Source organism: Lepidochelys kempii, chromosome 7 (assembly GCF_965140265.1).
Source record: "Lepidochelys kempii isolate rLepKem1 chromosome 7, rLepKem1.hap2, whole genome shotgun sequence".
Lineage (NCBI taxonomy): Eukaryota > Metazoa > Chordata > Testudines > Cheloniidae > Lepidochelys > Lepidochelys kempii.
Window position 1 is genome coordinate 111911115 of NC_133262.1, and position 288358 is coordinate 112199472.

At 40.9% G+C, this 288358-nt stretch overlaps 1 protein-coding gene across 3 annotated transcripts; it reads left to right on the forward strand.

The window, feature by feature from the left end:
* The first annotated feature begins 31392 nt into the window (after positions 1–31392).
* On the forward strand, positions 31393–236060 carry GFRA1 (GDNF family receptor alpha 1). 3 transcript variants are annotated; one of them, XM_073354262.1, is made up of 9 exons: positions 31393–31699; positions 32706–33008; positions 34581–34664; positions 155832–156171; positions 184980–185089; positions 193557–193691; positions 197594–197772; positions 233722–233775; positions 235108–236060. In XM_073354262.1, exons 1-9 carry the CDS (start codon positions 31660–31662, stop codon positions 235267–235269), a joined length of 1407 nt encoding a protein of 468 aa, XP_073210363.1. In that variant the 5' UTR covers positions 31393–31659; the 3' UTR covers positions 235270–236060. The 3 variants fall into 3 exon arrangements, with proteins under 3 accessions (XP_073210363.1, XP_073210361.1, XP_073210362.1); XM_073354260.1 differs by having other exon boundaries at positions 32724–33008; XM_073354261.1 differs by lacking the exon at positions 193557–193691.
* The last annotated feature ends 52298 nt before the right edge of the window (positions 236061–288358 follow it).

The following is a 288358-nucleotide window of genomic DNA, read 5'->3' on the forward strand; positions in this document are numbered from 1 at the left end:
AAGAATTCTTCAGAAACAGTATGTTGGCAAGTTTTACTCTGTTTAAAGAGTTTTGATCACCTTCAGGACCCAAGACTTCCTGGGACCATACTGCACCTTAAACCGTCCTTTAATTGATGACCAAACTCAAAGCATCTCTTATCTAGAGCATATAATTTTGTTAGCAAGGACTCTCGGATCTGTCCTGCCACAAACCATGAACCCATAATCTTGGTATATTAGATCTTGATAAACGTCAAGAGGCTTTCAGACCCCCTTCTCAGTATTGTTCTGAAGCAGACATGAATAGCTATAGTACCAAATGTTGTATTATAGGCTATATTTTTTCTCATCTATTTTAAATACAATTTTTTTCTTATGGAGGCCTTATCTGTATGTCACCCCACTGATGTGCCTTGAAACTGTCAGTAAAAATAAATGTATTTCCAAAGTGTTCAGAGAGCTTTATTTAATCCAATTACTCTCATTTGCTGAGGTCAGAGGATCTGCCATTGTTTGAAGCCATGTGTGATTAGATCAGAGGTGGGCAAACTACGACCCGCAAGCCACATCCGGCCCTTGGGACTGTCCTGCCCAGCCCTTGTGCTCCTGGCCTGGGAGGCTAGCCCCTGGTCCATCCCCCGCTGTCCCCCGTTCCCTGCAGCTATGCTGCTGCGCGGTGCAGCTGCCAGACATGCTGCTCTGAGCAGCATGGTAAGAGGGTGGGGAGCAGGGGGGTTGGATAAGGGGCAAGGGGTCCCAGGAGGGGGTGGTCAGGGGACAGGGAGCAGGGGGTAGTTGGATAGGCGTGGGAGTCCTGAGGGGCCCATCAGGGTGCGGGGGTGTGGATAGGGGTCGGGCAGTTGGGACACAGAGTGGGGCTGGGTTTGGATGGAGGTGGGGTCGGGGGGGCTGTTAGGGCTGGGAGGGGGCAGTCAGGGGACAAGGAGCAGGGGGGGTTGAATGTGTGGAGGGTTCTGAGGGGGGCGGTCAGGGGGCAGGAAGTGGCAGGGGGCTGGAGCCAGGTTGTTTGGGGAGGCACAGCCTTCCCTACCCAGCCCTCCATACAGTTTTGCAACACTGATGTGGCCCTCGGACCAAAAGGTTTGCCCACCCTTGGACTAGATGGAAAACATAGATGAGTGGGAATGTACTGATTACCTCTGATTTCACTGCATTTTGGACAATGTCTCCCTCATTTCTTAATCCAGAAAACATAGAAAGTTCTAACTGTTTCGATTTCATTCCATTTAGTAAAACTTCCCAACAAAACCTATGTTAAAATGGAGTTAAGGTTGAGAGTATATATAAAACCAATTAATTTACCTGGACATTCTCAAAGATTATTCAGTATAACATATACTCTATTTTCCTTCAAAATTACAGCACTTTGAGTCCTGATTAAATTTTCTTAGAACCTCTGCTTTAAGTGCAAAATTAAACTCAACCTTTACAATGGCATCTTCCACCTGACCCATCATCACAATCTAAATTAGGTGATTCTCAAAGCCCACGACTATTCCAGGCAGCATGAAGATTCCTTCCCACAAAGCTCAAGACTGTTGGAATCTGTCAGGGTTCCTTCCCCACTCTGAACTCTAGGGTACAGATGTGGGGACCCACATGAAAGACCCCCTAAGGTTATTTTTACCAGCTTAGGTTAAAAACTTTCCCAAGGCACAAACTTCGCCTTGTCTTTGAACAGTATGCTGCCATCACCAACTGATTTAGACTAAGAACAGGGAAAGGACCACTCGGAGTTCCTATTTCCCCAAAATATTTCCCCAAGCTCTTACACCCCCTTTCCTGGGGAGGCTTGAGAATAAACAAGGTGAGCACAGACCAGCCTTGGATTTTTAACACCCAAAAAACCCAATTAGATTCTTAAAAAATAGAACTTTATTAGAGGAACAAAAAAAGATAAGAGAACAATTCTGTAAGATCAGAATGGAAGATAATCTTACAGGCAGTCAGATTCAAAACATAGAGAATCCCTCTAGGCAAAATCTTAAGTTACAAAGAGACACAAAAACAGGAATACACATTTCTTCCAGCACAGAGAATTTCACAAGCCAAAACAAAGAAAACCTAACGCATTTTCTAGCTAGCTAGCTTACTTACTAACTTTACAGGAGTTGGAGGGCTTGCATCCTTGATCTGTTCCTGGCAAAGGTATTACACAGGCAGACAAAAGACTTTTCCCCACCTCCAGATTTGAAAGTATCTTGTCCCCTCATTGGTCATTTTGGGTCAGGTGCCGACCAGGTTATCTGAGCTTCTTAACCCTTTCCAGGTAAAAGGACTTTGCCTCTGTCCAGGAGGGATTTTATAGCACTGTATACAGAAAAGTGGTTACCCTTCCCTTTATATTTATGACAGCATCCATTTAGTCAAACAATGTCCATTTTGACTGCTCACTTACAGCATTTCGAAAATGTCATGGAAAAGTTCAAACACAAAAGCAGCCGCGGCCTATTATGCTGACCAATATTGTCTCATTGTTTTCCTCCCCCATCTGTTGTATCCATCTGTTGTCACCTCTTGTCTTGTACTTAGATTATGTTTGTGCCAGGGACTGTTTTGTTTTCTTTGTACAGTGCTTAGCACAATTAGATCTTGATCCATGGCTGGGACTCCTAGGTGATACAATAATACAAATAAAAAAGCAACACCAGAATCTGTAGGTCAAAACTTTTACAATTCAAATCTGATATTTGGTGCTTGGAGTCAAATCTCAGTCTTTAATCAATTGAACATCATCAGTCTTTCAGAGAATCTAAGGTAGTGGTTTATAATTTAGAACTGATGGTGGAAAGTTTTGAAACATTTTCACCTACCAAGTAGCACATCAAGCAAGAGCAGAACAGTAAAAACTCAGAAAACCTTAACTGATGGTTAAGTACTTCAGCAGTAGATTGAGGAGGAAAAGAAGGAAACCAGAGAGAAAAATCAAGAATCCTAAACTGCTCAGAATTATATTTTCTAAATCTACCAGTGTGTTACTAACTGGAAAAAAAATTAATGTTCAGGTGGATTTGCTCAGCAGAAAGACAATTCATTCAGACAAAATGCAGCACAAGAGAGCTGCAACTGCTGAGGAATTCTAGTAACACATTTAATGATACCTGATCTTATTACCAAGTGACTCAGATTCTTCAGCTTTTATAAAATCCTTTTTACAGCAGTTAAAAACGTATTGGGTTTTGCCCAGCTCTTGGTTTATTGACTCCTACCCAAAAAGAAAAGTGTAGAAAGTGTATCTAATTTACCTCAGTTTAGCCAAGGAGGTTGTGATTCTCTCTGGTGACATATGTGGGTTAACTTGCTCTCTTGTAACAGAAATATCTGCTCTGACATAGCACAGTGACACTCAGACCTCAGTGGTTCAGGAGCCAAATTAGCGATCAACATTACCTAGAAGAGCCAGAGTAGTGTGAATTCAGTGTTTCATTTTCTATTTTCATGTATAAGAATTATTCTCACAGCAAAATGACTGACCAAGTATTATTATTTTATCAGCTACAATTGGTTAATAACATAGTAAAAGCATTCTGATTGGTTAATAATTAAATCACAGTGTTTTAATGTCATGTGCTGCAAAGAGCCACAGGAGACACTTTAAAGAGCCACTTGTAGTTCATGAGCCTCAGGGCTTGTCTATACTTGCAGCTAAATCGGCACTGCTGCGATAGATGCAGCGGTGTCGATTTAGCGGGTCTGGTGAAAACAACCTAAATCTATCGCAGAGCACTCTCCTGCCAGCTTCTGTACTCCACCTCCCCAAGAAGCATAAGGTAAGTCGGCAGGAGAGCATCTCCCATCGACACAGCGTGGTGTAGATACTGCTGTAAGTCAACATAAGTAAGATACTGCTGAAAGTCAACCCTAACTTATGTAAGTGAGGTAGTGTAACTTAGGTCGACTTACTCGGACTGAGGGCTGATTTACACTAAAGCTGTATCACTGGCCTAGCACATGATGACTATATGGAATACCAGCAGCTAATACTTTGTCACAGGCAGGTGTTAATTGCCTATAGCAGTACCAGTTAAGAAGAAAAGTGTTTGGGTATGGCAGGGGAGCAAATAGATAATGCAGACTCCTAAAATCCCAGAAGATGACCTGAACCACAGAGTTTCTAGTCTGTGATTTAAAGATTACTTTGTGGTGCTCCCCAAGTTTGTGAGACACTTCACCACTACCTGCCCTTAGCCTGAATGAGCCTTTTCTGTGTTTGCTGTGGGTCAGCTCCTTGAAATCAACAGCTTCTGGTAGTACAAGCACTAGCTGCCAGGCCTCTGCAGGTCTCAGTCTCTCTGTGTAGGTAGTGCTAGGCACACACAAATCCTCACATCCTTGGATCATTATTTGTAATATCTTACCCCTTATCCTGTGGTTTCCAAAGGAGCAATACACATCAGCTCGTAAGTTTCAGCTCAGGATCAGCACTTCGCTTAGCATCATAGCATGTAAATACCTTGATAATAAACCTATTCTTGTTTTCACTATAAAAGAGTTGAGATTCAAGAAATAGTGAGTAAGGATATTGGAAACACATGATTACATATAAAACAAAATCATAACACACTTTCTAGAGACTAACCTTAATTAACAGGTTAACCTCCAGCCGAAAGAAGTTTATCTCACCCAAAGTTCTTTACAGAATTTTCCACCAAGGCTGGCTGAGACCCCATTTTCATGAATTTAAATATGCTGTCCTTTACTTTGTAGGTACAGGATAACAGGGTGTCTTCTTTGCCTTCTTGAAATACCTCCGAAGTTCATTATCTTTACTCATGGACAGGATAACCCCCGTGGCTTGTTTTTTCCCATGTGCTCTTCCTGTTGACTTCATATCTCTTCAACTTTTACTTCATATGTAAATGGACATCAATTCTGTTAGCTTACAATGTTTAATTTACATCCTGACAGAGAGATACATGTTTCTTAACTCCTGTCTGAGGGAACCAGTCTGAGACATGTCACCTTTTGGTGACCTGTTTCCACCTTACATGCTTAAGAACATAATTTTTTAGTATAGATACATGACTCCTTACATAGTATTTGTATAAAGAAAAGGAGGACTTGTGGCACCTTAGAGACTAAACAGTTTATTTGAGCATAAGCTTTCGTGAGCTACAGCTCACTTCATCAGATGCATCCGATGTAGCTGTAGCTCACGAAAGCTTATGCTCAAATAAATTGGTTAGTCTCTAAGGTGCCACAAGTCCTCCTTTTCTTTTTGCGAGTACAGACTAACACGGCTGTTACTCTGAAATAGTATCTGTATGTTTCACAATGATATTGATGATGAGTGTGACACCAGCTTTCATTTGAGACCTCACATGACATTCTTTGGTGTCAGGAATCAGGAAATTCCTGTAACCCCACCGCACTCTGTTGTCATTTGGAAGTAAGAAGCTCTTGGGTCACATATATAAAAATATTATTTCTGATCCTATGGCTCAAAACAAAAGTCTTGCTTTTTTATTTTTGGATGACTCACTGGGTGAATGAATATTGGTCATCTACTCTCCTCTTTTAGCTGTCACCATGGCCATTAATGAAAACAAGATACACAGCCTCAACTTATTTCTATATTGCTTCTTCAGTTCTCCAGCAGGTGGTCTTAGAAATGGGGCAGCTTATTTCCTCTCAGCCTAGATATCAGTACCAAGCATATCAGTTTGAGGGCATGCCTTTTCTCACACAAATTTGGGAAGATGAAGTTCTAAAGTCATTCCTGAAACGTGTTACTGCATGATAATATGTTACTGTTCAGCCTGTTTTCTCCTAAAATATCTTGTCAGAGAAATTAAAAAACAGATTAATAAATCAGGTCAGATCTACCCTGTATATATTTCCTCCAGTCCTGTCTTGCCACATTCAGATCACTGGTTTTGCAGTGAAAAGATGGCCTAAATTATACATAGCAAATGAGAGATTCTCCAAACCTGCTAGTCCTCAATAAATCCTCAGATCATATTTGCATTGAGCTAACTAATCTGCTACTGATACTAACAGTCAGCTCTATCAATATTTTTTTTTCTTCATGATGTTGCCTCCACAGAGTCTCACATGCCTAGTCATAGAAACTTTTAAAGCAATAATTGTCAGTTATATGGTGTACGTAATTTCCTAGAGCCCTACATCCCATAGATGGACATTGTGAAACCGCAGTCCTATGCAACTACAGAATTCCTTTGTTTGTCATTTGGAGTAGTAATGGAACAAACTTCTCTTTCCCTCCATCATATTAGATGCATAGGTCCCACTGTAAATAGCTTTTTAAAAGTTGCATTACGTTTATGCTGAAAAGTTTCTGGTTTATTATTTTACTTTAATGAATTTTAAAAATACTTTTGGTTAAGATGATGGAATTTAGAAGCTGATTCTCTTTCCTCATGATGTTCTTCAGTTCATAGAGGCATGAAAAATTCCCTTTGTGGCTTGGGGGGAGGAAACTCAGCTTTATTATTTATTATGAACAGTTATATTGCTGTAGTGCCATGTTGGGGCACCACTGTGCTAAATGCTATACAGACATAGAAAATGACAGTCCCTCCTCTCAAAGAGTAAAAAGACAGTATACAGTAGGTCAATAAGACAAACGAGTTCAGAGTGGGTAAGAGTGACAAAAATAGAGTGTAGGCAATTCAGAGCCAGTAAAAAGCAGTAATCACAGCTTGTCACCTCCCTATCTGTTATCAAGTTGTAGTTTACTGTGTGCATTATGGAAGAGGTCAGTTTTGCAAAGGGACTTGGAGGAGGATAAGGTGGTAGCCTTAGGGATTTTGACTAGGAGGTTTTCACATTCATGGAGGGGCAGCATGGGGGACAGTGCAGAGAAGTGGCCAAGTGGGCAGTCAGGGCTGACATCATTGGCAAAATGAAGGCCATCTGATGGCTCAGAAAGCTGGTGGAGCTAAATGGTAAGCCTTCAAAGGCAATAACAAGAAGTTTGTGTTTGATGCAGTGGTGGATACAGTCCATGGAGGGATACAAAGAGGGAGGTGAGGTGGTCAGAGTGACAAGTCAGGAAGATGATACTAGCAGAAGGATTTAAGGGGGTAGAGATGAGATTGCAATGAGTTTGGTATCAAGGCCAGAGAGGAGGAGTAAAAAAAAATGTTATGTAAGTGATTCAGAAGCTGACATCCCATTAAAAGTAAGTGGGCTTCAGGTCTTAAGGCACTTGAGTACTTTTTGAGTCTTAAGGCATTTGAGTACCTTCAGTGTGCCCTTGTTGCCAAGAAGGCCAATGGCATTTTGGGATGTATAAGTAGGGGCATAGCGAGTAGATCGAGGGACGTGATTGTTCCCCTCTATTTGACATTGGTGAGGCCTCATCTGGAGTACTGTGTCCAGTTTTGGGCCCCACACTACAAGAAGGATGTGGAAAAATTGGAAAGAGTCCAGCAGAGGGCAACAAAAATTATTAGGGGTCTGGAACACATGACTTATGAGGAGAGGCTGAGGGAACTGGGATTGTTTAGTCTGCGGAAGAGAAGAATGAGGGGGGATTTGATAGCTGCTTTCAACTACCTGAGAGGTGGTTCCAGAGAGGATGGTTCTACACTATTCTCAGTGGTAGAAGAGGACAGGACAAGGAGTAATGGTCTCAATTTGCAGTGGGGGAGGTTTAGGTTGGATATTAGGAAAAGCTTTTTCACTAGGAGGGTGGTGAAACACTGGAATGCGTTACCTAGGGAGGTGGTAGAATCTCCTTCCTTAGAAGTTTTTAAGGTCAGGCTTGACAAAGCCCTGGCTGGGATGATTTAATTGGGGATTGGTCCTGCTTTGAGCAGGGGGTTGGACTAGATGACCTCCTGAGGTCCCTTCCAACCGTGATATTCTATGATTCTATGATTCTATGATTTTGAAAAAAATTTTCACAGAGAGTATTCTAGTTAAGATATAAAATGATGAGGGTCTGAAAAAGAGCTTTGATTGTCTGGACAGACAGAAAAGGCTGAATTTTTGAAATATGGGGATAAACATGGCAAGGTTTGGACATGGCTTAGGTGTATACTTCTAGAGAGGGCTGAGTTGATGATTATACCCAGATTATGGGCCTGTGTGATTGGGAGGATGATGGTGGTTGAGAAATCGAGGAGAGGGGAAGGCATGGTGGAGGGAGATTAAAAGTTCAGTTCTGGATGTATTGAGCTTAAGTTGTCAGCTGGACATTCAGTAAGAGTTGTCCGAAAGATAGGCTAAGATGTGGAAATGGACGGAGGAAGGCAGGTCTTCATTAGAGAGAGATTTTCAAAATTGTCAGTACAAAAATGACATTTGAAGTCATGCTTACGGATAAGAGGACTTAGAGATACAGTGTAGAGAAAGAAGAGCAGAGAGCCAAAGACTGAAACTTTGGGGACATCCACTGAAAGAGAGAGAGAGGAAGAGGAGGACCCACTAAATGAAGGCAGTCATGTCTTCAAGGCCTTCTCACAAAGAGCCCAAAAGGCTCCAGAACACTGTTTTATAATCCCCTCCTGCAAGATGTTATTGTAGCTCAAGAGTCTGGGAGATCTCCTAAAAAGGGTAACTTCAGGCATATGTAGTATGGCTGCCAAGACTCTTGGTTACAAAGTATGATGTGAAATCCTAGGATGAAGGATTCATCCTCTTGTAAAGAACCCCTATAAAGACCTGTCAAAGTGGATTCCACTTTGGAATATATTGTCTCCACAGTATCACAATGACCCTCCCTTCCTCCTCTCTACTTCTGATCCCAGTTGTAAGTAGATTTGGGAAGCAGGGAGGGGTGGGATATTTATGCCATTTGTTTATGGACCACAGAGGGGATTTTATATGTACTGTAACTGCCAACTACTGCTTAAGAAGATTCCAATGCTAATTCTACAGCGGAGCTTTGTTGAGACAGAACATGAGTTACTGTTGGTAAGTAATCCCTTTTTATACAAGTTAAGGAGTTGTTTCGTTTAAATCATATTTTTACACTTCCTTCCTTCCTTCCGAGTTATCATTGATGATCTGTGCTACTCAGAGCACTTAAAATCACAATCTTTTTAAAAAATATGTCTATGTACTGGTAAATGTGAAGAACACATATTTAGTTTGGTTTTGTGATCTCTAAGGCCTTGCCTACACTACGAAATTAGGTTGAATTTAATGAAGTCAGTTTTGTAGAAAGCGTTTTTATTCAGTCAATTGTGTGTGTGTCCACACAAATGCTCTAAGTGTACGTAGTCGGCGGAGTGTGTCCACAGGACTGAGGCAACCGTCGACTTCCGGAGCATTGCACTGTGGGTAGCTATCCCACAGTTCCCACAGTCTCCGCCACCCATTTGAATTCTGGGTAGAAATCCCAGTGTCTGATGGGGCTAAAACGTTGTCGTGGGTGGTTCTGGGTACATATCATCAGGACCGTCTTCCCTCCCTCCCTCCGTGAAAGCAAGGGCAGACATCATTTTGCACCTTTTTTCTTGAGTTCCCTGTGCAGACGCCATACCACGGCAAGCATTGAGCCTGCTCAGCTCACTGTCACCATACATCTCCTGGGTGCTGGCAGACACGGTACTGCATTGCTACACAGCAACAGTACAGTGCAGTATGACTGGTAGCCGTCATCGACGTAGTCCAGGGTGCTCTTTTAACCGACCTCGATGAGGTCAGGGGCGCCTGGGCAAACATGGGAGTGACTCAGCCAGGTCATTTCCCTTTTAAGTTTCGTCTCATGGCGATTCAGTTCTACCAGCAGTGCACTGTCTTTTAATCTGCAGCCAGCAGAAGACAATGGCCAGAAGTCATACTGCACCGTCTTCTGCCGAGCACCCAGGTGAAGATGATGGCTAGCAGTCGTACTGCACAGTCTGCTGCCAGCAAGACGTATGAAGATAGATGAAGTGGATCAAAACAAGAAATAGACCAGATTTGTTTTGTATTCATTTTCTCCTCCTTCCCTCCATGAAATCAACGGCCTGCTAAACCCAGTTTTGAGTTCTATCCTTGAGGAGGCCATTCTATTTCTTGCAAAGCGACCCCCTTTGTTGATTTTAATTCCCTGTAAGCCAACCCTGTAAGCCATGTTGTCAGTCGCCCCTCCGTCCACCAGAGCAACGGCAAACAATCGTTTCGCGCCCTTTTCTGTGGATTGCCCGAGCAGGAGCAGATGCCATAGCACAGCAAGCATGGAGCCCGTTCAGCTCACCCCAGCAGTTATGACCATTGTAAACACCTTGCGCATTATCGTGCAGTGTATGCAGAACCAGCACCTGAAAAACCAGGCAGGGAGGCGATGGCAGCGTGATGATGAGGACATGAACACACTTTTCTCTAAAACTGCGTTCCCCCGCAATTTGGAGATCATGGTGTTAATGGGGCAGGCTCATGCTGTGGAATGCCGATTTTGGGCCTGGGAAGCAAGCACAGAGTGGTGGGACCGCATAGTGTTGCAGGTCTGGGATGATTCCCGGTGGCTCCGAAACTTTCGCATGCATAAGGCACTTTCATGGAACTTTGTGACTTGCTTTCCCCTGCCCTGAAGCACAAGAATACCAAGATGAGAGCAGCCCTCACAGTTCACAAGCAAGTGGCAATAGCCCTGTGGAAGCTTGCAATGCCAGGCAGCTACCGGTCAGTCGGGAATCAATTTGGAGTGGGCAGATCTACTGTGGGGGTTGCTGTGATGCAAGTAGCCAGCGCAATCACTGAGCTGCTGCTATCAAAATTAGTGACCCTAGGAAATGTGCAGGTCACAGTGGATGGCTTTGCTGCAGTGGGATTCCCTAACTGTGGTGGGGCTATAGACGGAACCCATATCCTATCTCGGGACCGGACCACCTGGGCAGCCAGTACATAAACTGCAAGGGGTATTTTTCAATGGTGCTGCAAGCACTGGTGGATCACAAGGGATGTTTCACCAACATCAATGTGGGATGGCCGGGAAAGGTTCGTGATGCTCACGTCTTCAGGATCTCTTGTCTGTTTAAACAGCTGCAGGAAGGGATTTACTTCCCAGACCAAAAAATAACCATTGGGAATGTTGAAATGCCAATAGTTATCTTTGGGGATCCAGTCTACCCCTTAATGCCCTGGCTCATGAAGCCGTACACAGGCACCCTGGACAGTGGTCAGGAGCTGTTCAACTATAGGCTGAGCACGTGCAGAATGGTGGTAGAATGTGCATTTGGACGTTTAAAGGGTCGCTGGCACAGTTTACTGACTCGCTCAGATCTCAGCGAAATCAACATTCCCATTGTTATTGCTGTTTGTTGTGTGCTCCACAATCTCTGTGAGAGTAAGGGGGAGATGTTTATGGCAGGGTGGGAGGTTGATGCAAATCACCTGGCTGCTGAATATGTGCAGCCAGACACCAGGGCGGTTAGAAGAGCACAGCAGGAAGCGCTGCGCATCAGAGAAGCTTTGAAAACCAGTTTCATGACTGGCCAGGGTACTGTGTGACACTTACGTTTGTTTCTCCTTGATGAAAACCCACCCCCTTGGTTGACTCTAATTCCCTGTAAGCCAACCGCTCTCCGCCTTCGATCACAGCTTGCTTGCAAAGGAAATAAAGTTACTATCATTTAAAAAATATGTATTCTTTATTAATTGATTATAAAAATAGGAAGATAACTCACAAGGCAGCTCAGGTGGGGTGTGGGAGGAGGGTAGGAGGGAAGGAAAAGGCCACTTTAAAACTTGTTGAATGCCAGCCTTCTGTTGTTTGGGCTGTCCACTGGGGTGGAATGGTTGGGTGCCCGGAGCCTCCCACCCCGCGTTCTTGGGTGTCTGGGTGGGGAGGCTATGGAACTTGGGGAGGAGGGAGGGCAGTTAAGCAGGGGCTGCAGTGGCAGTCTGTGATCCTGCTGCCGTTCATGAACCTCCACCAGACGCTGGAGCATGTCCGTTTGATCCCGCAGTATCCCCAGTGTTTCCTCATGCCTTCTCTGATCTTTCTGATGCCACCTCTCCTCATGTTCATTGGCCACCGTCCTGTGTTCTGCTATTGTGTCCCTCCACACAGCTCTGTCAGTGCCGGATGACTGCATGAGGACAGAGAACATGTCATCGCGCATGCGGTTTTTTTGCCGCCTTATCTGAGATAGCCTCTGGGGTGGAGGAAGGAAGGAGGCTTGAAACATTTGCAGCTGTTGGAGGAAAAAAAGGGAGTGAAGTATTTAAAAAGATACATTTTACAGAACAGTGGCTGTACTCTTTCACGGTGAACAACACTATTCACATGAGATTTTGGTACAAGGTCGCATTTTGCATCTTATATTGAGTGCCTGCGGCTTTGGTGTTAGAGATCACAAATGCAGTGCCAGGCAACAGAATTCAGCTTGCAGGCAGCCATGGTAAGCCATAGTCTTTCGGCTTCTGCAAACTTCATAACAGCAGCCCTCTCCTCTCCCATACTAAGCAAAGCCCGTTGAGTTGGCCATTTACTGCTGCAGTTTTCCTGTTAACATGCAGCAGCAGAAACCAAACTAATCCCCTCCCACCATCCAATTCTCTGGGATGATCGCTTTTCCCCTCCCCCCACCGCATGGCTGGTATCAGGGAAGATCCCTGCTAGCCAAACGCAAACAGCTCAGCGCCAATGGCCCCCCCTCCCACTGTGTGGCTAACTGCGGGGAGGATTTCTTTTCAGCCACAGGCGAAGAGCCCAGTAGGAACGAGCACCTCTGAATGTCCCCTTAATCAAATTCCCCTATTTCAACCAGGTTACCATGAACGATATCACTCTCCTGAGGATAACACAGAGAGATAAAGAACGGATGTTGCTTGAATGCCAGCAAACACCGGGACCATATGCTGCCAGGCTTTGTCATGCAATGATACCAGATTACTTGCTACTAGCGTGGCGTGGTAAAGTGTCCTACCATGGAGGACAGAATAAGGCTGCTCTACCCAGAAACCTTCTGCAAAGGCTTTTAGAGTACCTCCTGGAGAGCTTCATGGAGATGTCCCCAGAAGATTTCCGCTCCATCCCCAGACACATTAACAGACTTTTCCAGTAGCAGTACTGGCCACGAATGCATCCCAAGTCCTCAGGGCTACTTAATCATTAAAAAATGCTTGCTTTTATAACATGTATTATATTTAAAAAGGTACACTCACCAAAGGTCCCTTCTCCGGCTTTGTTGGGTTGGGAGGGTATTTCACTCAGGGTGATAAAAAGATCCTGGCTGTCGGGGAAAACTGTGTGCTGTGTGCTCTCCCCAAACTCGTCCTCCTCCTCATCTTCCCCATCAGCAAAATCCTCAGCCATGGTGGTGAGTATCTCATCCTCGGAGTCCACGGACAGGGCGGGGGGTAGTGGTGGCGGCCCCCCCTAGAATTGCATGCAGCTCAGCATAGAAGCGGCATGTCTGGGGCTCTGTCCCGGAGCGTCCGTTTGATTCTTTGGTTTTCTGGAACGCTTGTCTGAGCTCCTTAAGTTTCACGCGACACTGTGTTGCGTCCCTGCTGTAGCCTCTGAGATTTTTTGAAATGTTTTGGCATTTCGTCTTTTGGAACGTAGTTCTGATAGCACGGATTCCTCTCCTCATACAGCGATCAGATCCAGTACCTCCCGTTCAGTCCATGCTGGAGCTCTTTTTTGATTCTGGGACTGCATGGTCACCTGTGCTGATGAGCTCGCCTGGCCAAACAGGAAATGAGATTCAAAAGTTCCCGGGGCTTTTCCTGTACACCTGGCCAGTGCATCCGAGTTCAGAGTGTTGCCCAGAGCGGTCACAATGGTGCACTGTGGGATAGCTCCCAGAGGCGAATATCTTCGAATTGCGTCCACACTAACCCTAATTCGAAATGGCTATGTCGAATGTGATTGTGTAAAGAGTTGTCACTTTGGATGGGCTATCACCAGCAGGAGAGTGAATTTGTGTGGGGGGGTGGAGGGTGAGAAAACCTGGATTTGTGCTGGAAATGGCCCACCTGATGATCACTTTAGATAAGCTATTACCAGCAGGACAGTGGGGTGGGAGGAGGTATTGGTTCATATTCTCTGTGTATATATAAAGTCTGCTGCAGTTTCCACGATATGCATCTGATGAAGTGAGCTGTAGCTCACGAAAGCTTATGCTCTAATAAATTGGTTAGTCTCCAAGGTGCCACAAGTACTCCTTTTATTTTCACTTATATGTCCAACACATATAGTGCTACAGTCTTTCCTTCCATTATGTAGGAAATATGAATGATAGATATGTATACACATCTGCAAGAAAACAACTTCTTGTACGTGCCACTCAGCAATTGATTTTACATTTGTATTTCACTTTTGTATCTGAAGTATGCTGAACTTTACTCACTATAAGCCAGATTCATTCTTGGTGTAACTCCAAAGACTGAAGTAACACTGGGGTGAGATTTTGCCCTATAGATAAAGGTATATAACAGTTTTTTAAATGATGAACTATAAAAAATTAGGCATAGAGTGCCTGTTTAGTGTTCAGGAGACTGATTTATGTTTCAGAGTTTTGGCATGTTTTTCCATTTCACATTAATGTGTTTATTAGTTCTTGCAGGAAATCAATTCAGTACCAAAAGCTCATTAGTCTGAATATACCTTTCTTAATTAATGTGTAGTTCTCGTAACTCTAGTGAAACTTTTCAAACTTTGAACGTGTCTGGGCAGTAGAATAATAGATTTGTTGTTTTTTTTTTTTTAATTTGAAAACATAAGGTGAAAAATTAACACTTTCTCTGTCTCTTTCCCTAGGTGGCTCCTCTACCTGACTGCAGGCTTGTTTGCCATCAACTGGTGTCTGGCACCCATAGAGCAATGCAGTCAGCAGCAGTTGCAGGGAATCTGCTGCCAGATGCCCCTTAGTACAGAAATGGGATCCAGACTCTGGTGTGACTGGTGAGCTATTGAAGGGAGGATGATCGTTGAGAATGGTTCAGGCCAGGTAGTTGCTGGCAGAGCACCCCTACAGAAGAACCTCAGAGTTAGGTTTGTTCATCGTAACTGTGAAATGTATGTAACTTTGAACAAAACGTGATGGTTATTCTTTCAAAAGTTTGCAACTGAACATTGACTTAATACAGCTTTGAAACTTTACTATGCAGAAGAAAAATGCCGCTTTTAACCACCTTAATTTAAATGAAGCAAGCACCGAAACAAGCACAGGAACAGTTTCCTTACCTCGTCAAATCTTTTTTTTAAATTTTTCCCTCATTGTTTTTAGTAGTTTATGTTTAACATAGTACAGTGCAACGTTTCCTCTTTTTTTGGTTTCTGTTGCTGCCTGATGGTGTACTTGCGGTTCCAAATGATGTCTGTGATTGACTGGTCAGTTTGTAACTCTGGTGATTGTAACTTCGAGGTTCTACTCTATCTTATGGTGGAGGTGGAGAGGACAAAGGATTGGAGGGAAGGCTCCTAAAAAAGCATTCTGATTAAGAGGAAAAGTTGCTGAGCAGAGAAGTTTCTGAGTGGAAAGCAGAAGCTCAGCAGGTCCTAGGTAGGGAAATAAAACAGCAGGGCTGGAAGTGCACAAGGCAGCCGATGAAGCAGTTGTTAGAAGGCTGGGAAGGAAAGGAACAGAACTAGTGTTTTTCCAGTAAATTGTTTCAAGCTCGGCTCCCTCCTTCTCCTTCCTTCTGCCCCTTTGGATACAAGGAGCCTCCCATAGAACCTCCCAGTTGAGTAGTTTTTGCCGAAGTCTGGGTCCTCTTCCTGAAGGAGAAGGTGGTAGGCAGCAAATCCCCTCCATCTGTTGCTTATCACCCTATTCAGAACTACCAGATCCCACTTCCCAACACACAGTACCAGTTCCTTGGATGTCATAGGATTGCAACCAAGAAGTGGAGCCACCTAAGGGAGAGAGAAAAGGTAAAAATAAAATACTTCAACTTTTTTTTTTTTTTACTTTCAGGAATTAACTAAAAAACCTACAATTATTGTTCTACTGTCCAGGAGACTCCCCAGAGTTTGAAGAATTTCATTAGGAATTAAAGCCACACTTGACGATAGTACAAAGGACCTTACTTAAGAGCACTATAAAGAGAACAATATGCAGTTCTGCTCTATTCCACTATACATCTATATTAAATTGCTATTTTTCTGATTTGTGATCAGGGTGTATAGCTCAAAAAAAGCATGAAAAACCCACTTTTTTCTATTGACTAATAATACTTATACAAGTATGATAGATGTGCAATATTATGATTAATACAGCTCAGCCAAATTTTGTAGCCATTCCACACACAACTCCTATGGGTTTTGCCCGCATATAACCATTTGCAATAAGAAGCCCATTTATTTCTATATTTTGTTTCCTCTCTTTCATGTTCTCTAGTCCTTAGATTTAAAACTGCTTTTCTATGAAACAAGACTGGAGGTTGTATTTGTTCAAACTTCAACTAAGCTACTGAGTGTCATATTTTAGAAGTAATTAGAAACCGTTTGTATTAGATGTGAACCTGTCATCTGACTTTCCTTTTTTCAAACTTTGTGGAATTCAGTGAAAGTTGCTGTGCTGAGACTCTTCTGTCCACAGAATAGGTACAAGACAAACAATGACAGCACAAGTTTCTACATACTGCTCCACAAATGTGCCACAACCTTCATTTAGGAGCACCAACTATGAGAGGGTTGTGGCAAGTCTCTGTGACAAACCCATTCTTGGCCTCTGTGCTAAAACCACCAAGATTGTCAGTTAATGCCAGTGATGTTTTGCAGTGGGTACTAGACTGAGATTACCAACACTTTTTCAAAGACATAACCAAACAGCCAGCAAATGGAAAACCTTTTGGCTACCAAAAACCTGAGCTGGATTCAGACTTGCATCCTAGAGGCGAATGTCTGATTTTCTATTATTGACCTCTTTTGACATTCCATTGCCCTCTGCTCTAGGATTTACTTCTGACAGTCACAAATGAAAATGGTTAGTTAGGACTAATTCCAAAGAAGTAGAAGATACTTGAGGGAGCCTTTTATCTGCCTGAGATTTGTTCAGGTTTTGTTAGTAAACATTTGTCAGCTGTGACATCCACATAACAGGTACATCCCAGGTGGAAGTTCCTTGCTCTGTCTAAAAGGCAGAGATTCTTCCTCTGTAGAAGAGTTCTAACTTCCCCCCTCCACACAGTATAAGGATTGAATAGTTAGTTTTATTTTGATTTTTAAAAAATCCTCTCAATAATTTAAAATGACCGTTAACCTGTCAAATAGTCACAGTTTCAACTTTTCACTAGTATAATCATGTCTGTATTGTAGTGGGCTATTACAGCTGTCTGAAAAAGTATTGTTTGATACTGTAAGCATGGACAGTAAGCAATAGCTTGAAATTTGTGCCATTTAAATCCTTTCAGATTTGGCACATCATTTTTTATTTAATTCAATCTGCTTACTGTAGAATAAAAAGAGTTTTGAACCATTACAACAAGAAACCTTTATGTGTGACCTTTATATATTCATTTATATAGTGGCAAGTATATCATTTTGACATTTATTTTCAATATTAATTGTACTTATTGATTGTTTTGTACAAATTGTAAATTTATTCAAAATATCATAGTAGATGACAATATTTTGGTAGGTTTCAGAGGAGCAGCCGTGTTAGTCTGTATTCACAAAAAGAAAAGGAGTACTTGTGGCACCTTACAGACTAACAAATTTATTTGAGCGTAAGCTTTTGTGAGCTACAGCTCACTTCGTCGGTAGTGATGCACAACTATAGAAAATGGTCACAGTTGCATTAAAAGCATATTTCTGTTAAATATTTTAAGAGAAATTATAAAATCTGTAATTAATAAACTAAAATACCCTTTGCAGATGTTTTGACAAGGGTAAATGGAATGGCAAATCGTTTTTGTAGCATTGCTGTGAGTGTCACTATTGTTGAAGCAGAGAAGGGTATTGCACATAAATTCCTATCTTGTGCAACTATTGGCAAGAAAGAAATAGGAAGCTGCATTCTGGGTGATGTATGCCCCTATAGGAAAAGTCTTTTGCGCTGGAATCCTGCTTACAGATCATATTCCACATACACCTACACATTAAAGACAAAGTTTAGTCAACTTTCTTAAGTCTGTGCACAGCTTCACTAGAATGTTGATGTTGTCTGTTGAAAATTCCACTCAACTTAATGTATATAGTGCTAACAGAACATTGGGAGAGCTGTAGTTTATAAAGTAACAAAAACTCACTGTGCATGCACAAAATACTGATTTTTTTAACCCCTTTTCACTCTCTGAAGTTGAAACTGATGTTCATGTACCACTGAAAGGCACATATGCTACTTGGAGATTGTAGAAACTTCAAATCTCAGAGGGACAATCTCCTCCTGAGACACTGTAGTGATTTTATATATATATATATATATATATACATACATACACACACACACACACAAGAAATAAATGATCCTACAGTTTTTCCAACTTGAAAATGGCTGAACTATTTTTGGTCACACTTTTTAAAAAATGATTTTAGACCGAGCACAAATATGCCAAATTTCAGCCCCCAAAGTAAAAGTCTGAAAAAGTTTAAGCATCTGGAAATGGAAAAAATTGAATTAATATAGAAATCTAATAGCATTAGAATGAAAATACTTGTGGAATCTTGAGCTTATAGGCTTAACATTGTAGGCTTCATTACACATGCCACCAAAAAGGTACGGTACTGTATGTGCGTTCACTTTCAGATACGGCTGTGATAGTGCAGTCTAATAGACACATTTGGCACCCTTTTCTTTCTTTTTTCCCCCTGCATCCCAGGTCTTCAAACACATTCCCACCACAATGGAATATTTTCCTCAGTAGTGTCTTGTCTCCTACTGATTCCTTTCTTTCAGTTAATAGCAACCAAAAGATGCTGGAACCTGCATCCTATTGGTACTTCTATGTCATTCCATAGGAGACCTAAGATGAAGAATAACCGTATCAGTGTTTCTCCTTATAAACCGTTTCTTATTATTTTATTTTAATATTAAAGCTCCACCAAGCTACAAGCTACAAGCTCCAACGAAGATTGTGGCCTTCCTATGTTAGGCACTGTGCATGCACATAGTAAGAGAAATTGGGCTGCTTCAAAGCACTTACAATTGAAATGAGCAAGACAGACAAAAAATAGGAGAAAGAACGCAGTATATATCCCCAGTTTACAAAGGGGGAACCTAATCCACAGAGATTTAAATGCAAGGAGTCCAGTAGAAAAAGGCAAACTCCCCCAATACTGTATTTTGAAAAGCTCCTTTTGGAAAACAGAAGCTAAGACAGAGTTTTGTGCAAGACATTTTGGTTGTCTGTTTGGAGGCTCAAGCCTGACTATTCCTGTCTGTTTTTTCTTTTTTCTGTTTCTTAGGCACTTTTTGAGGAAGAAAAACACTACTTAAATGAGGTGTTTTGGTGCTTCATAATACCCCTTACTATGCTTCTGTCAGTCTGACCAATCTTACCCAAGATTACACAGATTACAAAATAAACACGTTCAGAAAGAGATATTGTTCAAATTACTTTATATTTTAGCAGCTTTGTGGGCTCTCCTGCTTGCATTCCCTGGTAGGTATCAAGATTTGACTTTCTTTCTTTCTTTTTTTTTTTTTTTTAAAGTCTTGCTCCATCTTGTTATGAATGGTGACCAATCAGATAGTTAGCCAATTCAAACTTGGAGAGGCCAGTACTTCAGAGGGGTGAGTACTTTGCTGCAGCTTTAAATTTAATATGAAAATCTATATTTTATCTTGATATTTGTTTGTTTGTTTTTGTCTCTTCAGCCATAGTTTCTTGTGCTTTCTTCATGATCTCAGTTATTGTATGAAATTCAGGAATGTTACAACTTACTAGAGACTTCCTATGCTTTCTCACTTGAGGCTAGTAGATTCCTAACCTTTATTCAACTATAAACAATGCAGCTCAATTGGCTCTCTCTACACTACAGAACTTGCTGTGTTCTGAAACATGGTGTTTAAAAAAATACATGCGGGGTTCCAGTTTGGAAGAGACAGAAAATTAATTTTCAAGGCTTGGTAATGTATTTGTTTTTATTGTTTTTTGTTATTTAACATTCATATTATAGTAGTGCCTAGACGCTGCGGTCAGGGTCATGGCCCTATTGTTCTAGGTGCTCTACAAACACCACAAAATGCACAGTCCCTACCCTGAAGAGCTGTGTTAGCTGTATATTAAATAATTGTTCAAAATCAGAGGTGATGGGTAATATGGTGTAAATGGAGACTCAGACTCTCTTATTAGACTAGATTTAAAGCCATTACCCATGTGTAAAGAAATCTCAGTTGGTATATCTTACACAAACAGGAGTCAAAAGAAGGTGTAAGTTTAAATAGAAGAGGGTGCCTATTTTGACTTATGTTTTCTTAAATGCTCCGATCAGTTGCTTCTTTCTGTACTCCTTTATTTTGACTATTGGGTGTGTAAATTACAAACTCTCTTGCATTCAGTTAGATTCACTGGACGAAGTTCAGAGAATATATGTATGGGAATGTGTGGGTGTATATTGCATGGTGGTAATTTGTTCTAAAACTACCTCAAGACAAGAGGGAGTCTCAGGCCTGATCTACACTTCAGAGTTACAACACTACAGCTGTGATGGTTAGAGGTGCAATTTGATTTTTTTTAAAACCAAGTTAACTATTCTAGCATAAGCCCTCGTGTGGGTGCAGTTGTTTTTACATCACGGGTATTTTTATGCATCCACATTAGGAGAGTTTTGCTGGTTTAACTATACTGATATGGATAAACCAGAAAAACTTTGTAATGTAGAGAAGGCTTTAGCTGTGTAAAGTACATATTGACGGGGAGGATGGAAGATTTAACATACATCAATTTTGACTCATTCTAGACCAGGGATCTCAAACTCAGATCACCGCGAGGGCAACATGAGGACTAGTACATTGGCCTGAGGGCTGCATCACTGACACTTTTTCATATAAAGGTACAAAAGCCTGCACCCGCCCCGCCCCCCCCCCCCCCGGTCCAGCCCTGCCCCCACACTAGCCCTTCCATGAGGCCCAGCACCTGCCCCTCCTCTTCCCACCCCTTCCCCGCCCCCATTCCAACCCCTTCCCCACAGTCCCCACCCCAACTCCACCCCCTCCATGCTCCTATTCCAACCGCTTCCCCAAGTCCCCTCCCCTGCCCCGCCTCTTCTCTGCCTCCTCCCCTGAGTGTGCGGCTCCCCGCTCCTCCCTCCTGGAAAGCTCGGCGGGCCACAGCAAATAACTCGGTGGGCCACAGCAAATAACTCTGCGGGCCGCCTAGTGGTCGCGTGTTTGAGACCCCTGTTCCAGACTTAGACTCACCTCTAAATTTGGCCCATCATGTTTAAAATCCATTTCTGTAGTGTAGATGGGGCCAGTCAGATCTTGTGTCGTCAGAAGGAATGCAAGTCTTCCATAAGTAACAGCAGAGAAAACAAATTATTATATTAATGCCCAGTAATTTAGGGGAGAAAACAGGGGACTGTTTTTCAGAGATGTTCCCAATGACTTCAGTTGGTGTACTGAAAATCAGACCCTGTTTCTCTCATGTCCATTGGTAACTAACTAAATCTAAAATGAGTAATCAGAAAAAGGATACAGAAATTTGATCTTATTTGTATATGAGAAGGTTCTTTCTGCGGTATAAAATTAACAAATAGAAACAAAATATACATATTTTAATTCAAGGGTCACTGGCACATAATTTGGGCCCAATATTTAGGTTTTGTAAGATGAAAGTCTTTAAGAAAGCCTAAAATTGACATAAATATTTTCATGACTTTAAAAAAATTTCAGTGAAAGCTGTTTTTTTGTTGAGTTTCTTTGCCCAGAAGTGATTACAGAGTTACCCAGGAAGTTGTACAAATGATATTCTTCATGTGAATGAACTAGCCATCCTGAAGCAAAGGCATAAATGGTATAAATTGGCTAAGCTCCATTGGTTCCAAAACAGTAAAGCTACGGAGTCAAAAAACATAGAACATAAGAACAGCCATACTGGCTCAGACCAAAGGTCCATCTAACCCAGTATCCTGTCCTCCGACAAAGGCCAGGTGCTTCAGAGGGAATGAACAGAACAGGTAATCCTCAAGTGAGCCACACTGATTTGCACCAGCTGAGGACATTATTGTTAGGTAATCACTTCCATTTTATCTCTTAACCTATTTTAACAGTGTACCTTCTTAAAATGTACAAAAAAGAGGTTTTGATCCTTGTTAGCTTTAATATCCCATATTTGCTTTATGAATAACCCTTTATTACTAACACTAAAGGAGGCAGATTTTCATTTGTGTTTGCATCATGATTATTTTAAAATAGCTAGGTAGTCAATAGGTATTTCAATAGATTAAACTATCTATGCATATTAGGAATAAAGTCTCAAATTTGCAGTTTAGAAGATACCCAACTATACCTGTTCAAATGTTTTCTGTATCTGCGATAAATACGTTGATTCCCTTGCCTGTAAGTTTCATTTACATATGAGTCCATATTTAACATGTCATCATCTATATTGTTCCTCTTGTATGTTTAATTGCTTTACAGCAAGTTTTTGTTTGCTTACTATCACTGTTTGCATTATTCATTTTCATGTATTGTTTTATTGTAGGAGCATGAATTACTTCCAGTAGCAGCTAGGGGGCTCTATCAGTCCACCTTTTGAGATAATAAACAATAGAATGGTATAGATAGACTATCTGTCTAAAACATACTTTTTAGCCTATATATTAATGTACTGTATATACTAGCTAAAACTAGTGCAGCTAAAATCGTATGGTTTTTAAGCCTTATAAGTGGCTAGGATTTTTTCACGTTTTAATTTCTCTGTCAAAGTAAATAGATACCAGTTTTATGTTTTCTTCTGATTTTTACTACTCCATATTTCTGAATTCTGGTGCAGTGTTTCAGTATCGTTATCCCATATCCTGTTGAAATTCAAAACCAGCTGATGCATATTAATGGGGTCTATTCTGTCATGTATAAGATCACTGAAGAACACAGCAACTTTTGTAGTTAACTGGCCAGATAATATTTAAAGCACAGCATTTCTGGTGATTGTAGCTGGCAACTGTGAGCTTGGAAAAACTATTGGGTGAACAAGCTCACTTAAAAAAATTGTTCTGTGAATTAATAAACAGTGCAGGCTCAATTAAATCCTATGGAGGAAAAAAGCACTGAAATGGAGGATCTAGAAGCTTCATCGTCTCTTCCCATACACTCTGAAGGGTTGGGGGGTGGGGAGGAAGGGTATGGCACTTAATGGTAATACTTTGAATCAGTCTTCCTGTCTTTGTGCTCCGTTTGTTCTCTGACACTTGTTGAAAGCACTAAACCCACTTAAATGACAGGTTCAGTAAAAACTCCATCTTGTTTCCAGGCCACAAAAGCCCTTTCAAGGCTTCATAAACTCCTCAAAATTGACTTTTTGGGGGGATAGTGCAGGTTTTTGTTGTTTGAAGGATGGACAGCATTGTTACTTAATCTGGCCTTTACAAAGGCTAAATGTCTTGGGCCAACTCTTTATGACTTATTCAAGCAACTACTTGTATTGCCTTCATGGAATGAAGGTAAATTCAGGACAAGTAAAGCAAACTAAACTCCCTCCCCTTAATGATTTCTGTATCTTCTTTCTTCTTCTTTGTCTCTTTCATACTGTTGGAAGAAAAGTGCCCGTAAAAATAGTGTTTTCTGGATCCTTTCCCACTAGTCTTTTGTTCTCCCTCACTCTGTATCACTCATTAATTCAGCCTCAGATTCACGCCACCTGTTCTTTCCCAAAAGAATTACATTTAAAAGTTCATGACATTGTTCTTTTCCCCAACATACTTCCGCTCAGCAGCTCTATCAGATCCACACTTAATAAAATTTATATTTCTCATGGCTCAATGGCTTTGACTTCAGTATTTTCATTCAAGTTCACTGCATGAAATGAGTCTGTGGCAGGGATGACAAACATGTGGCCTGCAGGCTGGATTCAGCCCAGTCAATGTATTAATTCAGCCCTTACGTCAATTTACCATTCCATTGTCATCGTGGACTGCTGCCAGCAATAGCAATTGACACAGTGCTCCAGCACTATAGCTTTTGCACATGGAAGCTGGCTGCAAAGCAAAGCTGACTAACATTTTAGTCAGTTTAATTTTGCAGATGACTCCTTTTTAAGTGTTTGGTGTAGAGCGACCATTCACTTACGTATGGACAGGGATGCAGAAGGAAAGCCATTAAGATTCTGCATGGAACAAGTACAGAATGTGCCTTTATGTTTGTAACACTGACCCGTGGATTCCATTTGAAAATGTCCTTTGGCCCTCAGCACAGAATGAGTTTGATATCTATCGCCTACTGAGTGCATCCAGTTTCATGCAATAAGGTGAGTCTAACCTGAAAACTAGAAAGTTAGTAAATTTTGAAGGATCTCTTTGCCTAGACTCACTTTGAAAAAAAGTTTTCTGAAGCTTCCCTTCTACAGTTGACTTAGTATGTCAAACAGTCCCCTTATGATCACTACGTTTTATCTTAGTAATAGTTGTTGTTCTTTCTTTATAGAAAAAGAGAAGAAAAATATCCTTTGAATGAAATTAGAAAATGTCTATGAAATGTAGGTGCCTGGATTAATTTTTTTTAATTGACATAGATTTAAAAGTTAGCAAACTGAATGAAAAGCTTCACTTTGTTATAAACACTTGATAAAAATGTATCAGCCATCACAGACATAGCTTTAATAAAAAACCCTTAAAAAGTGAAGTACCAACAGCAATGCCAATAATCAGGGCTGCAACCAGGATAGGGCGAGTGGAGCAGCTGCCCAGGGCACAAAGTTGTGGGGGTGGGAAAATGGGGCGGAAACAGAGGCAACACCCTCGATTCACTTCAGCGGGGCACCCAGTCTGTTTGGGTTGGGAGGGGCAGCCAAAAAATCTGGGGGGTACGTGACCCTACACCCCCCCCCACACACACGTCGCCTCTGGGTGAAAAAATTACCAAAAACACAAATATGCTTGCGCACCCCAGGCACTAACATGCCTAGTTACAGCTCTGGAAACAATCGACCATCCTTGAGGACCAAGAGGCAGTCGAGTCATCATCATGGAGGCTGAAGCTCACAGTGAGCTTGGTGTCTGCCTTGTTTCTAAGGGAACACCAATCCACATCTTAAAAACCAGCATTATAATTGGTAGCTTTGTTGTCAGTCTCCACAGAGACAGAATAAATGTGGAGTCTGGCGAATTGCTGAATTGACAGATTGGACTGGATTCTGGTACACCAGTGTAAATCCCAGTGTATAACTGGGAGCAGAATGTAACCAGAGGACTGAATTCCCCTCTCATTTCTAGAGGCAGTCTCTGCAGAGCAATATTTTAGGCATGTTAGGAGAGCCTTGTGGTTTGACTGCCCATGCTATTCCTGTTCTGTAGATAATGGGACATCAGTGTCTAGTGTTTTCAGTCTGGTACCCAAGCACTAAAAAAGAAAAAAAGGTGACTTGAAAACATGATTTGTTGCAGCGTATATTTAAACAATACTAATAAGACATGACAGGCACTTCATTTCAGTAGGGGTGCATACTGTGAGTGCCTTCTGAGGCATGAGGCCAGTGTGCAAGTGACTTTAGGTATCCAAGAAATACAATACTCTCTTACAAAGGTTCTATAATACCTGCACCGCTGGATGGCTAATAAGAAATTAAAATTACTTTAAAACTAAGGGGGGGAAAGTGATACCCAGAGATTTACTAAGGACAAAATTAAGTCAACAATGGTACATTAATGACAGGTTTCAGAGTAGCAGCCGTATTAGTCTGTATTCGCAAAAAGAAAAGGAGGACTTGTGGCACCTTAGAGACTAACAAATTTATTTAAGCATAAGCTTTCGTGAGCTTCAGCTCGCTTCATCGGATGCATTCAGTGGACTGATAGTTTAGTGTCCTTTTTCTTTTGTAGAGAAGCAAAGTGTGTGTTGTAAATGGCTTGTCTAGTTTTTGTAAAGTCCAGCCATGAGGAAGTTTGTGTGGAAGGTTGGTTTTTTATGACAGTATCCAGTTTTGAGAGCTCATTCTTAATCTTTCCCTGTTTGCTGTAGAGGATGTTGATCAGGTGGTTCTGCAGTTTCTTTGAGAGCGTGTGGCACAAGCTGTCAGCATAGTCTGTGTGGTATGTAGATTGTAATGGATTTTTTACCTTCAGTCCTTTTGGTACGATGTCCATCTGTTTGCATTTGGAAAGAAAGATGATGTCTATCTGTATCTCTACGAGTTTTTTCATGAAGAACTCTAAGTGTAGAAAGAGTTCAAAAAAGGTTTAATCATTTCTGTTACAGTGCAGAAATCCTTGTAATTTGCAACTAATTTTCTTATATACACTTATATACAAAGAGTCTATGTGAAGGGGAGCAGTTAGATAGTCAGAAAAAAAATTTATTTAGCGCTGTGGCTTCTGCCTTGGCTTTGTTTTCAAAACATAGAGTTGGGCTGTTAAATCTGTTTGAAGTAATGGGAGTTTAATCTTTTTCACCTTTCATGGGCTAGTTTTTCAGTGTTCACCAAAAAGATGTGAAAGAAAAGAACAGTACTTACAGAATATCTGTAAAACTTTGAATGCACAAATTTCTAACTGGCTTTTGGGGGTTTCATAATCATGTCAATGACCTCCTATATCTGACTTTTAACATTATTGTCAAATATAAATTCAATTTCATAATAGTAGCAAGACACTCTGGAAAAGTATTCCCTGGAGGATCATTGCTCCTCTTATGTGGTTAAGTTACTCAGACCCATATCCACAAAGGCATTTAGGCACTTAACTAACATAGAAATCAATGGGAATTAGGTGTCTAAAGACCTTTGAAGATCTGCGCCTCAGCCTTTAACTTCATGGTTTAGAACGCCATCCAAAGTAAGCGGTCATTAACTCAGAAGAGCCCTGTTACGTTATTTCTTATATATACACCACGTAATACTGTTAAATATACTACATAACAGTAATATCATATCAAGTTGTTATATTTTTGTGGTGGTTTTGCAAAGAATGAGCCTGATTTTCTTCTCACCTGCACTTATTTTACTCTGGTGTAAAATCTCTTTATTTAAGTTATTCTTGATTTATGCCAACATAAGTGACAGGTGAATCATGTCCGCTATGCCGTAAGATATTTATACCATCTGCATCATACACATTATGTTGTGTGATAATGTCAAATTTGGAAATGAAAAGAATAAACCTCATCATCCACTCCAATTTGTACTGAAATATTTGCAAGGCCAATTTGCTCCACTGTTTTAATTATCAAGTGTTTCAAAAGCTAGAAATAATAATTTGCTGAACATGACACTGTAAATGTAATTGCTAAATTAGTGCAATGGACTCTGAGATTTAGCGATAAATTAAAATATTAAGGACTGAGATTTAAAAAATCATATGTTATGACTATTTGCTCTCAGTATCATATTATGAATATACCTTCTGTAAAGTATGCAGAAGTTAATAGATTTTTTTCCACCTTAGAATAATATACATTTCTCACCTCTGAAATGTTAATCCTTTGTGAGATACCAATTAGTTGCATTGTGGCATCACAAAGATTATGAAAGGTTTCAGAGTAACAGCCGTGTTAGTCATAAGCAGCAGGGATGGATGAGATTCTGGGGAATCAAGATTCCCTTTTCATGCAGATTTGCCTGTTCAAGAAAGAGTGATGGAAGAAAAAAATGGGAAAACTTCCTATTTAAAAATAATTCTGCCTCTGTTATATTTTCTATATTTCCCAACATATGCCAGTGATTCTGAGCTTGTCTTAATGACAAAAAGTATCCTACAAACTTGTTATAAATGGTCAGCCTGACTCACTTTCTTATAAAAAGAAACCAACAAAATTCACCTTAAAGAAAAGAATATTCTTTAGCCAAATGGGAAACAAAGCTTGCTGTCAAAAATACATCAGGAAGTATACTTATTTTTGTTGTTGTTGGCGTTTATCTCAACTCCAATGTATAAAAGTGGAGAAATATAAACACTTGAATTAGGTTTTGCTGTTTTTGAAAACCTGAGAAAATCTGGAGGCTAGCGGTATTTTAGCTTAATTACATTTTTGTTGGGTTTCTGGGGAACTCCATGTAGTAGCAACTGTGGGGAAACCACTAAATAGCTCTCTGTTTGAACCATCTGTCATGAATATGTGACATATGTTTGCTTTGTTTATTCAGGAGCCAAGTGTAAATTGATACACTGAACTAGAATTCTGTCCAAATGGTGGTATATATGGACTCATCTAATAAACCTGTGTACACACAAATATCTGTAGATCTATGAAGTTTGCTAGTAATTTGCAGTTAATTGAAAGTGCTGCTGTTTGCTTGTTTACAGACTGTGCTATAACCAAACTAAGCACATTATATACAAGGTGGGTGACTTTCTATTCTGTAAGTACCTGAGTTGTATTTGAATGTAGAACCCCAATATAAAATGGAACTAAGGCCTCTGCTCCTCTAAGTCGTCTTTGTACTATAAAGAAGAAAAGTGCATTTTTATTACTTGATGATTGCCTGTTCTGTTCATTCCCTCGGAAGCATCTGGCATCAGCCACTGTCTAAAGACAGGTTTCAGAGTAGCAGCCGTGTTAGTCTGTATCAGCAAAAAAATCGAGTACTTATGGCACTTTGGAGACTAACAAATTTATTAGAGCATAAGCTTTCGTGGGCTACAGCCCACTACATTGGATGCATAGAATGGAACATATATACACACACATACAGAGAAGGTGGAAGTTGCCATACAAACTGTAAGAGGCTAATTAATTAAGATGAGCTATTATCAGCAGGAGAAAAAAACTTTTGTAGTGATAATCAAGATGGCCCGTTTAGACAGTTGACAAGAAGGTGTTAGGATACTTAATTTAGGGAAATAGATTCAATATGTGTAATGACCCAGCCACTCCCCATCTCTATTCAAACCCAGGTTAATCATATCTAGTTTGCATATTAACTCAAGCTCAGCAGTTTCTCATTGGAGTCTGTTTCTGAAGCTTTTCTGTTGCAAAATTGCTACCCTTAAATCTTTTACTGAGTGGCCAGAGAGGTTGAAGTGTTCTCCTACCGGTTTTTTAACGTTATGATTCCTGATATCAGATTTGTGTCCATTTATTCTTTTGCGTAGAGAGTGTCCGGTTTGGCCAATGTACATGGCAGAGGGGCATTGCTGGCACATGATGGCATATATCACATTGGTAGATGTGCAGGTGAATGAGCCCCTGATGGTGTGGCTAATGTGATTAGGTCCTATGATGGTGTCACTTGAATAAATATGTGGACAGAGTTGGCATCGGGCTTTGTTGCAAGGATAGGTTCCTGGGTTAATGTTTTTGTTGTGTGGTATGTGGTTGCTGGAGAGTATTTGCTTCAGGTTGGGGGGCTGTCTGTAAGCGAGGACTGGTCTGTCTCCCAAGATCTATGAGAGTGAGAGATCATTTTTCAGGATAGGTTGTAACTCTTTGATGATGCGCTGGAGTGGTTTTAGCTGGGGGCTGAAGGTGACAGCTGGTGGCGTTCTGTTATTTTCTTTGTTGGGCCTGTCCTGTAGTAGGTGACTTCTGGGTACCCTTCTGGCTCTGTCAATCTGTTTTTTCACTTCAGCAGTTGGGTACTGTAGTTTTAAGAATGCTTGATAGAGATCTTGTCAGTGTTTGTCTCTGTCTGAGGGATTGGAGCAAATGTGGTTGTATCTTAGAGTTTGGCTGTAGACAATGGATCATGTGGTGTGTCCTGGATGGAAGCTGGAGGCATGTAGGTAAGTATAGCGGTCAATAGGTTTCCGATATAGGGTGGTGTTTATGTGACCATCGCTTATTAGCACAGTAGTGTCCAGGAAATGGACTGCTTGTGTGGATTGGTCTAGGCTGAAATTGATGGTGGGATGGAAATTGTTGTACTCCTCGGTTTTTTTTGTCTAAAGACAGGATACTGAGCTAGATCGACCTTTGGTCTGACCTAGTATGGCCGTTCTCATGTTAAATTTTTATATTTCATAATTAAATATTTAGTAGAGGGCCTTCTGGGTGTCTCCCTGGTCTCCCCCTATGCTTTAATTCCTACATTTGCAGTTGGAGACTGCAAAACTAAGACTGGGGTATATGAACAATCATGGCTTTCATGTGGGAACGGTATGAGGTACCTACTAAAGCATGTCCTGCTTTCCTTTGGCAACCTATTTCTCATTTCTCTGGAGCCCAGGGCACCCCAGGCTGACTGCAGGGGGGGAGTTTTCCTCCTGGACAGGAGGTGAGGAAAATAAGTTGCACGTTTTAACTTTTGAAGTAGCCAGGGTGGGAGCATGTATTTGAGATCGCAGCAGATGCTTGTTTAAATAGGTCTGGTCCTTGCTGCATGGGTCCCTGTTTGCTTCCTCCCACCGCCCGTGGAAGGGAAGAGGGTGCGCGCCGCTACCCAAGTCCGGACTCCACGCTGGAGCCACGTCCAAAAGTTTCTTTTTCGAACAGCAGGGGGGAGTTGATTCGTGTGTGTGCAGAAGAAGGAGGCACCTTTCCGCAACCACCCTCCCCCACCCCCTTTTTGGCGGTGGGGGTGGGGCGGAGGGGAAGGAGTAGGAGGAAGAGGCAGTTTGGGGTTGGGGGAGGAGGTTTCGTCTCATCAAAGCGCAATCAGGGTTCACCGAGTGACTCCCACCTTGCTGTCAGCAATTCATTAACGAGTCCGGCGGAGGGGATCCGGAGCGGAAATTGTCCCGGCGGCTCCGGATTTACAAAACCGAGCCCTGGGGCACAGCGCCTGGCTGGCACCTTTCGGTGTGTCCCGGGAGGCGAGGAGCGCTGCTGGTGGGGACGGCCCTGATGGGGTCAGGGCCGGAGCAGCTGCCCCCGTGGGTGCTTTGATCATCTTGGGGGCGGGGAGGGGGGGGCAAAAAAACAACCCCCCCACCCAGCCAAACTTTCAGAGTCCCCTCCAGGCGATGCACGGCTTTGCCTCCGATGGAGCCGCCCGGCAGCTGCACCTGCCCGACTGTTATCACACCCAGCGCCGTGTGCGTGATCAATAACTCCGTCTGCTACCCGCGCAACAGAGGGGGCCCGTTGTGAGCGCATCCCAAAGCCCCGCTAACCAGCGCGCCCGCTCTGAGGGCTGCCCGGCCGGGTCCCCCCCCCCCGCCTGCACCGCGCCCTCCGGCAAGGGAGAGACGAACCCACAAAGCTCGCGGGTTTGGGGGGTGGCGGTAGATTCCGGGGGGGAGAGGCTCCCACTCGGGGTAGCCAGGAGCTGTGTAGACACCATGACCTGCAAGCTCTCTGTGTAAGTGGAAAATCATTTATTTTGTGTTCAGTCCGGAGCAATCTTTGATGGAAGCCAGGCTGTGGGACTGGGGTGTGTGTGGGGGGGGGGAATCTCCTGGATTTTTTTTTCCCCTCCCTGTTTCCGAGTCCCTCCCTGGGAAAAAAGCGCTGCCCACCCAAGGAAGCAACCGAATCTCCTTCTCTGCCTCTGTCTGGCTCACACGCACCGCGTGAGTGTCTCGCTCTCTCCTTGAAGCGACTGCTTGTGTTTTCAGGTTGCTCGGACCTGAAATCTAAGCGAATAATCTCAGCGTTCGCGTAGCTGCTGGTGCTGGTGATGTTATTGGTGAAGAGGAGGCGAGGGGGGTTTCCTTCCATTCAATGGGTCTGAAATCAGAGTCTCTGGACCGCCGTTGTTTTGGAATATCTACATGCTGAGCCTCTTTGGGGTGGCACATCAGCTCATCGGGGTGCACCATCTGAAGAGAACAAGATGTTTCTTGCTACCTTATACTTCGTTTTACCCTTAATGGGTAAGTTGCCGGCGTTTACATTCGCTCTCTTTACAGGGCTTCGTAACGCAGAAGGTTGCGTTTATGAGATCCGATGTCTGAGGTCTGGTTTAAGGTGAACGGGGAAGTTGCCAGTAGTTTTGACGGATTTGAATGAGCACAGACCACATTTAAAGCGCTCTGAGATTTAGCTATTGCCTGGATAGCCCGTTATTAAATTGGGCTCTAGTAAGTTAGAGGAAAACTTTTCAATAGTCGCTTTTCATCTTAATAACACTGTGGGGTGGAGGTGTCATCAGTGAGAAGAATGATTGATTGCATCGCTTACCTGAACGTGCCTCCCTGCCTGGTTGCAGATATTGTAACAATACATGTTTACTCTGTGTGCGTAGTGAGGAAGGGAAGGATTTTACTGGCGTTGGGGAGTGGAGAAGGGTGGCTCATATCATTCGCTGTTTCCTTCTGCAAAAAAGGATCCGACGTGTCGAGAAATGTGGGAACTGGGGGTGGGGGAAAGGACATAACAAGCAGCCTTTAAAAAGTGACTTCAGTAAAAAGAGCCAGTATCAGTCGGCTAGGAGACTTCTCCGTTCTCGGTTCCTCATGAATGTAATTGAAATCCCAGCAAAACCCTTATGGGAAGCCAGGGCAGATATTTAACCCCTCCGTGGAACATAGGGAGGGAAGGGTTATTAATTAAATGAGGGCTGATGTAAGGAACAGTGAATATTTTACCATGCACATTAACCCTCTGTCTTCTCTGCGGACTTCCCGTAAAGAGATTTGAAGGCGAGCCATCCCCTTGAAACCTCATTTATCTTCCCAAACATTCAGAACAAAGCTCCTGGCTTGGCCGCGGGCTGAGTCAGCTAGGGAGCGGCTGCCTTTGGAAAGGGGTCGTGCGTTCATTTTGTAGGGCGGTGGGTTGCTCTCCCCAGGTTGGGCTGGCACGGAGCCCAGTATCTCAAAACGAGTTTGGGTTTTTTTGTTTTTGTTTTTGTTGGGTTTTGTCTCTCTCTCTCTCTAGACGTACTTTTGTCCGCAGAAGTGAGCGGGCTGCCTGGCGGGGACCGCCTGGACTGCGTGCGAGCCAGCGATCAGTGTCTCAAGGAGCAGAGCTGCAGTACTAAATACAGGACACTGAGGCAGTGTGTAGCCGGCAAAGAGAGCAACTTCAGCCGGGCGACCGGCCTGGAGGCGAAAGACGAGTGCAAAAGCGCCATGGAGGCGCTCAAGCAGAAATCTCTTTACAACTGCCGCTGCAAGAGGGGCATGAAGAAGGAGAAAAACTGCTTGCGCATTTACTGGAGCATGTACCAAAGCTTACAGGGTACGTTGCGAAACCCAGAAACAGCCCACTCCCCAAAGGCAGGGTGGTTTCCCAGCCCCTCTCAGCCGCAGCTAGCCACAACCGCGGAGACTAAACGGAGGGCCTGACCTCATAATTCACATTGTGCTCTTCAGCTGAAAAACTGAGGATCTTTCATCCGACTCAGGAACAGCTGCTGCTGCAGCCTCCCGTTGTTGGGCAATCCGCAATAAGGGTTTCCTCCAGAGGACCCCGGTTGACCTTTCTAAACCAAAGTCAAAAGATTAGGGCATTAGCAAGTGCCAAAGCGCCAGGAACAATCCATCTGTGACTTCGCCCTAACTGAGGAGTTTAAACACTTGTTAACTAGATCTCACTTCACAGGGACGCAGTGGGAAACGAATTAATTAGCTCCTGGGTGTAAGGTAAAAGTGTAAATATAAGAAAAGGAAGAACAAGATACAGCTATGTGAAAGCGGATTTGGTACTTTGCATAGCATGCAGAGGAGAGAACAAGAAGCAATGGTCTCAAGTTGCAGTGGGGGAGGTCTAGGTTGGATATTAGGAAACACTATTTTACTAAGAGGGTGGTGAAGCACTGGAATGGGTTACCTAAGGAGGTGGTAGAATCTCCATCCTTAGAGGTTTCAAAGGCCAAGCTTGACAAAGCCTTGGCTAGCATGATTTAGTTGGTGTTGGTCCTGTTTTGAGCAGGGGATTGGACTAGATGACCTCCTGAGGTCTCTTCCAACCCTAATATTCTATGATTCTATGAGAGAGTTGCAAATGGTATGCCAGTGTTAAATGATAGGGTTGACTTTATACCCATTAAAGTCCTTGTCAAGTCTCCCAGTGAGTCTACTTGGAACAGAATCAGGTCCTTAGGTAATATTGCTATGTATCACCCACCTGGATTTTGTATTGCTGAAGAACCCCAAATGCCTTCTGAATTCAGTGGAAGTTTAGGGCCCCATCCTGCATGTCTTGTGGGCCAAGTTTGTCTCAAACATCCATTCTGAAGGTGCTTACAGCTTTATATTGCTCCCTGGAAGCCATACAGTATGTATGCATTAGCCAATGAAAATGTCAGGTGGAATATTTTAATGGCTTAATATATGTCTCTTTGTTCCAACTTTCATAATAAAGTACATTTACTGGACATTTGCTACATTATAAATCAATTTCCTTCCCAACTGTTTTTTGTTAGAAGCACTTCTGCTCTTTCTCTTCCAATAATGAGTTGATGAAAGAAACTTCCTTTTCCCCTCCCCCCATCTCTTCTCCCTCTGAAGATAGGCAGTACTTGTGATGCCACAGACTGTCTCTTCTGATTTGTGACTTCATTCCATGCTGAAGGAGGGGAGGGAGTTAATGGCAAGAAATGCTTCTTTCTTTCAAGTGTTTCCATCTTCTCCCATGGGGAGAGAAAATAGCATGAGCAATAAATGGGAAGCCCCTTGTAATATTAGAGTAGTTTTCTTTTTAACCCAATCTAATTATTTTGAGTATAAAAACAATGCCATCATGTGAAGTAACAAAACCTCATCCCCAGAATAATGTGTAAAAGAAACCCAAATCTTTTGTTGTCTTTAGGAAATGACTTGCTTGAAGATTCCCCCTATGAACCAGTTAACAGCAGATTATCAGACATATTTAGGCTAGCACCAATCGTATCAGGTAAGCAGATTTAATATTCTTTAAGTGAAACGTGACTACATCACTTCTGTCAAGTTCGGTCTATGTGAGTTTTCTGAGTTTATGGAGTAATCCTCTTCTGTAAGTACAGAGCAATGTGATTGCTTTCTGGATCTGGGAAAGTCAAGATATGGTTACGGTTCCAAAATATTTGGAAAAATACTAAAATTGAAGAGGGTAATTTCCCTCCTCCCTCCTGCCCTTGTTTTAGCACTTGTTTTCAGAAATTGACCAATTTACCTGTAGGTGGCAATCTGATTCCCTGTGTATGTAATTTACAATACAATGCCTTGTTGGAAATGTGGCTATGTAAATTACCTCCCATTAACTTTAAGGGAGATGGTGGGAATATCATATTATTTTATGTTTTTTGTCTTTGTGTTTAAAGAAGAAGTTTTAGGATTAAGAATTGTCTCTTTTAGTTGGATTAACTGTCTTAGTTTTCAAAGATCCTTTCTTTCATAGCAGTTTTGCTTTTGAAAAAATCTGCTATGTAGTTGCCTTGAGCATTTTCTTGTACCATTCAGACTATACTGTTTGTATTTCCAGACTTCAATATTTTTGGTCCCAAACTAATATAATTTATTGGAACAATGGATTTTAGACAGTGAGATGTGTTACAGAAGAAGTCATTATTCTTGTTTCTAGTTTCCAAAATGTCTGTAAGAATGCAGTCTGTATAAAATACCTTCAATTATATAGTGATATGTCAGCACGTTGAATATAGTATCATATATCATAATTTATATACAATGTAAACAGTTAATCTTGCAGCTAACTGCCTTTTTAAGGAAAGCAGCTTTGTTAATCACACTCTGAAAGAGAAAAGGTCGAAGGAACCAGAGCAACAAGAAACTTGGGGTGATTTTTCAAAAGAGCCTAAGTCCCATTTTCAAAGGTGACTTGGGATGAATAAAATTTTCAGCAGTGCTTAAGTAAGTTAGGAGCCCAAGTCTCATGGGAAGTGACTGGATTTTAGGTTCTTAAGTGCCTAAAGGTCAGAATTTTAAAGATATTTAGGTGCCTAAAGAGGCAGATACGTACCTACGCACTTTTGAAAATCCAACTAGGAGTCTAAATTCAGATTTAGGTACCTAAATATATTTAAAATTCTAGCTCTGAGTTACTTTTGAAAATGGTATTAGGTGTCTAAATCACTTAGATGCTTTTGAAAAAAAATGCTCTTGGTCTAGAAAGCTAGTAGTAGGAGAGACAGAAGGGACAGGAGACAACAGAGTCCTGCAGGAATCTATTGTCAAAAAATACAAAGCCATTTCATTTTGGTGTTCTGGTAGCAAGCCACCTAAACTCTGTTCTTAAAGTTTATGGTTGATCTACTTAAGACCACATTTTGGTCTACCTTGAAATTCTTCTGATCTGAATGGAAACATCTTTTGTTACAATTTTTCTTTTTTCAATACATTGTTTCTTTGCCAAGGTAGTTTTTAAAAATGTGTTAGATTCCTCAGCTGCTCTGCAACAACAAATTATATACACTGTTCCAACAGCTGTAATGATTCCTACAGCCACCATTTATGATCGTGGTGCACAGGCTGAGTCTGAATCCTTGTGTACTTAAAATTCCCATTGTCTCCAGTGGAAGTTTTTGGGTGTGCAAGGATTGCAAAATTAGATCCAGAGAAGTAAACAAAATTTGAGTTGCATTGTCTTATATTTCATTACATATAGAGGAAAAATGCCAGTATTTAGTAAATGTTTAAGGAAAAATTAGTAGGAAATATTTGTATTGTTAAGATTGTGATTTCTATTGTATATTATAACTTTTTGAAGCCTTATATAACTTTTTTCATGTCTGCATTTAACCAAGGTAGCAGAATTTATACAGGATTCTCAGATCTTGATTGTTTTCTTTTTTTCTGATTTGTATTAGCAGAATTGCCTGTAGGCAAGGTTTTCATATCTCGTCTTCTGCCAAACCTGGTCAGTTTTTATGTGAAATATAATTAGGTTCATATTCACCCTCATCAGGTTTATGTGGCTATCAATTGAAGGCAGAAGTTTGGCTCCATAGCTTTTATAACTTATTTTTGTATATAAATACATATGCTTTTTACTAAGTGTACAGTCCAGAACAAGCTTTTTAGTCACTTATCAGAAACAATTATTATGACTTTCTACATTATTTCTATTTTACAAGACATGGACAATAAACAAAAGTTTGACTGAAAATGAATGGTCCATACACTTCATCCAGCATATGCATGCCTAAGAAATGGAAGTGTAAGATTTTTTTTTAAAGCACTTGCCCTAATTGTCAGTATTAGTCTCATATTACATAACCCAGGAATGATTTTAATTTGTCCATTCTGTATTTTCTTTTCTGTAGGCAATTTCCATAGTGTTTTGTTCTCTAAACCACATGGTGTTGTCAGACAGTTAAAACTTTAAAGTAAAATGAAGAACTTCTTTTAGTAGGGTCTGTTACACTTGGATTAATTACTGTATAAATAATATTCAATCTGAAAAATGTCACTAATGTAAAAACTAAAAAATTCCAATGCTTTTTAGTAATCCATTTATTTGTTTATGGACCCAAAGGGTGTCTCATTGTGATGAAGTCCACGACAACTAAATTTTGCATTTGTACCTCTAATAAACCTGCAAAGAAAGCCTGCATTCTTGAAAAATAAAAAGGGTAAAGTGGAGAAGTGGGCTCAGTGGGCGCAGCTGACTTAAATTATTTTTTTCCCCACAAGTCCCTTCCATAAAAGGAAGCCTATGACACACCATCCTCCTAACTCCAGGCCTGTGACTCTCCTCCCAGGTTAAGGCCAGGACCATCTGACCTTATAGATCCAGACCTCAGATTTGTCAGCCATTGTTGTCACAATGTGAACATGCAACAGAATCTGAGCCTTGGTGCTGGGCTCATGTAGGTTTGTTTTAGTAATCATGTCCAGTTCTGGAGCTTCTCTGTTTCAGTTGTGAAATGCATGCTAAGATTAGGGTGACCACCTGTCCCTAATTGGACGGGACCGACCCGAAATGTACATTTCCAGTCCCGGTCATGGGTTGAATGACTCCGGGTCAGCATTTGTCCTGGATTCCCTGCATGCCTGTATGAGGATCAGGGCAGTGCCAGCCTCTTCCTAATGTGGCGAGGGGAGGGGAGGCACTCAGGTGGGCCTTGCCCCCCCTGCCATGAGGCCTCCATGCTAGGCCAGAAGCCTGGCAGTAGTAAGAGCCACCCAGAGAGCCCAGGCCACTGCGGAGAGCCCTGGACTCTCCATCTGCCCTGGGCAGTGCTCCCCGGGGAATAGGGACATGGGTCGTGGCTGCTCTTGGGCATCCCAGCCTGCTGCCCAGGGCAGATGAAGGGTCCAGGGCTCCGCACGGTGGCCTGAGCCTGGGCGGCTCTTACCGCTACCTGGCTCTGACTTCCAGGCTGGCCAGAGGGTAGGGTCTGGGGGAAGAGGAGAGGTAGGGGGTGGGGCTACTGCATGTGTCTTGGTTTTGCATTTTGAAAAGGTGGTTACCCTAGCTAAGACGCAACTTTGTAAATTAGCCTAAGACCTGGGTGCCTTTTTCAGATAATAGCATGTAGTTAATTTAAGGGTTTCATTAAAATTCCTGTTTTTTGGCTAAACCATAACTGCTTTTGAGAGACACCTTTTGGGACATTTATCCCCATTACAACTATAGTGAATATACAATTGATGAGGTTTTTGGAGATTAGCTTTATACTGTTAACCTCCATGCCTCAAGTGTGATCTTTCATTAGTATCTCAAATGTTTAACTTATTTAAAATTCAGTGATTTCATCTTCAACACAGAACAGTTTGGCCTCCAGCATGCAATGACTAGTAACCCACCTCTTAAAATGATATTTGACGTTGTTCCTTACAACTGGAAATATAAACTCTAAAATAAATATTATAATTTTTGTATTCATAAAAGCATAACTACGTATAGTTGAAGAAATATTTACAAAAGAGATGGTTTCTGAAATGCATCATTCACAAAGTAGAGAGCCAATGAAGCAGAACAAAACGCTTAGGGCCATTTCTGTGCAGTGGTGTAAACAAAATACATAGTGGCAAATAGAAGAATATTTAATTCTATTCCTTCAGATGACCTAATGTTATACACACACAACATTAAACTCGACTTGCGAGTTGAATGGTTAATCACAAACTCATTACTTTGTTAATCTTCGTATATCCTTTCTCATTTATGTATTACTTTTGGAAATATATACTGATTTGCTGCACGAGGCTCATTCTACAACAGTGGTTCTTAAACCATTCATGGTCCAGGGAGAATTTGCTGGTGACTTGTGGAGAATTGGTTGGTCACACACTTCTGGCTCCTTATTGTTTCCAGCTGTTAAATCACATTCAAAGATCCCTAAAAATAAATAAATACTTTCCTAATCTTTCTTTTTCATGTAACTGATCGCTGTAGTTACAACATGGATGTTACATAAGTGACAACGTGCATAAGAGCAGGGGTTCTCAAACTTCATTGCACCACGACCCCCTTCTGACAATAAAAATTACTACGTGACCCCAGGAGGGGACACTGAAGCCTGAGCCCACCCAAGTAGGGGGACCAAAGCCTGAGCTCCACCACCCTGGGTGGGCGAGCCGGTCAAAGCTGAAGCCCAAGGGCTTCAGCCCTGGGCGGGGGGGCATGTAACCTGAGTCCAGCCACCCATGACTGAAAATCTTGGGCTTCAGCTTTGGCCCCGGGCTGCAGCAAGTCTAATGCCATCCCTGGTGACCACATTAAAATGGGGTCGCGACCCACTTTGGGGTCCCAACCCACAGTCTGAGAACCGCTGCATTAGGGGGAAGGTGTCCATGAATCAATCTTTTATAAGACATGGGTCACACTGTGCAAAAGTTTGAGAACTTTCTGTTGTAAAAGATGTCTAGAAGTTTGTAATTTGACAAACATGGTGTTTTTAGAATTTATTAGAGTATTTTTTACATAAACTTATAGATTTATAAAAGCGGAATTTAGGAGACAGCACATTATGCTTCAATAAGAATCTTTAAATTCCATATCAGCAACATAGCATGTAAAGTTTACGTTTGATTTGCAAACTGAATCAGCTGTAAGTACAAATAAAGCAAATTATTTTCAGTAAGAGATGGTCTCTAATGTATTAAGAAGCATAAGGTTATAAGAAGTGCTGGAGTTATCACATTAATTATGCACATCAGTGAGATAGTTTAATAATCTCATGTATGCTGTAACTGGAGAATGTTTAAGTACACCTCTACCCTGTTAGGGGAAGTTAACCTAGTTAGCATATGTGACTCCATTTTGGGTTTCCTCTCGGCCATTAACTAGAAGCGAGCACATCACGTACCAAGGGAGGATCCTTCAAGGTGGACAGCTGGACAGTTTCAAGATAAGAGAAACAAAGGAGACAAGAACCAGCCGACGTGCCTGAAATAGTTGCTAATTCAGCTTTTTTGCATGGGGAAGGTGGCTGCAGGGGATTGGTAATAGATAAGAAGAAGGCCTGTTTATTGGTTTAGGCCCCCCCAAGGCACACAGGCAGGATGTTTTGGCAACGGTATATAATCTTTGTGTAACCTGTAATCGGGGTCCCGTTCTGCTTAACAGAGCGGTACCACGCTCAAGCGTAATAAACCTACAAACTTTGAGATACTCTGCAGTCTGTCTTTATTTGGATGCCTCAGCCTAGAAACGAACTGTACGTGTCCTAACTGAAATAATTTGTAACAATGTAATAATAATGCTGTCCTCGGGAGTCAAAAAATCTTACCGTGTTATAGGTAAAACCACGTTATATCAAACTTGCTTTGATCCACCTGTGTATGTAGCTCCTCCCCCCCCCCAGAGTGCTGCTTTACCGCGTTATATTGGAATTCTTGTTATATCGGGTCGTATTATATCGGGGTGGAGGTGTATTTTATAGTGGTAGGTTAGATTCTGGCTCTCCTTCCCCCGATGCTAGCACAGGGAATCAAACACAGGAGGGACTGGGGTGTTGAGCAGAGAATAAAGAATGGGTTGGTGGCATTCTCCCTCCAATTTCATAGCTTCAGAAGCCCCTTTCTAGATATCGTGTGTGGCTGGGATTCCCAGGTGAGTAGGTCAGTGATGAGAGAGGAGAAAATACATTGCAATACACTTCCCTCAGGACCTGGTGGAATTCCATCCGGAAATCCACATGAGTTAATGCTGCTGTGAGCATTAACAGCAATAAAGAGACAAGGTGGGTGAGGTAGTATTTTTTATTGGACCAACTTCCAATGGTGAGAGAGACAAGCTTTGCAGCTACATAGAGCTCTTCTCCAGGTCTGAGAAAGATACTACAGGGGTGTTAAGGGGCCACTTCCCCTTGAATGGTCCCTTAGAATTTTTGCAAACTGCTATTTAGCTGTGACACACTTAGTGCCTTTCCCTGATCTGAAAAAGAGCTCTTTGCAGCTTGAAAACTTGTCTCTCTCACCAACGGAAGTTGGTCCAGTAAAAGAGATTACCTCACCCACCTTTTCTCTCTAATATCCTGGGACCAGTACGGCTTCACACTGCATACATTAACAGCAATAACAGACAGACCCATACTCTTCTTCTCCCCTTGGTTCTTCATATGAATTTCCTGGTGCATTAAACACAAAAGAAAACAAGTTTAAAGCTCAATAGGGTTTCTATATATCACCCTTTCTCCCTTTGTAAAATCAGGTTTCCCTACCTATAGAGGGGAGAATTGAGAGGAAGTGCCATCAGGTGAACGCCACAGAAAGTTCAGCGTTGGTTTTCCCAAATTTTCACAGTCATGACTGATTTCTTCCTTTTTTTTTTTTTCCCTCTCAACATTTTAATATGTTTGAGTCCATTCTCCCTGACCCCACATTTCTCGGCTGTAATTCTTCTAACAATGTAAGTTAAGTGTATCCATCAAAGGAAAAAGATGCATCTTGTAATTATTGTTTTATACTTTCTCTATGAGACAATCTTCTTTCCTTTTATATAAGCCCTACATTGCCTCTTTCTTCCTTTTTGTCAAAAAAGATAAGTTAGTTTCTGTACCCTAGCCAATGTGACACTTTCTCCTTTTGGATCCTGGTGTATAATAAATTAACGGCTTTTCCTAGTGACTTAATATTGTGTGACATACCCAAATCCTCCAGCCTAGGGCCTTTAATCCTGGGTCCATTTCTAAATGTGTGTGTATATATACATATCACATATTATATACTTTTTTTTATTTAACATTACCTGTTCTTTTTGAGAAATCTCTATAAGAATATTTGAGATTCACTGTATTTTAAAAAGAAGTATGTTTATGGTAAATATGTATTTGCTCGTATGGTAAATATTAATAAATATGTTTATTGGTTTCTCTTGACAGCTTAAGGTACACCAGTTAACTGTTATCTTTTATACTGTTGCCTTTTTAAAACATTTTAAAAGATGAGGCATTTCATATTAGAGTTACTTTCACCCAGTTTCAGATACAGTGAATCAGTTGTTATTAGGTTAATAGGAGTCTTGCAATTTACTTCAGAGAGGGAACAGGCATAGTACATCATAATATTTTAATTGATTATGTTTCCTATTGTAATTTTTTGGCTTGTGTCCTATTTTTTTGATGTGCAGAGAGGTCTTTTGGGTTTTGAGCACCATAAAAATAAGAATGCATTATTAATTATGATTGTACTTGTCTGATCACAATACATAATTGTATTTTTATGTGTGAGATGATTTTTGTATTAATCAGAGTAATAGTCCCTGAGCCAGTGTGATGTTGGTTACACTGGTATAAATCTGAACTAACTCTTTTGTCTCCAGTGAAGTTTTGTGGCTGTTTTCCCTGTCCAAGTAAAAAGCAGGAATCCATTTTAGTGGCATTTAACAAAGGAAAAACAGTTTAATAAAAAAAGCTAATATAAAAATACACAATGACATTTTGTCTGCACATTCGCTTTGCAGAGACAAGGTTTGGTTCCAGTGAGATTGCAAGGTATCGAGGGTGCATAAATACTAGTTGCTGAATTCTACTTCTCCTTCCTGTAATCAGATTGGACCACATACGAAAGAAAATCATGGTGATTGTTGACTCTCTGAAGCTCTTTGAGTTTCCTATTTTGTGTTTTCCTCATAGGATGAATCTGACTCTGATAGGGGAATTAAGTATTCTTCTGAAGTACTGGCCAACATAGGGTCTACTCCTGTTTCCATTGACCTCAGTAGAAGCAGAAGGGGGCTGTCTTTCCCAGTTATTACTCATGCAGTGCTTATGGGGCAGGTAGATTCTTCTCCCTACCAACAGTCCAGCCTAACAGCTTCATGAACCTAATACACCATAGGAGGTAACGCAAAGGCCATTAATAAGGGGAGGGAACCTCCAGTAACATAGCTGAGAGTCTGTGCAGGTAGACCCAACATCTTTATATATGCTGTGGAGAAATGTTTTGTAGGGACTGCTTTTGTAGGGCCACTAGGGAGACCATTTTGGGAGGGCCAGTTGAGAGACATAAACATAGCCAGAGGTTCTGTGTACAAGGTGGAAATCCTTGCAAAGTGCCACATCCTCTTTTTTCCATACCCAGGTATAGTAGCTGCTTGCTGGCTTCATGGAAGCATTGGGCCTTACTTCAAGGTACAGGGAAAACATCTGTCCCCTTACCACTTCACATAAATCTTCCAAGAAAAGCTTGTTTACTCAGCCTATGTATGGTGGACAAGACATCACTCTAACATGTCAGTCAGTATTCTTTTTTGCCCAGAAGACTATCAGGTACTTTATGATTATAAAATTGACATTTCAATTTAGAAAGTTTCTCTTACTGGCATGTTTTAAATTATACTGGAAAATTCGTACTCTAAATTATTCTTGTCAGCCCAATTCCAACTGAGAATTCTTCGCACGCTTTTTACACTCTCTTTTTTGTTAAGGGCTGGATTCTCTCACTTCTGTTCGTGTTGAATAGTACCTTCCTCCACAAGTAGTCCCACTGATTTCAACGGGATTATTTGGAGAGTGAGATTGTCAAGGTTCCTCCCCCACTCTGAACGCTAGGGTACAGATGTGGGGACCTGCCTGAAAATCTCCTAAGCTTATCTTTACCAGCTTAGGTCAAAAACTTCCCCAAGGTACAAAATATTCCACCCTTTGTCCTTGGATTGGCCGCTACCACCACCAAACAAATACTGGTTACTGGGGAAGAGCTGTTTGGAAACGTCTTTCCCCCCAAAATACTTCCCAAAACCTTGCACCCCACTTCCTGGACAAGGTTTGGTAAAAAGCCTCACCAATTTGCCTAGGTGACTACAGACCCAGACCCTTGGATCTTAAGAACAATGAACAATCCTCCCAACACTTGCACCCCCCCGTTTCCTGGGAAATGTTGGATAAAAAGCCTCACCAATTTGCATAGGTGACCACAGACCCAAACCCTTGGATCTGAGAACAATGAAAAAGCATTCAGTTTCCTTACAAGAAGACTTTTAATAGAAATAGGAGTAAATAGAAGTAAAGAAATCCCCTCTGTAAAATCAGGATAGTAGATACCTTACAGGGTAATTAGATTAAAAACATAGAGAATCCCTCTAGGCAAAAACTTAAGTTTACAAAAAAGATACACAGAGAGAAATAGTTATTCTATTCAGCACAATTCTTTTCTCAGCCATTTAAAGAAATCATAATCTAACACGTACCTAGCTAGATTACTTATTAAAAGTTCTAAGACTCCATTCCTGATCAATCCCCAGCAAAGGCAGCATAAAGACAGACAGAGACCCTTTGTTTCTCTCCCTCCTCCCAGCTTTTGAAAGTATCTTGTCTCCTCATTGGTCATTTTGGTCAGGTGCCAGCAAGGTTACCTTTAGCTTCTTAACCCTTTACAGGTGAGAGGAGCTTTCCCCTGGCCAGGAGGGATTTCAAAGGGGTTTACCCTTCCCTTTATATTTATGACAGAGATAGAGGAAGGGAATAGAGAAGTCAGTGAGACAGTCATCCCAAGCTCTCTGTTCGCAGTAGCAATTTTAGATTGGCACAGGGCTTCTAGCAGCGAAGACCTCAGCAAGAAGGATGGTATGGCACAAGGTGTCTGCAGGCTGTGCTCTGTTGTGGGCACAGGCAAGCAACCACTGAAGCCCCAAAAGCAGGCAGTGCTGGTGGTTGTGGACAGGACATGTCAAGTGTGGCAAGGGGAGAGGAGGAATGAGAGAACAAACCACATCTGAGAGATTTTAGTCGCATTGTTTAATTGACTACTGTAAAGCACTCAGATAACACAGTGATGAGGGTGGTATAAAAATGAGGGTGCACTGATTAGGCATATTCCTGTGGCAGCCTCCACCACAGGACTACTGTGGTGCCCTGGCAGACTTTATGCTTCGTCCCTTGATGGAACTACAAAGAGAGAATGGGCAATAGGAGCAGCACCCTGGAGTGCTGTAGCTCTGAGTGGCATAGTGAGGTGCAATTTACAGCATGTGTTTCTAGTTCTCAGTCTTTAATGTTAAAATCATTATAAAATTCATTTTAGAGCACTGTTTTTAAATGTGACTCTTAGAAATTATTTTGACAGTACTAGTAGTATCTGTCAGCTGTTGACAGTAAGTTAAAAATTCTGATGTAAAGTGCTTGTGGTTTAATGAAGACAGACAAGAATTCTTATATTGTAAGATGGAACTTATTTGTCATAGGATAAGATAATGTATGTTGGGGATTCATCTCAGTTGAGCTTCAGGAAAGAATGTGGTTACAGTATTTAACTTCAAAAGTATGATCTCAAAAGTTTTTGTTTATAAAATAAAGAAATTTGCCAGTGTAAACTTGGTCATATATTTTTACATTAGTATTTTACTGACTTTTAAAAAATACGTATTTTGGCACATTCTATCATTTTCTGTGGATGAAACTCATGTAGTAACTTAAATCATTGCTGTTGACATAGTTAGCTCATTAACAGATTTTGTTATATTTTCTCAATAGTTCTCTAGTTATGACATGTAGTGCATAAAGCAATTTTTACACCTTTCAAGCTATTGTCCTGTACAAAGTGTACTCGAACTACAAATGTAACATGAGAGATACATCACACAGTTTAATGGCACAGAGAAGGCTCATCCTATATAGAAATTTGCAGAAATGATGGGTTGTAAAGAGAGTTGGAGATATCAAACAATTTGAATAGAGCCCATAAATAAAGATGAATTTCTGCATTCACTGGCTATATGATTTTATCACTGTCTGGTGTCTGTAAAGTACATTTTTCCATTAAAGTTTTGTCATGCAACTGATGAAGTTCAAAAGTGTTCATGCTTTCACACTCTTCTTTTTAAATTCTATATCATAGGGCCCAGTGCTAAAACTCAGGATGACAAAAACAGAGCTTCTCATTTCTCCTCTCCTCTTCCATCCCAATAGATAATTTCACTATTCTGCCTTTTCCCCAGGTTCACAACTTACATGTCATTGTTGATGCCTCTCTCTCCTTTACTCCTCGTATTCAGACTACTGCTAAATTTTGTAATTCTGTCCCTTTTTCCTTTACAAAATATCTAAGGCTTATTCCTTCCTTTCCATCCCTGGTTCCAGATATCATGTCCATATGTTAGTAAACTCCTTTGACTTCATTAATGTCCTTCTCTCAGGTCTTCCTGACCCTCATCTTGCACCCGTTTGATATGTCCAAAATGCCTCAGCCAAAATTTTCTTTCTTGTGTATGACTCTAAACAGAGGTGATGTATGGGGGGAATCATGTGCCCCCCAGATTTTTTGGTTGCTGGGTGGATGATCTGCGGGGCTGGTGTTGCCGCTTGTGCCCCCGAATGTTCCTCTACATCCCTCTGGGGCGTGCTCCATAATTTGAAAACCTCTCTCTGGCAGTCATGTGCCTGCTCCCATGAACCTTTAAATTGTGCTTTCCCTGTGCTATCAACAGTTAGGTGTTGTCTCTGAACATCCCTCCTCTATTTTCTGTGACCCTTTGCTGGCTCCACATTCACTCTATCCTTCTTTTTTTTTGTTTTTTTGTTTCTTTTCCCTTTCAAGGCTCTGCACAGCTCTGCCCTTTCTTTCTTATAACTGGTCCCCCACAACTTTCCTGTTTCTTCTCCTGTGCTGGCCCTGCACCTGGATATCCTTTCTTGTCTGCCAGCCAACCCTCCCTTTCTTCCTTCAAAGCTTTCCTTGACACTGCTGTTTTCAGAACCTTTAAGTGATTCTCTGATTCTCTAGGAGCAGTTTCAAATGTAATTTAAAAAACAAAGCAAATGTGATGTGTACAGTTCTACCCAAGCAATCCCATAACTCATTCCTTCCACACACTCCCTCTTGTGCCTGTCATATGCGTTCTTCTCACACTCTTTGTATATTGCTACTATTCTTCTTTTTTTAAATCAAACCTACAAAAATATGCTAGAGATCTCAAAAACCAAGTGAGGATGCAGCTCCAGCCCCTAAGAGCATACAGTCTAAACTCAGTATGACACCACAATTGAGGGTCATAAACAGACACATGGAGACAAGGGGGATTAGGACAGAAAATGAAAAGGTACAAACAATAAAGCCATGTGGCTATTCAGGCACATGGCCATCCTGACAACTATTTATTTTTGGTGTTGTCGCGCTTCCTCCATCATTCCTCATACACAAAATGAAGAAGTGAATTTTTGGGACAGATGACAATGTTACATGGAAGGCAGCTGAGTGAATGGATTTCAGGAGTGTGTCTGGTGTTCATATAAGCCTTGATTCTGCAAAGACTTATGTATCTGCTTGACTTTATACACGTGAGTACTCCCATTTGAAGAGTTAAACATCTACCTTGGTATTTGCAGGATTGGGGCATTATAATCTGCCTTTTTGGGGCATGGCCTGTCTTATTCTGTGTCTGTAAAGCACCTAGCCCTTTGGGTGTTAAATAAATAAAAATGCAATGGATTTAAAATGTATAGATAAAAAAGTACAGTTTGTAGTTAAGTGTTACACTAGGCACGTGACAGGTTTCAGAGTAACAGCCGTGTTAGTCTGTATTCGCAAAAAGAAAAGGAGTACTTGTGGCACCTTAGAGACTAACCAATTTATTTGAGCATGAGCTTTCGTGAGCTACAGCTCACTTCATCGGATGCATGCCGTGGAAACTGCAGCAGACTTTATTTATACACAGAGAATATGAAAAAATACCTCCTCCCACCCCACTGTCCTGCTGGTAATAGCTTATCTAAAGTGATCATCAGGTGGGCCATTTCCAGCACAAATCCAGGTTTTCTCACCCTCCACCCCCGTGAGAAAACCTGGATTTGTGCTGGAAATGGCCCACCTGATGATCACTTTAGATAAGCTATTACCAGCAGGACAGTGGGGTGGGAGGAGGTATTTTTTTCATATTCTCTGTGTATAAATAAAGTCTGCTGCAGTTTCCACGGCATGCATCCGATGAAGTGAGCTGTAGCTCACGAAAGCTCATGCTCAAATAAATTGGTTAGTCTCTAAGGTGCCACAAGTACTCCTTTTCTTTTTACTAGGCACTTGAGTGTCACAGGATTCCAATATATTTTAATAGATTAAAGAGAGGGGGGAACAATTTAGTTATTTGACTTAGTGAGCATAAAGATTATGCATTTGGATTTAGAAAATAAAAAAAATCCAGAAGATGTACAATTATTTATAAAACATAAATATTATAAGTAGCAAACTAGTATTTGCTAATGCCATTTCATCCAGTATGGGGATCTTATTTTCTAGAAGAATATTTTTAGGAGAGAAGGATAAATTTGAGATTTTTACAATTTTTGCTATTAAAGAAATTTTGAAAGCAAAGTTATGAAAGATTTTATTTGCTGTTTTGCTAGTAATCCCAGTGTATTGTTCAAATATAAAGAGATCACCAGTTAGAACTTGCAAATAGATTAGGAATCTATTCTGCAGAGGAATAGCTTGTCATTATCATTTAAAAAGCAGATTAAAATGTCTGTTAATATTGTTTAGTGCAATATAGGAACACAAGTCTTGGATGTTAATAACAATGGAGATTACTTTATTAAGCAAATTAAAAGCAATTAAATCTGAACCACAAAAGCTTTTGTAAAATAAATACCTGATCAGAAACCCAATCCTGTGGGCTTATTCACATTCCTATTGCGGGACTACTCACAGGCCTAAGTGCTGCAGGATATGAGCCTGACTACAACATCAAATTGTCATTATTATTGATGATCATTTATATGGCCCTGTAAATGTATATGATACTGTACATTAGGATCCAAACAGACAAGTTCTGTCCCCCAAAAGACCTACTATTTGCCCACACTAGTGAAAATAAAACATGACAGAAGAGCAGAAAGTGTCCCTATTATAAAAAATTCTATTATAAATTGATAAATCTACTTGTCAAATTCTTTAAAAGTCTGCATAGGTAAGGGCTGCACGTATTATTCCCTCATGAAAATTATGGGGGTTTATACATAAATTCATATAGATGGAAAAAATGTGTCACTTCTTTCACTGACAGTCACTTCACTTAATTTTAGTTTTCCAAAGAGTGAAAAGAAGACTGGAAAACTTGCAGTGTTCTAATGATGCTTAAGACCTGATGAAGTAAGCTACTTTGATATTTTGAGAGGTCAAATTGTGTGTGTTTCTAAGCAAGCATTCCCCAAGGCTGATGATGAATGAGATGTCTCTTCCTGTTTTCAAATTTCCCACCTTCACAGCAGAAAATTAAAGGGGACTCTGCAAAGAAGCCCAGCATGTTAAAATGCACTTAATCTTGTCTATAATTTGGTGTTAAAACTGTTGGAGGATTGGGTCTTTTGCTCAATTTTAAAAAGCAGTCTAGGTTTGACAGCCTTGCAGTGCAATTAGTAGGTGAAGATCTACATACAATTATGCCTAGGCAGAAGGAAAAACAATGTTTTCAAAATGTAGGAAATGTGGACTAATTGTAATTCTGATTTGGGGAGTCATTTAGCTTTTGGTCCTGTTATTTAGTCCCTTTCTACTATAAACAAAATATAACTTTATTTCCAATCCACCATGACCTTAAGTCTTAGAACACTACAAAAACAACAGCTGTGAGAAGAAGCATAAATGGGAAGAAATGCCTTCTCCTCAGTTCTGTTAACTTATCATTCTAGAATTGTTATAGTTTATTTAATTTGTTTTTTGCGTTTTTAAGGAAGAATGTGGTCAAGAAAAGTCTCTTCTTGACAACCCCGGAAACACTATTAAGCTATTTCTTTATAGAACAGGTATGGCAGAAGCAGAGCTGAGTAAAACTACAGCATTGCCCTGCCAACATGTCTCGTTGCGGACCTTAAGGCACAATCCTTAGGAATGGAAGGGTAGTTCAGTCTCCATGTCTATATGGTTCTTGGCTGCTTTGTTGGGACTGACAACATGGGGACTGATCATAATAGTGACTTCTGAAGCATGGACACCCATCCTCTAAGCAATGATCATCACCGACTGATTCCATGTAGATTACTACACTTCTATATAATGACTATTTTTGGTTACTGTCTACTTTGACTCTATTTGAACCAGTGACTTAGAGGTGAAAGGCTTCATATCTTTCATGATTCTTTGTTCATTCCTTGAGTAATCCAGAGCGATGAACAATGAATAATTCTGTTACATCTTTTTTATTATTTACAAAATGTGTGTTATGTGGTCATTTACATTACAATGGTAACTGTTGTGGGGAAAAGCTGTATGTCACTAATTATGTTAATCTATAATAAATCCGGAGATGTTTACAGTTGTGAAATTGTCAATTTTTGGGTTTCTTTCCATTGCTCTGTGGCAGATTTACAGTATGTAGGTAACTTTCATTAATGATGATTGGGATTAAGCTTGTAAATTCCCTATGCTATCAATAGGAGAGTATTCCTTTTTCTTTCGTTTATTTTAGATCTTAAACTTGATAGATTATGGTAATACTTCAGAGGAAAATGTCAGGATAAAAATCTTGTATAAATCAACGTGTCCAAAGCCAACAAAACAAAAATTAATGATGACTCCACTTTTCCTTGTTTCAGAATTAAATGTGTAGTGTTGCAGCTGTAAGTAGTTACAATTCAGCTTTTTAAAATGAATTTGGGAGATTTAAGCATGTGTATTTAACCCTAGACAGAACAAAACAAAAGTCACATCTGAAAGGTAATCAATAAGTGACTATACCTAGGACAGTGATTTGAGGCAAAAGAAATTGATTTGGTAAATGGCAATCTTTTCTCCAAAGATGTACTCACTGGGATCTTTGGAAAACAATCACACCTTCCTGTAATGCAAGCAGTATGCAATATCTGGCCTTGGTATAGTAAACTTAAGTGAATTAAAATGCTGTCATTTAAAGTAAACCCATTATTTACAAGATACAGAAATAATTTTTTCCACAAATGTATAAAACTGGATAAACAGCATTGTCTCCATTAATAGCTAACCAGTCTGAGAACACTTCAATCTCTCTAGTCACGCAATTTCAGACATGAAGGTCGCTATCTTAAAACAAAAAAACTTCAAATCCAGACTCCAGCGAGGAACTGCTGAATTGGAATTCATTTGCAAATTGGATACTATTAATTTAGGCTTAAATAGAGACTGGGAGTGGCTAAGTCATTATACAAGGTAGCCTATTTCCCCTTGTTTCCCCCCCCCCCCCCCCCCCCACGTTCTGGTTAAACTTGGATTTATGCTGGAAATGGCCCACCTTGATTATCATACACATTGTAAGGAGAGAGGTCAGTTTGGATGAGCTATTACCAGCAGGAGAGTGAGTTTGTGTGTGTGTGTGGGGGGGGGGGTGAGGGGTGAGAAAACCTGGATTTGTGCTGGAAATGGCCCACCTTGATTATCATGCACATTGCAGGGAGAGTGGTCACTTTAGATAAGCTATTACCAGCAGAAGAGTGAGTTTGTGTGTGTGTGTTTTGGGGGAGGGGGGTGAGAAAACCTGGATTTGTGCTGGAAATGGCCCACCTTGATTATCATACACATTGTAAAGAGAGTGGTCACTTTGGATGGGCTATTACCAGCAGGAGAGTGAGTTTGTGTGAGGGGGGCGGAGGGTGAGAAAACCTGGATTTGTGCTGGAAATGGCCCAACTTGATTATCATACACATTGTAAGGAGAGTGATCACTTTAGATAAACTATTACCAGCAGGAGAGTGGGGTGGGAGGAGGTATTGTTTCATGGTCTCTGTGTATATAATGTCTTCTGCAGTTTCCACAGTATATAAATTAGTTAGTCTCTAAGGTGCCGCAAGTACTCCTTTTCTTTTTGTGAATACAGACTAACACGGCTGTTACTCTGAAACCTGTCAAATAAATTGGTTAGTCTCTAAGGTGCCACAAGTACTCCTTTTCTTTTTGCGAATACAGACTAACACGGCTGTTACTCTGAAACCTGTGTTAACTGAAGGACTCAGGATTGCTTTGTAAGAATCACAACTGAAGCATGTAGACTGCTTTAAGTGACTAGTTTCAGTCTGTAACCAGAATAAGAAATATCTGTAAATGGGCTTAGAGTTCACCAAAAGGAGCTACTTTAAACATTTCCTATTCTTATAGCTGCCATGGAAAGAATTCTTTGTAACAGATAGCTACAGTATCTGCATAATGGGTTACACTTCTTTTGTGGCAAAAGGTGTCACAGATAGATGAAGAAAGAAAAGGAGTACTTGTGGCACCTTAGAGACTAACCAATTTATTAGAGCATAAGCTTTCGTGAGCTACAGCTCACTTCATCAGATGCATATCGTGGAAAGGTTTCCACGATATGCATCTGATGAAGTGAGCTGTAGCTCACGAAAGCTTATGCTCTAATAAATTGGTTAGTCTCTAAGGTGCCACAAGTACTCCTTTTCTTTTTGCGAATACAGACTAACACGGCTGTTACTCTGAAACCTGATAGATGAAGGTGACAATTCATAATGTTCCTCACAGTACATGCTGCATCTTAAACAAGATCAGAGACTCACAGAGCATGTCTTACAGAAAGAAGTGTTGTTACTTATCCTTCTTGGTGATTTTCTACATCTTTAAAGGATTTTTCATATTTAAAATATGTTTTAACTCAAAAGTTTTGGAATTTGAAATTTATTTTACAAATCATCCGTTCCCTAAATCTTCGCTAATTGCAATGGTCTAATTTTTCATGACAGCTTTGTTGTGAGAGATGCTATTAAACATTAATAATTTCCTTGGTTTAGTTCTAAAAATTCCTATTTTTATTAGGAATCCTTTATGTGAAAGGGAAACTCAGTTGTGTGGTGGGGGGGTTACGTTTTTTTTTAAAATGTGGTGACTTCTTAAATGTCTCTTACTAGTGTACAGTAAATGCATTTATTCAAACTGTTTGTTTTTAGAGAGTAGCAAAAGTATTTAAAATACACATCTCTCTGAATCTTCCTGCAGCTACTTAAAAAGGGGCCATGGCCAGCTGCCAAGTAATACTATGTAGTATATATTCAACTAGAGGAGATCTCTCTGAGGATTTTTTACCACTGTGGGGACTCCTGCTGTTCACATTACTTCTGAATAGTTTGGAATATCTTTAATTTGTTTTAACGATTTGAGTTCCAATTTGCATTAAGGGCTCAATGTGTGCTTGCACTGGGGGATACACAGCATTTTTGTTTGATAGGAGAAATACAGGACTTCTCCATTTCACATTTTTAATGCAGAAATTAGTATTGTTAGTATTTCTTCAAGGCAGTTTTTCTGTGCTTCTAAAATTAGCACAAAAAGTTGTACTGGTTTGTATAAATTGTGACTTGAGTTCATTCTTTTGACAGCTTTGCCCTTAATTGTTTGAAGGTTTCAGTAAGAGATTGGCAGGGTTCTAACTTCCTTTCCTCCCAAGTAGCTTTGTGTTCTGCTCCAGTTGAGCAGATAGGGTTACCTTCTGATTCCTGTGCATGCCGGGCCTGACTATATTCATGATTGGCTATCCTGGTGAAGGCTGGATTGCTGTGGCTAACAAAGGCTTTTGAACCCTTTATGGCTATATAAACAGGGTCATGAATTTGGCCCACAATGTTTTCAGGAATGACTATGTAGATAAGTTACATGCGTACATATGCAACTAGAACAACAGATATTCTTTTCTTAGCTTGGTCATATTTATATTTCAAAGTAGCTTTTTTAATAGTAAAGAACCAAGTCATCCAATATATAATATAGTGCAGTAGCTGTAGTTTATACTATATTATTTTTGGTCAACAAATTTTTATGAAGACATTTGTAACCATGTAAGGACAAATGTTCTCAAATCAATGTACTGTAACTGGGTCCACAAACAAAATCAAGTTCTGCTTCATGACATTGATTCTGCTGATTTTCCCGTCAGGTCACAATGGAACCAATTTCAAAGGTTAGTTGTTGCAGAGTTTAGAACTAACTCTCTGACTTCCTTCAGTTTCTTCATTTCCACAAGCACCAGTGTAATCCAGTCTGCTTCCTGTGTTGAGCTTTGTGTTAAAATATTTAGGGCTGTGTTTTAGCTTAAAGTATTTCTTTAATGGGAAGCTTGTAGTTAGCTTTTTCTATTTTTTGTTAGGACTTTGTCTATTTGGATTGGTCAGGGTACAGCTCTTTTTTATTCCTGGGTCTCTCTGAGGCTCCCAGGAAATCTGCAGTACTGGCTTTGAGAGACTCCTTCTCTCATGTATTGTGCAGGGGAGCATCTCTCTGCAAAGTCAGAGTTGTGGTTTTTGTTGTTGTTTTTGGCTTTTTTTAAGAGGCAAAAACTCCCACCCTGAAGCTGTCTATATATATGGCTGTGTGGAGAGTACATACACTGCATGCCTCCCTAGCTGGGGTATAAATAGAACTATAGACAAGAGGCACTGCTCAGGTGAGTACAGTAAAGACACAGCAGAACCTTAGGGTATTTACCTTGCTTGGCTCCCTACATGTCCCTCTTCGACATTGGTGAGGCCTCATCTGGAGTACTGTGTCCAGTTTGGGGCTCTACACTACAAGAAGGATGTGGAAAAATTGGAAAGAGTCCAGCAGAGGGCAACAAAAATGATTAGGGGGCTGGAGCACATGAATTATGAGGAGAAGCTGAGGGAACTGGGATTATTTATTCTGCAGAAGAGAAGAATGAGGGGGGATTTGATAGCTGCTTTCAACTACCTGAAAAGGGGTTCCAAAGAGGATGAATCTAGATTGTTCTCAGTGGTACCAGATGACAGAACGAGGAGTAATGGTCTCAAGTTGCAGTGGGGGAGGTTTAGGTTGGATATTAAGAAAAAACTTTTTCACTAGGAGGGTGGTGAAGCACTGGAATGGGTTACCTAGGGAGGTGGTGGAATCTCCTTCCTTAGAGGTTTTCAAGGTCAGGCTTTACAAAGCCCTGGCTGGGATGATTTAGTTGGGGATTGGTCTTGCTTTGAGCAGGGGGTTGGACTAGATGACCTCCTGAGGTCCCTTCCAACGCTGATATTCTATGATTCTATGATCTGCCCAAGAAGTGCTTTCCCCATTAATACTGATATTTTTAGCAGTGTAGTGTCCCATTGCTGGAGCCTTTCTCCATCAAAGCTGCTTCTTCCCTCTGCTGGAGCCTTTCCCCACTGCCTTCCCCTTCCAGAACCTTTCCCTGTCATGTTTAGCTATACACTGCAGTGTGGACACAGCCTGCTTTTCACCATGTCATGTAGCTATACATACCCTATATGCTGCTGCCATGTAGACAAGAGTCAGTGCTTTTGGTGCAGTAAGCACTGACCTCTTTTGGGGTAGCCTTTGTTAGTGCTTCTTTGGAGAACTTATAAGACTCCTGGACCCCCCATTTCCTGAACTATTTCCTGAATGGAGTAGACTGAGAATCTGCTATTTGAACACAGAGGAGCTAGAGGGCTCATCTGATGCCGAATATTTCACGACAGAGGAAGACTGTGACTCTGCAGGGGAGGATTCTACTTTTCTCCAGGCTTTACACGAACAATCCAGGTCAGCTAACTTTGTGTTAGAAAGTAGTCCAAAAATCTACAAGGTACGCATCTGAGGCCTGGTCTACACTACAGGGTTAGGTCGAATTTAGCCGCATTAGGTCAATTTAAAAATGACACACAACTAACCCCGTTCCGTTGACCTAAAGGGCTCTTAAAATAGATTTCTGTACTCCTCCCCGACAAGGGGAATAACGCTAAAATCGACCTTGCTGGGTCGAATTTGGGGTAGTGTGGACGCAAATCGATGGTATTGGCCTCCGGGAGCTATCCCAGAGTGCTCCATTGTGACCGCTGTGGACAGCACTTTGAACTCCGAGGCACTAGCCAGGTACACAGGAAAAGCCCCGGGAACTTTTGAATTTCATTTCCTGTTTGGTCAGCGTGGCAAAATCAGCAGGACAGGTGACCATGCAGTCCCCCCAGAATCGTAGAGCGTAGAATGTTTCTACGCTCCTCCCTCATCTCCATCCCTGAGGTTATCGCAGATTGGAAGGCAAAAAAAAAAAAAATGCACTCGCGATGACATGTTTTCCGAGCTCATGCAGTCCTCCCACACTGATAGGGAACAGCTTAATGCATGGAGGCATTCAGTGGCAGAGGCCAGGAAAGAATTAAGTGACCGCGAAGAGCGGAGGCAGGATGCGATGCTGAGGCTAATGGGGGAGCAAATGGACATGATGAAGTGTCTGTTGGAGCTGCAGGAAAGCCATCAAGAGCACAGACCCCTGCTGCATCTAGTGTATAACTGCCTACCCTCCTCCCCATGTTCCATAGCCTCCTCACCCAGACGCCCAAGAACGCGGGGCGGGGGGCTCCGGGCACCCAGCCACTCCACTCCAGAGGATGGCCCAAGCAACAGAAGGTTGTCATTCAAACAGTTTGATTTTTAGTGTGGCTACAATAAGCAATGTGGCCTTGTCCTTCCCTCCTCCCCCATCCCACCCAGGCTACGTTGTCCGTTATCTTATTTTTTTTTAATTAATAAAGAAAGAATGCATGGTTTCAAAACAATAGTTACTTTATTTCAAAGGGGAGAGGGTGGTTGGCTTACAGGGAATTAAAATCAACAGAGGGGGCGGGTTTGCATCAAGGAGAAACACACACAACTCTCACACCGAAGCCTGGTGAGTCATGAAATTGGTTTTCAAAGCCTCTCTGATGCGCAGCACGCCTTGCTGTGCTCTTCTAATCACCCTGGTGTCTGGCTGCTCAAAATCGGCCACCAGACGATTTGCCTCAACCTCCCACCCCGCCATAAACGTCTCCCCCTTACTCTCACAGATATTATGGAGCACAGAGCAAGCAGCAATAACAATGGGAATGTTGGTTGTGCTGAGGTCTGACCAACCGTGCCAGTGAGCTTTTAAACATCCAAAGGCACATTCTACCACCTTTCTGCACTTGCTCAGCCTGTAGTTGAACTGCTCCTTACTACTGTCCGGGCTTCATGAGCCAATCGGAGCAAGGGGTAGGCTGGGGTAGGTGCAACCATGCAGTACTGCTGGCTGGGAGAACAGCCTGAGGCAGCTCACAGGAGAGCAGAGTTGCAGTAGAAGTGGTGAAGCCATACACCATGCCCTGGAGGTTGCTAGGAGCTAGGCAGGGAAGACGTTCCCAGAACCTCCAGCCAAGCTACATGTCTGACGAGGACAGCTACCAGTCCTACTTCACCATCTGCTGCAGAGTTGCAGGAGAGAAGGAAAGCAGGGTTGCAGCGGAAGCAGTGGAGCCGTACACCATGGACAAGGACAGCTAGCAGTCCTACTGCACCATCTGCTGAGAAGGCATCCAGGAGGACCAGAACAGATTCCCCGAGCTCGTTGCTGTGGAGCAGAGTTGCAGGAGAGCAGTGGAGCTGTACAGCATGGACAAGGACAGCTAGCAGTCCTACTGCACTGTCTGCTGCAAAGGCACCCAGGAACTGCTGCTGTGTAGCAATGCCAGCTGCTGCAGGTGCTTCCGTGTCGAGTGCTTGGAGGTCCTGGTAGGGCAAGGTACCTCGGCCAAGGCAGAAGAGCAAGTGCCCTGGAGCTGTTACATGTGTCAACCACAGAAGTGCTATGGGGTGTTACAGTGACGACCGGACTGGAATGTACAGCTGCAAGACTTCTTCACCAGCGACAAAGGACAGGAAGATGATACACCTAAAATCTAAAAAGGTCCACACATTTCCCAGAGTCACTAACCTTGATAACAGAACGTCAATGATTGCATTGGCTACTTGGATCACAGCAGCACCCCCCAGTAGACTTGCCCACAACAGCAGCTGTGACAGTGAGCTGAGCGGGCTCCATGCTTGCCGTGGTATGGCGCCTGCATGGGTAACCCAGGAAAAAAGGCACGAAACGATTGTCTGCCGTTGCTTTCACAAAGGGAGGGGCGACTGACGACATGTACCTAACACCACCCGCGACAACATTTTTGCCCCACCAGGCATTGGGAGCTTAACCCAGAATTCCAGTGGGCAGTGGAGACTGTGGGAACTGTGGGATAGCTACCCACAGTGCACTGCTCCGTAAGTTGATGCTAGCTACGGTAGTGAGGACACACTCCGCCTACTTAATGCACTTAGTGTGGACATTCGCAATCGACTGTATACAATTGAATTCTAAAAATCGACCTAATTTCATAGTGTAGACATGCCCTGAGAAGTACATGAACCAAGAACATCTGTCCCCTAGGGATGCAGTGTCCAGGCACTCTATTCTGGACCAGCTGATGAAGGTGTGGCAGATCCTCATACAGTTGTCCTAGTCTTAGAGGTAGTGCATCATCAGTGAGTACCAAAAAAAAAAAAAAAAAAAGTACATTCTCCTTGAGGATGCTGCCAGCTACATCAAAAGACAAGATTTTGGTGGCAGAATGGCCATGGCTAGAAGGAAGACCCATCCATACCTATGGTACTGTCCTGCAAAATCCTGAACAGCCATGATGGGACTCATTTGGATGACTGATTTATCAGGTGACCTTTATTGTCAAAGGTCAGGTGGAACAATGGAGTATAAGCCTTCTCATTTACAAGAGAAATGCTAGAAGCTTAAAAAGTTAGTTCATGAGGATGTAGAGCTGGCTTGGGATGAGATATGGGGACTTTTAATCTGGATGAGATGATGGTGAGAGCTGCTGCTGGAGAATGGATGCCTGTAGGTACCTGTGTTCCACCAGGAGTTCCAGAGAAATCATGAAGACCTGCCTTAAACTGGAGAGAACTTGTTTGGAGAAGAACTATAGGCTTCCTAGTGGAAGACAAAGGAGGAAAAGGCCACACTGGTTTTGGTTCTGGGGATTGTATCTCATCCACCACATCCTTCAAGTGAGGGGTCTGCTTTAGAAGTCTACTTTCATGTTGATTGGCTTCAGAGGATCTCATTTCCCCCCTGCATTGGGTGCTTGGCCTCAACAGCACCATAAGCTGAAGGGTCTTAAGCCTCCTCTCAGCGAGGACCAAAAAAGAGAGTGAGAGTGTGTGTGTGTGTGTGTGTGTGTGTGTGTGTGTGTGAGGTTCCAATGTGTTTAGTGAGCCTGCCACTATCAATAGCCTGCCAGAACTCCTCCTTGTTGAAGGGAGCCTGGGAGTCTTTTACCCTCAACTGAGACACATGCATCATGAGCCTTTTTTGATAGGGCAACAAACTCAAGATTTCAGAAAACTCACGTATTCCCCCTCTCATCCCCATTCTATTCATGCCCCTGAAAAATACTGTTGGGCTCCTTATATTAGAAAGAGATGCTGCCGTGAATCCATTCCTCCTGGCAAAGAATGACATAAATCCTCTGCCATTGGGCAAAAGAAGAGAAAAAGTGGTACTCCAGATGCTTCCTGATATTCAAAAAGAAGGGAATTTAGAGTGACAAGGAAGAGAAGCTCTGTTTAAAAATTTTCTCTCTCACCAACAGAAGTTGGTCCAATAAAATTCATTACCTCACCCATCTTGTCTCTCTAATATCCTTGGACCAACACAGCTTTGTATAGATCATTTTTCTGTGTGGGCTCATTCAAGAGCATAGTGGTGGTCTGGTTTCACCCACATGGTGGTTTTGGGGGCATTTAGTGCACTGTATGAATTGTGATAGATGTGTATAAGACTCATGGATCTTGAAGGGCTGTGGGGAGCATGGATCGTCATAAGAATGGAGATGTGTTAATGTATTGCATCTGCTGTTACGGTAAGCTCTGGTGCTGCTTTGACCTGGTGTGTCCTAGTCTGTAGGGAGCTTGCTTCTGATAATGAGATTGGGGGGTTGCTTGAAGGCTAGAAGAATGGGTTCAGGAAAGATTTCTTGTTGGATGTGGTCCCCACAGAGTATGAACTGTATTTGTTTAAGGATAACTGTGTGGGTTCCAGTGTGGGGTGGTAGGTGACAATTAGGGGGTGGTGGTCAAAGTTTATTTTTTCTACATTGAAGCAGGTTGTCTTAAAGTATTTGGGTGGCCAATTCAATGGTGCAATCTATTTCTCTGGTGGAGTGTCCTTGTTTGGTGAAGTTGGTTTTAAGTGTGTTTAGATGTGTTTCCTGGACTTTCTTCTTGAAGTGTATTTTGTGATATCTGAGTGCCTGGCCATAGTTAACAGATATTTTGGTGTGTTTGGGATAGTTAATAGATCTATGCAGGTAAGTGTGGCAATCCATGGGTGTCTGTGTATAGTTGTCTGTAGGGTTCCATTGTTGAAGCTGATTGTGGTATCCAGGAAGCTGATGCTGGTGCGGAAGTCTTCTAGGGAGAGTTGGATGGTGGTTGAATTTGTGTTGGAAGTCTAAGAGGAAGTTTAAGTCATTTGTTCAGTTGATGAAAATATTATTGGTGTATCTCAGGTATATCATTGGTTTTGCGGTGCATTTGTCCAGTCTGAACAAATGGACCCACCCACCCAACTCTCTCTAGAAGAGTCTTGCACTAGCATCAACTTCCTGGACAACATGATCAGCTTCAACAATGGAACCCTAGAACCCATGAAGAGGTTGGCATACCGGGGAGCCATCCTAGTACCCATGGACAAAGTGTTGTTGAATGTAAAATTGTTATAGGTGAGAATGAAATGGATGGGTTCAGGGTGGAGATCTGAGTGTTGTTCATTGTCTTATAAATATTTGTGGTTGGCAACGATGCTGTCGTTTGAGGAATGTTGGTGTATAGGGAGGTTACATCCATGGTGGCAAGAATGGTATTCTGTAGGAGGTTGTTAACTTAAAACCACTTTCACCAAACAAGGACACTCCACCAGAGAAGTAGATCGCATCATGGAACAAGCTACCCAAACACCCCGAGAGAATCTGCTTCAGTACGGGCGGGGGAGAACCACCTCTGACTGTGTCACCTACCCCCTCGCACTAGAATCCATATGGAGTATCATTAAAGAATTACAAATCATACTCAATGGGGACTACATCCTGAAAGAAATCTTTCCTAAGCCCCTTCTTCTGGCCTTCAAACAACCCCTACCCCAACTTTGTTATGCTCAACATCCGAAGCAAGCTCCCCTTTGACTAGAAATACGAACTCAAAGCAGTTCCAGACCTTGCCATAATAACAGATGCAAAACCTGTAGACAAATCTCCACTGCTACAATGATCAATACCCCCTGCACCACACCTTTCAAGATCCATGGGTCCTACATATGCCGATCACAACATGCGGTATACCTCAGTGCACTAAATACCCCAATAATAACTCTGTGAGTGAAACCAGGCAATCCCTATGCTCTTGAATGAACTCTCTCAGAAAAATAAGACAAAAACACCATCTCACCTGCGGTTGAACACTTTTCACAAAATGATCACTCCATAACTGACCTCTCCATCCTTGTCCTCAAAGGAAACCGGCACAACATCTTCAAAAGATGAGTCTGGGAGCTTAAATTTATAACTTTGCTACACACTAAAAATCATGATCTTAATAAAGATACTTGATTTATGGCTTATTACAGCAATCTGTAACCTACTAACCCCCTCTTTTTGTTCTGACTGAAGAGGTTGTAATGGGCCACTTTACTTGGAATAGTTTCTTCCTATATGGGTTAACTACTTATACTAAACAATTTGGTCCACCTTCTGTTTAGCTGTGACACTGAGGGCAAGTCTACACTACAAAATTAAGTCTTCTTAAGTTATGGTGACATATAGCCACCACAGTAATTAAATCAATTTTTCATGTCCACACTACCCTTCTTCTCTCAGAGGTGTGTGTCCTCACCAGGAGTGCATCCACTGATTTAGCTGAGAGCTCCCCACAATGCCCCATGCTATCAGCTGCCATGATCTGACAGCCGGAACAGTCAACACAGTGTCTGCACTGACACTGTCTTGACCTAACTACATTGACTGAAGCATTATGCCTATCACAGTGGTGAAGTTATTACATTTGGTGGGAGCAACGTTGTAGTGTAGATGCTTTCAGTTACGTTGCTGTAACTCTGTAGTGTAGACCAGGCCTGAGTACGTTTTTCAGACCTGAAGAAGAGCTCTGTGTAGCTCACAAGCTTGTTTCTTTCACCAACAGAAGTTCGTCCAATAAATGATATTACCTCACCCACCTTTTGTCTCTAATACCCTGGGACCGACACAGCTACAAGAACACTGCAGAAAAGAAGGGAAGGCTCTTAGCTATCCTAGAACTCAGGGAACTGAATTAATATCTGGACAAAGAAAAGTTCTTAATGGTTACCTTGGGAGTTGTTCTATTTTTCTTAGTAGATAATGACAAGGTACAAGTTCTGGACCTTGCAGTTCCGGGGATACTTTCCAAGCAGTGGATGTATCTCAGATTTATCATCGTGTACTTCCAGTTTTGTGTTTTGTTTCTTGGAGTTACATCAGTTTGGCCACCAAACTGAAAAATCAATTATTTGCCCAGCTATAGTAGCACAGACTATGCTTTATTCTAAACTGCCCATGAATGGAAAAATTACATATACCCTTGTCCCAAATGGTTACATATCTAACCTCAGTCTAGTTGCAATAACCATTTTTCTAAGCAAAATATTAGTTCTTAAGGACACCTGAATCAGAGGAAAACAAATGATGACTTGCAAGTTTAAATCTGTAGCTTTGCCAAGCAGACACAAATAGTTGTGGGAGAGGAGAGGTGTGGGTTCAAGTATTTGTATTTATGTATTAAGTTTGTGTGTGGTTTACAAGGCTTTTTTTTTTTGTTTAAATGCTTTAGTGAAGTGCAGAAAATCTTATGTGAGATCTGGTCTTTAACTGTATTTCAGTTCTTGGATGGTGGAAACACTGCAAGAAAACCAAATATCGTGCCACTCTGGCCTTATAAATTGCTCCTGGAAACAACAACAAATCCTTTTATGTAGGGAATTGGAATTCACAGCACTACATCATGATAAAATGTTTGTTATGGACTTAAGATATGGACTAAAATGACATAGATCTGAGTTTGGGTTTTATACTTAGCTACAGAAAAGAACGTAGAGAATTTATCTCCCATCCTTAAAGAGGGTCTCTTATGTGTTTTGTAGGCCTTCAACTCCCATTAAGTGAATGGAAAGACTCCAATTTACTTCCATAAGAGTTGTCAGGTCACACATGCATATATAAGTCCTGTTAATTTCATTGAACCAGATTTTGTAGTCCTTATTCAGGCAATACTTCTACTTGGATCAGAATAGAGTTTTGCCTGAGTAAGGAGCGCAAAAAAATATAGTCCATTGGCAGTAGTGTGTGTGGGTGAAACAATTATAACCCATAACTAATTAACTTATCACTAATGTATAACTCATTACATTACCCCAAACTGTACATACAGATTCAAGTTAAATGTTTACAATATTTTTTCTTTGATACTTATCATTTTTATCATTGTAAAACTTGTTTTAATCACTTTTTAAAAATAAATGCTATAAAGCTTTGATAACTTTTCAGTATCTTTCAATAAGCTTTCTCGACCCTGCTTATTTCTAGAAAATGTATGCTTTATAAATACCCAGTGCACCAATATTTAAATGGCCATGTATTATCTGGGAAAACTCAAGCAGAGAATCAGCAGCTCTAACTATAGGAATCAATCAGCATAGTACTGCAAACGAGGGACCTCTTGTTACCTCTAAAAGAGCAGAACAGCATGAATTTTATAACTACTGAGTGTACTTCCAAGTTAATTACCATTCAGAGTCTAAATAAAATAATTCTCCAGAAAAAATTGGGGATGAAAGAAATTTTAGCAGCATATAAACATCCTATTTATTATTTATCAAAATATAACTGGAATTATGATCAGCATTATGTTTGAGTCATAAGTTGGGGGAAAGAGTATCTAAGTGACACTATGAGTAATAAATGTTTACAGTAACATGACTATGGGACTTTCTGGGCATTAAGCAAAAAGACATGGTTCTTCTCTAAGTGAAGTGATGGAAGCATCATTCCTTGAGAAACTTTAAAACTATGCTGGAAAACATACTAGAAAGTATATTGCAGGGAAGAATACTACACTGATGGATAACCGCACTGATTTGATCCCCACTTTTGAGTCCAAGTTGTTTCGTTGAGGAACCAAAGAATACCTCAGAGCATGGGTTCAAGTCCTTTTCTGAACGAAGCTCTGAACCAAGGTGGAGTAATTCTCTTTATGAAGCAGAAAGGGAGATATCCAGAGTACTTTACACACTATCCAGTGAGTCATTTCTTTCCACTGATTCTTATTTTTGGAATCTTCAATCCCTCCAGTGACTCTAGTTGCATTTTGGTGAGAATCAAGTGACCAAATTTTCCAAGCACAAAGGCACAAGTGGACCTTTTGTGTGGAAACTGGAACATGCTTTAGTTTCCTTCATTGATTTTTTTTTTAACTTTTTTTCCCCTGTTAATTGTGTCAATCAGTTGAGGTTTCTTATGCTAACTCCATGTGAGTCCAGGTTAAATTTTGAAACCTGAATAAAGCAGCACAATGCCAATTGTATTTTAATCAATAAGCTCATACACAACTCTTTCATAGGGTACTCAAGTTTTGTTTGTATATGTAATCATTGCTATAGAGTTGCACCAGATTTTTAATATTCTTATGTATTTCCATCTTCTCTTACTTAAACATTGACTCAGTCCCATTGTGTTTAAAAACACAATGCTTCAAAAGTATCTTTTCTTGCTTTTTAGTTTCTTTTAGCCCTGCTTTTGGAAAAATCACATTTTTCTCAAACAATTGACTTGATTGTTGTGTCAAGTACATTATATTCCATCTTGCCAAATAGTCATGAAATGTGACTGATGTGGACAAACTGAGTACATTTAGAAGCATAATCTGTAAGAAGATGAGGTGGAAAATATATTGCTTTCAACAATACAGAACGCCCTTAAAGATTTATAAAATGGCAGTGTTTAATTATTTACTTCCAACTGGCTTTGACAAAAATGTCAATCTTTTTAAACTAGTGAGGTAGGAATTTGCAATGTATTATGTGATGCAACTTACCCCTAAAAAGGTCATGTTTTGACACGAGGAAAAAAGAAAGGGCAACGCAAGGGTACACAATTAAGTTGTGTTCCCCTAACTATCCATCTCTTTTTATTTCCAGTGTCAGAACCTCTCAATTTTTCTTTCTGTCTGAAGTTTTATGATGGTGCTATTTATTATTACAATGTACAAGGGCCTCTCTTTGAGAGAATCATATAGATGTAGGACTGGAAGGGACCTTGAGGTCTTTCAGTTCAGACCCCTGCTTTCAAGGCAGGACTAAGTATTATCTAGACAACCCCTGACAGGCTTTTGTCTAACTTGCTCTTAAAAATCTCCAATGATGGAGATTCCACAAGCTCCGCAGGTAGTTTATCCCAGTGCTTAACTACCCTGGCAGTTAGAAAAATTTTTCTAATGTCCAACCTAAACGGCCCTTGCTGCAGTTTAAGCCCATTGCTTCTTGTCCTATCCTCAGAGATTAAAGAGAACAATTTTTCTCTCTCCTTGTAACAGTTTTCAAGTACATAAAAGGTTATGCCCTTCCTCAGTCTTCTCTTCTTCAGACTAAACAAACCCAATTTTGTCAATCTTCCCTCATAGGTCATGTGTTCTATATCTTTAAACATTTTTGTTGCTCTTCTCTGGAATATGGCACCCAGAACTGGACACAATACTTCAGTTGAGGCCTAATCAGCACTGAGTAGAGTGGAAGAATTACTTCTCGTGTCTTGCTTACAACACTCCTGCTAATACATCCCACGATGGTATTTGTCTTTTTTTTTCCCAACAGTTTTATACTGATGACTCAGACTTAGCTTGTGATCCACTATAACCCCCAGATCCCTTTTTGCTTCCTAGGCAGTCATTTCGTATCTGTGCAACTGATTGTTCCCTCCTAAGTACAGGACTTTGCATTTGTCCTTATTGAATTTCATCCTATTTATTTCAGACCATTTCTCCAGATCATTTTGAATTTTAATCCTATCCTCCAAACTCCCATCTTGGTATCATCCACAATCTCTATAAGTGTACTCTATGCCATTATCTAAATCACCAATGAAGATATTGAACAGAACCGGACCCAGAACTGATCCCTGCGGAAAGGGTATTTTATAAATGTATTGTCATTAGATATTCTAGTTTCTAGGGTTTCAGAAGCATAGTGTGCTCTAGAATATAAATACTAGGAAAACAAGGAATAGTATATAAATCCACAGTGGTAGGACCCCAGTGGAGGGGAAGGTTCTTGAATCTTTCTGCCTAACTGCTGCCATCAGAAGAGGTGAATTGAGCCACCTGATACCTCTTTCCCTGAAGAAGAGCTGTGAAAAAGAAGGGAAGCAAGCTCTACAACTCCCATCAAAAGACACTGTTGGGAGACAATCACCTTTTTGCTACCAATAGCAAAAAACTTCTGAGATCAGTGAGGCAGTCACCTTTGTTCCAACTCTGATAGTCTATGAGTCCTTGTCCCAGAAGAAAACCTGCTGCAGCAATGATAGATCTTCAAGGGTAGGAAGGGCGTAGTGCACCTGTTTGGGCAGGTAGTGTTACAAAGGGAAGGAAAAATATGGGACCTGATTTAAGAAGTGGAGATCCAAACTGTCTGGACAAGACTTGGATCCAAAACTTTACAGTTTGAGGGTTTGCTTTATCGCTAAAATATTTTCCTTAGTATTCTCTGTCCCCATCTTAATTCACATTTTATTTGCTATTTTGACATCTGCTGCATATTAAGCAGACATCTTCAAAGAGCCATCCAAAGTGATGCCTAGATCTTTCCCCCAAAGGCTTAAAACTAATTCATATCCTGTCAAAGTGTTACAAGTATTTTAAACTGTTCCTTCCAATGTGCATGGTATTTGTCTACATGAATATTATTATTATTTGTACTACAGTAGTGCCTAAAGGCACCAATCATGTTTGGCATCCAGTTGTGCTGGATGATGTACAGACATATAGTAACACATGGTCCCTGCCCTGGAGCCACTGAATTTCATTGGACCTGATGATGCTCAGTTATTTAGCTTGCTTAGGATTTTTTTGAAGTTCCTCACTGTCTGCCCTTGTATTGACTAATGTCAAGTTTGTATCCTCGTCAGATTTAAATAGCGTATCTCCAAACTGGAATCCATAAATATTATGGCGAGATTTCATAAGTTCTTTGTGACTTTCTCAGGGTGCCCAGGACTGAGTCATATCTTTACTCCTGAGAGAGACTGAGTTGCTGATGCTTAACTAGGTGTCATTTCCCTGACCCCTCCAGCCGGAGCTACATCAAACAGTCTCCTCTCGGCAATGCTATCCTCAGTTTGCTGTAAAGATTAATAATAGGTACACCCTAGTTCCCCAACCCTTTTTGAGCATTCCTCTGTGATATCCAGCCCCTGTCACTGGCTTCTCAGAAATACCAGGTTTGCTATATACACTAGCTTGCTTGGTTCAAGTGAGGATCAGCTGCATAAAATCACAGCACTGAGAAATATTTATAGTGAAAACAATCATAAGCTTTGATAATAAACTTAAGATTTAAGAGACAGTGAGCAAAGATAATAATGGAATCAGAAAGGTTACATATAAAACAAAATCATAACAAGTTTAATGTCTAGAAAGCATCATAACTTAATGGGCTAACATTCTGTCTAAAGCAGTCTGTTCTCACCAAAGCCTTCTCTAGCTAGAAGCACTGTAGGGCAGGTTGGGAACCCATGAATGTAATCACAGTGTCAATTATTTCCTCAGGTGCAGGATAAAGAGGTGTCCTTTTGCCTTTCCTTATCCTCAAAACTCATGGTTGGGTCCCCAAGTTAGGATGACCCCTCTGGGTTTTATTCCCTGGTGTGCTGTTTGCATGTTGACTTGGTATGAAAATAGAGCTTCCACTGTGTTGGTTTACAATACTTAATTTACATGTGGACTGGGGCAGACAGGTGAATATACGTCCTTTGTCCAGCAGAAACCTATTTGTCAACCCTGCCTTGATTCAGACTTTAGAAACCTATTTTAATTATACATATATAACTTTTTACATAATGTCTGTATATACATTTCACAACAATATTAATGATCAGCATGATTCTGGCTTTCATTTAAGATCTTACATGATATCGTTTATGGATAAATCCCATGAAAGTGGGACACTAGATGTAGTGAGTTTGTCAGGCCTGTTAGGAGTCGCTGTCACAGAACAGTGAACCTCTTGCCATTGTGGGGGTCTTAGGGTCATGTTGTGCCATGGAGGAGCCCATGGGAGTACAATGCTTAATTGGCTTTGCCTCATGACTACTGGGTATTCACATTTAATAATAACTTTTGAGGAACATTACAAATACTCCTAACACAAAAACGCAAGTGATTGCCATATATTGTTTGTAAATCTTTGGTAACACACTTTGGGATCATTCTGGATGAAATGTGCAATATAAAGGTAAGATCGTTATCAATATAATTATCAATTTTATTGATAAAGCTACTTTTTGGAGGCTACTGAGGGCTGGGACATGTCAACAGGAATTTGCTGCAGAATCAATCCAGTCAGTACTTCAGGATTTTAGGAACCGTGTCTCAGTATTTAAACTTTAATTGCCTTTGACACCCAGGGACTCTGACTAGACAGTACTTTTGTACCAAGCCATCATCAATAATGTTTATTGACATTCTTTTATATTTTTAAAATTGCACATTAAAATAAAAAACTAATCAGGAGCAAGATACTCTGTGCAGTGAGTATCATTAGACATACAATTTGAATTCAGGCTTACAAGCTGTAAACATTAACTAACATCTTTGATATACCTCATGGGTTCTCTATAGGGAATATATAGATGTGATTTAAATTAACCAGTTGACTCATAAATACAACAAAAAGAGCATTTTTCTTGAAGTTTGAAAAATAAAAAAGGATTTGCAAAGTAGTCAGTTTCACCCTAGATGTGATTTGAGACATAACCACTATACTGGGGAAATACTTCCCTACAGACAATAGATTTTGAACATACTTTGGAATGTCCATTTCTTACTGTGTGTGTGTGTGTGTGTGTGTGTGTGTGTGTAGGAGTAGGGGTGCGGGGTAAGGAGGAGGCTGCACATTGTGAAGATAAATGTGTTTATTAAATGCATTTTGTTGAGGGCTGTCACGCTCCTGTATGTATGATATAATGAAATGCTCAACTTAGTTTGTTAAATAAACTTAGTATAGTAGTGTGTATTCTGGGAGATAGCTTAGTCACCAGACTTGCCTGTTGTTTGGACCACTGGTAGTCTGCAGAACACTCCCAGGTAGTCTGTGGTGCTGCATCAGTCCTGCCAGACTTCAAGCAATGACCGACCACCTTCCTGCTGGTTGGTGTCCTTAGAGTTTGTTTAATGAACTAAACTAAAAAAAATCACCTTATGCCTTGTGCTTCACATCTATCTTTATTGGGTGTTTCTTTGATGTAATTGCAACGATTAAATCTGTGGGTAACACAAAAATGCATGGGCAGAGAATGGTCTTGTAGCCAGGCCAAGCTTCAGTGACTTCAAGAGATTAGAATAGTGAAAGCTGCAAGAAAGAGAAGGAAATTAGATTCTAGTAAATGTAAAATTGTACATACCCAGGGCAAAGAAATAAATAGCACAGATATTAAAATGGGAGGACCTGACCAAAGAGACTGTCATCTTAATTCTATCCCAATATATCTTTTTATGTAAGCAAACAATTCAGACTCTATTGCAACAATAATCAGGATTGTGATTTTGGAAGGTAAAGCTGAGTAATGTGAACCAACTCTCTCATGGGCACCACATGAAAAAAATGTGTAAACCACTTCAGTAATATAGTCAGGTAGTTTACAATTCAACTTTCAATATGACCTTAGCAGGGACTTCAGAGAAAGTAATCTATGTTGCTTTGCTAAACTAAGATAAATCATCAATGGTTGTTAAGAGGGAGTGAATTTAATATATTTTTATATTCTGGAGATTTTAATAATACAGCCTAAAGTATTTGTACTTGAATTTGTTATGCTTGAATTAAACTTATATTTGCTTTAAAAGCAATTCAATTTAAAAAGTTTTAACACTACATTTTACATCCATTTAACATAGTACTACAAATTCCAAATTGAGGTTTCACGTTCTTCAGGGTATGAACAAAAAAAGAGCACTATATGTACATATATGTATTTTAAAAACATTTTAGTGGTTAATTTTGACTGTCTGTAAAGTTTCTTATGAACTATACCAATGAAACAATCATGCCTTTTTAAAAACTTACTGCTTAGAGCTGTATCATTTGTTTTATTTATGTCTATAATCTATTGACAATCAAAGTTTTGAAACAAATACAATTTAAAATGTGATTAGCATGTGTCTTGGTAGTTTGACTTTTTTCTGTTCTTTGTGATCTATTTTGTCAACATTTTCTTTGAAGCGGGGGGACGCTACCATTTGCAGGCCTTGCAGAAGGGCTGTATTTTAAAGATTTGAAGGAGGAAATCATAGAGCCCTGGCAGACTGGCCCTGCATTTTGTACTGTAGTGAAAACAAGAAATGATTGGGAGTTGATGTTCAGAAAAATACAAATTGGGAGTGATGCTAGCAAAATGTCTAGAAAATGATTCATGACAATATCAGATTGAGATGGTGGAAAAATCTTCAATTGTACATACTACTAGGAGGCAGAATAAGTACAGAAGTAAAGAAAATGGCAAGTAGAGGCTTGTTCCTAATCATAAAAAGTGAAGGGAGACCAAAAGTAGAAGAAATGGCGAAGCTGTACACAGCATGTATCAAAAACAAGAGAATTCAGTGAAGCGAAAGTAGAAGAAAACGGTCATAATTGGTTTCCATAAGACGGAAAAAAAAAAAACAAATTGAAGACCTAGCACTTTTCTGACCAGAATTTTTAACATTTCCAAGATGAGCAGGCTTTTCAGGAAAAAACTACTTTCGAAAACATGGAAAGTCACAGATACTGGGATTGCAACCAAGCAACCCAGTAAGCAAAAAGCTGACTGGTTTTATTACATTTTTGAAAAAATCAGTCCTGGGTTCTGTCTTGTTTTAATGTCATGCCTGGGGTTATGGTTTTCACTTTTATAGAACCTTTTATCTTAAACACTTTCATATTCTATGAGAATTAATTAAGCCTACCCAGATGTGGTAGGGAATTTTGGCACTCCCTTATTATATACACATGGACAAGTCATACAGCCTCGTTGCCTCAGTTTCCCAAATGGTATCATCTGGATATAAGGGTTAACCATTTGTAAAAGGTCTTTGAGATCCCCAGATGAAAAGCAGAGCATTGTTCTCTTTCTGCAGCAGTGATGGTGCTGGGGGTGGGGGGGAGATTGAGCATCATGAATTTGTTTTTAAAAATGAAATAATCCCCTCCAATCCTATATTCAAATATTCCAGTTCATATCTTGTTTTAAAATGTATTTTATTTAGTTCCCCCCCTTCCCAAAATAAATAATAATGGGGAGGGCAAAGACCAACAAAAAAGCAAAGGAATGGAAAAGGGAGGTGTAAATAATAAAAGGGAAGAAGGGGGGATGGGAGGGAAAAGGAGAGTGATCTGTTTCCTTCCACTAGGAATTAAAGATGTCTAAAAGGTTAGGTCAAATCTTTTCAGATTTGCCTGAGGTCCATCTTCTTCAAGATGTTATCTGCTGTTTAGCTGCCAGGTCAGTCAAGTTGCTATGTCACACTTCTGTCCTTGGAGGCAATCTGCTCTTCTCTCTAAGCAATATGAGTTGTTGGCCACAAGCACAGCTGGAGAGAGACCCAAGCTTTTCATGAGCTAGAGAGTTTCCAGGATGATGGGGATATATTCCAAAACACACGTCTGGGAAGTAACTTTAAAGGAGGTATCCTGAAAATCATACTGCCTCCTTCTAGTAAAAAGGACAGTTCCAAAATATGTTTGTCAGTGTGGCTCCAGGAGATCCACCCACATCTTTAGCGGCAGTCTGTTTTTAAGGCTCATGCATTGTAACCTATACAGGGACGAGTATGAACAAACTCTAATTTTCTGCTGAATCAACCTTAATTGTAGATAAATAATAGAGTTTTAATGCTTTGAAAGACACTTTCTCATTGGCTAGGGTTCAAGGATACACAGAAATCTTTATTCCTGGTCAGGCACAGGCAATCTAAATTAGGGAGGGTCTTTTCAGCCAGGAAGTTGTTAATTGTTCACCTATTCTTAGTCTAAAAGATATTTTACCTTCTTATACAAAAATATTTCCATAAAATACTTTCCTCTAGATACCTCAGTGCTAAAAGAACAATAGACACTTAAAGTTTCTTTCCGTAAAGGCAGATCCACAGTGGTGTTGAAGAATTTTGAAGCTTGATTTGTAAATTTTTTTTCGAATCCTAAAATGTATTGGCCTCTGGGCGGAAGCCTTCTGTGAGAAAGCAGAGTCTTTGTGCTGGGATGCTCTGCAAAAATTGGGGTGAGTGGAACAGAATTCAATTTCCAGGCTGCAAGTAGTGATTGAACTGCCTGTGAAGCAGTTGTTAGAGCACCTCCCTTGGGATGTGTATGTGTGTGTGTAGGGAGGTGGTGGTGGTGGGGGGGGGGGAGTTGGGTTACACTTACTTAATTTGCAAGTCATCTGACCCTGTTTTCCTGACAACCCTCCTCTGGGCTATTGCAGATGCTCTGCAAGGCACAGCCAAGGATGTACAGGGGTACAGACCCTGACTCTCTTATGACTTGTGTCTGAATTGCCTTAGTTTTGCAGAGCAGCTATTTGTTCAGCTGCCTTTCAGGCTGTAGGGGGAAGTGAGGGCAACACAGAGTGGATTTGCGGCTCTGGATCATAACCTCAAACTGCCCGTTCCTTTTCTTCTGTAATTGTGAGGTGAGGTTCAACAGCTCTTGCATCCTGGATGATACATGTGTGAAATTATTCTTTCTTTTCTTTCCTTCATAGCCCTTTTTTCTCTCCTTTAAATTAGGTAACTTTCAATGACTCCCTTTTAATGGGACTGGCTTCTTGTAGGAAGCTCAGAAATGAGTTTCTTTGTACAATGGGACTGCAGCAGCAGAGGACCTTTTTTCTAGGTTATAGTCTATTGTATTTCAACAACTTTCCATTTAATTTGTCAGTCTTAGTTTTGTGCTGATAAAATTAACAGTATAGTATCTGGCTCTTGGAGATCAGGGATTGTTTTTAAACAGAAATTGGGCAGCAATTTTCTTTGAGAGGATTACTGTGAAAATGGTTAAACTTTCAAATGAAAAAAAACCCCATTATCAATTGCATGAATTTTTCAGAATATCTAGATTCTGTGTGCTTCCCGGTAAACAAATTTTATAGACTACACACATTTTCTCACTGATTCCCATCTACTGCAAAATATTCCAGTGTATGATATGCATTAGACTTGGGCTCATATGCTATTATTTTGGAATTCCTTTTTTTGTTAATAAAGCCAGACACCAGAAGAGGTGGCTTTATTTATTTATTTTTACTGTGACGTGTAGCTTTAATATTCTTGCAGTGCATGATATGTCTAAACCCCGTGTTATGTGGGCTATTTGAATGAACATGTTAAGGAACACAGTTTATTTTTTATGATATGTTTATAGAGTTATTTTGTTCCCTTAATGATTTCTCTAATCAAAGCAATCATTTTTGCATTTCCTCCTCACCCCCCCCCCCCATCTTTTTAAAGGTGAATTTACTTGTGGCACATGGTGTTTAATTTACTGAATTTGAGAATGTGGTGTTTCTATCCATCCACAGATCAGTAAAAACATCCTCCCTGATCAAGACACAGATTGTAAGAATAAGAATGGGGAGAGGGCCGGGGGGTGGGGGGGAGACGGAGGGATAGCTCAGTGGTTTGCGCATTGACCTGCTAAACCCAGGGTTGTGAGTTTAATCCTTGAGGGTGCCATTTAGGGATCTGGGGCAAAACTTAGGGTTTGGTCCTGCTTTGAGAAGGGGGTTGGACTAGATGACCTCCTGAGGTCCCTTCCAATCCTAATATTCTGTGAGAAGGGTGTGCAGTTTCCATACTAATTCAGTCTTTGGCCTTTCTATTGGGACTATAAATAGGGTGAGAATAACACACAGATGTAACAAATAACAGTAACTTACTAGGCAGATGTGATGCAGTAGACTCCACCATGAATAAAAGTGGGAATAGCCCTCTGGCAGAGAAAGCTAGGGATTTGTCTACACTTATCTGTGCTGCTGTAGCATTTCCGTGTAGACGCTACCTATGCCAAAAGGAGGGGTTCTCCTGTCCGTGTAGGTAATCCACCTCCCCAAGAGGCAGTAGTCCAACCGTGCTCTGGACCCAATTAAATGTGTGGTATGTGAGATAGGTGGACATATACTGTCCCAACCCAGTATTACTTTAACACTTAAAATCTATTCCAGGGCTTGACTACACAGTGTGTTAGTCTGCACCAGAGAGGTGTAAATTCTAGTGCGCACTAGTGTGTCACGCATTAACTGGACCAGGTAGACCTTACTGGCCACACTAAAAGTTTCCTAGTGCATGTTTATGTAGTCCCGTTTCAAACAGTACGATGTTAATATGCACTAGGGAACTTTTAGTGCATGCCAGCAGGGTCCAATCAGGCCAGTTACTGTGGGACACTCAATTGCACACTTGGGTTTACACCCCTCTGGTGCATGTAGACAAGCCCCCAGTGTCTCTTATACCTCCATGTCCTGAGGAATAAAGCCAGACCCTAGAAGAGGGGATATATTTTCACTTTGTGAGTGTAACTTGTTTGAAGCTGGGTGAAAGCTGTGCTGTGGACCAACTAGTACTATTTGTCAAATGGGCATTTGCCCAGTAGGAACTGGAGTAAGAAGTGGGTTCACATAAGCCATGGATATATAAAATCTCATAATCATAACTTTCAGTCATTGCTGACCTGACCCACACTTTAGTTGGTGATCTAGGACAAAATCCTCACCCTATTCAAGTCAATGGGAGTTTTGCCATTAACTTCAATGGGATCAGAATTTCACCCCTAGAGAGCAACACTTCTGCATCTCAAAAAAGAGTGAGTGTATCCCTAGAGCATCCAATGGCCCGTGGAAATTTTGGCATTTTCAAAAGACAGAAGTTTGTTAGGTGGCTTTGTCAACAAGTGAGAACTAGTCTAAAGAAAAGTCAAATGTTTGCTTTAACAGGACTTGCAGGAACCCCATTAATAAGACAGTTTTATCCCTATTGGGTTCACTGTTCACTGAGTTCTTTGAAGCCATATTATTCATTGTAGTAAACACTATACCAAATAGTAAATATTTGCAGGAAAGGCTTCTTGTTATATTGAAGGGGCTGGAATGGGAGGAAAAATGTGACTACATTGTTTGTAAACTAGTAGCTGCATCCTCTCAGAGTTTACCAGTGCCACATGCAGATTTACTGATATCTTTAGTACTGTACTATATAGCTATATTATTATCCAGAAACTCAAGTACTATAACAATACTGTGTAGACTAATACTAGTCTATGGTTATGGACTGAGATAGTAAACTGTTACACATGGATTTCAAATGCAGTCAGATTGAGTCCGTATCTTTTCTCCTTTATCTAATGAAACAAAGCAGTAGACAAATAAGGAGGAGCAGACACACTTAACCTATGTGGCTTGTACAGTATGCTAATTATTAACTTAAACACAGGCCAGGGGTTCATGGCTGTGCAGAACAGATTAAATCATATTGGAATAGGAGTCAAATTCTACTTAGAGATATGCAGATGGGACACCTAGTGGAGTGCATCTCTCTGTGGGCAGATTTTACCCATTATTGTTTTTGATGAATATCACATTTCTTGATATTTTTATTTATAACTAGCAAAATATTTATTTCACTTATTGGGATAAGTATTAGCAGGGGAAACTTTGAAAATGATGCAGAAATGTATCTGAAATTTACCTGAACATTTTTGGCTTGAAAATAGGAATAGGGATCAGAGTAAACTTGTCCTGCCTCAAATCCCGAGAGAGAGAGTATGTTTTAATACTTCCTAGAAAGATATCCATTGTATCTGACCTCACAAAAAGGCTGAGACGTATTATGGCTTCTAATGACTGAGACAGCCCATACCTGAGACAGCCCAGTTTTCGCTACATAATGAGAGCTTTCCATTGTGGATCATTGGTTGTTCAATAACAGTATCTTTCCTCTAAAAACTCACTAGAACAGCCCTTCTTGAACGATTGCCAATACATTTTGATTTTATCAGGTACAAAAATCTTGTGATATTTCTCATATTTCCAGTCCTTGCCCCAGACAAAGCCAGAAAGTACAAGGGCATGCCATTTTAAAAAATATTCTACAGTAGGCTTTATCGATGTATATTACACATACATTACAACCACCCAATGACATACCAGAAAGGTACATACATAGTTCTTAAACATCATGCCTGCATTTGGTACTAAATTCTGCCTTGTTTGGCAACCTCAGCAGAGTCTCTAAGGATTGCCATGCTTATTGGCAACATCTGCAGAGAGCTCATGTCTCTTGAGGTCTGGGTTTCATCTCAGTGATGTGGCAGTATGTGCAAAGCTTGCAATGCCACTAATACTTTCAAATTCATCATTCATTTTAAGGGATTGTATATGCAAAAAGCCTTGACTAATATTCCAAAACCAGATCTTTGCACTGGGTTAATTTGATTTTTTTTATTGGACCAGCTTTACTGTTAATGACCATTCTTTGAACAACATAATCCTAAATTATTTGCTTGATTGAGATTGATTTAGTACTTTATATAAGAACAAAGTGAAGCATATGGATTGGAGTTTATAAAGTGCCTACTTATAGTAGAGTACAAAGAAGACACTATTTTTACTTTGTTCTTGTACAGGTTCCTCTTCTTTTTTCGTCGTAGTTGAGAGCTCCTCTAGCATATATGGTATTTCTGCAGTTTGAGTGGTGATTGTGCTCAAAAACTCAAATTTTGGGAAATAAATGGTTGAGTTTATATATTTGTAGATTATAATCAATGACAACATTTGGTATACATCTTGCTGGTGTGCAAGGGGAGGGAAAACCAAAAGGACCCTCTTCCACTTCTGCACTCGTGAATTTAGTCAAGTAGAATTCCCCTTTGCACACAACAGTCCACTGGAGGATATGCCTGGCTAAAAGGAAGGAAGCATACACTGTTGAAATAGGGCCATGTTCAGTCCCCCAAATGTGTTGTATAGTGTATCTCCAGACTTACTTTTTGGAATCCTGCGATACTCTGGCAGAATTTGTGTTACACTGAATGCACTGGTCAACGGCACCGCTTATCTTCCTACTAGTGCTTCTACCAAATACAGGTGTAGCACAGAGCAAACAACAGTATTGCAGAATACATTTATATTGGGTCATTCTGTAATCTGTAAAAATAAACAAACCAAAATGGAGTTTTTCCTGAATAAGGACTGCTGGATTTGATGCATAGCTCTCATAATGCTATAATGATGATATTGCTGTATATTGAAATGATAGATTACATTAAAGGCTCAATTCTTCTCAGATTGAAGTGAATGGGAATTTTTCTATATACATCAGTAGGAGAAGAATAGAGTCTTTGGTTAAAAACAAATGGGCCATATTCTCTCCTGCCTTACACTTTCTGTTGTAATTACGCCTGTTTAAAGTGAGTATAAAACTCTATCAAATATGAACACAATACACACGTTGCAAGGCAGTGGATACTCAAGCCCAAATGTTTTAAGTTCTGATTTCCAAGGGCATTATGGAAAAGGGGTACTGGAGAAATCTACACTCTCTGTAGCATTGACTTGAAGAAGAGGCATTCATGTTTCTCTTCCTTTTGCTGATTTACTTTGTTTTGTAAGCCTTTCTATGGAAAGAGAGATGCCTGGGCATACTACTGACCTAGATTTCACTGTCTCATCCTGATCCTATGAAATCATGATATCCATTTCTGACATTCTCATGAGATTATTCCATAGTGTTACCTAAATTTGAGGCATGCAGGTGGTGTCACCAATATCTGGGAAGCTTCTGCGTTAAGTACATGAATCAGACAATGAATACATTTTAAATTTAAATATCCATCAATAATAATGCATTTTTAAATTGTTCATTCACTTGAAAACGTGTGCATCTTTCTTTTGAACAGAAGGAAATTTCAATGATTTTGTTGGCATATAGTAGAGAAAGGAGATGTTTATTGTCTGTCAGCTATCTATTAATTTTTCTATTAGCACCCATAATGCTATGGTTTCCTCCACAGACTTGCTTTGTAAGGCATACATTCCAACATGCTATAAGTTACATTATAAGTTACATTTAGCTGAAGTCAAACAAATGAGCAAAAGAGAAAAGTTGCTAAGATTGTTCCTTTAATAAAAGAGCTTTTGTGGTGATGTATTTCTTTAGGGAACCTTTCTAGTTGATGTAAGGCATCTAGATGGCTTTAGGTGTAATATATTCTATAAATCAGCAGTAACTACTACCAAGAATATAGATTGTATTTTTATGTTAACGCGGTATACGTTCGTATTGTGAAACAATCTGTGTGTGCAAAACACATGATGGATTTATCATTTGAGATGGTAAAGCACTTACATTTTATCTGATTTTTGCAAGCACTATTTGAGTACAAAGAATAGATTTAGGTTTATTACAGCTATTACTAATAGCTTGCCACACTTTGTGAGATTTGCTGCTGTATTGATAGGATTTGCCAGTCAGTAACAATGATATGCTGAATAAGCGTAATCATCTTAAAATCCCTGGCTATCAGAAACTTAATAAAAAGAAAAGGAGTACTTGTGGCACCTTAGAGACTAAAAAATTTATTTGAGCATAAGCTTTCGTGAGCTACAGCTCACTTTATCGGATGCACGAAAGCTTATGCTCAAATAAATTTGTTAGTCTCTGAGGTGCCACAAGTACTCCTTTTCTTTTTGCGAATACAGACTAACATGGCTGCTACTCAGAAACTTAATAGTATATTTTAAAGACTGAAGCAGCAAGCAGTCAATTGTCACACATTATTATATGATGACAGTTTTCTTATTGGGAGATATCAGGTTTATGAACTCTAAAGAAAGTAAAAACATATTTTAAAATTATTTACTCTGCTGTTATGTAACATGATGTTTACACAGACAGGTACTGTGAAATAATGCGTGAAACTGTCTGATCACAGTCTCACTCTTCTGCTTCTGGGTATAAGGTAAAATTACTGGGCTAGATCTACAGCTGATATCAATTTGTGTATCTTAACTGAATTAATTGTATAGATTCAGTCTTTGCTTGCAATCTTAAAGATCAAACAAAGAATTTCTGTATTTAGCAAATATGATATCAAGACTACCATAATCAGTAGCTCCTGATGGAATACCAGCATATTGTAAAATGAAAATATTTGCAATATTTTATTTTAATTCTCACCTAAAATCCAATCAGTTTAACTAATAAGGGCTTTGTCAAGGTTCCTTCCCCACTCTGAACTCTAGGGTACAGATGTGGGGACCTGCATGAAAAACCCCCCTAAGCTTATTTTTACCAGCTTAGGTTAAAACTTCCTCAAGGTACAAACTATTTTACCTTTTTTCCCTGGACTTTATTGCTGCCACCACCAAGCGTCTAACAAATATAACTGGGAAAGAGCCCGCTTGGAAACATTTTTTCCCCCTACACCCCCTTTCCTGGGGAAGGCTTGATAAGAATCCTCACCAATTTGCATAGGTGAACACAGACTGAAGCCCTTGGAACTTAAGAACAATGAAAAAGCAATCAGGTTCTTAAAAGAAGAATTTTAATTGAAGAAAAAGTAAAAGAATCACCTCTGTAAAATCAGGATAATCAGATTCAAAACATAGAGAATCCCTCTAGGCTAAACCTTAAGTTACAAAAAGGCACAAAAACCGGAATATACATTCCATTTAGCACAACTTATTTTATCAGCCATTTAAACAAAACAGAATCTAACGCATATCTAGCTAGATTGCTTATTAACCTTTTACAGGAGTTCTGACCTGCATTCCTGCTCTGGTCCCGGCAAAGGCAACACACAGACAGAGAGAACCCTTTGTTTTTTCCGCCCTCCAGCTTTGAAAATATCTTGTCTCCTCATTGGTCATTTTGGTCAGGTGCCAGTGAGGTTATCGTTAGCTTCTTAACCCTTTACAGGTGAAAGGGTTTTTTCCTCTGGCCAGGAGGGATTTAAAGGTGGTTAGCCTTCCCTTAATATTTATGACAGGCTTAATTCAGAATCTTTCTTGAAGAAGACAAAAGAAAAAAATAGAAATCTACCTCTGTATATCATAAGGGCCACACAAATTCCACCACTGCAAATACTGCTATTTGTATGTGAAGATAAGACTCAGAGATGATTATCTTGGAACTCCTTCTCCTTCTCTTGAAGTATCACTCTGATGTACAGTTAGAATTTCAGTTTGTGAACTATTTCATTATTTCAGATTGTGTAGCACATACTGTTATGCTGCATAAATTGTACAGAGTATTGTTTAGTTTCTAGACCACTTTAAGCTGTGATTTTAACATCTGAAGTAAATCAACCAATTGTCAAACAGTTGGTTACAGTTAGTTTGCATACTTCATTCTCATAGTTAAAATGTTCTAATATTGTCTTTTCTGGCACTTTAGAAAAGTCATAATGAATTTCACAGTTATGACCACCTAGCCATAAAACATATCCCTTTGATGTTATCATAGATGTGAAACATGACTTATTTGCTAGCTAGAGTGTGATTTTTTATTTTTATTTTTTTTATATATATCCAATAAATATTGTTTTAGTTTTCTGGTAAAAAGCCTGAATTTTCATGTTTCTGTAAAACTAGCAAAAATTGAGTGAAAGAGAACCTGTGTGTGTATACTTGTGTGTATAAGTTGTTATAGTCATATTTATTCATATGTGCTGTGCAATTCTCCAGAGATATTCCTATCTCAATAGATTCCTCAAACTTGAATGCTCAGGGACGTCTGTAGTTTCAAAGTTTTAACCTTAGGATACTCATAGGAGCATCTTGTGTACTCTTGACTTGGTGACATGAGATGGCCTTCTGCAGTTCAAAGTCCGTGCCTTTCCAGCATGTACAGAGGAGGACTTCCTGGGAACCATCAGTGTTTCACAAATTGTCTGTGCCTGTCAGCATCTACCTAATCTATGTATTTATGTGCCCCCCCCCATCACCATAATATCTGAGTCTCTGTTCTAGTTTGTAGCAGTGTTCTTTTGGCATCCAGCAGCTCTTTCCGTGGTATCTTTTTCTTTTACTGTCTTGATGAGTTTCTTGAAGAAATTTATTTCTGGTCAAAGCCCCACCATCATTAATGAAGTGCTAAAGTCCCTCTAAAGGTTATGAAATAATGGTGTAGGGTCTGAAGTCTCCAAGAGCACTGGCAGCTTGTGCAGCATCCATGCTGAAATGGAGCTGATATATCAACACAAGCTCACAGTATGTGTGAACTTTACGGTGTAGTGATGGATTTTATATTAAGTATAAGAATTATGTGGTGCTGTGAAAAGCACACTACATTCTCTTCAACAGTGGTGATCAGATTCCACCTCAGGGAGCCATGCTGTGTGACTGATGCCCTTCTGTACAAGTGGGGTGTGAAAAAGTCCACCAAAATACAACTGGAGACTGTAGAAAGTTGACCCATCCTTTTGTTTTGTTTGCAATGCAATAGGTTCTGTTGTTACAGACAGACAGACGTGGGTGTTTTTTTGTTATTTTTGTATGATTGCATCTCTCACTGATCCAGTTTAAAATCTCTCATTGATCAGCATAGCAGAGGTGCAGTTTGAAGGTCATCTGAAAACTCTCTTTGGGGGATGAGATTTTTCAGTTCATTGGCTGCCTGAAAGAATGGGGAAATAAAATCATTTTGGGATGACCCAAAACAAAATTAAATTTTTTTTATACAACCAAAAAGTTGAAAATACTTCGGTTTGTAGTTTAAAAAATTCATTTGAGTTGAAATGAAACATTTCATTTTTATTTTTAAACTTTTTAACAGTGTAGCAATGTTGCAAAAGAAGTGAACATCATTCTAAGATATATTAACAGGAGTGTTGTAAGCAAGACACGAGAAGTAATACTTCCTCTCTACTCCATGCTGATTAGGCCTCAACTGCAGTATTGTGTCCAGTTCTGCGTTCCACATTTCAGGAAAGATGTGGACAAATTGGAGAAAGTCCAGAGAAGAGCAACAAAAAGGATTTAAGGTCTAGAAAACATGACCTATGAGGGAAGATTGAAAAAATTGGGTTTGTTTACTCTGGAAAAGAGAAGCCTGAGAGGAGATATGATAAGTTTTCAAATACATAAAATGTTACAAGGAGGAGGGAGAAAAATTGTTCTTCTTAATCTCTGATGATAGGACAAGAAGCAATGGGCTTAAATTGCAGCAAGGTTTAGGTTGGAGATAAGGAAACATTTCCTAACTCTCAGGGTGGTTAAGTGCTGGAATGAATTGCCTAGGGAGGTTGTGGAATCTTCATCATTGGAGATTTTTAAGAGCAGATTAGACAAACACCTGTCAAGAATGGGCTAGATAGATAATACTTAGTCCTGCCATGAGTGCAGGGGACTGGACTAGATGACCTCTTGAGGTCCCTTGCAGTCCTATGGTTAACCTTCTTTTATAAAATGGAAGTACAATTCAAAATGAAAAGTCATTTGGTTGTTTTGAAAATGTGTGTGTGTGTGGAGGGTTTTGTTTCGTTTTTTGTTTTTTTCCAGAACAATCTGGTGAATTTGCGAACTGTTTTGTTTGACTGGCAGAAAAATTTCATCCAGCTCTACTGGACAGTGATAAAAATAACAGTCTGATGCTTGGAAATGCTGAACACCCACAACTTCAGCTACAAAATCAGACTTTTTTTTTTTTTTTTTTAAGAGATCAGATGTCCACTGACCTTTTAGTCACTGAGTCTGCTCTGGTGAGAGCCCTGTGTCTGTAGAAATCTGGCGACTAGATTTGTCCTTTAAAATGAATAGGAGAAGGAAATCAATTATAGAGGTGAGCTCTCAGTGCAACTAAAAAACCTTCAATTAGACAGTAGTGTCAAAAAGATATGTGAAGGCCAGATAAACATACTATGATGTGCAAACTCATTTTTTCATTAGTGACCTTTTCTACAGTAGGTCTCAAGCTGAAGATAAATTGAAGATGGCATTGTGCTCTCCCTGATTCAGAACACTGTATGGAGTTCTCTTATCACTGAGAGAGACACTGTAGTAGTGGGACATGTCATTGTAATCATCTTCCTCCTCTTCCTTTTCCCCAGCTCCATAAAGAAGCACTTAGAAAGAACTGGCCCACATGATTGCCTAAAGCTATCCTGTCCTGCCCAGCTTCAAATCTTAAGGGGCCACCATTTTTTTACATTATTGCCAGAAGAATAACTTTCTGAAAGTTGTACTCCCAAGCATTCTGCTGGTATCAGTATGAACAGAAAACATTAATCTCAGTGGTACCCATTTACTGTTTCAGAGGACAGGCATGTATTCCAAATTACACACAGTGTCACAAAAACCCCATTTGGCATTAACTGGAATCTTTGTTGGCAGTCTAAGCAGAGAAGCCAAAGACTGAATGGCCACAGAGGATGATCTATCCACTTGCCACCTGAGATTGTCCTTCCAGGAAAGACTGATGATGTCTTAATTCACAGTAGAATGGTGGACCTGAAATAGTATTTTTTTCTGAAATGTATATTGGGGAAAAGAGAAGAGGTCTTAGTGATTCTTACTATAAACACATCGGAAGTTGAAGTAGAGGAGTGTTTGTTTGGGTTGGTTTCCCACATGCAATGAGTGAGAGGCAGTTTGTAGATAGTATGGAAGGTGAAGATGGTCTTTGAAACAGGGTCAGAATTTTGGTGGAACTTAAACTAACGAGTTACAACATTCACAGGTAATCTTTAAACTTTATTCTTAGAATTTTTCAGTGTCAAGTTGTGTTTTAATAACTACATAGTTTCTAACAAGTTTTCTTTGAGTAGCTGATATATATTTAATGCTTTAATTTTGTCGTAAGTTTTTATTTGGGACTTCTCCAAAAGTGCAAAACCTCTCATTTTTTAAAAATCTTTTTATTTCCCCGATGTCTGTCTGATTTATATTAAACTCCATGAGGGGAAAAAACATCCTGAAGCAAGATGCCACCTCTGAGAAATTTAAGACAAAGGATTTCTTTTAGTAATTTAGAAGGCCAAATTTATGACATGCAGTATGTCCCGGCACAGAAGAGTATGAGGACATGAGCAGACTACTCGCATTGCAGATCACATTGTAGGTGGGGAGAATAGCCACAGCAATGCAGGGCTAATACTTTCCCTTTCACACAAGGTCAGGAGTGGGCAAGCAAGGATGGAGGGGGGGCTGGAGTCTTACTTCTACCCTCCTCCCAACATACCAACCAACACAACTGAAATTGAGCCGCTGTTGTGGGGAAAGTAAATTGTGCCAGCCAGGTAAAGACTGATGCAGTTGCATCCTCCACTGGAGGAAGAGGAAACCAGAGACTAAATTGTGCCTCTGTGAGTCTGCTGTGTAGTTGCACTGCCTGTTTTACTTAAAGCTCAGGCTAACTCCACAATCTAGCCCTTAATGGTTAGGTGAAAGTGCTTGAGCACACTGATCATGCAATGATCCAGCATTTCCATAGTACTTTTGTAAAACATGAAGGTGCAGATTCAGTGTTAATTTTAAAAAAATGATAGAAATTGGGCTCTCTATATTAAGGGTGTATGATCCAACATGTCCTGGTTAGTCCAGGTCATCTTCTCATTCAAATCTCACTGGAAACATATTCATGGGTTTTATGTCAGTCTTTGGGTATGGGCTCTGTAGTTCTGTCACATTAAATATTGCAGCTTTTTTTTAAAAAAAAAAGATTAAATTAAACTTTCATGAGATATTACTGGTTGTTAGGAACATGACAGAATCATCTAGAAATCCGTTTGTGCTATTTGTGCCAAATTATGAAGCCGCATTGATTGCTCTTGGTGTGTGTGTGTTTATCACTTTTGGCTGGGCATAATCCTTCCATGTTTCCACAGTTTTATTTCCCTTACACATACACCCCTTCCCAGCTGCCATCACCAGCTCAGTAATCACCCTCTAGCCAGTGTGTGGAATGTGCTGTTTCTGCGGCTGCTGGTAATACCTCTCAATAGCCAACAGACAGGACACAAGCAGAAATGTTTGGCATCCACTTCCTAACACTCTAGCTAGCAAGTTTGTACCACCTGGTACCCACTGACCCAGAGTTCCCTGCTCGTTCTGAGGCCCAGTGCTCCAACAAAGAAGCTCTTTGTGGGCCAGATTCATTGCTGATGTAACTCCACTGAAGTCAGTAGAGCTACAAAAGGGAAGAATTTGGCTCTGTGCTTTATACTTCATACTGCGAGCAAAGCAAAACACTGAGTAATATTTGGTATTGCTTCACTGAGATTTTAGTCACAGCTGCAGGCAGAGTTCTCAGCTTGCGTGGAAATCTGAGATTTCATGGATTTTTTTGCTTTCAATCTGGCAGCTCCCAGATTATATGGATTTCTCTGCTCTGCCTCTTACACTTCTCATTGCAGAGGAATCTAATTTGGAGTGCATAAAAGCTCTGATTACACAGGGACTGCAAGATCTGGCTGGTGGAAGAAAGTTGTTTCTGTTCTCACAGGAGCTCCTCATCGCTCATGATGATTTTTTTTTATTGAAAGTTTGGTATTAGTTTACTTAGAAAATGTAAATGTGAATTCCCTTTTCGTGATGCCAAAGCATGTGTTTTTACCATGCCAGAGATGTTTCTCCATTATTCCATTAAGTAGTAGGCAATCAGTGTGGCTTTCATATTTAACTGTGTTTATGTAAATACCCCAAGCGGCTTCTGTGATGCATGACTATAAACAATAATAATCCAGAGGTTCTGTCATAAATATAAAGGGAAGGCTAACCACCTTTAAATCCCTCCTGGCCAGAGGAAAAAACCCTTTCACCTGTAAAGGGTTAAGAAGCTAGGATAACCTCACTGGCACCTGACCAAAATGACTAATGAGGAGACAAGATACTTTCAAAAGCTGGGAAGAGGGAGAAGATCAAAGGGTCTGAGTCTGTCTGGGTGAGGCTTTTGCTGGGGACAGAACAGGAATGGAGTCTTAGAATTTAGTAAGTAATCTAGCTAGATATGTGTTAGATTATGATTTCTTTAAATGGCTGAGAAAATAAGTTGTGCTGAATAGAATAAATATTCCTGTCTGTGTGTCTTTTTGTAACCTAAGGTTTTACCTAGAGGGATTCTCTATGTTTTGAATCTAATTACCCTGTAAGGTATTTACTATCCTGATTTTACAGAGGTGATTCTTTTTTACTTCTATTAAAAGTCTTCTTGTAAGAAAACTGAATGCTTTTTCATTGTTCTTAAGATCCAAGGGCTTGGGTCTGTGGTCACCTATGCAAATTGGTGAGGCTTTTTTTTACCAAACCTTACCCAGGAAGTGGGGTGCAAGGGTTGGGAGTATTTTTGGGGGAAAGACGTTTCCAAACAACGTTTTCTCAGGAACCCAGAGAAATGTTTGGTGGTGGCAGTGGAAAACCAAGGGCAAGGGGTAAAATAGTTTGTACCTTGGGGAAGTTTTAACCTAAGCTGGTAAAAGTAAGCTTAGGAGGCTTTCATGCAGGTCCCCACATCTGTACCCTAGAGTTCAGAGTGGGGAAGGAACTTTGACAGGTTCTTCAATTTAAAATTCTTCCATCAGCTTTCCCTCTCAAAATCACCGGTGATGTTTCTCAAATGTTTCATTCTGTGGACTACTGGCAGTTCATGGATCATAATTTAGAAACTGATATACTCAATACAGGTGCCATTTTATGCTTATTGAGCAAGTGGTATCATATTTTGAACATTTTTACCCACTGTCCCATATTCTCTGTTTAGGACATTGAGAAATACATGACTGTATTTTGAGGCAATTTCCTATATTACAGAAAGGTGGTTGTAATAAATACCCTAGATTGCTAGGATGGTTGACTTGGGTGCATATATCATGACCAAAGTCTGTGTTCATCCAAAACAGTATTTGCATTAAGATAACACAGCAATCAGCACATAATCAAAAAAGGACCAGATAAGCACCTAATATACAGTAATCAGTGGGTATTGAATTCATATTTCCAAGTATAAAGGTATGTAAGTGTCTTTCACTGACAGGTTTATAATACAGGTCAAAGTAAAACAGATAATGATGATTGCAAGACTTTTGCATTACTTACAGATGTAACATTCTCTTTGAGGCAAATCCAGTTCTTCGTTCCCCTCATGTGGAGGAGCTGAAAGCCTGTAAAACAACCTAACTAACATGGTTCTGTTGAAGAGGAAGGGGGGGAGAGGCTGCAGAATCCATTCCAGGGGAGTTGTCCAAAATACAACCCTGTGGCAAAGCACATACCTATGTGGTCAATGGGAAGTGATGATGATGTGTTCATACAGTGGCGAACGACAGACTAGAATGATAGAAACAATTATTTCAGGGTCTCAAGAGAATGATTTTAGTTATGTTTGTGTCATACTTGATTCGGGAGGAAGATTTCTCAATTTTTCTAAAAATGCACCATTTTGTCTGGAATGTTGTAGCTACATGTCACTTGCTATGGATGGATTTGTCTGACTTCATGTCAAATCAGTGCTTATCCACAGAAATCTAATTTTGTTGGGGTTTTCTACACAGAAGGGTGTATGCTGGTGAGTGTCAGCTGGCATCTCTGCCTCCACATCTGTATCTATTTCAGTCCTCTCAGAGGACAAAGACACAAATTTGATGTTTTTTTCTTTTTTCTTTTCTTTTCTGGATCTAGATGATGGTCATAGTGACTGGCTGGTGACAGGATCTGAGAGGTCAGATTTAGGGCCAAAATTAGTTCTTTTATAGATGGGTCAAACTCCATTGAATATACAGCTGTACAGGAAATGGCTGAATTTGGGCCTTGAAGTCTGGATGGATGACTTCTGAGTAGAGATGGAGGAAATTGGTTTGACTGAAAAAAGAACTGACTTGCAAAAAATATTAATGTGGGTTCAGTTCAAGTGCAAAAAAGTTGAAATAGCTTTTTTCAAATTACTAATACAACAAAAACCCTCTTCTTGTCATAAACCTGGCCCAACTAGAAGTAGAATGTTCCAGAAATCTCAGAAGACAGTTCTTTATGAAAAACTTCTCAAGCACACCAAAGCAGAGTATCCTTGGATGACAGCCATCAGCTATGTTCCGTCATTTGATATAGAAATAGTCTTCATGTTCATCTCTAAAAGCATAGACCTCTATCAGTAGTGTTTAAAGGAGAATCTTTCACTGTCAGTTACAGATACGCTTATAGCTTCTAATAAGACAGCCACTACACTCAAGAAAACCTCAAATTAATTAATTCTACTCTAGCAGGTCTGACTCTGATTCAGTATCAGGCAGTGATGTTTTGCCTTTCTGTGGTTTTTTTTTTTGTTTTTTTTGTCTCTTCCCTCTCCATGGAACATGTGTGTGAGAGATTGGGAGCTGTAATTTGTTTTAACTTTAGGGCCCAATACAAATTCCATTTAAATTACTGGGATTCCTGTCATTTAGTTTAATCCGAATTGGATTGGGCCTTTATCAGTAGTGTCTAGGAATAATCAAACTAATGTAAATTAATACTGTTCTGAAACCAAATAACAGCTTTTACTTGCTCATGTACTAAAATATCAGCACTGTTTATCCTTTGAATCCTTAAAGAAGACACACACGTGATGGGGGAGTCTGTAGATTTAGGAAAACACCACAGCATTGGTTTACACTTGGTTCTCTTTGAAAGATAATCTTTGCCAGAATAAGGGTTAGAATCTCTGTGTGTGTCTATTTTTTTTTTAAATGAAGCTTTAATTGTACAATAACTGATGGTATTTGCCTTGGAAGGCTTCCTACACATGCTTAAGAAGCAGGTAAATGGATTTTGAATCCGTGCAAAAACATATCCCAAAACAAAAGCAGGGTATTCCTTAAAGGAGCAAAGTAGCCTCATGATGCACCATATGGAAGGAATGTATGTGTAAACTCAACCATCTCTGACCCCCAGGTGGAATCCCTTCAAACTTGTTTCACTTGGAGATCTAGAAGTTCTAAAGCTAGCTCTTAAATACAAAAGCAAAAAATGTACGCATTTTTTCCCAAGCACTAATGATGTCAAAATGTAGTAATTATTAGCTTTCATGAAAATTAGGGCTACTTATCTAATTCGTAAATCATATAGTTCTCTGGTGCAGTAGCAAAAACTAAATGACTTTAATGTAAATGAAATCATTATACAAACCAAAGTAACTGCAAAATATGTAGAAATTAATTTATTTGTTAACCATATTTTTAAAAAAATCAATGAACTGCTGGACATTTACTTCTCAATTTTTGAAACGGTTCTCAGAATTAGCTAAATGACTGCCATTATCTTGAGTGGGAGCCACATGTCTAAAATCTATAGGCAGTGCTTTGAAAATTTGAGGGTTAGTCCTTTCTTCTGCTTGTTTCCTTCCAATTACTCTAAAATGTTTTCATGTATTTGGAGGACTTCAGAAGACTGACATTGTGTAGTTAAAACACTACAATTTAGCACTTGTGTAAGTTACCATTTCCCGCAGAGAAAAAGGTTATAGTTAAAAATACATTGTGTATTTGATGTTGCAAGATTTAAGACTTCTGCTTGCTCACAGTGTAACCATTGAAAAGTTTATTGTCCCTTGTCAAAAAGTCATTTTAATTTAATTTTTGAAACTTGAATCTAAATCTGAGAGCATGCTTCCTTTATAATTATACATACTTATCTGAACAGCATATGGTGAAAATGTATAAGGCTTTCCAATATAAAAGAATAGAACAGGAACACTAGGCTTTTATAGTGATTGCACCTATATGGGGGCTTTATAAGCTTACAATTTGAATCATTTATAGATGCACACTCAACACAGTTCTAAAGTAACTAGCACTGTGGGTTTTTTGCTGACTAAATGATAGGCAAAGCAATTTTCAACAAATGTCTCCCAGTAGGCTGTCATCATAGAAGCCTTGTAATATTGCTTTTCAACCTTAGTCCTGGCAGCTATCCAGAAATTATTACATTTATACCAAACTGTTTTGCACCAGGCACTTGCCCTTTTACTGTATGGGAACAGAATGAACTTTAAGGTTTACCTTCCTTCCCTCCAATTGTTTTTGTTGCAATATTTTTTTGTCTGTTTTTGCTTGCTGGAACATAAAAAATTATCAAACACTAAACAGATCCCTTTCTTGTTACTTTCAGGATTGTTTTAATTTGATTCTGTAGGGAGAGATTTTGAAAGGAACAAATTGGAGTTAGATGCCCTTCTTCCATTTGGGCCTTTGAAAATCTCCACTAGTTACAGTTAATTTCAGAGTTTGAGTATTACACAAATAAACTGTACTTTGTAATATTTAAATTGTATGTTTAATTTAAATGTATTTGATTTAAAAGCCATGTTTAAACTGTAGTGGGTGGATTTCAAGTGATTGTGTGGTGACTTCTATAAAAACTCTTTTATGGTTGTTACTTAATAAATGCATTCAGTTAGCATCTGTTACTATATCACTGAAGGGTATGAAGCTTTAAAAAAGTTAAATAGAAATGACTCAAGGATGTAGGGTTTGGAGCCGTATTACCTTTAAGCTATAGTTCAGGGTCAAGGCCAACTCAGAAATAAATTTGGGTTCAGACTTGCTGTCACTAGAATATCACAAGCTTTTAGTGTCTCATTTAGAGCATGTTTGAAATGGAAAACCAGTTCATTACAAATTTAGATCCAACTTGGAACCCAAACCCCAAGAAATCAAAAGAATTTGGAATTGAGGTTCTCATTTTAGCCAATTTCTAAGTACAATTGTGCTTTTTTTTACTAAGTAGAAAAGCTTTTTAAAATCATACAATGAGACTATTTGACTAGATTCTGTAACCTTCCTTTTTTCATCATTATACATTGTGCTCAGTATTTTGAAGATTGGGTTTATATATGTAGTGTGTAGTAACAGACATATTTAGAAATACATAGTACTTGACATTAATTTTCTGTCCTCACATAATGAAAACGAAATTGTAAATTCTTTCAAAACTTGCAGGAGTCAAAAATCTAAGCACTGTTCACAAATATCCACAAATTCTGCCCTATGCAAGGTATTTGAAGACAAGTAATGCTAGATATATCTTGTTTTACAGAAAGCCAGCTGCCTGGTCAGTGCCCCAGTGAATTAATTTTCTTTGTTTGTGCAAGCCTTCTGTGAAATTAACTGCAAATGGAAGAATTTGCCTTTCCATGGATCTTTAAGTTTTATTTATGTTGTGGTTTTCTTGGTGGTCCTCAGACATGAAAATAATTCTTTAGCTTAAGAGGTAGTTCATTCGAACTATTGCCATGTTGCTTCACCTACTCTCAGGCAGCCTGATTTCAAGCCTTCCCTTCTACCACCAATGAGGTTTGGGAGGTATGTTGTCGAGTGTATAGGACACTGGACTGGGAATCAAGAGACCTGGATTATGTTCCAAGCACTGTCACTGATCTGGTATGTGATTTAAATTACCTAGATTAAAAGTGCTACATATGAGCTGCTATTATTTTTAAAGAGCTGTTGGAGCACGAGAACTGGACCTGGAGTCCCCAACCTCCCAGGTGAGTGCCTAAAGCATCAACCTATAGAATTATTCTTGCTTGCTCACTCAGTCACTCACTCGCATGCACGCATTCTCTCTCTCTCTCTCACACACACACCCCACTGACCCTTTCAGTTTTTATCCAAAGTGGAACAGCTTCAGCAGAGAGATCAAGGGAGCCCCACACCACAGTATCCCATATCTCAGTGCTCAGACACTCTGCTGAGAAGTGGGAGACCCCTATTCAAATCCTTCCCCCCCAGCCCTTCAGGTAGAGGGGGGAAATTGAACCTTGGTTTCCCACATCCCAGATGTGTGAGCGCCCCACTAGGCTAAAAAGTATAAGGTGGGGACCACCTTCTCCTCAGTGTTTTGTATTGAATAAGGCAGGTGGCAAGCAATGGCTTGGGAACCTAACCCATCTGACTCCAGGAGAGAGGTTCCTGGTTGTGGATCACAAGCAGAGATAGGCATCTCCTTACAGCCTGGAGTTAGGTGCCAAACTCCGTGAGAAGGATGGGGCGTAGGACTCACTACTGTCATTGGCATCTCCCATTGGCTAACTTAGGTGGGTCCCCACCTAGCATGCTGACTTTTAGGTGCCTGTCTCTCCCCATTTAATGGTACAGGGAGCCTAGGCACCCAACTCAAACTTTGTGGATCCTAGTGTTGTTCCTGTGGTTTTATTGGGCATCTAAAAGTTAGTCACCATGACACCGAGCATTGCAATGCCGAAGACCCCCTTGTGGATCCAGGCCTAAGAGATTTTATGGGCAGCCAGACTCTTTAAAGGTAACCTTATAACAGACATTTATGACACAGAAGAAGGGAAGTGTTTCTTAATGTAAACAGGAGAAAATTAAGTTTCTAGAGTTACTTTTTTGCTCCTATAAATAACTAAATAGTAGTGTTGTTTGAAGAGTTTCATTAATTTCCCGTTTAGATGAAACAGACTAATTGTCATGTTCAGTTCCTATGCATTATTCCTATCATCTATAGGGGATAGTTAGCCAAGTATGGCTGGGAAACAAGGCAAAGTTACAACAATAAGAATTTCACATAGACTATTAACTACTTCCAAGAGGCTTTATTAGTTGCAGAGAGAAGGGTCAGGTCTCTTTGTGGATATATCTCATGCTGGCTTTTAGCCTAACAGCTTTAAGGGACATTAGCTTGGAACTGAGCAATATAAGCAGAAACACGTCTGTTGCTGCTACTCGGTGGGAGCTCACAGGTGCTTGTAATAAAATTGGTTATAAATCGTTTCATTAGTTTGCAAAAAGCAGATTTCTTAGAATACTGTACCTTCATTTGCCAGAAATACTTACTTTGTTTTAGACTGTATATATGAGTGAAAATGCTAATAGAAGTTTGCTTACAATTAATTAAGATGAGGATATATGGCACATACAATGAATATACCGCATTTTTTCCATTTGCATGCTGAATACAAAAGGTAATTGGAAAGGAAACAATATGGCATTTAATGCATCTATTCTTTTTAAAAGTGGCACATTTTCCAAAAAAAAAAAATAGATATCAGCCTTCTAGAATTATATAATACTCTAGACCCATGAGTAAAACTAATCAGATATGCCACATGCCCTCATTTTGTAAGTGCAATAGCTCATTTGGCTGTTAGCAAAGCCTTGCTTAGTGATGCATCAATAACTAGAAACTGTCATTGTCTATATATGAAATAACACTTTTCTCTCTCTTGCTATTTTGTTCCTTGGGAAAAAAAATCACATATCACATTTCATCTGTAGTGGAGTATAAACATATTTGGACACATCAAGATGGCTATAGACCATTTTTTAAACATCAGAAAGTAACTATAGAATTTTTAGGATTGTAATTATGAAAATGTATTTTTACACAATAGGCAAATATGAGGGGTTGTTCACGCTAAGGTAACTTTTTGCATTGCACAGAGTACTTTATACTGTGCAATCTGAAATTAATATACGTACAGTTACCACACAGTTGAGAATATACATTTTAGAAGCATGAGAAAGGGGTTATTTCATTATAAACAATATATTTATGCATATTACCCTGTTAGAAGAGCCTCAGCAAGCTGTTCACCAGTGAATTTAGCAAACAAGTCTTTCCAAGCTCATAGCTTTCACCCATTAGTCTGGCAATGAGGAGCAAGTTGCAGTTGGTGCCAGTCAATGGCTAAGCCTCCAGAAAGCACCAAATCACTCCCAGTACAGAAACAAACAGAGCAGAAAATGTTGCTATATCGTCCTATTTTAATATCCTTTTCTTGGCAGATCATCATAGCACAATTGAAAGACTACCTTGTTATAAATAACCTTTTATGGGAAGTTTCAGATAAGAACGAGGCAGCAAGTCATGGAGCTCAGCTGCTAGATTTTGTCCCTAGCTGCAAATGAAGTAACTAGGATAAGTTAATTGTTGTCAGCATTCACCTTCACAACAGACCCATATTAGACAGCATTCATCAAGATGGCTTCATTATTAGAGATCAAGCTGACATAGAGCTTGGCTGGCTTGTGCATCTTTCTACTGGAACAATTAATAAATTCATTTTCTGTCGGTCATTTGAAGGAATAACTTAATGTGATGAAGATTAATTTAACATATTTATTTGCCCCCTTATTTTTGTTAAAGTAAATTCAGTGATTGTAATAAAAGGCACTAGATAGTCTCTGCTGGAAATGGAAGTTTTCCACACATAAGATACAGTGTGGACATTGGCAATATAAACCTCCCTCCCAGTTACCTGTTAATGTGTACCTCTGTGATACAGAGGACTACTGGTGCCAGCTGGCAAGGGGTTCACTGTTCTGACAGCAGCTCATAACAGGCCTGACAATCTCACTAGCACCCCGCTTTCATGGTAGTTAGCCATAAATGTTTTCATGTAAGATCTTGAATAAAAGCCAGGATCACACTGTCTGTTAATATTGTTGTGAAATGTATCTACAGATACTATCTAAAAATCATATTTGTGTGATGAAAATATGTTCCTAAAGTCTGAATCAATCCAGGGTTGACAAAAAGGTTTCTGCCAAAGAATGTATATTTACCTGTCTGCATCAGATCACAAGTAAATTAAGCATTGTAAGCCAACACAATGGAAGTCGAATTTACATATGAAGTCAACAGAGGAGACAAGACACCAGAGATTCAATCACACAGGGTTGTCCTGTCTCTGGGGGCAAACAATCAACTTTGTGTAAACTATAAGGAGAGTGCAAAAACACACTCCTTCATCCTGCCCCTGAGAAAGTAAATTGGACAGTGCGCTTGCATTCATGTTGTGGAAGAATCAACATGGTTTTTGTAAAGGGAAATCATGCCTCACCAATCTACTAGAAATCTCTGAAGGGGTCATCAAGCATGTGGGCAAGGGTGATCCAATGGAAATAATGTACTTAGATTTTCAGAAAGTCTTTGACAAGGTCCCCTCAAAGGCTTTTAAGCAAAGTAAGCTGTCATGGGATAAGAGGGAAGGTCCTCTCATGGATTGGTAACTGGTTAAAAGATAGGAAATGAAGGGTAGGAATAAGTGGTCAGTTTTCAGAATGCAGAGAGGTAAATAGTGGTGTTCCTCAGGGGTCTGTACTGGGCCCAATCCTATTCAACATATTCATAAAGGATCTGGAAAAAGGAGTAAACAGTGAGGTGGCAAAATTTGCAGATGATACAAAACTACTCAAGATAGTTAAGTCTCAGGCAGACTGTGAAGAGCTACAAAAAGATCTCTCAAAACTGGGTGACTGGGCAACAAAATGGCAGATGAAATTCAGTGTTGATAAATGCAAAGTAATGCACATTGGAAAACGTAAACCCAACTATACATATAAAATGATGGGGTCTAAATTAGCTGTTACCACTAAAGAAAGAGATCTTGGAGTCATTGTGGATAGTTCTTTGAAAACATCCACTCAATGTGCAGCTGCAGTCAAAAACGCTAACAGAATGTTGGGAATCATTAAGAAAGGGATAGATAATAAGACAGAAAATGTCATATTGCCTCTATATAAATCCATGGTATGCCCACATCTTGAATATTATGTGATGATCTGGTCGCCTCATCTCAAAAAAGATATACTGGAATCGGAAAAGATATAGAAAAGGACAGCAAAAATGATTAGGGGCATAGATCAGCTTCCATTTGAGGAGAGGTTAATAAGACTGGGACTTTTCAGCTTGGAAAAGAGGTGACTAAGGGTGGGTATGATAGAGGTTTATAAAATCTTCACTGGTGTGGAGAAAGTGAATAAGGAAGTGCCATTTACTCTACTTGCCATTTACAAGAACTGGGGGTCACCCAATGAAATTAATAGACAGCAGGGTTAAAACAAAAGGAAGTATTTCTTCACACAACACACAGTCAACCTGTGGAACTCTTTGCCAGAGGATGTTGTGAAGGCTAAAACTATAACAGGGTTCAAAAAAGAACTAGATAAGTTCATGGAGGATAGGTCCATCAATGGCTACTAGCCAGAATGAGCAGGGATGCAAAACCATGCTCTGAAGTGTCCTTAGCCTCTGTTTTCCAGAAGCTGGAAATGGTTGGCACAGGACGGGTCACTTGATGATTACCTGTTCTGTTCATCCCCTCTGAAGCACCTGGCATTGGCTACTGTCGGAAGACAGGATACTGGGCTAGATGGATGACCATTGATCTGACCCAGTATGGCTGTTCTTGTGTAAAACAGGATCTCAACCAGTCTTGGTTGAAATGCTGCAAAAGGCATTGAGATGCACCTCCTTAGACAGAAAGTTAGCCTATTAAATTTAATCTGTAGAAAGCGGGTTGTGTTATGGTATGGTTTTATATATAATCCTTCTCTTTCCATTATCCTTACTATCCTTTTAATCTTGATCTTTGATAATAAACTAATGTGGTTTTTTTTGGTATAAATATCTCAGTGCTGTGAAGTTATATTAGAGCTGATCCTGAGTTGAATCAAACAGGCTGATGTGTTTAATGTTCCTTTAGGAACAGCATACCTGATATTACTGTGAGTGTTCTATGGATAAGGGCTGAATACCACATGGGGGGGGTGCTTCAAAGGGGCTCAGGGACTGGGGTTGCACCTAGTGTTAAGCTGCAAGGCAAAGTAAGGGGCATAGCCCGGAGGAGATTGTTTCAGTGTCTAATAGATGAGAGGCGTCCGGGAGCTTGACACCCAGTTAAGCACAAACAAGTCTTCCTCTCACTGGAGGCAGGGGAATAACAAGGTAACCTACAGTCCTCGGAACCCTGAGAACCATTACAACCACCTGTACAACTGAAATGGCAGCTCATTTTCCACAGGTATCTGTTCCTTGAATTTTCTGTGTAGACTGCCAACAGAGGTGCCATCTTATTATTTGTTTCAATAATTTTGTGTATCACGCCTGCATCTAGAGGCCCCAGGATTCCAGGCACTTTACAAAACACAGACTGTACCTTCTCCCAAGATTTTACATTTTTAAAAGAGAAGACAACCCAAGGGAGGAGTACTATCTGAATTTCACAGGAAGAACAGAAAGGTTAAGCAATTTGCCCAAGGTCACACATGGAATTCATGGCAGAGCCACAGTTAGAACTTGGGCCTCCTGAGTCCTGGTGTCGTAGATTAACCATTAGACATTAGGCTTTTTAATTGTTCTGAGACTGGAATTCCCGAATAGATTCTTGCAGTTGCAGTGCTTTTGTCTGTCACTTACGTCTTATGGGATGATTCTGTGGACAACTAGATACTGGGTAACATGTTCATCCTTTCTGATGACATAAATGGCTGGAAAGTGAGACCTAAGAAACTGTTATACTCTAGGTTAGCATTTTTAGATGGTGCTCATAGGTCCAAATGCAATGGCATTTTCTTCTAAATACACCATCTCATGAAGAGGCTAGTAAGCATGCAGTTTTCTAAAACTGGCGTAATTCAGAGCTGTATTTTAGTCCATCAGTACACACTATGAATTCATGTGTATTTTGGCAGCCATGAATGATGTGAAGAATCTTATAAATCAGAGACAAAAAGCTCTTCAAGAAGAGTTGAAGCTGTAGAACTGAAGATAGGAGTGCAAGTCTGTCAAGGTTCCTCCCCCACTCTGAACTCTAGGGTATAGATGTGGGGACCTGCATGAAAAACCTCCTAAGCTTATCTTTACCAGCTTAGGTCAAAACTTCCCCAAGGTACAAAATATTACACCCGTTATCCTTGGACTGGCCGCTACCACCACCAAACTAATACTGGTTACTGGGGAAGAGCTGTTTGGACGCGTCCTTCCCCCCAAAATACTTCCCAAAACCTTGCACCCCACTTCCTGGACAAGGTTTGGTAAAAAGCCTCACCAATTTGCCTAGGTGACTACAGACCCAGACCCTTGGATCTTAAGAACAATGAACAATCCTCCCAACACTTGCACCCCCCCTTTCCTGGGAAATGTTGGATAAAAAGCCTCACCAATTTGCATAGGTGACCACAGACCCAAACCCTTGGATCTGAGAACAATGAAAAAGCATTCAGTGTTTTACAAGAAGACTTTTAATAAAAAATAGAAGTAAATAGAAATAAAGAAATCCCCCCTGTAAAATCAGGATGGTAGATATCTTACAGGGTAATTAGATTCAAAAACATAGAGAACCCCTCTAGGCAAAACCTTAAGTTACAAAAAAGATACACAGACAGAAATAGTTATTCTATTCAGCACAATTCTTTTCTCAGCCATTTAAAGAAATCATAATCTAACACATACCTAGCTAGTTTACTTACTAAAAGTTCTAAGACTCCATTCCTGGTCTATCCCTGGCAGAAACCAGCAGACAGACAGACACAGACCCTTTGTTTCTCTCCCTCCTCCCAGCTTTTGAAAGTATCTTGTCTCCTCATTGGTCATTTTGGTCAGGTGCCAGCGAGGTTACCTTTAGCTTCTTAACCCTTTACAGGTGAGAGGAGCTTTCCCCTGGCCAGGAGGGATTTCAAAGGGGTTTACCCTTCCCTTTATATTTATGACAAAGTCTAAAACTACGAATTTTAATACCTGTTTTTGCAGTATTTTCAGAAAATATAGAACCATTGTGAAAAGAAGTTCTAACAACGGCTCTTAGATGGCTCTTAATTTCCAAGTCCTTAGTGCTGTTGTTTGCAGATTCTTTCCTGGGATCTCCAGTCCTACAGCTCCCATTATGTATGAACAAGAGTGAGTGGAAGTTCTGATTAAAGTGATGCTATCAACTTAAAAACCACACTTCTCTCTGAAAATGTGTTACTATTGTTACAAGTAACACCCAAGATAACTATAATTGAAAGAGATTAGAGGAAAAATAATTTCTCTTGGGTTTTCTGTTTGTTGACAGCATTTTTGCGCTGTCATTTTCACTGTTTCCCCTCTCATCAGTTTCTCCTTTTGTTGTGTGGGTCTTTCACACAGCAGTGGGGAGAAGAACATTCCATAAAAATATTGGCATATGATTGTAAAATCACTGGCAGGGTGATTCAGGGCCAAGAGTAGCACCTGAATCTACTTTTTACTTATATTTTGAAGTTGACTCTGCCTCTTAAGTACCATCATATATGTAAAAGGCTCTTAACCAAAGTTCTGACAAAATGGAGAGATTTAATCCAACATTCTTTTAAACCTGTCAGCATCCTTGATACCCTTGATCATGGGTTTATTAACCTGCCCATGGGCTGTGGTTGAAGTAGTCAGGATGGTGCCTGAGTGTTTCCATTCTTTCCTCCAAGAGAGATCCAGGAGGATGGTCTTGGCTAATTGTTCATTCATTCTCTCCCTGTCTCACTTTCGTGGTGTTCCTCAGGGATATATTCTGTCAGACAGTCTGTTCAACATGGACATGAAGCTGCTGGTGAGACAGTGAGACTTAGGCTGTATCATCATTATGCAGATGACATAAAGCTCTCCTCTTCCATCAAAAGCAGATGGTGCAGTGTCTTTGCTTTCCTCGTGTCTAGCCAAGATCAGAACTAGAATGACAATTAGATGATTGAGGTTGATAGAGATGATGCTGGTTGTCTGGGGGAATGGCATAGTGTTCTTCCCATTGGCGGGCGGACAAGAGGACAATTTAGGAATGGAATGCTTTTGGATACAAGAATGCATTCAGATTGTTAAGGATTGTTAAGAGACATCAGTTGCCAGAAGCACCTTTTTCATCTGTCTGATTAGGTGATTATGATCATTTCTCTCTGATATGGATTATTTATGCCTCTGATATTATTATTGATATGTAGTGTACATGGGGCTTCTCTTAAAGGCTATTTAGAAACTACAGCTAGTATAGAATGTGACTGTTCACATTCCTTGGTGGTATTAGCTTCAGGGAGTATACATGACACCAATTCTTCAAAGAGTGCACTGGCTCCCTATTCGCTCATGTGCCATTCAAGCTGCTGATACTGATTTATAAAGCCCTGCTTGGGAGACAACGTGTCTGATGATGCATTGCTACGGAAGTTTAGTTACCTGGGGCCTTTTTTGCTGACAGTCCCTCAATTCTAATATCTGGGGACTGAAAAAAATGAAGCTAACTACAAACTACCATTGAAAAATTTGGTTTTAATATGTAAACTACCTGCTATCACTGGAAAGAAGATGGTTCTTCTACATGGAGTGCTGGAGTGAAACAGTAATTCAAAGCAGGGATAGAAAATCTTCCCTCACTTCTATGCTCCCTAGCCCCATTCAACCTCTTCACCTGCTCCAAATTCCTACTTGCCTCAGACAAGCGGGCATATGGGATTTTGAAACCCCGATTCGGAGAGCAGCTGCCTCTGTTGATTGGAAAGGAACTGATGTGGATGATGCTATGGACTCTTTTATATAACCTAATGCAAAATGTTTGGATGCATGATAGGGTGTGGACATAAACTGCTTCGGACCCATCTTCCTGGAGGGTTCCAGGACTCTTGGTGCCGAGACTTGCACTCCCATGCATGGGGATCTTCCGGGGTAATTTGCCTTCTCCTCCAGCCGGAGGCATAAATATGAGATGGGGTAAACAAGATCTGCATCAGGGTTCTGTTGTTCACAGTCACTAAACATTTGTGAGTGGTAAGAAAATACACCTTCTGTTATTTGCTACTCAAAGTGAAATGAAAATATCTCCTACACACAGGCAGGAAGATATTATTACAACTATGGTAATGTTGAAACACATTTTATGCATTATTGATATATATTAGAACCTGATGAAGCTTTCCACTGATAGGGTTAAAAACAGAAATAAGTGTAGCTATACCAGTCTATGCCAGGTGAGGATCTGGCCCAAAGGGCTTCTCCCAGTGGAACCCATAAAGGCTGGCTAGAGCATCCAGTACTGGATGGCCATTCAGGGCAATGGATGGGTTGAGCACTGTGGTTGAATACCTTTGCAGAGACAGTAGCTCACGTGGGCATTCATGATAGATAAACCTGTCTGAGGAGCCCCATTGTATTACAGGGCAAAAGTGGCGTTAATGACTAGGCTCACCTGAACTAGTCCATGTTCACTACTGAGAACAACGAGTGTTGTGTGATTCTAGTCCTTTGTGTCCCTATACTCTCAGCACAGTCATTGTGCTGACTGGAGGACAAAGAGAAAAAAATCAAGGTGCAAGAGGGCATACAGACCCCATGCTGTAGCAGCTGCTAAAGGGTTAATGGGGAGCCAAGCTGCCTTCTCAGCTGGGGCTGATTGGTGGTACTGCAGTAGCAGGGAAGATAAAAAGGCTGCAGGGTGTAAGGAAGGGGTGGCTGCCAGAGAGGCTCAGAAACCACTGAGCACAGGAGCCTTCATCAGTGAATATGCAGGAAGCCACCCAGGTAGGTAGACCTCCAGAAGAAGAGGATCACAAAAGTGAGTCTGGGAAACAACCTACAGGAGAGGCAAGATAGGAAGCAGTAAGGGATTAGGAGAAACTGGTTCCTTGGACTGGAACCCATAGGAGTGGGTGGGCTTGGGTTCCCCTACCAGCCCCAGCAGTTGGGTTAATAAAGCCTGAAGAACAAAGGACCCTGAACCCCAAGATGCTGGAGACTGACGACCCTTTACTAAAGTTACCGGCCTCCTGACTTAACAGCCTGTCCCCTCTTGAGAGAGGGGAGAGACTGTTAATGATCCAGCCAGAGGGCTAGAGTCACAGGAAGGAACTACCAGACATGGCATTGAACAGCGATTGGCTAAACAAAGAGGAAACTGAGGCAGATTTGCCCTAACACCCAAGTCAGTCATATGGGCGTGTCAGCAGCTGAAAGTAGCCCTGGGCACAAGGCCATATTGACACCAGGAAAAATGCATTTTTATGCTGATACCTATCTCATGTGAGCTGTTGTAAATCCCTTATATAGATAAGGGGAGTCAGAGTGAGGTAAAATTACCTCTTGCCTTGTCTGCACTGAGATTGTGCTGTGAGGTGGCTTTTTCATGTTAGGGGGTTTCAGTATAAAAAACTTTTCATGGATCAGAGAGGAAGTTGTTTTGCCTATAGGGCTGAACACAGTAGTGTCTTAGCTGGGATTATTGAAAATGGAGTTTCAGTTGTGCAGTTTTGGTTGTTGCCATTGCATATTTGGATATTTGTTGTTGCCATTATAGATTTGTATATTTTGTGAATAAAATAGGAAAAAAATACTGAGTTTGTGTGACCAAATTTTGTTCCAGCAGGAACATGACCCACTGTCATGCCCCCAATGTCTAGTTCTGTTTAGCAGTGGGGCAACAATATAATACTGTAGTCATTTTTCTCTGCTGTGAGCCCTACAGAAACTAGTTTGAAACCTTGTTGAATTTGTCCCTTTATATTTCTTTGTTTCTAATGTTGACTGATGCAGTCTGCTAACCTTATACTAGTGCATTATAATTCAACCCACAGAGGTTCATAAGAATCTATCACACGCTGTTAAAGTGGCTGAATAATGAAGGGTTGATGTTCAGTAGTCATAATCACTTCATTGTGCTTTTCTTTTCATTCTATTTGTCTACGTGCATTAGTGCTTGACTGAGCATTGATAAGGATGAAGATGTTTGGGTTAAAATATTTGTAATGTCACAGCTTTTGGGGGATATACCTATGGAACAACAAAATAAGAACATCTGTTTGAAGGGCAATATACATTTCTAGATTTTATTTATTTCCTTCCCTTTGTTGTACAAGTAAGTTGTTGTTTTTTTTTTCCAGTGTACCAGAATGTATTTTGGTACATATTACAATATTGCAAATTGAGCGGTGTGAGTTTTCTTTTGGAAATGCCATTGCTTTTTCTGAATGTTCACCTCTGCCCACTGCTTTAAAAGCTTTGGGCTAAAATGTTATTTCCTGAACTGATCAGATGTTTGATCTAAAAGAACTACTGAATACCTACAGTGGGTTACCATAAGGAATATGCATTCCTTCCTGTTCAACGAAAGGAATGCTCTGAATACAGTATTATGGCAACTAATGGTTCATGTGAGAGACAGATATTTACAGTATGAAAGTTTCATGTCATGGGCCTAATCATGCAGTCCATGTTCATGTTTCATATGTCTTCATTTGTTTGGAAATGGCACCTACTCTGTAGCATCCTCCAGATGTGCCAATCCTCAGATTGGACGCATACATGGCCAAGAGCCTGTGTTGTTCAGACAGGCAGACTCATCTGCTGGTTAGATCATGGGATTATGCATCAGAAAACCAGAATTCAGGTTCTTGTTGTACCACTGACTTTTTTTTATTACCTCTTTGTCTCCATTTCCCATCTGTACAATGGGAAACAATATATCTATACAGATTTATGTAAACAATTATATAGCTTAACGTACACATTCATATTTTTAATATACACATTTTTTAAAGTTAGAAAATGGTGAATGATGCATTTCTTAACTACTAGATGATTAATTTTTATTTGGATTTGTGTTAATCTCCATTCAATTAAATTAACAAAATTTAATTAAATATTGAATTAAAATAAAGAAAAATAACTTTATAAAATTGTTTTTTATTAGTTAAATAAAATTATCTTAAATGTGGAGGATACCTAAGAAATAAAAAGTAAGTTTTTAAAAACATGTGTTGCATTTAAAACTGATTTATTAAAGGTAGTATTATTTGTACTTAGTGAGTTGAACTGATAGTTTTGGCCATCATATCTTTCAAGATTTTAGAACTAGTAGATTTAATCCTCTCACACTTAATTTTGATTAATAGATTGCAAGACGAAAACAATGCTTGCTTTTTTCAACTCCCAGTTGGCTTCTCAGCTTTGATTGAACTAGTCATTGAATTGAACTCATTGAATAAACTGAAAGGAATAATATATTCTCTCCTGCACCTGCAGAAGAGACTATTGCTATCAAAAGTTGATTGAGCACTTCATCACTTCCACCGGTTCAGTGGTTTCATTTTTAAAAAACTTTGGAAGCAAACATGCATTGCCTGAATATAGATCTTTATTTTATTTAAGTGATTTTAATAGATTATAGTAAGTTTAGACCTTAACCTACTTTGTGATAATTTTAAGTTTAATTTTAAATGTTCATTTTTAAAAAGAAAATTATATTTAATGTAAAATAAAATCAGATTTAAATCATGAAATATTTTAAAATCATTGATTTTTATCCACCCTGTATTGAGCTGTCCATGTGAACAGTTCTGGTACACTCTACTTAATGTACTTTGCAGTTTACACATGCTATCACAGTGATAGATGTGTAGTAATGTTGCTTATTGAACTACTGGAAGGTGTTCAAATACTTTGGTGATGAGTGAGGTATGAGAAGCTATACAGACTAGATTAAAATGTCTTGCAGATATGCTGTTCCTTACATTATAAGCTAAGAAAAGTTACGTTTACTTGTGTTATCTAAGAATTGATCTGAATCAGATCTGCCTATGAATCCCGCTGCTGTTAGTGCAGGAATATCTGGTCAATACAAATACAAAATACCAGAAAGAAAAAACTCAAACACCTTAATGAAATCTACACAGTATTGAAGACACTTAAATTCTGATACAGCTTCCTAGAAAAAGGCAGTAAGGAACAGAAAATCAAACAGACCCTGTCTAACTCAGTGTAATATGACATTCTAACATTTCTTTTCTCATAAATCTCTCTCTGGAGGATGGGAGCATGCTGGGGGTTTTCTTTGCCAGTCTTCCTGATATATATTGAAGAACAATTTGGGAAGCTGACATGTAGTTTGTTTTTTGTTAATAGATCATTTGACATCTAAGGATAGTATTTTATTTTAAAGGTTGAAGAATGTAGCTGCTGATCTAATGGATGCTTCTTGGTAAAATTGGTATTGTAATCTGTTTTGGCAAAGTCCCATATTTTCCTTCTGGTATCATAATCATACATTTTATTGAAGCAAATATCACAATGGGAGAAGCAGGTTGTCAGAATAATTATTTGCTGTTAAAATTTAGAGGTTCTAGATTATATTAGTGCTGAAATTTTCTGCATATTGAATTGCATTTGGCATTTGGGTCACCAGCATGAGGTGTCAGGCAGGCAGAGATGCGCGACTGCATGGGGAGGAGGTCGAGGGTTCAGATCTGGTTGAAACTTGTCATCAGCATAGAAGTGGTGTTGGATAATGTGAGAGCAAGTGTGCTCATAGAGAGTGGAACTGGGGAGGAGAAGCTGGTGAAATTATGCACCAAAGGAGTGATGGAGATCAAGAAGAGAACAATGACCTAGTGGAAGAATCCTAGGAAGGACAGCAGTGTTAGGAAGAATGAGTCATCACCTGTTGTAGATGCAGCAGAGTGATTAAATGGGATGAGTACAGATAATTAGATGTTATATTTTTCCAGGAAAAGGGCAATGCTGATTTTACTAAGAATATTGTCAATTGAATGTACGGATCAAAACTTGGATTGAAACTGATTTCAGGAAAGAGCTGGAGTTGAGGTAGTAGAAATTACATGCTGAAGAAGTTTGGAGAAAAAAAGTGTGCTATAACTGAAAAGACAAGTTGGGACAAAAGAGTATTTTTTTAAGGTAGCAGACCTTACTCCTAATGTACTCAATTCCTACACCAGTTTCTGATTTGAGGAGAAGGTCCTTTAATAATTAGTGGAGCCAAAGTGGGACATAGCACCTTATCTGTTGTTGCAGTTCTCAGCGGCTTAGACATTTCCTCAGTTCCCTTTACAGATTTAATAGTTTTGACCCTATGTCTAGAATTCTTCTTCAACTTCAAACTATGTATACTTTATTGTCTTCCGATGAATAAAAAAGGGATATCAGCTGTTGCTGTCAACAAACAGATAAATAACATTTTAAATAAGCATATCAACACTCAGACATTACATAACAAATATAATAACTGTCATCCAATGTTGCAGTTTAAATAAAACAAACTCAAACTGTTCTACAATGCCATTTAGTGACATTGAGGCGGGCACGATTTTCAAAAGTGACTAGGGACTTTAGAACTCAATTTCTAGGTACCCAACTGGAAACACCCTAAAAGGGTCCGATTTTTAGAAGGAAGGTGCTCTGCACTTTCTGAAAATCAGCCTCTTTTGGAGTGTCTCAAATGGAAGACCCTTTAAAATTTAAGCACATAAAATGAATAGTTGTTTTTGAAAACCTTGGTCAAGCTTCCAAAGTCATAAATGTAACTATTACAGCATTTCTCCATAATAAGTTGCTTGTGTATGTTTGTTTGTGCTCAGAGTTATCCTGTTCATATACTATTTGCTCATATTGCTTCCCTCTGAATCATAGTTTTTTTCTAATACATTATGAACTGGCACCCATTCTTTGCAGGAATTACAGTCCTTAGAGAGAAATATGCACGTCACTTTAAATTGATTAGAGGAGGACATTCTAGAGTGAGCATTTAAATGTTCAGGTTTCTCTTATATCATAATATACCCTGCAGGACTTTTGAACGTGTAAGATAAATCCATAATTCACTCAAAGACATTAAATATTATTTTTATCTTCAAATATTGGGAGAGAAATCATTTTAAAAGCTTATTAAAATGTTATGTTTTAAAATATATTCATATAATTTATATTATCACTGATGCATAACCTTTCAAATGAATAATTCACAGTCGTGACTAGTCACTTTTGATAATCTATGGTGGTATGCGGTGTTGGTGTTCTACTGAGAGATTAACACTTATGGCCCAAGGAATAAAACTGAAAAATCCAATTCATTTGTTTGCCTATTCACAGTGACAGATATTTTCTTAAATTAAAACCTATTAGTTGGAATTCAGAATCTTAAAATTGAATCAGTTCTAGCTCATTTTAGTCTTATAAAACATTATGATATATCATGTATTGCAGCCACAAAAGCAGTCAGACTATTGATTTTCAGCAACAGTTTTGCTATCACAGACAGAGAAGAATGTTTCTAACAAATATTAAGGAAAAGAATGGTTTGAAAAGGCTATTTGGAAGATGCAGGAAATTAACTAGCCTTTGCCTGCTCGTAATTGGATATTATACTTTTTCTTTAAAGTATGTGACCTTTAAGAGGTCCTTGGTTGCAAATTAAGGTTCCACAGTTAAAATAAAAATAAGTAACAAACGTTAATGCTGCTACCACAATATTAATTCAGACATATGCACATACTGTCTCTTTTATGGTACATTTAACTACAAATGATAACATGTTAAGATGTAATGTTTACCAGAAAAAGTAGGAATATGTCTGCAATATATGAAGTACAGCATAATTAATCCTGTTGGAAGTTTAACTTTTGCATTTCCTCTCCATTGTCTTTTAAGTGCCCAACCCTAAAACTCTATTAATGTTTGTTGTTGTTGTTTTGCACTTAGTTTCTATGTTGAGGATGGTGGGTAATGTACTGAGTGTAGAAATATCTGAGTTATTTGTGCAGTATTTACAAGAAATACAAGGGAGGCAACTGGAGAACCAGTTCCCATCAGGTTTCAGAGGAGCAGCCGTGTTAGTCTGTATTCGCAAAAAGAAAAGGAGTACTTGTGGCACCTTAGAGACTAACAAATTTATTTGAGCATAAGCTTTCATGAGCTACAGTTCACTTCATCAGGTGCATTCCCATCAGGACACTGGAGGAAAGGATAGCTTTGGGAATCCCACTTCAGCAATAGGGGAGAGGGCTCAAGGCATGCCAGAGAGAAAAGGAAGGGTCTGGGGTCCCATTTCTATATCATCTCGTTACAAATCTCCTGGACTGTGGAGGCTTCTGCCTAGGAAGAAACTTGAACTGAAGAGAAGCTATATCTTCATGGTAAAAAAAAAAAGAAAAAAGAAAAAAAAAGTGTGTCTTTACAGTGAGATAAAACTACCCGTTTGTATCTCACTGAAAAATCTAGTGAAAAGGAGTCTCTGTAGTTTTTACTGTGATGTAGTTAGGCAAGGTTAAATACACTTGAGGGGGTATTGTGTTGGCCTCATCTAGGTACATCACATTAAAAACTGAAAATGCCTGAGGATTGTCTCTGCTAGGGATATAACAGCAGAATAGCTAACGTGTTAATTATCCTATTGTAACCCCCCTTCTTCCGACCACCCCCCCACTGCTTTTTGTCAAGGAAGACATAGCCTGAATGTGTGAAAGAATGATCTCATATTTAAAAAGACATGTCTGGTGGGAGAAAGTAAGGGGCCCAGAAGGCATGGCTAGTGGATGATAGGCTCTAGGTAAATAAAACAGTAGTCAGGCTGCTTCTTGTCTTTAGAAAGTGTGCATCTCCCCACATTGCACATGCATGCACAGTGAGTCTCTCTGGAAGAAGACAATAATTTTAGATATTTCAAATGGTGAGAATGTAGGAATTCCCATTCCAGATGAGGGATCTGGGATCAGACCTATGGTCTAGTCCACTATCCTCTCTCTGACAATGGCCATTTCCTGAATAAGACCTATAATATTTAGCATGTTCATTTATGGTCTAAAGAAAAAAGTACAAAAATGGCATTAATCAAGTTTTTCATTAACACCAAAATCAGAATGACAACAAATATAAAGGCTAAATGACTTGGAGAAATAAAACCAGGAGGTAACTTACAAAAGGTTAGGATTCAATACTAATAATTGCAAAGAGAGGAAGTAAACCACATAGCTATACACTGGAAGGCAGCTTTATAGGAAGCAACAAGTCAGGTTTTCCACTGAATGCATCCGATGAAGTGCGCTGTAGCTCACAAAAGCTTATGCTCAAATAAATTGGTTAGTCTCTAAGGTGTCACAAGGCCTCCTTTTCTTTTTGAGAATACAGACTAACACGGCTACTCTGAAACAAGTCAGAGATAGCGAGAGATCAGGGATCAATACTAAAGATGAGTTTGCAGTGCAATACTGTTGCTTTGAAAAAACAGGCAGTACTCTTCTGGGAATTATGCTCAGAAATATATCATGTAAAAACTAACAGTTCCAATCTCCCCAATGTGGAATTTCAACTTGCAGAATTTCCTTTCAGGTTTTTATATGGCGGGGTACCCCCTGTGTTTTGCCACCCCAAAGGTGAATTCTGAGGCATGTAGGATGTGAGGTACACCCTCGCTGAAACTGCTGGCCTCTCTTCTGCCAAGTGGCCCCACTAGCTCTTGGAGAAGCCATTCTTCTAGAGGCTCCTCTTACAGCTGCCCCTTCAAGGTGCAGTGGGGGAAGCAGTGCCCCCTTCCAAGTGCTTGTTGGAAGAATTTCCACGGGGCTGAGGAAAAGGGGAACATTCCACAAAGATGTAACTCCCCTTCCAGAGGCACAGACCCACCCCCATGCACACACTGTGGAGGGAAGTATGGGCCCCTTAAATCCTAGTGTTGCCGTAAACAGCCCTCTAACAACCATAGTGTATCTGGAATATTCTGAACAACTGTAATCCCAGCACTTAAAACATTGAATAACGAGAGAAAATAAGAGATGATACAAGAATTGGGCAATAAAACATAAAAATCCGTGGGTCAAATTTACAGTTGAGATAACTGAATTGCAACTCGTTTCCGTCAGTGGAGCTGTATCTGTTTATGTCAGATGTGAATTTGGCCATAAATGAGCCTGGTTAGGCAATTCAGAAAAATACAAAATGTAGTGCATGATCACAGTGTATAAATTACTTCAAAGATATAATGTGAATAATCCCATTTCCTTATTGACAGTGATTTGCCATTAAAAAGATGATATATTCCAATAGTAGAACAATTTGGTATCTGGTATACAACCATTACTTCCTATTTTTATATGAAGAAATGTATTATCTGACATACATATGAGAGGTAACTTTTGGCAAATGTTGACCCTTTTTATGGGGACCTCTATACACAATGGAACAAAAAGTAGTGGCCTAAAAGTGAAGTTTGAAAAAGTTGAGGCTGTGGGTCACAATACATTCTCTAACAGAGAAACTGAGTATCAGACTAATTTTGACTGAGGGAGGTGGTCAAGACCTTCAAGAGAAAGTTAGCTGTTAGTGGGACTGATGAATAGAGTAGTCCTGCAAAAGATGTTTCCATTCTTTTATCCTTTCCTTTGTCAGATGCTCTGAAACACTTCATATTCGAGCAGGCTCCCTGGATCATGCTGAACAGCAAAAAATCTATAAAAGTAGGATTCCATAGTATATGCTGTAAATAACAATACAATACATTGGGTAAAATGCCAAGGGTGTACTTAAGGACTGGATTCTGCTAATATTAATAAATAATTCAAAATGTGGGGTTTTCTTGTCATTTTTTCATGTCTGCTAAAACATTTTGATTTAATTACAGCAAATTTAATAAGGGAACAAGTTTGTCTATACATAATTACTCTAATAAGTAACAAAAAGGAAACCAAATATTTTAATCTGTTTTCTGAATCTGACATGACATCCAAAGTCATTTGAAAACAAGAAGCAGAGGAGATAAAAACAGATGTTGTTATATATTTTGTGTTAAGATCTTATAATTATTCTGCCTTTCTTTTCCCCACTCCCCACCTCTCATAGATGTTATTTCTGAGTGAAGTCTCTGATAAATGCTTTAAGTGGAATCCTCTTCCTTTTATTAAAAAAATGCTATATTATTTGTGAGTCTGGTCTCATGTACTTACATCAGAAATAAATGTATAATTAACCCTTTTTCATGATAAATTACAGTTAATTTTTTTAGGATTAGTGGAAAGTAGCATAACAAAGGGCAGATTTAGCATTCACAGTAACCATCACATGGGACCTTTAACACTCTTACAGGATTAGTGGAGGCAGTGATTCATCCTGTTACCATGCACACACAAATAGTGAGCAGCTTCTGACCATCAAAGAGGCTTTCCTAATTATCAGCTTTTACAAGTGAGCATAGAAAGATTAGAATATAAGTATTAGTAAGATGGCTTTAGGGTTCTTTAGCAAACAAGATAAAATGTACTCTCTCCTCCAGCGAATAGTTGGATTTTGAATGAAATTTTGCATATTGTTTGAGATACTATATTTAGGAAGATCATTAATTAAAAGACCTGGTTTCTGAGAAAGTGTGGTAGGGTCTGTTCTCCCCCCTGCTTTTGTGAGAACATTATGTATATTCTCTAAAATCTTGATTTTTCTTCCTAAACTGAGCATTCTTCCTTTATAGAAGAAAATGCCTGGGGCTCTGTTATGGGTTTTAAAAGAAATGGCCATTTGAGGGTGGGGAAGAGGAGTCAAACTTGAGAGGCAGTGGCTGACAGCCACTGTGCCCCTATGGTACTGGCAATTAGGTCAAATTTAGTTGGGTATTTAAATGTAGATTTGGTCCCTACATTTAGACACTCAGGAACATTCAGAAGAAGAATTCTTTTGGTTAAAGACTTCTGAATTAAAACTGAACATAATAAGTTTTTAAAAGATTATTTTAATAATCCTATTAACAATGGTAATTTTCCTCCTGGACTTTCTTTTGTGTTTCTGTAATTAGTACCTGTCTTTTAAGTTATGAAGAGAAAAGTCTTCATTTCTTATTAGAAATGAATTTACCACACTTATCTGTGTTTTGAGTTTGGGCTTTTTGTTTTTGGTACCTCGGCACAATGATGTCATGAGACCAAAATACACGAGAGAGGAGTCCAGAATTAGGTTAATAGAAATTAAAGGTAGAGATAGAATGAACCTTTTAGACACACTGTGCTTTCCCCTTCCCTTTCTAAGTACAGGATATAAATATTAGATGAATAAGTATTAGAAAGCAAGAATTTTCAATCAGTTCATGGCACTAACACTGTAGCATTGGTAGTATAATCCATAACCTGTAATACTGTATTTCAACTCTGCTGTATTCAGTTAGGGTTATTAGGTACTGGCCCATGTTGGGGGCAGCATAGAGCTGCGTTTCCTGAGTATTGGTTAATGAGGCATCACAAAAGGAGGGAAGTGTACTCACTGCTACACCCATTAAAATGCTGAATGTTCCTTTTTCCACAGCTGGTCAGCTCTGCTGGTTACTTCAGAGATTGTTTAAGTCAGGAACATGGCTCTTCTCTGACTGAAAATCAGTATTGTCTGGAATATCAATGCTTGTGTCTATGTGGGTTGTGCCATCTGTCTTCCCCCACATACTTTTTTCTTTCAATAAAGCCCAGTCTATGCACAGTATATACAGTGTAGTATTCAGCTGTACACAAAAATGCGTACGTATATGGGTTTGAGCCATTCATGTGGTTAACCATGTACTTGAACACATCAATTGTGGTATTGTAACAAATCCTGAGTAAGAGGCTGCATGTAATTGCACTTCCCCAAGAGCAGACCAGTGACAAGATTCCAACTCTCTGAGTCACTGTCTGGTCTCTGGTTCCCCCCATGCTCCAAGAGAGGAGTGATCTCAGTCCTATACCTGGCCCAGTTTACTTCCCCGCTCCATGTTGTTCTGCTGTACTGTCTGCCATATTATGGGGGTAGAGCCAAGGTTCTACCCACTTCTGTCCCCTAGCCTCTGTACCCTTACCCTGCTGATTGTACATTCTCTGCTGGTGGTGGCACTTGACAATCTGTGAGCAATGGGTCAAAGACCACAATCTTGATCTTCACGTGCCAGGATGAAGAACATCAATCTTAATGACACACAAGATAAACAAGCATACGACTGCAGAAAGTCATTAAACAGTTCCAGTTGCTCAATAGCTCTTAAAATCCTGCTAAAATATATGAATAAGCAATGTGACTCAGTACTTAAGTAAAAAGGAAATCAACAACTTTGGAATTCAGCAAAAGAAACTTAAAGGAAATGAGACCTACAGGACTAGATCTGATCTTAGAGTATCCAGAGTAACTTCACTGATGTCAATGGAATCATTCTAGACTTCCTGCTTTGTGATGGAGATTAGAATATGACCCACAGAGTTAGAATTTTATTTTGTTTTGTATTATGCAGAATAAGTGTGTTTACTTGGCGGCGGGGCGGGTGGGGGACTGTAATGTATGCTGGATGTGCAAACTAGCCTGTTTGTGCTAAATATATCAGAGAACTTGTTCAAGAACAATTTATCCATAGGTAGTTTGCCATTATAATGTTTTCAAGGTCAGTTTCGTCTTGCGTTCTCAGCTGTATAAGTGCCAGTTGCACCAGGGCATCTTTAACTTGTGCACTCAGTTTGGTTTATTTTCAATTTTTGCATTAATCAACAGGTAAAATTTGCTTATTTGCAACATATCCATCCCATTTTGCATATTACCCTTCTTCTTTTGGACTTCTACACTTCTATTATATTTCAAACAAGCATCTGATCATGAGGTAATAAGTCCGAAAGGGAAGTATGAATTGATTGTAAATTGGGACAAGCTGAGTTCCACTATTTTAAATTAAATGAAAGCTAAATTATTCAGTGTCTGTGCTCTCCTTCAGTAAGACCATACTACTATGACTCCCTAAATGGAAACTCTCCAAATCCTGCATATGGTAAAATCTGAACGAATATAAATGTGAGTCCTGCATATATTAAGCTATTCATTCAAGACAATGCTAATGCTTTTTCTTCTATCGGATTACAAATTTTAGCATCAATTCTGCAAACCTTTCTTCACATATAGAACATGTGCGTAACCTTTAACACATGTATATGGTTTTGTAGGAGCAAGGCCCTTGTTTTCACCTCTGTTAGCATTGGTGAGATGCCGGACGTGTAATATCGCTAAAGCTGTTTAGTGTCAAGGGGCCATTGGTGTGCTCCCCTATGAAAATGCACTGTGCTGCTAAATGCTTTTCTTTGGATAGAAATTGTTCATCATTAATAATCTGTTTGATGGATTATTAGTGCCAGAGTAGACTGGCATCTGCACTTTGGACATGATGTACCTGATTGTGCTAGCAAACTCTAACAACATGTGTCAACTACTGTAATTATCATATTGTCACTGTTTTCTACAGATGTAAAGATACATAATTCAAGCTGACAAGCCCAAAGATTTTATTGGAATGACCTATGATACCCTAACATCTCATTAATATAGAGCCAAATGCACAATATCAATTAACTATAAGATATAACCTCAGGGCTTCTTACCATTAGTAGCAGTTAAAAATTAATAATGCAACAGAAGTTTTTATTATTTGATTTTCCCACAGTGTGAAAACTAAAAACTTCAAATTATAAAACCTTTTTTTGTAAAAGTGTGTATTTTAAAAATAATTAGTTCCTTTTGTATTTTTTATTTTACATTAGTGTAGAGCATATGAGTGAATAGCATTTAAAATGAAGCCATTGTTTATTCACAAATCAAATAAGCTACCGACAGCTGCCCTAGTGGCTTCCTCATTCAGTTAAATTAATGCCTAGGCCTTGCGGGGGAACAGTCTTCTGGGGAGAATGTGGGCATTTATTTTCGATTCCCATTCAATGTTGGGTCTTTTAATGTCAGATCCTATTTAATGTGCTCATGTTATGTTGAAGACTGTGTGCAGATTTATTCTATGGACCACTTGACAGAATTCATACTATTGAAGTAACATACTTGAAAAATAAAGTCTTTACATCTTTTTGGAGATAGCAGAGCACAATTCTGTCTTTATTTTAATTTAAGAACTACATAGTACAGAGAATAACTTCTCTTACACAATACTGTGTAGTTTTTAACCAAGCCTGAGTCTTTTGACCTTCAGACTCAGTCCAAGTCCTGTGTATTTAATCAGGATTTTCTTGAGTCTTAAAAGTGCTCCAATAGAACAGTGTTAGATGCAGCACAAGAATCTAAAGGGGTCGTGTCAATAGGGTTCAATTTTTTTCCTTTTTGAGGTGCTAGGAAATGTTAAAATATCTTTTTTGATGCTGTTATATTTGTCATGATTAGAAAAAATAACTTGAAGCCTACTTGCATGTGGAAGAACATGTAAAATTGAAGATGGGGAGAAGAACAGTACTATTGAAGTCCATCTAGGAAGAAGGCCAGTCCTCCTCACCTCACCCCCGTTAGCTGCTGGTTCTGTCCCTTGCTCATCTTAGGACTCTGTCTTTTGTAATAGCCTTTGGCTAGTAAATGATAAATTTGAAGCTTCATCCCTTCTCTCTCTCTAGCTGCTAGAAGGGAGAAGGATATTTTTCTCTTTTCTCCAGAGTATCTTATGAGCTTCAAGGGGAAGTGTCTGCTAACGTTAATTCTACCACTCCTCCTAGAACTTTGTGGCTGCTCTGACGGTGCTCCCCATAAGGCTTTATGGAAATATATTTATGAATATACATGACATAACTGGAATATGTTCTATGCTACATATGCCATGTAACATATCTATGTAAAGGTTATGATCTACTGAATCTATTAATCCCATTTGTATGCATGTATCATTTTTGTATTCGAAGTTATGAATATTGGCTGTGTGCTGGCTTGATTTCTAAATAACCTTAGTAGAGCATTTGGTCAGTTCCTGGAGAAAGGAATTCCCAAAGTTAAGTGCCCAATCAAGAAGCATTTAAGGAACAATGCATCTTGGAATTCTCCAATCCACATAAGAAGCCTTCCTGGAGACATTCAAGATACCATGCGGGCAATGGCTTCTGCCTGTAAAAACTGGGAGTCATGCATGGACATGTGACTTGCCCAGGTGACTCCAGAACTCCATCTTGGAGCTGCACTTTGCATAGGAGAGAGGAGGGGCTCTCCACCCACAAGAGAAAGTCTATTTAAGCCTGTGGGAGACCCCTCCATTTGGTCTTCAGCTGGCTAAGGAGGTAGCCTCTCCACCCCCAAGGATACCTGAAAGAAACTGGAACAAAAGACAGTAACTACAGGGGATGTGAGTGATTGCTGGACCCAGACTAAAAGAAGATTAGTCTGTAAAAGGCAGCTTACTGGAACTGGTGAGGTTTTGTCTGTATTCAGATTTATTAGACATAGACTTGCAGATTTTATTTTGTTTTGCTTGGTAATTCACTTTGTTCTGTCTGTGACTACTTGGAACCACTTAAATCCTACTTTCTATATTTAATAAAATCACTTTTTTACTTATTAATTAACCCAGAGTATGTATTTATACTGGGGGGGGGAAGGGAACAGCTGTGCATATCTCTCTATTAGTGTTATAGAGGGCAAACAATTTGAGAATGGGGGGTATTTGATAGCTGCGTTCAACTACTGAAAGGGGGTTCTAGAGAGCATGGATCTAGACTGTTGTCAGTGGTAGCAGATGACAGAAGAAGGAGTAATGGTCTCAAGTTGTAGTGGGGGAGGTGTAGGTTGGATATTAGGAAAAACTTTTTCACTAGGAGGGTGGTGAAACACTGGAATGGGTTACCTAGGGATGTGGTGGAATCTCCTTCCTTAGAAGTTTTTAAGGTCAGGCTTGACAAAGCCCTGGCTGGGATGATTTAGTTGGGGATTGGTCCTGCTTTGAGCAGGGGGTTGGACTAGATGACCTCCAGAGGTCCCTTCCAACCCTGATATTCTATGATTCTAAGGAGAGAGAGGACAGATCTTTGCTACTCTCCCAGAGGTGGATTTACCATGAAACAAACAGTGCAGTGGCACGGGGGTCCCAATGACAGGGGGCCCCCAAAATGTAGGACCAATCTCATCTGACAACCTGCCCCCAAGTCCCGGCTGGTGGCTCAACAGGGCTCCGGCAGGCAGGCTGCCTGCATTCCATGGCCAGTGGCTCCATGCTGCCCCCGGAAGAGGCCGGCTGCAGGCATGTTTCTGCATGTCTCTGATGGAGGTGGGGGAGGCAGCTCCATGTGCTGCCCCTGCCCCAAGCAGCGCACGGAGATCTGCTGCCCCCTACCCACAAAGGGGCATGCAGTGATGTGCCAGCAGCAGTAAAGGAGGGCTAAGGCCCATGTTGCCTCTCTACCTTCACACTGTGCCACTCCCAGAAGCGGCCAGCATGTCCCTGCAGCCCCGGGGTGTCTGTGCATTGCCCCTGCCCCTGCTGCCTCTGCAGCTGCCATTGGCCAGGAACTGCAGCCAATGGGAGCTCCGAGGGCAGCGCCTGCAGGCAGCGGCGTGCACAGACCCCCTGGTGTCTCCCCCCCGCCCTGCCTAGGAGCCGCTTCCAGAGGGGTGTGCTGGTCACTTTATGAACCGTGCCGCCCAAGGTAAGCACCACCCCCCAATCCCTCTTGCACCCTAACCCCCAGCCCAGAGCCTGCAGCCCGCACCCAAACTTCCTCCCAGAGCCTGCACTCCTCACCCACTCCCATACCCCAACCCCCTGCCCCAGCCCAGAGCCCACACCCAAACTTCCTCCCAGAGTCTGCACCCCTCACCCGCTCCCATACCCCAAACCCCTGCCCCAGCCCAGAGCCCGTACCTCCTCCTGCACCTCAACCCCAAGCAAGGTACCTCACTTTATTTTCATTTACTTCCTGTTACTTATGATATAGGAGGAGGAGGAAGAAAAAAAATGAAAAATGGAGGGCGGGGAGGGAATAAGAGAATGTTCTTTTTCTTGGCTGGGTCCCAAGGGGTCCCCCCAAAAATGAAGCTGCTTACAGGGCCCCACTAACTCTAAATCTGCCACTGACTTCTCCCCTAACTCCATGTTCTGGTGCATCCTCACTGAATGACCCAGTTTTTGCCTGTGCTGATAATGGTGTTCCAAAATAACAGCCACATGACTGACATGGTTTTTTAGAAATATAACTGCCGCCCCACATGGTTCTCACTAGCAGCGATGAAAGGGACGGGGACATTGACAGTTTTATTGTTTTGCAGCTTTAGCAAAACTATGAGCAGCAGATGAGGTGCTGACGTGTTTTTCTACAGACTCAACAAGGCAATAAATATTCCATTGATTTACTTTCAGTTCACATTTGAAAGGCTAGCCTTGCAAACATAAGGCTTAGAAACCATGTTCACATTCTTTTCAATCCTGAGCGCCTAAAGTTAGGTTTCTAAATTAATATGCAGGCACCTAAATCAAAGTGGCATGGTTTTTCAAAGCACCCACTGCTACTATTGACTTCAGGAGGAGGTAGGTTTGCTGAACATTTTCAAAAATTATACCACATCTATTTAGGAAACTAACCTTAAACAGCCAAGTTTAACATTTTACCCTTTATAGATAATATGTGTGCGTGTGTGTGTGTTTCCCCGTTAAATCTTAAATTCTGTAGAAATTGAGGGCTCCCTCCCACTTCTACACTCGTCAAGAAAGCAGTCAGCATCCCAGAATGGATTTGTTAAACCCTTATTGGAGTATTTATTAACCTTGTTTGTTTTTTAAATATTGTAAATATGCCCTTAGAACTGGTGACAGGTTCACCATGTAAAATAATAAATAAATATTGGCAATAAGAAAAGGCAGAGTTAATATTTTAAGATTTTTGTTCATATATATTGCAAAATTTGAGCATTTTATGAATCATATAGCACAGTTCCGATATTCTGCACATCAACTCAACATTTTGAATTTTTTAAGAGTCTGCTTTGATTTTTAGGTTCTGATTTGCCCACATTTTTACTCAATAATTAAAGTGAATTTCTATCCCTAATGAAGTCAGTGGGAGTTTTGCCATTTCGACTTCAATGGACGCAGAAATTCACCCTCGTAGGATACATTTTAGAAAAATGTCATTCTTTCTCTTGCAACACAAATGTAAATTTAACAGATGTTTGAATCTGCAAATCAATGATTGTAGTAAGGGTGACACAGTAACTTTTGTACCAGTTACTGAGCTTGATTCTGATCCTCATATGCTGCACACTGATGTAAATTAGGAATAACACCATTCAAGTCTTTAGAGTGATACCAGTGGAAATCAAGTATAAGTAAGCTCAAAATCAAGCCTTCTCTCTTTGTCTGACTTATTTACAATAAATCAAGCTTTTTTTGTTAGATTAAAATGAACACTTTCTCTTCTAAATGTTTTTCCATGTTTCTATTCATTTACTTTGAATGAAATATATATATCCACAAATAATAATCTGATTGCTATTCTCTGTTACACAAAATTCATATTGAAATCCCTGGAACTGCATTTGAGTGAGAGTTTTATTTGTCCCAAGTTACCTGTGCATTATCCTCTACTTATTAATACTGCATACTTTCACACACACCATTTACTGCCTCCCATAACTCTTCTCTGCACCTTATTTCGAGAGACATTACTCTTTTAGTCACAAAGTTACATATATGCCACAAAAATTTGGTGTTGCTCTCTTCTGACTGTTGAAAATTGTTACATCAAAATATAGAATCATGGAGCACAGATTGCAGAAAGAGTGAATTACACCAAAGGAACAAATCCTGCTTCATTTTAAGTTTCCTGCATGTATAATTATTTTGTGCCCCCCACTGTGGGTCTTTGTCACACACGGTGCCCCACATCTGGGCCTGGGCAGGCTGAGACATACGCTGCACTCCTTTGCCTGCATTCTGGCCCTTTGGTCATGCTTGCTCTGAAGGAGACCACAATCTTCTGTGGCTTTAAATGTTGATCCTTGAGTTCTGTTTCCTTCAACAGTGCCAGCCAATAATATTTCCCATCTTACATTAAACAATAGTAGACTTTTTTTTTTTTTTTTTTACAGAGCAGAGAGACAATAAAAAACACAAGCTGGTTAAACACTTAAGGGTCTTGCTCCATTTCCCATTAAAGTCAGTGGGAGTCTTTGACTTTAATGAGAGTTGGATCAGACCCGAAATGCATAAGACTGGACATTGCAACAAGTTTTCTCAAGTCATCCTTGACTTTCATTACATAGGAATGAAGTAGAATGGTTTGACAGCTTCCATCATGGTAAATGCAAATGACTCAGTCTGTCTTAACATGTCACAACTGCAGTATCTTGGGGTGTGACATTTATCCGAAGAGAACATGTAACAGGCCCCTTTCCCAGTTTGGACTGGATTGTGACAGTTATATTGCAGTCCTGTATATGGATGATAAAAAACACCTTATCTCAGGAGGAGCACTGGAGAGCACCTTTGGTGCTACTGTGCACACAGGAGGTGTGTGGTCTGCTCTGTGGACCAGTGAGTGAGAGCGCATAGGTCCACCCTCCCTTTCACACTTTTGGCATTCTGCTTCCTAGTAGCAATGAGCAGTCCCCATGTCCTCTAGAGTTGTAGAAAGTGCTACTGGGAGAGGTCCCTACACCACCATGTAAGGAATGGAGGAGGGAGGCTTCTTGCATATCCCTCTGTGCCTGTGCAGGGTGCCTCACAATCTGGCCCTTTATCAGCTTGCTGTAGGATACTGATATTTAAACCCCAAAAGGAGAGTTGATTACAAAAGTCAAAATTTACATTAGCCCTTGTTCCAAACACTCTTCTGTTTGCACACATATGTATAATTTTAGTCTTTCCTGTTGCCTAATGTACTGATTTCCTTTAAAAAAATATCTCTTTGGTATCTATCTTCCCACTCATTATCCCTCTTATCCACCTGTTTAAACACAACACCAGGGTCCTTACTCTTGACACATAGAAAACAAATCCCTTGAACATTTTTTTTAATTAAACCCCTCAAAATAGACTGAATGGAATAAGAAAAATTTCTTGAATACATTTCCATTAACTGCTGTTTTGTAACATTAAAGATGTAAGCAATGCTTGTCTAGGAGCAGACTCAATTGGCATTTTATTCTGTGTTTCACTCAGATAGTTTGGCCATCTATTTAAGAGCATAGTCTTTTGTCTGCAGATGAATAGAGAATTAAAAATCCAATATAATAATGATATGCCAAGTAAAATTAAAGTTGGACAGGTTAGGTAATGTGTGATAAGTATGGCTATCCTGTAACTCTGCTCTTGATTGGATGAAAACTCAGACTCAAAGATGGCCACCCAGCTTTGCACAGCAATACTTGGAAGGGCATTCTCTGCCTCGAAGGCTGGAGCTCACGCGGGAATAGATGTATTGTGTGACCTCAGAGGCAGAGGTGGAAGTTCAGAGTGTGATACCACACCTGAGAAAGATGGTAATGGTTGTCTGCATTCACTGAAGTGGTAGTTAAGGATGAAGGTAGGATTCCTGAACAAAGAGTTCCTATTTGGATCTTCTGTCTGAGGAATAAAGAATGAGAGAAGGACAAACCCTTAAATGGGCAGAATCACACAGGCTGTCTCCTTGGGGAAACAAGGTTAGATGCAGTGTAGCTAATACAGCTTCATGTAGAAATAGATGAAGATAAGGAAAGTATTTTTTTATTTAGTTGTGTTTGTATATCTTCTTCTTAAGAAAATAAGAACAACCATACTGGGTCAGAACAAAGGTCCACCTAGCCCAGTATTCTCTCTTCCAACAGTGGCCAATGCCAGGTGCCCCAGAGGGAATGAACAGAACAGGTAATCATCAAGTAATCTATCCCCTGTCACCCATTCCCAGCTTCTGGCAAACAGAGGCTAGGGACACCATCCCTGCCCATCCTGGCAAGTAGCCATTGATGGGCCTGTCCTCCATGAATTTATCTGGGTCTGTTTTGAACCCTATTATAGTCTTGGTCTTCACAACGTCCTCTGGCAAGAAGTTCCACAGGTTGACTGTGCATTGTGTGAAAAAATACTTCCGTTTGTTTGTTTTAAACCTGCTGCCTATTAATTTCATTTGGTGACCCCTAGTTCTTGTGTTATGAGGAGGAGTAAATAACACTTACTTATTTACTTTCTCCACGCCAGTCATGATTTTATAGGCTCAATCATATCATAGTCCCGGTTTTATTAATCTCTCATATGGCAGCCATTCCATACCCCTAATAATTTTTGTTGTCCTTTTCTGAACCTTTTCCAATTCCAACATATCTTTTTTGACATGGGGTGACCACATTTGCAAGCAGTATTCAAGGTGTGGGCGTACCATGGATTTATATAGAGGGAATATGATATTTTTTGTCTTATTATCTATCCCTTTCTTAATGATTCCCAACATTCTATTAGGATTTTTGACTGCTAGTGCACATTGAGTGGATGCTTTCAGAGAACTATCCACAATGACTCCAAGATCTTTCTTGAGTGGTAACAGCTAATTTAGACCCCATCATTTTATATGTATAGTTGGGATTATGTTTTCCAATGTGCATTACTTTGCATTTATCAACATTGATTTTCATCTGCCATTCTGTTGCTCAGTCACCCAGTTTTGAGAGATCTTTTTGTAGCTCTTCGCAGTCTGCCTGGGACTTAACTATCTTGAGTAGTTTTGTATCATCTGCAAATTTTGCCACCTCACTGTTCACCCCTTTTTCCAGATCCTTTATGAATATGTTGAATAGGATTGGGCCCAGTACAGACCCCTGAGGGACACCACTATTTACCTCTCTGCATTCTGAAAACTAACCATTTATTCCTACCCTTCGTTTCCTATCTTTTAACCAGTTACCAATCCATGAGAGGACCTTCCCTCTTATCCCATGACAGCTTACTTTGCTTAAGAGCCTTTGAGGGGACCTTGTCAAAGACTTTCTGAAAATCTAAGTAAACTATTTCCACTGGATCACCCTTTCCCACATGCTTGTTGACCCCTTCAGAGATTTCTAGGAGATTGGTGAGGCATGATTTCCCTTTACAAAAACCATGTTGACTCTTCCTCAACAAATTATGTTCATCTATGTGTCTGACAATTTTGTTCTTTACTGTAGTTTCAACCAGTTTGCCTGGTACTGAAGTCAGTCTTACCAGCCTGTAATTGCCAGGGTCACCACTGGAGCCCTTTTTAGAAATTGGTGTTACATTAGCTATCCTCCAGTCATTTGGTACGAAAGATTTTTTAAATAATAGATTACAGACTACAGTTAGTAGTCCTGCGATTTCACATTTGAGTTCCTTCAGAACTCTTGGGTGAATACCGTCTGGTCCTTGTGAATTATTACTGTTTAGTTTATCAGTTTGTTCCAAAACCTCCTCTAATGACACCTCAATCTGAGACAGTTCCTCAGATTTGTCACCTAAAAAGAATGGCTCAGGTTTGAGAATCTCCCTCACATCCTCAACCATGAAGACTGATGCAAAGAATTCATTTAGTTTCTCCACAATGGCCTTATCATCCTTGAGTTCTCCTTTAGCATCTCGATTGTCCAGTGGCCCCAATGGTTTTTTAGGAGGCTTCCTGCTTCTGATGTACTTAAAAAAATTCTTAACTATAGAATCATAGATGTGTAGGACTGGAAGGGACCTCAGTAGATCATATAGTTCAGTCCGCTACACTGAGGCAGGACTAAGTATTATCTATACCATCTTTGACAGGTGTTCGTCAAACCTGTTATTAAAAACACCAAAGACGGTGATTCCACAACCTCCCTAGGTAATTTGTTCCAGTGCTTACTATCTTTAGTTGGGAACTTTTTTCCTAATGTCTAACCTAAATCTTCCTTGCTGCAATTTAAGCCCATTACTTCTTGTCCTATCGTCAGTGGATAAGGAGAACACTATATTGCCCTCCTCTATAACAACCTTTTATGTACTTGAAGACTGTTACCATGTCCCCTTTCATCTTCTCTTCACCAGACTAAAACCCAGTTTTTTCAATCTTTCTTCATAGGCCATGTTTTCTAGACCATTTATCATTTTTGTTGCTCTTCTCTGGACTTTCTCCAATTTGTCCACATCTTTTCTCCAGCTGACACCTTATCAGTTGCTGAGTAGAGTGGAAGAATTACTGCCTGTGTCTTGCTTACAGAGCTTCTGCTAATACATTCCAGAATGATGTTTGCTTTTTATGCAAAAGTAGTTTGTGATCCACAATGACTCCCAGATTATTTTCGGTAGTACTTTTTCCTAGGCAGTCATTTCCCATTTTGTATTTGTGCAAATATATTCCTTCCTAAATGTAGTACTTTGCATATATCCTTACTGAATTTCATCCCACTTATTTCAGGCCATTTCTTCAGTTTATCAAGAACATTTTAAATTCTAATCTTGTCCTCCAAGGTGCTTGTAACTCCTCCTAGCTTGGTATCATCCACAAACTTTATAAGTACGGTCTGACTTAATTTGCAATATTGCGGAAATTTCAGATCCCACAATATTAGGCTTCCAAGGCAATTTTGATTTTAATTCACTCTGGCTGTCAGCCTTCTGTGTGGTGGGGCTCTGGCTATCAGCCACAATTAACAAAGGTCCATTATTATTTTTCTACAGTTTTTCATGTCTTGTTCACAACTCAGCTGCAATTATTTGACAGTCATCCCAGGAGTGAAGTGGGGCCTTATTTATAACTGTACTCTCTCTGTCATTATCCAAGTCATTTATGAAAATATTGAATAGAACTGGATGCAGGACAGATCCCTGCAAGATCCCATCAATATGTGTGTCCAGCTTTACTGTGAACCATGGATAACTATTCTCTGAGTATGGTTTTCCAAGCAGTTGTGCACCTACCTTATAGTAAATTAATCTAAGTTATATTTCCCTAGTTTGCTTATGAGAAGGTCACGTGAGACAGTATCAAAAGCCTTATTAGTGTTGAGATATATCACATCTGCTTCCCCTCTATCCGCCAGACTTGTTACTTTGTCAAAGAAGGATATTAGGTTGGTTTGACATGATTTGTTCTTGACAACTCCATGTTGCCTGTTTCTATCACCTTATTATCTACTAGGTGCTTACAAATTGATTCTTTGATTATTTATTCCATTATCTTCCTGGGTACTGAAGTTAAGTTGATGGGTCTATAATTCCCTGGGTTGTCCTTATTCCCCTTTTTATAGATAGGCACTATATTTTCCCTTTTCCAGTCCTCTGGGATCTCTCCCGTCCTTCACGAGTTCTCAGAGATAATCACTATATGTGCATACAAAGTATTTATCCTGTTTTATTATGTATCTACAGTAGACGTAATTTTCAACGTTCATCTGAGACACCACAGATTTTTTTCCCCTTTCCGGTAAGGGGAAATAACTATCATTCCTGGGAAATCATTGTGCAGTATCTGTTGGTTAATTTTTCTTTTATAATGGTGATCAGTATAGTTCACAGCTGTGTTCTATATACAATTATGAATCTGATCATTTTTTGTTTCAATCTTTTCACCTTTTGTCTGCTGTTTTGTAATTTTAAAGAACAGTAATTAAATAAAGATGAAAGAAGTATTCTATATAATTCTACAGGTTCAAGGAAATAACCTAAATTCCTGCGTTTCATATTCAGACAAATTACTTGTATAGTTGGAGTGGAATACCATTTTAACTATCCCTCTAAAAAGTGAATCCACTACCATTCTTTTATTGCAGTCAGCTCTTGAGTTTGCAAGTAAAATATGGTAATACCAAATACTTGCTGCTGCTTTAGATGTTGGCAAAATTCAGTCAATTAATTGTGCATGCAGTTTTAGAAAAACTGGGTACAAAATCTATTGATAGGTGTGTCTTATTAAATATTAAATATTTATATTTATATTAATATTAATAATAATATTAAATATTAAATATACAGTGAATAAAAATGTACAGCACACAATGTGACCTAACATAGCCCAAAGTAGTATAGCACATGCAGTATGCATGCAGTTATGCAGGTTGAGAAATAATGTCTGTTTGTTTGTACATTGTCTGCAGTTCTTTTTCATCTCTACTGTAATATTCATGTATAGAACAGTGACGATCCAAAGTGCTTTACTAACACTGTTATAAGCTGTAGTGATTTGGTCCACTCTAAGAGGCAGCAAAGTTTTGGTTTTTTTTTTTTTTTAAGGTAACAGATTTTAGTGCATATGAGCACACATGTACAGAAAGGGCCCAGTCTTGAGCTCCTCACTGAGTCAAAACCCCCATTGACTTTGAATGACTCCATTGGAATTTTTCTCTGAATAAAGACCTGAGGATTGGGGCCTGTATATTTTGCAAGGCATTTGAAAGCAAAGGCTGTCTTTTATTGGTGAAGTACTTTTCACTCATCATATAATTTCAACCCCTGTCTTCTCCCATTGCTGCTGTTTTCCAGGAGCATCATCAGCCACCCACAACTACAACGGGGCATGATTAACAATATAAGAAGCCTGTAAAAGAAATACTTTGAAGTGTTACGAGTGACTCTTAGGCTGGCTATAGGCAACTGTACTAGCAGTTCAAGAACTGATACTGGTTCTTTGTGTTTTGGCTGATGTTAGGTTTGGTTTTGTTCTTGTGAACATCTCCTCTGTCTGAGGCAACTGATTCTTGAAGCCATAGACATCCAGCATGCAGGTTTTCTATATTCTGGATTTTCTTTCCAAGATAAAATCCACTGCCACTATGTAAACAATTTTACATTGTGATTTAGAGCACTTCAGTTTATTTCCTCCCCTCCCTTTTTTTTTAAAGCAAAACTCCTTAATGATATTTAAACCTGAGTGCCAGATGTGAAGGTTACGTATACACATCCCTTGGGAAATTAGCAGTAATTTCATTTATAGCATACACTGTATTAAACTGCTATTCTCATTCTCTGCATTCCCCTCCCCGTCGTCTCTTATCCCCCTCTCTGTATTCCTCATTACTAGTGACCACAATGTTTTGGTGTTCACACTCTAATGAAGTAATGTAAGGACAACATTATCAATTTACTTGGTTTCGCAACTGAACAGTGTAAAGTCACTACAAATATCCTTAGTAATGCCACTTTATAAAAGAGCTGCAATAGCCAATCTACAGTAAAGTTGAGTCATTCCATTGTATACCCAGTGTTGCGTGCATGCATGTGTGCTCTCACACATACATGCCCTTGACAACAATAAAATACCCATTAGAAGTCCTTTTAGCTTCAGACATGATATGTTTGGTATGTGGCCAGCAGATTTTTTTTTTAAAACCAAACTAGAGGTTGTTCAGACAAGCCCTCTTAAAGATAGGTCTTCATGTGACAAATGGGTCATAAGTTTGAAATTTTTTCTTGTCATGTCCTAACTACAAAACAGTTCGAGAAACTTCAAGCTAGCTTTATTTGAACAGTTTTGGTGAGAAGTGGTGCATGGGACCAAATATGAGGGATTGAAAGGCATACTAAGGATGTTCAGTGCCAAGTGAGGAATATCAGAATGTAAAATGTGAATCTGTCTGTCATAAATGTAAAGGGAAGGGTAACTGCCTTTCTGTATACAGTGCTATAAAATCCCTCCTGGCCAGAGGCAAAACTCTTTCACCTGTAAAGGGTTAAGAACCTAAGGTAACCTTGCTGGCACCTGACCCAAAATGACCAATGAGGGGACAAGATACTTTCAGATCTGGTGTGGGCGGGGAACAAAGGGTTCTGGCTGTCTGTGTGATGCTTTTGCCGGGAACAGATCAGGAATGCAAGCCTTACCACTCCTGTAAAGTTAGTAAGTAATCTATCTAGAAAATGCGTTAGATTTTCTTTTGTTTATTGGCTTGTAAAATAAGCTGTGCTGGAGGGAATGTATATTCCTGTTTTTGTGTCTTTTTGTAACTTTAGGGTTTGCCTAGAGGGATTCTCTACATTTTGAATCTGATTATCCTGTAAGGTGTTTACCATCCTAATTTTACAGAGGTGATTCTTTTACCTTTTATTTAATTAAAATTCTTCTTTTAAGAACCTGATTGATTTTTCATTGTTCTTAAGATCCAAGGGTTTGGGTCTGGGTTCACCTGTACCAATTGGTGAGGATTCTTATCAAGCCTTTCCCAGGAAAGGGGGTATAGGGCTTGGAGGGGATGTTTTGGGGGAAGACGTCTCTAAGTGGTCTCTTTCCCTGTTCTTTGTTTAAAATGCTTGGTGGTGGCAGCATACTGTTCAAGGACAAGGCAAAGCTTGTACCTTGGGGAAGTTTTTAACCTAATCTGGTAAGAATAAGCTTAGGGGGTCTTTCATGCAGGTCCCCATATCTGTACCCTAAAGTTCAGATTGGGGAAGGAACCTTGACACTGACGAACTACCGAGGAACTACTGGTGGGTCCAAATATCCTGAGACAGTTTCCCAGTGTGGTAATGAACTTTACAAAGCTTGATCCTGTTGTCTCAGCAGTGCACCAATGCACCCCTGTTGCAGCCTTCCTGAGATATTGCAGAATCTGTTGCACTTTCCCGGGCTCTTCAGCGCCTAATTGTTCTGAGCACCAGCACCTTTGCGGAATTCACTGGGGCAGATCTGTTTGGTCGGTGCACTGTCAGGAGACTAGGTGCTGGAGCCACTGATTTTTGGAGGTACACAAAAGAGAGCTCCTATTCCTGCAGAACTTCCTCTGGGGCAGCGCAAAGAACAGAAGCTGTGTTCTGGGTACACCCACCTCTGGCTGCTCAGATATCCCTCAACACCCACAGAGCCCCATCAGCACAGTGTTCATTTGGAAGGATTTCTGCTGTCTTGGGGGCAGAGGGAGATAGTGCCATACAGCCTCTACTTCCTCTCTTTCTGAGCTTTCTGAGCTCTACTTGTTTGACCACCTCTGTACTATGCAATGCAGGGCTGGGTCTAATTTTTCTTTCTTGCCCATTATTTTCCTTTTGTCTTTTCTAATCTACACTACAGAGAACCACATTTTAATAATAAAATACGGCCAGATACAACTTCTGTTTATCATACAAATGCAGCTACAGGCCAGGCTCAGTATTAAAATTTCTGTAAAGTAGTTGGGGCATAATTTAGACAAACTCATTTTACCAGTTTAGTAAATTAAAATTCTATAACAGAGGAGTTGTTGGTCCATTATTGCTATCGACGCGTCTTTTTGCTTTCTAAGTATTTTAGCAGACCATATTAAAATTGTTTAGAATTGAATATGGCATGTTTTTGGGTATTATCTATTTATGACTGGATGTATAGTGGTCCTTACCACTTTGGAGTGTTGTAAATGCATGATATGTTAAAGACAATATAGATACTTTCTAAAATGGATATTGGCTGTTGATCTCTAACCCACTGGCAATGCTTATATTTACAAATAAATAAACACAACATAGTCTGTCATATTATACAATACTGTATATAGGTTTATTGCTTATGGATCATTGCGCTATCACTGACAGTTAATCCATGTTCAGTTTTTTCAGGTTAGCTTGCTGAACATCTGTCTCTTGCCAATGTAAGAAAAGGCTGAATCTAATATGGAAGTAAGGGTCTGATCCCATTATCCATACTCAAGCAAAACTATCACTGACTTCGAACAACTCATTACCATAGACTTTGATAGGAGTTTTTATCTTAGTAAGGACTGTGGAATCAGGCCTTAATAAATACTGAATACATCAATTAAAGTAAATAAACATGTAGTCCTATAAATATATTTATTTCAATATTTATTTTAGTTTAAACTTGTTGACTACAACTAGTATACTTTAAAAATATTGTAAGGAAGGAGGGTCTTGTGGTCAAGACCCTGGACTGGGACTTGAGATCTCTGTTCAGTCCTCAGCTCTGCCACAGATTTCCGGTGTGATCCTGAGCAAGTCAAAACAAATCTCTCTGTGCCTGAGTTCCCTGTCTGTAAAACGGTGGTAGAATACTTCTCTACTTCTGTGGGGTGTTCTGAGGATCCTTGTTAAAATCATTAGTGTTTGTGAGGCACTCAGACTGTGGTGAGAAGGGCCATGTAAGTACTTTGACAAGGAGTGACTGAAGCACTGAATATGAAAAAACGATGTTTAAATAATGTTTGTCTGACTCAAATCAAAGAGAAATTAGATGAAACCCCCACCTTTAATTCCATGTGCTTTTTGAGCTTTTCCAGTAGCATAAGTTAGAGAGGGCTTAATTTTGCACTAATAAAATGCTGTGGATGGCTGGGGGGCGGGGGGAGGAGGGGAAATCCTGCTGGGACAGGCCAAAATTTGGTGGAGACAGTGAGTGGTGAAGACTAAACACCCTCTTCCCCTTTCTTCCAACTCCACTGATGCCTCTCAATGAAATATGTATGCATTTGGTGATCCACAATCATGTAATGCATGGCTGGGCTGAGAGGGTGCCAGACTTGAGGAAGCCCTCTCAGCAGCAGCATTCTGTAGCAAAATGTCAGGTAGCATACGACTAGTTGGCAAATAAGTTTAATGCCATCTGAATCAATTTTAACTTAGGATATGTCTACACTTGTAGCTGGGAGTCTGGTTCCTATTTCACATAGACATACTTGCACTAGCTGTCATGGAGCGAGCACACTAAAAATAGTAGCGTAGCTGGGGTAGCACAGACAGTAACAAGAGGCGGCACAAGCTAGCCATGCCATGTCCAAAATCACTTGAAGTCCACGAGTATGTACTCAGCATGGCTAGCCCATGCTGCCGCTTTCTATGGTCCATGCTACCCGGGCTACACTACTGTTTTAGCGCACTAGCTCTAGTCAAGCTGGCATGTGTATATCTGTGCAAGCTGAGAATCACACCCCAGCTCCAAGTGTAGATGTAGCCTTTCACAGATTTCTGGTAGTGCGACGGGTTATGGATGCTTGGATTTGGTCTTGGAACCACAGCAGTCCTTTGCCTTTGCCATCCTGTTGTCCCTGAGGCTGAAGCAGAAAGTACTGGCCAAAAAGAGCTCTTATTGATGTATGTGAACCAGTGCCCCTCCAGCCTCCACCCGTCTTTGTCCTGTGTGGTTGCTCTGTGCGTATGCAGGTTCCTCGCCTCTCTTCTGTACATCTGTATTGTCTCCGATAGAGACTTTTCCAGCCATGCTTCATGCCACCCTCCGTAGTACTGAAAATCCCATTCCTCTCCATCCCGGATGGTTTTTATAAACTCTATAAGTAGAAGCTTGTGAAATTATCCGCATACCTCTGGCCCTTGTGCAACTTTTTCTGAGGCCATGGTTTGGCCCAGAGCATATACGTTCCTTGGCTTTTGTCAACTGTATACAGACTTCATATCCTTTCAATGACTTCCTATCTTCTGCCATATCGCATTCAAGATCCTCATCTTCATCTACAAGGCCTTATATAATCTTCCCCTCACCTATGTCCTGGCTCTGATTTTCCTCTATTCCAACTCCTGCTCCCTGTATTATCCTTAATCCTCTCACATTACTGCTCCTTTTCTCTTTTTCCTACTCCTTGCTGTTTACTTTCCACGATGCTGCCTTCCCCAGAAACCTCTCTTCTTCCTTATCTGAACTGTTATGCCATGTCTTGCCTTGCATTGTTTTTTGTCTGACTTCTTTTTGGGGGGGCAAGGAACTTAGTTTACAGTCTGCTTTGTAAAGGGCTGTGTAAACATATGGTGTTTGTGTGTGAATTTTATTAATAAAAGTCAGTTATTTGTTGTCCTAGATTCCAAGGTTTTCTTTCTTTTCTAACCAGCCCAGAATTAAGGTGTTTGTATAACCTGGAAAAGTATTACCAGCCAAATTGTAAAAAGAAAAGGAGTACTTGTGGCACCTTAAAGACTAACCAATTTATTTGAGCATAAGCTTTCATGAGCTACAGCTCACTTCATCGGATGCATACTGTGGAAAATACAGAAGATGTTTGTTTTTATACACACAAATCATGAAAAAATAGGTGTTTATACTACAAAAGGTATTCTCTCCCCCCACCCCATTCCTGCTGGTAATAGCTTATATAACGTGATCACTCTCCTTACAATGTGTATGATAATCAAGGTGGGCCATTTCCAGCACAAATCCAGGGTTTAACAAGAACGTCTGAGGAGGGGGGGGGTTAGGAAAACAAGGGGAAATAGTTTACATAAGCTATTACCAGCAGGAGAGTGGGGTGGGGGGAAAGAAAACGTTTTGTAGTGATAAACACCCATTTTTTCATGATTTGTGTATATAAAAACAAACATCTTCAGTATTTTCCACAGTATGCATCCGATGAAGTGAGCTGTAGCTCACAAAAGCTTATGCTCAAATAAATTCGTTAGTCTCTAAGGTGCCACAAGTACTCCTTTTCTTTTTGCGAATAGAGACTAACATGGCTGTTACTCTGAAACCAGCCAAATTGTGTTAAACATGGTTAACTTGGAAAGAAGAATGCTTTGAGATTTTAAAACAAAACATAAACATACAAAACAAAATATTCACTATATACATAAGAAAATCATTCAACCCTGTAACATAATTTGAATTTACTCCTAATGACCTGTAATTTTCTTCTTCTGAAATGTGCCCCCATTACATTAATCAAATTGACATTGCCATGATATATTATCCTCATTAGAATGGTGATTCTTTTGTTGCGGTTAGTTAACAATTCAGTATCCACACAGTCTAACCAGTGACAACACTATATAGAAAATTATAATTCTGTTTTTTTGTTTCAGGTGTGCCAGGAATGCCTTTGATAGAATCTGGTGTTAATATAATGCTATATTGCATTAATAGTTAAACAGAGCATATTCTAGAATAAGACCATATAACAGAGAATGTATAATAGGACATATTTTAGATATATTGAATAGATCTAGATCAAACATTAGTTTCTTTTATTGTCTAGAATTTGTTTTCAGCTATAATACTGGAAGCTAATTTGAATAAAGCATTTTCTCTCCCTTTTTTTTCTTGTGGGACAGATTCATAAACCAACGTTGATCTTTTAAAACCATTAGATTTTACCAACTCAATAAGGCTTGATAGCTCTGGCCTAGTAATTCAAGTACGTATCCAGCATGATTACTGTGCCACGTGATAGCAGTACCATTTTACATTCAGGCAGCCAGGTTTTAAATATTTCACAGGGCATTAGAGAAACTATTGTTGAATCCAAAAAATTAACTTGTATATTGCTTTTGGCGCTCTAGATTTCTCCCACTTGTTATTGTGTTTCTGTGACCAAGATCATGCTGTAGTAAATATGTTATAGGAAACTAACAAAAGTTTGGGGAAACCCATAGAATCAGAATTTGATTATGTATTTATCCAAGTTTGTTTGTTTGTACATAAAAAATCCATATGATACTCAAATGCAGAATACTGGTTCTTTTAATCATCTAGAGACTTACACATACATTTGGAGCATAGGAATATAAAATTGTTATCCTGGATCAGGCCAGCATTCCATCTAGCCCATTATCCCATCTCTGAGCATGGCCAATACTAGATGCTTCAGATGACATTGCAGTCCTTTTTACCGCCATTAAACTTCAGTGTGACAGAGTAGGTGTGTGTCCTGCCTGATGTCGAGCACAATTAATCTGTCTTTGCCAAGGATGGGAGGCAAGAAAAGAATTGGTAATTAAAGGCTAAATCCTGACTCCTGCTCAAAGGTTCAGTACCTGAGGGTTCTTTCTGAGAGCTAGGGAAGATGGTCTCCTCCCTCTGTTTAGATTTATGGATAGTAGAAATTTGTGTGCAGAAAGTGGCTGCAGACATTCCCAATATTGCTCTATGTGATGCTTAAAAAGCTATCCAATTCCTGTTCTGTGCTGGAAGAGCCAATGCCAAGAAGGGAGGAGGGCATTAAATGAGGTAGATTTTGATCTCCTTGACTAAAGCAGTAGAGTTACTCTGGATTTCTACCAGGTTACTTGCAAGCAGACTTTAGTCTCCTGTATCTTCAGATTGCTGTGATGAGAGTTTTAATCTCAGCCTTCCCAAGAAGTTGATACAACTTTTAGACAACAGCAATAAAGATGAACCATTTTCTACTCTATGGCACAGGAGCACTGAATACGATTCCTCCTAAAGCTGTTCTGCTACCTCATTTTTCAGAGACATGAAGATTGTTCACACATGAATTAATCATATTTATTAAAGTAGTGCATGGAGCCACCAGAAAATCGGACTCCTTTGTGCTCAGCAATGTACAAACATAGCATATGAAACAGACCCTTCCCCAATGATTTTATAGTCCAAATAGACAAGACGACAAGGTAGGGGAAAGGGATAGAACGTACAAGCAGAGTGAACAATGTGAGGGATACAAATGGTATGTTAGTCCCACGTTCTTTTGTTTTGTTGTTTAAATCCTTACGTTAGTAGAGACTTGATTTTTCCTTTTGATGTCTACAATAAACATGTTTAATCAAGGAAATATAAATGGCAAGAGAAGACAAGCATGCTTGATGCTTATAGAAAGCCTGTTTGGAGAAATTGTTCAGGAACAGTTCATCCATGTGAAAATATGATCCTTGTAAGACTGCCAAGATCAGTGAGGCCTGTGGTGATCTGATGAGTAAGTGCTGGTCATGCCTGGAGGTGCCTTTAGTCTCTGAACCCAATTCTTCAAAAAAATTAAAACATTTACACAGAAGAGAATGTTTATCATTAGCTCATTGAGGCTATTTGCTTCTTGTTTTTTTCTGTTTTCTTGGTGCCCTTTTCAACATCTATATACCCCTTTGTGTACCTGTCAGATTTTCTAAATATGTACAGATGTCAGAAGTGACCGTATTGGTTTGCATTATATCACTCAGGAAACAAGGCAACCAACCATTGTGGGAAGTAAACTGAGGCGCACGCAGGAATAGGTTCCACGCTTTTGTTTTAATGGCAAAGCTTTAGCAGTTGGCTTCACACTCCATAACAGTTAATACACCACTGATGGGCATCCCACCAGGTTACAGCTGTGTGGCTGCCTTAAGGGGACATACCATTCTCATGTCTCACTGAAATGATGTGATAGTTTAAGAAACTCATATACCTATGTAAAAACAGACCAGAATCCTGTATGAGAAGATTCTTGGGCTGTTATAAAGATCAAATCTGTTCACTGCTGGTCCTCCGCCGTACCTTCTGATTTGTCATTACCCGTTAAAATTATGTAAATCACTGAAACATTTTAGGTGCAAATAAAAGGTACCTGCTGTTCTGCCAAACATACCAGCTGCACTCAAACAGGTAATAAAAGAATATATTTTGCACTGCAAATTATAAAATTATAATTAATTATAATTATAAATTAAATTAATTATAAATATAAATTAATTAAAATTATAATTTTATAATTGAATTATAATTACAATTATAAAATTCCAGTCTTATTTAGTCCAAACGTGTCTTCATTCTGTAGTGTACCTTGAAGTTTGAATTTGCACACAGTTTAACATGCCTTACAGCATTCAAGTTTTCTTTGATCCCCTTGCTTATTAAAAAATGCAAATCTAAATTGCATCTTATTAATGCGTTTCTTTGTGGTAAAGCTGTGGGGGGTTAAAATCCCAGCTTCACTAATATATTTGGTGGAAAGTGCAAGGAGAGCGAGACTTTCTGCGGGCCATATTTTCTAATCAACTGTTATGAAAGATTTTTATTGTGTTTCTATGTCTTGCTCTCGTGGAATTCATGCAGATAAAGAGTAATGACATCTTTGTTATATAAAAACTATTTTCAGCCATGGGTAGAGATCCTTATTAATTTGCTGTAATTTTTCAAAAATGACAATGAGGAATCTTAGAAGGAAATTCAGAAAACATATTTCTAAATCTGAGAGAGATTTTCTGGATGGTGGTTCTTCTGTCAGCGGTAACTTTTTTTGTCATAAATGGAGAGGCTGTAATAATAAACAGTGGTCATTCATTTGTCCAGTTATATACAGTAGTTTTTAGATACAGTTTTCTCCCTTTCACAACTGGCCAAAAAACCTCTTTAAAAATACTGATATATTTACAGCTATTAAAATGTTCCTGACATTTCCTTTTATGCAACACTAGTCCTGTAACTCTATCTACCTCTGCCCTGGTAAAAGCTTTCTCTGCGTGTTTAATGTTTTTTTCTAAAGTTGCAGCATATTCCTGAGTTGCATCTTATGAATCCATTTAAATTGTTTAAAAAATGTATAATGCTCTATACAATTTTTAGATAACAAATGTACTGTACTTGTGGCGTTTTTAAACATGAGGTAAGTTAGATTTTGTTGCATTAAATACCAAGTTTCTTAATTATCATAATGCATCTCAACTATAGTACATTCTACAGTTAGTGTCAGCTTTTACAGAGACATTCCAGCAGCTAATGAAAGCTAGAGCTTTTGAGAAATATTTTACGTGTGAACCACAACCAGCAAAAGTCACCCTTTCGCTCTTTTACGAAGAGGCAAATATAACTTTCTCATGGAACAAACAGTCTAGGGAACTACTCGACTAAGGTCTCATGATAGTACTGTCAGTACTGGTGGCTTCAGTTCTAGGACATGCAGGCTCCCATCCTAACTCAGCTGTAGGTGACCATTTGCTGCATGCTGCACAGAAGCAAGGATGCCATCACCTATTCTCTTTCCCCCTCCCCCTTTCTCCTCTTGCTATCTCAGAATCCCCTGGGATTGCTTCATTTACAAGAAGCACACAGTGGTCTCAGTGGGAGGGTACCTCAGTCAGATAATAGAGGGCCTTTATTACAGGGTTGGGACAACTGATGGGATAGGGGTGTTAGGTTCGTGGTTAGTCATACACTGCGATAAGGATGGGCCTTGAGGTCTTCTTTGTCTAAGGACGGGTTCATCACAGCATGGAGCTCTGAACTTCTGGAAATGTGGGAGGACTTTACAAGGCACTGTGCTTGCCTTAAGTGGCTTTGGTTAATTTGCATGGGAGAATGGCTGGTTCAAAAAAGTTCAAAGTTATTTATCTGACTTGTAAAATTAGTATCTGTTTCCAATACATGAGACTGAACCGAAGATCCCTCTTCTATTATGGAAAACGTGAAGTACTCCAGAATCTTGTCCTATATTAAAAATTCAGGTACATTTTATTTTGCTCAGCATTTGAACCAATTAAAGTCCCAAATTATGAAATTTTATCCTTGGGTAAAGTCTTACAAATGTCAGTGTGTCAAAAATTCAGGCAAGTTGGGTCTTGTGCTTTACATCTTCTCTTCAAAAGCTCCACTGGGACATGAAGTCATGAACTGCATTCATTGTATGCAACTGAAAAATAGGACTGTTTTCCTTTAATCTTTACTATTATAGTTGTTTCATCCTTCTTGTAAAGTAGTGAATGGGTGCACCCCATTTGGCTTAAAGTAACAGATCTATCTACAGTTAATTTGTGGATAATATGGGTTTCTGCTATAGATGTTTCTTGATCCACACAAAGTGGTTATATTAATACTGAAACATTATTAATCAATAGTTAGCTCTTTAAAAATACATCAGTAAGACTAGCCAATAACCTTTAAGTATATATCAAAGGCCACAGAGCAATTTGACGTACACAAGTGGTCCATTAGAGAGTACTAGACATTTTAATTATTTTCTGTTTTTAGCGATAGTGAAACTTACAAAGCACATTTAAATGCCTTATTTTGGCATCAACAAATTTACAAGTCTGGTTGTCTTACTAACAGAGGTCCTGATTCAGGAAAACATATAAACACTTAAGTTCATTCTGCTTTCCTGAATTAAAGCCATTAAAAATGTATCATCTGAATAGTTTAAAGAGAGAGGCCAGATTCTACTCTCAATTGTGCAGGCAAACTGTAAAGATAGATTTCAGAGTAACAGCCGTGTTAGTCTGCTCTAATAAATTGGTTAGTCTCTAAGGTGCCACAAGTCCTCCTTTTCTTTTTGTAAAGATAGAATAACTTGACTGAAACACATAGTGGTGCTTTGGCTTCATACCACTCTCATTAAGTCCATTGGCTTCAGCAGACTTACTCTGTATTCACACCACTGTAGCAAAGTTAAATCTGGCCTATAATATATAATTTAGTTGTAAATTCTCACAAAATTATTCTGTATTCAAAGAGTAAGGGATATAATTTTGGGGAGGGTACACTGTTTTTCATATGTAACAAAATAGTTGAATCCATACTTTAAGTGCAAAACTCACCTTGACCTAACTACTGATTCTTCAACAACACATGTATTGTTTCAGAGTAACAGCCATGTTAGTCTGTATTCGCAAAAAGAAAAGGAGTACTTGTGGCACCTTAGAGACTAACCAATTTATTAGAGCATGAGCTTTCGTGAGCCACAGCTCACTTCATCAGATGCATGCCGTGGAAACTGCAGCAGACTTTATATATACACAGAGAATATGAAAAAATACCTCCTCCCACCCCATTGTCCAGCTGGTAATAGCTTATCTAAAGTGATCATCAGGTGGGCCATTTCCAGCACAAATCCAGGTTTTCTCACCCTCCACCCGCCCCACACAAATTCACTCTCCTGCTGGTGATAGCCCATCCAAAGTGACAACTCTTTACACAATGTGCATGATAATAAAGTTGGGCCATTTCCTGCACAAATCCAGGTTCTCTCACCCCCTCACCCCCCTCCCAAAAACCACACACACAAACTCACTATCCTGCTGGTAATAGCTCATCCAAAGTGACCATTCTCCCTACAATGTGCATAATTAAGGTGGGCCATTTCCAGCACAAATCCAGGTTTTCTCACATCCTCCCCACCCCCATACACACACAAACTCACTCTCCTGCTGGTAATAGCTCATCCAAATTGACCACTCTCCAAGTTTAAATCCAAGTTAAACCAGAACATCTGGGGGGGGGGGGTAGGAAAAAACAAGAGGAAATAGGCTACCTTGCATAAAGCTCATGCTCAAATAAATTGGCTAGTCTCCAAGGTGCCACAAGCACTCCCTTCCCTTTTGCGAATACAGACCAACACGGCTGTTACTCTGAAACCAGGTAAGGTGAGCTATCACCAGCAGGAGAGCGGGGGGGGGGAGGGAGAAGGGAGGGGGGACGACCCTTTGTAGTGATAATCAAGGTGGGCCACTTCCAGCAGTTGACAAGAATGTCTGGAAATGGCCCGCCTTGATCACCCCTACAAAAGGTTCCCCCCACCGCTCTCCTGCTGGCAATAGCCCACCCCACCTGAAAAAAGAAAAGGAGTACTTGTGGCACCTTAGAGACTAACCAATTTATTAGAGCATAAGCTTTCGTGAGCTACAGCTCACTTCCTCAGATGCATATCGTGGAAACTGCAGCAGGCTTTATATATACACAGAGAATATGAAACAATACCTCCTCCCACCCCACTGTCCTGCTGGTAATAGCTTATCTAAAGTGATCATCAGGTGGGCCATTTCCAGCACAAATCCAGGTTTTCTCACCCTCCACCCCCCCACACAAATTCACTCTCCTGCTGGTGATAGCCCATCCAAAGTGACAACTCTTTACACAATGTGCATGACAATCAAGTTGGGCTATTTCCTGCACAAATCCAGGTTTTCTCACATCCCCCCCACCCCCATACACACACAAACTCACTCTCCTGCTGGTAATAGCTCATCCAAACTGACCACTCTTCAAGTTTAAATCCAAGTTAAACCAGAACATCTGGGGGGGGGTAGGAAAAAACAAGAGGAAACAGGCTATCTTGCATAATGACTTAGCCACTCCCAGTCTCTATTTAAGCCTAAATTAATAGTATCCAATTTGCAAATGAATTCCAATTCAGCAGTTTCTCGCTGGAGTCTGGATTTGAAGTTTTTTTGTTTTAAGATAGCGACCTTCATGTCTGTGATTGCATGACCAGAGAGATTGAAGTGTTCTCCGACTGGTTTATGAATGTTATAATTCTTGACATCTGATTTGTGTCCATTTATTCTTTTACGTAGAGACTGTCCAGTTTGACCAATGTATATGGCAGAGGGGCATTGCTGGCACATGATGGCATATATCACATTGGCGGATGTGCAGGTGAACGAGCCTCTGATAGTGTGGCTGATGTTATTAGGCCCTGTGATGGTGTCCCCTGAATAGATATGTGGGCACAATTGGCAACGGGCTTTGTTGCAAGGATAAGTTCCTGGGTTAGTGGTTCTGTTGTGTGGTATGTGGTTGTTGGTGAGTATTTGCTTCAGGTTGCGGGGCTGTCTGTAGGCAAGGACTGGCCTGTCTCCCAAGATTTGTGAGAGTGTTGGGTCATCCTTTAGGATAGGTTGTAGATCCTTAATAATGCGTTGGAGGGGTTTTAGTTGGGGGCTGAAGGTGATGGCTAGTGGCGTTCTGTTATTTTCTTTGTTAGGCCTGTCCTGTAGTAGGTAACTTCTGGGAACTCTTCTGGCTCTATCAATCTGTTTCTTTACTTCTGCAGGTGGGTATTGTAGTTGTAAGAAAGCTTGACAGAGATCTTGTAGGTGTTTGTCTCTGTCTGAGGGGTTGGAGCAAATGCGGTTGTATCGCAGAGCTTGGCTGTAGACGATGGATCGTGTGGTGTGGTCAGGGTGAAAGCTGGAGGCATGCAGGTAGGAATAGCGGTCAGTAGGTTTCCGGTATAGGGTGGTGTTTATGTGACCATTGTTTATTAGCACTGTAGTGTCCAGGAAGTGGATCTCTTGTGTGGACTGGACCAGGCTGAGGTTGGTGGTGGGATGGAAATTGTTGAAATCATGGTGGAATTCCTCAAGGGCTTCTTTTCCATGGGTCCAGATGATGAAGATGTCATCAATATAGCGCAAGTAGAGTAGGGGCTTTAGGGGACGAGAGCTGAGGAAGCATTGTTCTAAATCAGCCATAAAAATGTTGGCATACTGTGGGGCCATGCGGGTACCCATAGCAGTGCCTCTGATCTGAAGGTATACATTGTCCCCAAATGTGAAGTAGTTATGGGTAAGGACAAAGTCACAAAGTTCAGCTACCAGGTTAGCCGTGACATTATCGGGGATAGTGTTCTTGACGGCTTGTAGTCCATCTTTGTGTGGAATGTTGGTGTAGAGGGCTTCTACATCCATAGTGGCCAGGATGGTGTTATCAGGAAGATCACCGATGGATTGAAGTTTCCTCAGGAAGTCAGTGGTGTCTCGAAGGTAGCTGGGAGTGCTGGTAGCGTAGGGCCTGAGGAGGGAGTCTACATAGCCAGACAATCCTGCTGTCAGGGTTCCAATGCCTGTTGGCATTGTTTTTTTTCTCTTTGTTGTTTTTCTCTTCCCAAAAATGCTATATCGTTTTTGTTATTTAAGAAGTGTTTATTGTTGTGGAGCCCGATTCAATAAGGTAAGTTTTTATTTTGTTACTCTTATGTTCTGGGGCTCACAGTCCTTTTACAATGCAGTGTTTCTGTTTAGGATAAGTATGTGCTGTGTGAAACAGAGTATTTTTGTTTTAATTTACAGCCAGATGAGACATCTTAAATTTTGTTCAAAAGGATAAATGGTGTATTTGAGACTGCCATACCAGTCGTCCTGTGAATGTCTATACTTGAGTGGGCTTTTTTCCCCGTGGCTCCTGTCACTTGGCCATGATCCAACATAAGCAATCTGCTGAAAATAGTGTGGGGTGTAACACATTGTCATTCAATGCCAGTGAAATCTGTAGGTGGACATTAGTCACTGTTTCAGACATGGTAGCTTGAAGTGGAACCAGTCAATTATAGACGTAGAGGTTTTATGGCTATATTATTGCCATCATACTATCAGGTGTTCAGCAGTAGCGTTCTGTTTGATCAATCTCTGCCAAGACATTGATGGATAACTTTGTTCTTCAGATGTCAATTATGTGGGACTTCTATATTTTATGTATTTACTGACACACTAACCTACAGTGGAAACCTCTCCTCTCTACAGTAGTTTGCTTTAATAGATTATCATGATTCATGTTGTTTAAAGTCTTTGTTGCTTTTAATGGCATTCTTAATCTCACTTTTTCCTCATGCTGTTGAAATGCAGGTGAAACCATACTATTTTATTGGATTTTCACTTAAAGAATGTGTGGAAAGCATCTTTGGTTTACCAAGACCTTGTAGAACAGCAGCTGGTGTTATTAATGGTGGAAATACACATACTGTGCCATGGTATAGAATGGATTTGGACAGTTAAGATTTTTTTTCATTTTACTGATATGGTGCACTTTTTACACCTCTAGTACTAACACTAATTTTAAAATTCAAGGTTTAATTTGGGTCCCAAGCCTTTAAATTGGCAGCTGTTTTTTTTTTGTTTTTTTTTTTACTAAATATATGAAGTTTATATGTATAGAATGAAGTTCTCATTACTGAAGCCTAGCATTTAGAAAGGTACAGATAGAACAGACTTTAATTTCTTTTGCAAGGGGAATATGTGAATACTATGACATAATCTATTTGTAAAACATTATAATAGTGAATGTTTATTGTCATTAGACATTCTACTAGTAGGAAAACATACCTAAGTTGCTAATAATCTTATAGCAACAGCATACATCCAGCTGGGATCTCAGTAGAATGCAGTAGATATCATCAGCTCAGCTGAGTTCCCATAAACTGAGCATGGTCAATATTTTAACGGACTTCCAGAGAAAGCCTTGTTGTTTCAAGAAAGTGTTCTGGTGATTCACCAGTTTTGCAATAGTCCCTCTAAATCAGCACTGAACCTCAATACCCCAGTTTGATGGGCACTATGTTGGTGGTGGTATCACTCAGATGAGGCATAATAATTAAAGTCCAGGCAACCTGTGATTATTAGAGCCTCAGTAGTGCTTTTCATCTGAATGGGCATGTAGGCTCACTGTCCTGAAAAAAATTCCAAATTGAATAATAATAATGTGGTAACTAAATTCTTCCCGTAGTTTAGATTGGAGAATTGCTCACTTCCCCTCCTAAAATCTCTTGGCCAGTGTTGCTGGTGCTGAGAAGTTGCAATTCTCCATTCCAAAAGTGGCTGTATTTCTGTGGTGTGTGAAATAGGATATAGAAATGTAAATTATAGTTATTTTACCTGTTGTTTTACTCATCACCAATTAAGAGGATATTTATTTTAATTTAGTGCCTGTAAACTAAAGTAATTAACTTCAGTTTATTATTATATTAACGTTGCCTAACATGTCCCATTATTTTTTTATGACTCTTTTTATGTATAAACCACTGATGGTCCTTTACTCTTGTTCCTTGAAGACAAGGACTCTGGTCAGGAGAGTTGAATGTAAGGTCCGATTCAGGATAGCACTTAAGCACATGCTTAAGTTGATTTCAATGGGAGTTAAGCACATGCAGAATTAGGGCCAAAGGCCCTGATCCAAAGTCCACTGAAGTCAATGGGAGTAAAAGTATTGTCTGCAATAGACTTTAGATCAGGCCTTAAATAGACACATACAGCTGAGGCATGAAGATGGGATACAACACCAAGTCAGCTACTGAGCAGTGAAATTAGCACGTCAGTTCCCTGATTGTTTGTTTCTATCACCTGTTTTGTTAACTATTCTCTGAGGGAAGGGCGATGTTTTATATATCTAGGAGAAGTATGTTTTAAGGAGAAACTTTGAGAGGGGGTAATGGCATACCAGTTCGGGGTCACGGAGAGCAGCCTTTGGGGATCATGTGCTGCAGGGAAGAGGGCCCAGAGCTGAGAGCTGGAGAAGGCTACAAAGGGGGCAGGAGGTAATGCATGTTTTGTGGAGCAAAGAGAGGAGTGAAACAAGGCTAGAGCAGAGAGATAGGCAAGCACATGGTTTAATTGATTTGAAACTAGCTTAGCAACTGCAGGTTAATGAAAAACAAGAAAAATATATACAGATGGGTAATGTGTATCATATATCCCTCCCTCCCCTTCAATTATATTTTTTTTCTATACTATTCTATCTTCAGCGTGTGCACAATAGAGCAGTGGCCATTGTTATTTCAACACTAAGTCATTTGCACAATGTAATTCAAGTAATTTACTATATTCGAAAGTCTCTTCTTTCCCTGTCTTCCACTAAATACACCTGCATCAGTGCACCTTCTCTGCTTGACCACCGACTTTTAAGGTCCCAATACAAAGTAACTAAAGCATACTCTAGCTCACTGAAGCTTATCAGTGAGAAATCTATGAATAGACAAAAGTAACCAATATCATTGACCTCAGTGGATAACTTACAATACATTACACTGCATTTATTTATATTCAATAGGATTGCATTGGACAAATTAGCAGGGAAAAGAACAACAGCTGGTGGTAGATTAATGGAATGCAAATCTGATTGTTCAGTAAATAGGACAGATAATTGCCACGATTAGCAATAGGAAAAGGGGGGATAATGCAGAGTCTCTATAGCTGCTATGGCATTTGCTGCCATTGCTGTTCTATGACTCTATTGCTCTCACTGCTGCCATGATTGCGGTCTTAGCCCCGCCTCTGCTGCTGCTGTCATGATGACAGCATCTGCTCCTGTCCCTGCTAGTGCTGCTAGAACTGCGATTTTAGACTCTCTTCTGCCCTTTACTGATATTCCTTTTGTCACGACTACTGCTGCATGTTCCTCTAGCTGACAAACTGAAGAAGAATTTTAGGGAAGGTAGGGCTTTCCTGTGGGTAGTGATGGAAAGGGGATTTTTTTCTTCCTCCATGTTTAATATTTTTCATGTCTTTTTTCATCACTTTGGCTGTTATTGTCAGGTTTGATTCTTACTCATTTCCCCAAGCCTCCCTCCTCTGATTTTTTTTCTTCCAAAATGAATAATAGCACAAAGTAAGTATGACAGCGTTCCTTTTAAAGACGTTCCTACTTTGAGTATTTGCCCCAGTTAGAGACCTCAGCAATGAGCAATGGCATAGGTGAACTGATGCAAACCCCTAATGTGGACATGGAAAGCTACTATAAACCGCCATTGGACTGGTGGCAGTTTTCCACAATTTCAAACTGGGGTAATGTTCCCTGGTGAAAATCAAGGCTTATTGAGTTTTGCCTGTCTGCACTAGGATAACATATACAACTAAGCTAGTGGGTGTAATCCCGAGCCTAATTCAGAACAAAAGAATAAATGAGAATGATCAAACAGAAATGCCAGTTTTGCCATTTATAGTATTTTTTTTCAGTTTCCTCCATGCCCGAACCAAGCCCTCTCCCTTCACCCTTTACTTTCTTCCCTTGTGTCTAAATGATGACTCTAAATGCTGCTGATCTCTTGGGGCTTTATTCAGACTAAAGAGTCCCGCACAGCTGAAGAGCCCAGGGAAGTTCCATGATTTTGCCTGACTCCAGACCTGCACAGGCAGCTTCTTGTTCCTCTCGCTTGGAAGCAACTGCATAACAGCCCTTTCCTTCCCTTGTGGAGATTGTGGGCCAGATCATGGCCCTTGGCTGCATCCCTTTTGTGATTGTCAGGAACAGTATGTGGTCTCTTTTCCAGGTGTTTGAGGCATTATGACTCAGGCATTATGACTTGGCTGGAGATGGCTGTGCTCTGGTCACCCCTGGCTGGATGAGCAGGTGCCCAAGAGGCTCATTTTAGCTGGCATAACTTAGAGCAGTCCCTAGCCTGAATGCCAATTCAACACTTCCATCACACCACAAAGTTAAGACCCTGATTTAGAAGAATGCAAAAGAGACTTTGAACCATCTCTCCACCTCCATCCCAGGTCCTCCACTGAATGCAGTTTGATCAGATCCAGGGATCTGGCCCTGTGAGTCCACTCCCTTCAGCACCCTAGGGAAGTGCTGATTATACTCCATGCCACACTGAATAGGGGACTGGGTGGTTAATCCACAATTGACTGGCAGGCAGCTAGGGAGAAACTGACTGTCTAGCTCATATGTCTTATAGACTGTGTCCCAGCCAACAGCTTTGTATGAGTCTAGAGCTCTCAGAGAGCTGAGACAAGCCACTCTCCCTTGAATGGTCCCTTAGAACACAACTACTTATTCTAAACAATCTGTTCCAATTTGTAGTTAGCTGTGATGCTCAGAGTACGTTCCCAGACCTGAAGAAGAGCTCTGTGTGGCTCAAAAGCTTGTATCTCTCACTAACAGAAGTTGTCCAGTAAAAGATATTACCTCACCCACCTTGTGTCTCTAACATCCTGGAACCGATTCAGCTCAAACTACACTGCATACATCTGGAACTCTCAGTCAGTAAGGGACCCTCCTCTGATCACCTCTCATACTCATTTCCTCCTTGCTTCAGCACAGTCATCAGATGAGCTGGGGGGAAGAAATTCCCCCACAATAATTGTGGTAGGTTCCTGGACCTCTACTGCTCCCTTCTCTGCTCCCAAGCAGCACTTCGTCCCACATATCAGGTTCTGTTTCTACCCACCCTGCTTCATTATCAGGCAACCTTTCCCTGAATAGGTCAGCTAGTGTGTAGTTGAGGTACTTGCATTCTAACACTTAAAGCTGAGATATTAAAAAATAGGACCCAAAGTTAGGCTCATAGGGAGGGATTTTCAAAAGCACCTAACTGAGTTAGGAGCCTAAATTCCATTGGGAACTTTTGAAAATCCCATCCTGGAACTTTAAAGGAACTTATGAAGTAACTTGGGAACTTTTTACCTCTTCCATTTTATTTTATTTTATCATTTATAAATATTTTTATTAAGGCAAAGTTACAATAAAATGCTAACATACTACATCAGCCATTACTTACTATTATTTATTCAGGATAATTGTCAAATAATCTAGCTAAAGATTCTGAGTTGCTAGCTGGGGAGCCCTCCTTCCCTGAGAATGCTAAAATGACCAAAATTCTGAATAACTATCCTCTTTTTGGCTCTTTTCTTGTGTACATACTTGATGTGAAAGCTTTTCCATTACAAAGACAGTCCATCTTGTACTACAGTACAATTCCATAGGAGGAGAAGTCACATTTTTTGATCAAGTGCAATACAAAGTCTTGCTGGTAACAATAAAAAAGTTATCATTCTGTTTAAAATGTAAATCCTTTACTGGAGCATGAAGTAAGCAGGTCAGGGGATCTCTAAGAAGCTGGCATTGGGGCATAAGATGAATCTCTTTAATAATTTCTTTTCAAAACCATCTAATTCCTGAAGTCAGTGGGAACTGCTGAATGCTCAGCATTTTTGAAAATCAAGCCACCTACTTTGGTAACCAAATATGGACTTAGGAACATGTGGTTGGGGTCCTGGTTTTGAAAGGTTTAGCTTGTGTTCTCCATTCATTGTATAAATTGGAGGACTTCTCGACCTTGCCTGCTGCTGCAGGTAGAATTCATCCTTTGGACTTCAGCTTCTCTCTCCATTTTGATATGCACACTCTGCTTCCACTATAGGAAAGACAGTTTTGCTGCTGAATATAGTTTTTTCCTTTTGTGTGAAAATTAGTAAAGCTGTTTTAATTTATTTATATTTGCCCAACGTTTTTAGGCATTCACTTTCCATGTGAAACTTTTCACACAGCTCTTGATACACGTTAACAGCTTTGTTGTATAATGAAATGTCAGTTTTGCCAACAAGCCGTCTTTGGAATGTCATTGTAGCATTAAAATATTTGTCTGGAAATTTCAAAATAATACAGCTCAGAGCTGGCCCTGTAGTTACATTTTATAGCAAATATGGTTGTCTAAATACAAAAAGTCAAAGAACAATAGGATAGTATCTGGCATAGTCACATAAGACATAATTAGATTATTATAATGTACTGTCTTAAGATGTCTATTACTAAATTGAAATCGAATTATAGTTTTATGGCATTACTGAAAAATGTTTGGATATTTTGCTTGTCTTTGTGAAAGATCATTTCCTTTTAGTATCTGCTCCACTCATATCAGACTAATTTTTCCAAACAAATTTGACCTTAGTTATCTTGGAATCAGTCTTATGTTAAATAAAACATATTTTAATTTTTCATATCCACTACTAAGTATGTTTCTTAGCATTTGAAAGATCGCATGAGAAAATAATTTACAAAATAATCCTTTCAATTATAAACATTTGTACATATAATATAGTTATGCCATCTTAATAAAATAAGAACATACTCTGTTTCACTGGTGTAAATCTGGTGAAACTCAGTTGAGCTCAGTGGAGTTCTGTGGATTTACACAACTGTAAGTGAGAGAAGAATTTGATCCCTGATGTTCATATATAGTGAACATTAAGCTAGCTTGTCTAGAAAAAAATATCTGGGGCCAAATTCTGGTCTCAATTGAAGTCCATGGAGTTATTCCAGATTTACACTGAGAGCAGGTCTGGCCCCTACTTTACAGTAATGGGCACCACTACAGATATAAAGCGGTTGTTAGTGTGCAAAGAGAAGGGCTTAGGTATTTCCTGTACTCCTGCCGTGAGAATTCAAATGCTAAGTTTAAATAATGTATGAACCTCAGATTTTTATAATTGATCATTGTATGATTTATACAGAGTAATTAGAATTAGGTTGAGAGAGAATTTTCAAAAGCCAGTTTCCTGTTAGCCAAAGCCATTAAATAACAGTAAGCTGCCAAAACAAAAATTAGGTGGGAACATAGCCACAAAGTTCAGAGTGTCTGCCCTGTATCTGATTTATAACAATCCTCATTACATCAACGTTTACAATACCTTCTTATTTGTAACCATAAGGACTGCTTGACTAAATCTAAAGTTTATTTTTCATGTGATTGTTTAAAATCTAATCAAACGTAACTGAAAAACTGCAAAGATTTAGTGTATAACAAAAGTAAAAGGTGCAGAAGGTTGAAAAGGTTAATTAAAAATATAATGATTGCATTTGCTGAGAGAGAACTATTAATTACTTCACATCATGTGACTTGGAAACCGTTGATGATAGATATAAATTTTCAGTGGTGTAATATGGTCTGTGTTTTTTTTTTAAAGCATACCTGTAACAGGAAAGGATAGGTATGGTTCATAGCTGATCTTGGAACCATTTTTGATTAGGGTTCATTTTTTAAAGAATTAGCAAGGATTTAGCCCCATATTTAGAAGAGCCTACTCAAGTGTTACAGCAACAAAATTCCCACTGAAGAGAATGGGAGCTTTGATTGAAAAAGGATGTCAGGATTTGGCTCTTCAATATTTCTAGTCTTCCAATTTTGCCCCAGCGGAGGTTTGCTTACAGCTTAATGCTTAATGGGGTTGTAGGTATGGGAGAAAAAGGGGCAGTAGAAAATTCACATTATGTAATATAATCTTTCTGAAACAGTGTGTATGATCAACAAAGTGAATTCTCATGTGTCAACAAGCACATTTAAAGGTACCACATCACTGGGAAAAGGAAAAAGAAGCTTGAAGGATCATTTACAAGGGTCACAACCTTGTATTATCTGATTTGCTATTATATTCATGCATGCTTTATTGGATTGGAACATAAATTTGAAAAATAGTGAGATCAAAAAGGATTGCAATACTAGAGCAAAGAGCTGGAAGCTTTTTCTTGTTTTATTTTGCTGGGGCAGCACTTTAGAGCGAGCCCATTATAAGAGGGAGAACAGTAGTTATGTTAACATGGTAATTAATCAAGGCTGAGGAAAAGAGGAAACAAGTTGTGAATTCAATTCTGCAGTAATAAAAAGAAATGTTGAAAGTTACCCTGTAAATTGGCAAGACTTTGGTAAATGGTCTCGCACTGTGTCTTGTGACCTTTGTGTGCAGTAAATCTCTTATTATGCAGACGATGTACATTGTAATATTTTCACATTTTATTCTGTATAACTGCATGCACAATTTCAGTCTTAATTCTGTCCACTTAGTATCTGACTAAATCAAATAATATATTGAATGGAATAGCTGGGCAGCATATGCAGTAACATCGGGTCACTTTGAATAGTCCAGGGGAAATTAATTAGAAGAGCTCAGCTGAAGCCTTGGGTCTGAGCATTCCACACCACAAAACCAGCCCCTGATTCAGTACAGTGCATGAATTGTATATGGAATGACCGGAGATCTCTTCTCCAGAGGGATTTATTTTGTATAAGGGCCTTCTGATGCATAATTCATTCCAGATGCTAGTGTTGTGTTACACATTAGGAGGAACTTCACATCCTAAATCCCTCTAGGTTAGGGTTGAAATCATTGGTGCGATACGTGAGAAACCATGACTGGATCAGTTAGCAGCTTCTACAAGTTTCTTTGTTTAGCAGCTTCTAACTCTGGGCAGGTCTACACTACAGAATTACTTTGGGGTTACTATGTTGCTGGGGGTGCAAAAAATCCACACCCTGAGCAATATAGTTATACTGACCTAAATGCCAGTGTAGACAGCTTTATGTTGGCAGGAGAGCTTCTCTCACTGACATAGGTACCACTTTTCGCAGAGGTGGCTTAAGTACGCTGATGGGAGAGCTCTCTCTCATCAGCGTAGAGTGTCTTCATTAAAGCGCTGCAGCTATACCGATGCAGCGTTTTAAGTGTAGAGCTGCCCTTTATCACTGTATCTCTCCCTCTCTGTATAAGACACCTTGGGGGAAAGAGGTAAAACTAGGAATAATGGGCCAAATTCTTCTTTCAGTTACACGGTTGTAAATCCAGACTAATTTCTAGTGAATCTAATGGATTTAACCAAGCTTTACTCTGGTGTGACTAAAGTCAAAATTTGGTTCAAAACCTGTATTCTTCAATAGTGCAAAGAGAATTATGTTTCCATATAAGCCTTCATTCTGTTCATAGCAGGGACTAAAAGGTGATCGTGCTCCAATGGAAATATGAACAAAGGCTTTATGGACTTGTCCCGAATCTTTCAGGACAGTGGGAATTTTTGCATTGACTTTAATTGGAGTACAGTCAAGACCTAAATGAGCACAGGTAACTTTTAAGTATTAGCTATGTTGGGATTCCTCCCCAGACCTTTTCCACTTGGCATATCCAGAATACTTCATCCGGTTCTGGGAGAACACTTTATCCAGTTTTCTGTAATCCAATAAATCAGTTCCACGTTGGATTTGTTGCTGAGATTCTTTGACATACAGTCAAACTACTCTTGAGTTTATCAGGTTCAAGTGTAGGGGATGGGTACAGGGTACAAATCCAAAGTACAAAATCATTAATCAGCTTATATACACATTGTAAAACAAACTGCCGCATGTGCCTTCGACTCCACATCATGTCCTGCACTCTGTGATTGGCTCATTAGGTTTTGTAGCCAAGCCCCATTCTAGAGCATGAGCTGTTCATGTGTTGCGTTACATTCTAGCCACAGATGCAAGCTATCACATATTGCTTACCATCGTATAATCCCTTTTTTCTACTAGCTACATCTTTTACAAATTTACAGGGCTACAAAGCTATTGTAAATTCATGCCTTGTTCATTATTCTGGGCCAAGCACATGAAACAGAGTTAAAAACTATATTCAACTTCATTGTGCAGTGATAAGTCTTCAGACCCTTGTTTCCTCTGCTTCCTTACCCTCCAGATTGCAGGCTAAAACAAAGGGGGCATTATGTAGACCATGGGCATATCCGGTGTTGCCAACTCCTACAGTTTTAACATGAGTCTGGTGACATTTGGTGCTTTTCTTAAAGCCCGGCTCCAAGAGACCAGTGATTGTGTGAGAATCTCAGCTTTATTTTTTAAGGTAAGTTTCTAGCCCTCAGGGTTGCAGAAAAAGCATGAAAATGTGACCTGCATGTGTATCTAAAGGCTGAGAAACGAGAAGACAAATAGAATCCCAAAATTCTAACATCCCATGATTTTTAAAGCCAGTCTCGTGATTTTTGGAGACTTGACCCATTATTTCTGCGCACTTGGGATTGGCAGTACATTATGTCTGAAGAGATGATGGTTTATTTGCCACCCTTACATGCCACTGACAAGTGTCCCTTCACACCCCCTTCTCCGTCCTTATTCCTTCTACAAAATATGAGTAAATTGGTGCTGCGGTAGCAGCACCTTAATTAATGCAGGATCAGATTCTGCTCCTTTACTTATCCTGTTGGACAGTTTCAACCTTTGGCTTCTACATGCAGAGCTGTGCCACTCTTCTATGCAGGAACAAGCCCAAGGTAGTCACCAATAACATTTCACAATGTTCCCTTTCACCTAATTAACATTTACCGCAAAGATCGCAGTATTCCCTGTGCTAAGTACACTGAATAGCCTCATAATGCTAATTACTTGCAAAGAGCAATTGTAATTTTAATGGCAACCACTGTAAATTGCTGTTTATGTACTGTAAGAAAATTAAAATCTAAGTTTTGTTTATTCTAAAATTAATTTTGATACTTAGATTATCTGTTTTTTTGCAAAACACATCTATCAAAGGCAGGGAAATGATCTCAAATGTCCTTTGAGTTTGGTGGCAAAAATTTTAATAAGGGGCTCCCAGGATCTACGGAGCTCCTCTTCAAGCACATCACTGAGTTAATGGGCATTCTAGAGTCAACACCTTCCTGGACAGCCACAAAGCTTCACTATACACAGACTGAAAACTAGATGCAAGAAGGATGAAAGACGGACAACATAGGGAAAAGGGAAGGATTTTCTGGCCTGAGTCTGTGATACCTGTAATAATGATAAAGAAAGTAAGATGTAAACTATTTGTCTTTTAAACCTAAAATGTATTACATAGTTAATATCCGACAAGAGTCAGATTACTGCTTGTCTTCATAATTTGCATTTCATAAAACAGAGACTAGCTGAAATTGTGGCCTTAAATGTTACTACCATGCAAATAAACTGCAAGAACTTTTACAGTAAGTACTGTGCTAACTGTTTGTACCTACCAAAGGAGTTAAGAATAATTACATGATACTTTCACAATGTAAAATAACACATAAGTAGGCTCAGTTTGTAAATTTTAAATTAAACGTACATGATTTAAAGGATCAGGAAAATCTGGCATTCATGAGCATGTTTGATTTATATGTTCATATTCAATGCAAACACTGATTCTGATTGCATACCAGTGTATGACTCTAGTGTAAGTATTCATTTCAAAAAAGTTGACTACGTACAATATTGTGATAAATATACTCTAGCTGGGTTCACAAGTAGCAAAATAGAAAGGGCAAAAGGCAATTGGCAAAATTCAGACTGTTGCAGCCTTAAAGTAAAAAAGTAATCTCTGTGCTATATTGAGAGGTGACACAGAGTAGCGTAAGTTACATGTTGGATATAAAATGTATAATGCATATGAGTGAGTGTAAATATCACAGTAGCTTTCTGAACAATTTCTGCCAAGTGCGACTTTCACTCAGCATAACTTTCACCACCGTTTTATTATCACTGCATTTGGCTTATGTACGTTAAGAAAATCATTAAAAATGTCACTTTTGATTTTTTTTTGTCCCCCGAGGTCCTAATCTTTAAAGCACTTTTTAATTTCATAGTAGCATTTACCATATTTGGACCCTTAATAAAATCATATACATGATTGTAAACAAAGATGTGAACATACTGCTCTATTGTATCTTGCTTATTTTTAAATAATTCTTTAGACTATAGTGAATTATATGTTTGTGTTGGCATGTATCAGTTCCGAACTCATCCACAAATTCATACCAACTGATTATCCTAAGACATCCTAATTTAAACAGTTTGATATAACATTTGCCTTCCAGGCACAAATAAGCATGTAATTACTCTGTAATCACGTCGTAATTAGTATGTACTATGCATATATTGCATAATTATATGCCCTACAGATAATGTGGTAATTATACTTGGATTTAGCATATAATTCTATATGCAGTATCACAGAGAAAAAAACTTTGAGTTTAGAGTAAAGGTTATAATTATATGCTAATGTAGTACAATATTTTAACATTATTATAATGTTAAGATTATCCAAAAACCAAACATTTGAAAGTGATGAAAATCGTTCTTATAGTTAGACATGCAACCTGAACTCTGTGGTGCTGGCTACTGTCTCCTCCATGGCAATATTGGCATATTTTGGTTTAGTATCTGTTCCAAGGACTTTGGAATAATTAAAATTATGTCCTTTTAATTAAAATATTATATATTCTATTGACCTGTCACAACTTGCTTCATCTGCATATGGAATTAGCTTTTCAAAAAACTATAATCTCTTGCTATTTATATAATTTTATGGCTCCATCCCCATAGTATCTGAGCACCTCAAAAACATTAGTTTATCCTCACATATCCATCAGATAGGGAGCTATGTTATCCCCATTTTACAGATGTGAAAGTGAGACACAAAAAGATTTAGGTGACTTGCCCAAGGTCTCACTGTAAGCCTGTCAGAAAGTTGGGAATCAACTTCAGATCTCCTAAGATCCAGTCCAGTATCAAACAAAAAACCTCCCTTCCTCTCTGAACTAAGTATACATGGTCTGGTGTAATATGATTTGAGTGATAGGGCCTGATTCTAATCTCACTTGCACTAGATCAACACTCTTTTGTTTCCAGTGAGTGTAAGTCAGATCAGAATCAGGCTAGCGATGCTGAAGGCCAATTTCCAGTCCAGTGGTATAAATCCAGAATAACTCCAATGAAATCACTGCAGTTCTGGATTTACACTACTGTAAGGGAGATCTGAAGTTGGTCTCTGTGGTCTGTATCTTGTGTTATGTTTTGACTATACGATCTCTCATCTAGATCTAGTGTTTAAACTTCAGACATTGAATGTAAGACCTGATTGGTCCCTCTGGTTTATAGTGGAATGTTGTATCTGTCCAGGTTTTGTATTTTATGAGGAGGATAAGACACAAACAATGGTAATCTATTTACTAAACAGGAAAGTGGGATGAAGAAAGGCTTGGAATGTGCAATGTAAAATTATTCTTCTGTGACGAGAACATATAGCTGGACTGGAAATAGATCAAGTGTTTGCTACTTTTGTGTTGGATCAGGCTTCAGAGATGTAGGTATGGGAGATTGTAGTATAATGCGTTGTTTATTTGAATCATACTGCCACTGAGTGACTGACCCTATAAAGGCTGATGAGTCTCAGCCCCACTTGTGCCACAGTCAACGCTCCTCCCCTGGTGCGGGGAAATGAAGAGGGTCATAAAAACAACAAGGAGTCTGGTGACACCTTAAAGACTAACAGATTTATTTGGGCATAAACTGGTAAAAAACAACAACACTTCTTCAGGTGCCACCAGACTCCTTATTGTTTATGTGGATACAGACTAACACAACTACCCCCTAAAGAGGGTCATGTGACCCAATCATGCATTTGGAGTAGAAAAGGCTCTGATAGAGGAGAGATTTCAGCAGCAGCCTGGAGAAGGCTGCTGTGGGTTTCAGGAGCAGGAAGGCTCCTCTTCCAAAGGGGAATGAAAGCAAATTCATAAATATCCCAGAATTTTGGCCAGCTCTACCTCGGAGTAGCTTGAAAGACTCCAGGCAGTAAGACCCGGGGAGGATGAATATATGAACTCTTGAGTATTTTATTCTGGAACTACATATGGTAATAAACCAGTCCAAGCTATTGACTACAAGAAAGCCTTTGTGAATTACTGAGGAGCCCTGAAACTGAGGCAGGGATGCTGCAGGCCACCCATGCTCTGGATGCAGTGACCCTATTACAGTTTAAGAACTTGCAACATTGTTTTGCTGTTCATGCTTGCAATTGAAATGATGCATAATGGGGAGTTATGACTGTTTCTTGGATCTGCAATGTTTGGTGGGTCCTGACTATTTATGGCAATTAAAATTATTTGTCGACCCCTAACTCCAATTTTCTTCTTTGTCAAATGGTTGGGTTTTTGAAAATTTTAATATTCAGATAAATTCTACTAAATTTGCATAATTCCTTACAACTTTCACACTTACCTTAATGAAGTTTTTAGTCTGTACTTTTCCATAGTTTTGTATCCTTGTGTTAGCCTGTGTCTTTAACGCTGATTGTAACCTCCATAGAGTTTGTAAGGTTCAGGGTGCACCTATGGTCCTTTTAAGATTATCTTGCTTGTCCTGTAGAGGTGAGCATGGAGTTTACAAGATGTGTAGGATGGGCTTACAGAGCTCATACGTGGTTCACTGCACATGCTAACCTTTCAAGTTCTGTGGACTGTGTACCTTGTAAACAATGTATTAGTAAGCATGTAGTCTGTAAATTCTGCAGAATGAGCATATAAACTTTTTACAGGTTGGGAAGTATGGTTGTTGATATGGTTATTGAATGGTATTTATAGAGTTTTTGGAGAACTGACTAAACAGTAACCTGTGTCTTCACTGTCTTCTTTCACAGTCGACAGTTTTTCCATGTTGCAACTCCATTGATTTTAATGGAGTTACACCAGGGATTAATTAGCCCAATATGCTTTTACTGTATTTGTTTTACAGGGAAGATAAAGTGCAATGCTACTGACTTTAGTCATCCTTCATTTTCCACCATTATAATTTTAACATATGCTCATGCACTTTCTCTCTCATTGAATTATGAGCCAAAGAAGCATAAGAGGTGGACACGTTTTCTGGCAGCCAAGATTTCTTAGCTGACAAATATATGCTCAAGGTCTCATTAACCGTGAAATAGATACAAACATTGTAACGCAATATAAACCTGATATATTTCTTATTTTTTACAGTGGAGCCAGCACTTTCAAAGGGGAACAATTGTTTGGATGCAGCAAAAGCCTGTAACCTAAATGATACCTGCAAGAGGTTCAGATCTGCTTATATAACCCCCTGCACCAGCAGTACATCTAATGAAATCTGCAACAAGAGGAAGTGTCATAAGGCTCTCCGTCTATTTTTTGACAAAGTTCCCCCAAAGCACAGCTATGGGATGCTCTTCTGCTCCTGTCGAGACATAGCCTGTACAGAAAGAAGACGGCAGACTATTGTTCCTGTGTGTTCGTATGAAGACAAGGAGAAACCAAACTGCTTGAATTTACAAGATTCCTGCAAGAAGAATTACATCTGCAGGTAAGATAGTACATGGCAGGGAAGTGATTAATGAGGTAGCAGGGAGAACCTTTGGAGCTGCTGAAATTGCCAAGACTCCAAATCAGAATTTCCACTGGGGAACAGGACAGTTGGGGCCGGGGGGACTTGACATCTTCAACTGAACAACAAAAGTCTGCATCTGGTTACAGTATATGTCTTCTCAGAAACTGTAACTACTCACTACATGATGGAATGATCTTTTACCCCCCTAGGAAAGATATAAAAACAGAAAGCTGTTTCCTACAAAATTTTGTTGGAAACCTTTCCTTTACGTGTCTTCATGAAGTGATGACTTAGAATATTTTTTTCATAACTGACAAGCTGCAAGAGCTGATGGGAAATTTTAATAATAATTGAACACTCTAACACTGCTTATGAATATTAGTGTAACTGTTAGTGGATAAAAGCCATAGCCAGGACCTTATTCACAGCCCTAGCATGCAGGTTGCTCACAGGGTTTTTCTGCACTGTCTGGGAATCCTCCCTCTCATGCTTTCAGAGCTGCAGTAGGCTTGGGACTGTTTTGTCCCACCTCGGTATCCCCACAGGTATTTGTGTTTGACTGATGTATTCGTAGTTGTTGATTCACTGGTCCAGCTCCCAGCCCTCTTCCTCCTCTGTGTACCTGGGCAGTGGGTGCCCCCAGAGGACATAGGTTTCCTGGGCAGAAGGGGTCCTCATGCCCTGAGCAAGCTCCCTGCACTGGTTCTGCTGCACACAGGGCCTTCTATACCTCTAGGAAACCTCGTACTCCCAGTTACATTCTGTATGTTTATATTAGAAAGCCATTGTACTAATGCCGTATTTTAAAAGTTATAAAAGTTAGATTCTCATTAATTGCCAGTGGATAGGTCCCAATGTGTATTACCCAAATGTTGTGTATTAGCAATGAAAACAAACATTTTAAGAAGTCAAGGATACTGTAGTAAATTATTTGAGTGTGTTTCATATATATTTTGACTGCCCTGGAGTATATTTTGTAGAAATAATTAAGATTTAATATGATTATGTGGCCTCACTGTAGTATTCTACTATTAAACCTTTGGGCTGGATCCTAAAGTGTGCCTGAGCTCTGCTCTGTGCACCTGAGAAGGTGGCATAAATAGCCTTCTTCCCTCTCTGTCCTTAGAGAGGCAAAGGGGCCAATTTGGAATAGCCTATGGTCTGCTCTAAGTTGTGTCAGTTCCAGTTGGAGTCATTGTGGATAGTTCTCTGAAAACATCCACTCAGTGTGCAGGGGCAGTCAAAAAAGCTAACAAAATGTTGGGAATCATTAAGAAAGGGATAGGTAATAAGACAGGAAATATCATATTGCCCCTGTATACATGCATGATATGCCCACATCTTGAATACTACTTGTAAATGTGGTTGCCCCATCTCAAAAAAGATTTATGGGATTTGGAAAAGGTTCAGAAAAGGGGACGCCAAACAAAAATGATTAGGGGTATGGAACGGCTGCCGTATGAGGAGAAATTAATAAGACTGGGACTCTTCCACTTGGAAAAGAGACGACAAAGGGGGGGATATGATAGAGGTCTATAAAATCATGACTGGTGTGGAGAAAGTAAATAAGGAAGTGTTTTTTACTCCTTCTCATAACACAAGAACTACTTCGTAGGTGGCAGGTTTAAAACAAACAAAAGGAAGTATTTTTTCACATGACGCACAGTCAACCTGTGGAACTCCTTTCCAAAGGATGTTGTGAAGCTCAAGACTGTAATAGGGTTCAAAAAAGAACTAGATAAATTCGTGGAGGATAGGTCCATCAGTGGCTATTAGCCAGAATGGACAGGGATGGTGTCCCTAGCCACTGTTTGCCAGAAGCTGGAAATGGGTGATAGGGGATAGATCACTTGATGATTACCTGTTCTGTTTATTCCCCCTGGGGCACCTGGCATTGGCCACTGCTGAAAGACAGGGTACTGGGCTAGATGGATCTTTGGTCTGACCCAGTATGGCTTTCTTATGTTGTAATGCCCCCCACAGAGCCATTCCAGCAGCTCACCGTCCCCAGAATGCAGCACACACTCTTCATCACGGGAGCAGGGAGTGAGTGGCATAGAGCAGGCTACATCAGCTTTTCAACACCCAAGGATTCCTATGCAAGGAAAATCCCCAGCTGCCTGTTAAGGTTAAGGTAGCTTTTGGCCCCTCTGCCATACTACTGGAGCCAAGGTTCTGGCCTCTACTGGAAAATGGGGCAAGGCCATTGATTCTGAGAATTATGATCTGTAGGGACTAATGGACTAAGAAGTAGAGAGGGTTCTCTATTCTAGTTATAATAACTATTTGCATTCAGAAAGTACATGTTCACCAGGTTCTCAAAATGCTTTCCCAAGGTTATTTGCCCTGATTTTAACCCTGGGTAATAGGGTTATATTATACCCATTATACTGATGGATAAAATAAGGAACAGTTAAATGACTTGCCCCAGGTTACATAGTAAATCACCAGTGGAACCAGGAATAGAATCCAAGAGTCTTGACTTTCAGGCATCACCACACAAACACATTGCTTCCTGTTAGGAATATGTACTTACAATACAGTATGTGCAAGGGGAGTGGAAAATTGTGGGGGGAAAAAAGGTTACGTTTCACTGGCCTCTAGCATATCCCATTAATGGGAGACTTAAATCCACAAACTTCTTCTTGAGCTCTTGTCACCATTGAGTGGACAGTATCATACTTGAGTAAATGTACAGTGAACCTCTTCAAAAGTTCCACCATTTTTGATTGATTCTAGAGTTTTCAGTGACATGGTACCCATCTAGAGGAGACTAAAACTAGAAATGGTAATGTCTTTCAGAACGGTCTGAGTCCTTATGGGCATCCACTGTAATTTGCTCCACTGCCCATATATGTTCTGTTTTACATCTTAATATTTAATTTTGTTTTTACTATTTTGATAAGCAGAACAGTTATTTTTGTTAGGATGAAATGTCCATCTCATAAATTGATTTGGATTTGATGAGATTAATGTGGTGATTTAGTCTACCCGCCATATTGCCAGGCAGAATTGATTTTTTTATTATTATTATTTATTACAATTCATAAGCCATCCCTGATAAATGTGATTCAAGGCTTGATCTGATTCCTGTCCCCAGGGACTTATTCCAAAGCCTCTCTTGGCAGCTACTTCCACTGCCCAAACTGTTCTCAGTTATGGGGCCAAATGCTACCCACACTTAGTCCCTGAGCTGAATGTCTCAGACAGGGTCAGGGAAGAGTTTTCTCCAACCCAGTGGCTTGACACTGTGCACTGCTACTATACCTTACAAACTGGGTTTCCGTGCATCCTCTATGTTTAGGCTTAGTCCTAGAACACCTGGCTTCCTGTCCTCTACCTCAATCCCAAGCCCCTTCTTCCTTGTGCATGGCTTCTCTAGAGTTCCATCCTGCCTGCCATACCTCCCTGAGCAGCAGAGCAATGGTATTTCCACAGTATTTTCAGCCAAGGTTCCACTGCATTCAGTGCCCGTGGGGTGGATTTATCCCATAAAGATTTTCCTATTACTTACGCTGCAGCCGGGAATATTTAGTGTAAGTGCTGCCATTACTACTTCTGTGTTTGTCATCAGCTCTGGTCAAATGTCGTCTCAGCAGCTAAGTTGTTCAATAGTATTTTATTTAATCAGATTTCATTAATCTTGCCCTGATTTTATGCCTTTTATATTACATCACTGCACAATCCAGCTTGGTAAAAATTGCAATTACCATTGCCCAAAGCTACAACCAGCGCTAAAATGAAAATTGATTTCTTACCAGGTTTCCTATTGTGTTCCTTTGCATACAAATGTCAGTTCAGAAAGTTTGGGCTCTTTTCTGGCTCAGGGACCCATTGTTTTGGGGTGTGGGTATGCACAGCACAGCACTAGTGTGGAGCACACTGATGGCATTGTGGGAGCATACCAACGTGCAGCAGCACTTCTGTCTCCTTTCTGGAGGTACAAAATGTCTCCTCCCTTCCCAGTTGCAGATGACCAACTGGTGAAGACAGTCATGCTTGACCCACCCTCCCAGGCATTGTGGGGACTGATACTGACATTGTGTCATTCCCTGACCATGGACTCATGGAGAGCAATACCCAATCTTATGGCTGCTCCATATGTATGTGGTGGAGTACTCTTCTATCCCTCCTTCTCTGGCCCCTCTATACAGAGCCAGCCATAACTGTCCCCATGTCTAGTGACATGGTAGTAGCAGGCTTTTTCAAGTACCTTCACGTTTTTTTCTTCTCCCAGCAGACTGGGAAGAAAGGCAACAGCTCCCCACTGCTAGTGTTGAGATTCAGAAATACCCAGTCCATGTAGTGGTACCAGAGCCTAAATTAAAATAATTTAAACCCATGGCCTTTAAGCACTTTTTTCTGACTCCAAGGTTTTTTTTGTTTTGTTTTATTTTGAAGGTAGAAGGAAAAAATAAATGAAGTAATACTTACAAGCACATATTTTAACCACAGTGAAATCCTCATTTGCGAAGAGTTGTTTATTTGCGTGTATATCACGCATATTTAAGCACTTTCAGTATTATTCAGGACACTGGCACATCCTTTTCTCAAAGGCCTCCTAAAATGCTCTCAGCATGTTTACATGGACAGCATTTGTTAATACAAATGTTTGGGCCTGCAAACACTGATGCACAAAATATCTAGTTACTATACACAAATATCTATTTACATGCTTAGTTTTGGACATCTTTGAAAATTTCACCCTAGCTATGCAGAACACTGAATCTGTCATAAAAACAGGATAAGTACAGGAAAACAACTGGGCCAAACTACAGATACTGTCAACCCATTACTGAGATGATAGGTTAATTAACTTAATTTCCTTCTTCATTGTTCAGAAATGTACATAATCAGCTAGACAAAATAAACTTTTGAACCATGGAAAGAGGGACCAGAAATGTCAGTAAATGCAGATAAGGTCTGGTTTATGTAAAGAATCCTAATTTTCAGTAAATGGCCATGATGTCTTAAAAAAAAATGATCAGGATATCAAATAATTTTTTTTGTTACCACCTACCTAACTGCTACCTCTCCTTGCACTACAGCTCATGTACAAGTTTGAAACCCAGTCTTTCAGGCATGCATTAAAAATGTTAATACTAAAAATGAGCATTGGTAACTTATTCATGTTGATAAACAGATCTTCTAAAGACAGTCATCATGCTGTCTGAAGCTGTCTAAAACAGTGTGTGGTCCTGGCACAGTTAAAACATCAAAGGAACCCTATTTTATGACTGCTTGAATCACAAATTGAAACTAGTATGTTTTAGGACATCATTTTGCTTAGCCAAGAATGGCCATACTGGGTCAGACCAAAGGTTGATATAGCCGAGTATCTTGTCAGCTGACAGTGGCCAATGCCAGTGCCCCAGAGGGAATGAACAGAACAGGCAATCAGCAAGTGATTCATCCCCTGTCGCCCATTCCCAGCTTCTGCCAAACAGGCTAGGGACACCAACTCTGCCCATCCAGGCTAATAGCCATTGATGGTAGGGTTGTCAGGTGTCTGGTTTTGAACTGGAACACCCAGTTGAAGGTTCCCTGGCAGCTCCAGTCAGCACTGCCGACTAGGCAATTAAAAGTGCAGTTTGCAGTGCTGCAGGTCTAAAGCAGGCTAATGCCTATCTGTCCTGGCACCGTGCTGTGCCCTGAAAGCAGCCAGCAGGTCCGGCTCCTAGGCAGGGGGGCCACAGGGCTCCACGCACTGCCCCCACCCTGAGTTCCGGCTCCGCACTCCCATTGGCTGGAAACTGTGGTTAATGGGAGCTGGGGGGCAGTGCCTGCAGGGGTTGGGGAGAGAAGCAGTGTCTGTGGGCAAGTGCAGCGCACGGAGCCTCCTCCTCCCTCCCACCTAGGAGCTGGAACTGCTGACCGCTTCCAGGGCACAGCGTGATGCCAAGACAGGCAGGGAGCCTGCCTTAGACCTGCTGCGCCACTGACCAGGAGCTGCCCGAGATAAGCCTGCTCCCCAAACCCCTACCTCAACCCGCAGCACACTCTCACATGCCAAATCCCTCTGCCTCACAACCCCTACTGCACCCCAACCTCCTCATCCCCAGCCCCACCCAAGAGCCCTCACCCACTCCCACACCCCTACCCCAGCCCAGTGAAAGTGAGTGAGGGTGTGGGAGAGTGAACCACCAAGGGAGGGGAAATATAGTGAATGGAGGGCGGGGAAGGGGCGGGGCTAGGGTATTTGGTTTTGTGCGATTAGAAAGTTGGCAACTCTAATTGATGGACCTGTCCTCCATGAATTTATTTAGTTCTAGCTGAAGGACGCTATGCCACATTTCTGCTGCAGTTATAATCTACAGTATCTCAAGACATTGTTTTTCTTATATAATGAAAGTGTCTCTATTACTTGGGCTTTTTGAATAATATAGGTTTTGATTAGGTGCACCTTCCAAATCATTAATAAGGTTCTAAGCAGAGTAAAAGTGAATTGGACACATAATTTATTAAAAGAACAGAAAAGTCGCACAATATTAATCCATTCATACTGTACAATAAAGATCTGAAGAGAATTGGGAATATAGTAGAACAAAATAAGTCAACTCTTGTTAAAATAAGAATAAATTAAAGAATGTAAGTTTCTTATCCTCTACCTACCATACTCAAAATGGTCAAAGAAAGCAGTTTGGCTGATTTTTAATTGGAAGCAGCCAAAAAATAATTCTTGACTTGTTTCAGAAACTAGATGCTTTTCCCCCACCCCCCTTAAAATAAATGAATTATACATCATATTTAAAGATCAGGTTTTGCAGTATTGTAATTAGCACCTCAGTGGTGATTAGGACTATTTGGTGTTATAAAAAATAAAATAGCCAAGTAATTTATATGCCCATGCAGCACCTAATTTAAACAGTATTTTTCCCTGATATGCATTGCGTATTGTGGTACCGTTTTAGTGACTATAAACAAATGTCCCATTGCATATCTACGGACTGGTCCTTTCACATATAGGAAAAACTTTCCTCTTTGAACTCGCCTGTGTGGAACAGCTTCAGAATATGCAACTAAAATATATGCAGAGAGGATCAGAGAAGAGAAATATTTCCTAAATGTATAGTATATCTACACTATGTCCATGCACAATAAATACTTTACAGCTTTCATATATTTGGTGCAAGATATACTAATGGGGCTTGATGCTCAGACATCTGCTCCCAGTTGTAGATGAACACACCTGCACGCACTGTTTGGTGTTCCAATGTCTGCAGTTGCAGGTCACGATTCTGTGGTGTAGAAGCATAAGTCTTAAAATTTTGGTTTCAACAACCCATTCATGGAAATTAAATTTTGCATGTGACAGCTCTGTGATCTGTACGCACAAGTATACAAATTTTAACTGCAGATGTGAAAGTGTGTGTTTGTGTGTGCGTGTTCGCATGCATAAAACTGTGCACACAAAATGGAGTCTGGAATCACTAAAAATCAGATGTTATATTTCTTAGAAGTCTGAAAAAGTTAACACAGACTGTAATGATTATTTTTAAGTCCTTTACAGACTTAAGAAGTATTATTTACCCAATAAAGGAGCTACTACATCTATACCCAGCTTCTACAAGACATGTGCAAAACTGCAAGTGCATTTTGCATGCACTGTTTGAAAATGTGGGCTTTAATATGTAAAGTGACATTGAGGGTTTGTTTCTGTAGTACTTGGCATTCAGAACTCCTATTCCAGTAATCTGAGCGATCTCAGTGCGTATGAAAGGATCAGACATTTAGCAAACTAGGAAATTTCCTGCAGACCATGTCCCCTCATGAATATGGTGCCTGGGCAGCATTGTCTTCTAGTGGCTTCTTAAGCACTGTGGAGGTGTTTGTGTGTAGACGTTATGGTGGTAGGGAATCTTTAGTTCCATCCTGTCCCTTTTATTCTCCTGGTGCAAGGGTAATGGAGTCTAGCAGCTTGAGCGTTCTTAGGGTATAGCTTTAATGAGAATCAGGGATGTGCGCTCTGGTGGATTTTGATAGCTTCAGGGGAGGGAAAAAGGGGTGCTTATTCTTTCCTCATATTTTCTGTGTTTTAGAAGCAAAATGGGAAAATGAAAGAATCTGTTTCTTTCTCAGTTCTCCTACCCTTTATCTTTCCTCTTCCCTTTCTAGATTTCCCCATAACTATTAAGCCGCCTCATATCTCACTATTGCTATCTATCTGCCACGTTATTCATTCTCTCGTATATACTCTCAAGTCCTCCCCCAGCTGTACACCATTTCCTGTATTTTCTTTTCGCCCTCCCCCAGAATCCTGCCAAGTCCATCCCTCACTTATAGTGGAAGGGAGGAGAGCAGAAGCATGGATGTCAGCATCCCGTCTGGGCTGGTATCCCATGCTGGTATGGGTGCAGCTGGTTTGCTAGGCTGACCAAATGCCCACTGTCTCAGACTCCATATAGATCTAACTCTGTGTGGGAGGGGTCGCTTACGAGGGTGCTCATTGGGAGTTTTCATGGAGGACAAGGTAACAGCAGATTATCACTGTGAAGTCTAGAAAGTCAGAGTCAGCACGAAGCAATGGAAAAAGCTCACTAACATGGCTAAGAGCTCTCTTTGTTTCGAATATCACCAGGTTGACTCATCACTGGATTTTGTGGTCTGTTACCATCCAGTTTTTAAGTTCTCAGCTATTTTTGGCTTTTTTACACACACTGCTTTACAAATTACAACCAGGTGACAGCAGAGGCATTCAGTTACTGGTGATTGTATTATAGACCCGGAGTGGTCTCTGCAATGCATATATATATATATATATATATATGTCCATTTTTCACTCGCAGCTGGCTGGCAGCTGTTTCAGGTGGTTAGTCTGCTTTGGGTTTTGCAAACTGGGACCCCACAGTAGTTTATGTAAAATTGTCTGGGACCAGACCTGAAAAAAGGGACATTCCTGATTATCTTACACATCAATTCCTGATTATCCTACCCTACTTAATACAAAAAAAAAAAAGATTGTTTTCAGGGGGACCAGAAGCTAGTATGTTTTGTGGGGGAAATAGGGTGGGTTTCCAGAAAATTTTTTTGCTAGCCTGGCAAAAAGTGCTAATGCAGGTTCTGCAAAATAATCAAAAACCCACTAAATTAATGAGAAGTTAAGACTGAGCTATTTAATAGTGCAAAAGTCAGGAAACAGTCAGAGAGGTAAGGTCACCACTGTAATGTCAATTTTACCCACTTGCACATATTCATTACAGCAACGTCTTTAATGAGCAGCCTATAATAGGCTTAGGATTACTTTGTTTTTAGTAAACATAGTGTGTTTTACATTTCTTGCCTTTGAATGTCATTCTTGCAAGCCTCAAAACTAATCGACCAATTTTCAGTTGTTCTCTCATTTGTATATAATTCAACATAGACATGAACAATCCTTTCCTAAAGCGTGGCCAGAAATCCCTTTGGAATTTAACAACAAAACATCCAGCAAAACAAAAGAAAACAAAACATCCTCCTTCCCTAAGTGCACAGAACTGTTTTTGAGGTGCTAAAATCTGGCTAACCATTCCTCATTTATACTTTCTATGTTCTGCTCAAGAGGGTATTGAGGATTAGAAGCCTGTTGGATGATTGACAGTCTGGAGTGATGGAGCCCCTCTAAACAGCAAGCAAGAATATAGTAATTATACAAATAGCTCAGATCTATCTTGCTGCCAAAACTTTCATACAACTCCTTGCTTTACAGCCAGGAGATCCTCTCTCAGATTCATTTCGTGCTTTAAGAAGCAGCAACTAGATAGTATCTTCCAATTAAGGTCTTTTGTCAAACAATTCTGAAATTTCGGAGCAAAAGACTGTTCAGTCAAGTAGAACTTTTCAGGGATTCCTGAAACCCTCAGTAACCAAGGGAAATGAGTGTAGTTCTCCTCTCCCTGTGCTATAAAAAATAAAAGTTATATGTCTTAACATGGTCAAAGAACTATTCGATTTCTGCCAACTTCTGTTTTGTAAGATGTAGCTTTGGTGATGTCTCTGATACTGCTCAAGTCCTGCTATTACTTTTAGATTATTTTTCAGTATAAAAGCTAACAGTAGCATTCAGTATTCATTGTTACCTGTCTGCAGTGTCCCCACAAAATGGAAAGAAGGACTGAACTGAGTGGACAAACATACAGTGATCGTCAAATGATTTGGGATACAAAAGATTGTACTTAGTATCCCTAGTATATCACTGTGTCTGAAAAGGTCACTTTTTTGTTTAAATCGGTGATGCAAGAATACTGCCTTTTTATTACTTCTACATGGAGTAAAATAGGGATGTAGACTGTAGGTTAGAATCTTAATTAAAGGAAGTGGAGTTGCAACAGTTTGAATTTGGCCCATTTTGTTTTGTTTCCTCATCACAGTAGGAACATTAAGCTGCTTTTTAACGTTACATACTGCGACATAGAAATCATAAAAAGAAAAAGAGTACTTGTGGCACCTTAGAGACTAACCAATTTATTTGAGCATGAGCTTTCGAAAGCTCATGCTCAAATAAATTGGTTAGTCTCTAAGGTGCCACAAGTACTCCTTTTCTTTTTGCAAATACAGACTAACACGGCTGTTACTCTGAAACCTGTCATAGAAATCATAGAATATCAGGGTTGGAAGGGACTTCAGGAGGTCATCTAGTCCAACCCCCTGCTCAAAGCAGGACCAATCCCTAATTTTTGCCCCAGATCCCTAAATGGCCTCCTCAAAGATTGAACTCACAACCCTGGGTTTAGCAGGCCAATGCTCAAACCACTGAGCTATCCCTCCCCAAGCTTAGTCAGAAATACCAGACTACTGCCCTAAACCAGGAAAGTGTAACTTTAAGCAACACAAGCTATTACATCAAATTCATCCTTGGTGTAACTCCACTGAAATCAGTGGAGTTATACCGAAGGTGAATTTGGCCATTATGTAGGCAAATCTGCAGGCAGTGTTAAGTAAAAGAATGTTGACTGATTCTACTATTACACTATATTGGACTTAGTAAAGGTTATTTATATCACTCTACATCAGACCACAGTGAGAATATTTCTAATTGCAGCTCATATTTTAAAACAGCTCAATGACAATGTAAGCACTGGAACTAGTAGATGATTATCTGTTTCTCATCAGAGCTCTTTGACATGCACTTGCATATTTGTGAATTTCAGATATTTAAATTTTTATTCTACAACTTCACTTTCATTAATTTTAAATACTGCCATCTTTGTGTTCCTGCTACTGTTGAATAAAATCCAGATTTGAAGTAAGGTACTGATATCTACAGAGAATACAAAGCAAAGTTAGAACTGAGCTAGTTATGTGTGATTTTTTGATTTTCTTCTAGCTCTGAAATAAGTAACATAGAGAAAGTTTCATGCTGTATGTTCACTGTTCAGTATAGATTTACTGTACCATTTGACTGTGACCTTGCCTCGGATTAATATATGATTTACATTCATATATTCTTGGCCATAGTTGCCATTATGGATATTTTCAGCTGAGACAAAAGACTAGATGAGACAAAAGACTGTTATATTTTCAAATCTCTACTTTTAAGTATTTTCTCATGGTAATAGGTAGAAATAATACAAACACAAGCATAGTTTGCATAGATGGCAAATGCCTGGAGACCTAGACTTTGTTGATGATATTGAGAAACACCCATGCAAAGCTATAAAGATAGATACTTTTGCAAAAACAGAAGGACAAGTATAGCTCAAAATCAGTTATCTCAAAACTTCCTTGTAACCCGACATGGAACAGTAATATCATACTAGAAGGCAAAAACATAAAAAAAGTAGAACAGTTCCTTTATCTGGGCAGCACCAAGCTAGCCAATGGAGACCTCAAGAAAGATGTGACATCAAGGATAGGAAAGGCATCCACAACATTCACTAAGCTCAACAATGTATGGAAATCAAAGATATAGAGAATCAAACCTAAATTGATAATTTTCAACTCAAACATAATCTCAGTGCTAACATACATCTGTGAGAGCTGGAGATCTATTAAAATGTTAGAAAAATAAGTGTCTACAAAATAAATTCCTATGTAAGTGTGATGGGTCCCCGGGGTGCAACACAGACAGTGGGAGCGCTGAGCTCTTCAAACCCACCAACCTGGGCTGCCTCTCACACTGTTGTGATGCTGACGTCAAACTACAAGCCTCTGACAGGCACTGCACTCACACAGACATCCACAGGCAGGGGCACACCCAACTGAGTTGTATGAATGGTCCCCCAGCCACTCATGAACAATCAATAGGGAGGCTCCAGCCAATTCCCCATCCCCTCAGTCTTTAACCCCTGAACTGAACTGTCTTGCACTGGTCAAAAGCCTGACCAGTGTAAGTTCATTACCTAGTTCACCACTTCATCAAAGGAAAGTGGACATGCACCAGCCATTGTTAGCCTAAGCTGGGATTTCCCAAGCACTTTAGACAAACTCACTGGCAAGCATAAAGCATTAAAATAAGTGTATTAACTATAGAACGGTAGATTTTAAGTACATATAAGTGGTAGGCATAAAGGTCAGCGATAGTTACCTTAAGAAAATAAAAAGTAAACATTCTGTTTACATTCTGGGTTTGGTCACAGAGACCCCCTTGGGACTGTCACCTGATGTGCTGAAACTACCTCTGAGCCCATTTTCCCTGCCAGCTTGGGACTTCAGAACCCTGCCTTGTTGAGCCAGACACACTAGCTTGCTGCAAACACAGACCCAGGTCTGAACCACGTCCCCCAGAGCTGCAGACTTAACTGAAAACAGCTTTGCAAGTGCTCCTGTCTCTAGCACTCAGACACCCAGCTCCCAATGGGATCCAAACCCCAAATGAATCTGTTTTACTTTGTATAAAATTTATACAGGCTAAACTCATAAACTGTCCGCTCTCTGTAACACTGATAGAGAGATATGCCCAGCTGTTTGCTCCCCTAGGTATTAATTACATAACTCTGGGTTCATTAATAAACAAAAGTGATTTTATTAAGTATAACAAGTAGAATTTAAGTGGTTCCAAGTAAGAACAAAGTAAGTTACCAAGCAAAATAAAACAAAACACGCAAGTCTAAGCCTAATACATTAAGAAACTGATCACAGATGAAGTCTCACCCCCAGAGATCTTCCAGTAAGCTTCTTTCACAGACTGTACTCCTTCCTAGTCTGGGTCCAGCAATGACTCCCTCCCCTGTAGTTGCTGTCCTTTGTTCCAGTTTCTTTCAGGCATCTCTTTGGGGTGGAGAGGCCATCTCTTGAGCCAACTGAAGACAAAATGGAGAAGGTTCCAGGGCCTTTTATATTCTCTTTTGTGAAAGGACACCCCTTTGTTCTTACTGTGGAAAATCACAGCAGCAAGGTGGAGTTTGTAGCCACCTGGGCAAGTCACATGTCCATGAATGATTCAGCTTTTTGCAGGCCCACGGCACTGTTTACATGTTAGTTTGAACGTTCCCAGGAAAGCTCAGATGTGGATTGGCATCTCCCAAAGTCCATTGTTAGTTAAGTACTCCCAATTACTTGAGTAACCTCTTCACAACATGTTGGCCAGACTTCTTATGTGTTCCTTACAGCAAACACTTTAAATACAAGCAGAGAGCCAATGCTCATAACTTCAGATATAAAAATGATACATGCATTTAAATCGGATGAATATATTCATTCGATCATAACCTTTGCAAAGATATGTTAACTGGCATATCTAGCGTAAAACATATTCCACTTACATCATATTTACACTCATAAGCATATTTTTATAAAGCATTACGGGGTGCAGCATCACACACTCATTCTAAATCTCAAACTTTTAGTCTAAACAGGAGTTGAATCAAACAGCTTTTCTCAGCCTGACAGATGGTACAAGCAGGTTACAGTTCTTCAATACACCAGGTGGGACTACCTTCCAGCCTGGAACCAAACTTCCCCAATTCAAAATCTTTGTCCTCCAGACATTCTTTCAGGTGTTGAGTTGCTGGGAAAGAGAGATCAAATGATGTCACTTTCTCTCTCTTTATATATCTTCCAACTGCTAGAAAAAAATTTTCTGTGGTGTGGGAGTCAATCAGTCCCCACTGGTCAAGCAGTCTCCATAGTGTATGTGCCTTCTTCAAGAAGACTCTGGGATCATGGATTCAGTGTTGATGAGCCATTAACGACCATCTGGCTATTAATGGCTACTCTTTTGTTGTAACTGACAGGCTGGTTGTGGGTGGTCCCAACAATACAACATATTTAAGTATCACATATAGCAATACTTCATAACTTCACATACAGCAATAGTACATGCAATCCAACAGGTTATTAGTGTTCAAGGAGATCAAGATTTACAGAATAATACCTCACAAGACATACTTTGTACAAAACATATATCACAGTGGTGAGTATTGCAGTTTCAGGGTGCTCCTTTGAGGTACAGAGTGTCCCAATAAGATTCTGGGCATTAGATGGAGAGACTTCATTGCCAACGAAGCAATCAGAGAAAATGTGAATGAGCAGCTTGTCTCCACTAGAATTAGAAGAAAGCATCGGGCATATTTGGGGAATGTACTCTGGATGCCAGCACACATACTCCTGCACGACGCTGTCAAGTGGAAACCAACTGGTTTGAGGAAATGAGGGAGCCGAAGAGAAATCTTAAGAACTACCCTTGGCAGGAGGACAGAACAATCTATCTCAAGTCCATAAAGCAGATGGAAGCAACAGCTAAATACAGAGAGGGATGGAAGAGACTGGTTTCTGCTCTGTATGCCCAACATTGGTGCAAAGTATTTTGTAATATATGGGTACAAAATACATTGATTATTTCTTTTATTACATTAAATGCTCATGTATCTTTGTATCATGTATCTAATTTGCAGATGATACTGAACTGGGAGGAGTGGTAGATACGCTGGAGGGGAGGGATAGGATACAGAAGGACCTAGACAAATTGGAGGATTGGGCCAAAAGAAATCTGATGAGGTTCAATAAGGATAAGTGCAGGGTCCTGCACTTAGGATGGAAGAACCCAATGCACAGCTACAGACTAGGGACCGAATGGCTAGGCAGCAGTTCTGCGGAAAAGGACCTAGGGGTGACAGTGGACGAGAAGCTGGATATGAGTCAGCAGTGTGCCCTTGTTGCCAAGAAGGCCAATGGCATTTTGGGATGTATAAGTAGGGGCATAGCGAGCAGATTGAGGGACGTGATCGTTCCCCTCTATTCGACATTGGTGAGGCCTCATCTGGAGTACTGTGTCCAGTTTTGGGCCCCACACTTCAAGAAGGATGTGGATAAATTGGAGAGAGTCCAGCGAAGGGCAACAAAAATGATTAGGGGACTGGAACACATGAGTTATGAGGAGAGGCTGAGGGAGCTGGGATTGTTTAGCCTGCAGAAGAGAAGAATGAGGGGGGATTTGATAGCTGCTTTCAACTACCTGAAAGGGGGTTCCAAAGAGGATGGCTCTAGACTGTTCTCAATGGTAGCAGACGACAGAACGAGGAGTAATGGTCTCAAGTTGCAGTGGGGGAGGTTTAGATTGGATATTAGGAAAAAAATTTTCACTAAGAGGGTGGTGAAACACTGGAATGCGTTACCTAGGGAGGTGGTAGAATCTCCTTCCTTAGAGGTTTTTAAGGTCAGGCTTGACAAAGCCCTGGCTGGGATGATTTAACTGGGAATTGGTCCTGCTTCGAGCAGGGGGTTGGACTAGATGACCTTCTGGGGTCCCTTCCAACCCTGATATTCTATGATTCTATGATCTGTTAAAAGTAAAAAGAAAAGGAGTACTTGTGGCACCTTAGAGACTAACCAATTTATTTGAGCATGAGCTTTCGTGAGCTACAGCTCACTTCATCGGATGCATACCGTGGAAATTGCAGTTTCCACGGTATGCATCCGATGAAGTGAGCTGTAGCTCACGAAAGCTCATGCTCAAATAAATTGGTTAGTCTCTAAGGTGCCACAAGTACTCCTTTTCTTTTTGCGAATACAGACTAACACGGCTGTTACTCTGAAATCTGTTAAAAGTAAGTAAAACATTTTGAGTGAGATCAGTTCTGAGTTAGCTAGTTTAGTAGTTCCAGATGTTTAGTTTTGGTTGTTTGGCTCACCCGTTGGCTTCCGGGAAAGTGGGACCCACAAAGGTGACAGTAAGCAACCTTTATGCCCCGGTGATCCTTGGACTGATAATTGCTGGATCAGTCCTGAAGAACATCCTAGAGCAGCTTCAGGACTAGTTCAAGGTGTACTAGTTTCCTACAGTCCCGCAGGGATAGCCAGAGTGCAAGAGCACTCTGGCCACCCTCCCTTTTCCCCAGTCACACCTGCTTTGCCAAAAGAGGATGACAGAACTATGTATGGCAGTCCAGTGACACAAGGGATTTCCATATAGCAAGGGAATCCCTAATTGGCTAGTTATGCCAGCTTTCAGGCCTGTGCACAACCAGAGTGACATAAAACAGCCTTAACAGAGCTGAGGATCTACCCCACTATGTTTTCACCAATAGATTTCTCGGTAGACAGTCAATAGATTTCTCGGTAGAAGTACAAGTCAGAAGAGACCATAAATAGGTTTTAAGAGGGTTTGCACAGTCTCCAAACCATATAATAGTTTCCTGCGGGTCAGCTGCATTGCATTATAATTTACTCTAGTGTTTACAGATGATATTGCCACAGTCTTCTCTCCCAGGTGCTTTGATATTGCATCCATTCAGTGCTCACTTGTGATCCAGCCTTAGATAAATATGTAAGGTCCAGTGGTACACCCAAAGTACTGCCGTTGCATCAATATTCCTGGCTACTTTTTGAAAGAGACAATGGATTCCCTAGGTTCCCAGCCTGTAATTCATAGACACTCCTGGTTACCCATCTAATGAAGTGAGAACAGCTGCATCCATAAAGGACTAGTTCTTTCTTAAGTAAAATTATTTCAAGAGACACTCTGAAAAGTGGACACCCGTAAACATGATGTAGTCATTTATATTACAAGCCACAGATTAAATAGCATAAAGAAATGAAATGAAAATATACAAAAGCTGCTTTATTAAAAGTTTTATCTAGTGGATTTGTTCATGTTATTGGAAAGCTTTGTTGCAGAGACAGGCTATAAAACTTACAAGCACCCTTTGTCAGGTAAACATAGCCTGAATGCAGTGCCAGATCTATTGGGAGACTTGAGAATGCTGCTTATTTTCAGTGCTTTCATTTCAGATGTTGTACCCTTTTGCTTCAGTCAATTTTGAAATGAACATATTGTTTCCTTAACTATAAAGTTGAAAAAAAATCTTTCTAACCTACAGTTAAAGTTTAACTCATAATTTTGTAGAAGATTCTCAAGCAAGTGTTTTGTTTGCAGTTGGGGAAATAGAAACACATTATATATGTTTAAAGGCAATGCAAGGAAACAGAACTCCACAACACATATTTAATATAGGTTTGATTTCCTGTGGAATGCTTTCCAGATGTTCTCTCAAACAGGCCTCTAGAAAGTATGGTCTGGGGTAATTTTTTGAAAACAGAAAGAAAATTCTGTTTTGTGTCACTGTACCAGAAAATTACTGTTCTAATGCTTTATTACTTTATCCTGTGTCCATAATTTGCACCATATTTTTGAAAATTGTTTTATTACACAGAAAGGTCAGTAGTACAAAATATATGTATTAACCTATTGCAAATAAATCATATTAATTTAGACTTGCATCTGAGAGTGGTAGTTTCTCTTAAGACCCAGTGGAGACATAGTTACCTTAAATTAAAATTTCACTAATACATGATCTTATGGTACTTAGAGGTTTAAACTAACACTGACAATCATTGGATTACAGTTCTGGTGAGTTCTTTTGTCTCGTTGTACCAGACATTGAGTATAAGGATATGTTGTGTCCCAAGTGATTAACCCATGCAAGAGAAGAGGAAATAAAGAAAAATTCCTACACTGCTGACTTGGCTTATCTTGCTTTGCTTAAAATGCAATAGCAAAACATACCAGGAGACAGGGAGTTTGAGAACCCCTGTTTTAGACTAATTGTTACTTAGGAAAAGAAGTATAGCTAATGCAAAAACAGAAAAACACATTTAAATGAATGTAGATATTGTCAATTTTAAAAGTGTATTTTGTATATATGTGTGTTTATGGAAATATTTGTGTTCTAATTGACTTTTTCACTGATATTTATTTTACATAAGATGAAGTAACTTTTTTTTAAGATAAATTAAATCAGGAATGGGATATCTGTGTGTGACTTAATACATTAAATAAATAATAAGAAAATAGTTGAAAATCAGCTCCTGAAGTCCAAGGTTCTGTATGTTACTTGCAAGAGTAGGCGACTGCCTGTCATCAGCTAATGTGGAGAAACAGCATTCTGTACTCAGCTCAGGGAGGGAAAATGTAAATTCATTTAATCTTCACTGTTTGGCTTTTCTCCCCTCCCCAAAAAAGAAAAACACAAGTAAATATTTGAAGGGGACTCCCTTTCCCCCCTCCCCCAAGTCCCCCCAGAAAAACAAACACTAATTTCTTCTGTAAAGTTAATAGAGCTGCTGGTTAATTAATGTATATAAAGATATTTCATAAGTTTTTAAAAACTACTTAAGACCTGTTAAAATTCATAGTTGTGCCCAACTATCCAGTAGTATGTGTATTTAAATAAGTAAATATAAGACCAGTTAAAAGCATGGAAGTTTAGAAGTACTGAAGGAAAAAAGTCAGCACAGATGGGTCAAAATAGAAACCACAGGTGCCACTGTAACCCCCTTTTTCTGTCTTTCCTTCTTTCTCCCTCCCCCACTTTTTTTCTGGTGTTCAGTCAAAAACTTAATTGCTGTAATTACAGCTGCTGTTTCTACTTGCTCTGAGTTGACCAAACATTCCCTGATAAGGTGGCAGTAGAGGCTTTAGTCACTGTAAGTAAGTAGTTGCTATTTCAGCAGAATAGAGGGAGTGCAGGAAGATATTAACCATGTTCAGTAGCTGTTTTGAAGCTAGTTGGGAAATCTTCAAGGGCAATCATTCCTTTAAACTCATGCACGGGCGCACACAGCCTTAATTCGAAGCTGAAAGCCCTGACCAATCAGTAGTGAGGTCTATTAGGGGTGCAAAACTGGCAGGCATTTTGAGCACCAATCAGATGCTCCAACTCAACCCTGTAGGGAGAGGATAAGGCTGCCAGCAGTAACCCAGAATGAATCTGTGGGTTGGATCTCAATACACTTTCCTGTAATTTTACAGGTTAATTGGACCTTACTGGTGTGAAGCAGTTACATGTTAAGGTATCTGTAAACTCCTTAGTCCCAAGAAGGAAAATAAGTAATTTTTTTTTTATATAGCATAGGCTTATAGTTAAGGGGATAGGGAAGTTTGCTACTTGCCTAAAAGGCTGCTGCCTTACTCTTGTTATTCTAACAAGAATTAGAATTACTTAGAATTAAGTAAGATATTTGTGTGAATATCTATATTGTTGAGACACAAAGAATGACCTTGTGCCCTGACAAGTAAAGCACCAGTCAGAACCAACCGAGCCCTGCAGAGAGAAGGTAGAGCTACCCGGTTAACCCAGACTGAATTGGTGGGTTGGCTCTCAATATGTAATTCAGACTGTAATTTTATAGTCAGTGGGACTGAGACTGGGAAAATACCATAAAGGAGGAATTGTAGACTAAGGGCCAAATGTCTTCATTAATTGTATTACATCATTGAACCAAAGACACTGTGTGAGCCTAACTGCAACAGTAATTGTCAGTTTTTCTCATTTGAAATTGTGTATGTGCTCAATATTGTTGATGCTGAAACAATTGGTTATGTGGTACACCTAGCTGACTGGAGTGGGGGGCACTGAAGCCCCAGAGGTCTGACTGCTGTGAGGCCCCGCCACTCTGGGGCATGCGGCTGAAGCTGAAGGAGTCACAGAGGTCTCTTAAAGTCACAGAATCTGTGACCCCGTGGTAAAATCATATCCTTAGTTATAAGTTACAGACATACAAAGAGAGAGTCTGTGCACTGGCCAATGCCATATCCATACTCACATACCCAAAGATTTCATCGTTGGGTGGATCTCTCAACAAGTGGTCATCAATAGAGGGTTCCTGATGGGACCTTCCCAATGAAGTCTTCCCACTCTAGCCCAATCAGGGGACCTCATTTATCGCATTGTTCTGACCACATCTAACACCTTATGCATATGCATGAGGATTCCAACCCTCCTTTTTCTTATCTGTACTTCCACACCCCATAAGTTTTGGGGTGCTCTGATTTTCATAGGTTGTTCTCTTAGTTCCCTTTTTCCTTATTAGCATCTTATTAACATTTATGTCAACCTGTTTCCAGGGTAACCTGTGTTCAGAACAGAACTTTCTGTGATGTTAAATTAGGTGTCTTGAGGTCTTGACTTTCTGGATGGATACATTACAACATATATATTGAAACATCACCTATCGGCCCATTCTTTACTTATGTACCTAATTCACACTCATCACTCCTAAATACTTGTTAATCTTATACTCACATAGTCCTATCCTATTTATCTGTTCCTCACACATTCATTATATACAACGTAACATATGAGTTCACCATGACAATAAAACACCTCAATGATCAAATGAACTAAGTGGCTAGATGTTGCACAGTGCCACAGAAGAGGCCACTTGATGAGGGATAGCTCAGTGGTTTGAGCATTGGCCTGCTAAACCCACAGTTGTGAGTTCAATCCTTGAGGGGGCCATTTAGGGATCCAGGGCAAAAATTGGGGATTGGTCCTGCTGGGGGTTGGACTAGATGACCTCCTGAGGTCCCTTCCAACCCTGATATTCTATGATTTGCTTCGTACAAGAGAGGAATGGTATATTTCAGCTTGGCTTTTCTAGTTTGATGTAACTGAAATCACTGTATACACATGTTCATGTACTTAGCCTGAAATTTTCCAGTATCAGAGGTATGCTATTCTTCTGTTTGAATTTTAATCCAGCACATCCCTTAAAGTGACTGTGTTGTGTCTGCCAAATGGTGTCTAGACACTAGAGCAGGTTTGGCTAATTAGTGTAGTCACCCGGCTGGCTTGACAGATGTCTGTGCACTCTGTACATTTCTGCAGCTGAGACAGAAATGGAAATGTAATCCATAGGCAATATCTCTGCTAAATCCAAATGGGAATCTATCGAGTATCCTTGCTAAGCTTGTCACATCTGGAAATTGCTCTTTACCTCATTTACTGACCAAACTTATGGACTTTGGGGAAATATTATCTACTTGCTATAACAAGTGAATAAATCATGTTTTTAGTAGTGTACACTCAAATACACCACGGACTCCTGTATGGTCTCATGCACTTACGCAGTTTTGAAATTCTGTCCAAAGGAGGTCAGTGGTACACTCCCAGTTTGCAAAAGGGAAGACACTAGTGGAGTTAGGCACTTATGGTGTGGTTCACAAAAGACCCATTTTTAGGTACCTCTGCAATCCATAAAAGTCCCACTTGGGTACCACCTGTGTGTGCAGGTGCCTAAGTATTTTGCAATAAAAGTTCTCTAGGTGTCTATATTTCTGCCTCTCTGCATGCCTACTGCTGCCTCCCTCTCAGTGCCTAAGTCCTAGAGCAATTCACAAACCAGGGATGGTAGGTATTCAGCCACTTAAGTCTCATGTGGGGGCTCGATTTGGTAGCCATACTCAGAGGCTGCCTACTGGGTCAGGTCCCTCGCTCCAGTTCATACTCAACAGCTGGGCAGGGAAGACAGCATCCCTTAGCCTAGTAGATAGATTGTTCATCCAGGGTGTGGGAGACCTGTGGTTCAAGGTTCCCCTCCTGAGGGAGAGAAGGGATTTGAACAGGGATCATCCACCTCTTAGGTGAGTGCCCTAACCTCTAGGCTATGGAATAGTCTGATGTAAGTCTGCCACAATCTCTCTTATTGAAGTTCTTTCACTTCAGTTAAATAATTAAATATCAATTGGGCCTATGAAAGAGCTAGAATGACTCTATAGCCCAGTGGTTAGGGCACTCACCTAAGAGGTTTCAAATCCCTTCTCTGCCTCAGGAGGAGGGGGACTTATACCAGGGGGCACCCATATCCTGAATGAGTACCCTATCAATAAGTTATTATGCTAAAGGTTATAAGGGAGGTCTTTCTCCTCCGCTATTTTGTTTTGCCCCTTCCCCCCCCAATTTAGATAGCTGAACACCTCTCTTCCCCCAATTCATGGTTCAGAAGAAGAGATAGACATGTCCCTGCAGCCCAGACTTAGGTGCTGAACTCTGAGACCTACCCTCTGGTCGGTATCTTCCATTGGCTAGCACAGACAATTGTTCCTGTGATTTTTCCAAAGCACCTCAAAGTAGGGAACTCAGCCTTGCAATGTTTAAATCTATTTGTGGATCCCACCCCACATACTTTTGAAAATCCCACTAGGTGCCTATCTGCATCTTTAGGCATCTAGGACCAGATTTTTAAAGGACCAGATGAAAGGTATCTGTGGTTCTTATTCAGGAAAGCATTTAAGACTTATTTTGCTTTAAACTTAATTTTAAGTCTGTTCTCAACTGTTCTTCTGAATTAGGGATGCTTTCCTGAATCAGGGCTGTGACATGGTCAGGCCAGATGGCTACAAAAGAGTGGTTGAAGGTAGATACATTAGTTCCAGGTTAAGCAGGTCCCTTTTCCCTGGGTAAAATAACAGGGACTATTCCAGAACACTCAGGAACTTTCTAGAACTAATTAAGGCAGGCAGGCTAATTAGGACACCTGGTTTAAAAAGGCTCTCACTCCAGTTAGTGAGGTGCGTGCAAGGAGCTGAGAGGGAGAGGGCGTGCGTGCGTGCGCTGCAGGAGGACCGAGGAGTACAAACGCTATCTGGCATCAGGAGGAAGGGTCCTGTGGTGAGGATACAGAAGGTGTTGGGAGGAGGCCATGGGGAAGTAGCCCAGGCAGTTGTATCTGTCACACAGGTGTTACACAAAACACTATAGACAGCTGTGATCCACAGGGCCCTGGGCTGGAACCTGGAGTAGAGGGTGGGCCCGGGTTCCCCATCCCCCCAACTCCCTATTGGATACAGGAGGAGTTGACTTGGACTGTGGGTCCCACCAGAGGGGAAGGTCCCTGGCCTGTCCCCTGACCCAGTAGGTGGACCAGCAGAGACTGTGGGGATTGTTCTCCTTCCTTTTCCCCATGCTGGCCAGTGATAAGGTTATCTGAGTGAAAGGCAGATTTAAGCCATAAAAGTGGCCAAACTGAGGGCTACTGTGAATCTCTGAGGCGAGCAAAATCCACCAATAAGCACAGGACCCACCAAGGTAGAGGAGGAACTTTGTCACAGGGCCTATATCCTATAGCTTCTTAATACAGTGAGTTAGAGAAGAAACTGAAAATAGACAATGGCAACTGAATATGTGTGTTTAGTAAAGTACACACTAATCATTTGTACTCGCAGGTACCAAAAAATTACTCTCTTCGTGGAGATATGACCTGCTAATTCTCCACCAGAGTCTGGGTTGTAGCGTGTTTAATCCCATATAATTTTTAAAGTCTCAGTATTTCCTTTAAAACAGCATCACAGTTGGTACAATTTATGTGCTTTCTTCATGTGTGAACATACTCCTGATAGTGCCTCTGTCAAGGATCCTCCCCCACTCTGAACTCTAGGGTACAGATGTGGGGACCTGCATGAAAAACCTCCTAAGCTTATCTTTACCAGCTTAGGTCAAAACTTCCCCAAGGTACAAAATATTCCACCCTTTGTCCTTGGACTGGTCGCTACCACCACCAAACTAATACTGGTTACTGGGGAAGAGCTGTTTGGACACGTCTTTCCCCCCAAAATACTTCCCAAAACCTTGCACCCCACTTCCTGGACAAGGTTTGGTAAAAAGCCTCACCAATTTGCCTAGGTGACTACAGACCCAGACCCTTGGATCTTAAGAACAATGAACAATCCTCCCAACACTTGCACCCCTCCTTTCCTGGGAAATGTTGGATAAAAAGCCTCACCAATTTGCATAGGTGACCACAGACCCAAACCCTTGGATCTGAGAACAATGAAAAAGCATTCAGTTTTCTTACAAGAAGACTTTTAATAAAAATAGAAGTAAATAGAAAAAAAGAAATCCCCCCTGTAAAATCAGGATGGTAGATCCCTTACAGGGTAATTAGATTCAAAACACAGAGAACCCCTCTAGGCAAAACCTTAAGTTACAAAAAAGATACACAGACAGAAATAGTTATTCTATTCAGCACAGTTCTTTTCTCAGCCATTTAAAGAAATCATAATCTAACACATACTTAGCTAGATTACTTACTAAAAGTTCTAAGACTCCATTCCTGGTCTATCCCCGGCAAAGACAGAATATAGACAGACACACAGACCCTTTGTTTCTCTCCCTCCTCCCAGCTTTTGAAAGTATCTTGTCTCCTCATTGGTCATTTTGGTCAGGTGCCAGCAAGGTTACCTTTAGCTTCTTAACCCTTTACAGGTGAGAGGAGCTTTCCCCTGGCCAGGAGGGATTTCAAAGGGGTTTACCCTTCCCTTTATATTTATGACAGCCTCATGTTGTCATTTAAAGATGTAAGCGTTAAAGTATGAGAGAGGAAGGTTTTGTAGTTTGGAAGTTGGACTAGGACTCAGGAGCTCTGTGTTTAATTCTCTGCTCTGCAACAGACACTGTGTATGGCTTTAGGCAAGGCAGTGAATTTCTCAGTTCCGCATCTGTACAATGAGATAGTACTTCCTTTCCCCAGTCTTTGTTTTGTTTACTTCAAAAGTAAATTCTTTGTGGAGGAAGGGCAGTCTCTTGCTTTGTGTATGTACGGTGCCTAGCATAATTAGACTATAGTCTGGGTTAGGATCTCTAGGAGCTACTGTAGTAGAATTACATCAGCTGCAATAAAGAATTTTCCTATGCTGGGTGAAAATAATTCACTAGAATTAAAACTAAAGTGATAAATTTCCAGTGCCAGGAAGTGTTCCTCACTCTCTTTTACTATGCAGCACCAAGCACCATGATGGACATTTACTAAATGCTGAATAATAATTAGTAATTAAGTCCTTTGGAGACTTAATAGTATCCTGTTCTGGTCAGTTCCTCCTATTCAGATGTTTGATTTCGTCAAAACACAAATAATCGGATAAAGGTCTCCTTTAGGATGTCCCTCCCCCACAAAAAAGTATAGAAAACCATGTTAGTTAATGGATAATTGAAAAAGTTTATTCCTCATCCATATAATACATTAAAGGGGAAAACTGAGAAAACATTACTATCTTCTAAGTGGGTGTGTGAAACATATCTAAACATATATAATATACACTCAAGGTTAGAGCCTTCAACAGTCCATTTTGGTCATGAAGACCCTCCCTTTTTCTTCACAACCTCTCCATGCATCTCTTTGAGCAACAGCTAGTGCCTTGCGTTTCTTTAGTTCCTACTTCCATGAGACTTCATGGTCGCTTCTCCAAATCTCTCTCCTTTTGGGGATGAAACTCTGGTCCCATTTAAGTCAATGGAAAAGCTCTCATTAACTTCACTGGGGCACAATTTCACCTCAGGTTTATTCCTTCTGTTATTTTTTTCCTATATCATTTCTCCAAACCCTTTGGGTGACATCCTGGGCTCAGTGAAGTCACTGGGAGTTTTTCCCTGAGTTTAAAAACTGCTAGACAATAGCTGTCCCTTTGATCACCAGTATGCATTGCCATACTTTTTCTTACTGCCACTCATGACTGTCCCTGCTTTATTACAGAGAGTATTGCTTCAGATGATCAACTGTGACAGCTTTTGAATATTTTAAGTAGTCACATCAACAGTTTTAAGAACTTTTCAAATGGTTCATTTCCATAAGTGTATTTCTAACCCACAAATTTCAAGTGCCTTGGACCTTTTTTCATCAGTGCTCTATTCACGTGTAGGCCGAGGTTTGCCTCCAAAAAATGAAATACGCAGAGAAGTTTTACATAACTCACTGAATACAGCGAAAACCTTACTGCTTTTAAATGTACAGTATTCATTTTATAAATGGCATACATATCCACAGCTGTGCAAACAATGCCATAGTTCAATTAACCAGCCTTAAAAAGGGGTGAAGTGACAATTGCCTCAGATAATTTCAAAACATCAAAGAGCTTTTTAAAAATACTCCAAAAAGAAATGTATAAAGGTGTAATTAATATTGCTTAAAGCAACAGGGCATGCTAATATGAGGTGAGTCCATGTGAAGAATTTGTTTTTATGTACAAGACTAATTTTAAAAAATTCTTGGGGTCTTTTTTTTGAACAATATTTCAAAGCTTATTCATTTATCCCTCAGAATATTTGAAAGATCAAGATCATAAAGGAAAAATTGAACTTGTGTTCTTTCTATATTTTTGGCTGCTCCAAATATTTTTATTAGTGCTATTTCTAGTACCACGTTTGGGGGATTTTTTTCCTTCAAAGACTGTTTTGAGCAGATTTGTATAGGATTTATCAATAGGATCATTCTTATTTTATTTGGTTAGTAATACGCACAATATTTAAGGTACACTTTTCTGAAGATCTGCAGTTTACTTTGAGGAGATTTCATATGGCTACAATAGGACCATTTAATTTATTTTTTTCTCCCACAAAAAGGAGAGATTATTTTCCTTCCTTGGAAGGTGATTTTTTTGGTGGCGTGCTCAATTCCTTTTTTACGCCAAAGGAGAGGAAAAAATCATTAATACAGGCATGCGCATGGAGGATTTGTGATTTGGACGCTGGAAATTAATTCATTGTTTTGAATGTAGTTGTGTTATATATTTTACATTATACATGTGACTGCCTATATACACTATACATATATACACACACATCCTGCATGAATATAGTCATGTACACTAAAACACAAACACTCATATTACAAATGTCACTCACTATCCAAATTATCAAAATTCTCAGCTAGATACTAGAGAATTAGCAAGACACTTAACCAAATAGTGTCCCTACTCAAAAACTGGTTAGAACTGCCATACTGAAGGAATATGAAATTAACATAATATTCAGAGTACCTGTTGTCAAACATCTTTTGTATTAACCCATTGCTTATTATTAACATTTCCAAAAGGGTTGTTATCTCTACTAAAGGAGTTTTAATATGATGTACTATGCTTTAGGCAGGGCTTTGGTTGTCATTGACTAGGTTATTTTTGTATCTCAGTTTATTTAAAGAGCTGTATCACTGGTTTGGGCTAGCTGGTGACCATACTGTCAGCTGTCTTACAGTGATGAGAACATTTTGGGCCAGATCCTCAATTAGTGTAAATCAGCATTGATCAACTGAAATGAATGGAGTTACAATAATTTTCCCCAGTTGAGGATCTGGGCTTCGGTTTTAATTTCACACGTCACAGGACTTTTCTTTCCTCCGTAGACTCAGGTTTAAATAATCCGTAAATTTAGAGACTAAATATGTGTCAAAGCTAAGATCATAAGTAAAACGAGTTTGGTGGCTTAAGCTTAGTTTCCATTGGAAAGTAATCCACATCAGTATTTGGTACAATTAGTTGTCTGTTCAAGAGCGTTTAAGAACTAAGGCAGCATGGAAACTCAATTACTTTTGTCTCTAGAGAGAGACAGAAAGATCCTGCAGGTCAGGGAGAACATTTATTGGCAATCTAGTGCAGTGGTGCTCGAACCACAGCTGTCTGAACTATAATTGGCCTTTGAAAACTTAGACGTGCGATGCTTCTAGATTGTTAACTTTCATGACCACAAATATTCTCCAGAAATTAACATGAATTCAAGCTGTATGCACTAGGGATCAGTTGAGCACTTCTGAGCCTCCTCAACGGTTTACTACAATAAATAAATTCTTTAAACAGGCTGTACAGTAAATGACCAGTGTCGCTACATCCAGGGGGTTAGTTATGGGAGCTTAAAAACATTTGGCAATGACAGAGCATGTTAAGTGAGTTGTGGAGCCATGCACCTTGTAGTCCAAGGGAAAACTGGACTATTCTAAACATTGTGGCACCTGCCAATGTTTTTCAAGACTCTAATCTGTGCTCCTGCAGCTCAAAAAAAGCCTTTGTTTGGGGGTTTTGCCTACTTACATAAATAATGACATTTAAATCTGTGGAGGTATTTTAACACCCAGATACTACTCGTGGAACAATCTTTGTTCCCTGCCCACATTGTAAAGATTTTGTGCCACACGGACTCAGTATGCTTTCCTTACCCACAAGAGTTTAGTCTATATCCTGAAACATAATTTATAAAAATATCCTTATATGTAATAACCAAAGAAACTCCCAGTGGACTATCCTTCCCCTCCCAGAGTGGCAAAGTGAGGGTCTCATGGTAGTTCAGTAGCAGGTCTATGAACAGAACTCAGGTTTCCTTACTCTAAGCCCTCAGCTCAATCCAGTAGACTTCTGAAAAGTGCACATTTTACAAGGGCAAAATGTTTTCTCCAGTACTGTTACTCCATACATAATCAATGAACCACTTGTTCTAGCAGATACTATGTTCTCTTAATACAAGATTTTCTTCCAGATGTCATACTCCTGCTCTCTAATCAGAGTTCGGAATCACAAAACATGAACCCTTTCATGATGGATTCTCTTGTTTGCTTGTGTTTGGTGGGAAATGCAGAGCACTCATTTTGGTATAAAGTGTATATTTCTGCATGCAGTGTCCTTCGCTGACTGCATACCTTAACCCTTCTCAGATCTACACTCCAAAAGCAGACAGGGACATATTTAAAAAGGGAATCTTACCAGTTTAAATGTGTTCTATGTATGTATTTAAGAAGATGAAATATTGACAAAAAAAGAAAAGTGCAAAAGGTAAGGCTGCCTGGAGGCTTGATTTTTAAAGATATGCATTTTTTTTCTTACCATGTTGCAGATCTCGCCTTGCAGATTTTTTCACAAACTGCCAGCCTGAGTCACGGTCTATTAGTAGCTGTCTGAAGGAAAACTATGCTGACTGCCTCCTCGCTTACTCGGGGCTTATTGGTAAGAGCTTTGCGCGGAGTGGGTGCTCTCTGAGTGTTGCTTGCAAATGGAACAAAAGAATGACATCTTGAAGGCCTGCTGAAAACAAAAAATAAAGTTAAATATTACACCATGATATTGTAGGCAGAATCCCCCAATTAAATCAGCAGCCCTTTGTTTTGACTCTAAGATTCTTCTGGAGTAAATTAAGCTGTATAGTAGCAAGCAAAAGAAGGGCAGAGGATGAGGGAAAGAAATGTGCTTGACTGTGAAGAAAATTGGTATGGAAGCAAGTAGAAGTAAAGCTCGAAAACAAAGTGGTCAATATTGGACAGGCCCATTGAGTAAAAAAGTGAATAGAGTAAAAAGAGTAGGTGACACTAAAACTTGCCAGTGTTTGCTGTTATTAGAAAATCAGGTGGTATTGACATATTTAGGGAACGCTTACCATGAATTGAAAAATGAGGCAGCAATAGACCAGATCAGTCTCATTTCACTTCCATCAGCTGTAGTTTTCACGATCTTCCTATGGCCCTTCAAACTGTTTTCTGAGATGCCTCTCCGTGGAGGTGAACTTATCTCCTGAAATCCTCTCCTTCTCCAATAATTCATTTTGCTCACTGCTACCTGCCTGACTCTCAACCTGGGGACGCTTATATGCAAGTCAAATTTCATATCCCACCCATGCTGATTGATTCCTGATTGGGAGAACTCATCTCGGGGAAGGGAACTTTTCACAGACATGTCATGGCTGGACAATAAAGAAAAAGGGGAGTGTTAAGACTGTAAAACAAACAAATTACAAAAATGGTCACTAGGTAAGGGATTTTTTTCAAGCTCACAGCCTGCACCTGCCATGATGCATTCATAGCCCCTTTTGTTAGGAGTGAAGGCCCCAGCCGAACCCCTGAAGCAGATCCTGCTGTTAAATGAATGTCTTCTGAAATACCGTCCAGAACAAAAACATGTACAGAATGGTCTGATCTTGCTGGAAAATTAAATTAAAAGCAAGTCCTTAAAATGAATAAGGTAAATTATACCTGGTGACTACTAAGAAAAGGCACGGTAGTTTTAAAGACTGCAGTCCAAGATTTATCAGAAAAAATAATATACAGAAAGCAAGCCATGGGAGCAGTGACTGATAAAACTTCATTTGATTCGAGAACAAAGAACTGAGTAGTGAAGAAATCAGATCCAGTCAATGAAATTAAGGGTGTAGCTGCTGGCAAGGAGTAATTCTTGTACTAATGGATAACTCTGGATAAGAGCTGTTGGCAAATTGTTACTGGGCCTAGTGACTTTTGTAGAGGATTTTATTGGATCCATTTTGCAATTTAACCTTAAGGATGACCCAGTTCATATAGAGAGGTGCTTTTGTGTTCCTGTAGGCAATGATATTGCACGAATAGTATAACACTGCATAAACACTTTCTGACACCAGGGATGTGGAATGGGTCCCTAAGGAAGTGAAATCAAAAGGAGATCTAACTTCTGAAGGGGAAAATAAACATTCTTCTTCTCTCCTAACAGCCCCCAGACACGTGCATGAAGATCGGAACTGACCAGTGTTATAGCAGTTTACACTTCTCAGCTGTAGTTCAGATAAACAAAGGAATGTACTAAAACAAACCTTCCTTGTTGTGGAATAACAAGATCCTGATTCTGATCTCAGTCAGACCAGTGTAGATCTGGAGTAAATTCATTAGCTTCAGTACAGAAACTCCAAATTTACAGCAGTCTAGATTAGATCAAAATCAGGGCCAGAGTCGTCCTACTGATATTGTAAAATATATGGGAAGCAGACCCATTTTGGTTAACTCTTTGTAGCAAGCTATTCCAGGTTCGTTCATCTAAATACCAGGCATCTCCAGCTAGCATGGTGAAGATAAAATACTGTTCATTAAAATAGAATGCTGTTTCATTTAGTTACTTCATAAGAGGTTGCATACAATTCTAAAGAGATGGCAGCAAGGTTTTGTAACCTCTGCACTGTTTGTTTCAGGAGCATGAAGATTCTCTATGGAATGTACAGTGGGTCTGCCTCTGCTTTCATGTACACTGATGAAAACTAGAGGCAACTCCACTGAAGTCAGTGGAATTAGAAGTAGAAGAAAGCTGGTGTAAATGAGCGTAGTCATGTCTATTGGCAGTAGGTGAGATGTTATACCAGTTAAATGGAAAACAGGTTGCATGGAGTGGTGGTTTTGGATTGTATTGGTATGATATACACAGTCTGAAAGTATATTTTAGAGGAAGGGATTTTTGGTTTTGTGTGGGAGCTAATGAAAATCAATAAATACAGGGTTTTGTTTTTTTTAAAAAAAGTGATAACCTGTAAAGAAAAAAGACATGATTGTTTGGTGTAAAAAAAGGTTGGAGATAGAAAGATGTGAAACCCAACATATTGGTCATTCCTAAGTTAAGCACACTGTCCCGTCTCTGCTCCCACACTGATTTCATACAAGTGTAACTCTATTGAATTCAATATAAGATTTTCCATACATTTTCTGAAGCATTTTTCCTTATTTGTTTTCCACATCCTGTCCTTTTAATTTCCTTATGTCTCCCTGAAATTCCATAGGATTTTGTGTTAGTGAACGAGGATTGCAGGATCAAACACTGTAACATATTGCTAGGGATACCCAGAGCTAAGAGCCACTCCGTTACCTCTCTCACCATGGTCCTAACTGTCTTACGTATGAATAATTTAAAACCAGTTTATCAGTGCTAGAAGTGTGAATCTCAGTTACCCAATAAACTGTGTGTAAATCCTGCCAACTACACCACTGTAACATGCTGCTTATGAGCCACTTGTGCTAGCTCTCTGCCTCAGCAAGAGTGAGTTTCGTTGGCAGTTGCACTTTGTATCAGTTCCTGCCCCAGCAGTCTGTCTTCCTCACGAGCAAGACAGCCTTGCAGGTCAGAATCAGTAAATTCCTGCCCCCAAGCTCCTCAGAGATGTTTCTCTGCAGTGTATGGCCCCTATCACTGTATATTCACAGAAGATACTAAGATGGCTGTTCTGTTAAAGAGTCAGTACATCACAGCTTGTTCATTTACTGTGGTAAATACACCCTTCTGCTCAAACACAGCACAGAATTTGTTTATAGTAAAAGTAAAACAAGTTTATTAACAAAAGAGAATTGATTAAGTGATACCAAGTAAAAGAGCTAAGTGTAGAGATGGTTACAAGCAAATAAAAGTGGAAACATGCATTTAAAAGTCAAAAACTTAATCTATCAAGATACAGTTTTGTTCAAGATGGCCTCTCTCACCCACAGTCTCCTTTCCAGCTTTTCACTTGTGGGGTTTGCCAGGACCCATCACAGAAATCAAACCACTTGGTTTCTTTGTCTCGTTAAGGTGAAGGACAAAGCGGGGGTGGGGGTGTCTCTCTCTGTTTCTTATATCCCAAAAGGGATTTCTTTGTCGTACAAGTCAGGAAGCCCTCTTGGGAATTCAGTCTTCTGTGATTCCTTGGGGTGCAGGAGCCATGTTAATTCTCTGTCTCTCAAGTTCAGGAACAGGATAAATAACCCCAGCTGGTTTAGCTGGATAGCTTTGTTTACTGCTAATATTTAAAACGAGGTTAAACCCATATTCTGTTGTCTTGGGCAGGCAGACCTATGTATCACCTTTACCTAGGCTGTCTTGTCTTAAACATGTTTTAGTAACATCTTACAGAGGGAGTTTATAACTTCATACATAAGGTTAACACATGCATTTTACAATGATATTAATAACCAGCATGTTGTTAGCTTTCATATGATCCCTCACAAGGCATATTTTGTGCAGATATTGTTGCAGTAGTGTGTGTATACAGGAGAGCCTGAAGTCACAAGCACGTAATTCTGGATCTTGTTACAATTAGCTGATCTTTTGGCCTGGGCCCAATGACTCCTGTCATTCTGCATTCTTGCTGAGCTTCTCTTCCTTCTACCTTGCTGACAGTCCTGTTGTAAAGCATACGTGCTTAGCAATTTTAACAATCTCTGTTAAGCCTGGGCCAATTCCTGTAGTCAAATTTCACATGTTCAGGGTCACACCTTGGTTGGAGGAACTTAGTTAAACTTTTTTTCATTCTTAAAAGATATTCTGATTCGAGCTGGAAGATATGCTGAGGTTCAGGCCAGTTTTGCCTCTGCCTAATGCATGACTTTGATGCCTGCTCCAAATAACATGATACAACAATTGGACATAGTGACCACAACAGAGCTATTATGACCTATTTTACTCCCAACTGCCATGATTACCCTGCTGGCTTAATGTCCTTAGCAGAATTTTCAAGAGGCCATCTTACAACAAAGAAAAAATTCCACACACACGGGGGATAAAGGAATCCACCCCAGGAAACCAAACATATAATCTACTTGGGTTCACATCTGCCCTCAGGTTTGAATGACAGACTTATTTTCTGCTAGCTGCTTTTTCAGCCACTCTGTTTTTTCCAGTATATACAGTGTATATGCTGTATGTATACCTTCCTCATCCTGTTTTTCCTATAGTCACTGACTCTGATCATAGCTTGTCACATTTTACACTTTCACCTGCTCTTTACACCCACTTTTATGGCCTTATTACCTCTTCTTCTTGAAAGTCTTACCTTAGTGGCCCTTCCAACTTCCTTCATACCCTATTGTTTCTATTTCTTTATCAAGTATTTTTATCATCAGTTTTTCAGATACTCGTCTATTTTCTTTCCATTAAAAAACTCTGGTTTTTCATATTCTCTCTACATTACTTTCTTCTTTCCGGATCATAAATATCACATATTTGAAACAGTGGGCTGAAATCATCAAAGAAATAATGGGTAGATATTTTTCATTGCTTTATTTTAATTTAATAACATTCCTATTCTTATTTATCTACTGTTACATTTTCATAAATAGTGCAAGTGATATTTGCTGATTTTGCTCTATTCCCACCTTCATTTCATAAAAAATTTGTTGTTCTTACACATATGCTGATTTTATGTAGACATTGGGTAATTATCACTACAACTTTTAGTTACAAATTGAGAGTAGATAAAGTGATTGCATTCAACTTCAAAAAGAAGGTGTGTGGGGGGGTGAGTCTTATCATTTGCAGCTAACTTCAGTTCTGCATAACTTTCAGGATTTCTTTAAGACCGCTTATAATGTTTGTTTTTCTTTGTCTTCCATTTCATTTGTGAAACAATTTAAATATTCCTGTCAATGTCTGAGTGACTGAAAGGCACTCACATAGTGCTGCACACATTGATGTGGTATTTGGCAGCCCCCCTTTTTTTTGAGGATTATAAATTCTAGGCTCTATGGACCAAGTTGGCTCTTTCAATCTGCACTGTGGGTCTCTAATATGTATCTTCATCCATTCCACATGCCCGGCTACCACTGACAATACATTTGCTCTAGTTGGGAGCAGAGAGAAGTTTGCCCTAAATCTCCAGGCTACTGGGTGTGGAATGTAGGTGCTGAAAAACTTATTCAGCCAACAGCTGCCCTCATTAGTGCAATTCTAAAGTAATTCTGTTGACTTTTGGGGTTGGAATCAATGGAGTTATTTCAGATTTACACCAAGTTCACTAAAAGCAGAAGGGGAATATAAACTTTTAAAAATACTTGAAGAATGAGCCATTTAAAATAATTAAGGGGATGATTGGTCAACCCTTACTCAAGTTTGTGAACGCTTACTTAGACTGGGAATGACTTCAATGAGTCTACTCATTTAACTAAGTGCTCACCAAAATGAATAAGGGCTGCATAATCTAGATCAATGGAGGGCATTTTCAGTGTTTCCTTTAGGACATGTAATGCATTCTTTATTTTGGTTTAGTTGTTGCTTTACCTGAGCCTGAAATGTAAATATTAGAATACTTATCCAATAATTTGTGCAAAAAAAAAATTAAAATGGAAGCACAGATACATGATCATAGGTTGTTGGCAATGTTTAAGAAATGCAGTCATAAAAACATAGACATTTAGGGCTGCTCAAGAGGTCATTTGGTCCAGCCCCTTGCCCTGAGGCAGGACCAAATATAGCTAGACCATCCCTGACAGGTGTTTTGTCCAACTTGTTCCTAAAAACCTCCAATTATGGGGATTCAGCAATCTCCTTTGGAAGCCTAGTCCAGTGCTTAACTATTCTTATGGTTAGAAAGGTTTTCCTAATAACTAACCTAAATCTGCCTTGCTGCAGAGTTATTAATAACTTCTTGTCCTATCTTCAGTGGACCTGGAGAACAATTGATCACTGGCCTTTATAATAGCCCTTAACATATTTTAGGACTGTGTAACGATGCTGGTTCTGTTGGGACCCAACTGAGAGTGCCAATTCAGGACAAATTGCTTCAAGCAGGGCAGTTACAGGCCAAGGCTGGGGTTTCTATGCACACCAAGGCAAACCAAACCAGTCAAACAGAGAAGACTTTGGTTCTACCCTACTGGCTAACCACAAGTCACACAAACAATTCCCTTAGACACTCCAGTTTCCCAGTATCATCACCAGTGCCACTCGTTATGGGGACAAATGGTCATGAAAACCAATACCCCAGTAAAAGAAAAAAGGCTCTCTCAATCCCAAAGGACCAAGCCCCAGACCCAGGTCAATATACAAATCAGATCTTACCCACAAATCATGCTGTTGCCAATCCTTTAGAATCTAAAATCTAAAGGTTTATTCATAAAATGAAAAAGATATATATGAGAGCAAGAATTGGTTAAATGGAATCAATTACATACAGTGCTGGCAAAGTTCTTGGTTCAGGCTTGCAGCACTGATAGAATAAACTGCAGGTTCAAATCAAGTCTCTAGAGTATATCCACAGCTGGGATGGGTCAACAGTCCTTCGTTCAAAGCTTCAGTGTAGCAAAGTTCCTCCAGAGGTAAGAAGCAGGACTTAAGACCAGATGGAGGAGCTGCAGCAGTTTTTTTATATTCTTTAGCCATGTGGTCTTTCTTTCTTTGTTCCAAAGACAAGCTGTCCATCACATGGCATGGAAAAATCTCAGAGTTCTGTCCATTGGCATGTCCCTGCATACCTGCTGAGTCGCAAGGCGTGTCTGCCTTCTCTCAATGGGTCAGTTGTATAGCTGATGGTCCTTAATGGGCCATCAAGCAGGCTGGGCAGAGCTGACACCAACTTGTCTGGAGTGTTCCCCAGAAGCATAGCACAAGTTTGAAATACAGACAGTACAGAGCCAATATTCATAACTTTAACTACAAAAATGATACACACATATAGACAACATAATCATAATCAGCAAACCATAACCTTGTCTTAGACACCTCATTTGACCCCCTTTATACAAGATTTGGTTCCACTACAGGACTTTGGTTGCAACAATGATCTATACGGTCCCAGCTTATGTCAATAACATGTCAGACTGTTATTAGGTTCCCTGCTCAGTCTTTCTTTTTTCAACACTAAACATGCACAGTTTTATCTTTCCTCATAGGTCAGATTTTCTAAACCTTTCATCATTTTTTATTCTCTCCCCTGGACTCTCTAATACTTGTGCACATCTTTCTTAGAATATGACACCAGGATCTGGACACAGTACTCCAGCTGAGGCCTCACCAGTGCTGAGTAGAGTGGGACAGTTAGCTCTCGTGTTGTATATGCAACACTCCTATTACTACACCCCAGAATTATATTAGCCTGTTTTGCAACTCCATCACACTGTTGACTCGTGTTCAATTTGTGATCCACTATAATCCAGCTCTTTTTCAGGAGTACTACCATTTAGCCAGTGATTCCCCATTTAATAGTTCTCCATTTGATTTATCCTTCCTAAGTATAGTACTTTGCAATTGTCTTTTTATTAGATTTCCTCTTGTTGATTTCAGACCAATTTTCCAATTTGTCAATGTCATTGTGAATTCTGATCCTGTCCTCCAAAGTACTAGCTACCTTGGCCAGTTTGGTATCATCCTCAGATTTTTATAAACATACACCCCACTACAGTATCCAAGTCACTAATGGCATTGACACTAAAAGCAGAGTTATTAGTAAATTGAAAGCTGCAGGAAATAAATTCTAGCTAGTTATGAAGATTAATTATATTGTTTCTGTGTTCCTCTCCTACCACACTGTGGGCAGAACCTTTCAGAACAGTGGAGTCTTGGTGTTAGCACCCCATTGAGATGTATGAGGAAGTTCAGATCTCTCATAGTTATTGTTTCAGACTGTCTGCAAACTCATGTGGACATCTCAGCATCAATTACACTACAGTCAAGTTTTCACACATTTCTTCACAACCATACCAGCTAGAATCTTTTTTTAAAAATAAAATAAAAATGAAAGCTGAGATTCTGCACTCCACACATGATTCTGAGAGCTAGGGCCTTGTGCACCAGGCCTATAGTGTTTATGTGTTAGTGTTAATATTAATCCATCCCTGTTTCTGTCTTCCACTAGATGATGTTTGTCACTTCTTTGGGTAATATATATAAGGGTAGGACATTACAAAGATTACTGATGGTACAGTGTGTTGCTCTTTGTTAATAGGCACAGTTATGACACCAAACTACATAGACTCCAACAGTCTCAGTGTTGCCCCATGGTGTGACTGCAGCAACAGCGGTAACGACATAGAAGAATGCTTGAAATTTCTGAATTTCTTCCAGGACAATACATGCCTTAGTGAGTACAATATTATAAAATGTCTTCAAACATACATTTATTCATGTTGCAACATGTGCTGTATGGGGTTGTTTCACCTAGTTTTTAAGTACATTGTGATACTTCAAGGCCACTTCTATGCATTTTGATAGATTGGATATGTAGTAGGTTTAGAAACTAGAACTAAAGGTAGCTGAGCAAATCTACCTGATGTTCAAGCTTGTAAACATGAGAAATTGTGGGAGATAATTCCAAATAATAGTGTTACATAATGTGGAAAAATTCATCTACCAACAGATTATATTTTGGGTGGCCATCAAGGAAGGTCTCTACCAGAAAATTGCAAGATCTAAATGGCTTGTGTATAATGTGAGAAATAGGCTAAAAGGGTTTTATACAGATATACATGAATTGGGATTTTATTATCAGTACTCTCTCAGATACTTGAAATTTGGTCACAAACTTCTCTCAAATGATTTTTTTCACAATGAGATCCTGATACAGCAATTTAATTGAGATTGTTACATTATGGTTTTAATAGCCCAACTTACTTCCAGTTGAGGGCCTCTGAGAAGTCAGTTTTGGTAGACTTCCTTTCCAAACTTCATTTTGCCAGCACACTTATAACTCAATGATAGGGAGCGCACACCAGAATTTCAGAGAAACGGTTTATTGCTGATGTAGGGCAATACAATATTTAGGTAGTCAGGGGAGTCATACAGCACACAAACTTGGTCACCTCTTTTAAAAAAAAAAACAGAAAGTTATATTAGCAGTGGGTCTGAAGTAGGGCATTCTCTAGTTGGGGATAGGGGAGTGATAGTGAAATTCCATCACTGGGCTATCAGAGACCTTGCACTTCTCTAAGACCTTGTCTCTAAGAATCTTGCAGTGGTTTGTAGGGTATGTGTAGCTACATGCCTCAGTGAAAAGCTCCCCACTGCCAGAGCCTTTCCCCACCTGTATTACACCCGTCAGAGCCTTTCACCACTGCTTGCTTCTTTCAGTGCAGTGGGAAAAGGCTCTGGAGATGGGAAGGCAGCAGGACACTACAGTGCTAAAAATAGCAGCGTGGATGAGTGAGGCTCTGCTTGAACATATGGAGAGCTGTGTAAGATGTATACCCTTGTGTTCAGATGTATAGGGCACTCTGCTCTATTCACTGGGTACTCTACGCTACTCACTTAAGCAGTGCCTCATTGCATACACTGTTATTTATAGGTTTCAGAGTAACAGCCGTGTTAGTCTGTATTCGCAAAAAGAAAAGGAGGACTTGTGGCACCTTAGAGACTAACCAATTTATTAGAGCATTTATTTATTTATACCTATTCTAGCTGGGCATGTAGTGTTAGTACTCTACACACCATCAAAGGTGTTGACTGCCCTAAGACCATTTTTATCTTTTGCCTCTACCCAACAGTCTCTCAACATGAAATACTTCCATTAAGCATCAGTTCTGTGTGCAGAACGATGACAGGGTTGAGCCCTATTTGTTAAAAGCCTTGGAAGGATTGCTAGTCAGGAAAGGTTAATGTAGATCATTGGTTAAGCAATCAATTCCAAGTGGGATTCTAAACGAGACAGGGGAACTGTATAGCATCCATACTTTCTCCAAGCTGCCTCTCACACATATAACATTTCATATTTTATAACATTTCATATTTTGCTAATTTGTAAGTGTGTTCATTAGTCATTACTATCATTTTACAAGTTCCTTTTAGACTTTAAGTGTACACCAATCCCTTTGTCCCTGCTGGAATAAAAAGTTTAATGACAATAAAGCAGTGACATTAGAGGTCACTATGAGAAAAATTATACTTACCCTCACAGGGAAACCTCTTCTTTGTGAAAAAAATTTAAATTAAAGGTGTTCCTGGTTTAGTAGCATTTCACAGAGGGAGAAAAAGTGTTCTCGTGTCTTTTCATAAATGGCCTTTCAACATGGGAGAAAAAAGCATTTGTTTCAGAACAGAGACTAAAGAAATCAGTTTTAATTTTTAAGTATAGTATTATTTACATGTATTCTGCTGTTGGAAAATGAAGAATTATAGGTCCTGGTCCTTCAAACACCACATGCATAACTGTATGAATGTGAGTAGTCCTGCTGAAGTAAAAAGAAATACTCACATGTGTAAAGTAAACTGCATGTGTGTTTGCAGAATCTGGGCCTTACCTGAAAATGGCCAGCCTTTAAAAAGCCAGAATCCCACATTTCTAAGGCCTAAATGATAGTACATTTTGAAATCCCAACCAGTATTCCTTTAATTCTGTTATAACTCCCAACTGTGGCACCTTTAAAAAGAGGTTGGCCCATTTCAAATCCTAAAGTCCTTTATTAAACTTTATTTTTATTAATATTTTAAATGTTCTTCTAATACACACAGTGTTGCTTATTCTGCATACTATGACCTTGATCCTGCATACACTTGTGCACTGGATAATTGCACTGGGTTGAATGGGACTCAGGTTATCCAGCGCTATAAGTGTTTTGGAGGGTTTGGGCATACATACCAGATAGCGGAGTAGAGGGGAAGAACTGGTAAGCAAGGGGAAAAGACAGAGCAAAAGTGAGTTAATACAGATGATTGAAACAGTCAGCCAACTACTAGAGCAGTTAAGCGTTTGCCGTGGCATCTTACTCTTATTATGTTCGTCTGCTATGTTATAGTTATAAAATTCATGCACATTGTTACAAAAACATAGATACACAGAAGGAGGAAAAAAGAAAAGAGAGAGTTATAAGAGTAATTATAAGAATTATAATTTTATTTTAAATTATAAGAGTAATTTTATTTTAAAAACTAGAGGGTGCCTCCATATTCTCCTGTAGCTTCTCCTACAGCACTGAAAACAAGAAGCTGGCGCACTACTTACTTTAGGTAATTGTCTGGTCTCCTATGACATTTACTGTGTGAAAAATACTGCAGCTTACCTTGTTTAAGAGAGAATACTGGACAGGAAAATCCTTTTGTACTATTCTCACTTTGCCCCCCATCAATCCAACCAATTGTAATGCCTTTTTTATGAATCAGTCTCTGTTTGGTGGAACGCTAAGATCAGATTCTAGAATAAACTGCATCTTTCTAAGATGAGGGCTAAATGTAAATTATTTTATAGTGAGATGGATGCCAGTGAAGAGTATTGTTAATAACTTCCCCATTCAAGTCCCATGTGAAATTGTTTGGTTTCTTATACAGTGAGGTGGAATAAGAAATCCCTAAATCCATGCTGAATCCCCAAGGACCTGATTAAAAACTGTTTTTCTATTCATTTGTATTAAAAAAACCCACACACAACCAATTTACCCTTGCCATAAACACACTCTTTAATCCCATGAAATTGATAAACTTTCTAACCTTTATATTCTAAACTTTTAGTTTAAACACACTTCTCTCACTTTGTTTTGTAGATTTTGTTTGGAAACTGGTCATCTTAGTTAAACAGTCCCTTGTTTATGGGAACATTGGTTTTAAAAGCAAGCTGTGGAAATAAGTCAATATATTGCTTGCTATTTATGTTTGGCTTGTTGCATAACATAATTTATCAGAATTAGGACACAACATACATATTGTACTTTAAGTCTCACCAGTTAAGTTTTTTGAAGCTTTTGAATGCTAATTTGCTCACAGAAGATTTAGGGTTTTGAGCTTCCATAAAGAATGGCTGAAAATATTTCAGGGAGAATTTAGCAGTAGATAAACCTGTGGCCCCAAAATTCACATTTCTGACATGTATTCAAAATAAATTGAAACTAGCTTTTCAATATAAATACGTGAGTTTGAACAAACAAGGACAAGATTTTGCATGGGAGAGCATTTTTGGAGTTATTTCTGTTCTATGGCATCAGGTTATTTTTAATGCCAATTCTGCTGTTTGTGGCATTGGTTTATATGCAGAATTTTCTCTATACTTGTTTTCTACAGAAAATGCAATTCAAGCCTTCGGCAATGGTACAGATGTGACTGTGTGGCAGCCAATCCTACCAGTACAAACCACCACAGCAACAACTACGACAGCTTCCAGATTTAAAAACATGGGTTCAGAGAGCACCAACAACGAAATATCCACCCACAATGATTTACCAGCATGTGCAAATCTGCAGGTAAGATTGTTTCGTAAGTGCTACATCGAGACAGCAATATAAATGTGCAAAATGGAAAGAAGGAAATTGTTATCGATATAGAATCTGTCACCCCTGCCTGCTGCATATGCAGATACCCAGATAGGCTTGAATTAATCTGTATTCTGCTCTGTTGGTTCTAATGTTGAAGTTATTTATCCCATATTTTGTAATATGTTAAACACTCTTATTTTAAATAAGAAACATAAATAAGAATAGGTTGTACTGGTACAGTAACCCAGGAACAGGACATAGTTATTTAGTGGAACCGCAGCTTTGAATATGAAATTGGCATTCCTGCTACCCAGCCAATATAGACCAAATAGAGATGATGCAATCAATCATTCAAATTCAAAGGTTCCACTGAGTGTGAACTAATGTACCTTGAATCTTCTTCTTGGCCCTTCATCATGTTAGTTACACCAACTTAGACTCATTTAGATTAAAAAGTGAATGTGAACATAAGCATGTACATTGGTATAACTGACATGGGAAAGGGGGAAATGATCTAGGTTACACACTCCCCTCTGAACTGGGCCCAGTGTCCTGCTTCAGTTAGTCAATTCATGGTGTGGCATTGAATCTAAATTTTAAAGAGGCTAAACACTTGCCCAAGGCCATAAATGCAGTTATCAGAAGATTACAGAATTTGGGCAGGAAAAAAACACAGAATTTTGGCAGGGGAGAACATGAGGTGAAAGAAAATTTAAACTGAAAACATCTCTGAGCCAGAGGATTTTAGAAATCCTGTATTATAAAGATTTCTGGTTGTTTAAAGATACTGACTTTGCTCAAGGACAGATCTGCTTGGCCCACTTTTAGTTTTGTCTTCATAGTGGGACAATAGCAATATTACACAAATTAACTGCTTTCAGCTTTGTTATTAAAGTTTCTATCTGACATGAATTTGGTTTTACACTGGACATCCAAACTATTGATCATAGGGGTTAGAAGGGACCGCAAGGATCATCTAGTCTAACCCCTTGCCAAAATGCAGGATTTGTTGTGTCTAAACCAGCCAAGATCTGAAAGTCATTCTTTCCCTGTGAGATAGCTTTTACATTTTTCTTACTTATAAAATATTTGATTGTTGTATTCTTACTGTCAGAAAATATCAGTGTCCACATTTATTTCCAGGGACAATTTGTATATCTCAAGATTTTTCCAGCCTTTATTCTGCTTCCTCATTTTTCCTAATCATTTCCCCATCACCAATTCCTTTTAGTTTCTCCCTTTATTTGGCATGTCAAGTGGGCAAATTTCATATAAACCTAATACATTGCACAGGTGTCATTTACTTGGAAGATATATTGGGGTTAATGACGGTGATAACTGCTTTCTCTTCTTTTCTTTTTACTGTGATTTTGCATATCTATTTTCATTATTAGTCAAGTTTTGTAAGTAATTGCTAATTAACAAGGGATGTATTTACATAGGCATTAGTGACTTGATTTGAAAAAAATATTCATGTTAAAAAAGAAACACAACTATTAAAAAATGGACCTCTGAATTCTTGTGTTTAAAAACAAAAAAATCATGGAGAAAACATTAATTCACTTCATGTTATATTTAATAAGTTGCATTGATGAACTGAGTATTTCTTCCTTAGAGCAGGGATCATGTCTATATTCCCTGTTTGTACTGCCCCTAGCAGATCAGGGCCTCTCGGTGCTACCAAAGTACACATAATAAATATTGGATTGGAAATGGCAGACTATCTTAAATCCCATTGATTTCAGTTGGAGTTCTGAATGTTCAACACGTTTGAAAATCAAGCCGTTTTTCCAAGTAACTGAATTAGCCTCCACTGTCTTCCCTCCCTCCCTGCCCCAGTCCTCTAGCATTTTAAAAGTCACATTATCATCTCAGTCAATCAGCACTGTTTGGGGCAATATCTTCACTTCACAAGTACCACTGATACAGTAGGTCAGGAGTGACATAGGCGTAAATGTCTCTGTGGAGAAGAGTCAACCTCACAGAACTGACCTGCTAGTGTTTAGGAATGTAGCTATATCCGTTTTCAGAAGTACCTGAAGTTATCTGAACCAAACAGCTTTATCTTTTATGAGATGTAACATTCCAGTATCAGCACCTTCCTTGCCTCATAACTGAAGCCAAGCATTTAATAATGGAACGTTTAAAGCAATCAAATGAAGGTTACTCTGTTGGTTTTTATTGAACATACCTTTGTCAGACAATGTGGTGCTACTTTGAATATGACACTTAAAATTAAACGCTAAAATATCATAAAGGAACCAAGCTCGTGGAGACATTCTTAGTACATTTTGACAAGCTGTATTGTCCGTATGATCGCCTCCCATGAGGAGTGTTCCCTTGTAACATTTTCAGAACCTGCACTAGTACTACTGAGAGCACTCTAAGGGGCTTTGTTATAGTCTTCGTGTGGGAGATCAAAGACTCTTTTCCAAAAAAGAGAACACAGCATAAAAATTATGAAACGAAGAATTAAAGGCAAAAGTATCAATACAACAAGACAATTACATTTTAAGCGAAAATGAAAATGATCATTCAGATGATGTTAAGTCTTCAGATCATGATAGGTACAGGGTTGGGTTTTTTTATACAACACAAAGGGGGGTGGGGTGAGGAATGGATTGATTAGTATAAAATGTCATAGAAATGACTAAGTATTAACCTCCTGAAGTTGTAGAATATAGGGCATTAGGTAGCCTGCCAAACTGCCATGTCAGAAATAATTGGCAGTCATATTAGTAACAAGAATGACACTGGCTGAACTATTGTTGCTACATTTTTTCTGACTTCTTCAAAGAGGTCATATGGAAAAGACATTAATGGTTTAATCAATTTGTATGATCTCTGGTACACACACGTTTTCAAGGTGCTAGAAATGCTGGGGATGTTTAAACAAGCTATTTGATACTTGCTGCTTATCTAAAGTCAGTATTTACTTCAAATATTTGTTGGAGGTTTAAAATCATTTTTTGCGAGAGTGATATCATTTTAAAATTGTTCTTCATGTAAAATTACCACTTACAGAAACTCTCCAGGTTCTTGAATTATAATATTCTTGTCATTTCTTTTTCAAACTGAAATACTGAAGTGTTGACTTCTGATGGAAGCTTTTGCTTTAGGTTTTCTGCTAGTTTGCAAGTGAATTACTTTATTAGCATAATGTACTCTATTATGTCCCAAAATTATCTCAGTACTTCATGTTTATGAGGTGGATGCCTGACTTCAACAATACTTATAGGCACTTCAATATACCCTGCTTCTAGGGAAGTTCCCCAATGCATGCAAAAAAAAAAAAAAGTGACCAGTGGCTAGATCTATGTAAAGTGCTCAGCACTTTATAATTGTTGCTCAGCACTCAAAGGATCAGGCCATAAAATATTGTGTACAAAACACATGAAAAGAAGAAAAAAGAATGTTAGTATTAGTAGCTGGAGCCTTGTGTGCACAAACTGTTTTCAAATAATACTTAAAAAAAGCTTTCTCGTGGCTTTGCTCCGTGTTTAGTTCTCTTTCACTGCCATCTTTGGCACCTAGTCTAGTTCTTCTGCATAACCTGTTTCCAGCCCTTGGTGTGATCAGTTAGCAAATGTGAAAAATCGGGCCGGGGGCAGAAGAATAATAGGCACCTACATGAGACAAAGTCCAGAATATCAGAACTGTCCCTATAAAATCAGGACATCTGTTCACTCGAGCAGCACTCCAATCCAGAAATGTACCTCGCACTCCACCCAGCATATCTCCATTGGTGCTGTGAGTCTGCTCAAGATTTAGTATTAAATCACTTTCCCCCAATGTCTTTGGATGTATAGAGGGCCAAGGTGAGGCCAATAATGAAGTTTGGTAGGACAACCACCTCGAAATAAATGGCCATAGTAATATGATATTTAAATGCTATATGAATTATTGTATACATCTGATCTATGATATGAGTAAATACAGAACAAGAAGAATTAATAATGACTCTCGTGGAGAGAGGTGGAATGTTTTAGTAAATATTTTGTAACTGAAGATTGTGTTAATTTAACAGAAATTGCTTTGTTTTCACTGAAATTTTGCACAACAAACGCCAGCTACTTCCCAATCAGTTGCAGGTTCCCTTAGGGCATTCATTATAAAGACCTTGATCCTTCAAGCCTTTGTACAGCATGCTGAAGGGAGTGTGAGATTTTTGAGCTCCTGTACAAATGTGGACAGTGGATGCAAATTTAATTCAGTACAAAGCATGGTCCTTCAGACTGAGGGCAAATAACTGTGGGGCCCCTTGTGCACTTGTTCTTGTACTCTCAAAAGCATATATTAAAAAAAAGGCAGAAGGAAATGGGAATATTTCAGTAATGTCAACTTCAAGCGTTCAAAGATTGTCAGAAACAAACAATCATGATATTTGCTTAAAATAATGAAATTTAAAAAATAATAATGGGGGTCTTTTTAATTGCCTTCTAGTTTTTGAGTCTTTAAAATACATGTGAGTCACATTTTCAAGCTTTTCTCCTCAGCAAATGAGGGCTGCAAGCAACTTTTTTTAAAAAATGAAAGCTGAGATTTGCATGTATTCCCATGACTCCAGGAGCTGAGGCTTTAAGAAAATCACCAAATATTGCAAGACTTGTGATAAAATCACAAGATTTGGCAACACCGGTGTTTGAGGAGACTGGGCCCTATGCACAATCTACATCATGCAAATGAAGCACTTAACTATACTCGTAGGCCAGAGTGTTGCAGGTGCTCATCACCAATCCGTTTCTGCCCAGTGCTTGCAGGCAGAATCCTGTCTATAATTATTTAATGTTTGCAAGTACATAAATGTTAAATAATGTTGCTATAAAATAGGTATTGGTAGAGAGTTTAAAGCTATAATGTAGTGCTCTGAATATCAAACTACAACAGGTGTGCAGCTTCATGGATTGGTAATTGGGTGGTGGGTGAACATAAATAGGAAGCATAGTGAGCATGTAGGTGTTTTGTTGATGTGGGAACAATACAAATGCTGAGGCTGTGCTCTGAATAAAGACACACTGAACTTTATTCCTCTGTGCTGAAGTACTTGCTACTTTGTCTGGCTGCTACCCTCACCTTCCAGCCCTTCTGTGTGGTTTCCTATTTTTTTTGCTTCTTTGCCATTCTGCAAAGAACAACCAAGGGGTGACTGTCTCTGTTCAAATGGCCTTCCAACTCTGTCCCTCAAGAAAACACTTTTTTGGCATTATAACCATTCAGAAAGTTCTAATCTGTGGCAAAAGATTAACAGCATGGTAATGGTCCAATTGCTCTGCCAGAATAAATTGTAAGAAAAACATTTAGAATATTGATTAAAAGTTTCATACTAGAAGATTTAAATTTACCTCCTGTATTTCCAGGATTAGCTGACGTAATGGGGTCAGCGTGCTGGCACAAATGATTTATAGAACACGTATTGGCAGCTTTTCTTCTCAAAAGGAGCATCTTTTAATGTGGCTCAGCAGCAATTCTGCTTTACCTAAAGAAGCCTTGTGTGCTTTGCATTTTCATATTAGTATCTGACAGTCGGAGATAATCTAAAATTTCATCATTAATCTAATTTGGACAGTATTGATCTGAATTCTGTGTTTTCCCAACAAAGAGGCTGATGTCCTACTCCCAACACATTGACCTCAATGAAGTTTTCTCCTGATTTACCTCAGTGTAAACAGAAGAATCAGAACTCAAGAGTTTCCCCCAATAGTTAAAATAGGTCCTATTTAGTTTCACACTTGCTTACTGTAGTGGTTTGATGTCTTCCTCTGAAGCACCTGGTGCTTGCCACCAGCAAAGACAGAAAATTAGACTAGATGGACCTTGTGTCTGATGCAGGATGACAATTTCCTTGTTCCTAGGTGTGAAAGCAGGTACATTGATACTTGAGACTAAATAATGCATCATGATTTCCAAAAAAGAAGGTAGTTTAGCGTAGACTTGCTCTTAACTGTAGCAGCCACAATTGTACAGAAGTACACAAAATAGACCATCTTAGCATAACTCTATCGAAGTCAGCATAATTAATCCATGCATGAATTTGGCCTCATGAGGCTGGTGGATAAATATTGATTTCTCAGTATGCAATATACTTTGCCACGGTCTATTGATTTCAACAGACCAATTTACACCAGCTGAGGATCTAGCCTGATATTACTCTGCATAGGAATTGATGTAATATATGTATGTTTGTGTGTCCATGTCAGGAGGATATTTAAAGGGGTGCTGGTTTTGCCATTAATGGTGCTGTATATTCTTATCTGGGAGTTATATATTATGAGAGAGTAGCAGTTGGTGGGGTTCACGTGACAAATGCAATTTGTTCCCAATTTCACCTCTCCAAACTAACCTGCTGTGTTTTAATAGAGGGCCCATCAACATATAGCCAATACCATTTTTACAGCAGTACATAGATAAATATCTAGACCCTTAGCTGGTTTAAACTGGCACAGCTCCATTGACTTCAGTGGAGCTACATTGGTTTACCTCAGCTGAGGATCAGTGCCCTAGAGCTCTTTTGAAAATCTGGCCCCTATATTTAATTATTAGTCCCAAAATGCATGAAACATTTTTAATTATATACTGAAAGTCAGGTTCAAGGAACTTCTGTTATAGAAAGAAATCGAGATGTTCGATTTTGCATAGTTCAATCGCAATTTAAATTATGTTTTTGTGAATCGTATGCTTTTTATTGTACCCAAATATGATACATATATATTATTGGAGTGCATAATAGTTTAGAGTTATTTCATCAGCAATAAAAGATTTTACAGTTCATTTTTTTTAAAAGTTTTAATAGTCTCAGCATCTTTAGTATATTATAATAATACAGCCTTTTATAGCTGACTGTAAAACTTCAGATTACAGTTTTAGGAATCATGCAATTTTGTTTTATAGTTTAATAATTGTTCAAATGTGAGGTTCCTAAAAACCAATTTAATGACTTATAAAAATACCATTTTACCAAAATCTACTGCACACCTTTAAAGAATACTGAAATTTCAACTGCTAGATATGGACAGATTATAGTTTCTATTCTCAGAAAGCAAATTACTCCCACTAAAAACAGATGTAACATTTGCAGCATTCCCTTAAGCCACAGTTGTTTCACCGTTTTACAGCAAAGTCTCCTCTTATAGGAATAATTGTAGAAATACGAAGCACAAGACTAACTGTGGATCAGAAAATCAGAACATTTCCAATCATGCCAAATGTGCCTATGCATAATTAGTGCTATTGCTTTATAAGGTGGTTCATCATATTAAGGGTACTCTTAATAATAGGTGACTTAATTTCTGTCTCCAAATTCAAATCAATCATATTCTTTCCCTTTAAAATACATCACTTACTATAACATGCAAAAAATGGCCTTAAAGATGGTGCACAGTATTATAATTTAATTTTAGGGCATAACTACAAGTAATAACAATTCTAATGTATCACCCTGTAATAGAAGACATATTATCATTATACTATGAACTGCAATTCTAATGTTCTATATTTGTGGAATATGTCAAAGTGTTTAGTATAAAGAATATTATTTGCTATTTGCTAAATAGTTTAACATTGGTTACAAGGTGTTGGACATGATTCTGATCTCACTTACACCAATGTAAATCAGAACTAATTCCAGTGACCTCAGTGGAGTTATATCAATGTAAAATGACAGGTTTCAGAGTAACAGCCGTGTTAGTCTGTATTCGCAAAAAGAAAAGGAGTACTTGTGGCACCTTAGAGACTAACCAATTTATTTGAGCATAAGCTTTCGTGAGCTAGAGCTCACTTCATCGGATGCATACTCGATGAAGTGAGCTGTAGCTCACGAAAGCTTATGCTCAAATAAATTGGTTAGTCTCTAAGGTGCCACAAGTACTCCTTTTCTTTTTATCAATGTAAAACTAGTTCAGGCAAATGGAGTTCACCTATCTAGTGTTCTCGTGGGATGGGGATGCTGGATAAAATCCTGGTTCCGTTGAAGTCATTATTATTTGTATTACAGTACAGTAGTGCCCAGGAGACCAAGTCATGGGCGAGGGCTTCATTGTGCTGGGCAGTGTAACCAACAGAACAAAAAGATAGGCCTTGCACCAAAAGAGCTAAGTAAACTCCAGTTGACTTCAATGGGGCCAAGATTTCACCCTATGTATTATTTGTTCAGTAAACCACTTGGCACATTTTGAGTGCCACGTACATAATAAATATTTTACCACGATGAACTAAGTTAATTTAATATATTCCCACAGAAAGCATATCAAATAGAAAGAGAAACACACACACATATACACAAAGTAAGGGAAGTGTATGCCTCAGGAGATTAGTAATTGGATATAGAGACATTCACGTCTAAGACTTTTAAGTTTGAAAATGACAAGCTTGGTAGTTACCAGAGCTGGTTGAAATTTTACAAAGTATTTCTCCACTCAAAAAAACCCTGCCTTTTTTTAGAAAGGATTTTTATGTGAAAAACTAACTTTTTCTAATTTTTCATTACATTTTTTATTGAAAAATAATGTGATTTTTAAATTTAGTTTTAAATCAAGAGTTATCAAAGTTTATTGAAGTTTTTTATTTGCTGACCGTTTATTAAACCAATAGTTTCATTAAGCATTTTGATCATTATTTTGACTTATCAATCAGGAAAAAAATTGTAAGTAAACCAAATTAAGTGTCTTTTTGGAACCCCGCATTATTATTATTACTATTTATGGTTGGTATTGTAGTAGCTTCTAGAAGCCGCAGCCCCATTGTGGTAGGTAGTGTACAAATATAGCGCAGGGAAACCCTTCCCCAAAGAACTTACAGTCTAAGACCTCAAGCCTGCAAAGATTTAAGCCCATGCTTAATTTTGTGCACTGTGAGCTGTCCATTGATGTCTAACTTTAGACACCACATTTGGCCGTTTCTGTTGTTGGCTGAATGAATGTTAAGAATATTATGGAGTTGAAAAGTCCTCCATTCAGGTATATGATGTTTTGTATTTCTTTTTTTTTTTCCTAGAAAAATGGGACAAATGACCTAATCTTACCTTCTCAAATGAAAATTGGTTTAGGATACAGCAACTCTCAAACATGCATCTTCATCACCTGTTCTCCACATACTCCAAAGCAAAACCTAATGAGCTATTAATGGCTTTGATTACAGTCCTCTTACCTAAACTGACAGATTCTGCAAAGTGATGGATGTTTTAACAGTGATCAGCATCTCTATCATATTACATCCTGGTCCCATGACCACATTTCCCCCTCCAGCACAAAGTTTGTAATCTTACTTCTGGAGTTCGAAATGTCCCCATCATACTGGCAGCCATAATGTACCAAGTACTAGAATGCCAGCCCTGAACAGTAATGTCCCTTTTTAAAGTGCTCTCTTATGCTATTGAAAAGATCCTCCCTTTTGAATAAAATGGAAGCAGAAGAAATCTCAACAGTAGTCATGGGGAAAATTACACTCTCAAGAAACAATAACCTGGATGAATCCTGTCTCTGTCTACGTGTTATCATTGCTTACCCATTAATTTCACCTTCCAATGACATGTACATCACCTCTCAATCCCAGATATTCTGCAACTCCCTTTTATCCCTTTTATCATTTCTACCCTTTCTCTATCTTTCTATCTCTTCAGCTGTTCTTCTCTTCTCCTTTCTCCTTGCAGCTCTCTTACTTTACCTTTGCGTATCAACTTAAGAAATCCGCCAGATCACACTATTATGAAATTCACTCCAGTGTTGAGGCTGGGTGCAGGACTCTCTGCACGCATGCCCCACATGGGAGCTATGTGTAAGGGTGGGTTGCTTGCTGAGTGGAAGCAGTGCTGTACCTGTGTAACACAGGAAGGGTCTCCACACCAGTGCTGGCTAGGCAAGCCTGGAGAACTAATCCCCTTGGGTCCAATCCTGCGCTGTTACACTGGTGTAGATTTGGACTAACTCCATTATTACAGTGATGTAAATTCTCTTTGGGTGTACTTTATAACAGAATGTTATTGTTTATAGACATGATATTTTGTATCTGTCCTTATTGCACCTATACGTAGCTTATTATAAAATAAACTTTAGAAAACAAAAGCCCTTGGTATTATACAGAGGATAAGATGAAAATTCTTTCATTAAACACAATAACAACATGGGAATAGTTTCCTTCCCATAACCAGCAGTAAATGAAAGAAATAGAGAGGAATCCATAAATGACTAAAATATAATAAAAACTTAAAAACAGTCATTCTAAGCTATACATTGAAATTATTGTCTCACACGCTGTAAAGGTAGCAGGGATAGATGCCTATATCTTCTTAGTAGTTGAGCCAGGTTTATAGGAGAGAAAATGAAACACAGCTTTTTAACCAAATTGGCTAACATACACTCTTAATAAAAAGCATTAATGCTAACAAAGATGTGAACATAAATATATTTTTATTCTGCTTTTAACCTGTCTGCTCATTTTACCTATAGTCTTCGGTGCACATTTACAATCAAGAACTGGAAATAAATCAATCTCTGTTATTCCCTACTGACCTTTTCTCCTATGACTTCTAATCAGCTGCCTCACCTGAATAATAGATCTCTGTATTGCCCTTAAACCATTCCACTCAACCACTTTTTTCAATCTATTATTCAGTTCTGGAACGTAAGATGCTGTCTCCCATTTTAGTCCCTCACCTTCAAAATCAATGGGAGTCCGAAGTGTTGTTTATTTTATTCTTTCCTTTGGAGAATAAGATCCTAAATATTTCATACAGGATCCTGGTACTAATCAGTGGACTGGCCTCAACCTATTCTATCACATGTTAAACCCTCCTGTGTGAGCCACAAGTAAACAGACTGTTGTGCATCATGCAGGCTTTTTTTGTAATAGGTTCACACAGCATGCATATCCTGAAGAATTATAGGATTATCCTTCCCTATAGGTTTTTGAAAACAACATTAGGTAGTCAGGGCACTAATTTACTAAGTGCTGTATTTTACTGTGTATTTCTTCTGTTAGAGAGTTGTTACCTTTTCAGAAGGCTCAACTTTGTGCTAATGGCCAGAAATTCCAAGTTAGAGGAGCAGAGTTACACACACATACGTTTGTGTGCACCTAATTGAGGCACGCCAATCTTTGATGTATGTGTGTGAATCAGGTATGTGCATATGGTGAGTTAGATGCCTAGATGATCATGTGCCATGACAAATAGCTGATTTGTGCAAGCATGTTGGGTAATTGAGCTTATAAACTAAGCATGCACAGATGAATGCAACACAGTTACAAGCATCTAACTCTGAAAACCTAACCCTAAAGTTGTGTCTTCAATTTGTATATACATGCAAAAATTTACAATAATCATATGCTAAACAAATGTTATTGTTCATTGTACTCTTTACTATTGGCCAAAATGTGATGGCATAAAAAAAAAGTTGAATGTGTATAAGTTAAATTCTTTAGGGTCTTTTGGGATTAATTGTTCTACATAAATGTAAATTTTATTTGTGCACTCGACTCATGTGCACCCTTAATGATCCAATTTTGCATACATTTGCATTCTTTTGCAGCAGGTTTGTGCGTGCAAGAAGCTATAGATGCAAATTTAGAGGGCATTTTTGAAAATTTAGCTTTTTTTTTTTTTTTTGGATACAGATATGAACCCTGATCAGCCTGTGGTATACTTGTCCCTGTTGCAGAATCATGTACTTATCAGGAGTCATCTGGCCCACAGATCATTGTAATGAAGATTTTGTTTGTGATTAGATGTGAGGATATAGTCATGATTATTGCAGATGAGGAATGAAGGTCATTATTTATAAATAGACAAAAGTGAACTGGTTCAGTTAAAATCAGCTCCACTCTATACCCAGAATGTGAGTTTAATGAGGGTAGTATACGGCTCAGGGATTGCTAATGGGCAAGGTCCTTTCACCGTTAGCTTGCTAGTCAAAATCCAGTCTAAACTGGTAATTAGCAACAGTTAGCATCTGAAGGCAGTTTGCTGGGTGGTCTGTGAGAGATGAATTTTGCTCCCTGGCAACTGAATTTGTGGTCAAGATCATGATTCATAACGGGCCTTAAGTATGCCAATGCCTAACTTTTAGGCACCTAGACAATCACAGGAACAACGCCGCGATCCACAAAGCCTCGGCTAGGTGTGTAGACTCCCTCTATGATGAATGGTGAGAGAGAGGCACCTGAGAATGTGGATCCACAAACTCAACATGATAGGCAGGAAACGGCTTATGCTAACCAATGGGAGAAGCCGGGGAAGATAGGCACTCCCCCACCTAATTTGTGTGCAGGGCCCAATCCAGTAGGCATGCTCAATTTCCACCTAGATCTACAGAAAATGGTTTGTGGGGAGTGCCTCCCTTATAACCTGTAGCCCAGTGGTTAGTGCACTCACCTGGAATATGGGAGACCTCTGGGTTGAGTCCCTACTCTGCCTGATGTGAAAAAGAGATCTGAGCAGGACTCTGCCACCTTTCAGCTAAGTGCTCTAACCACTGGGATACAGTCATCTCTCTTGCACATTTCATATTTAATTATTCAATTATTTAATTAAAATGGAACACCGTCACACGGAGAGATTGAGGAAGACCCCCATCAGAATATTTCATAAACTAGTGATTAGGACACTCCCCTGAGAGGTGCCAGATCCCTGCTGAAATCCCTTCACCTTATCAGGAGGAATGGGTCTCCCACATGCTGAGTGAGTGCTCTAACCATTGGGCTAAACATTATAAGGAAGATGGTCCTCCTTTCCCACAGCTGTTTTGTGTGAGTTAGGCAACCTCTGAGCACACCTACTGGACTGGGTCCCTTCTGTGAATTAGGCAGACGAATGCCTGTCTTTCCCTGGTCCATGGATTGCTTTGGGTCTTAGGTAGGAGATAGGTGCATGGGCACCTAAAGGGAGGCAGCAATTTGCATGCTGAGAGGCAGAAACGTAGACACCTAGGAAACTTTTACTGCAAAAATGTAATCACCGAGCAAGTTTAGGTGCCTAAAGGGGTAGCCGGCAGCCAGGCAGGAGTTCTGTGGATTGCAGTGGCACCTAAAACTGGGACTCCACCTCACCCCCAGATTTAGTAACCTAAGTACCTTTGTGGATCCAGGCCCAAGTGTCCACACTACAAAAACCACTGCTACACTTAGTAGTGCTTTTTTGGTAGTTTCAACAAAGAGGCCAAGGACTAAGCAGAGTACAGAGATTTGAACTACCAGCTGCACCCTCCGGCTCTGGGTCGAGACCGTTGTGCTGACTGTGGTGTACTTGACTCATGAATAAATTGAAGAGTTCATTCTCCACAGCTGTCAGTCAAACACTTACACGCACATACACACACACATACGTATATACACCTAAAACAAACACAAACAAATGCCTTAAAGTGAATTTTTTGGAAGATACAGAAATATGAGTTTCAGAGTAGCAGCCGTGTTAGTCTGTATCCGCGAAAAGAACAGGAGTACTTGTGGCACCGTAGAGACTAACCAATTTATTAGCGCATAAGCTTTCGTGGGCATCCAGTGAAGTGGGCTGTAGCCCACAAAAGCTTATGCTCTAATAAATTTCTTAGTCTCTAAGGTGTCACAAGTCCTCCTGTTCTTTCTGAGAAATATTAGTGTAGCTCCTGCACATTCAGGAAAACATTTGCCCCAACAATCCTTTAAACAAGGTCCTCTTCAGGTAGTCCACTCAAGTCTCCACTGCAGCATGTATGTGCTTGTAGAACTTTATAATTTCTACCTAAGCCTCACAAAAAGGTGTTAAAATTTGATGGTATATTGCACCTTCAAAGATTTACCTCCTAGAGGCCACCAAGGAATTACAAAATCTCTGAGCACATGAGATCTTTCCTGTCCTGCAAGAGCAGCGAATCTCAAAGACAGAGAAAGGAAGCTGGAAAGAAATATCCGAAACACTATGGGATTTTATAATCATATGCTCATAAATCCTTGGCCTCTCTGATGAGACTCACTGCCAGAAGTGACAATTAGTGCCATTTTTTACATGTCAAGTATCAGGGGGTAGCCGTGTTAGTCTGTATTCACAAAAACAACAAGGAGTCCAGTGGCACCTTAAAGACTAGCAGATATATTTGAGCATAAGCTTTTGTGGGTAAAAACCTCACTTCTTCAGATGCATCTGGAGAAGTGAGGTTTTTACCCACAAAAGCTTATGCTCAAATATATCTGTTAGTCTTTAAGGTGCCACCGGACTCCTTGTTATATTTATACATGGAACCTATGCAATATATTAGGATTTCTTGATTTATAATACTTATATTTTTCTGCATTACATTATTCTGCTTTAATACAAGCCTTCCATCGTTTCTCTGGATGATTTGGGCAATGAAACAAAACAGAATTATTTGCTGTGAACATAATTTTGCATAATCTGATAATTATTTGCATAATCTGATTATTATGGACTCATAATTTTCCAAAATGTGATGCATAATTGCTAAGAATTTAAAATGCCCATTCATTTTGATTGTATGCATGCATGTGTGTGTGCAGTGAGCGTTTTAGTTGTGGCAAAAAGTTAACTATGTTGTTAACTATGCACTTTTTTCCCCACAGCAAATTTGAGTAATAAACATAGCAGATACAGGTAGATGTTAGAAAGTTATAGAGGGTTTTATCCTGCTCCCGTATAAGTCAATGTAAAAACTCCTATTGACTTGCATGGTGTAAGATCAAACTCATAAAGAATATGGGAAATAGAAAATCAGAGTATAATTGTGCAAACTCCTACTCTCACAAATATTTCCCACTCACTCAAATAGCTCCATTGACTTCAGTGAGGCTGTTAGTATGAGAGAGGATTGTTCATGTGTAATAATGGATACAAAGTCCTTGGGGCGAAATCCTGGCCCACTGAAGTGAATAGAAGTGTTGCCATTTACTTCCGTGGGCCCAGGATTTCATCCCTGACTAAGGGCTCAGTCCTGCTCCCATTCAGGTAAAATGATCAAAGTCCTATTGACTCCAATGCGGGTAGGGTGATGCATATGTATGCATATAAGGCCACTTCACTGCCTGGCATTAGTATGAAATTACAAACTCCAAATACTGCAGGCATCCATTTTATAGTTTGTTACAAAGCTGACAGGGCAGCTCAAGGGACAGCTTAACTAATGGGAGGGCAGTTGATAGGACGTATTGGACTGATTTAACATTTTATTTTGTCCTCACTTAAATCCTTTGGAACATGAGTATATAGTAGAAAATAAAATGTTCACAAAGAGTATTAGCATGATATTAGTTTTACTTTCACGAATTAAAGTGAGCTAGGGATTTAATAACCCAGAACGCCAATGGTAAGTATGAATGCCTCGCCGGAAAATGATGCGGAAAGATTCACTGAAGGTAGCATTATTCTAATGAAAATAAGAACAAATTATTACAGTCAGCGCTGGTAGCCTAACACTTCCCATTTATAAGACCCTGTTTTCAACGGCTTATAACTTTGCCAAAACCTTACCTGCTTGGGCTGAAATTTTCTATGTTGGATTTTTGCTTCTGGCTGATTTTTTGTAATGTCTATTACCTTCTCACTGTCAGAAAGTGCAGGTTGTTCCTGTTTGTCTTACCTGGATAAGTTTTATTTCATTCTTTAAAAAGTTAATGTCCCCTCCTCCTCTATAATGAGTGATTTTATTCTGAATGGTATTTTCAATGCTAAAAAACAGTTTAAGTACCTAGCAAGTGCAACATGTTCACTAAGGCCCCAGCCCCGTAGTTGTCTGTGCCTAATTGCAGGCTTAGGGCCTTAAAGCTGGATGGAGAAAAAGTGCTTTAAATAAAAAAAAAGCATTTCTATGTCACCTCATGGGGGTAGATTGCTTGGGACCATAAATGCAAAATTCAACAGTTGTTCTAAATCATAGTTGCTCAAGATTGAATTCTTTTTATAAAGCAATCCCTAAATCATGTTGGTGATGTAATAAAACTTCACAACAGGGATAGTCACATAAGTACAGATGTAGCAAAACAAATATACTTGCATTCAGGTGTGTGCGCATTCACAGTTGCCAATTTTACCATATAGATAAGATTACCTTACTATCTGCAGTTTTCCCATATACTTCCCTATACTTACTATAGAAAATATCTTGAATGCTTTCATTTAATTATCTCAGGTTTTCTCCAAGGGAATTGTCAAGTTTTTAAAGTTGACCGCTATATTCTATGTGTGCGCACGCGTGCTCACATTACGTACTCATGCACATACACGATTTACTATATGGTTAATAAATGCAAAAATCCTCAATAATTTAGTCTGTTAAAAAAGACTCGGTCAGGAGGTTCTCTAGACAAATGTTTTTGACAATTCTTTTCCCTCTAACATTTCTGAGTGAATGTAGCGCTCAAGAAAGAAGCGCTAATATCCATTGCGTAAGCCTGGCATCATGCTGGAGAACAGCATCTTGCAGAAGCACGCCAAGAGCTGCTCAGCTCCCTCCACAGACAGATGTTCAAACAAGCCAGCTTGCTTTCTCCTCCTGGCTGCAGAAATGCAAGGTGCCTCGCCTCTGGTCCTGCTGCTGGAGGGTGGAGGCAACTCCCTGCCTCATTTTCCCACTCTGCCTCTCCCTCCATTGGCAGTGTACATATCCTATAGCCAGCCTTCGCAGGCAACCGGCGTGCTTCCCGACCCTGCTCTCTCAATGCAGCTAAATCCTGACCTGCTATGCCACTCCTAAGTTTTTCTTAAGCAGAGACTCCCAATTGTGAACAATCATATCAAACTGTGCAGAGATTCTGTGATAAATGTGAATGGGACCTTGCTTGTGCGTAGCACATTTAATGTGTAATCTCTCACAGGATATGTGGGTACCTTATGGGTTTACTGAAAGCAGGAGTATCACTAGTGCTTAGACATGTGGGGTGAAATCCTGGGCCCCAGTAAAGTCAATGGGTTCAGGATTTCAACCATGGAGTTTTTTATTTGTAATTAAAATACGACTGTGGCTTTTAAACAGGACTTTAATAGCTTTATATTCACTTTTGTTTTCTTTAACTGAATTACAGTGCACAATATCTAGATGCTACTTATAACTGGTATATAAGTCACTGAGTTGGTGGCGGTAGAGAATCACTGGGAAGATGGGTTTTAATAATAAAATCCCAAAGTACTAGATTTTGGATTACATGGTTTTCGGTGTTATAGCTGGGGGAGAAAACACCCAAGCAGCCTAAGTTGTTAGGCTATTAGGCTAGCAAAAGTTATTCTCCTTATGCTTTTTAGTATTCTGCTTTTCTTCTCTGCCTTTCTTAATGCAAACATGTTTGCTTGAGGCATATCCGTAAAAAGACAATATTAGGAATGTTCCATACTATCCCCTAAAAATAGGAAACAAGAATCTAGGGCTATATGAAGCCATTTAACTCAGATAAATGAGTGAGTGAAAAGGGAAGCAAACCCAGAACTAGTTACTATACCACCATGTAAGGTTAGATGTTCATGGTAAGTCATTTTTTGCAGACTAGTCTGTGTATTGCATTCTGTACTGTGCTCACTCAAAAACTAACTGCTTGAAAAGGTGTTTGAAGATCTGTGTACCTGGCCATGCACAGTCAGGAAGGATTTGTTTTCCACAGAATCCTGAGACAGGTATCTATCCTGTGGTCGCACAGCTCTTAGTTGCCTTACTCCTAAAACTTGAGCACACAAATTTCACTCAAACATAAACAGCACGATGCCCTGTGTGGAGGGGGAAAGGGAACTTTGCAGGTAATCTGCCTTCCCTGGCCTTTATGAACATTCTGTGCCCAAATAAGAGAGGGTTATAGAAATAAGCCATGTTTCAGCTGCCTATTGGCATGGGAATGCACACACATATAAAAAGACTCACTATGTATTTTGTAAGATACTTACCATGTATTTTGCTCCTAGCATTGAAGACTGATACCAAAAATGTTTTGGTAATATCTACCATTAAAATGTACTTACCATACAAAATGGGATGATACTGTTAGGCAAAATGACCACACATGAATTCATGCTCCGAGGTAGCATCTTTGGGGCTGATTCAGCAAAAAAAAAAGTCTGACTTCTTCATGGTGAGAGGTTTCAGAGTAGCAGCCGTGTTAGTCTGTATTCGCAAAAAGAAAAGGAGTACCCCTGGCACCTTAGAGACTAACAAATCTATTTCAGCATAAGCTTTCGTGAGCTACAGCTCACTTCATCGGATGCATCGGATGCATCCGATGAAGTGAGCTGTAGCTCACGAAAGCTTATGCTGAAATAGATTTGTTAGTCTCTAAGGTGCCAGGGGTACTCCTTTTCTTTTCATGGTGAGAATCTACAAAGCTTAAATAGCATTACACCAGGCTGTGAGGCACAGAATTCAGAATTATTGTATGCTGAATTAGATCCTTATTTTAGTATACTCTGCTTCTGACATGCACTTTGCTTGTTTTCCCCACTGAAAGTAATTTATATTGCAGCATACTATTGTATCACTGTACTAATAAGAAAATACTATTGACAAGTGTGATAGATGCAGCTAGCAGTTAGTGAGTGCAGAAGAGTTAAACTGATTGCATTTTTACACTCCGTGCATTTTTCTGTTTATTGTTTGTGTCCTGCTGTTAGGAAAATAGGTTGGTTGCATAGTAAATCTCTAATCAACACTAGAAAAGAACAAAAAGAACATGTAATGTCATTTGTTATGAATATTTCAGGAGTGGGGTCAGCCAGAGGATGTTTGAGGAGATTTCTTCTGCTCTTTTTTTTTTTAAAACCTTGTTAATATGCTTATCACTAGCCAAGAATTTGAAAGGATGGCAAAGCCACGCCCATTAAAATGACCTGAAAACAAGCATGAAATATATGTATCTGTCTTAGTTATAGCTACATTGCTTATCACCATAGTATCTAAGAAATGTGGCCGGTAAAGTACATATTCCCTCACGAAACCTGAAGACCAGACTATCAGAGAGGTACTGGTTTGCCGAATCAGCTGCTCATTCTGTGCCTCTGACTTTTCAGGCTGAGTACTCCATTGCTCCCTTCTTTTCCCAAATTAAAACTCACTTTGATTTGGAACAGTCCACCAGTGGATCTCTAGCGCACATTGAATACCCTATATGAACACTACATTGTATGTGAAACAAAATCACTGCACTGCAAGCCATAAAATAGGTGGCCTCCCAAGCTCAGACCCATGGGGTTGGGGGGGCTTGGGGAGCCCAAGCCACACCATCCACACTATTGTTTTCAGTGTGCTAACTCAAGCTGAGCTAGCGCAAGTCTGTCTGCCAGGCTGGGAGGCTTGCTCCCAGCTGTAATGTAGACATAGGCTACGTAGCAATGCCGCGTGCCTTTCAGGGAAACAGCTAGCTGCTCTGCTAGCTCTGGTTCTCCTTCCCCTCCAGGAAGAGCATCTATCAGCTCTCTGCTGGGCATGAGGTACTAGTTCTTTTCTGAAATGGCCTGAGAAGCTTTCCGTACCAACCAGATGTCTCAGGACATTGGCTTGGGCACAGTGCCTTAGAGGAAGCAGGGGAGTGGTTTAAAACCCTGAGACTGCCCAAGCTAAACTAAGACTCCTGATAGATGTGCGGCATAATGAAAATTTCATGAGACAGAGTTCACGGGTGTTCAAATTCTTAAATATGAATCTTTGCTTTTCTACCATAGTAACTAGGTTCTTTACAGAATTAAGGGGCACATTTTACAAAATATAAAAGGGTAACTCAGCACAAGACTGATGACAAAGACAAAACTGAGGCAGCTTCTTAAGACTGGCCAGCATTTCTGAGTCCAACCAAACAGGAGTTTCTTACAAAGCCACAGTTATCAGTCAACCCATCTCAAACCTTCTTAATCGTTCCTTGTGGGATGGGCTTTAAGAACTGTAGTTAAAGTTACTGCTTGTTTTTATAGTAACAAAAGGAAAAGGTGTACAGTAATTTGGAGGGGTTTTAGATCAGTGAGTCAATTACTTGTAACTATTCATTCTACAGTCCGCAACAGATTACAGCTGAATGCATGAATCGTTAGCAGATTTGATTTTAGCCGGTAACACAGATCCCAGACCTCTTTTCTTGAGAATTTTTTTTAAACTTCATTTCCATTGATTTTTTTACGAGCCGAATCCTGCTCTCATTTCAGTCAGTGAAAAAAATCTCATGAACATTCTTATGGCAGGCTCAGGCCTTATATGAAGCCTGAAAATAAGTCTAATTTTGAAATATGCAGGAGAACCTCAGAGTTACAAACCCCTCAGGAATGGAGGTTGTTTGTAACTCTGAAATGTTCATAACTCTGAACTAAATGTTCTTTCAAAAGTTTACAACTGAACATCGACTTAATACAGCTTTGAAACTTTACGATGCAGAAGAAAAATTCTGCTTTTAAACTATCTTGATTTAAATAAAACAAGCACAGAAACAATTTCCTACCTAGTCAAATCCATTTTTAAACTGTTCCCTTTATTTTTTGTTGTTAGTTTACATTTAACACAGCACTGTATTGTATTTGCTTTTGTCTCTGCTGCCTGACTGTGTATTTCCAATCCAAATGGGGTGTGTGGATGACTGATCAGTTTGTAACTCTGGTGTTTGTAGCTCCGAAGTTCTACTGTAGCCTTATTAGCAAAAACAACAAGGAGTCCTTGTGGCACCTTAGAGACTAACAAATTTATTTGGGCATAAGTTTTTGTGGGCTATAACCCACTTCATCAGATGTATGGAGTGAAAAATACAGTAGGCAGGTATAAATATACAGCACATGAAAAGATGGGAGTTGCCTTACCAAGTGAGGACTCAGTGCTAACGAGGACAATTCAATCAGGTTGGATGTGGCCCATTCCCAATAGCTGACAAGAAGGTGAGAGTATCAACAGAGGGAAAATTATTTTTTATAGTGACCCAGCCACTCCCAGTATCTATTCAGGCCTAATTTGATGGTGTCAAGTTTGCAAATTAATGTGTTTTATTTTATCTTTACTCTGACTGAAAGGCTGCTTTTAATACCTTAGGGACAAACCCTGTTACCGGTGTACCAGGCATGGAATTACACTGTCCTGAGGGGTTCTTTGAGACTTGGGCTTGGGATGGCATCTACAGTAGCCTATATAAGACACACCTGTATTCCCCCAAATCCTCCTGCATCTTAAGGTACAGAATTTCCCCTGCCAGAACTTCACTCTACAGCTTGCAAGGGATGCGAGCCTCTTTATCTTGTATAAGATTTGGGGCTATTTTATAGATAAACAGATAATGGGGCTCCACATCATTTTTCATTTTTGTGTGTGAGTGCGTGTGCATCAAGACCATCAGTAGTGTCTGAGTCCTGACTTGGCTCCCCAGGTGAAGCACTCCTTTCCTGTGAAGCACAGCACCATCCATTGTTTTGTGTTCTTTGCTCTTTGTGCCTAAGAGTCGGGCAGGAAGGATTTTCCCTTTAGGATGTAATTACTGATATAAGCTTCCCATAGTGCACTCTTCTGCCTACAGGTTCTTTCCCTACTTCCCCTCCCCCCCAAAATTACTTGTGATTTAGTGATACACTATTGTATTATAGTAGTGCAGCCTATGCCAGTATTTCCATTAGAACCCATTTTTTCAGGTTTATAATTCAGCAGTAAAAATCCACTCTTCCAATTTGAAACTTGGCAGATAATGTCTCAGCCTGGAAGCTAATTTTTTTCCTGCAAATCCCCCTCTCCCTGCTCCCCAAAAAAGAAGGTGTAGTGTTGTTTTATTTTGAATTACAGACACTATCCCTTACACTTTGAAGGGAGAAAAGGCCACTTTAAAATACTTTTTTAAAATCCAAAGGAAGAAGGAACTTCTGTTCTATTTGAAGCAGGTGAATAAATGTATTAATTGTTGTTAAAATGGTCCTCATTAAATATATAGATAACTGTTCCCAAATTAAAGCTAGTGAATGATGATCAAAATTATTGAAAAGCTTTTGTTGATTTTGGATTCTACCTGATAATTGTTGATTTCACCTAAAAACAGTTGTTTTCTAAAATGCAGTTATACTTTCTGTGCTGCACTGGTTATGTTGCTTTTCAAGATGAATGTAATGGAAGAGGAACACGACCTTGTTCTCTCTTTTCATTTTGAGAGCTATATTAAGTCTTAAGAAAAGATAAAATGTAATCCTTGGTATACAGCAGCAGCTAATTAGAAATAGTAATGTCCTAAATGGTACAGTATTCTGTAACCCAAGCCAGGCATAGCTACTAGGAAACACACATGGGCAGTAGACAGAAGCTTGTATAAGGACTTGGATATCTAGCACATAGCAAGGAGGTAGGAAATATCAACGAAGGCCTTCCACAATTTATACTGTAAAACCCAAAGATATCATCCTTTGTTCTTTGGATCTCCACTTTCCCATTTGACTCAGTGGAAGGATGTGCTGAAAAAGAAATGCAAGATTAGGCTTTACTTTGGTTTCTCCTTGCTTGTCATGTTTCCCCTTGCGGCAAGCCAAAGAGGAGTGAAATCAGAATTGCTGTCACCAGAGAAAGTAATTTCTAATCTGGTCAAGTAGTACTCAAAATTCACTGCCAGAGTTTTATTTTTTCATCTAGAGGCTAGACTCACAAAAGGACTTAGGTGCCTACCTGCCACTTTCGGTGCCTGAATCCCAGAATCGGGCCCCACTGGGATTGACAAAAACCTCAGCTGCTGCTGCTGAACCCTGTAGGTGCCAAAACTTGCTCTGCACTGAAATTTTTGAGGTAAAAGTTCAGTAGGTGCCTGTGTTTCTGCCTCCGCACATATGCACTGCAACCCCACACCTAAGCCCCAGAACAATGCATGGACAGGGGATCTTCTCCATAACGCCCCTGTGGGACCCGACCCAGTAACCATGCTCAGAACTCACCTACTGAATTGGGCCCCTACAGACAAGTTAACAGAAAATGAGAAGGAGGATGATGTCCCTAATAACTTTTAGCCTGGTGGTTAGGATACACACCTGAGACGTTGGAGACCTCTGATTCCAGTCCCCTCTCTGCCTGACGGGGAAACAGGATTTGAACAGGGATCTGCCACCTCACGGGTGAGTGCCCTAACTACTGGGCCATAGGATATTCTGATGAGGGGCCCCCTCAGGTTCTCCTGTTGAAGCTCTTCCAGTGTAGATAAATTGAGGAGGGGAAAGGAGAGAGAGAGAGAATGACTATATCATTTGGTGATTGGAGCACTCACTTGTGAGGTGGGGCACCTGGATTCAGTCCCCCTGATCGTCTGACTTCAGGTTGATTTATAGTTACATTCCTTAAAGGAAATAAATGTTGTTCTGTTTGCATAATCTGGGAACTTTCCAGAACAGGCTTTGTGGCTGTAGCACAACACAGAAATTAATATATTTTTATTTTAAAATATTTTTATTGGTCATCTTAACATCTAGGTACAATTCTATTAGCAAAAGTAAAACACTTCAAAATATAGTATATTTTTTCCTAACTGTTAAGAATACACTGGTCAAAGTCCATATTTTCTAGTTAAGATGTACTAGTGTTAGTTAATATTAACAAAAAGCATGATCATACTCCATTTTTCTCTACTAGGATCATATGTGTCTTTTACATAGACCCTTGATTACTGACTTAATTTATATGTAAAAAGAAAAGGAGGACTTGTGGCACCTTAGAGACTAACCAATTTATTTGAGCATAAGCTTTCGAGAGCTACAGCTCACTTCATCGGATGCATACTGTGGAAAATACAGAAGATGTTCTTATACATACAAACCATGAAAAAATGGGTGTTTATCACTACAAAAGGTTTTCTCTCCCCCCACCCCACTCTCCTGCTAGTAATAGCTTATCTAAAGTGATCACTCTCCTTACAATGTGTATGACAATTGAGATGGGCCATTTCCAGCACAAATCCAGGTTTTCTCCCCCGCCCACCCCTTTTCCACACACACAAACCCACTCTCCTGTTGGTAATAGCTTATTTAAAGTGATCATTCTCCTTACAATGTGTATGATAGTCAAGGTGGGCCATTTCCAGCACAAATCCAGGTTCCCCCCCCTCCCGCCCCTTTTCCATACACACAAACCCACTCTCCTGTCGGTAATAGCTTATTTAAAGTGATCATTCTCCTTACAATGTGTATGATAGTCAAGGTGGGCCATTTCCAGCACAAATCCAGGGTTTAACAAGAACGTCTGAGGAACGGGGGGCAGGGGAGAGGTGTAGGAAAAAACAAGGGGAAATAGGTTACCTTGCATAATGACTTAGCCACTCCTAGTCTCTATTCAAGCCTAATTTAACCGTATCCAATTTGCAAATGAATTCCAATTCGGCAGTCTCTTGCTGGAGTCTGGATTTGAAGTTTTTCTGTTGTAATATCGCAACGTTCATGTCTGTAATCGCGTGACCAGAGAGATTGAAGTGTTCTCCGAGTGGTTTGTGAATGTTATAATTCTTGACATCTGATTTGTGTCCATTTATTCTTTTACGTAGAGACTGTCCAGTTTGACCAATGTACATGGCAGAGGGACATTGCTGGCACATGATGGCATATATCACATTGGTAGATGTGCAGGTGAACGAGCCTCTGATAGTGTGGCTGATGTTATTAGGCCCTGTGATGGTGTCCCCTGAATACATATGTGGGCACAGTTGGCAACGGGCTTTGTTGCAAGGATAGGTTCCTGGGTTAGTGGTTCTGTTGTGTGGTATGTGGTTGCTGGTGAGTATTCGCTTCAGGTTGGGGGGCTGTCTGTAGGCAAGGACTGGCCTGTCTCCCAAGATTTGTGAGAGTGTTGGGTCATCCTTCAGGATAGGTTGTAGATCCTTAATAATGCGTTGGAGGGGTTTTAGTTGGGGGCTGAAGGTGACGGCTAGTGGCGTTCTGTTATTTCCTTTGTTAGGCCTGTCCTGTAGTAGGTGACTTCTGGGAACTCTTCTGGCTCTATGAGCTGTAGCTCACGAAAGCTTATGCTCAAATAAATTGGTTAGTCTCTAAGGTGCCACAAGTACACCTTTTCTTTTTGCGAATACAGACTAACACGGCTGTTACTCTGAAACCTGTCATTATGCAAGGCACTGCATTTAGCCGTATGGAGTGGAAATCTATCAACTGCATGAAAAAACTTGTACAGATACAGACAGACATCATCTTCCTTTCCAAATGCAAACAGATGGACATCGTACCAAAAGGACTGAAGGTAAAAAATCCATTACAATCTACATACCACACAGACTATGCTGACAGCTTGTGCCACACGCTCTCAAAGAAACTGCGGAACCACCTGATCAACATCCTACACAGCAAACAGGGAAAGATTAAGAATGAGCTCTCAAAAATGGATACTCTCATAAAAAAACAACCTTCCACACAAACTTCCTCGTGGCTGGACTTTGCGAAAACTAGACAAGCCATTTACAACACACACTTTGCTTCTCTACAAAAGAAAAAGGACACTAAACTTTCTAAACTACTACATGCCACAAGGGGCCACAGCAATGGTTCCCTCAACCCACCCAGCAATATTGTTAACCTATCCAACTATACTCTTAGCCCAGCAGAAGCAGCTGTCCTATCTTGGGGCCTCTCCTTCTGCCCCTCCACCCCCACGAACATGATACAGTTCTGTGGTGACCTAGAATCCTATTTTCGATGTCTCTGGCTCAAGGAATATTTCCAACACACTTCTGAACAACATACTAATCCACAGAGACCTTCCTACCAACACTACAAAAAGAAGGATTCTAGATGGTCTCCTCCTGAAAGTCGAGACAGCACACTGGACTTCTACATAGAGTGCTTCCACCGACATGCACGGGCTGAAATTGTGGAAAAGCAGCATCACTTGCCCCACAACCTCAGCTGTGCAGAACACAATGCCATCCACAGCCTCAGAAACAACTCTGACATCATAATCTAAAAGGCTGACAAAGGAGGTGCTGTCGTCATCATGAATAGGTCGGAATATGAACAAGAGGCTGCTCGGCAGCTCTCCAACACCACTTTCTACAAGCCATTACCCTCTGATCCCACTGAGAGTTACCAAAAGAAACTACAGCATTTGCTCAAGAAACTCCCTGAAAAAGCACAAGATCAAATCCGCACAGACACACCCCTGGAACCTCGACCTGGGATATTCTATCTACTACCCAAGATCCATAAATCTGGAAATCCTGGGCGCCCCATCATCTCAGGCATTGGCACCCTGACAGCAGGATTGTCTGGCTATGTAGATTCCCTCCTCAGGCCCTACGATACCAGCACTCCCAGCTACCTTCGAGACACCACTGACTTCCTGAGGAAACTACAATCCATCGGTGATCTTCCTGAAAACACCATCCTGGCCACTATGGATGTAAAAGCCCTCTACACCAACATTCCACACAAAGATGGACTACAAGCCATCAAGAACACTATCCCCAATAATGTCACAGCTAACCTGGTGGCTGAACTTTGTGACTTTGTCCTTACCCATAACTATTTTACATTTGCGGACAATTTATACCTTCAAATCAGCAGTACTGCTATGGGTACCCGCATGGTCCCACAGTATGCCAACATTTTTTTATGGCTGACTTAGAACAACGCTTCTTCAGCTCTCGTCCCCTAACGCCCCTACTCTACTTGTGCTATATTGATGACATCTTCATCATCTGGACCCATGGAAAAGAAGCCCTTGAGGAATTCCACCATGATTTCAACAATTTCCATCCCACCATCAACCTCAGCCTGGTCCAGTCCACACAAGAGATCCACTTCCTGGACACTACAGTGCTAATAAACGATGCTCACATAAACACCACCCTATACCGGAAACCTACTGACCGCTATTCCTACCTACATGCCTCCAGCTTTCACCCTGACCACCCCCACTCTCAACTCTAGGGTACAGATGTGGGGACCTGCATGAAAAACCTCCTAAGCTTATCTTTACCAGCTTAGGTCAAAACTTCCCCAAGGTACAAAATATTCCACCCTTTCTCCTTGGACTGGCCGCTACCACCACCAAACTAATACTGGTTACTGGGGAAGAGCTGTTTGGACACGTCTTTCCCCCCAAAATACTTCCCAAAACCTTGCACCCCACTTCCTGGACAAGGTTTGGTAAAAAGCCTCACCAATTTGCTTAGGTGACTACAGACCCAGACCCTTGGATCTTAAGAACAATGAACAATCCTCCCAACACTTGCACCCCCCCCTTTCCTGGGAAATGTTGGATAAAAAGCCTCACCAATTTGCATAGGTGACCACAGACCCAAACCCTTGGATCTGAGAACAATGAAAAAGCATTCAGTTTTCTTACAAGAAGACTTTTAATAAAAATAGAAGTAAATAGAAATAAAGAAATCCCCCCTGTAAAATCAGGATGGTAGATACCTTACAGGGTAATTAGATTCAAAACATAGAGAACCCCTCTAGGCAAAACCTTAAGTTACAAAAAAGATACACAGACAGAAATAGTTATTCTATTCAGCACAGTTCTTTTCTCAGCCATTTAAACAAATCATAATCTAACACCTACCTAGCTAGATTACTTACTTAAAGTTCTAAGACTCCATTCCTGGTCTATCCCCGGCCAAGACAGAATGTAGACAGACACACAGACCCTTTGTTTTTCTCCCTCCTCCCAGCTTTTGAAAGTATCTTGTCTCCTCATTGGTCATTTTGGTCAGGTGCCAGCAAGGTTACCTTTAGCTTCTTAACCCTTTACAGGTGAGAAGAGCTTTCCCCTGGCCAGGAGGGATTTCAAAGGGGTTTACCCTTCCCTTTATATTTATGACACGCCCCCCCCAAATCTCAGCTAGGGTGAAACATTGGCTGGGATTTCTTCCTGGAGCTCTAGGAAAAACAGAGTTAATAAGACACATGCATCTCTAAATATACTACCAAGTACATAAAGACTAACAATATTTTCTACATCTCAAGGACGATTTTAACCAGTTGATTCTGGGAAACTTTCACGGGAGAGTGCATCAGCCACTTTGTTAGAAGCTCCTGAGATGTGTTGGATGTTGAAATCAAAAACTTGGAGAGTAAACTCCACCGAAGAAGTTTTTTGTTAGTTTTTTTGACGGAGTGAAGCCACTTCAGTGCAGCATGGTCGGTTTGCAGGTGGAAACGCCGTCCCCAAACATATGGGCGTAGCTTTTCCAGAGCGTAGACAATGGCGTAACATTCTTTTTCAGTGACTGTCCAGTTGTTTTCCCTCTCAGACAGTTTTTTGCTGAGAAACACTACAGGGTGAAATTCTTGATCAGGTCCTTTCTGCATTAAAACTGCTCCCACACCACGCTCGGACGCATCTGTGGTTACTAGGAACGGTTTGTCAAAGTCTGGGGCCCTTAGTACAGGGTCAGACATGAGTGTCGCTTTAAGCTTGTTAAAGGCCTTCTGACACTTTTCGGTCCACTGAACAGCACTTGGCTGTTTCTTTTTGGTTAGGTCTGTCAGTGGGGCGGCGATTTGGCTGTAGTGCGGTACAAATCGTCTGTAATAACCGGCCAAGCCTAAAAAGGATTGAACTGTTTCTTTGACTTTGGGACAGGCCACTTTTGGATAGCATCCACTTTGGCCTGTAGGGGGCTGATAGTTCCTTGACCCACCTGGTGTCCAAGGTAAGTCACTCTGTTTAGGCCTATTTAACACTTCTTAGCCTTAACGGTTAGTCCTGCCTCCCTTATGTGCTCAAGGACCTTTTGTAGATGTTCCAGGTCGTCTGCCCAGGAATCCGAAAATATGGCCACATCGTCAAGGTAGGCGACTGCATATTCTCCTAATCCTGCTAGGAGACCATCTACAAGTCTTTGGAAAGTGGCGGGTGCATTTCGCAGCCCGAAAGGGAGTACATTAAATTCATACAGCCCGAGATGTGTGGTGAAGGCTGACCTTTCCTTGGCAGATTCATCTAGCGGTACCTGCCAGTACCCCTTGGTTAAGTCCAAGGTAGAGATGAATTGGGCCCATCCCAGTTTCTCAAATAGTTCATCTGTGCGTGGCATTGGATAGTTGTCTGGGCGAGTTACAGCATTTAGCTTATGGTAGTCCACACAAAAACGTATTTCCCCATCTGGTTTGGGAACTAGAACCACTGGAGATGCCCATGCACTTTCAGAGGGGCGGATTACACCCATCTGTAACATATCCTGGATCTCCCGTTCTATAGCAGTTTTAGCTTGAGGAGACACCCGGTAAGGTTGGACCCTAATTGGGTGAGCATTACCTGTGTCAATGGAGTGGTATGCCCGTTCAGTCAGTCCTGGGGTGGCTGAGAACGTTAACACGTAGCTAGTGCACAGCTCCTGGATCTGCTGTCGCTGCATATGCCCAAGGGTCATGGAGAGGTTCACCTCTTCCACACCACCAGCACATTTCCCTTCGTAGTAGACACCTTCAGGCCACTCAGCGTCGTCTCCTCCCTGGGCTGTAAACTGACAAACCTTTAATTCTCTGGAATAAAAGGGCTTTAGAGAATTAATATGGTACACCTTAGGCTTTCGGTTGGAGGTGGGGAATGCTATGAGATAATTAACAGCTCCCAGGCGCTCCTGGACCGTGAATGGCCCTTCCCACGATGCTTCCATTTTATGGGCCTGGAGCGCCTTTAAGACCATGACCTGGTCTCCTACTTTGAAGGAACGCTCTCTGGCATGTTTATCATACCAGGCTTTTTGCTCTTTTTGAGCATCCTGTAAGTTTTCTCTAGCAAGGGCTAAAGAGGTTCGGAGGGTGTTTTGTAGGTTGGTTACAAAGTCCAGAATGTTAGTTCCTGGAGAAGGTGTAAATCCCTCCCATTGCTGCTTCACCAACTGCAATGGCCCCTTAACCTCACGGCCATATACAAGTTCAAATGGGGAAAACCCTAAACTGGGGTGTGGTACAGCTCTGTAGGCAAAGAGCAACTGCTGCAACACTAGGTCCCAATCATTGGAGTGCTCATTTACGAATTTACGTATCATGGCCCCCAAAGTTCCATTAAACTTCTCCACCATGCCATTTGTTTGATGGTGGTAAGGAGTGGCAACCACGTGATTTACCCCATGAGGTTCCCAAAGGTTTTCCATAGTTCCTGCCAGGAAATTAGTCCCTGCATCTGTGAGGATGTCGGAGGGCCAACCTACCCTGGCAAAAATGTCTGCTAGTGCCTGGCACACACTTTTAGCCCTGGTGTTGCTTAGAGCTACTGCTTCCGGCCATCGGGTGGCAAAATCCATGAAAGTCAGTATGTACTGCTTTCCTCTGGGTGTCTTTTTCGGAAAAGGACCCAGAATATCCACAGCTACTCGCTGAAATGGAACTTCAATGATGGGGAGTGGCTGGAGAGGGGCTTTGACCTGGTCTTGGGGTTTTCCCACTCTTTGGCACACCTCACAAGACTGGACATAGGTAGAAACATCCTTGCCCATTCCGTCCCAGTGGAATGACCCCCCCAAACGGTCTTTGGTCCTGTTCACCCCAGCATGGCCACTAGGGTGATCATGGGCTAAGCTCAAGAGCTTGGCCCGGTATTTAGTTGGAACTACCAACTGTCTCTGAGGATGCCAGTCTTCCTGGTGTCCACCAGAAAGAGTTTCCTTGTATAAAAGTCCTCTTTCTACAACAAACCTGGATTGATTAGAAGAGCTGAGAGGCGGTGGGTTGCTCCGTGCCGCCGTCCAAGCTCTCTGGAGGCTTTCATCTGCTTCCTGTTCGGTCTGGAACTGTTCCCTTGATGTTGGAGACATCAGTTCCTCATTGGATTGTGGACCTAGGCTTGGTCCCTCTGGAAGCGATATAGGGGATGGAGCTGTTTCTGTTGACTGTGAACTGCTCTCTGCTGGTGCACTATGTTGGGATTCAGGCTCCGGCTGAGCCTCTTGTGTAGGGTTATCGGCTGCTGCAAGTTCAGGTTCGGTGGGGCCCTCTGGTGTTGAGGTTGCAAGTACTGGATTCAGTGCTGAGACTGGGTCTGGTGTTGGTTGTTCGGCTGGTTCCGGTTCTGGGACTGGTTCCGTCTGGGTCTCTGGGACGGGATCCACTACTGCTGTTGCATTAGCCTGGGGTCTGGGTCCATCACCTTTGACCGGGTCCTGATAGAAGTTTCTGGAACAGAGCTAGGCCTCACGGCTTGTTTAGCCTGGCTGCGGGTGACCATTCCCACCCTCTTGGCCTGCTTCACATGACTGGCCAAGTCTTCCCCCAACAGCATGGGGATGGGATAATCATCATAGACTGCAAAAGTCCACGTTCCTGACCAGCCCTTGTACTGGACAGGCAACTGGGCTGTAGGCAAATTGAAAGAGTTGGACTTGAAGGGTTGAATCGTCACTTGGATCTCTGGGTTGATTAAATTGGGGTCCACTAAGAAAGCATGGATAGCTGACACTTGTGCTCCGGTGTCCCTCCACGCGGTGACCTTCTTCCTGCCCACACTCACAGTTTCCCTCCACTCCAAGGGTATCTGGGAGGTATCTGGGCCTGCGGACCTCTGGTGTGATTCCGGTGCAATGAACTGTAATCTGTTGGGGTTCTTGGGGCAGTTGGCCTTTACATGCCCCAGCTCATTACATTTAAAACATCGTCCAGCTGATGGGTCACGGGGCGAGGTGGGTTGCTAGAAAATGGGGTGGTGGGACGATAAGGGGTCTGGAGGTTTCTTTGGGAGGTAGGTGGGGCCTTGGGCGGCCCCCGGTAATAGGGTGTGGTCTGGGGTTGTCCCTTCTGGTCTCCGCTCCAACTGCGACCAGTTTTCTTCTTCTTTGCCACCTCCACCCATCTGGCTCCAATCTCTCCTGCCTCGATTACAGTTTTGGGCTTCCCGTCTAGGATGTATCTTTCTATTTCCTCAGGAACACCCTCTAAGAATTGTTCCATTTGCATTAGGAAGGGCAAATTTTCTGGAGATTCAACACTTGCTCCTGATATCCAGGCATCCCAATGTTTCACAATGTGGTAGGCATGTTGGGTAAATGACACGTCTGGTTTCCACCTTAGGGCTCTGAACCTCCGACGAGACTGCTCGGGTGTTATCCCCATTCTGACTCTCGCCTTGGATTTAAACAGTTCATACTTGTTCATGTGTTCTTTAGGCATTTCAGCTGCCACCTCAGCTAAGGGTCCACTGAGCTGCGGCCTCAACTCTATCACGTATTGGTCAGTAGAGATGTTGTACCCAAGGCAGGCCTTTCAAAGTTTTCTAGGAAGGCCTCAGTATCATCGCCTGCCTTGTAGGTGGGGAACTTTCTGGGATGGGAAGTGGTACTTGGAGAAGGATTACTAGGGTTTGTTGGGATATTCTGCTGAGCCTTTATCTTCTCCACCTCCTCCACATGCTTCCTCTCTTTTTCCTTCTCCTCCAGTTCTTTGGCCCTTGCTTCCATAGCTCTCCTGTGAGCAGCCGCTTGGTGTTGTTCTGCCTCCCTTTCTTGTTCCTTCTTCAGCTGCATGAGTTCCATCTGTCTTTCATGTTCCCTTTGTTTTTCCGCAGCTTGAAATCTGGCTAATTCCAGCTTGTGTCGAGCCGTGGATTTTGTCATTCTAACCTCTCTGTTTTAACTAACTTTACACTCAAGGTTTAGAAATAAACAAAACTTGGCTGTAAAATTTGGCTGTGCTGGAATAGAATACCTATTCTCTGATATTGATTGTCAGCCTCCAGAAAAAGACAATTCCCTTATCTCTGCTCTGGGCCCAAATCAAAGCAAAAAACCTCCAACTACTTGGAAAACTGCTCACCAGCAGCCCAACGGAAAAAAAAAATTCCTTTTCAAACCTGTGCTCCTTGTAAAACAAAAAAATCAAAATCCTAAAAATAAACAACCCTGCCACTTTTGTCTCCAGGCAAATGGGTAGAACACCCCCCTCCCTATTTACTTGTAGGGAAAAAAAAACCTCTGGGTTGGAAGACTGTGAATTTCCCTGCAGGAGTTAAGTACCCTGCCTCCAGGCAAAGAAAACCTGCAATTCACAAAGCTAATCCCCTTTTGTCTCAGCTCTGGCTCCAAAGCAGAGAGAAAACAAGCTGCTTTTCCAGCAGCTCCAAAGGAAAAAAAAATTCCTTTTTAAAATCTGTATTTCTAGTTCAAAAAATCTCAACTGGATATCAAATTGATTTCAGGTTAATCCCACCACTATGCCACCATGTCAAGGTTCCTCCCCCACTCTGAACTCTAGGGTACAGATGTGGGGACCTGCATGAAAAACCTCCTAAGCTTATCTTTACCAGCTTAGGTCAAAACTTCCCCAAGGTACAAAATATTCCACCCTTTGTTCTTGGACTGGCCGCTACCACCACCAAACTAATACTGGTTACTGGGGAAGAGCTGTTTGGATGCATCTTTCCCCCCAAAATACTTCCCAAAACCTTGCACCCCACTTCCTGGACAAGGTTTGGTAAAAAGCCTCACCAATTTGCCTAGGTGACTACAGACCCAGACCCTTGGATCTTAAGAACAATGAACAATCCTCCCAATACTTGCACCCCCCCTTTCCTGGGAAATGTTGGATAAAAAGCCTCACCAATTTGCATAGGTGACCACAGACCCAAACCCTTGGATCTGAGAACAATGAAAAAGCATTCAGTTTTCTCACAAGAAGACTTTTAATAAAAATAGAAGTAAATAGAAATAAAGAAATCCCCCCCTGTAAAATCAGGATGGTAGATACCTTACAGGGTAATTAGATTCAAAACATAGAGAACCCCTCTAGGCAAAACCTTAAGTTACAAAAAAGATACACAGACAGAAATAGTTATTCTATTCAGCACAGTTCTTTTCTCAGCCATTTAAAGAAATCATAATCTAACACATACCTAGCTAGATTACTTACTAAAAGTTCTAAGACTCCATTCCTGGTCTATCCCCGGCCAAGACAGAATGTAGACAGACACACAGACCCTTTGTTTTTCTCCCTCCTCCCAGCTTTTGAAAGTATCTTGTCTCCTCATTGGTCATTTTGGTCAGGTGCCAGTGAGGTTACCTTTAGCTTCTTAACCCTTTACAGGTGAGAGGAGATTTCCCCTGGCCAGGAGGGATTTCAAAGGAGTTTACCCTTCCCTTTATATTTATGACACTACAGTGCTAATAAACGATGCTCACGTAAACACCACCCTATACCGGAAACCTACTGACCGCTATTCCTACCTACATGCCTCCAGCTTTCACCCTGACCACACCACACGATCCATCATCTACAGCCAAGCTCTGCAATACAACCGCATTTGCTCCAACCCCTCAGACAGAGACAAACACCTACAAGATCTCTATCAAGCATCCTTACAACTACAATACCCACCTGCGGAAGTGAAGAAACAGATTGATAGAGCCCGAAGAGTTCCCAGAAATCACCTACTACAGGACAGGCCTAACAAAGGAAATAACAGAACGCCACTAGCCGTCACCTTCAGCCCCCAACTAAAACCCCTCCAACGCATTATTAAGGATCTACAACCTATCCTGAAGGATGACCCAACATTCTCACAAATCTTGGGAGACAGGCCAGTCCTTGCCTACAGACAGCCCCCCAACCTGAAGCAAAAACTCACCAGCAACCACATACCACACAACAGAACCACTAACCCAGGAACCTATCCTTGCAACAAAGCCCGTTGCCAACTGTGCCCACATATCTATTCAGGGGACACCATCACAGGGCCTAATAACATCAGCCACACTATCAGAGGCTCATTCACCTGCACATCTACCAATGTGATATATGCCATCATGTGCCAGCAAGGCCCCTCTGCCATGTACATTGGTCAAACTGGACAGTCTCTACGTAAAAGAATAAATGGACACAAATCAGATGTCAAGAATTATAACATTCACAAACCACTCGGAGAACACTTCAATCTCTCTGGTCACGCGATTACAGACATGAACGTTGCAATATTACAACAGAAAAACTTCAAATCCAGACTCCAGAGAGAGACTGTTGAATTGGAATTCATTTGCAAATTGGATACAGTTAAATTAGGCTTGAATAGAGACTAGGAGTGGCTAAGTCATTATGCAAGGTAACCTATTTCCCCTTGTTTTTTCCTACACCCCTCCCCTGCCCCCCATTCCTCAGACGTTCTTGTTAAACCCTGGATTTGTGCTGGAAATGGCCCACCTTGACTATCATACACATTGTAAAGAGAGTGATCACTTTAGATAAGCTTTTACCAACAGGAGAGTGGGTTTGTGGGAGGTGGTGGGGAGAAAACCTGGATTTGTGCTGGAAAATGGCCCACCTTGATTATCATACACATTGTAAAGAGAGTGATCACTTTAGATAAGCTATTACCAGCAGGAGAGTGGGGTGGGGGGAGAGAAAACCTTTTGTAGTGGTAAACACCCATTTTTTCATGGTTTGTATGTATAAGAACATCTTCTGTATTTTCCACAGTATGCATCTGATGAAGTGAGCTGTAGCTCACGAAAGCTTATGCTCAAATAAATTGGTTAGTCTCTAAGGTGCCACAAGTACTCCTTTTCTTTTTGCGAATACAGACTAACACAGCTGTTACTCTGAAACCAGTTTATATGTGGGCATTTCTGTGGCCCTCATCACAGTATTAGCTGAGTGCCTTATGCCCTTATTCTTACTGGCTTTTTCAAAATCTGTATTTTAAATTCACAGCGGGGATTAAAACTGCAAGGGCTTGTCTACGCGGAGATTTAATGCGCCGTAAACCAGGCTGTAAATCTGCAGTGCACTAGTTTGCCACGCACTCACTGGGCCTGTGGACCCGTCTACTGCACATTAAAAGTTCCTTTGTGTGTTTTGATGAACTACCATTTGAAATATAATGGCTAGCTATTGGGCTGTAGAGTCACACCCCGTCTTGCCAACCACTAAGGCTCTATGTAGACAAGCACTGAGATTATATTGTTACTTCAAGACTGTTGTTTTACTATTTGTTCTTCATTCCTACTCATTTATTATAGAGGCATGTTAACATGAAACAGAACAATCAAGAAAAGATTATTCAAACAGAAATATCCATATTACGTGTATAAATATAGATATATACTGTGTAACTTCTGCATTTGTCTATATAGGCACAGAAGCGGAAATCCAATGAATCTGTAGACACAGAACTCTGTCTTAATGAGGTAAGAATGTGGACCGTATCACAGTAGCACTTTATTTTTCATAATACAAATATCAATCTGAAATGTCATAATCCAGGACCCAATCCTGAACTCTTTCCTCAGACAAAAGTCCCATCAATATCATCATGGCTGGGTACCAAGTTATCATAATAAAGGGAGTTTTGCCTGAGTGAGGAGCTCAGGATTGGGTACAAAGTGGCTGCTACCCTGGTACCATACAGTGGTGAGATAATTACATTTTAATTCCTACACAGTTGTTGGGATTCCCTCCGAGACCTCTTTCCACTTGGCTTCCCAAAAACTGATTTTGCAGGTCAAATAGTAATTAGTGTTGCACCTAGGAAGTGTAATTAGCTAGTAATCTGCAGGAACATGTAATCATATGGCATTTACCAAGTCCCAGAAATACAGCAGATTTCATTTTATGGCTGACAGAATACTGATTTAGGATAAATGAATTGACAGTTATATAATACATTAGGAGCTAGATTGACAGTCCCTGGAGACTTGGAACCTTTCCCTATGCTGTTCCACCAGCCTGCTTCAAACCTGACCAATAAGGACCATCCCTAGAGGTGGAAGATTGACTCTCATGGAAACTAAACTAATCTGTAACCTTTCTGCTGGCTCAGGGGTTAAGGAATATTCCTTGTGTACTGTCCCGTGTACCTGCACATCAACTGCCAATCTGCCCCTAATATTATCCTGTTATTTTACTGTGTATAATGTATAGCTGCATATTGTATGTAGCATTAGTACTTTTTGATCATGAAAACACATGGGCATATAACAATGCAGCAACTGGGAAAATAAACTAAATGGACATTGCTTCTGTTGCTAGGCCAACCCATAAACCTACTCTGATGGTGGTTCTTACCTATAGGAATCCAACAATACTTCATTTTCAAACAATGCTTGCTGTTGGCTTCACAAGACAAATTTCATAGCAAGTCCTGCATCTGCTTTTTAAAAATGAATTTCCAAGTTGAACACAGATCGCTTTAAAACAGTGCTTGATTTTAGAAGGTTAGATCTTCCAACTGGGTTTGCTCTCAAAGTGTGTCATTTTTATTTATTCTTTTTTTCCCTACCTGATTACTTTGATGGTGTCCCTTAAATGTGTTTTGATAGTTACAGTCAAATTGTATTTTAATACCACTGTCTTTTTGACATCCTGTTTTATCCTTCTCATATACTTAAATTCATAATGGTGAAATACATGAAATTGGAGGGGGAGAAACTGGCAGGATGAATTTTATTAAGTGCATCTAAATATATTACAGTATAATGAAAATGCTTAACAATGACCAAAGAAAGTGTTGTCTCTTGCAGAATGCTATTGGGAAGGACAACACAGTCAGAGTCTCCACAAGTCACATATCATCAGAGAATTCATCTGCTCTTCCTACAAGCTTCAGTCTAAGCACACTGCTCATATTGATGACAATTGCACTCTCAATCTCTTTGTTCTTAAGTTCATCAGAAACCTTGTAGCTGCATTACAAAAGGACACGTTAAAAAAAAAAAATCTGTTCCTGTCCTCTGTTGTTTATCTGAAATTCCAGTTCTAGGAGCTGAGTTGAAGCACTCTGCTAAAACAGTTTCATTCAACTGGAATTTTTCTTTTTCTTTCTTTTTTTCTTTTTTTTAAGCTTCTTGTGATATTTAGGGGCTTTGTGAAATACTTGATGCAGTGCTACATTCCGAACCCAAAAGGCTTTTGGGCATGCAGTGTTATAAAGAGACAGTATGTAAATTTGCCTGTTAAGCAATCTGTTTGGATTTTTTATTATTATTTCAATTCTGGCCTTTACCTGAGAAGGAAGATGTCAGTTTTCTTAAGATCCTATTTATCTCATTTAACTATTTTGATTTTAAAATTAAATGAACATCAGACTAACGAGGATGCCAGGCTTTTGTCACATGGTGAATGTTCTCCCAGAGAGTGGACTTCATGAAATGTCTTCATTTGATAGATTGCTACTGATGTTTAACTTTTTCAGTGTATTAGCATTCTCCTCTTTAAATGTTTATGTAATGTAAGTGGTTCTGCATTCCCTGCTGAGAAGCCATTATAAGTCACATACAGGTGTAACGTACATCTTTTAGTTAAAATCTCATAAAAAACAGAGTGTAATAAACTTTTACCAGTACTTCTAAATTTTAATTACATTTAGCCTTAACAAGGGGTGAAAATTCCTTAAATTAACAAGAAGCAATCATTGTGAACACTTCATAATGCTAAATTTATTTACATTTACAAGGATATACATAATAGAAACAAATTTTGCTAAAGAGTTTCAATTGTACAATTGTTGGTCTTCTATACTTCTATTGTAATAATACAGTCTAGTTATTTTATTGTTGGTTTAATAAAAATGACATACAATTTATTTCATCTACTAAAACAGCATTATCTGCTTATATTTCCATAGTATAACAACTCTAAAAGTTAAGGGAGCTTTATGCCTTAGCTCTCCGATCACACCATTATAGACTGAAAATAGGACATAAAACAGAAATGTGAAATTTAAATTGTGTATCATTTCTTATACTGCTAAAATCAACACGTAAAGGCATTGCTGATCATTGCTTCAGTTATGGGCACAGTCATGCAAACCTCATCTATGTAAGTAGTTTTTACTCACATTAGTACTCCCACTCAAGCCCATGGGACTGCTGATATGAGTAAGGATTTGCAATATTGGACCCATACATGGTTTAATGGCAATATTTCCAGTGCACATGTTTTAAACACTTTTGTTTCATTTGGTGACACCAACATCCTATGCTGAATCATGATGATTTTCTGTAGTATCTAGAAGGGATTTTTTAAAGCTTTAAATGTCATCAGATAGGCAGCATGTCTCCTAAGGGCTGTCTATATACCTGACTGTGGTGGCTTGGTGACTGTTACAAGCAGTTATGTTTAAATGATCAACTGTAATCTGTTTTTGTTTTTATTGAAAGTAGACGATCACTTTACTAGGTGTAGAGTTCATCACTCTGAATTTATAGTTTTACGCTGAAACCTACATGATCTATTCAGGTTTGGTTGAAATGTCCAGATCAGCTATTTGCAATAAAAATATAAACTAGAGATCATTGACTTCAGTGCTGCTAGCAATGTGAAAAATATACATCTCACTAACCAATTGTTAAACTATTGGCTGATCCATATTTGGGATTTTTCGTTTTACCAGGCTAATAAAAGCAGTGCAAAAAATTCTAAAAATCACTTTTGTAGTTTTGGTTATAGTCACATAACATACGATTCAAAGCATTCTCTGACAAACATCTAGAGTACTGCATTCCACTAAACATAGCAAAGTAGACAACATTACTCCTTAATTCTGCACTGATTAAAAAAACTTCACATTATTTTCAAAGGCATAGGAGCTGCTTTTGGAGAAGAAATATATAGTCTATCGTTACTACAAAATCCCCTGTGGTTGCTGTTGTTTTTCTTCTAAAAGCTAATCAAATTATTGAAAAATAGTTGCAACAAGAAAAAAAGATAACTAGATCCAAGATTTAAAAATAAATTATTTTATGTCAAAAAGAGTTGGAAGTATAATCTATTGACATGCTAATGCATACAGAATTATAATAGGAAAGTTTGACATTACCCAATTAAAAATATTTTCAAAACAAATCCATAAACATTAAAATGGTTAAACCCTTCTTTGATCAACAAAGGTTTCTTTTCAATATCATTTCTATTCAGCCCATTAAATGTTAAATAATATCTGGAGCTTTAACAATCTGCTAGCACAGTGCATACATTTTTTGAAGATTTTTATACATTTGTTTTTACTACAATATCTCTATGTTATCCTGATTATTATAGCTCTGAATCAGTGCGATTCAGAATAAAAGCAATTGATCACTTAACACTGTAAACAAGTCTCATTAGCATCTGATAACAAAAGGAATTGTTATTTGGCTTAACAAGAGTCATGTGTATAACACAGAAATAGACTACATTTTGAGAAGCTGGCCATGTCTACCACAAGCAAGAAATAGCACTCTGTTTTTTTCCTGGATAAATTTAAAGCACACTGGATTCTTAATTTAAAAATAAATTGCTTATTAAACAAGCCAGAGGAAAAAATTATGAGTCTGACACTTTAAAGAGGTTCTTACAGACATCACCATGCAAATATTGGTGGATTTTTAGCAGTTGGATATGGTGCTGACGATGTCAATTTAGCACGGTGACCTTGTCAACACAGTTATTTGCTACAGTACTAAAGTAAGCAAATCGTTTCATTTTTTCTTTCCCCTTACAGCTATCATAATTGCATGTACTGAGTGCTAGGCAAACACACACAGACTGGATTTCACACATTCATTCAGTGCATTTCTATTACCAGTATATCTACAGCAGTGCGAGCAGCCATCCAAATACAGGATGCACCTATTGATGACACCTAGGCTTTAATTTGGAAATGTAATCAACTCAGTTCTTTTTAAGTAAGCTATATGTTTAAATTAAATCATGAGTTAAAATAAAGATACACAAGCCATCCTTTTTCATTTAACGTAATGGAACAGGTAGTTTCATTAGAATGATTAGAAACACATCTCCACTTTTCATGTAAAATGTATCTGATCATTGTCTTTGTTTCTTTTTTTAAAAACAGCATGTTAAAGCGCTAATGCAGAATGTGTTGCTATATGGTCAGCATTTTGCACTATTTAACATATGTCTGACTTTCTCAAGTTATTAATATACAAAAGATACAAGACTATGAGCTGCAGTAGATACTTGCAATTACTAGTAACAAAAACATAAAATATATGGAGGCAAATTTCACTCTGTCAAGTACAGAGGTCCTGCAGAAGGCCCTGTGCACCACTTTGGTCATATACTAAGAGTCTGATCTAAAAACTTGCTGCCAGGGCCCCTTACATCCCATTAAAGTCAGTGATTGCGGAGGGCACTCAGCACCTCGCAAGACTGTGTCCATGAGCCTTCCTTGGCGCATGGGCCCTCTTCCCTTGAGGAAGATTCACCTATATCGTGTCATTCAGAAGAGGCAGGTGATCTTAATAATTTGTAACATATTTTATAGGCTCTATCTGGATCATTTTTTCCAGTAATTTTTTATTCAGTGACATCCTGATAAGACCCATCCTTTTTGAAAATGAGTCCATTCATAACCTGAGGACCGTTGCCCTTTGAATCAGTGAACTAAGAATATGAAAAACCACCAGACCTGATAGGAAAATACTTTTACATTAGTTCATGGTCATTTTGCCTTTGCCCCTCCCTGTTTCTCCTTAGAAGTATTGCTATTTTTCCTCAAACTTGTGGTGTATCCTACTGCCCATAAAATTGTATGAGACATGACCAATATTATGGAGTGTAAACACCAGGAAGTAGATATGCCTTGAGTACATGCTAGGGGTAACAGTAGGCCAGGTCTAGAGATGGTTGAATTAAAAGTGACATATCCAGAGAGGAAAGGTAGATATAAACAGTAAGGAAGAAGAATGATGCTTAAAACACTTGCTGAGGGAAGTCAGTCACAGATCCGTCACATGATAGGCCTGTCTCATGCTGCCCGTTGGAATTCTTTATTGCTGACAGAGCAGAACACTAAAAGTAGGTGGATTGAGCCAGGAATTGTTATTCTGGGGAATAGCTCCTTTTAAAATGGGTAGCAAAAGCTGGGCAAGTGAGAGGCCCTAATCTGGCATGTATTATTTCTTTATTATAAACTATCTATGCCAAAGAGTTCCACTTTATTTGCCTGTTCAAAAAATGCAACTATTTTGCTTTACTACATTGGTGGGAACTGACCCACTGAATGATACACATTTACTTACAAGAGCCCTGCATTAAAAACTGAAGCAGGGTTCCCTGTGATGTCTCCCAGATTCCAACGGCTTTATGCATACTCTCCATTTTGCATTGCATGAGCCCAAATAGAAGTGTGTTTGCTTCCAATGAAATTGGCAGGAAAATTAATCCAAAGATTTCTCATCTTTAAATATATGTTCTGTTTTGCCAGCTCACTTCCTTCGGTGATGTTTCACTTTATGGCCATTTCAGGCTCTCTTCAGTTCAGAACGTCATTCTCCCATGTTCGCCACATGACATTTTTTCTCTAAAGATTTGCCTCAGCATTTTCTCTGAGTATATCCTTTGCTTCTGTGAAATGTAAACTTGGTTGAGAGCAAGATGTTCCATGTCTCTGTTGAACCTCTTCATGCAAGAGCACTCAACTTTTTCTCTCCAGCTTTGTGGGAGAGACTCACCTCTACCAAAAGAGTCTGTGGTTTGTATAATCCTCTTGGCACTGTTTGTTTTGGGTAGAACATCTTAAAATAAAAAGCGGAATTTCTGTCCTCCAGGAAATTTTGAGATTTTAAAATTTGGATTCATCCTGAATTAGGGAAAAAGTCAAAATTTTGGAATTTTTTAGGAAGTGAAATAGCTTGTTTTGACCTTATAGAAAGATTTCATTTCAATAAAGTTGCTCTTTTGATAAAGTCAAAATGTTTCAATTTTGACTTTAATATTGTCTTCAAAACATTTTGACTTTTATAATTTAAATATAATATAAATGTCAAAATTAGAGTTATAATGAAATGTTTTGACCTTATCAAAATGAAACATTATGATAATTTCCAGCAGAAAATTTCAACAAAATCAATACATTCCCATGAAATGTTTCAATTTTGTAAAATCAGCCTTTTATGATGACAAACGTTACATCAGAAACATTTTAACCCGCTCTAGTTTTGAGGCTAAGGGTTGGAGGTTTTTTTAAGCACATTCTTCAGCTTAGTATAGTATCTGTCCATCACACAACTTAATTCTCTGTCTTTACTTGGCTATATTTTGTCTTTAGGGGAAGTTTTTTCTTCATAGATTATGTATAAAAAGTGGTGACCTTGGTAACCATCAGGCCAAATCCTGAAATCCTTCTGCAGTGTTTTTTTAATAGCTTGCCAAGGTAAAATGTCATTGATTAAAACCTTAGAAAGAACTTCCAAGGTTTGGCCGAGAGAGTTTGTAACTTACAGGAAAAAGAGCAGGGAGTCAACCAATTTCTCAGTGGCATTTATCAACATAGAGTGTGGTATCTAGTGTCATGTGATACCATTCAGCCGAGGTCTTAGCTCCTAATGGTATGTCTACACTTCAGTAAAGATCTGTGGCATAGCCACAGCTGGTCCATGTCAGTTGACTCAGGGCTCAGACTGCTAAAAATTGCAGTGTAGACGTTCGGGCTCAGGCTGGAGCCATGGCTCTGAAATCCCATGACAGGGGGAGTGGAGGGGAGAGTCTGAGAGCTTCAGCTACAGCCCGAGCCCAGACTTCTACACTGCTCCTTTTAGGGCCGCAACCCCCACTAACCCAAGTCAATTGCCTTGTGCTCTGACACTTAGTACTTCAGGGTTTTTTTTTATTGTAGTGTAGGTCTCTGTGCCCATTTGACCAGAGCAGCTGCAGCTTCTGCTGTTTTCCTTTGCCCAGGTATCAGTAGCTGAATTTTGTCATTGAGTGACTCATTGTTTATTACTGACTAGATAAAGCAGCCAAACCTGATACGCACTTGAGCACAGTTTTTGTCCAGTTTTCCCCTTTCGTTAAAACTCCAAAATACCTGAATTTTTCTGCACTGCCTTCTAATTCTCGTAGAAGGGAGAATTTGTAGAAATAGGGAGAAACTGGGTCATGTATTTAACTGTAAATGGATTTCTTCAAGTCACTCCCACCAAGGTGTCTCACTAATCCACCCTTCTCCCTATAGACCTCCATCCTGTGAAGTCCTGAGCATCTCCTGCAACGTGCTGAGCTCCTTCAATTCCTACACAAGTGAATGGGAGTTGAGGGGGCTGAGCACTTGATGGAATCAGGCCATATTTATCTTCAGGCCCTCTCCAAGCCGGTGGATTTAGGCATTGACATGGTAGATTAATGTAGGTAATTAGAGATGGTATCTTGGCATGACACGACTGTCCATGTTTGCTGGCTTGTGTTCAGTGGTTTTGAATGTGAGCACTAATAATACGCAGGTCTGTATGGCTCTATGATCAAACATGCTAGACAGCTGGAGAAGTCATTCAAAGACCTGCGGGTATAAGTACAATAAATAGCCAATTTTATTCTTGTCGTTCATCTCCTACTGTGTACATTAGTTGTGGTTGAATCCTTTGTTTACTCCTAATTTTCTCCTCTTTGTAGCGGGTGACGCCTGAGATTTTTTGGCTAATCTTTGAATGGTAAAGAGGGGCTTAAAAGGATTTAATAATGGGATACAGAGCCATTCACCTCTGCCACTGGTTTGAATCAGTTCAGTTCCTAGTGGACATCTGGCCACGTTACATAAACAGGCAGTTGTCAAAGGTCTCGCTTGAGAAGCTATACCCTGACTGGGCCGCGGAGCCTGAATTAACATGTCCCCCCTAGATGCAGGGCTAGTACAGTGACAGGCTAAGGGTGGGATAACTGGCATTGCCACTATCTGTGCTGTATGGTGCCTGTTCTGTGCCTTTACAAAAGACTTTGGCCTCCAGGGCTGCCAAGCCAGCCCTAAATTAACTTACAAACATGCTTGCATACTGTTTTTCCAGAAATTCAAACTGACAAATAAGCCCATACAAGCTTGCAGGCTCATTGGCACTCACCCATTATGCTCATGATACAGAGCAAGCTTATTAACCTGATGTTTAGTTTGCCCATCACGCTTGCCCTTCATTGTGAACCTTAAAAAATAAATCTACTGAGCCACAGGGAAATGTAGACTTCTTCAAGCACAGGAGCCATAAAGCAATTTTCAGAACAAAATCAAAGAGTTGGGCTTTTACCCTGGGTGTCTGAGTGAGCTAGAAGGAGTGAGGAGTCTCAAAGCCTTGGTGCAAGATCTCAGAAAGACACAAAAGTGTTGGCTGATGACCACAATGCTTAATTTAACTACAAATACTGCAAACTGTAAGGGGCCAAGAAAAAGATGTTAATACCCTGAAGCCTTAGGCTGGTAGAAAAAGAGACCCAAATCCTGCTTGTTTGACTCTTGTCTGTAGCCCCAGTGAGAACAGTGTGGGAATTACTCCCATGACAATGGCAAGCAGGAATTAGTGGCTGAGGAACCAACAGTTTCCAATAGCATGAAGAGAGGGGAAAGGGATTATTTTTTTCACATCTGATTTCTAAGGTGCTATGTTCCCTCTACACAATATTAGGTTATACACCTTATCCCTAACTAAATTAATCTGAGAAGACCCCTGTGTGCTAGAGATGGAATTCCATCATGCAACGTGCAGTTAAATATGAGTGCATCTTTCAGGGGGTCCAGACTCTTGTTTTATATGATCTGTAATCTGTTTATCACCATCTTCCCACCCTTCAAAGAAAAGCATGATGGGTAACAAAGTAATGAAAACAATGGTCCTAAACAGCACACTGCCATGGCTTGTTAGGCTGACAGTTCACTGTAGTCATTAGGCATATATGCAACGTGTCTTATCTTTCCCATGGACACGAAGCAGACTAAAGCCAAACGGTGGAAGAAATGGCTTCACAGCACTATGACATGGAAGACAACTGTTGCCAATTTGCCTTTGTTTCCCCGCCCCACCCAACGGTTATCGCCACTGAGTTTGCTTAATGGGGTTTATACGATGTTATGTGTATCATCAACTTGATATTGATATAATTAGCTGTGATTAATCCTCATGCTGGGAAGCTGAGGGAGTGTTTCTTTTAGCTGAGGGTATGTCTAAATTTGTGTTCTTTTTATATAATACAAGTTGACAAGAACTACAGCAGAGGGGGAATAGAATGAAGTTTGGATTTAAAGAATTTTTATTATTTGAGGTCGATAAAGGAATTGAGTGGGGATGGGAGGAGGGATGCAGGCTGAGGTAACTGGCAGCATTTGGAGCTAGAAGGATTGATTTTCACTGTGATTATAGTCTATACATTGAGAACAGCCCAGGTTATTTTTTCCTTTCCCTCCTCCTGCCTCCCTCCCCGCCAAAAAACCCCATCCAGTTATCCCTACTTCCCTTTTTGGAGGAGATTCTTACACAATTATTTACCTTATTATCGTGTGTAAATTCTCTATATGTTGTCTTATGGCTTTCCGTACGTCCCACTGTAGGTTATTATGTGTCAGGTCCTCTCACAGTCATTCTGCCAGGTACTTTGTTGTGTAAAAAACAAAAAACCAAAATCAACCCCACTGTTGACTGTTCCTGTTGACTTAGACTTGAGCTTAGGACAATGCTGTTTGGACTGTCTGGACTTTGGAAGTAACTTCTTGATGTTTGGATTTTTCTGTTGGCATAATGCTCACGCATGACTATTGTACATAGGCGAAAGAAAATCTCACCCAATAAACATTGGTTTCTCTTTTTATTAAAAAAAAACCCTGTTTTTGTGGTTTTGTACTGGTCATTTGTTTTGGCATGGCTGACTCCACAGAGGGACGGTTTTGACTCTAAAAGAAAAGCATTAAGGGTTTTTTTTCATTCCTCGTGTTCTACATTTGACTATGATCTAGGAGACAATGTAATAAAAGATTTGCCCTTTTAAAGTCAGTGCATTTCCTGGCTCAAAAGTCCTCTGTGATACTGATATATGGTGGCCCACCAAAATGCAATGAGCAGGGAACATCAAATGCAAATGGTTGAGAGACAGGAGCAACAGCAGTCCTCTGTCCATGAGGCCTCTCTTTCACAAACACACAGACAGGATTAGGCCAGAAAAAGGGACATTTGATATTTTGACACAAAACAAGTAGAAGCCCGGAGATAGTCCTCTAGACACTCGGGACTCTGAAAAAGAATAAGAAGAGCATAGATGTCACTCCAAAAAATGGAAAAACAAAATATTTCCAGAATGAGGAGTGTCCTGAATTGGTAGAAGGAAGGAAGAAAACAAGTTGTAGGATACCACATTGCACATCCAGGTACAATCAGTGACCCAGTTAGAAAATGGCACCATTATTGCCTCAATCATCCATTTTCAAACTGCTTTAACATACCAATTTAAAAATATGCTGCAGGCCTCTCTATATTGCATCTGCACATGCCAGTATCCAAGTTAAAACAAAAGGGTCACTTCAGAGTGTCAGAGTTTAAGGCCAGAAGGGACCATTAAATCATTGCGGGAGACCTCCTGTATATCACAGGTCTTTGAATCTCACCTGGTCATCCTTGTATTCAGTTCAATAACTTGCATTCGACTAAATCCTATTTTCCAGAAAGGCATCCTGACTTGATATGAAGACCTCAAGAGATGGAGAATCCACCACTTCTCTTGGTAGTTTGTTCAATGGTTAATCACCCTCACTATTTACAAATTGTATCTAATTTCCAATTTGAATTTATCTGGCTTCAGTGTCCAGTTATTGGTCCTTGTTCTGCCTTTTTCCACTACATTAAAGAGCCCTTCAGTATCTGGTGTTTTTCCCCCCATGGAAGTACTTATACACTGTAATCAAGTCCCCTCTTAGTCTGCTTTTTCATAAAGTGCTCAATCTGTTTAACTTAAGTCTCTCATTGTCAGACATTTTCTCTATGCCTTGAATAATTTTTCTGGCTCTTTTCCTCACCACTCCATTTTTTGACATCCTTTAAAAAATGTTGACACCAGAACTGTATGAAATTTCCCAGTACTGGTTTCACCACTTGCATATACAGAGGTAAAATCACCTCCCTACAGCTACTCACTTCTCCCTTGTTCATTCATCAAAAGATTGCAGGAGCCATTTTTGCTGCAGCATCACACTGGACGAGCTGGAACTTTCATATCAGTTATGGGAATGCTCAACTGATGCTCAACTGTGCTGTCAAGCATGTAATGCTTAGATACTTTACCAGACAGAGGACAAGGTCTCTATCTCAACGAGTTTTTAAAATTTAAATTAATATAATTTGTGGAGACAGAGGCTGGGGAATGGGATGCAACAAAAAATATATCAACAGCAACGGTTAACACCTGTCCTATTAATGCCATACCCTTTGTTTTAATTTTCCCCCTATTATCCCCAACAACAATCTCTGTTTTGTGTCAGTCCCTGGAAAGTAGAGGCTAGAGATCACTTGGAAGACATTTGTTTTAAAGAAGAGGGAATGGGAATATGCAGTGATGAGCTGCCAAAATCTTAACAACGGGTTCCCTCCTCACCCCACGAGGGGGTTGTTGTCCACCCCCGCCCCCCGGGACTCCTGCCCCATCCAATCCCACCGCGTTCCTTGAAGCCCTCCTCCAGCCCCATCCACCCCCCTCCCCTGTCCCCTGACTGCCCCCAGAACCGGGTAGGAGGGTCTCGTGGGCCACCGTAGTGGGTGCCCACCCCACCCCTAAGAGCCAGAGAGACCTGCTGGGGGGCGAGGTGGGGAGTCCTGGCTGTGCTTACCTGGGGCAGCTCCCAGGAAGCATCCGGCAGGTCTCTCTGGCTCCTAGGGGCGGGAGACAGTAGCTTGGGGGGAGCAGGGGGAGCGGCTGCTCCCCCACTGATCACATCAAAAGTGGCGCCTTAGGCGCCGACTCCCTGGGTGCTCCGGGGCTGGAGCCCCCACAGGGAGAATTTGGTGGGTGCAGAGCCCCCACTGGCAGCTCCCTGCCCCGCGCCTGGCCCCAGATCACCTCACCTCACCTCCGCCTCCTCCCCTGAATGCACCACCCCGCTCTGCTTCTCTGCCTCACCCCCGCCCCCCACCCGCCCCTGGCTTCCCGCGAATCAGCTGTTTGGCTGGGGTTGGGGCGGGGAGGGGAGGGGACCTGCCGGTGGGTGCTCTGCACCCACCAAATTTTCCTCTTGGGTGCTCCAGGGCTGGAGCACCCATGGAGTCGACACCTAAGGCGCCACTTTGGGCCGGTTAAATTTAGAAGCCCTTTTAGAACCGGTTGTCCCTCGCAGAACAACCGGTTCTGAAAGGGCTTCTAAATTTAACAACCGGTTCTAGTGAACCAGTGGGAACCGGCTCCAGCTCACCACTGGGAATATGTCAGTCGGGGTTAGAGATGGGCTTCTGCGTCGAAAGATGCAGACACAATGGAGGGGAAGAGGACACAGAGGACTTAACAAGAATGAAGGGTGGCACATCTCAGTGCCTGGCATGCTGAGCAACATCCACTCCAGAGGTAAGTGGAAACAAGCTTATTTTAGATCACGGAAGAGCTGGATCAGTTTAAGTACCACTGATAGCCTCCCTCTCAAATCTTCTCTCTGGTTTTATTGACCCTGAGGTTGGGGATTAAACACCCATTGAAAAATTATCTTGTCAACATCTTAAAATAAAATAAAATAAAATAAAAAATTTACAGCAGAGGCTAAAAAAATCGTTGAATCATAGGACCAGTTGCAGCACTTAGTAGAATCGTACTCAATTATGACAGGTTAAAAAAATCTCTCCATTGGCAGTATTTTAGACAGGACTTCAAAAGAGAATTATCTCTTGATCCCTACATTCACAAACAACTAGGGATTTAAATGAAAGTTATAAATGGGCAGAGGAGGAGTTTGCAGTCTGTTGGTGACGATGCTTTTTGGAAGGCAACTAGACAGTCTAGTTGTTTCTGGGCAAAGATAGAAGACTGCATACTGCCCGCTAAAAATAAGGCTATGAGAATGGAGAGGGAAATAGCGGAAGGATGCGCTAACTTGGATGTAGGGAGTTCTTCTGTTTCTTGGAGACTTGGTCTCCAATGTGCTACAAAACCAGAAGGGGATTTTTAGATGCCTGTGACTTGGATGTATAAAAGTGTCCCTCCTCCCCCTCCACCCACACAAAATGCCCAACCCAAGCTATCTACCAGTCCTGACTCTTGCATAGGTTTTGGCAAGGAAGGCCTTTCTGCATTACAGTCAGCTTCATATTGGTTCAGTTTCATGTTCAGAGAGAGGAGTGCTATTTCCAAAAACAATTTTTGGTAAAAATAAATGCAATTTTTTTGGCACTACGCACGTGTATTTGGACCTGAAAATTAAGCACAACCCCATCCAGCATGGCCATAAACTTTTAACGATATTAATTACAGAAAATTACACAAGCCCAATCAGGAATGACCTAAAATAGTGCAGGTGTGGGGGAGGAATCCAATGTTATTGACGAAAGCTTCTTTTGTGTTAGCATGCTACAGGTTCTGTTTGATGTGGATGTGTAATTCACAAAACCTTTCATAAAAACACATTTATGCTTTGTACCATTATGAAATAAAGGCCGGTAGTCAATTGCTTTTGAAGTGACTGGGATACAATCTTCTGAACAGCTATTACAAATAAAAACCACCATAAGTGGGGTTGGCTAAACAGGAAATATTTATTCCCAGGTTTGCAAGTGCAGCACTTTACTCTTCAGATGGAAATTTAAGAAAATGCTAAAAAGAGTGAGCTAGAAAAGTATGCCACAGAGTGAGAAAAAGGAAACTATCATCTCCAAGCTAATGCAAGCTTTTTGTAGTGTCATTGGTTGTAAATATATTACTAATCTAACTGATTTATGCTACTCTCTCCTTTGTTGAATGCTGAAATCGGGTTACAATTAATAAGGCCTAGTTTACATCTGAGTCCAAAATTATTTGTGCACATAGAAGCTCTCTGATTTTTGGATGTTTTAACTGTTGAAAAAATGCACAATGCCGTAGGCTCTTAGTATTAATAAAAATTTAGATGACTTAAGTATTTAGAGTAGGTTATTAAGAATTGATTTTGCCATAACCCTTTATCATGAAGATAATGAACACTGATTGATTTCAAAAGAAGACAGGTGTCTCCTCTCAGATCCTCACTGCTACGTCAGTATTCTGATCTCCCTACCTACATGAAGGCCCCAGTGAGAGCTCTATGGGTGTGAAGAGAACAGAATTTGGGCACTGATGCCCACTGGCCCTCAGAGCACATGCCTTGAAAAAGAAGTTGTCTTCTTAAAGCCACAGGGTCATGGTTGCTCACTTATTCATTGTCAGGGGGCCTGCATGGGTGTAAGTTATGGAGGAATTTGTCCCTCATCCTTTGACAACTTTAGAATTAGCACGTGGGGCTATAGAAACCTATCCCAGGGACATCAGTTTTAGAATTAATTTGTTTCTTCAATCATGTAAAATGTAAAAAAATAAGTTCTACAGTGAATAGGAAGACATTTTTTTCCTAACACACTTAACGTGTTGTTTTATAATTCTTTGATTTCATTAAACAACATTTTAACATTATCACTTATACTGCCCTGTTTTTGAGATCTCCAATTATACCATCAGCAGACCAGCTCCGTGCATTCTTCCTCCCCATTGTCTTCAAATGCCACCAGTTGGTACAGCCCAAGTGGGCACTGGAGGCATGCAGATGCTTAACTGGGGGAGATGCTCTTACAGGTATACATCTGGCACCAGGAACAGTTGTCCTGTCAGTTTTGGAGCTGCTTATGTATCTGACATGTGGTTAGGCTACAGATAGACTCTCTGTGCTGTATTATTCTCTTGGATGATCTTTTACCTTGACATAAAAATATTCATCACTACTAAAAAGAAGAGAAAGAGAGAGGAGGAAAAAAGAAACATATACTATAGTCCCTAAAATGCCTCTGTTTTCTGGCACATCAAATATTGTTTTGAGATTAATTCCCAAAGGGAGATTGTAATTACATTTTTTCCAATAGTGTCTATCAATGAGACATGCATGTACTCATTTGCAACACATCAATGAGTTCATTAAACATGGTGCAAACTAGCATAGAAGAGTGAAACTGAAACAACATTCTTCCACTGTTGAACTTGTATACTTGGACTTTTTTGTGATTATGGAGACCACCTACACTTGAAAATAACCTCACATTCAACACCCAATGATATTAATTTCACTTGATTTCATGTCCTAAGGTCAAAAACCTTAATCAGAGTTGCTATCATTAGCTCAGTTTCCTTTTCTATTAAGCGATTATAATCACTTATTAATGAGTCATGAAGTTTTAATAATTTTTCACTAGGATGAAATTGCTAAACATTAGTTATGATGCATACTGTATGGATGCTTTGTTTCACAATGTAAATTTTGCCTGATGTTGCTTTAAAAAAATCCCCAGAAAAAAATAACTGGTTACAAATGAGCATTTGAAATGGCCTTTTTCATCATATTTATAAACAATACAAAGACAAAGCAGGTCATTTTGTCTCATGTCTAAACTTGTTGCATCTCTGGGTCTTGTGACTTCTGCAGTCCTTCATCAAAAAAGATACCCACCAAGACTGCTTACTAAACAGGAGATAGAAGAAAATATCACAGCTTTTGGTTTTCCTTATTTTGATTGTTATAGCATTGGACCATCAAGGTTCAAAAGCACGAGCCAGGGTCTTTGAGCTAATGTAGAAGAGAAGCGGCACAGCACTTCAGATTGCCAAAAAGGAATGTCTGAATTCTGGGTTGGATTTTCCTTAGCTTGCTATTATTCATGGACACAACTAAACCAATGCCAGACACGCAGCTCAGCTTTGGCTAAGGCTTTTATTGGTTAACTGACTTTTTACATGCAACAACCAGAACTCCTTAAGAAGAGGACCAGAACATAAGAAGAATTGACAGGAGCATAATAATAGGTAGGTAAATCAGGACATCAGAAATATCAGGGGGGTATGTTAAAGAAAGCTAAGTTAGCCCGGCAGTGATAACAGCTTCTTGGTATACTGCCCCCCCCACACCCACACTAGTTTACTGACATAAGCGATATGTTTGATGAGGAGAACACATCTGATTAGACCCATTACAGAAGTAAGTACTCCATGCTGCACAGAAGCCAAATGGTCTTGAGTACCCAATTGAAGGAAGAGAATAAACTGAGTCCAGATGGAATCACTGTTAACTTGTATGATACCCACCTACTGCACAGCTTGCAGGTCTTAAAACAAATGGTCAATCTTTTTAGGTGCCTTGCTGCACTGATAACAAAGAGACCACATGGAACGGAGGCTCTTTATGTTGCATGTTTTCAAAGACCTGGACAAGGAGCTCTCTGGCCTATTAACGATGATTTTCCAAAACGTCTCGGGCACTGGGGAAGTTTCAGAGGACTGGAAGAAAGCAAATGTTGTGCCAATGGCTTTAACAGGGTAAATGGGGTGATCTGGGTAATTATAGGCCTATAAACCAGATGCTGATCCTGGGCAAAATAATGGAATGGCTACACAGAACTGGATTAATAACAAATGGTGAGTAATTAATGCCAATCGACGTGAGTTTATGGCAAATAGATCTTGTCAAACTAACAATATCTTTATGGATGAAATTCCAAATTCGGCTGATAAAGGAAATAGAGCTAATCTAATATACTCAGACTACTTCTTCGAGTGCTTGCTCATGTCGATTCCCTTCTAGGTGTGTGTGCGCCTACATGCACAGTTGTCGAAGACTTTTGCCCTAGCAATATCTGGAGGGTCAGCTGTGGCGCCCTCTGGTGTGCCGTGCTCATGCTTCAGTATATGAGGCGCTGCAGGCCCTATGCCCTCTCAGTTCCTTCTTACCGCCCAGGGTGGTTGGTCGGAGCGCCTCTCTCTCTCTTGCATCGCAAGTGGTCAGCAGTTTCTCTCCCTTTTGACTTCGTGTTCCTGTAAATAGCTTTGTTTATTGTAGATTAGTTAGTAAGTAGCTGTTAAGTACTGTAGTTAGTCAATTAGGATCCCAGCGGGGACTTTGCCAAAGGCGGGGCATGCCCCGGTCCCTGGGTTTTAAGCCCTGCACTGACTCTAATAGACGTATGCCTATTAGTGACCCGCATGGTAGCTGTGTGAAGTGCCTGGGGGAATCCCACATCCAAGAGGTGTCGCATCTGTACGAACTTTTGTCCCAGGACACAGAAAGAACGTGACATTTGCTTGAGGGCCCTCCTCATGGAGGCTGCTCTCTGCCCAGCCTTGGAGCCGTCCCAGCCAGATGCAACACCCAGCACTTTGACATCGGTGCAGAGAGCACCCCCGGCATCAATCCCCTTTGTCAGTGCCCAAGAAGAAGCGGGACCCAGCACTGAGGAAGAGGGACCAAGGGGCATTGGGTAAAGGACCTGTTTGGGCTGCCCACCCACAGTGGAGCTGCAAGGGGACACATCCCCTAGGGGACCTCCTACCCTCACAAGGGATCTGCCACCAACTCAGGGAGAGCAGTAGGGGACCCAGACTGCTGGTGGAGTCAATGCCTTCCCAGCTCACGGCACACAGAGAGCAAAGGAGTCTCCCACCACAGCCAGCACCATATGCGGCAATGGACCCAGCAAAGGCTCCCTGCGAAGGCAAGCCAGCCATGAAAGCCTTACAGAAGGCGAGTGAGCACCGCTAGTCACTGGAGCCGAGGCATAGCCCTTCGTTGCCATGTCCCTGGTCTCTGCATCAGCCCAGGTTACCGGTTCACTGCTACAGATCGTCGGCACCATGCTCCCGGTCTCTGCTCTCATGCTGGGTCTCGCACAGAGAGAAGTGCCGGTCACTATATGATCGGCACCAGTCATCTTCATGCCACCCCTCTCCACGCTCATGGTCACCGACACCAGGACCTGGGGACGCTCCCCAACACAGCGCCGTTCCCCCTACTCCTGGCACTGATCACCCACGGTGACAGTTAGCCACCGGACTCAGGCGTTGACTGCCCTGCCATGGTGACAGGACGAGGATTCCTCAGGCATGAAGAGGGAGTTCTGCCACTGGTTGAGACAGCACCATTGTGACTGGGCTCCTGAGGCTATGTCCACCTCAGTGATGCTGTCCTGGCAGCAGAGCCCGTGGCCAGTGCAATGGCCTTAGTGGAATGCCTGGGGCATGCTGGTTATGCTGATGCCCCTCTCACCAAACGGCACTGACCGCCCCAGGCTTGGTGCGCAAAGCGCAAGCAGATGCTGAGGTGGAGGGACAGGTGCCTACCCCATGATCCCCTTCCCCACGGAGGATGATGCCCCAGGCCCTCCCCCAACAGTTCGGTCATCCTCATCCTCTCCAGATGAGCCTGTGGCAGGGCCCTCTTGTGCTCGCCCATTGGATGACTTTAAAGAGTACCAAGCCCTGCTCCGAAAGGTGGCCACTAATTTGGGCCTAGAGTCGGAAGAGATGGTGGAGCAATCAGACACTTTGTTTAATATGCTCTCAGCATCCACCCCTGCACTTGTCACGCTCCTGGTGCACAAAGGGATCCTAAAGATTGTCAAAGCCCTCTGGCAAACCCTGTCCACCCACTCCCAAGAGGGCTGAGAAAAAGTATTTCATCCCCACCAAGGGGTTCAAATACTCATACCTGCTTCTGGGGTTATGACCAGGGTCCCAGTGGGGGCCAGATCAGTTAGGGTGAACTGCAAAGAATGGGGCAGATGATCCCCAAAACTGGTGGATATTTCAATACTTAGATTTATCAAACCAGCTTCTTTATTACCTCACTGGTTCCCCAGAAGCCAGCAACACAGTTCCCTTGAAGTAACCCAGCCCTAGGCCTCCTTCCGGGTACCCAAGTCAAATATGAAGAAGATTTCTGAAAATCTTATTTCATCATATAAAAGAAAAGGTTCTACCAATCCCAAAAGATGGGACACATTACCTCCCAGGTTAATGAATATTCCAGATCTTACCCAAGATACATGCTTATAGCCAATTCTTACTAACTAAACTAAAATTTATTTAAAAAGAAAAGAGAGAGTGGCTTGGTGGTTGGACCCCGCATCGGTATTTCAGGGAGTTTCCTTTGTGGTCCCAGCCCCATCGCTAACTCTGGTTTCTGTTGCCTTGGACTTGGGTTGGGGAGACCACCTGTGCAAGCTCAGTCCACAAGGTCGCTGGTCGGGAGTCAACCACTCTCTCCACATAAATGTCAGGGAGCTCAGGGCGGTTCACTTGGCCTGTCAGGCTTTTTGGTTCCACCTACAAGGCAAAGTGGTTCAAGTCCTGACGGACAACATCGCCCTGATATTTTATATCAACAAAGAAGGTGGAGCCAGGTCCCCTGCCTTCTGCCAGGAAGCCCTCCGGCTCTGGGACTTCTGTGTGCAGCATGCCATTCATCTCATGGCAGTGCACCCACCCGGAACCAGGAACATATTAGCATATTACCTCAGCAGAGCCTTCTCGTCTCACCACGAATGGTCACCCCGAGGTGGTCAGGGGGCTCTTCTGAAAGTGGGGATCTCCCCAGGCGGACTTGTTCACGATGCATCAGAACAGGAAATGTCACCTGTTCTGCTCATTTTGGGGGATTGACAGAGACTTCTTGCCAGGCGCCTTCCTATTCACGTGGTCGGGGGCTCTGATGTATGCTTTCTCACCGGAGCTGTTGCTTCACAAAATCCTCATGAAGATCAAGCAGGACAAGGCCAAGGTTATCCTGATAGCCCCAGTTTGGCCTCACCAACACCGCTTCATCACGCTGATGGACCTGTTAGTGACGACCCCCGATGCAGCTGTCCCTATGGCCTGATCTCCTGTTCCAGAATTATGGCAGGCTCCTGCACCCGAAGTGAGCAGTGCTGCACCTAACAGTTTGGTGGCTGCATGGTTAACTGCAAAAGAGCAGGAGTGTTTGGCCCACATCCAGCAGGTCCAGCTGGGTAGTAGAAAGTCCTCCACTAGAGCAACCTGCCTGGCTGAATGGAAATGATTCACATTCTGGGCCTTGGCCCAAGGGGTTAGGCCTGAGCAGCCTCGCTGCAGTAGATCCTGGACTACCTTATGCATCTCAAGCTCCAGGGCTTGTCCCTTTCATAAATTAAGGTCCACTTGGCTGTCATATCAGCCTTTCACCCTCCATTCCAGGGCAGGTCAGTCTTCACTCATAACATGATGGTCCAGTTCTTGAAAGGTCTGGAGTGACTCTACCCCCAGGTTCAGTACCCGGTCCCTCCGTGGGACCTGAATTTGGCACTCACACGACTCATGAAAGCCCCCTTTGAGCCTTTGGCATCCTGTTCCCTTCTTTTGTTCTCCTGGAAGGTGTCATTCCTGGTGGTGATAACTTCTGCCCCAAGGGTCTCCGAGATTAGGGCACTTATCTCGGAGCCACCCTATATGGTGGTCTTCAAGGACAAGGTCCAGCTGTGGCCCCATCCGGCTTTCCTACCCAAGGTGGTTTCGCAATTTCATATGAGTCAGGACATATTTTTGCCAGTCTTCTTCCCAAAGTCTCATAAGTCTGAGGAAGAACATATGTTGCACTTTCTGGATGTCAGGAGAGCCCTAGCCTTCTATATCAAGAGGACCAAGCCATTTCGCAAGTCAACGCAGTTGTTTGTCACGGTGGCAGATAGGATGAAAGATTGTCCAATGTCCACCCAGAGAATCCCATCTTGGGTCATCGCCTGCATCCAATTTTGCTATGATCAGGCAAAGGTGCCTCCACCAGTGATTGCAACCGTCCACTCAACTAGAGCGCAAGCCTCGTTGGAGGCCTTCCTGGCCCATGTGCCAATTCCAGATATCTGCAGGGCTGCCACACGTTCACGTCTCGCTATGCGCTTACCCAGCAAACCCGAGACAATGCTGGCTTCGGTAGACCAGTATTACAAGCTGCACGTCTGTGGACTCTGAGCCCACCTCCAGGGATACTGCTTGTGAGTCACCTAGAATGGAATTGACATGAGCAAGCATTCGAAGAAGGAAAAACAGTTATCTACTTTTCGTAACTGTTGTTCTTCGAGATGTGTTGCTCATGTCCGTTCCATTACCCACCCTCCTGCCTCTCTGTCAGAGTTGCCGGCAAGAAGGAACTGAGAGGGCGTAGGGCTGGTGGCGCCTGATATACCGACGCATGAGCGCAGCACTGCAGAGGGTGCCAGAGCCGACCCTACAGGTACCTCTAAGGCAAAAGTCTCTGACAACTGTACACTTGGGTTTTCACGCACCTAGAATGGTACGGAAATGAGCAACACATCTCAAAGAACAACAGTTACAAAAGGTAGGTAACCATTTTTTCTATAAAGCATTTGATTTGGTACAGCCTGTCATTTTGATTAAGAAACTAGAGTGATACAAAAGCAATATGGCACAAACCAAATTGGTTAAAACTAGCTAACAAATGTAATTGTAAATGGGGAATCATTGTTAAACAGGTGGGTTTCTAGTGGGATCCTGTAAAGATCAGTTCTTGGCTGTACACCAGGGGTAGACAATGGGCGAAACGTAAGCCAAATCCAGACAGCCAGATTCTTTTTGAACGGACCCCAAAATCTTTTTATGTAATTATTATTATCATTATTGATTTTTATTATTATTATTATTTTTATCTGGAGTCTGGACCTTGACCAATAAATTTGGACCCTGACAAAAAAGAATCGACTACCCCGCTCTATACTATTTGACATTTTTAGCAATGATCTAGAAGAAAACATAAATTCATTACTGATAATGTTTGCAGGTGTCACAAAGACTGGGGGAAGGGTAAATAATGAGAAGAACAGGTTACTGTCATAGAGCAATCTGGATCACTTGGTAACTTGGATGCACACATACAATATGTGTTTCAATACAACCAAGTATAAAATCGTACATCTGAGAACAAAGAATATAGGCGATACTTACAGGATGGGGGACTCTAGCCTGGGAAGCAGTGACTCTGAAAAAGATTTGGAAGTTATTGTGGATAATCAGCTGAACATGAGATCCTAGTGCAACACTGTAGCCAAAAAGACTATTGTAATACTTAGATGGACAAACAGGAGAATATCACATGTGAGTAGCAAGTTTACATTATCTCTGCATTTAGCTTAGTTATGACCACTGCTGGAATACCACGTCCAGTCCTGGTGTCCACAATTCATGAAGGCTGTTGATCGATTGGAGAGGAATCAGAGAAGAGCCATGAGAATGCCTCTTACTGGGAATGAAGGGCGATCAACAGGTTATCTCAAGTGCTTATATACAAATGCACAAAGCCTTGGAAACAAGCAGGGAGAACTGGAGGTCCTGGTGATGTTAAGGAACTATGACGTGATCGGAATAACAGAGACTTGGTGGGATAACTCACATGACTGGAGTACTGTCATGGATGGTTATAAACTGTTCAGGAAGGACAGGCAGGGCAGAAAAGGTGGGGGAGTAGCCCTGTATGTAAGGGAGCAGTATGACTGCTCAGAGCTCCGGTACGAAACTGCAGAAAAACCTGAGTGTCTCTGGATTAAGTTTAGAAGTGTGTGCAACAAGAGTGATGTAGTGGCGGGAGTCTGCTATAGACCACCGGACCAGGGGGATGAGGTAGATGAGGCTTTCTTCCGGCAGCTCACGGAAGCTACTAGATCGCATGCCCTGATTCTCATGGGTGACTTTAATTTTCCTGATATCTGCTGGGAGAGCAATACAGCGGTGCATAGACAATCCAGGAAGTTTTTGGAAAGCGTAGGGGACAATTTCCTGGCGCAAGTGCTAGAGGAGCCAACTAGGGGGGGCGCTTTTCTTGACCTGCTGCTCACAAACCGGGTAGAATTAGTGGGGGAAGCAAAAGTGGATGGGAATCTGGGAGGCAGTGACCATGAGTTGGTTGAGTTCAGGATCCTGACGCAGGGAAGAAAGGTAAGCAGCAGGATACGGACCCTGGACTTCAGGAAAGCAGACTTCGACTCCCTCAGGGAACGGATGGCCAGGATCCCCTGGGGGACTAACTTGAAGGGGAAAGGAGTCCAGGAGAGCTGGCTGTATTTCAAGGAATCCCTGTTGAGGTTACAGGGACAAACCATCCCGATGAGTCGAAAGAATAGTAAATATGGCAGGCGACCAGCTTGGCTTAATGGTGAAATCCTAGCGGATATTAAACATAAAAAAGAAGCTTACAAGAAGTGGAAGGTTGGACATATGACCAGGGAAGAGTATAAAAATATTGCTCGGGCATGTAGGAATGTTATCAGGAGGGCCAAATCGCACCTGGAGCTGCAGCTAGCCAGAGATGTCAAGAGTAACAAGAAGGGTTTCTTCAGGTATGTTGGCAACAAGAAGAAAGCCAAGGAATGTGTGGGCCCCTTACTGAATGAGGGAGGCAACCTAGTGACAGAGGATGTGGAAAAAGCTAATGTACTCAATGCTTTTTTTGCCTCTGTTTTCACTAACAAGGTCAGCTCCCAGGCTGCTGCGCTGGGCATCACAAAATGGGGAAGAGATGGCCAGCCCTCTGTGGAGATAGAGGTGGTTAGGGACTATTTAGAAAACCTGGACGTGCACAAGTCCATGGGGCCAGATGAGTTGCATCCGAGAGTGCTGAAGGAATTGGCGGCTGTGATTGCAGAGCCATTGGCCATTATCTTTGAAAACTCGTGGGGAACCGGGGAAGTCCCGGATGACTGGAAAAAGGCTAATGTAGTGCCAATCTTTAAAAAAGGGAAGAAGGAGGATCCTGGGAACTACAGGCCAGTCAGCCTCACTTCAGTCCCTGGAAAAATCATGGAGCAGGTCCTCAAAGAATCAATCCTGAAGCACTTGCATGAGAGGAAAGTGATCAGGAACAGCCAGCATGGATTCACCAAGGGAAGGTCATGCCTGACTAATCTAATCGCCTTTTATGATGAGATTACTGGTTCTGTGGATGAAGGGAAAGCAGTGGATGTATTGTTTCTTGACTTTAGCAAAGCTTTTGACACGGTCTCCCACAGTATTCTTGTCAGCAAGTTAAGGAAGTATGGGCTGGATGAATGCACTACAAGGTGGGTAGAAAGTTGGCTAGATTGTCGGGCTCAACGGGTAGTGATCAATGGCTCCATATCTAGTTGGCAGCCGGTATCAAGTGGAGTACCCCAAGGGTCGGTCCTGGGGCCGGTTTTGTTCAATATCTTCATAAATGATCTGGAGGATGGTGTGGATTGCACTCTCAGCAAATTTGCGGATGATACTAAACTGGGAGGAGTGGTAGATACGCTGGAGGGGAGGGATAGGATACAGAAAGACCTAGACAAATTGGAGGATTGGGCCAAAAGAAATCTGATGAGGTTCAATAAGGATAAGTGCAGGGTCCTGCACTTAGGACGGAAGAACCCAATGCACAGCTACAGACTAGGGACCGAATGGCTAGGCAGCAGTTCTGCGGAAAAGGACCTAGGGGTGACAGTGGACGAGAAGCTGGATATGAGTCAGCAGTGTGCCCTTGTTGCCAAGAAGGCCAATGGCATTTTGGGATGTATAAGTAGGGGCATAGCGAGCAGATCGAGGGACGTGATCGTTCCCCTCTATTCAACATTGGTGAGGCCTCATCTGGAGTACTGTGTCCAGTTTTGGGCCCCACACTTCAAGAAGGATGTGGATAAATTGGAGAGAGTCCAGCGAAGGGCAACAAAAATGATTAGGGGACTGGAACACATGAGTTATGAGGAGAGGCTGAGGGAGCTGGGATTGTTTAGCCTGCAGAAGAGAAGAATGAGGGGGGATTTGATAGCTGCTTTCAACTACCTGAAAGGGGGTTCCAAAGAGGATGGCTCTAGACTGTTCTCAATGGTAGCAGATGACAGAACGAGGAGTAATGGTCTCAAGTTGCAGTGGGGGAGGTTTAGATTGGATATTAGGAAAAACTTTTTCACTAAGAGGGTGGTGAAACACTGGAATGCGTTACCTAGGGAGGTGGTAGAATCTCCTTCCTTAGAGGTTTTTAAGGTCAGGCTTGACAAAGCCCTGGCTGGGATGATTTAACTGGGAATTGGTCCTGCTTTGAGCAGGGGGTTGGACTAGATGACCTTCTGGGGTCCCTTCCAACCCTGATATTCTATGATTCTATGAATGATTAAAGATTGAAAAAAACATACAGTGAGAAACACAAGGAGCTCAATCTCTTTAGCTTATCAGAGAGATGGTTAAGTGGTGACTTAATCACAGTCTATAAAGGCAGGATCCATGAAGGGACTTAGGCATTGCAATGCTGAGTGTCCCAGTGCCTAACTTTTAGGCACCTAGAAAATCAGAGGAACACCCCTGCAAGCCACAAAGCTGAGTTAGGCACTTAGGCTCCCTATACAGTGAATGAAGAGCGAGAGGCACCTAAGAACGTAAGCCACAAAAGCAGGCATGCTAGGTGGCGAGCCACTTAAGCTAGCTAATGGGAGATGCTAACCAAAGTGGTGTGCACTCTGCCCTGCACCTCTCTCAGATAGGTGCCTATGTCTGCTTAGCAAGCCATGAATGGGAACCCACTGCCTGGTGGGAGGCAACTTAGGTGTGTAAGCAGCTTTTTGAGGGAATGCGTTAGGCACCCGCCTCACTTCATATACAAAATGTCAGTGGTGGAGGACCCTCCTTGGGGAGCCTAGCCCAGTGGCTAGAGCTCTCACCTGGGTCTCCCACCTCCCAGGCAGCTGCCCTAAACACATTCCCAGTCACCCTCTCCCTGGCCCAATGGCTGTTCCATGGTGGATAAAGACTTAAACAGTCATTGGGCCAAAGAATGAGCAAGAGCAAACAGGAATGACGCTGTAGCCCACTGGTTAGGGCATGGAGATGGGAGATCCTGGGCCCAGTCCCCCTGCTCCAATCACACTCATTATTTATCCAGCTTCAACAGGAGAGACAGAGGGAGCCCCCACATGAGCCTTGACCATAGCTCATTGGTTAGCACATGCTACTCAGCGGTGCGCTGTCTGTTCAAATACTTTTTCCTCGTCTGGCAGAGAGGGGAAAATTGAACTTGGGCCTCCAACAGCCCAGGCCGGTGTTCCAACCACTCAGCTGAAAGTTCTCAGGGGAGCACCACCACTACCTCCTCGCCTGCTCAGGATTGGTACTTGCCCATGACTTAGGCAGCCTAATGCCTGTCTCTTACTTGTTCATGGGGCGCTCTGGGGCTTAGGCATGAGATCGGTGCCTTGATGCCTAGGGGGCGGCAGCAGTGCACATACCCAGAGGCAGGAGTTTAGGTACCTCAAGAACCGATATCCTGAAAAACTTAGGTGCCAAGTAAGTTTAGATGCCTGTGGGGTTTTGTGGCTCTCAGTGCAGCCAATGTTAGCACATAGGCAGCTAAGTCTGGGGTTTAGGTACTTAAGAACTTTTGTGGATCCCACCTTAAGTACCTACATAGGAATTTGATATGAGAAAGTTCTTCAGTCTAGCAGACAAAGGTATAACCAGAGTCAATGGTTGGAAGTTGCAGCTAGACAACTTTAGACTAGCACATGTTTTAAACTGTAAGGTAATTAACCATTGGAATAACTTACCAAGGTTTGTGGTGGATTCTCCATCAATGACAATTTTTAAATCAAGAGTGGATGTTTTTCTAAAATATCCAAACTGGAATTAATTCAGGGAAGTCCTATGACCTGTGTTATGCAGGAGCTTGAACTAGATGGCCACAATGGTCCCTTTTGGCTTTATAATCTAATTATGCATTTTTTAATGTGTCCAATATTGCAATTTTGTGGCTTCTGCTTCAAGTCTAAGCACTGAACTTGGGTGGGTTTTCCTGGATGTTGAAAAGCAAGAACCAAATACCACTCTTTAGCCATGTAGCAGTTACAGAAACTATGACATTTACTGCAGTTCTGCATAACGCCTCTTGCTGGTTGGGTTCAGTACAAAATGTTGACACTACGATGGATCAGTCTGGGACAATTCTCCAAAGAGTATCCCACCATCAAGACAATAGGCCTGATTCAAAGCTGTGTTATTCCAGTCCTAAGCCAGTCGCACACCACTGAAAATTGCAATAATTCTAGGTGCTCACTTTCCATTTGAAAAAGAAAATTGAAAAAGCTTACGCAGAGTTCTTCTTAGGTTCCTGAAGAAGAGCTCTGTGTAAGCTCAGAAGCTTGTCTCTCTCACACCAACAGACATTGCTCTAGCAAAAGATATTACCGCACCCACCTTGTCTCTCAACTGTCCCTTAACAGGCATTAAGGAGTCATATCCTTTACAGTTTCCTATTAAAAAAGCACTGTTCCCATTCCATAGTGGAGAAGTTGCGGTCCTCTCCAGCAGTTACTGGGAGCCTGGCCTGCAGTGACTTACACTCATCTAAGCAAGATTATTAAAACATAAATTCATATCGCTTGTCTTCATCTTGCTGGGCTTGACTCTCACTATGTTCATTACACGGTAACATGAGGTTATATAATCTAAGTTTTATAACTCTCTGAGGACACTTTGGGTCAAAAATGAGCAAGCCTTGATATTCCAAGGCACACAAGAAATATCATTTTTATTTGAAGAAACAACAAAGTGCTGTGAGAGTTATGGCCAGGACAAGTCATAATAACCAAGACTGTACCAAAGGTAATTTTACATTAATTGCATCTGAAATTGATGACTAATTAACAAGAAGAAAGGCCACTCATTATTTCACGTGGAGTGGCAAGGTCCATCTGAATAGCGCCTTGGGCATATGCACTATATAACATTGCTGTGCAAGACGTCTTGTATTTAAGAATGCCAGTTAATTTATAATATATAGTAATGCCCATAATCAAATGCACTGCATGAAGATTACACAAGGTGAAGAACAAGTGGATGATCTGATCATTAAGGATCACCTCTTCCCTGGTTCACTGAGTAGTACCATGAATGTTTAGCTGGTGTGACCGGGGTTTTGCAGATATTACAACTCCTCACTGCAGGAGTGAGGTGTATGAAAATGATCAGCCACAGAAAGAACTACAGTGCATGACATGTCTGTGTTGCTTAAGGATATTCAGGACAAACAGCTAGAATATTTCCTTGTGTACCTAAACAACTCAAAAGTCTGGGCACCAACAAATGTGGGGCGAAATGCTGACCCCAGCATGCAGAAAGTGACTTACTACTCTTGCAGAAGATCACCAGCACAAAGCCCATGCACCAGTTAAATCGCACTTAAGCTCTCAGGCCTTCACTGACCTCCTGCACAAGGTTGGATTTCAGCGAGTCTGGGTAGCTAGGCTGTAAACTGGGGCAATCTGTTGGGGCTTGTGGGAGGCAGTTCCTTCATGCACAAAGTAGCTGCTCAATGCCTGCTTTGGCAGGTGAGGTAGGGCACTGGAAACCTCCCGGCTTCAGCACTAAGCTCCAGAAGAACAGTAAACAGAGCAGCCATGTACTGACAGCAGAGGTGAAAGTAAGCCAGTATGCCCCAGTATGGTGTACCGGTAAGAGCCGGTGCACCGTACTGGTGACCGGCTTTCCCAGACAGCCATTTAAAGCCCTGGGGTAGCGGCGGCAGGGCTGTGGCAGGGATTTAAAGGGCCCCGGAGCTCCAGCTGCCGCTACCGCCCCGGGCCTTTAAATCCCCGCCAGAGCCCTGCTGCCGAAGCCCTGGGGTAGCGGCGGTGGGGCTCCAGAGCGGATTTAAAGGGCCGGGGTGGTAGCAGCCGCTGGAGCCCCGGGGCCCTTTAAATCCCCGACAGAGCCCGGCCGCTGCTGCCCCAGGACTCGGACAGCAGGGCTCAGGTGGGGATTTAAAGGGCTCGGGGCTCCAGCAGCTGCTACCACAGAGGAGCCCAAGGCCCTTTAAAGCTCTGCCAGAGCCCAGAGCCCAGAGCCCAGAGCCCTGGGGTAGCAGTGGCAACCGGGAGCCCCCAGGGCTCCTCAGTGATTTAAAGGGCCCAGGGCTCTGCTACGGTAGTGGCAGCTGGAGCCCTGGGCCCTTTAACTCGCCCCCGAGCCCCGGGGCTCCCAGCCACCTCTGCAGCTGGTAGCTCGGGGGTGATTTACAGGGCCCTGGGCTCCCAGCCACCACTACCACAGCTGGAGCCCTGGGCCAGGGATTTAAGGCCCTGCCTCTTCTGTTTGAGGCCACGCCTCTTCTGGTTGAGGCCACGCCCCCTACCCAGGACTCCGGCGTACCGGTAAGTCCTCTAACTTACTTTCACCCTGAGTGACAGCCTGTCCTTCCCATCGAGCAGCCTGCACCATGGAATACAGGCCCAAGTACAGCAAGTGGGGACCCATAAGCCTCTTCCCTATCTCACAATGGAACACCTCTGGTTCCAATGGAGCGAAAGCTCTCCCAGCCTGGGGAATGGGGCAGGGGTGAGGGGTTTACCGGAGTGCTGTACATCAGCACTTAATGGATTTTGGGGGCGGGGGGCGGGTAGGGGGATTGGAGCAGGGACATTTCTCTGATAGAGAATAGCCATCTACCCATATGCATAGGATTATCAGTGGCTGGTGAGCTGAGTAGTTTGATCACCCAACCAACTATCGAAAGGCCAAATCTGGGGCTGATTTAACAGTTTGCTTTGTGAAAAGTCAGTTTTAATGGTTCCTCTGTGTAAATTAGTTTCCCTAGATTGATTGTTTGGATCTTTCACTCAGCAACTAGATGAGAGGGAAAATATCGTTTTGTTTTGTTTTTTTAAAGTAGTAAAATGTAATTGTAAAACCATATTTTAAAAAACATGACAAGATGAAGCTAATGGCATCTCACTAGCTGCTCTGAAAAGCTCTTGTGTTTTCATTTTCATCCATAGCCATTTTGAAACACTTTCAATCCATTAGAACTGTGCAACCATGAGGCTCGAAAGGTATATTTGCTACAAATCAGCACAGTTGCACAGCAAAACAATATGTAAATATGGTCTGATCAGAAAGCAGTTATAATAGTCCAAAGGTTTCCAAAACAAAATACTCATTACTGAATAACTTCCAACTGTACCCCCAAAAGGCCTTCTCCTAATACATCTTATCAACCGATACAACCTGATACTGTACATGAAAAAGGTGTTGTCCAACAAGCAAGGCAATTCAGAGATGAAGCATAATAGAGCAGATTACAAATTACTAGAACGTCAGTCACCCCATTTTAGGATTGGGCAATGCATACAGTGTAATTCGGGGAAATACGTTAGCACAGCACTTAGAATGGTAAAGTACCTGTAAAATAAAGTGAACTGTAGTCATCCCTGATGTAAGCCGGTGTTACTCCACTGATTCCAGTGGCGTTAAGCACAATGCACACCTAGGACATTGTATAAATAATAAGGATGTATAACTTGCATCAAAAAACCCCTAACTTTAATGTTAGATTAGAAAGTTTACACACATTAGACGATAAACTTAGGAAATCTGTAGTGAATGATAAACTATAGCCAGTGAGCATTTCTACTCAAGTTTTGCCTCCTTCCCTGTTCCAGCTCTGCAGCTGGTTTAGTAATAAACAGCACAGCTCTGCTTCAAAAGATGGTGCAATCAAAAGATTAGACTTCAAACACCTGGGGAAAAAAGGACAGCATTTCACTCAGTTTCAAACTGTAAACAATAACGTCTGCTCAGCTCAGCCTCGATTTAAAGTCCAAGTCATTTTACACTCATATATGCCAGTCTTCTTCCCCGCGCCCTGCCTCCCCCATTGCAAATTAACATTTTAGTGCATTAACAAGCAGCACAAGAATATAAAGGGATGTGCAGGTGGACTAAAGCAGCCAGTAAAAGCAGACACCAGAGGGACAACCCTTCAGTGACAACTTGCAAAACACCAGGTTACAAACTGTTGTTTTATGTATATATATATATATGCAGTTCAACTCCATGTTAGTCCAGCTTTCTGTACAATAAAAACTCATCTGTGACTGAGTAATTGTGACCATATTTTCACATTATGCTAACAATTCATGCAGCCATGAATCGAGCTATAACATACATTGTAATAATTGGTGCCGCATTCAAACAAGATTATTTAAAAAATAGATTTTGCTCCTCCCATCCTAACTCCATTTCACAAAAATAAAGGGGCCCTGAACATCTGACGTGCTCTGTACGTGAGCCCTCATGCTGAAGATTCATGGTTGGGCTACATGGCGCTCTGCAGTGTGTCATTGTTCAAGCACACTAACATGCTGTGCAGCAATTGGGCTGTGTACAAGCTGTTAGTGTGCTTTAACATAGTGCTGTTTGCAAGCGTATGAAGTGAAAGCACATTAGGGAGCCTTTAGTTCCCTACAGGGGCTACAAACATCTATTAATGCTCAATGTGTCCGTGCACATTAGAACGCACACACTCACTGAGCACATTCCCTCACCGTATAGATGAGCCCTAAGTGGCCATAGGCAGCTCTCGGCATTATCAGCTCTTGCCACTGCCAGGAACAGCTACCAGTCAAGTTTGTGCCTATGTATTATTCAATGGGATTTTTTAGGTAGGAAGCCCCAACCTGCTCCTGCTGCCCTGCCTACATATGAGCATAACACTTGCCTCAGAGGGTTTCTTTTCCCTCTATTGCCTAGGCAGAGTGTAGAGGAGTCCTCATGGCATCATTCCCAGTGCAGACCCATCACAGAACAAAAATAATGCCCCTCCCTTGTAAGGCAAAGCCTCGCCAGACATGCGCCTGTGTGATTTAGCCAAACAAACAGGCTAGTCAATAGACCCTGGCTCTTGCTTTACTGCACTCCCCTGTATCCCATTGAAATCAGTGTGAGCAGGCTGCACAAGGGGCGAGTCAGAACACTATTTGGTTCCTAAGTTATGTGTAATGCTGCAAGAAAGCAAACGCTTCCTTCAATGTCCAGTCAACTGCCACCTCCACAGGCTCTAGCTGAAACCCCAAGTCAAGACCTTTTACCCCTGCAGTTTGCTTTCAGCTGGGAGTGTCTCAATAATACTCTACAGGTCTGGACCAAGGAAGGTACAATGCCAGTGTGGCTCTGTGACAGAGCCAAGCATGCTGCCATAAAGAAGCTGGTCAGTTCTCAGAGACAGCTGAGGAATGGCTAATGGCCAGGGATCTAGAAGGCCACACGGAGTGCTCATGGCCAGCTGGGAACTCATTCAGGCTTTCTCCAGCCACCTGCATCTATTTCTGATACTTAAGGCCCTGCTAAGTACCCGTGATTGAGTACTTTACACTCATTAATGTGTTTATCCTCCCAACACCCCAGTGAGGTAGGGATATGCTATTATGCCCATTTTACAGATGAGGAGCTGAGCAGAGACTAAGGGCTTGGCTACACTTGCGAGTTAGAGCGCATTAAAGGAGTCCCAGGGTGCACTAGCTCACTACCCGTCCACACTGGCAAGGCACGTAGAGCGCTCTGACTCCATGGCTGGAGCGCTCCCGGTACTCCACCTCGGCGAGTGGAATAACGTTTTGTGCGCCCCCGCTGGAGTGCTATGGCACCAGTGTGGCTGCCCTGGTCTGTTAGTGCGCTCTGATAGGCCTCCGGAAGTGTCCCACATTGCCTGTTCTAGCCACTCTGGTCATCACTTTGAACTCTACTGCCCTGCCCTCAGGTGACCAACCGTCAGACCCGCCCTTTAAATTCTCTGGGAATTTTGAAAATCCCCTTCCTGTTTGCTCAGCCAGGTGTGGAGTGCTCTCAGCGCATCTTTCCAGGTGACCATGCCTCCAAGCGTCAGACAATCCCCAGTATGGAGCAATGGTGAGGCGCTGGACCACATCAGTGTTTGGGGGGAGGAAGGTGTCCAGTCCCAGCTGAGCTCCAGCTGTAGGAATTATGATACCTTCGGACAGATATCAAGGGACATGATGGAAAGGGGCCATGACCAGGACACATTGCAGTGCAGGGTTAAAGTGAAGGAGCTGCGGAATGCCTACCGCAATGCCCACGAGGCAAACAGCCGCTCCGGTGCTGCCCCCGCGACCTGCTGTTTTTACAGAGAGTGGAATGCAATACTTGGGGGCAACCCCACCATGGAAACTTTAGAGCCCAGTTCAACAAGGCAGGAGGAGGAGCAAAAGCGGGAGCGAGGGTGCTGAGGCGGAGGAAGACACCCCAGCATCCCTAGATGCATGCAGCCAGGAGCTGTTCTCAAGCCAGGAGGAAGGTAGCCAGTCGCGGTGGCCAGTGCTTGGGGAAGGGCAAACACCAGAGACTCACGCAGAGGTGGGTGGGAGGCCTTCTGTTCCAATGGTCCTGGCTGGGAGGTGACTAAGGACGTGGTGGAGGCTAAAGAGGGGCAGTTGAGCCACTTGCGGAGCCGCAGGGGTCAGCCCCGTTGCTCAGGACATAGTCTACATGTTCTGACTCCTGACTGCAGCCAATCGTCTCACCCTTACAGTCACCAGGGCAATGCAATACCTATCTCACACACTAATACTGAGTGGCAGACATGATAGCACACTGCCATGCCGCTTGTCCCCGATTCCGCACCCACGCCAAGCTGTACCCGTTAGCTACCCAGGGACACAGGTGACTGAGCCATAGGTGAGTGGGTGGGCACTGCAGCTAAGTCAAAGTCCAGTGTGGTTTTTGCTCTGCAGTTTCATACCACACACTTGGCAGTCAAGAGGTTTTTTTTTAAGAAAGTTGTTAAAGGCTCCTTGAGGCGATATTCAGCACATACCCATACAATGGAGCCTGGTTCATGCCTTGATCTTCTGGGTAGGCTCATCACAGTCAATAAGCATGTTTGCACAAATGGATGCTTGCCAGCATAGGCAAGTGTCAGGGCTAGCCCCAGGGAAAACGGCACCCTGGGTGAACTTGTATTTTGGCGCCTCTGGCCCCCATGGGCATAGTGCCCCCCCCATTGCCCCTGGCCCCTGTGGGTGTCTCTCCATTGCTCCTGCCCCTCCCCCGGGCTCCCCACCCCACTTTGCCCGAACACCTGCATTGTGCTCTCCTCCTGAACCCCTATCCCTGCACTGTGCCCCCTTTGCCCCTAACCTCTGCACTCGCCTTCTGTGCCCCTAACCCCTGCATCCCCCTCCTGCGCCTACATGGGGACACTGACCTAGATGCACAGAGCAGCTGGCATTGCTACTCGCTCCCCCCTTCCAACACGGCTCCTCGGCACACCCCTTAGGGGGCTGTCAGAGGAGGATTGACATCAGGGCTCCATCAAGTGCACACAAAAAGCACCAGAATCTAGGTTCCACAAGTTCATTTTTAGCCAGTTAATTTAGGCAAATCAGACCCATAATGGAGTGTTCCTTTCGCCAGTCAGTGTCTTTTCAGCGACACTGTGCCCCACAACACTATTCAAGACACTGTTTAAGCACATTATAAATGCGCATTTTCTAATGCTGTTGACAAGGCAAACTACACACAGCATGCACTACAAGCAGAATATACGGTACCCACATTAGTAAGACTATCTGATAACACTGCGTCTGTTACGGGAGAGATTTGTGCTAAAAGTTTACCTACAAACACTCCTAGCCTGAACTCTGTCACAGGCGCTCACAGGCATGCTGGAGGCTGTGTGAATTATGGAAAGTAAGAAGGTATCACCCTTTGGTCTCATTTTTTACCTCCACAGACCCTCCCCATCCATCACCCTCACTCTCTGAGTAAGGTAGGCCAAATCCCTGACTCACCAGCCTAATAGTCATTTGAAACTCCTAATCGCTTGGTATATACATATCTATAGGAGAGCCCATAGCATCATGCCCTTAGGAAGTCCCTTAAGGACTGGAGTCTGCAAGAGGCTTAATCCAAACAAAGACCCAATGTTGGTCTTTAGGCTTCTTGGCAACTGATTTGTCTATGGCCTTGTCTAAATGGGAGGCTTACTCCAGTTCCAGCAATTAATGGCCAACCACTACAGGTAGATAAGGAGGTAGAGAAGTTCATTTGCATTGGTGGAGCTTACCCTGGCTTCAAGCTGGGGGAATTGGGACAAACTCCCAATGTAGACAAAGCCATAGACTGTTGCCAAGAAGCCTAAAGAGCCACATTGGACCTTTTTGGTGCTCAAGCCTCTTTGGGTATGTCTACACAAGGGTTAAAAAGAAAAGTGACTGGCCCACATTAGCTGACTCGGGCTTGGGCTGAAAAAATTGCTGAGTCGATGTTTGAGCTTGGGCAGGAGCCTGAGCTCTGGGATCCTGTGAGGGTCCAGCAATTTTTCAGCCTGGCTCCCAAGCCCCACAAGCCTGAGTCAGGTGACCCAGGCCAGCCATGGGTTTTCTAGCCCTGTGCAGACGTATCCTTTGAGGCGCCTGTAACTGATGGCGTTTTTGGCTTTTCGTCAGTAACTGCAAATTCACTGTGCCTCTAGCCTAAATCTCAGAGGGCCATTAGAACTAGTTCTCTTCTGTTCATTTAGTGAAACCATTCCCTGGGAGTAGATAATTTAAAAATCCACCTTTTGACCTCCCAAACACACAAAGGGTTCCAAGATGTTTAACTCTCACAGGCAATGAAATAAAATTAAAAGAGGCCAGAGAGCATGTCATGCCAGACACATTTACTGTTGAACGTGATGAGGAATACATAAAGTTACCTGATCTATTAGATGAGGTTCCTTATGCCCAGTGAGAGCACTAGTGTTGCTGTGAGCAAATCCTTGGGTCAAGATTTGGAAAAGTAATTAGCAGGTTTGTGTGTATCAATTTTGGGTCCTCCAATTTGACACCTTGTCCTGGTCAGGTCGGGTGCTCAGAGCTTTCTGAAAATCAGGTCTTCTTTACAGCATCTCAAGATGGGCTCAAAATTATTAGTCATGTTTGAAAATCTTGGACTTGTTCTTTTCGCTTTAGCCTTATATGTCTCCTGTGGCTCTGTCGTTCTAGGCTTACGCATTTAATAAATGAGCAGTGGCATCACTAGGATACGCAGATCATTTTTCAGCATGCACGCTGGCTTCTTCCAAAAAAAACATGCATGCAAGTGGGTGTGATAATTTTTCAAACAGTCTGTGGAAGGGACTCTGTTGGAGGTCAAATTAGGTTTTGAAACATAGCTATGGTAATTGAAGGGAAGTTCTTTTTACCTTGCTAATGCAAGGAAACACAAATTCTGTGCCAAGCCCCATGTAGAATTTATGACTTAATTCTATGTTAAATTTTGCTGTTGACAGAAAAGCAATGTCAAGGGAAGCTTGAAAACACTTTTTATGGAATCTAGCTTTCCTCTTGTCTTTGTGCTTAAACTTAATAGAATTCTTCCTGTGATGTTCATTGCCCCTCTCTGACCCCCTTCCAATCCTCCCAATGACACATATCCTGAAGTATGGATTTTCCGCATTAAGAAAGTGTTCCTGGCATGGCCCAGTCTGTTAATGGCAGAGCTAGCCTCAGTACAGTTGGTAGCTATCCTCGTAACACGTAAGTGTATCCTGCTGAGGACAGAGGACCCATCATGCAGGGCTTCATCTTGATTCAGGTGGCCCCAAATCTCAATCCGGCAAGTTGCTGATGAGGGAAAGCATAAATGTCAAGAAGTGCTATCTGTCTAGCTATCAAGCCTCCCCACCCAATCATCTTGCCATCCAGGCACTAATGTCATGTTGAAGGCAAACCACACATTTTGCAACCTTATGAAGCATAATAAACTCATAGGCAAATGTGCAAAATAAAATATCTTAGGCACACTTAGGCTCTTTCAGGTCTAATGAGGTTCAAGAGAGTATATTAAAATTCCAAACATGCCAGCTGAGCATCTGAGCTTCCCCTCCTCCAAAATTTTGCAATTAGGTCTGTTTTCTAAAATATCGCTATAATAAAACAAAACAACAACAATAATAATCTTCTTCCTTTGTGTGGCTGTTCTTTCACCAGGTCCATTTGCATTCTTGCTCACCGCTTGTTGGAATGTGTCAGCCCTGCTCAAGTATCTCTGATTGTGTTGTTTCCTAGTGACTGTAGCCCATAGCGCTTAGATGGTATGGGGATAGACACCTGAGATTAGACAGAGCAGATATGTTCCTGAGGCTTTGCCTGTGTATATTACATACGCACGAAAAATAACAAGGCTGAATCCCAAATACAAGAGGTGCAAAAGGAAATTGAGGAAAGTGGAAATTGAGAACCTGGCTCAAGTTGTTATTAAACCCTTTATTACCAAGAATACAGACCCACTCCCACCTTGAGCATTTAAATATTATGCTTCTTTCATCTATATGTGATCTGTTTATATTTTAGGAACATAGAGATTGCCATACTAGACTAGAGCAGGGGTCCATCTGGTGCAGTATCCTGGTCAGTACCAGTTGCTTTAAAGCAAAGTGCATGAAACCCAAAGTAGGCAACTATGGAATAACTTGTCTCCACAGACAGTTTCCGCCTAACCCTTAATAATTAGAAGCAGTAGGTTTAGGACAACTTTTAATCTGTAAACTCATTGTGGCAGGACCATGTCTTCTCTGATGTTTAGAAAGTGCCTAGCCCATTGTGTGCGCTAACCGAAATAACCAAATAAATGAGACTGGAACTGATAAATATTAGCGACAGTGCAGTGCTGCTGTCAGATAATTTCATATTTTGTGCCTGAGGGGCTGTCTTATAAATATGCCCCACTTTTATTATTATTCATTTATATGTCAGCAACACCTAGTAGGGGCAATTAACATCAGTGCCCGTTTGTGCTAGGCATTGTGTGTATGCATGGTGAGATACAGCCTTCACCCCCAAAGAGTTTACAATTTTACTAGACAAGGCACACAAATGATGGGTGAAAGGCAGTGCTGCTATCCCCGTTTTTCAGCTGGGGAAACAAAGGTACAGCGAAATTAAGGGACTTGCCTCACGTCATACAAGGAGTCTGTGGCAGAGCCAAGGAAATGAATCCAGCTCCCTGAGTCACATCCAATGTTGTAATCATAGCATAGTCCACCCTTAAATCCTTAAACTCTGTACCAAGAAATTCAGCCTTTGGTAGGAAAGGGTTACTTACACAGCTGAAGGAAGAGAGCTGTAGAGACAATTAAATGCCTTCTACCTGCAGTTTCCTTCCCTGCCCCTCAGTTACCTGCTGCCCCATGAAATGTACCATCAATTCTAGAAGTAACAGTTCTATTCAAGGAGTCTATACATAGAAATTAACTACAAGCTGGAGGGAGAAGGTTGAGATGATAGAGGAGGTGTTTTGACCTATTAACGTATTCCAATATATCTTCTTCACCTCTGCCCTGTGCAGCTGTACTAAAGAAGAGAGAGAGAACAATCTAATGCTACCTCTAGTAACTATCACAGACAGCAGGTGTTCGGGAGTGAATGTCCCAGAGCCTTAAAGAACAGCTGATAATGGATGAGTTCTGTTAAAAATAAAAGCGGGGAAAGCTCAGCTTTTTTCCCCCACTCAGGGAGCTATTCAGACATTCCTTGATAGGAACAGAGCAACTCAGCTCAGGAGCTGCAAGTGTCATTTATTTAATTTGTGGAGTCGGGAGGGATTAGAAAAGTGCCTAGACAATTTAGGAGCGCAACTCACTAAAGTTCTCACGCACTTTTGAAAATCTACCTCTAGTCGTAACAATGGGAGCAGCAGATGCTGTGTGTCACCTCTCAGAATTGCAGGTCATTCGGGGTTGTAGGACGCCTGTACTTGTTCTTTGGCTTTTGATTCGGCTTACAGTTTTTTATGTCTACTGCCTTTGGGTCGAATTCTGCTCTTTCAGTTATGCCACACCAGTGACCTGAATCTAATTCCAGGGGTAACAGACTAGAATTCAGACCCGTGCCTTCTTAGGAACAGGAGGCAGAAGAAGAAATTTTGACTGATCTTTTATCATAATTAAAAATTCCTATATTCAGGGTTCCCATAAAATCTCTGGAGACATTTCCTCAGATTACACTGAAGTTGGTCAAACTATTTTTAGGGCTTAGTAATAAATATAATGAATGACTGTGTGACATTGCACTCCATATGTTTATGGAAATACGCGTATGAGTGTAAATATAATGTAACTAGAATATGCTTTATGCAAAAGGTCTCTTGTAAGGTATCATTATAAAGCTTATAATCTACTGAGTGTGTTCATCCTATCTGCATGAATATATCTTTCTTGTATCTGAAGCTAGAAATATGAAGTATTACTCTGAACTCCTATTGTAACTAGGCAAACTGTGGGCCATTAATGGTGGCTTGGAATCTTGATGGCTCCCATCAACTAGAAAAATTGGTGGCAAATGGCTTTGTTTACTTGTAAGCCTTCCTGTATACCTATATGCCAGACAGTGAGTAATGAAGTTTCACAGGTCATGTGATCATGTCACCTTAACTGGAATCCATCTTAAACCTGATGCTTCTCCATTTAGAAGGAGGGGTGGGAACCCAGAGAGACAAAGGATTCCCGCCTTGTGCCAAAGATATAAAAGGGGGTGGAACAGGACAAAGGGGGGATCCCAGTCATGAGAAAGCCCCTATATTTCACCTAAGATGCCTGCTGGAACTAACAAGGATTGTACCAAGGAAAGGATTGGGCCCAGATTAGGAAGGAGTCTAGTCTGTGAAAGAAGCTTATTGGACCATCCCTAAGGGTGAGATTTACCTGTATTCAGTTTCTTAAATGTATTCGGCTTAGACTTGTATGTTTTGTTTTATTTTGCTTGCTAACTTACTTTGTTCTGTCTGTTATTACTTGAAACCACTTCAATCCTACTTATTATACTTAATAAAATCACTTTTATTTATTATTAAATCCAGAGTAAGTGATTAATACCTGGTGAGCAAACAGCTGTGCACATCTTTCTATCAGTGTTATAGAGGGGGACAATTTATGAGTTTACCCTGTATAAGCTTTATACAGAGTAAAACGGATTTATTTGGGGTTTGAATCCCATTAGGAGCTGGCTGTCTGGGTGCTGGAGACAGGAACACTTCTTAAGTTGTTTTCAGTTAAGTCTGCAGCTTTGGAGATGTGGTTCAGACCCTGGATCTGTGTTGCAGCAGGCTGGCTCAACAAGGCAGGGTTCTGAAGGCCCAAACTGGCAGAGGAAATGAGCTCAGAGGTAGTCTCAGCACATCAGGTGACAGTCCCAAGGGGATCTCTGAAACCAAATCTGTCACAGAGTGGTTTTGGGTATTGTTCATCTGCTTATATCTTTTTTAGGGCAAATTCTGCACTCACTTACACCCTGCATAAAACTTATTGGATCCATTTTGCTCTTATCTGCACTGATGTACCTTAGGAGTTACTCCACAGTCAAGCAGAAGGGCTGGTACTCTGTATAGCCGAGCAAAGCTGTACAAGGGAGGACTGCTCCCCGCCCACCCACACACAAACACACAAACCAAGCACAACCTGGCCCATGGAGTGAAGTGTTCTATTAAAAACTACACACACTAAGTTACAAGCAGAAATTGATTGCAATGGGAAGAGACTCCTTGACCAATATCCCCTGCTCTTCATGGCAGGAGTGGTGACCGGGACCTTTTGCCACCTGTAGCTCTGTGAGTATATGTAACGCCGACAGACCCCAGTCATCGGCGGGAGGGCAATCGAACCTGGGACCTCTGGAGCTATATGCTTGAGCCTCTACTGCATGAGCTAAAAGTCACATGGCTCTTAGCGAAGGCTGTAGCAGACTCATTAATCTCTAAGTAGTCTTGGTGCCACTCCAGGGGACAGAGCACCACACCCAGCTCTACGTTATGCCCCACTTGTCTGAGCAAAGAGGGTAAGAGGATGTAGCGGGATTACACTTGCACTGTTTTGATCCCCAAAACCTCTGGGGATTGTTGCAGCCCGGTATAATTTAATGCAGTCTATAATTTAGAGCAGTCTATCAGTGGCAGGAAACCCTCTCCACCACACCTCAGGAGAAGCTGAGTATCTGACTATACGACTTCATTCCTAGCAAGTGAACATGCAGCAAGAGTAGCCTGACTTCTCTCTATTCCCCTCTGCAAGGAGCTGCAGAGATCGCACTTTCCAACACAGGATAGTAGCTGCTTATCAGCGCCTCTTCTGCTCCCATTTGCAAGCTGACCTCTGTCTGGTAGATAATGTCCTGGGATGCAGAGGTTTACACTGAAGAAACCTGGTATTTCAGAGTGAAGTTTCACTACAAGTGACGTGAAGCTTCACTGTAAGTGGAGTAAACATCCAGTGACACGCACAGAACCCATTCAGGACTTGCGCTCTACCACAACCATTTTCACTCTAACTAGCAGCAAGTTCCACAAAGGCATATTTCAGCAGCAGGGACTAGACCTGGTGGCTGTCCTAGTGGAACTACAAGACTCCTTGCCATCCCTTTAGGCCCTGCTCCTTCTGCATCCCCACTAACACATGAATTTGCCACCTTCAGCAGGAATCTCTGAGGATTTGAAAGATGATTTGACAAAGTTTCCATGAGATAGCTGTGAGGGAAGACATCATGAAATACTAAGCAAACTTCTGTGTGAGTTTGTATGTGTGTGTGTGTGTGTGAGTGAGAGAGAGAGAGAGAACTCACTGTACTGATAAACTTTAAAATATGATTTACTCTGTGCAGGCAGCAGTCTCAGACATCAAAGCTTCAGATTCAGCACAGTGTCAAAAAAAACATGAAGCTTTAAGCCTCGACCAAGCATCAACACCAAGCCGAAGCTTTTACTCTTGAGACTGCTGACTGAACAGATTAGACTTAAAAACTCTCTAAAACTGCTGGTAGAAAAATAAATGACTAAGTGCATACCATTTGCCCAAGTGCATCTTTATTTATCCTGCTGCACTTCTCACATTGGCATTTAAGCTCATCCCATTTTTAATGGAGGACAAAACCAGCTGCATAGGCACTGGCTAATGGGCTAAGGACAACAAATATATTCACCAGCCACACAAAGGGTGGGACAAAAAGGTTTGTTTATATTAAAAGAAACAAAGACTGTGAATCTGGGTATTTCCTCTCTTACAGTGAATGATATTGGCCTAAAGCCTTCTGTGTACATTAAACGCTCCCCTTGGGCCTGTGCCTTTTCAACTCTGTTGAAGTCAAGGAGACTTGCCTGGAATGCTACTTATGTGTCTTGCTGTAGTGTCTTGAAGTGTCAGTGCTAGGCACTGTACATAAATGTAGCGAGAGGCAATTCCAACCCTGAAGAGCCTGCAATCTAAATAAGCAACACGATGGCTGGGAAAAACAAAGCTTTAACACCCTGATTTTATGGCTAGATGAGGACCAGAAGGATTAATTAACTAGTCCAAGTCACTCACACAGCTTGAACTCAGATCTCTTTAGTCCCCATCTTGTGTATTAAACACAAAACCAGTCTGCCTCACCTTTAAACCAATGGGTGTCATACACATCTCGCCAAGGGCAGATTCCATCCATGAGTGAACAGCTGAGAAGGCTTTGAGGGCTACAGTTCTGTACCTTGAATCTGGAATACTTTCTTCCCAAGAGGCCCTCATTACAGAATTGAGTTGGGGGGGGGGTATTTTTATACTGTACTCAGAAGTGTGCGAGCTGTACACAGGCTGCTTCAGAAGGATGGAAGCAGCAAGTGACCATCTTTGTTTACTGTGAGTTGTTCCCAAGTGACCCCTCCAACAGCCTTCGATATATTTCTGAAGCCATCTCTATCCTGTCTTAGCAGGAAAGTTAGTCAGCAAGCATAGAGTTGAGCTGTGGAGCTGGAAAAGGCAGGCAGCTATAGTGGGACCCAGAGGAAAAAGAAAAATAGAAATACGTATTTACTGACAGCAACTTGTAAAGGTGAAATTGCCAAATTTGAGAAGGCAATACACAAAGAAATCAACGCACAGGCACCTGCCAGACAATCCATGCACTGCATGGGACTCCACGCACAATTGTGGCTTCCTGCAAAAAAATAAATAAAAAATTGAAGAGGCTATTCTACGTAAAGAGGCACTCTGGGTTGAGGCTAACGGCTAGGGGCATAGTCTGATGTGTGCGTACCTGGCCTGCTGAGCTGTCGCTGAGACACCTTGCCCCACCCTCAGCAATCAGATTTATGTTGGTTTTACAAATAGCCTGCCCAGGGTATGAGGCAGCAAGCCGCACAGAAGTTGTCCCAGATTAATGCTGCTTTCACAGCACACGTGCCTGCCCATATTGGCAGCTGTTTACCTGCTGGGCTAGAAGGGACCTAAATGGATAGCGGAGTTTTGTGTTTCACGATGTTACACAATTGATTTGGTGTTAAGAGACACTGAAGCCACTGGGTTTTCCCCCACGCACACCTTTCCCAGAAGATGATGGTCTCCTGCACATCTCAGGGCCAAATTTTGCTCCAGGTGACCTGGTGTATATTGGGTATAACTGCATCAATTTATTCTGAGGCATATTAGAGTAAAATCTCCCCTCTTGGTATTTAGCCCTGACACAAAACAAGTTGGGAGGGAAAACAAAAAGGGAGCTAAACTATTGAATGGATATCCCAGATAAGAGTGTTGGCAGCCTGCAGAATGCCAACCCTCCTGGCTCTAATTAACACTAAGGCCATTTAAGAGGCACCACATTGTTATTCCTGTAGTAGGGCAGCAAATCAAGTTTAATGACATAGAACAAGTTGTCAATAGACCTACAGATCCGCAGGAGGACTTTAATTGGATAAGAAAATATGGGAGGGAGGGAGGTTGGGGTGGTGTTGAGATCTTTTTATGAGCCAAGGATGTTTCCATGCACTTTAGCTTGGGAAGGAAAACTTTTTCTTTATGCTGTTTATAATAAAATCTACCAAACTACCAAGTATTCAGTTTTGCAATGAAAAAGAGCATCTTGCGTCATTTGTACTACCCCACAGTGCTTTTATTAGGAGCAAAGTTTTGTGCTTACAAGCACCACTTAAAAACCATGTTCTTAAGACTTTCTTTCAATGCACCATGTTAATCCCAGTCCCCAGGTTGCTTCTTTATCCAAGTGGCCCCACAGCCACCACCATGGGTGAAATATTAATGTATTCCCAAACTCCAAACCACAAACATATTGGCTCTTCGGAGAGCAGGAGGGGGAGGGTAATTCCTTTTATTACAGAACAATTAAGTTGTGTGGTAGGCATGAAAATCTTGACAGGACACACAAATGTGTCCCATCACACTCACCTCTGTCATCTGTGAGCTAGGTGGAAGAAACATGAAAATACCAACTCTCCCTCAGCAAAACTTGCCTGAGCTTGAACGCAGTTTGGGATCACAAATAGCATGCAGGTGAGGAGCCAAGAGACATCACAAATGAGAGCGATGTGACTTTTTGATAAGAGAAATAGACCCGGGGTAACCACAGACTAGAGAACAGGTATTTTGATTTTCAGTCAACTATTCTGATACGTGATACAATCAGCATCCCCCCCCCTTCCTTTTAACCCTGTGAGTGAAATCATTGCTGCTGAAAGGTGCTAGCCTATTTGAACCTTGACGGAAGGACCCACCCCCCTCCATTCTCCTTCCAGGGGGTCCACCCACAAGAATGCCAGTGGCCTTCCCCTCAATTGAGGGGTACTGTCGTGAGAGCCCTGGAGACTGAAGCTCTCTGCCCACCCAGGATACAGGTGGCAGCAGGGCATTCTCCACCCTCACCACCACTACAATGCAACTCTAACATGGAGGTAATCACATGTAGGGCTTAGAGCAGCGGTCTCCAAACTTTGGAGGGTTGCTCCTCCCCTTACCCCTGTCTACACCCCCCACCTCCCCTCGGAGCTGGGGCTGGGAGCAGCACAATGGGCGGGGGGTGGGACCTAGACAAAGGTAAGGAGGCCGAGGCTGGAGGTGGGTCTGGGGCTGTGAGCAGGGCTGCAAGGCTGGGGGTGGGGTTGGGAGCAGAGCCAAAGCCAGGCCGTGATGGGGGCCAGAAGCCAGGCTCGTGGCCAGGTGTGGCCCCAGGCCGGGAACAGCCAGTGGCTGAGAGTGGAGCCATGCCGAGGCTGGGGATAGGGCCCTATGCAGGGCCAGGTGCTGGGAGCTGGGGAAGCGGCTGGGCTGGGGGCAGGACTGGAGCAGAGCTGGGTGGCGGGGAGGGAGCCTGGCCCCGTTACTCCTCTGCCCCCCAGACATTATTTCATGCCCCATACTTTGGGGACTTCTGGCTTAGAGGATAGCTTAGTCTCCATAGCCTGGCTGAGACTGCCAATGGAGGTGTACCTGTCATGCTGTGGCCACACTTGCCCTAGAAGCCGTCTAAAAAGGAAGACACATGGTGGGAAATCTGCAAGGGCAGGAATCCTGGGCTTTGGAATTCGCTTGGCAGGGAGTTGACTGAGGCAGGGACATGCCAGAAATGTAAGTAAAAGCTCAATAAGACACCTGTCGCAGGAAATTATTTGTGAAACACACACTTTGAGGCACAATAAGTTTCCCAGGGGCATCTTTTTCAGACCCTGCCTACCCTCTGATTCTATGGGAAATGAGTCATTAATTTCCCAAGTGTACAGTGGTTTCCCCAATTTCATCACTGTGGACTGTATCTTCCCATAGCTTCACATAATACATTTATTGTTATGTATCCCATTTATCTCTGGGCAATGTTCTACCCTTCTTAGAAAGGGCTCTGGACATGCAGCTCTGAAGTTAAAATTGCATGAACAACTGATCAGTGTTCATGGTTAAATGTAATCAAATAAGACATTTTGCCTCTGATTAATTTCAAGAGCATTGTCAAAGATGGCACAGACAATATCAAACTCACAGTGCAAGGCAAAGCGGCAGCAAAATCTCTACTTTCCAACTGTCCGTTTTGATGAGTGAGTAATGATTGTCCCATTCCAGGTTGGGAGGAAGACAGATCACATACAAAAAAGAAGGTGGTATTCTTCATGATTCACCAATAGTGTACAATCTTTCATGTATTTCTTAGATTAACATATTCTCAGATGGCAGTTCCCAGAGGGGAAAACCTGTCTCAAGTTGTTTTTCAGGCCCTTGTGCATTGTCTGAACAGATAGTTATGAAATTGCCTTGCTAATGCTGACAGTGAAAACACATTCTGTTATATGCTACAATGAAAACATGCAAGTTGCCGCATACTTGCTCTCTCAATGGTACAGAGCGCCTTGCTCTGTCAGAAGCAAAACTACCATGCAATCAAATAACTAGGTAACAACAGAGGGCTTTTTGTGTTACGGAAGATCCAGATCAGCTCACCATGAAAGTACAGTCCAGCCCACCTCAGCCAAACTGCTTACAGTGCTCTCTACACACAGCAAGTCAAAGTCTGCTCTGCCTGTTCTGAAACATTCAAAATCTCCCCCTGACACAGAACCACACACACACACACACACACACACACACACACTCGCTCTCTCTCATTCCCTCTCTAAGGACTGTCATCCTGAACTCAGTGACATTAGAATCATAGAATCATAGAATATCAGGGTTGGAAGGGACCCCAGAAGGTCATCTAGTCCAACCCCCTGCTCAAAGCAGGACCAATTCCCAGTTAAATCATCCCAGCCAGGGCTTTGTCAAGCCTGACCTTAAAAACCTCTAAGGAAGGAGATTCTACCACCTCCCTAGGTAACGCATTCCAGTGTTTCACCACCCTCTTAGTGAAAAAGTTTTTCCTAATATCCAATCTAAACCTCCCCCACTGCAACATTGAGAGGTTCCACCCCCAAAACACACAAAACAATAGTCTAGCGCCACATCTGACTGCAGGGCTGGAACAGTGAGACACTCTGATGGGGCTGTACAGTGGCATAATTAGGTGTGCAGCTGGACCAAACCAAAATCTCTAAGTCCATTTACACCAAGAGCATATGAAGGGGTCTCTGATACTGTTTTCCAGGCTTAGCTGCTCAGAGGAAATGTTTCATCTCTTTTCCCCCCCACAAGTGTGTTGGGCTTTTAACATCCTCATCAATCAGAGACAATTCTTATTGTGCAAACACATCAACATGCAAATACCCCCCCACACACACCCGCAAAGCTATTCTTTGTGCTGCAATGCAGCTTGGCTCTTTTATTAAAGTCATCCATTTCTGTTTCCAGAGGTATGTATGGTTCCTTATTCTTTGAGAGCAGCTCAGAGGCCTGAAGTGAATTCCAAAGGACAGGGGCTCATGGATACAGTTTAGTTACATTTTATGTAAACTATACATCAGTAACCGTTGTTGCCTTGACTTATTAGACAGCCTCGAAGTGCAATGATTAAATATGAATATCATGGGAGATTTATTCCAACTTGGTCTTCACTCAACACCTGAGACATCAGCTGTAGTGAGTCTGTAGTGCAGAGATTTTTGTTGTTCATCTCCAGATAGCAGCCTATGCTATCACTTATAGAATTGGACAGATATACTTTCCAACAACAGGGTGGTAAGCAGAATGGCAGGATTCTGCAGAACAGGCTTAAAAATCCATGCATCAGAGTTGTCAGCTATCTAGATATCAAATTTACTAATAAGCCTGTCAAGGTTCCTCCCCCACTCTGAACTCTAGGGAACAGATGTGGGGACCTGCATGAAAACCTCCTAAGCTTACTTTTACCAGCTAAGGTTAAAACTTCCCCAAGGTACAAATTAATTTTATCTTTTGTCCTTGGAATAACCACTGCCACCACCAAACTCTAACTGGGTTTACTGGGAAACGTAGTTTGGACAAGTCTTTCCTCCCAAAATCCTCCCAACCCTTGCACCCCACTTCCTGGGAAAGGTTTGATAAAAAATCCTCGCTAATTTGCATAGGTGACCACAGACCCATACCCTTGGATCTGAGAACAATGAAAAAGCATTCAGTTTTCTTACAAGAAGACTTTTAATAGAAATAGAAGTAAATAGGAGTAAAGGAATCACCCCTGTAAAATCAGGATGGTAGGTACCTTACAGGGTAATTAGATTCAAAACATAGAGAATCCCTCTAGGCAAAACCTTAAGTTACAAAAAAGACACACAGACAGAAATAGTCATTCTATTCAGCACAGTTCTTTTCTCAGCCATTTAAAGAAATCATAATCTAACGCATATCTAGCTAGATTACTTACTAAAAGTTCTAAGACTCCATTCCTGTTCTATCCCCAGCAAAGCAGCATACCAACAGACACAGACCCTTTGTTTCTCTCCCTCCTCCCAGCTTTTGAAAGTATCTTGTCTCCTCATTGGTCATTTTGGTCAGGTGCCAGCGAGGTTACCTTTAGCTTCTTAACCCTTTACAGGTGAGAGGATTTTTCCTCTGGCCAGGAGGGATTTTAAAGGGGTTTACCCTTCCCTTTATATTTATGACAAAGCCTTACTGGTGCAAGGACTTACATGTGTTGGCAAAAATGTCTAAAATATATAAACAGGGCTATTTTAGGTAGGGCCTATAAATGAATCTCCATCTTGTAGCATTCCCCAGAGCTTTACATTGAAAACATCTATGAAGATGGTAGTTTATAGCCTCAGATCTCCAGTTGGCAGATATTGTAATAGTAACACCACCTGTAGGAAAAAGCCTTTCAGGTTGTTGGGAACACTGGGGCATGGCCACTAGGTAACTCGAGGGGATGGAAGACCACGAGTGTCAATGAAGCCCCCTCGCACTAGGCCCCGGTGTCCTTGGCCCCCCCGCCCTCCTGCCTGGAGGCACTCGCAGCAGCTCTGCGTGCTAGGCCCAAGTGTCCTTGGCCCCCCCGCCTGGAGGCACACACAGCAGTTATGCTGAGAATCTGCAACAGTATGTTGCAGAGTCAGACTGCCTGAAACTAAGCAAGGCCAAACAGGGGAGATATGGAAAAACAATGCTGAATAAAGCAGCTTTATGTATAGTTTAACAAATGATACAGAGAATCAGGGAACTAGCTGGGAACTGGATTGGCTGGCTATATGGATACTTGGAGCAGCTTGCTATTGGATAAGTATGCTGGAAACAAGGATGTATAAAAGCCTGTGTAACTTCCTGCTCTGTTGTACAGGATTTGAGATTCAAATCTCCCTGTACCTTTTTGAAGCTTCAAATAAACTTTTCTGCTTCTCCACCCCGTTGTGATTATTGGGTGCAGCACACCGGGTAACGAACCAACTCAAGCTGTTGTTCAGCCTCTCGGCACTGGGTGCCGGCAACAAGGTAAACCCCCTTAGACCACGTCACGTAGTTTTCAAATCTGCTGTTATTTTTAAATAAACAAATTATTTTAACAAGTACCTACATAAATGGCAACCAGCCTACCAGGCTCGCCTCAACAGCAGCGACCATGGGCCTGATTCATACTTACAATAATGGCTGCACTGGCTTCCTAAAGGCACCATAAAGTGGGCAGAAATAGTCCCCTGAATATTCCTGCTGCCCCAGAGGCTTGCCTAACCTGTGCAGAGCTGGCTTAAGGGCTCTGCACCAGCTCTGCTCCTGCACCACGGAAAGACTTGGGGAATGGTGAGTGTGTACTGCACTACAGCTATTCACCTTTCCCGCAGCCCATTGGGGATCTCAGGGCATAATTTAGATCACCCCTACACTCCCCTTCCCCACACTCCTAAAATACAGGGAGCCAATAGATGGCTTAACGCTCTATTTGCAGTAACTGAGAATCAGACCCTCTGCGTGCGGCACCGCTTCCAGGCCCTTGCTTCATGTTATTGTACCTCACAAAGTCAGCTCGGTGTTTGACCAGGTTTTCTGTGCACAAAAGAAGCTGCAGTGTGGTTGCCTTGGCTTTAACGATGATTCTCCTCAGCTTAGCAATTAGCGCAGTCACTGAGCTGTTTTACAGGAGGCTTTTCTGTGCTGCATCTTTCTGCAGCGACACAGGATCAAAGAGCCAAGAAGGGAGCACAGAGCATATATCTGCCACATGTTCCTTTAACGCTGCTTTGGTTGATGTTAATAGTTCTGACTTTGGTCATTAACTCTCTTTCTCTCTGAGATTTTTTTGCCTCTTGCAACATGTCTGAGAGCTTTCTTCCAGACTAGCAGCTGATGACAGGGAGTCAGGGAAGAGGAGCCTTTGATGGAATCCAGCCAGCACTGTCACATAAAGTATTTCACCAGTGAAAGAAGAGATCGCTCATCATTTCAGTTATTTGTCTCCTGATGACATTTTTTTTAGCAGTCTTCTCTGTCCTCACATTAGTTTCCCCATCATTACAGTATGGTGACAATATTTACAAACTTGTCACTTGCCTCAGGAATCTGAAAGTATCTACAGTTACATAACCTCAGTATTTTCCATTTTTGAGGTGTTTTCTATGGGAAGTACAAAGGAATGGTGCTGATACTGCAGGAACAATATCTGTTCATCTTACATTAAATTGCAAGTAAAGTTGGCTGAAAAAAAAACAGGAAAATATTTTGAGAACTATATGCCCCCCAGAAACATTTGAAATATTGGAATGGTTCTGTTGCAAAGGTTTTAAGCTTCACTCCTGTAATACAAGGCTTCCCAGCAAGAGCTCTCGCTTGAATTGTTCTGAGTTTTCTGGATAATCGGTAATAAATATAACACAGATCTGGTAAACCATCCCCATAGCAAAGGGGTAGGGTTGCCAATTTTCTAATCGCTGAAACTGAAGACCCCAGCCATGCCCCTCACCCAAGGCCCAGCCCCTTCCCCCCCCTTCTCCAAGGCCTCATCCCCTGCTTGCTCCAGCCCCCCTCCCTCCATCGCTCGCTCTCCCCCACCCTCACTCACTTTCACCAGCTTGGGGGAGGAACTTAGGGTGCAGGAGGAGGGTGCAGCCAGGATTTGGAGTGCGGGAGAGGGCTCTGGGCTGGAGCAGGAGTTGGGGGTTTGGGCTGGGGGGCGCGGGCTCTGGATGGGGCCAGAAATGAGGTGAGGGAGAGGGCCCCAGGCTGGGGCAGGTGGTTGGGGTACAGAGGGATGAGGGCTCTGGCTGGGGGTGTGGGCTCTGGGGTGGGGCCAGGGATGAGGGGTTTGGGGTGCAGGATGGGGCTGAGGTGTGTGGGGAGGGTTCAGGCTCTGGTAGAGAGTTTGGGTGCAGAAGGTGGTTCAGGGTGTGGGGTCCCGGCGGTGCTTAGTGTGGCTGCCAGGAAGCAGCCACCAGGCCCCTGAGGCCCCTAGGTGCATGCACAGTCAGGGAGGCTCTGAGCGCTGTCCTGATGCCCGCAGGCGCCACCCCCACAGCTCCTGTTGGTCACGGTTCCCGGCCAATGGGAGCTGTGAAGCCGGCATTCATGGCGGGGGCAGCACATGGAGCCTCCCTGGCTGCCCATGTGCCTAAGGACCGCAGGGACCTGGCAGCTGTTTCTGGGAGCCGTGGGGAGCCGTGGGGAGCCAGGGCAGGCAGGGAGTCTGCCTTAGCCCCGGGCCCCCACTGCACCGCTGACTGGACTTTTAACAAACCAGTCAGCAGTGCCAACTGGAGCTGCGAGGGTCCCTTTTCGACCGGGCGTTCCGGTTGAAAACCAGATGCCTGGCAACCCTACTCAGGGACTCCCAACATGTGGGACTCGCCCCCTACTGGGGGACTGCCAGATACCTCTGGATAAGTGCACCTGCATCTCTCCCTACTGCACCTGCTGCTGGCTCTATTTTCTCTCCCCCTTTTTCTAGGTGGTGCTGCGGGGCATAGCTCCCCGCATATGCTACAGCAAAAGGCAGCGACAAGCAGTGTAGCACTGACAGCAGAAGTAGAAGGGGTGAGGGATGAATGAAAATGTATAGCAGTGCTTGCAGTTCCAGAAAATAAGTGTATATAAATAGAGAGAGAGATACTGAAAATATGTTCTTAGTCTGGGACTGGATGCAAATCACCAGCAAAGGTGAAAAAAGGGGTTTCTGGTAGATAAAAGCTGTTAGCCACCTATCTGTTTACATATAAACTGAGTACTTGCTCCTTCACACTGGGTCTTCCATCACCAGCCTGAACTGAATGCAAATGAAGGATTGTAAGAAATTTAGAAAGAAACTAGGAGGAAGAGAAAGGTGTGGGGGTTGGAAAGCAGAATTCCAGAGCTTCAGGGGCACTTCAAAGGTTTGCTCCATTATATTTGGGGAGGCAAATAAGGCACCTGGGCATGCTTCACTGTGGAAGTAAAAGGACAGCACTTTTGCTTCGTGAAAAAGGGGTCGCAACCAGGCATGGTTGAAAACACTGAGGAGAATTTTGGGTGAGATACTTGTCTTTAGACAAGAGAGGAAGTGGTGAGTTAAAGTTCAGTCTCTAGAAAGCATGTTTTGATTTTGATTTATATGTAACCATTTGTTTCCAATATTCTTACTCACTGAATCTCCATTCTTTGCTAATAAACATATTCTTGTTTTCACTATAAATATATTAAGTACTGTGGTGTTAAGCAAAGTGCAGGTCCTGAGCTGACTCTTACTCACAAGCTAGTGTGTACTTTTCCTTTGGGAACAAGAGGCCTGGTAATTCTGTGAGTGTTCACTGGATAAGGGACTGGACAAAGCAGAGAACACTCTGAGGACACCACCATTGGTGTTTGCCAATCACTACCTGTACAGGGGAGAGTGAGGCCTGAATAGACCTGGAAGACCCTGCTTGTGCTGCCAGAAGCGGATGGTTTCAGGGAGCTGATCCACAGGAGGCACAGACAAGACTGCATCATGATAAGAGCACATAGTGGTGTGGTGACTCACAACCCTCGGTACCACCAGGGAGTGTCACAGTGGGTGAACTGAGAAGCCAGGACCTCTTGCCATAGTGGATAATTATGGAATAACCTACCCATAGGGGGAACGCCTTCCTAATCCAATTAGCAAGTGGTTGTCTTATGTGCTGATGCATGAGGGTTTATAGCTCTAATTGTTTAATGTAATAGCAGATCTCATGTTATACATATAAATGTCTAACCAATCTGTAAAATTCTACAGTGCTCTGGACTTATATCTTGTGGCAATGAGTTCCATAGGGCTAATACACATTTCAAATATCCGTTTTAAGTATATTGCCGTTCAGTTTTATTGACTGTCCTCTTGTTTTTGCATATGGAAATTTTTTGACGCCTCTGGTAGCTCTCCTCAACGATTTCCTCGCCACATCTATTTCTGCTATCCCTTTTCTGAGACAGGGAAACCAGAACTGAATACAGTATTCACGGTGAGGGTGTGCCATCAATTTACTGACAGCATCAGAATAAGTTCAGTATTATTGTCTTTCTGAGGCTTTATTATACATCCTAACATTAAAGACCTGATTAAATTAATGCTGCTTTACACCTCTCAGGCAGTCTAATAGAGCTTTGAAGTGAGTGTAAGTAACATCCACTTTAGAGCCTGTTTTCATTGCCAGAGTAGTGTCAAGTGGCTTTACTGTACATGAGAATCAGGCCTTACATCTGCACATTCAGCCACTCAGGTCTTTTACCTGAGTGGTTACATTTAGTTAGAAACCATTAAGGTGTATGAATAGCAGTTCTAATCATTCCTTTCAATGTACATTTCCTTTAAATTTTTCACAGGGAAAATCCTCTTCTGTCATGATGCCCATTTACTTAAGCCTGGTCTACACACAGGTTTTGACACAGTATACCTCTGTCAGCTGGGGGCAGGGAGGGTAGGAGGGTGATTGTTTTTACTGAAATAATTATACCAGTACAATCCTGAGCATGGATGCACCTATACCACTATAAAGGAATTGTATTCCAGTATAACTTATTTCCCTTCCTCAATAGCAATAAGCTATGCTGGTATCAGCCCCTTTAAACCAACATCACTATGTCCCCACTTGCGTGTCATCTTTAGAGCTGTTCAGAAATTTTTTCGTTGGAGAATTTATCAAAACCGAAACTTTTCACCAAACAGGATTGGTTTTTTAACTCCAAAACATTTTGGAAGAAAGCTTTGACGTTATCAAAAGGTTTTGTTTTGACATTTTCAAAATGAAATGTTCCTTTTTGAGATGATTTTTCATTTAGAAATTAAAAATTATATATATTTTTAAAAATACAAATAAATAAAAAACAGTCATAATCAAAATGAAACCTTTTGATTGACCCCAGACCAAGTCACAAGTCATTCACAGTGTCAGGAATAAGGGCTTATCTTCCCATACAATGCTGCAGCTGCGCCACTGTAATCCTTTAGTTAAGAAACTCCTACACCGATGGAAGCATTTCTCCCGTTGACATAGTTAATCCACCTCCCCAGAGAGGCTCTCTTGCTGACACTGTGCTGTTTAAACAGGAGTTAGGTCGGTATATAAGTCAGATTTTCCACACCCCTGAGTGACGTAGTTATACCGATAGAGAGCTATTGTATAGACCTGGCCTAA

Excerpts from the sequence above, each read along its gene's own strand:
- GFRA1 (XM_073354262.1), top strand. The coding sequence starts at position 31,660 with ATGTTTCTTGCTACCTTATACTTCGTTTTACCCTTAATGG. Across the intron at positions 31,700-32,705 it reads CTTCGTTTTACCCTTAATGG|ACGTACTTTTGTCCGCAGAA; the intron begins GTAAGTTGCCGG and ends CTCTCTCTCTAG. Across the intron at positions 197,773-233,721 it reads CAGCATGTGCAAATCTGCAG|GCACAGAAGCGGAAATCCAA; the intron begins GTAAGATTGTTT and ends TTGTCTATATAG.